Source organism: Chiroxiphia lanceolata, chromosome 4 (genome assembly GCF_009829145.1).
Source record: "Chiroxiphia lanceolata isolate bChiLan1 chromosome 4, bChiLan1.pri, whole genome shotgun sequence".
Taxonomy (NCBI): domain Eukaryota; kingdom Metazoa; phylum Chordata; class Aves; order Passeriformes; family Pipridae; genus Chiroxiphia; species Chiroxiphia lanceolata.
In genome coordinates, this window is record NC_045640.1 from 33,581,511 (window position 1) to 33,811,681 (window position 230,171).

The window sequence follows — 230,171 nt, forward strand, 5'->3', positions numbered from 1 at the left end:
TATATTAAAATAATCAAACCTTCACAGTCACTCACATCAAGATTTTTTTTCTCAACACTGAACTAAGCATACAACTGGAACCAGCACTGCAGATGGGGAACACTGAAGAGATTGAACATGTCATTCTAAGTGGGTCATCACACTGCTTCTGTCGCTGTGATTTGCTAGATAAACCCCAAGCATGCAATGACCCAACTCATGCTTCCCTGGGTTGATACTTCAAACTGTAATGTGAAACATGTACAAATACCAGCTGGTTTAATACCCACCAGAGGCTTTCCTTACACTACCACAATTTCATCTGTTATAGACAGGGATTTTTTTCACACGTAACTAGAAGTATTTGAACAGGTGAGAATGAACCCCTCCCTCCTTACACCATAAAAGAAGACAAATTAATGTGCCCAATATGTCTGGGGTAGTAAAGAGCAATACTTATGCCATGGAAGAGTTCAAGAAACTATTTATAGATTCACTTAATCTGCTCCTGCAGCCAATTCTAAGGTACAAGACACAAAGCAGCACTACACACCATCTAAAGCAGAAAGTATGAAAGCCATATGCCATCAAAACCACAGGGAATCATCTAGGACACATAGAAAAACTTGCTTCTAGCCACCAATCCATACTCATGTTCTCAAGCAAGCATACTGCTATAGAGGGGTGCATAATTTTTGTACCTACCATTTAAGTCAAAAGGAGTTTTAAAGAAGAGTGGTCAGAGAAAGAAATTGAGCCAAACTTATGTCAGCGTCAGATAATAATTTCTGATCATCACAGCTTTAATTACAAAACTGCTGGTATTTAAACTGTTACAGAAAACTGACTTTTCAGTTGCATACATCACTGATAAATTCCATGCACAGCATCCTGAAATTACTACTAACTATCTAAACTTTCTTCCTTTTTCGCAGCACATGCTTTCTTTGTTTATCTATTTCATTTCAGGGACACAAACAGTGCAGGCTTTGAGACAGGAATCTTCAAGACAGAAAGCCTTGTGCTGAGAGATCCTTGATCCTTTAAGGTCTTAACCATTGCTTTAGTGCAGGGGGGAAAAAAACCCACTAGATTAAAATAAATTATGTCACTTATAAACATATATTATAGGCACATCCTGTACCTCAGATACGGAAATAGCAGATGTTTCAACCACCTCCTCTCAAAAAAAAAAAAACAAAAAACTCAAACCAAACAAAGAAAAAAAAAAAAAAGAAAAATCCAAACCACCCAAACACCAAAACCAGAGAGGTGGGGTGGTTACTAGAGGAAAAAGAGGGGAGATATTTGGGATGTCAGAGGCAGACAAGACCAGGGAGAGCTGTTTCAGACCCCGGAAAAAGGGTACCTGGCCTATTTTGTGGAATCAACCTTGTCAACCTTCTTCCTCTGTCACACACATCCTGTGCTTCCACAAATGATAACTCCCCAGGAAAGCTTTAGAAAGGCAACTATTACAGTCAGACCGGACTAGGAAAAGAGTAAGATCAACAGGGGAAGATACAAACATCTATGGCAAGCCTGACAGAAGTCAAGTAATTTCTGAAATCCTCCAAGCTGTATGGGCCTCCTAATGCCCTCCCTGAAGGGTAACCTATCCTTCTTTTCCCTCCTGTTCTACCACCTTCTCTCCCTGTCAGCCCCAGAGGCAAACAAGCAAGAAAGGAAAAAAAAAAAACCAGCCTTCAGGGAGACTTACTTTCTGAATGGCTTTTAGTTTTCAGCTTTTTTGGTGTTTGGTTTGTTGGGCGTTTTTTGGCTGGAGGGAGTTGGTAGTAAGGATTGTAAGCAAGACAGTTTCCAGGTCTTTCTTTCCAGAGAGATTTCATTAGGAGAATTTACTTACATTCAAAGCATTACCTGTAAACACCATGATTTACCTGTCTTCACCTTCCAGAGCGAGGATTACCCTTTGAAAAGCCATGGAGGAATTACACTCAAATTCTGGCCTGGATTTCTACAATATCAGCAAACTTCAAAAGCAAAAATTCTCAGCTATGTTATGAATTATATTAACTCCTCACATACTGGATTATAGCAATAGGGGATGCAGGAATACCAGTTTTAAGACTAGATATGCATATCTGACAGTTGTCACATCTACCATTTCAGAACCACTAATTACACGTTGATAAAATGTGAAGTTTGCCCTAATTAAGCTTTTGCTGGTTTTGTCCCTGCTGCACTTTATCCTTTCTCATGATACAGCCACTTTTTGTAAATGTTTTCTTAATCTTGTGCACTTACCCCAACATTCACGGAACAAAAGCAAGCAAAAACTCTAATCAGGACAAAGTGTGAAACACATAATTATTTGCTTCCATTTGGTATTTTCTTTTGCTCTTAAGAAACTAATTCATGGACTTGGACAAGCCACCAGTGTCCTTTCAACAAGCAGAAAGAAATCAAAATTTCAATGCGGAAATACTTACAGTATAAGCTACATTTAAGCCTTATGCCTGAGTAACTACAGTGTGTGTCAGGACCAAGGATCCAGCTTTGTGGCTGTCTACATTCTGAAGCTGCTAATCTCTGGCTCAGGGCCCACCTTATACTTAAAACAGAATACAATATTTGTCTTTCAGCTGTTGCTGTTTGTCATTACCCAATAAACATGGCTAACTCTTCCATAGCAACTGCTGTTAAAATGCTAAACCCCAGCCACAAGGTGAAAGAAAAATAGATGTTGAACACAGTACTTTATGGAATGTAAGACAACAATTGTATATTTTAAAAAATTCTGATACCTGTTTTTAAAAGAAAAGTACTCAGAAGGCTTGGCACTTGAACTACAAAGTGACTGTGGCCTTACATGTGATCTCACATGTGATCTCCTCATTTGTTTGTGTATGAAGTCTCATCTCTTGGGAACCACAAAATAGGTCAAGGTATTGATCTAAAAGTTTGACACATGCTTTGAAGAAACACTTGACTGCTCTGTATTTAGAAAAAAGAATCCATGGATTCTTTCAGGCTTAAGCCAGAATGACCTTTTTTTTTGTTTTCCCTTCCTTCTAAGCTTCCCAGATAGAGGTCTTGAGTCAGTACACTGATATGGAAAAATTGTAAATACTTATTACTAAAGATGTCTTTCTCTCACACGCACAAATACACACAAGCTCACAGTGTTTGATGGAAAATCCTGTTAACTACAGTGATACAGGATGAACCACCATGGACCATAGTCCAAATCCTTACAGTCTTCTGTTGCCTACATCCCTCCAAAAACCTGTAGCAAGCCCAAGGGAAACACCAGACGCATTCTCAACAGCATTCACACTGTTGGAGTACAGTTGCATATAAGCACTTTGCTCTGCTCTCTTATATCCGAGGAGCCCTATCAAAGAGCTCTATTTTACAGCCCAGGATAAAGACATGGACTAAAAAGAACTGCTCAGAATAAAAACTGGGCAAAACTTCAGAAGAAGCCCCAGACATGATGAGCACCTTTGCCTCCCACCTTTCTTCCCCCTTCCATAAGGGTACTTTGTAGATAGTTACAGCATTCCCAGACTTTTATTATCTGTTATATACAATGTAAGGCATTCTCATTAAGTCAGAAGATAATAATTTAAAAATACAGACAGGAAAAAAAGTTTTAAAGTCTTAGAACAAGAATAAAGTGCAAATCACACCTGTACAGGCATATGCATTTTCTTTTTAACCAAGAAATCACTATTATTTTCTTGACACTTCAATTCTGATCTTTTTCCAGATAAACTTGAATTGACAAAAATAAACTAGAAGAAGGGAGAAAACATACACACAAGTATTTCCATGGGGAGGGACATAGAAACATTACAGATAGGATCTTGAGCTGACAGTTTTACCACTCCAAGAACAAGCTTTCTCTTGTCACCCAATAATTATTAGATAAAACACTAATCTATTCAAAAAGCACTGCTACTACCTCCTGCCCAATGGGTTGATCTAGTCACAAAGGTTATACTATGGATCTGTTCTTAAAATCTTGAGGTTTTCAAAATTCTCTGAAATTTTTGTCACAATAAGTGCTACTGAATAGAATCAGCTCCTTCTCCAGTAGCAGCATAGGTAATCTCAATACATTTATTTTCCTGTAACCTTTTATCTTGGCTAGTTGAGGAGTAGAAAAAGGTTAATTGTAACTAAATTTAGAAGGGACATACCACAGCATCTTGGGTCAGCTTTAGTCTCTGAATAGTGTGGATGCAGTAACTCACATCCCACAAATGAGACTTGAATAGCAATTACAAAATACATGTCTGAAAAGAAAGAATGCAATGTCTAAACAAGATGTACACAGCAGAAGTTGAGTGGGTCATACCTGAAACACAGTCAGCCAACAGCTTCTAAGTATCTGAAATTACTGCTACTCTCTGAATTACAATATAACATACCACTTTGAAAGAGCTGATGTTATCTCCATCACTTCCACTGCCCATTTCCTTGATCCTCATCACCTTACTTCCTCCAGAAAGATTGTCAGATAGCCTCTTCTGTGCATTGCTAATACTTGGCTTGGATCATGCAATCCAGCACAAGAAAAGATGTATGGTTAGCTACCACTGGTATACTAAAAGTTTTCATACATGTATTTTGACCTACACGGACAAAAGCACACCTCCCATTTTCAGCTCACACCAAGAAAAGCATAACAATAGTCAATGCTCTACAGTCTCTGCCCTCCCAGGATGCCTGGGGTGGAGAAACAACCCCAACTGGTGCAAAGCATCTCAGACAAACTACTAAAACCACCAAAAAGCATTCCTGTCTGCTTCTAACAGGGCCGAAAAGCAAGGCAGCAACATCTGCTTCTCAGTGGTATATGGAGCAATAAGCTGTCAGAACACACATTCATGCCTGTTCATAGCCACTACCAGAGAAAAGCTCGTTTCATAAAATTATCACCAGCCATTGATAATAATCTAGTGGTAAATGGCTACCTTTTACCTCTAAAATTTAGAAAGAACAAGTGTCTTGATCCCACTTGATATCTTCACTATTCCTTTAGTAAATATGATAAGCTTTTCTCCTGAAAAAACAAGGTTAAAGTTTCCATGTAGCATTAAAGATTAAACAGTTAAGTGCATAAAATCACAGATGGAATCAAGAAATAGGACTAATTATTGTAGAAATACAAAATAAGACTTTGCTGGGTGTCTGAAGAAGTATATTTTCATTCTTGTAGGTACATGTCATTACACATCTAATGAAGTATTTCGACTCTTTCCTGAATGTCGCTCTATAATATGCATCATGAAAGAGATTTTAGAAATCTAACAACTTCTGTGCATTGTTTGTCCAGGTAATGTTGAATGGCAAGCACATCAGAGACCTTATATTGTTAAAAAAATATGTAAGTGTCAGCATATTAATTTATGTAGCATACTGGACTTACCTGCTGGCACAGAGCCTTGCTAACTTCATTCCAACTTTACTCCTTTGGAATGAGCTTACTTCATTTCCAGTGCCAAAATGAGCTTTAACTTTAAATTCAAAAAGGCATCAGCTTGCCAAATTTGGAGGTGATGTTTGGCTGTAGCTATTAAAAGGAGCAGGACCACTGATGAGTGAATGAGCTGAAAAGAAAAACAACTCCTTCCTTAGTCACCTTTAAGATTCTCCATCAGAACTTCTACAGGCTGTCAGAACAAAAGGGAAAACCTTTTTTCATACACAGCAGGAAAACATATTCTTTCAGAAAACATTCAACTCTCATAAAATTAATTGTGAAATTAGATAAGTGCATCAATAAAGCACAAAATTTGAGAAGCACTTTACACCTTTTTTGCCAGGAACCATAATTAAAATATGAGCTGACATTACATCAGGCTCACAAGCAAACCAAGGAAGGACAACAAATTTCATCCCTAGTCACAATAATATCTAATCACCTGTAAAATTGGCAAAGTAGAATTAGTATGACAGAAGCAACACTTCAGGAAACCAGTGCAGTTATCGGAATCTTAGCAACATAGACTGAAAGTCAATACATGTATATGTCAGTTTGCAAACACAGAGTTGCAAATATAGATTATAGACATGAGTTTTCAAAATTAAGGTGAACAGTACTTCAATGCCTTAATATGAGATCAACATCTCATTCCATTCAACATATTCTTTGGATTTTTTTTTTTAACACTATTCATTATTTTATGTAGGTCCTCCACTGCTCCTTTAGGTTTTTTGAAAATTAAAAGGAAAACAAGAAAAAAAAAATCACACATGTAATGCACAAATAACAGAGAAGATGAAAGCAGAAACGAAAACCAAGCACATCTGTAATTAAACAAGTTTTAAAATTTGCTTAGAAGTTTATGAAACAGTTCTGAAATGGCACATTTCAGAAATATTTACTTTCCACTTACTGGTTTGTTAGTTTAGAACAGATCCTTAATGTAGGCTTCAAAGGGCTCTAAGACAACTACTTCCCATTTGTCAAGTAGGAAGCTTCTTGAAAAAAAGTGAGGTTTAAGTCTTCAGTTTCTACAGTATTCTCAGAACAAATGAACATTTGACAGATAAAAAATTGGGGGGGGACCCAAAAACAAACAAACAAACAACCCCAAAAACAAACAAACAGAACATTACTGGCTTCTTGACCTGCACACAGAAAAGTTTAAGAAAATGCCTATCAGTTACAGTTTGCTACTCAGAACCTAAATAGCAGAGAAAAGTACCAGAGCGATGTGAACACGATAACCAAATGTTATCAATGAGAGGGCAGTTGACCTAAATTACTGCTTCAAAGCTGGGGCAGGTGGGAAGGATTTGTAAGAATGTCCTTCTCCACCTCACATGTATTTACAGCCTGGAAATTTCTAATGCCTGGGAGAGGAGTACAGTACCAGAGTCCCACTTCTCCTTTCTTTGCCAGATGCAAGAGAAGAATAACAGAGCTGCTTGTCATACCACTTACAAGAAAAAGGAGAGAGGATTTCTTCTTTGCCAGGAAAAACTAAGGGTACTGCTAATTTATCAGGCATCCAACCAAAAGCTGACATGAAAATTCACTGGGATCCAAATTATTAACCATTCCTGCTCCTTAACAATGCGATTAGAAAAAACTACAGTCTGTACATAAACAGTCTTATTGCTTTGGGAAACTGTTTTAAAATAAGTAGTGTTTATCATAAGAAAACTTCCCATATACCCATGAGTTTTGAAATAGAAAACAGGCTGTGCAGTTTGGAACACTGACCTTTCACCTCTGGAAATCCAGTTTCAGTACATGTTGTTCCACATGTGCAAGTGATTTTCAGGCTCCATTTAGTATCCTAGGCTGTTACTGTGTAACCTTCCCAAACAATGGCCTAGACCAATATTTTATTATGTTATAGATTATTAGTCCAATAGTTTATTATGTTATAGAATAAGTTCTGAAATAAGACAGGAGGTTTATGGCTTAAAATACAGACATTGAAGAGGGTTTGCTTGTTTGTTTGTTTGTTTCTTCCTGTACCAGGGTTTATTCTAATTCTGCAGCCTGAAACAGAGCACTCTGCAAGTTTACACGAGGATGAATTGGTTTAAAACATTTGCTCCTTACAACGTTTTTTTTTCAACTCTTGGTCTGCCAAATTGACAGGAAAACAACATTTTCTTCCATCAAGGCAGGGCAATACTGGGAGAGAAAATAGGAAACTGACATCCAAAAATAATCTGATGTGAGTTAGGAAGAATGCCCTTTGCTAGCGACATGGAAAACGATGGCATGCCATGGGCACAGGAGTTTGGTTGTCCAAAGATAATGAGGTGGCATCATATGCAATGATGGATTTGTGCACCGTGCTACTATTCCAATGCCTAATTTGTGACCCCAGTTCCAAAATCTCAAAAAGTTTAACGACACAGCTTCCCTCCCTGCCCCCAGTTTTCAGGGGAGGAGGGAGGATGGAAAACAGTGGTTGTACTCTTTCACATTGCATTGGATAGGAAGATAATATTTGGCACAAAAGTCAAACAAAATATCAACCTAAAGAGCAGGTTGGGTAGTCATACTACAAACCAAAAGACTCCATTATGATTCTGAGGAAGCTACTTTATACATACATTCATAGCATGGCCGTTAAATTCAGAGGATGTATATTTGCAGGTAAAAAAGTTGTAACAACAATGATCCTATAGTACAACAAAATAAATACTTGTTTTCTTATATGGAAGCTTCAATGGCACAAAAAAAAAAAAAAAAGAAAGGAAAAGAAAAATGTCACACTGCTACATATTTACAAAAAATCTATTTTCATAACTACAACTATTATGAAAGAAGATATGATGCCCTAAAACTAGGCAGAAGAAAAGAAAATAGCTTTTATTTTACTGAAAGGAATAGGCTTTTAAGTGGATAAAAGACTCTGGCTTCAATCCAGCTCAGCTGATCATTTTGGTACAATATGAAAGAACAGAAGTGCTCTAGGTAGATAAACCAAAAAAAATGTACACATACTATGTAAATGGGTAAAGGGACTTCCTTAAAGGCAGTCACTGAAAAGAAACTAGGAAACAGCCCTATGTCAGAAGCATCAATTCAGTATTGTCTTTCAAGTCTTATTTTTCTTCCCCTTGGTAATTCTAAACAGAAAAAAAAAAAAAACCTGAATCTGTGAAACATCAATAAAACAGGATCTAACAATTGCTCTCCAGAGCAACAGCACCTTGGAGAGCAAGTCACCCTTCCATTAAACCAGGCGGGGGAAAAAAAAAAGAAATTGAGCAAGAGCTCAGTTTCATATATGTGTATTATTTCTATTGAAATTAAGAGCAGAAAAAGGTTAAACATGTCCTCCTCTTACATGTATCTAACAAGTTTAAAAGGAACATATGAACATATCTCAATATAGTAAAGAAACATGAACAAACTTTACAGACACTTAAGCAACCCCAAACTTGAGTTTCTTAAAATAAAAATAAAAAAACAAACCCAAAAAGTAAGTCTGCATATTAAGAAAGAAATTAATAACTTAATCATGGGAACTTGAAAGGAATCTCTGCAGTGAACAAGTTATTATACAATTACAATTTTTGACACTGGAAACTCAGAGCCTGATTATGTTCTGAGTTTGACCTGATACTGAAATTCTTACATTTCCAATCATTTTCTACTGAAGTGCATTGCAGGATTGACTATTTGAAATTGCCAATACTCAAAGAAAAAGAAAATGCAAAATACACACAGAAGAACTCTTTAAATGAAAACGTCTAATATGTTCTTCATTCCCAGCTACAAATCAAAACACATTACAGGATTTACTAGTAAAAGAGGAATAAAGAAAGGAGTAGCAAATATGAGAGGGATTTTCACTTGAAACAGATATCAAGGAGGAGGAGAAAAGAAACTGAAGTACTACTTGGTAATAAATTCTGACCTTGAACACACACAATGTAATCCATCAGGATAAACCGCATAGTGTCAATATATTGAAGGCATATACTGAACCAATCTCAAAACATGTTAGGACATACCAGAGTTTATACAGTACTCACAAGGAATTAGTGGATTTTTTTCCTGAACTTCAAAATATACAAAAATATTTGAGCTAGCAAGACTGAGATACCACTGACCTAAACACCTGCCTTCTTTCTTTAAATGTGCCTATCTGCCTTCACATTCCTAATGCAGGCTGTACCCCCACAAGCTGACGACGACTGTCACACTGCAAACTTTTTGTGACACAGATATCCTTTCTGATAGTTTACTTTGGAACAGTCACTACCACTGGTTTTGTTCTGATCTGGAAATGAAATAATACACTCTGAAAATAGAGAAGGTCTTTGAAATATTCTGGACAAGAATACAATTACAAAAACCCATGATGAACACTACTATGTACTAACAAGCCACAAGTAAAGGACAACTACCTTAAAAAGCTAACATTTCTCCAAAGCAAAAAAGACATCATCACCTAATACTGCATTTCTCTTCCTCAGTATGAGAAATATGTATGACATCAGTCCAGATTTTTCAAGGCATTAGAACTGGTGCATGCCATGGTCTCAAGTGACTATCTAAAAAAATGCAGCTGGAGGGCTGGAAGGACTTTTTAGTGCAACAAACTATTACATTACAAAGAAGACGTAAAACAAGACTTTGAAAGGGAAATTTCCTTATCAGAATTTCTGTTTACATGAAACACAGTCACGTACAAAGTCAAAGCACTGCACTGCATGGCTGAATCAAGCACCAGCAACGTAATCAGCATGATATCAAATGAGCAACAGGGTGGCTTTAAGAAACCAGAAAGACTCTGCATCCTGAAGCTTACTGATTGTCTGGCTGAGGGGGACATTGAAACAGCAGATAAAGCTGATGCATTTGCTGTAAACTTTCCAGCACTCAAACTTTATTTGTCTGAGTGTGATACTCCCCTCTGTGGGTGGAGAAGCAGAGGGACTGGCTGACGTCATCCGAAGGAATAAAGTGCAGTGCCCACAGCTTTGGAATGAGTAAAACTTCTTAAGAAGTATAAAAGGTCGGCTGCCCTGTACACAGGTGCTCTGCTGACAGCAACCTTCCTCCTACAGTTCGGCTCCTCACACAGACCTAAGGAAAAAAGAAGAGTAACCAAGAAAAAACTGTCCACAATGCCTCAAAACGTTATTCTCCAAGGACCGTCACCCTGGGGATTCAGGCTCTCCGGAGGAATAGATTTTAATCAACCTTTAATCATAACCAGGGTATGTACTCTTTCCATTTCCTTTCTATTAATTCCATTTAATAGTTGCTGTAGATTTTTGCCCTTTTCTGGAGTTCAGACAAAACTGTGAGTAGATTAATGAGTGGCTGTTAATTCTGAAGAGAGCCAGCTGAAATGCTAACAGTTTTTACAAGTTTTGTGCGACAGGCTTCTGTAATTCACCTAAGATACTTTAACTGCACTTCTACTTATGCCTCAAAAATTAAATTCAAGTGCCTTGGCAGCAGAAAAAGGTTGGCATGATTTCCCAGGCATTCAAAGCTGTGTAAAGACAAGACCTCACTTTTATCCTTTTCACGACTAGCCTTTCAGATCACTGGAGGTGAAGACTGCTTGGCAGCAGCTCCTCATGTCTGGAAGTTTGTGCTTTGCAAATTAATCTGACTCTTATCTAATTAAATCAAGTTCTGATTATTGCCAGCAAAGGCAACAGCACCTGTTTTTACATATGTGAAGGTTTTCACTTCCATAAACATTAAATCAGTGAATTATGAGAAAGTTGTCCAGTCCTGAATATGAAAGAGGTAGTCAGTTGGTGTTTTCTGTCATATTTAGAAAATGAAAGTTTACCTACCTCTCTCACTCCCCCCCAGTTAAGAGCAAGAATCTGAGCGTTCATTTTTTTCATGGATTTCAATATATTAACTAATATCTCAAATTTAAGAAACCAGTTACTCAATGAATGTAGCATACAACACACTGTCAGCTGCCCTGCATCTACAGACATGGATCTACTCAAAAGACAGGATACATATTCTGATAATTTTGAAAATTGTGTTCAGTGCACATCAGACCAGAATTAGTTCTCCCTATATTTTTGCTGCTTTTCAGGACCTTAGACACACCAAGTATGTGTTCCACGAGCATCCAAATTGCTATTTTTATTTTTTTTAAATAAATCCCTGCACTATGACTCACTATATACACTATGCCTGGTATTGAGCAAGCGTCAAGAACCTTGAAGATGGATGGATACTACTGGTGATGCCTTGCAGTAAAAATGCTTCCAAACAATAGTCTGTAGAAAGTTTAAGGATCCACTTCTCACATATTAACTAGTAAAAATTTATAAATCTGGAATAAACGATTAAATTAAGTTAAAGCATAAAAAAAGTAAATCAGAATGCTATTATATTTGACTGAATGTAGTTACATGAAAAATACTCACAGGACATAGCAAAGCCTTTGGAGAAAAATGAGATTAAAACATTGATAAATAAAAAAAAAATCTCTGAATGTTTTGAGGCCTTCATTGCCTTTTATGGTCCTCTAAAAGAAAAATAGTTTCCATTATCTCCAATGAAAAATATTTTAGCTGTGTCTGGTTTGTATTTTCTTTGTGTTTAGATTAAGTACAATGAAGTTTAAAACTGCAATAACAAAGGATGTTACTATAAATGTCACTTTCTAAGGAATAAATTACTTTGCAGTTGACTCATACCTACCAAATGCCTTACAAGACAAAAGCCATTGGTTTCTGGCATACTACAGAAATGTTCAAAATCACATTTCAAGTAGAACAATGAAATTATGTATAGGAAAAAAACTACATGGTTAAGTTTGCTTAGCTCAAATTCAAGTATATTAATGGTAGAATTGTTTCAAGTTAATATTTTTGTTGCCACAGCATACATTTAAAAGAGTGCCTAAATAAGTATTCATACAATAACCCTTAAGAAATAAAGAACATTTCATAAGATTCGTAAGTCTTGCTTCTTGGGGCATAAGTGCTCTTTTTGTAAAAGGTATCACCAGCAACCTGTTCACGTTTGGCTTAACTGTCCTGACAAGAAAAAAATTAAAAATATTTGCCATTAAACAATAAATAGAAATTATTTTCAAATACATTTTGAATAAAATAATTGGACAGGTGTTATGTTTGGTTGGCTATAGTCCTTGTTCAACAAGGAAAGCTTTTAGCAGGACTTGTCGAGAGAGATAGACAACATAAGAGACTATCCACCTGTCTAAAGAACAGATGTCACCTCAATAGCTCATCTGCAAATTGTTCTGCTGTTTTGACTGTTTCAAGCAAATGCAAAAACCACAGACCATGATCACTGGGAAAGAGAAAGAACAAGAGGGGACTATAATAGACATATTTAAATTCTATTATGGTCAGAAACAACAAATGAACACATTTATTGAAATACTTGGAACTTTGCACAGATGCAAAGAAATTGCATTATTAAAACTGATCAAAACCTTAGCTTAATCAAACTGAACAATTTTGGTTTATTCTAACCAGAATAATGTAACAGTTTGGGTTAAGCATTTAGAGGAATGCAATCCTAGAATTTAAGTTCTATTGAATAAAGCATTGCAAGAACAACTGAGACTTTTAAAGTTTGGAGGGAATGGTGAAATATTATCAACTCTAGATTTGAGTTTATTTTAATATCGACCTTTACCAATCACAATGCCAGTATTCATATTAACTCAATTTTATATTTATTCACTCTGCAGACATTCATAGCTCTCTTCAGAAAACACAAAGCCTGAAAATTTATGATGCTGTAACATGATAAGCTTTGCAAATCTATTATCAGATGCAGAGAGGTTGTCTTCAGTTTCGTGGGAGACTGACCCATATGTGGTTAAATAGTCTGTGACAACATCTGAATGATCAACACATATCCTTATACATATCCAAATCCAAGCTACCTAAGATACAGGAATAACAGGCATGCCATTCAGGCATGTCCTGAAGGGCAAGACAAAAATTTTCCCAAAGCAACAGTAGAATCTACCTCATCTGCCCAGGTGAGCAAGCAGCAAACACTAGTCATAACACAATTCTAAGTGTTCATAATACACACTTAATATGTAACTAATAAGCCCTTAAGAAACAACAACACTTACGTTATTGAGGTACCCACAATATCAATATTATACCCATGATATGGTGGAATCTTGCAATGAATAACACCGCCTCTTTCTATAAAATGTAGGCCACTGTAGTTTTCTCAGTCCCGCTTCCCTATGAGCAACAGTCAAGACTTCACCCTCTCAACATATTGAGTGACACCCAGCCACATTCCTCCTGCTCCATTCTAGCAGCAGAATGCTGGCTTTTTCTGCCAAACCCAGGAAGATCAGATGAGGGAAAAAATTATATGAGGGCAGGTAGCTCTGCACCCAAGCAGGCTTGGGCACGTAATGCTCAGCACCCCCATCAAGGTGTTAAGGCCCAAGAGACACAATTCAACCAAATAATAGGAAATACAGACTCCTGGCCCTTTTCCTCCTTGCTCCCACCAACTGGTAATTCCATTCAAACATATAAATGGTATATATGCAGCTTGTGACAACTTATAAAATCCAGGGGATTTACCATCAACACAGAGTAGGTTAGGTCCTACTAGCAGCACAGCTGCTACAGATATGCTGCTTTATAAGGCAGGATCATTATCTCAGTACATTGCTGCAGCGTGTCACAGATACAGCAGATGATTTGTTATGACATGTAAAAAGCATAATCTACTGTGTAACCTATATAAGGGTTATACAAGTTACCTTACCCTAGAGAGGGAACCAAGAACGGCTGGGTTTGCCCATTTTGGGTATTAGAGCATCAACAGTCACATTGGAACACTAGGAATTCTGCTGTAGTTTGTCATTGCAGACATTTTCACAATATGCCAAGCAAAGTCAGGAACAATTCCCAGTGGAAGGGAGAAGCATGATCATTCTTCTAAATCCCCTGCCTTATTACAGTGATGTCAGGGGTCTCGATGCCGTTCATTTACACTTACAGATGTTGAAGTTTGAGAAACAGACAATTTTGGAGATTTCAGACTTAGAATTTATAAGCAACTTCCTTGATTCATATTCAAACAGATTATTCAGGCACCTTAACACTTTGTTAAGCCCACAATACATTAGTCCATTCTTCTGAAGGGTGAGGGTGGAAAAGCCTCCAGCTGGCCACAAATACTCATTTGGAAAGTCTGCCTGACTTGATAATAACATATGCATTGCAGTTTGTTACAGCGACATCAAAAATAAGTTTACGTGCTGGAATGCAGAAAAAGAGCCCACAAAGCAAACTCTCATCAAAAAGAATGTTTCTACTTGGCTCTTATGTTGATAGTACTGTCACCTTCAGAGACAAGTCTGCCAGCTTCTTCAAAGCTGGGGTTCAGAACATGCTGGAGGTACACTGGGCAGCCTAATCTCCTCATTTCCTGGAAAATTGTGAAACACCAGAACTACAGAATGTCTCTATAGCATGTTTTCCAGTCCTCCTTAATCACTTTTAATAATCAAGATAACACTTGCTTTTGCTGTAGCAGAACCTACAGTGAGAAAAATTCTCTCCAATAGCTTTTTTACTTAATATGTGCCACAGATAAAAGAACTGCTCTTGTAAGTCACACTATGTTGACATTTTTGTCCTTCACACTGGGATTCATTTACTTACAAATAAGTAACTAATGTTACTTTGGATGAATCAATCTGTCCCCTTTGTTCTGCTATTTCAGAAGAGTTATGTGCTACATCCATCGATTTCATGTTGTTGTCTAGGTAATCAAAAGTCACCTAAAATGGCAATACACAACTAAGGGACCTAAATCCCACTCAATGAACTAAGACCTGTTGTGTATGTGGTATGTGTAAGTGTCGTGGTGGTATGAGAAGTCACCTTTTGCACATAGAGACCTGCTATTCTAGAACAAGCTTCAGTAATGTCTAAGGTCATAGCCTCTCTACAAGAGTTATTTTAAAGCAAAATTATGTTGCATTTCAATTATTTTAACAGTCATGTAGAAGATTATCAAGTAGATAAAAAAAAAAAGGCAAGCATAGAAAGATAAGCTTAGGGCTATTTCTGTGAATGGTGGTACATTTACATAAGATATGAATTGCACCACATGGATCACCCTGGAGGATCAGGGACACTGTTACTTAAATGCAATGGGACTTAAAGACAAGCACTTTAAGGAGTTCAGGGTCTGAATTAGACATGAATAAAAAGGAAAACATTATTTTAGTATTATTAGCATATTTCTGATTATTTGGCAATACAACGTGAAAGGCCAGGCTAACAGAAACCATGAACTGCTGTACTTGTCCTTAAACATTGCTTTCTATATTATTCAGTCCAATGGCACATCATACCCATGAATATTAAGTAACACAATTTCTTAATGGCTCTTATCTTCTGCTAGTGGTGTTAAGGGGAAAATACAACTTTTTTTTAAGCAAATTATATATGGCAGTTAAGAAAGAAGATTCAAAGATGAGTTACAGTAACTACAGAAGTCAGAGTGGAAACTTATGCAGAAGCGTAAAGATAATTTCCATCTAATTTGAAGTTATGATAAATAAAACATTTATTTGATGATCTTTCAAAAGAACTACAGAGGGTCTGGCAAAATTAAGAATTCACTTTCTTTGCAGGCAATCATATAGTTGTTTACAGGCCCACTCCCTGCCTCCCCCATCCAACAGAAAATAGGGAAGCATGGTGAAGTTTATTTTCTCTATCAATTTTCAGGCATGCCTGGTGATTAAGCAGTTACATTTTGGTCTTTTCAGATTACACCTGGAAGCAAGGCTTCAGCCGCCAACCTGTGCCCTGGTGATGTTATTATAGCTATTGATGGTCTAGGCACAGAGAACATGACACATAATGATGCCCAGGAGAGAATTAAAGCAGCTACACATCAGCTTTGTTTGAAAATAGAGAGGTATGTGTATATGTCTGCTTATTTCTGAAAGAATATACTACTCAACCAACTGATTATACATTACAATTATTATATGGTGTAACTATTTAAAATAGTTTGAAGAATTTCATGATGTCTTTAAAATTACAAGCAACCAGACCCACCCCACAAGGCTCCCCAGAACTCATCTTCATAGGTACAAAAAAAATTGTTTCTCTCAGGTTACTTGCCACATGACTCTGCTGATTCCATAAATCCTATGTTTACCATCAGTAAGCAAGCAGTTCCTCATGTTTTGGGCAAATAATAAAACGCTCATCTAGCTGTCACTTGTTCAGTGACCACTCTACTCCAATACTTCCTCAGCCACAGGTGCTTATCATTGCCTCCTGCTCCCAAGCACAGACAAAGCTGCTGTTATATCCTCCCAGTTAGGGAAAACATCACGTCAGGCATTCGTAAAGGGTGACAAAAGAGCAAGTTTAAAGCAAATCCTTTTGGTCACAACATATTAAGCCAGATACAGGATTCTCAAATCAACATTCAAAACAAAACTAAGAAACACTCTCCTACCTAAACTGCAGGAGTCCAGAAACTTTTGCATTCATTTCTCTCAGCTAGAGCCAGGAAGAGAAACAACCTGCAGCTTCACATCTCCAGCTGAGTTTGCTCAGCCTTTAATCAGAATCATTTAGCACACTCTTTCAGCTCTCCCCAAAATTAGGATGGCCCTGATTGACCTGAGGCCTTCAAGGAAGCACAGCTCTTTATTACAGCTGAGCACAATATTTGTTTCCAAATACAGAAGGTGGAGTTGTTTTTGAAAGGATCATTGTCTAATTACTAGAGCACACACCATAGCTATAAGCTCCGGCAGCTAATTCTAGGTTCTGTTACAGACTGATATATGCCATTTAACAATTATCTTGGGAAGTCATTTTCAATATATGATACATGTATATATAACAAATAGTACTAGATTAGTATTTAACATTACTATTATGCTACTGTAAAATTAGTTGCCATATTTCACTTTGTCAATGAAAACAGAATTGTAACTGGTATTTTTGTGTTTGTTATCCCTGCCTACATGACTGAAAGAATCTTCTGTGCCACTTTGATTTACATTTGCACATACTTTGCATACTTAGATTGCACTTCTACATTTAAAAGCAGGCTTTGCATGGATATTGTTATCACAAAAAAAAAAATTGAAGTTCCTGGTTTAGGATTATTGCTATCATATTCACTCACTTGTGCAAAATATTCTGAGGACCCAACATTCATTCTATCAACCATTAAAAAAGTAAAACTTTAAAAAGTTTGGTCAGCTCAGGTCAGAAAGGCAGTACTTTCCCTTTCCCTTTGCATTTGGAAACTATTAACAATTTGCTTCCCATTGTTCATAGCATACATAATTTTTAAAAAAATAAATACACTTTATATATATTGATTACATATCATCAAAGTTTTTTTATGTCAAAACATTAAAAAAGCATAGAAAAACCTGCACATTTCCAAGCTGCATTATATTTCGTAGGGACATATACAACCCTATAGGAATTCAAAATATTTAAATTCTGCATTTCTCTCTTTCTAGGGCAGGAACTAAATTATGGTCCCCACAAGTTTCAGAAGATGGCAGAGCACATCCTTTCAAGATAAATTTGGAAGCTGAACCACAGGTATGAATTGTGAAAAGTTACCTAACCATTTCCATTTCCCTTTTTATGTTATAAATTATCTCCCTTGTGGTCATTAAAATTCTTTGAATACAACTTCATCCATTATCTGCCAGTTTAAGCTAATACGGACCACCATGAATATGACATATATGAACACCATTTAATCTGACAGAATGTTTTTGATTTTTCAGCTATAACTAAAACAAAACATTAACAATCTACAATACATTATCATATTTCTTTAAGACTGTACTTATCACCATCATTCTATTATGGAAATAAAATATGTTCTTTTATTCTGATACAGTTTAAGTTGCTTTAACTCTTAGAGATTCTTCATCATTTGAGGAACTGCTTCAATCAGGAATAAATGCCAAGTACCTAAGCGATGAACTCATCAGACCACATAATTCAATTTGATATAATGGTTAAATAGAGAGATCCATTAATGCTGGATCTCTTTATTTCCATACATTTTCATACTACATCACAGAACTGAAGTTTATGAATCTGTACAAGATCCACGTACAGGTCTTGTACAAGCAAATTCACCACTTCTGACCAGCAAAGTCTTGATCCTCGTATATGACCAAAGCAAATCCACTCAATTGACATCCTCCTCTCTCTTCAAGCTCAAAAAGAAGAGCTACTATGAGTCAGTCTCTGTACCATTAATAGCTAATTAGCTAGCTACTGCCTACACCTAATCCTTTATTTATTTGTCATTCCTTTTTAACATACACGAACATCTGGTGTTCTCCCAAGAGGGGGGAGGGAAAAGCATTCTGCTGATCCTAAAACTCCAGGTTCAAAGCAAGTATGTCAAAGTATTTATTCTGTGTTATCCTAGAAAATGTAAGTGCAGACTCCATGTCAATAAATCCCGTGCAATAAGTACTCCCACCAATCCAAAGTTTTCCCAGAGACACTTCCAAACATGGCATTTCAGTGTTTCATTTCTCTCTCTTCTCTCCAATCTAAAAACCTGCATTAAGTGATACAGCAAACTTATTCAGAAATAATATAGCCTCTTCAGCAGCAGGAGATACTATAATGAAGAAACAAAACTATTTTAAATGCGTATTTTTGTGGAATAGTAGGATACACATTAAATGAATAGCAATGGAACAAATTCACTAAAAAAGCTATAGAGAAAACCATGCAGGCATGTATGACAGAAGAGTAATCCCTCTGCATGAAAGCTGCATTCCTAAAAAGGACAGTTACTTTAAAATAGATCACAAGATTTCACTGAGTGCTACTTGGCAGACTATTGAAAAGCAGTTTCCATTTGGCAATTAGAAAAACTGTTTCTCCTAGATTAAACCCAGCCTTTTCATTTTAGTATATCTCTCTTTCCTTCCTAGAAAAATCAGGAGCACTGAGTATATTTAATAAATAGTACGCACCAGACAAGTAGAAATTCTTGCAAGCAAATATGCTATACCATTCCTGGGATGATTTCCATTTTAGATTAAATTCTTCCATCCAAGAGCATCCATCACTCTGACCTCCCTGTGGAAAAAAAATAAATATAGCCTTTTGTTCTACAATTGCTGTAATTTTAAATTAAATTTTATCACATATTTAGTCACAACAGGAGTCCCAGCAGCACTGCATATCAGTAAGGAAAACAGTACAAAGTTTCTTAAATTCCAGATGACAAATATTTGCACAACCTGTGCTGTCTAGGTCATGTAAGAGCAAAGCCTTTGACACCTTCTCCATAACATACTCCTGGAAAAGCTGCAGCCCATGGCTTGGAGAGGGGCACTCTCTGCTGGGTTAAGAACTGGCTGGAGGACCAGGCCCAGAGAGTGGTGGTGAATGGTGCTGCATCCAGTTGGCAGCTGGTCACTCATGGTGTCCCCCAGGGATCAATGTTGGGCCCAGTCCTGTTTAATGTCTTCACTGATGATCCGGATGAGGGGATCGAGTCTTACATTAGAAAATTTGCATATGACACCAAGTTGGAGGGAGTGTCTATCTGCTGGAGGGTAGAAGGGCTCTACAGAGGGACCTGGACAGGCTGGATATATGGGCTGAATCCAACGGGATGAGGTTCAACAAGGCCAAGTGCTGGGTCCTGCACTTTGGCCACGACAACCCCCTGCAGCGCTACAGGCTGGGGACAGAGTGGCTGGAGAGCAGCCCAGACAGAGAGGGACCTGGGGGTTCTAATGAACAGAAAGCTGAACATGAGCCAGCAGTGTGCCCAGGTGGCCAAGAAGGCCAATGGCATCCTGGCCTGGATCAGGAACAGTGTGGCCAACAGGACCACAGTGATTATGCCTCTGTATTCAGCACTAGTGAAGCCACACGTTGAGTACTGCATCCAGTTCTGGGCCCTTCAGTTTAGAAAGGATGTTGAGGTGCTGGAGCATGTCCAGAAAGAGCAACAAGTGAAGGGCCTGGAGCACAAGTCCTATGAGGAGCAGCTGAGGGAGCTGGGATTGTTTAGCCTGGAGTGTAGGAGGTTCAGGGGAGACCTCATCACTCTCTACAACTACCTGTAAGGAGGCTGTAGGCGGTTGGGGGTCAGTCTCTTTTCCCACACAGCCAGCAATAGGGCAAGAGGACACGGTCTTAAGCTGTGCTGGGGGAGATTTATGTTGGTCATTAGGAAGAAGTTCTTCACAGAAAGCGTGATTGGGCATTGGAATGAGCTGCCCAGGGAGGTGGTGAAGTCACCATCCCTGGAGGTGTTTAGGAAAAGACTGGACGTGGCACTTAGTGCCATAGTCTAGTTGAAAAGGTGGTGTTAGGTCATAGGTTGGATAGGTCTTTTCCAACCTAATTGATTCTGTGATTCTGTGACTGATGTGCAGAAATGGAAAATCACTCAATTACATTTCCTCTATTTCTATAAAAATTAAAATTGCTCAAAAGGTCATAGATCTTATAAATGTAATCAGATCTTTTTAACTCTTGCCAGATAGACATTTTAAAATTCACCAAGAAAGTTAAGAGATGTCAGTCATTTAAAATGCATTATAAGCCAACTAAATAGCAAAAACAGATGAAGACTTAACCAATATTCTTAATAAGTATCTAGTTTCTGTTTGTAGGCTAATAAAAGATAGTTAAAATGAGTGTAAAACCTATTTTAAATTTTTCAGCAATTTGGCCAACTATTTGGCCAAAGAACACTTACTGTATCTTCAGTGGATGAAAATTTTTCTACAGATGCTTGGAGATGGTTTTGTGAAAACTGATAGACAACTAAAAATTGTTCCTACTTACAGCTATGGAACAAGGAATCTTTATACAGTAGCAAACTTCTGTATCACGCTGAACATCTCCCAAGAGTCATTTGGAGACTGACAGAGGCAATTGTCAGAGCCCAATGAAAGCTCTCACTATTTTTAAACCCTTGGAAGAGGAAACTGAGGCAACAATTCCAACTTACAGCAATAAGTGGCTGACTAAAAGTGACTCTTGAAAGCTACATGTTCCCACATAAAAACCAGCCACATTAACTTTGTTAGTCTGGAGCAACCTATAGTGTGATGGATAAATAATAGGAAATAACAGACCACTTGATGAATTACTAATACAATCACATTGTATTCTGTAAAAAAGTGGCTTAGTACATGCAGTTCTCAATGAATATAATCAGAAAGATAATCTTCCACAAATGGCAAATTATAAAATTATTTTTTAAATAATATCGTCAATGCTATATCGTCAATGTAAAATAACGATGACCTGTAAATGTTTTCTGTTACAATCCCTTTAACCTGATTGAAAATTATTTTATATTCATTACCACAATATCTTGAATTGTTTTTATTTCAGCTTTTATCATTTGCATTTATCTTTGCCTTTGAACATTTTATTCAGTGACACTAGACTTTTGGCCCTGAAGGACATTATACATTCCTGTGAGACACACCATGCACATAGATAAAAATCTAAGAAAAATACAAGCCACTCTTCTAAAAAGTAACTTTATAGTCTATTACCACTGAAAATCAACTTTTGAAACAATATAATTGTCCTAGCTAGTTTTGAGGACCTACCCCCTCTTTTTAACAGCATTTAGAAGATCAAGGGTTTAGCCACATGATACCTCCAAAATGTACACATTTGTGTTCTGTCACAGCAATTACCCCAATGAATGCCATCATATGGTCTGTGTTGGATGCCTTTCTACAGACTTTGGGAGCTACATTAATTCTATTTCTGATACCTATATCAATGTAAAAATGTAGCTAACCCTGCAAAAAGGACATCAGTCAGTTGGAAAAAAATTTAAGAAATTAAGTACTGTAAATCTCCAACATTCCTGATTAGGAATTTCAACAACTTTCAGTTCTCATTTAGCTTTTGAACTAAAAGAGGACTTTTTGCAGATTTGATGAGATATAGTAAACACAAGAGCTGGACTATTTTTGCTGCTGTATGTTCTGTCACTGACCTTTTATGTGATTAGATGAGCTATAAAGAAAACAGTATGTACGTCTGACTAACTTCAAATACTTGTTTCACAACTGTTACATTGTTAATATGCTATTATGGTACCTCATCTTCTATTCATTTCTCAATAGGAAATGAAAAAGGGGGATGAGATTACAATGTTCTCAGTTGGTTTTGTTCATTTTGAATCATATACAGATTTAAATCAATTTTAATTACTTTGACATTAATATCTTATATTAAGTAGCCATGATCCTAAACACTATTAGATTATTTCCATTTACTAATACATTTTGTTAACTGCAACTCAGTTCTATCAGACAGAAAGAAGGAATTGCCAGTAAAATCTTTGTGGTCATTTATCTGATTGCTGCTTTCAGTAGGCTCTTACAGTGCAATGCTGCTAAACATTTTCATTTAATAAAACTGCTTTTTACTGTTTGCATTTTCTGGTCGCACATTCTATATATCCATGACTTTTCCTTATTCTGATCCTAAATATATTTCTGAAACTGCTGTAAACAATCACACTCAAAACCAAAGCCAAATCAGAGAACCAGCAGAGATTTCAATGGAAATCGAAGTATTAATGACCTGTGCTATCTTAACATTGCAAGGTCCAGAAAATATCAATTCAGGTTGTAGACACCTATTTGTTAGTAACAAAAGCTTTTTATTCCATATGGATGGAAGTTCAAGTGCTCTCACAGCACTGTTTCCAAAGAGTGCTGCAGGACATCAGGGCCACAGCAGCTGGATAGGCTGCAGCAGCTAATGTTCTTCACCCACTAGGGTAGTACGAAAATAACCTCTTAGCAGATGACAAGGCTAATTTTTTTGAAGTCTACTTCTGAGGCTTAGGGGTGGACCTGAGCTGAAAGGGACTCAAAAGAGACTGTACTAAATATGCACAATACAAATAAGTGAATTTTCACACAGTCAGTAGCCTTTATCATTCCTGGCCAACCACTGCAGAAGAAGATTTTAAGTATCTGAAAGGTCATCAGAGATTTTACTTCCAGATCTTATCCCTTATGGATTCCACAACTGAAGGAAATTATCCTGGCCAACAATTAAAAATAAAATAATACTCCAGAAATAAACAAACATAGGAAGAATGATTTCAAATTTATCCATTTCTGGGTTTTACTTATTTATGATGATTTCACATTATGTTTAAATTATACCAGCATCACAATTTCTGATGCACAAGTATGCTTCAAAGATGAAATATGTTCAGAAAAACATTCTCAATCTGAGGTACATTCAAGACTATTTCTGTTAAAAGAAGTGTTTAAAATCATGTGTTTTCTAGAAAAGACATTTAAATTACAGTCATACTTTTGGGAATCCCTCTATCAGTATGTGATGAAAATGCAGAATCTAGAGATTAGCACTAAAGCAAAGCAGTCAAGCTAACTATCCATGAAATGTTTCTGAAAGAATGTAAACAGTGAAAAATCTCAAGAACAATATGAAAAGTCACTATAATATTCATTCCTCCCATTTTTTCTAAGCCTTCTGTTTGCCCGGAGGCAGGAAAATAACGCGTATAGCTTAAGTAGAATATACAAAATTCATGGAAAAATATAGGATGCTTGCACCAGTTAAAAAATAACAGAGTTGCAAAAGTAAAAAATGCAGATTAACAATACTGGTGTTGTCAGTTTTACTCATTACTAGCTTTGGTGTGCATTGTAGCTCTGTGTATTTTGTCTGCCTATCATGTACAGGAATTCAAGCCTATTGGTACAGCTCACAACAGAAGGGCCCAGCCTTTTGTTGCAGCAGCAAATATTGATGACAAAAGACAGGTAGTGAGCTCCTCCTATAATTCTCCAATTGGGCTCTATTCATCTGGCAATATTCAAGACGCGCTTCATGGACAACTGAGGGGTCTCATTCCTAACTCATCACAAAAGTGAGTACTAATATTTACTTATGGTAAATATTTACTTACATGGTCATTTGTGGTATTTAATTATCTGTTCCATTTTCAATTTAAAAGTCCAGCTCTTGCTGTTTTTTCTGGGAATCAGGAGTTTTTTCATTAATTTAGAAAATGGTGATCAGTAAAACAACTTCTTCCAACACAGAGAACTATCCATTCAGCTCTATAGTAGCAATGTTTGCAGGTAGCTAGCATTTGGACTCTACGTTGGGCTGCAACACTACCCTCTGACCTTCTCTCTTGTAACTGCACTTTACTCTGAATGTTCCTGAACACTACAGCATTTGCATTTTGAGTACCAGGAATGAACAAACTAAACATGGCTATTTCATGGTTAAAATTTTAAAATCATTTTAACTAGAAATCAGCATTTGTAGGTCAAAGAAAGTTATTTTAACCCTTTTTTCTTTACAGGATATGAACTACTTCGAACACAAGCATAATATTCGGCCCAAACCTTTCATAATCTCAGGCCGAAGCAGGTTATAAACTTTGAGTGCTGTGCTGGATTTGATGCATGGTGTTATTTTTTTTAATGGATAGATAACTCACCACTGACATTGATAAAGCATATAGATACATTTGAATTTACTTATAGTACTAGATAACCTAATACCAAAACTAAAAACAAACAGACAAAAAAAATGAAATGGTTGACTCACAGAGCTCAGGCTTAGCGTTCAAATTTCTATTTCCAAAAGAAAGCGGGCCTACACTTCCATCTCAGTTATACTGATAAGAGCCTGAAGTAACTGTATCCATGAACCTGATTCAGTTTACAGCATACCACCAGATATTGTATATTTACAGATCTTTGGCACTGTGAACTTTTTCTGTCCAAATGCAAATACATATAATTTGTTAGTTTGCTAAATAAAAGATAGCTACTTATACAGATTATAATCTAGGCCATTCAGAGATTTTAAGTTTGCATTTCAGCAGATCTCTTTCCAGAAAACAATCTAATGCTGAGCTAAAACAGGAAAACTGATGTCACAGACGTGTAAAACCCCAATGCAGAAAATGTTACACATTTACATCCATCATTTACATCCTCTGTCATAAGTGGCGATGAAATTTCCCACTATTATTTACATTATTAAATACAGAGGAGGAAAAGCCAATTCAAACTGTGTGGCTAAAAACACAAGGAAGCTCATAAGGGCATGAGGGCTGCAATATATTTCAATGTGACCCTTTATCCTTGCTAGCAGTAGCAGTTTTTACTAGTGGAATTAGTGCTCTACCTTTAATTCTGAAAAATTATAATGCCTGCATTTTAATCACACTAATTTAAGTCTGACAAACTACACCAGAAGAACAGGATGACAAATGATTCCAGTGTACAAAGGGCAATCTCATATTGATCATCAGTTTTGAGAGATGTCTTAAATTTTTCAGTCACCTGACTGTAGGAGATGGTCCTATCCTGCTAACAAGAACTATCAATGTAGACCACCACCACAGTGGAGAAAAGGTTCCCAAGGACAAAACAGTCCTTAGCAAACATCCATGGCTTCTCACTGTAGGTAGTGCTTACAGACTGTACCAAAACAGACTTTGGGACCACTAGGTCCCAAAAGGTTTTACATGTGCCTACTGGATTTATGAAAATTCAAATGAATGTATCAAGAGCCTAATCTCTTAATTCAGAAACCTCAATTACACACTGTTTTCCATGAAAATACTGAAGTAAACAGCCATTTTCCAGCATGTCAGATGAGGAAAATAAACTGCAAAAACTACCCTGACAGCAATGCAACAAGTTTCAGAACTGCAGTTGGGCAAGGTCTGTCAGCACTGGAGAGGTCTGCACTTGCGAACTGCAGAATCTCTGACACAGGGTGTTACATCTATGAAACCTTGTTGTCACAGTGTTTGGGTGCTACTATTTCATCAGTTTGGCTCAATACATACCCACTGCTAAACACAGTAAAAAGCCACTACCTTGACTGTAACTATGCTTTTAGGACAGATAGCTGAGGCTAAATAGGACTTTGATTAAAAGAAAACCTGATTGTGGACTGGGGTTTGAACTAATCGGTTGGACATTGGTCAAAATTTTGGACTTTATTCTGGCAAAACTAACTGGAGATTACATTTAATGCATAACTATATTTTATTTATTATTTACCTATAATTTATCGTGGTTTAACATTACTTTGGCTGCTCATAGAAGAGTTGTGGTTTTTCTAGTCTTTTCCCGCTGCTTTCCATTTATTAACACTGACAAAACTTACCCTACTGCAGGATCTAAAGGTGGTCCTGATTCTTCTAAAAGAAAATACTGTAAATTCGTATGTTGCCCTGTGTGGATTTTTTGGCTGGCTCATGCTAGGTGATGATGCACAATTACAGTTTGCTTTAAGGCTTGCCTACCATTTCTAGAATAAACCTTTTTTTGACTTGTCTTCGATACTAAAGTGTGTATTTCCCTTTAAAATTTTAAGAAAGTGGTCCTGCACAAATTCCCCTCTGAATCAAAGGCAGAATTTTGGTTTGTCTTCTCCACCCAAGAGAAGCTACTGAGCAGAGTACTGTACTATCAAACTGGGAAATAGAGCATTCTTCCAGGTTGGAAAAACTAACCACAACTCTGATAGGAAGGTTGGAGGATGTATTTGAAGCATTTATTGTCTCACAGCTCTGAATATCACATAAATGATAACCAATGACTGTGTAAAAGCCTTTGTTACGTGCTGTTACATAGCAACAGCAAAGAAATACCCTGTAACAAACAAAGCCTCTGAGGTACTATGGAGAGAAGACTGAACTGTATAAAGCAGCGACACTCAGAAAGACTTCAGGCCTAATGTCCACATTTTTTTTGCTAATATTTTTCCAGGTATGTTGAATTGCACAGTAACTTCACTTCAGTAATGTCAAGCAAAATTAATATTTCTAAAAATGTACATCTCATTTTTTATATATAAATTAAATATAAAGTCTACTTCAAAAGTAGGAAAAATTAATACCCATTGTTCTTGTGAAGGACCACTTTACATTTTACTGGAAACACTGTAATTTAGAAAAGCAAAAGTAAGCCTGGATGCTTTAATATTTCTTCTTCTTTGTAATTATTAACAATTTTTTTTTAATTGTTAAACTAATTTAAAAATATTAATAAACATCTTATTGTAGAATTCAAGGAAATCTAGAAAATGCCACACCCATTATTTTACACTAATTTATAGTAGTCTTTTCAGCTGTGGACTGAGATAGTTGTGAGGTATAGAACTGAAATGATGTGCCTGGGATTTCAGTGCTGCAGGTGTTTATTCTATCACTGCATGGACAACTCACACAACCTTTGTATGCTACCGTTTTATAGATGTTAAGAATTACTCACCTAGAACAAAGCATTTTAGGGAGGCTTAATTAATTCTCAATAAAACCTAGCATTACAAATGTAAAGTGATATTACGTTCTGAATTATTCAATCTATCGATGGATTTTTACTATCTTTAAAGTACACATGCATGCCAGAATTTCAAGGACTGCTTTATGACTGGCATTGATAATTTCAGGAAAACTCTTTTCAATGACTACGCATACTTTTGCTTTTCTCTACTTTCTATACTTTTGCTTTTCTGTGTCTGTTCCATTTATGCTTTTCAGGCCTGTTAACATCACTGTATTTCTGTACTTTTGTCTTTATTCTCTGTAATCCAATGCACACTGCACACCCTTCTGTAATGTGCCTATTAACACAGTGGATGCAGCACTCCTTCAGGGATGGACTGTGGCAGTGGACGCAGTACCCCCTCTTCAATTAGCACTGTTAGCTCTATCTGCCCCACAGAGCTGAAAGCAGTGTCTAAGATGGCCCCTAACATTCCCTTGGAAATGGAGCTTCCTGGTGTCAAGATTGTACATGCTCAGTTTAACACACCTATGCAGTTGTACTCAGATGACAATATCATGGAAACACTGCAAGGCCAAGTTTCTACAGCTCTGGGGGAATCACCTGTCATAAGGTAATTAGAGTAGTATCTTTCATATTTATGAATATACAAATTTAAAATATGCCAAAAATCACAAGGTTTAATAATATCACTCTTTTTATGAAAAGGGGTGAAAGGGTTAGAGAGAAACTAAGTTATTTAAAAACATACAATATTTTCATTAAAATATTAGTAATTTCTATTTTCTAACCCAAAGTATTAAAGGAGTCCTTCAGGATTTACAAATAAATGTTTCATAGGTAATAATCTTTGAATTGTGGCTAGTAAATAAAAACTGATTATACTACCTGGACTATTTGCTGGCTGACCACTCCAAATCAAGATTTTGATTCCCTCCAAAAATCAAAACTGTTTATTACTATTATAATTACTTATCTGATAACAATTTAATAATTTTCTCTTATTAATAAGTAATAAAATATAATTAAATAAAATTTATTTCAACTGTTTAATTTCAGGTTAGGAAGATTAGGACATCTTGTAGATGTTTATAGTGTTCCAGATATTTAATTCTCATTCAGGACAACTCATTCAGTACAACTAGCTCTCGCACAAAAAGAGACAGAATTTGCTGTAGGCCTACTAATCCATGTCCGACTTACGAATTTTATGCACTGCATGACTAAAAGTCAGGTAGGAAACTTATGTATATGGATAACAATTATGATTATACAAGGTTTAAGGCACTATTCATTTTTTCCAAGGGATCATTCACCAGTCACATTGCTTTATCTTTACTTTTGCATAATAGTAAATAATTTTTCTGTTTTACAATGGTACTTAAGTTAATAATTCATAATATGTATGGTGTAAACTAAAGCTAGTTACTAATATTTTAAATAAGCAATAATCATTGGCACCAATGAACCTTCTTTCACACCTCGAAGAATTTGGCTGCTACTAACCAAAAAAGCCATATTTTTTTAGAAGTATTTAAGTTCACCCTATCTGATGAAAATAAAACTATAGTTCATGAAGCCTTTGCAGAGTGAAGTTACTCTAGTGCCTGAATATTTATCCTCAATCAGAACAATTAGAGAACAATAAAAGAAAAATTTGCTGCTTTTTTATTCTGAAATAATGGATTAAACCCAAAGTAACCAGATTTCAGACTGCCTGTGACATTGACAGTTTGAGAACTGACTCTCTACACATCTGAAATGTCTCTTTTGTTGTGGGATTGGTTTTCACTATGTACGCATTTAGAAATGTAATCTCACACATTTGTGTCCGGTTTTTCTTTTGTTTGCTTTCTGTATGTAATTGCATTATCACTTGTTTGATGTTTAGAAATATTTCAGTTAAGAGGAGACAATTCAAGAGTTTAATTAACCATTGCCAAGAATTGTAAAAACGAAACTACTTTTATTCATTAAAAGCAACTGGCAAGAAAAGAAAATCGTAGTTTCTTCAACAGCTTAAAGACAGCTCAAAGAAATCTACTGATGGATGAAGATGCAAACAATTCACATAAGCAACAGGGGGGTCACTACCCAACTGCTGCTGCTCTTACTGGGCCATTTGGCAGCTTGGATGCTACCCTGGTAAACAAATAAACTATTTAAAGCAAAACTCAGTCTAATTCTTTGTGGAATTAGTTGCTTAGTTCCAGTGGCAACTTACCTAAGATTTAACAGACAGTGGAAGCCCAGTTGCAAAAGGAAATTTAAACCAGACATTTGTGTGTGTAGTAGTAAGATAATAGACTTCATCAAAGTAAATTTGGACCTTCCTAATTAGCCCCAGTAGTAGTTTGATGCTGCACATTCAGTCTAATTCCTACCAGTGCATATAGTCACCTACCTTTCCTCTCAACTACTTAGGATGTCACTTATCATGAACAATTCAAGACATTCAGCACAGTTTAAAATCTAAGAATACATGAAGTATTCTTAGTAAAATCTTCATGTTGCAGGTCATTTGAGATTTAACCATCAACTATTGTTTGGACAATAAATTACTTTATCTTTTCAGCATAAAATTGTCATTACTAAAGTAAGCCATGTCTCATTTTTATTAAATCAAGAAATGGAACTTCCATTTGTCAGTATTCACCTTACAATGCTTCCTACTATACAATACCTATTTCTCTCTTTTTTGTCATCTCCATAAGTTAAATAAATAACAATTTTCTTAACAAAATAATCACTGTATTATCTAGTGATCGAGCCAACTTAGAAGTCATGTCTTCCCAAAAGATTTGTCTGCTTAGGTTTTGGCTGATCTTATGTAAAGGTATAAGCTGTGATTTTAACAATATTCTTGAGGCCAGGTGATGTGAAAAGGGGACTTCTGGCTACCCTACCAAAGAGCACCTGGTAATACAGCAGATGACTACAGGAATGAAACTATTTTGAAGTTAAATGGCCTATTTCCAAACGTCAGTAGAGCCAGAACCGTAATTATGGAAATACTTTCATGACTTTGTAGATTTATTTTTGTAACAATTGCACTGATTTTGTTCCTTTAGATAAGAAGGAGGCTATATAAAGCAATGTTACCAGGAAGAAAGTCCTTCAGTAGTTGTTGAAACACAGTCTTTATGTTTGTTTCCTGAATCAGACTCTACGCCTGGTAGAACTATTGCTTTAAAATTATATTTGTTAAACTTCTTTATCTGCTCTTCCTCCCTTTGCTACAGTGACCCATCTCCCAACTCAGTGACTCAGTCTGACGTGTACAAGATGCTCCATGCCAACCAGGAGGAGCCCAGTCAGCCGCGCCAATCTGGCTCCTTTAAGGTGCTCCAGAATTTAGTCTCCGAGGAAGGTGGTTAAAAATGACATATTCTACCTGTTCAAATAGTTTTAAAATGTTTGTGGGAAGGGGGAATCTAAGAATAAAGTAAGAGAGATCAGAGATATAAGCATTGCTGAAAGCCTAAATCATTCTGTATACACAGGTCTCCTGTCATTTTGCCTCCTTGCAATCTCCTCTGTGAATACAATGGAGGTGTTAATCACCTTTTTCAGAATCTTTTCTCAGGTTTTAAGATCATTAATGTACAGTCGACTTTAACTGAATGATAAAAATTTTTATATGAGAGGATTTTTGGGACAAGCTCCTTATACTCATGACACCAAGAAAGAAAACGCTCTCTTCCACATCCAGGAAAAGAGGAATTAAAACAAACTCTTAAAATCCCCTTAAAACTGATTCTGTCTTCATTCTAAATAAAAATTGAAGAGGATAATAAAATTTACAGTCATATTTCCTTCAAACGAAGACATTTTGAAAATAAAATCCCTAAAAACTGCAAGTTTCTTATATTTACGAGAAGCATAAAGAGTAAAATAAAACCATAATTAACCTAAGAGATAAATATTTAAAATTTTAATGTTTATGTCTCAATATTTACCGGAGAAGGGATAAATAAGTCTAATTGTCTACATATATCATTGTGGGATTTTGCTTGGCATTCTCTTGTATTTTGTTATTATTTTGTATTCATATCATGCTACTAATCATTCCTATTTTTTGTATGGTGATTTATATAAATAAGAAGCTTTCTAACAATAGGTCTTGATTTTGTTATGTTGCTATGTAAAGCCTCCTCCCTCTCCTGCTATATTCAAGACCTACTACCAAAGAATTACATGATGTCCATGAGACTGAGAGTACTGCATATACGATCTCTTTTGTACTTGCTTTTTGGCTACGGCTACACAACACTTTTCTTGATTCCAGAGAGGTGGAATGTGGCCCACAAAAGTTCTATAGTGAAACAGCATTGTTTGTTGATATAAGTGAAAGCCCATAAATACTCCAGTAGTATATTTACAGGAAAAGTACTTACTGCATCAGATGCTTTTATATCAGCCTATACATAACTGGGTTGTTTTGTTTCTCAGATGGGCGCCCTGTGGGTACAAGGAGTGTGAAAGCCCCTGTAACAAAGGCACCTACTGCCATGCCTGGTGTCCAGAAAGTGCCACTGTGTGACAAGTGCGGGAATGGGATTCTGTAAGTTGTTTCTTTTTAGTTTTAGAAATCTCTAGCTCAAGAAATTTCTAAATGTGTAATTATTAACCTATACCTTCAACAATTTCGATACAGATTATTTCAGTTTTGAAAATGTACTGTCAAGGTTTTAATTGAGATTTCTCAGGACCTTTTGCACGTCAACGATTAATACACACATAATGTAACTAGCAGTTATCTCTGCTGTGTTTTCTCATGCTGTGAATTCTCAAAAGTTTCTTGGTAGTGCAAAGCACCCTTCTCCCAACCCAGTGGAAGTATCCAGAAAGCTCTGTGAACTTAATTTAAAAATACAAGATTTCTATCTGAAAGTTCTAACTTCAGCAAAGAAGACAGATAATTATGAACTCAGAGAACATAATCACTAAAGAAAGGAATGTGGTTTTGAAACTCATTTTGTCACTTTTTTGATAGGTTAGGATGTACTTTCTGTCCTGTAACCAAACTAACATGTTTTTTAAACTCTTAATTTTCCAATGCACTAATGAACTATGTGATCAATTCTACAGCATTTTACGTCACTTACTCAAACTCAGCATCCAAACTTAAATAATATAGTAGTTTCCAAAACCATCAGATGAACAACCTTAAAATAAATACATAGAACATTCTTTGTGTCATACTGTATCACAATCATAGTCACAGAGTGGTTTGAGTTGGAAGAGACCTTAAAGATCATCTAGTTCCAACCTCCCTGCCATGGGCAGGGATGCCTTCCCTTGACCAGATTGCTTCAGTTTCTTCTCACTTCAAAATTCGTATGAATTAATTCGGGTTTTTTTCTTTTCATTGTTTCCATACAGAGGAACAGTGGTGAAGGCACGTGATAAATACCGGCACCCAGAATGTTTTGTGTGCTCTGACTGCAATCTCAACCTGAAACAAAAAGGTTACTTCTTTGTGGAGGGCCAACTGTACTGTGAAGCTCATGCCCGAGCTCGTATGAGGCCACCAGAGGGATATGAAACAGTCACCGTTTACCCAAAATGCTAGTCTTAGGTTAACACACAATTATATGCATGCACACAAAAAGCCATTTCCAGCTTAGAACTGCAGTACAAGTGTCAGGACTTCTGACTAAATCCAAAGTAGCAGCTTTTAAACCTTCCCTTGAGGGATTCTGGGGGAGGTGGAAGCCCCTATTAGCCAGCAGTAGCATATTATACCAGAAAAGTTCTGCTAAAATATTGTCTTTGAAGTTGTCAATATAAGTCAAGGAAGTATAAAATAAAACAGTTGTCCGGGACTACAAAAAATGAAACATGAATGCTACAACATACACATAAGTGCTGTAAACAAGACATTACTTCTAACATAAAGTATCTATGCAAACACCAACACCATCAAAGTCTTAGAGTCTGCAAATGTAGAGGTCATTAAAAAACCAGCTATTTTACATGGATAGTACAAAACAAGCAGTTGTTCATGTCTGCTTCATGTCTATTATTTAACCGGCATTAATGTGCACCCCAGATAGATTTTGCTTACTTTGCTTTGAATTTGGGGTTATAGTGCCTTAATTTTCTGATTCAGCAACTGTGATAAAGAATAAATGTCAAGTCACATAATAAAATGGCTAGTATAATAAAGACTGGTTAGTATGAAGCAAAACAAAAATTCTATGTTGTCTTAATGATTTGCAATGGCATCATCTTTCACATAATTTAGCAAAAAATTGTTCTGAGGCATGAACACACATACATTGTTTACTGGAAAAAAAACCCCACACTCTAATAGAAACTCACTGCAAATTGGGTTTGAAAGTAAATTTTAAAACGTTTCTGCAGAAAATTAGACTGGATTTTTGCATCTCCATCTTTTAATTTCCATAATAGAAAAAAAAGGGGAAACATCATCATAACATCTTTGTTGCTGGAAAATTAAAGCTTGGACAACTTTAAAAACAATTGTTAATTAAAATATACAAAGGAAAGATCTCTTACAAAAAAACTAGTGAAGTCCTAAAGAAAAAAAAAAGGCTGAAAGAATACATTTTTGTCATCAATTCCTGGAATTTGTCAAGGGCTACACTGCTTTCAGGTAGCTGCCAGCTACATAAACACATCTAACTGGCAAACCAAACCTTAGCATTTACAGATAATACCAACACAAGTCAGAAATTATTTATTGGGGTACTTTGAACCCAATTTAAAGTAGAATAATCTACAAAATTTTTTATCAAGTCTATAAGACTAACAAAAAATAACTTCATATACTTTTCCCATTCTACAATGTAAGAAGCTTAAAATGTAAGTAGAATATGAAATCAAAATAAGAAGCTGTACATACTTTAAATTTATTTTAAAAATTCACAAGTCCCAAAGATTGAAATATAACGTCCACATATTCAAACACTTTTCAAAATGTCTTAAAGTATTATTTCAGAATTTAGAAGTTTTAAAAATGAGTGTGTCACTGACTTTTATTATTTACATTTGTATATCATAAGCAGACAAAAAAGTGTTGCACCCTTTCCAAGGTTAGTTCCTGAAATATTTTTGGGCACAAAACATAATTCTGCTCTTCAGGTATAATGGAGGCTATGTATAGTATTAATATTCTCCCACTAATAAAGCACACAAATCTGAAAATCCTTTTGGAAATGAGAGTGCACATAATGTCTATTTTTACAAACTTAAAATGTCATTGGTGTTTTAAAATGTTTGTTTAATGTTTCTGTCTTTGTATGTAACTAAAGGTAAAAATAAATCTATTACATATGATAAATATTCTGTGTTTCTTTTCAAATGGTATGGAAAATGAGAAAGTGTGAGTGTCAAGTGACTTGACAATAACAGAAGTTTGGCATTTCACCCTGACAGAGCAGCTTGCTTCAGACTTATCAAACCCCTGGCAAGAACAAAAGGCAATTTTTGTATCAGGCATTTGAGTATATTACCTGGGCTTTCTAAAACAGAATGAGATCACGTGCCTTCAAAACTAAACACCTAAAACTGCTCTAACACGCCACACACACCAGTTACAAATGTGGGAAAACTCTTGGAAATGCAGATACAAGGACTGTTATGTTACAAGGAAGTCACAGAATGTGACCTGATCCTAAAACTTTGGGGGAAGTTCAGTGGTATTGCATCATGACGTGGTGCTATTTCGAGATGTTTGAAGTTGGATGTGACTTAGCCAGAATTAGAAGGTAAGCCTATCTAATTGCAAGTACTGACCTATAAGAAAACCTTTACACCAATGTAACATAAAGGAAACTACAATTTTCATTAATGCAGATTCTGAAATCCTTGATCCTGATAGAGGAGAAAAATAGGAAATCTCATCCTACAGTCACTTCAGTCTGGGAGAACTGAATATAGAGTTTTAAATGTGAGAGGAAGATACAATTCTTTCTATGGCATGCTCAAGGCTGAATTCTTTATCTCAGTAGGGTTTCAGTGATTCATGGCACAAATCCTTAGCAAAGTGTCCAGCTGAAGAACAACCCACTTTATCCTCTGGCTTCAGAATGACACAGCCATTCAATCATGATAGCTCGATGCTACTATGCCTCTCAGCTGCATCTAGACTTTTCTTATACATATTACAAGTCAAAGGCAAATATGGCATTTATTTTTAGATGGAGAGCGAGGTAGGAAGTGTGACCTCATATGCTTGTTATCTCAACTTTTCAGATATTGATCAACAGGTGTGAAAAGCTTTCCTCAGCTATGCTACTGCTGCATAAACAGCAGGGCTGTTCTGGGAGATGCTAAAAACTTACATGAAACTGTAATACTCCACACGAAAAAGCCAAGAATTGCCTCTGAAAACATACATATTAATTTATATGGTACTTTTGTATCATTTGTTACATGACAAATTTGGTTTCTTGGTCTTTCAAGTAATTCAGTGTTGCCAACGATCTGGAACCTAAAAAAGTTCTCTAAAGCAGTTAAAAGAAACTACACTGTTTCCATCAACTAAATAGCTTCTTTCATTTTTTTCAACCACATTTCATCACTTAAAAAATTAGACTAGTACTTTTGTTCAGTTCAGAAGTATGCTATTGAAATAAACTCTGTGTTATTCCCACTGACTGTGTTTTGGTTCACATCACACAACAACTTCAGAGTGCACAAAGTGGTTTCCTTTAGGATGAAATTCTACCAGAATTTGTTTTCTGGGAGCACTGCTAATGCATATCAACCAGTAATGGGAACTCAATCCATAGAATCAAAATAGAACTGAACAGACCATCCCTGAAACATGTACAAACAAAGATGTCAGGTCCTCAGTACCAACTGATCTACTGCATCACGATGCCTTCTAAAGCAGACAAAGCTTTAAGCATTGCTTGCAAGTTTTATAGAGTAGAGGTTTCTTAACAGAAATTAAATTACCAATTGCTTATCCAGTCTCAGAATTCAAACCAGTTTCAGAGGTTTCAATGTTCGGAGTTGTTTGATCAAGACTTCTGGTTCAAATTTCTACAAACCATATCAAAGGGAACAACTGCGCAGCTGTGCAGATCTGACTTGCTTGTAAAACACATGCACTTGATTTAAACTCCATTTTAGGGGGCTTTTATGCAAGGACAAGCCCATTATTTATGTAGTGCATTCATACATTTATACATAAAATGGTGGGAAATAAAACACGTGTTGGCCTGTATCCAGCAAATTTTATCTGTAAAGGCAGCGTACTATGCAGATTTGCCTGTTTCTGTTTCTTTTTTTTAACTTCTATCATCCAAGAAAGCTATTCAGATAGCTTCTTTTGAAATTGTTAACAAGAAATTTCCACAGATTATTCCTTTTTTTTTTAATGCATGAAGTTCTGAAATAAAATGCATACAAGTCTTCAGTTTATGGTCAGTGGTACCAACTAAAATCTTTGCCTCCAGAGCATATGCTAGATAAATAATATGATTTACACAATGTCTGAGTTCACAAAGGATTTTGTTTCTATATATGGTAAAGAACACATTTGTTTCAGCACACTCAGTGAGCGGTTTTAGTTACACGCACCCTACCTAATCCTCTCTCTCTTGGCACACCAGGGCAAAGACCAGTAAAGGTTTTAGGAGAGTCTAGAAAGACTATATTATATTACTCTGGAAAAAAATGCTCTCTTTGGCACAGGCTAGAACAGTTGTCCAAAATAAAACTTGAAAGAAACACTGTTTCATACAGTTCACGTGCTGACAAAGTTACAGGAGTGTTAGAGTGACAAATCACAAAACACAGAAACTGTAGAATAGTTCAAGATTACTATTTATTACTCAGAAAAAAAATATTCACTAAATACCAATAGGATTCTGAGGGGAAAAATATTTTGCAAGGTTTTCACAGTTTTTCTTTTCATGGCACTGTTCAAAACCAGATTTATACAGATGTCTCATTCTCTGGTTTGGTTTTTTTTTTTTTAATCTTTTTAGTATATATTTGATTTAAGAGGTTTTTAATTATCCTGCAGTTATATAAAGTTAAATAGTTAAATAATAGTCAGACCAGATCTACTGAAGAGATATGACGGAACAATGCCATGGAACAATACGTTCAATGGCAATAAAAAAAAAAAAGAAAAACAACAGGTAATACATGCAGCCAAATTGTCTCCACATATTCAGGCTAAAATCAAGTTTCTGTATCACAAAAAAGAGCAATATTCTGATTTTATACAAAGCCTATAGGGTATCAGTATTTGACAAGCAGCACAAGGCACAGAAATATTCAGTCACAAGGCACAAAAATATTCAGTCTGTTTGCATAGAGAAAGGAATCTAAGTGCCCCAGCACTAGCTTTGCAGCCAGGGTAATTACAAGGTGCTTGCAGACTGTGCAGATACAGAAAGCAGAGGCATAGGTAGTTTTCTGTGAGGAGGAATAGATCCCAAAGAGAATCTGTGATTGCACAAATAACAGTCTTTTGCTCCACTTATGGGCAAAATAACCTTTTTATATATTGAACTCATTCAATTCAGCAATTATAAATGAATGCTATCTATTTAGTAATATTTTGGAATGAAATTTCTCTCATTAGCAGTGTCACAAATAATTCTCAACACTGTTCTATTCTGTGGAGTTTGGACTTCTAACATTTTTACTTCTACATCTTGCAGATTTAAGAAAGTTGAGAGTGGGATAAAACTGCCAAATATGAGACAGTTAACTAAGACACTCCTATTTTGGCTTTCTAATATTTTCCAAGAATTGCATTCATTTCTGCTGTTTTACTTTTGCAAATTGCCTCAATTTAATTTTCCTTTTACTGCAAGAATACCCCTACCTTCCAAATCATGGTCAGTTTTACAGAGAGCCCCTGTTCACTGCTCTGGTCCTCTTGCACCTGTTCGAGCAAGACAGTTCAAAACCTTACACAAGTAGGATGTAGGAGGTGAAAACTATAATTGTTTCAAAATTAAATTCTCCCACTGTCTACCTTAACTCATCCTATAAGAAAAGCATATCTTACAAGAACACTCAGAAGCAGGGGTGGTACAACTATACCAGCCACTATACTGAGAATAAAAAAATAATTGGTAGCACACAGTCTAAAATTCAGACTCAGCAGGCAAGGCAGTTACAGTATGAAAGGGAAAGTGGCATGATGCCTTATAAACATTTTTCCACACAAAGTTCATGGAGGTTGAAATAAAGAAGCTCTAAGAATCACAAAGTGAAAGAAAATGCATAAATAACCAATCATCAGAAAGAAAGAACACACAGAGCAAAACTTGTGAAAACTAGTTACACACCAAGACACCAGCAAAATCTTTTATCAGTTCATCCAGTTGCTGGCTCATAACAATTTCTCTCTTCCCTAAACTCAAATGAATTGGAAAAATGAGAAACCAGGTAAGGATCCTGCACTGTGTTAACAGGGCTAGTTCTTTAAACTTCTGCTTGACTACACAATCTCAGGGATGTTGAGAGATCCTTTGATCTTAATACAGGATTATAATTCTAAAAATGATCAGTTGTTTCTTCTCTGACTCATAATTCATCTAACCTTTTCCATTCTCACTCTGGCTCATTATGAGATTCTTCTCTATGAGCACATATACCACCTGGCTCTGATAATTGCCTTCTCAACATACTTCCTCTTCTTTGCTTATTAACTACTGGCCTTTTTGAATCCAAAGCTACTCTCACCCTTGACAGAGTATGGAAGTGTAGTGCTTCAGAAATGGTGCACTGATGCATAGTGTTGTTTTTCCTTACAAGTCCACAAAAATGCCAAAGAGGTCATTTCCCTTATTAAACGTGGAGTTTTAATGACCTTGTTGACATTGTTCTTTGAAAAACACACCTAAACACAGATGGGGATTTTGATGTCTGTTAGCAAAATTTGTAACAGTTATTATCCTGCTCTAGGCAGAAGTAAGGACTGAGTAAAATATGCTTTACACTGGTAGCATTTGGGCCAATAACAGACTGTCAAATCAATCATGGTTCTACTCTGGCATGTAAGGAAAAAAGGCAAAACCTTCGAGGCATTCAGAATGCAGTGTTGCACTGGATCTCACTGCTTATTGCCAAAAGGCTTTTCATGGCAATTAAATTTCCTGGAAACAAGGCCGCCTCCTGAATGCTGAAAGGGCTCAAACTCATGTTCTCACCACAATACAAAAGATAATACAGTGATCTGAAAGTAGGACAATCTCTTTTTTCCCAACATTCCAAGGTCAGACAAAAATGCTAAATGTCTGACTTTATATTTAACTCACCAATAACAGAGGACACTGGATACATGGTAAAAATTCATTCATAGAGTAGAACAATATGAATAGTTACACTCATACAGATTCCTACATGAAAGAGGGTAAGTTTGCAGCAGTTGTGATAACAGAATCCTCTTCTGAATTTATATCTTAAATGCCCCTGCCCTTGATACTTCAGACATCCCCAAAAAGGTCAATTTACTTAAACTGACAGCTCTGACTCATATGTTGCTTTTCAAGTTAGAAACCAAACTGACATTTCCAAATATTTAACAGATTTTGTCTCTGTGATCACGCGGTCAGATCCCAATGTCCCACATACTTATATAATCATGGTTATCATGTTTCAATAAACCTGTCTAGTTTGCACCTGTTCAAAGGTTAGGAACATGTCTACTTGTCGCCTCACAATAATCAAGAAGTGACAGCTGTCCCTGTAGCTGATGCTAACATTTCTATCATAATGAGGGACACAGACAAATTCCATTTGCTGTTCATATTTAGCCCATATTTTCATAAGAAGATTCATGGGGCTATAAAGACCTGAGTCATGTACTCTCAAGACAGATTGACATCTGATATCAAAGATATGAGAATGATGAACTGTTTCCGGATACATCTCTCCTCTTTTCTTTCTTTTTCCTTTTTTTAAAACCAGTTAGTGAATAACTGTTGCTGACTCTTTTTGCGAAAGTTATTTTTAGGGAAGAGACAATCAGTGTCAAACACCAATTAAGGAAAATACTAGTAATCCTTGGCACTTCTTGCACCTTCATACTGAAAGAGTAATGCCTGCCATTTTCCTAAAGCTTCGCATTAGATTATGTTGAAGTGTTCTGTAAAATAAATAGTAGTTTCGTAATATTTATAAGGGTGGAGAATGTATTCAGTGTCTTTTTAAATAGATGCCAGTTCTGATTTTATTAAAACTATTAGCCTCTAATCATATCAACTTATTGGAATCATCATAAAAAAGAAAATTTTTTAAAAAAAAGAAAAGAAGCAGGGAAAGGACAATTCCCCTCCGATCTTCAAGAAAAAAACAATTTACCTTCATCTTCAGAGAATGTCTCTTCCCCTTTAAAATGACTACTTGTAAGAAGTAAGGGAAAGTATTAACTTATAGATTTATAAAAAAAAAATACATTGAAATTTCTCTTTTATCAGAACTTGTTCTACAATTTATATATTCTTGCTGAGGCCAGGAATAAATAATTTTTATTAAAAAAAAAAAAAATACTGACTTTATCTATTCAAGTTTTAGCTCCACATCCAATTCACTTATCCACAAAGCAGAAATTATTTTCTATGGAGTGACCAAGAAATTATACACTTCCATCCCACAACTTTTTCTTTTTTTCACCAAAACCTTTAACATTAGGTTCCACACTCACTTGCTACAGCACTTCCCAGCTTAGAAGTGATCCGGCAGCCCTCAGCTCTTAAGGCAAATGGTGGGGAATAAGACAAGTGGGACACTAGGTACCACACAAGCACAATGGCATCTGCATTGTCCCATTCAGAAACTAACATTGAAACCATCTCCTGGGAAACACATGGGATATCCACCACTTGTATACAAAGCCTGGCATTATGTCACAAGGGTTCTGCTGAGAGATTTCTTCCTTGTTCCAGCCTTGGTGGCCAGAAAAGTCCTGGTCCAGCAAGCTCTCTGAAAGTCTTTAAACTGCTAGTATACAACAGGATTAACTCACTCTCTCTGACTGAGAGTCACACACATAGTTCCAGTAATACTAACTTGATGTGTATCTCAGTTCCTGCATGTATCAGTGGCAGAACTCACTGGTCGTAATGGTTGTATCTTCACTAAAAAAGAAGATGCAATATTCTGAGAAATTTCCACGATTTGGATGGCTTATATCAGGCACTGATATATTAATTTTACATTTATTCAATTCAAATGGTGAATCTTTCTTGCATCACTATTTCATTCTTCTTCCTATTGCACTGCTTGGAAGCAAAGCAAAGCCTTCTGCTGTCTCCCAGATCTTTCATGGTATTGTATGGTTTTTTACAACTTAACAAACATTTTGTAAGTTATTTTTGACTAAACAGCCCAATGTAAAAAAAAAAAAAAATCCTACTTGATGTGCTAGCATAGCTTAATGACAATTTCAAATGCCTGAAACAAAGATCAAAACCATTAACTGTTAAATAGCCATTCCCAAAACTGTTCATGGAAAAGCACTGAAAAAAAACTCCGGAGACAATGTTGCCACTAATTTTAGAAAAGGATCCATAAAACTCTCTGAAATTGTAAACAGGACCTATTACAGTGACAGATTTTATGCTCTATTAATTATGGATTGCACACATAACCCAAAATTTGTTTTTCCCCTTATGATGCCACAAAATTTAAAAACAAAAATAAATTTATTTCTCAGTTGGTAAGCAGCTAAATATAAGATTTGTGTTTCTTGGTGTTGTGTAATACTGCTGGCCTAATTCCAGACACTAAACTCCTCAGCTGTCCTTGACAGGTGTAAAGTGGTTTCACTAACTTTGTACTTCTGCAAAAACACGTTAGAACTATTCAGAGATCCTGGAGACCTTGAGTATTACAGCTATGCCATTTTTACAGACTGAGAGTCATGACCACACCTTAACTCTCTTACCTACATAACTGCAAATTACCTACCAAAAATGATGTTTAAATAGGCAATTATCAACGCCTTTGTCAGTCTGCGGAACTATGATCCTCTGATGCTATAAACACGTGTAAACTTTCAGCATAAGCACTGAATGACAAGTCCCATGACTGAATATTAAAAAGGTCAAATTTCTTCAACATCTCTCATCACTAAACATGTTAACGAATTATATTACAGAAGCCCGAGCAACAAGGGTTCTCCTGAGACATCTCTTCCCTGTTCCTGCCTTGGTGGAAGCATGAACGTCCCAAGTCATTATGTTACAGAATTTTAATTTGAATGTGAAATAAAAAGGCTGAGTTTGAGTTTGTTCTTCCACCAACAAATCCTGCCAGATCTTTAGCTTTTATGCAATATAGGGTTCAAAAAATATCTCTAACGTCAACCAATCAACTGTCATACAAGATTTAAGAAGGGAGGAAGGAAGGAAGGAAGGGAGAGAGAGAAAGAAAGAAAGAGAAAGAGAGAAAGAAAGAAAGAGAGAGAGAAAGAAAGAAAAAGAAAGAAAGAGAGAAAGGGAAAGAGAAAGAAAGAAAAAAGAAAGAACAAAGAAAAGAAGGAAGCAAGAAGGAAAGAAAGAGAAAGAAAGAAAGAGAGAGAGAAAGAAAGAAAAAAGAAAGAAAGAGAGAGAGAAAGAAAGAAAAAAAAGAAAGAAAGAAAGAAAGATAAGGCCCTCAGAGGGCCGAGCGGGCCATGCTCAGGGGCTGCCTCCAGCACTGACGGCGGCGGGGCAGTAAAGCCTTTCCGTGCCTTCCCTTCCCGGCCTTCCTCCGCCACCCTGCGGGCTCTCGGGCTAGTGACCCACAGCAGGCTCCGGGGGGGACCGGCCTCGATGGTAAGAAAAGATGACAGAGAAGGGCTGTCCCGCCTTCCTCAGGGACCTTCCCAACACTAATGCTTCTCTTCATGATCCTGTCCCGTGCCAGGAACTGCAGCAGGACTCAATCCAGAGCAGCAGAAAGAAGCAATTATGTGCTTCCTCAGGCAGAACAGCAAGGCTGAATTCATAGGATATCCTCCTGGAGAACATGGCAGCAGTTATGGCTGTCAGGAAACTGGGGAAGAGGGGTAAATAGAGATGACGTGCTGGTAAATACAGGTGACACTTCCTAACAGATATTGGTCATTTTGAGGTCAACAAAACTAAAAATTACATATTTTTAAAACTGTTCTTAGACAACATAGATGAAATAAAGCACAAGTTGTAATTCTACTAAACGGAAACAATCACAGTAGTTTCACTGTTGGCCACATGTGGCATAACTTGGATAACACATACACTGACATTCACTTTAGAGCAGATGCACTTCCTACCACTGCAATATATAGTCAATTTGCAAGCCAAATTGCCCATTAGAAGGTATGCTTTCTAAACATACCTTTTAAAATTCCAGCTAAGCAATAAGATGAAAATGTAAATAAAAATACAACATCGGACTCAATAAATAAACTATTTATTATAGCTTTATATTTAGAAACAAAATATTGACATTTCAAAAATTAAAGAGATTGGATTGCCCTAGCTGTATAGTCTTGGGGTTCTTTACATTCAGTGATGTGCAATGAAAATTAAGAGAATTTGTAGGATTTTTGTAGAATATCACTGTAAAAATTACCAGAGTTTTTGCAAAAATGAAAAAGATGTGGTACACCCTGTCCAGTTTAAATTTAAGAACTTGCATCCTTGTAAAGTCAAATTGATTTCAAAAGAGCTCTGGGTGAGAGCAAGAATCTACAGTAGCAAATCCAATTATAGGATTATGGTCCAAATATCAGAAGATAAGCTTTCCATTGGAAGCTACATAAAGAAATGTAATTCAGCGGGGAAGTAGATGCTTTGCAAAATTTCTTACCACATTTCTTAAAATCTATGACCTATGAGCTTCATATTTGTAATAAATTCAGTTTACAATTCCCATTCTGTTAACCCTAGGAATAATGAACCAAAAATGAATATATTCTTTAAAATTCTTAGGAGGGAAATAGTAGTGGAGAATTTTACATACTAGTTCTAATTTCTCTCCATGGAATTTATGTTGGATATTTTTAACGAATCCATTGTAACTGCACGTGTGAGCACAGAGTGATAATGCACAATCAGTACCTCCCCTTCAATTTTGAAACCTACTTCCCACACAGTTGTGGGTTTTTTCCTAATAAAAGTATTTAGTTTGGAACATGAATTTTTATTCTGTTGATAAAACAATAATACAAACAATTACACTGATAAGAAGGTTGTTCAGACCAATATCCCATTCTTTTTCCCTTTTACACAAGTGTATAAATGGCAGGTCATACTTCCTTCCATCAGTGCTGGTAGTTTTGGTGTACCAAAAAATTACTTTTGGTTCTTTCTTACTTTCCATTAGTAATGATGTATTGGATTTACATGATTAGGCTTTGGTGGAGGAGGGGGCAACAAGTGATGCCAGAAGCTTCTCCTATGTCTAATGGAGACAATGCCAGCCAGCTCCAAGACTGAGCCCATCAGCAATGGCAGTAAGGCCTCAGGGCTAACATAGTTAAGAGGGGAAAAAAGTTATTGTGCAGGACCAGTTTCAGCAAGTGGAGAGAGAATTGAGAATATGTGAGAGCAACAGCTCTGCAGACACCAAGGTCAGTGCAGAAGGAGGAGCAGGAGGCGCTCCAAGTGCCAGAGCAGAGGTTCCCCTGCAGCCCATGGAGGTCCATGCTGTACCAGGTATCGACCTGCAGCCTATGAAGGACCCCATATTTGAACGGGTGGATGCCCAAAGGAGGTTGCGACCCTGTGGAAAGCCCACACCGGAGCAGGCTCCTGGCAGGGACCTGTGGACACATGGAGAGAGGAGCCCAGTAGGTTTGCTGGCAGGACTTGTGACCCCATGGGGGACCCACACTGGAGCAGTCTGTTCCTGAAGGACTGCATCCCATGGGAAGGGACCCATGCTAGAACAGTTCATGAAGAACTGTAGCCTGTGGGAAGGACTCATGTTGGAGAAGTTCACAGAGGACAGGAATGACAGAGAGGCTTTGGTGGACCCTCAGTGTCCAGCCAAGGTGCGCCCACCACAACTGTAAAGCAATGTGCTTATCTACCTGTATACATGCACTGTGTTCTACAAATCTCTCCTAACATTGCACAGTGAGTGACGTTCATAGTTCAGGATCCTTTTTGAGTGCCATTGTTCAAAAGCTTCACAGGCTTAAATTACCTCATGTTATGTCTGCCAGTAGAGGGAGCCAATTTTATTCCATAAACATAAGGGAAAACCAGATGTTTTTTAAGAGGAACACTCCTGGTCTTTTTACATTTTTCAAGTCAGAAACTAATAAAACCCAATAATTTTTCAGTGATATCTGTATAGCATGATTTCAAAGGTCTCTGTGATCCATATAGCCCTATAAAGTAACCTGAATTTGCAGAAGAGACTAGGAATGAATTTGAAAGCCAGGTTCCTCATACATTTCTTACCCTTTTTTCAATAATTCATTTCTTCATTTATTCAATTATTTTATACAGCAATAAACAGCTGTGCTAATCACTTTTGATAGACAGCACACATAAAACAAGAACTCCAATTAAAGCAGCTTACTTTGTCACATTCAAAGATATGCTTGTAGCAGATCTGCTTTTAGATCCAGAAAGATGATGAAAAATCACTTGCTCTTAATTTTTTATGCCATCTTTAGATTTTGATCAGCAAAGATCAGCAGAACGCCTTAGGTTAGGATCAAATGTGCCTCCTTTCATACCACCTGACTGAAAAAAAGACCTTTTTGAACTGCCCATTTATAATATAACTGAGTTAATCAAAATATTTTTCATGCAAAAGCAAGAAGAATACTTAATAGCAGACTGCATTATATTATAGATATTTAAAAAAAAATATTCCTTAAATTTGCAATGTAAAAGTTAAGGAAAATTTTAGTTGCTATTTTGATGAATCGCTAGTTTTAAATGTTCTTTTGTAAGTCTGGATTTTGAGGAAAGGATCTTAAAAATGTGAGAGAAAAAGTAAAAACATAACTCTCTAAAATGAGATGTGTTGAGGGGAAAAAAAAAAAAAGAAAAAAAGGAAATTCCTGTGTTAGTTTACTAGTACACCTCTATATCCAGTACCAGTATAGGGATTGTTACAGGCAGCAGAATTTCAGCATTATTATCAATAAGCTTCCTGACAAACAGGATTGAATACAGCTTTGGCTTTTCCTGAAATAGTGTGTCCACTAATACTACAAGAGTGGCAAGTTTTAGTTAAAAAACATGCAGAGACCTAATTAATTCTTTGCAATCCCAAGTACAGCTAGATCCCCTAGTCTGCTGAGGCTGCATTCCTGAATAGTGCAGCAGTAAGCAATTCAATCAACAATAAAGCAATTTTTCTTGTAATAACTCACATGGCAGAGAAGGAAAGTGCGCAGTATCTTAGGAACTACATGTAATTTAAAAATTCAGAAAAGGCATATATGGTGTGAAGGACAGGGATCCTGGAGCTTCCCATGGGAGCCATGGGATCACCAGTACTTCAGCCAGACAAGATGTTGACTTACTAGTAGCTAACTTTTCTGAACAGATTGCCATTCTGAAAGATCTCAGCTGCCTCATCTACGAGGCCAACCACCCAACACCATTATTAGTGTGTTAAGTATTTTTGCTTTCTCTTTCAGAATAGTTATATTTTTCTTGCTATCATCATCTTCCTCAGATGAATCAGTGTCAGTCAAATAAGTCAAGGGTGAAGGACATAATAAAAGGAAAATAGTAGTTAGCACTGCACAGTATTAAATGAATAATGACAGAACTCCAAACTGAAGAGCTGAAAAGTGGCAGATTAAAGGCTGTCACTGTATTACTTACCAGGAATCACTCAATAGTGAGATATTTATACATTGTAAATCCACTTCAAAGTGAAATTAAAGTTTAGTCTAAGGGCAATGGCATACATTTAGTATCTCATCTCAAAAAAAGTGTATCAAGATGGAATGCTTTGTGGAATGGAAAAATATTCATTTAGATTTTAAGAAATAATGACACTAAGCAACTAATGGACTATGTTCTTATATATACCTAATACTAATTCCAGGCTTTATTTCTTATGCCCTCTAAGCCCATCCACACATATTTATTCCTATCCTTTTCATCCTTGTCTTCCTTTTCTCCTAGACACTGACGAATTGGCAAATTCTAAAGCAGCGTGTCTGCTGAAGGACAAGCAACAAATAACTCCTGTTTACTCTGTTTATTCTGCAACCTTTCCCTGAGCAGAGGGATTAACCTGAGTTCTTCCTTTCCTTCCAGCTATCCATTCCCATGACACTTAAAGGAATTATCTTTTAGATATATTTTGTCTATATAGGCTAAGAGTAATTAGCAGGTTCAAAAATTATTTGGGTGACTGACAGAGTACAAAAGAGAAGAGTATTGCACTTTGTTACAGTAATCTGGCCTTACTGTCTTTTATTGCATTACATTCTGCTTTGTATCTTTTTGTGGTGTATGCAGACAACTGTATGTCACAGCATCATGCAGACTTTAAAGAGAAACAATTCTGAAGTTATTTGAAACCAGTTAGCAGTTGTTGTTGGGGTAAATGGTAATATCTTTTGTAAGAAAAATAAGAAAACAATAGCAAACACAAACATTTATTTCTATCTTATGTACTGTAAACAAAGATTTTTAACAGGAAATAACTGAATATTTATCTTTTGTCTCCAGTAGCTATAAGACAAACTAACCTTTTTTGTAGAACTTGGTTTGAAAGGTGGTGCAACTGGCATCTCTGGAGGTAGTTTCTTTCATGTGGCAAAGGTTTGTCATTCAAATAGGGATTCATGTCAAAATATTCCTGGGGATATAGACTTAGTCAACCATTTATGTTTCTTTTTCTCCTTCTGTAAAACAAATACTTTGAAAGAAACATTTTGAGGATTTTTACTGTATGTTATTCTAAGACAAATATGGAAAGCATTTAAACTTAGTCTTGGAGAATGTTTAACTTTCTTTGCTTTTGTTTGATGATCAAGGTATTTTATATACCCTCCATGTATAATGGAACATAGATTCATTCACTGACCAGAAAGAACAACAAACATTATGGAAATATGGAAGAAAAAGGTCATGAAGAGCACTATGCATCCGAGATGTGCCTAACAGTACTGCTTACTGTATCTTGGGCACACATGCCCTGAAGATACACACCTGAAGATTCTGCCTGCGTGCATCCCAGCTGCTCATACTGGTGAACCCTGGCCCCTATGTTTCCCAGATTCTGAGCTCCTTACTAAGCTGAACTTCTCTAGGAATTGGTTCCTTCTACCATGGGAGATGATGCCTATTCTTATCAGATTCCATTTAAATAAAGCAGGTTAAAACATTACTAAAAATTAAAAGACAAGCATAAAATGTACCATAAGTAATACAGTATCAGCTGGTAATGCATGTCAATGTCTCAGCAAATTCCCTTTCTTTCTATCCAGCTGAAACAATCCCACCTGCCTCTTTTCTCCATTCTTATTTTCTGCACTGGATACTTAGCTTTGTCTCTGAATTTGTCTCAACTGCAAGCAGCTGAATTATTTCTTCTTCTCACCCTAGACCAAAAATGTCCTCCTACTGCCATTTTTCATTACATATGTTGACAATACACAGGATAACTAGAACCAATGCAAGCAAATTTACAAGATTTATTAGATTTATGAACTTACATGAAAAAAGGGACAATTTTTTTTTATATAGCATCTAGGATAATGCGGTCCCATTCTTCTGACAACAACATAGAAATATTATTGTGCTTTCAGTTTTGGCACTGTTTGGTCATTATGGCATTGTGGTTTAAGTCTCCAAATAAAAAATTAAGGTAAAATCCTTAACTTGTGTGGGATACTGCCAAATGTCTCAAAGAAAAAATAGTAAATGAACAATATCTAAACTTTTTTTATACAAAATGGTTATTAATTTGTTTTCCCTTCTCCTCTTCATAAATAAACATTAGTGATTTAAAGCTAAAGGAAATCCACAGGGAAAAAAAAAAGTTAATTTAAACTTATTAGTTTACATTTACTTATTAGTAATAAATAATCATATCACTAACACATACTAAACCAAAATATTTTTACCTTTGCACTTATTCTTTCTACTTCATCAGGTTCATGTTCATCTATGGTAAGATCTGCATAAACATAAAACCAAAATTCATTACTTGGGAGTTCAGACCTCAAGAACCATTTAATAAATACTCTGCAAGAAGCAATACTGTGAAGTTACCCATATCCAGTTCCTTTCTTTCCTGAACTAGTATAAAACTTCTTTCCAGTAAGAATGTATCTTTCATTGCTTTCAGTTGTGGACTGAAGTACACATATAAGCCTCCTATTTCTATAAGAGCTGACAAATCCACATCTAAAATAGCCACAGAAGGTTTTGAATACAGAGTTCACACATAGTCTGTCCCATCAGAAATAGCACACTTATAACTCTGCTGGTTTTGGCTAGGGTAGAGTTCATTTTCTTCCCTGTGGCTACTATGGGGCTGTGTTTTGGATTTATGCTGAACACAGAGTTGATAATGTACAGATGTCTTTTGTTTTTGCTGAGCAGTGCTCACACAGAGCCAAGGCCTTTTCTGCTTTTCCTACTGCCACACTGGTGAGGAGACTGAGGGTGCAGAGGAAGCTGGGAGGAAACACAGCCAGGATAGATGACCCCAGCTGACCAAAGAGATATTCCACACCATAGGACATCATGGTCAGGACATCAAGTGGGGGAAAGAAGAGGGGTATTTGGAGTGATGGCGTTTGTCTTCCTAAGTAATCATTACACGCGATGCGGCCCTGCTTTCCTGGAGATGGCTGCCTACCCATGGGAAGCAGTGAATTAATTCCTTGTTTTGCTTTGCCTCTGTGTGTGTCTTTTGCTTTGCCTAATAAACTGTCTTTAACTCAACCCACAAGCTTTCATTTCTCTGATTCTCTCCCCAGTTTTGCTGGTGGGAGGGTGAGCAAGTGGCTGTGTGGGCCTTGGCTGCTGGCTGGGATTAAACCACATGAATATCCAACAGAAAGCTCCAAGAGATTCATATCACACATTAGCCATGTCTGTCGCGGGTGCAGAGCAGAAAAGCCGCAGCATCACAGCAGTGGAAATACATCTAATAAAATAGATTTTATACATTTTATTGTAACATGTTGGAATACTGCGTACAATGGAAGGTCGAGGCACATTTTGCTTGTGCTAAGCACCTGAGATAGACAGTATGCAGAAGTTTTAAAAAGTTTGAAGTTTGGGGGTTTGTTTTTGTTTTGGAGTTTGTTGTTTTGGTTTTTTGGGGGGGTGGTTTGTTTGTTTGTTTGGGGTTGGTTTGGGGGGTTTTTTTGTTTGGTTTGGTTTTTTGCAATGTGTGGAGGTTCACACAGTGAAGCTTCATTGGGTAACCTCAGTGCTGTTCTTCAAATGTTGGTAGTTAGAGATGCTGGGTGAGGAACCCAAGGGCAGGTGACAGCAGAGAAAGAAACAACCACAGATGACAGAAAACTGATCTCTGCAGACCAGCTGAAGGGTTCGCTGTTAAGAAGCTAGTTGGCATTTTTGAGGGGGAGGACAGGAATAATTTATCGAAAATAAACAGACCTGGAATTAAATTCTACAGGGTAACGCATAGAGCACTGATCGAGGGATTAATGGGGACGACTTCTGGACCTCAGCAGCTTGATGCGACCGAGAAGGTGGATGGGGACAAGCCTGGCCTGGAAGTAGCAGTAATGCAAAGCAGAAGGCGGGCAAGAGGGATTTTGGAGCGTCTTCCAAGGAATTTGCAGAAATAGTGAGGAGGTATTCTTCCCGCAGACGCACTGGGCTCAGTGCAGCTACGGTGGCCCGAGCTAAAGGCGGCTCAGCTCTAGGCACTCTGCCGCAGTGCCGGGAAGAGGGGAGGGGAGGGGATGGGAAAGGGGAAGGGGAAGGGAAGGGGGGGAGTGACTCCATAGGGAACCGTGCGGCACCGCGGCCCGTCCTGCCCGGCCGTACGAGAAAGGGCCTAGGTCGACGGCCGCAGCCGCAGCCGTAGCGCGGGGGCGCGGCCGGGGAGGCGGGGACGCGCCGGCACCGGGAGCTGCTCCCCGCCCCTTACAGGCGGGAGCGCGCGTGCGCCACGAGGATGCGCCCGCGCCCGGGCCCGGCCCCCGCGGCGGCTCTGACGGACGTGGTGAGTCCGCCCCTCCCCTCCTTTCCCCTCCCCTCATCTCCCCTTCCCTGGGGGTAGGGATGGGTGGGTGGATGGGTTAGTGTTCGTCCGTCCGTCCTCGGCGGGGACGGGAGTGCTCCCGCCGGGGCTGCCCGCCCTGTGCTCTGGCGGGCTGGGAGCTGTGTCCCCACTGCCAGGTGGCTTTGGCGGCGGCGTTTGGGCCTCCAGCCCCAGGGGCACCTCGGAGAGAGGTGTCGAGGCCCCTCGGGCCCCTCTCCGCAGGGCCTGGCTTGTGTCAGACGGGGGCAGCGGCGCCTCCCGAGCTGCCGCCTCCTCCTCCCCGCTGGCAGCTGCTGTTCCTCATCGCCCTGGGGGTCTCGGTCTGCGTGGCTTTGGTCAGGGATTTGGCGGAAGACCTCATCATGAGAGAGCCAGGTTCTTTTCGGTGGTGCCAAGCAATAGGACAAGAGGCAACGGGCAGAAACTGATGCATAGGATGTTCCACCTGAGCACGAGGAAGAACTTCTTTACTGTACAGGTGACTGTGCACTGGAACAGGTTGCCCAGAGAGGCTGTGGAGTCTCCCTCACTGGAGATACTCGCGAACTGTCTGCAGGCAATTCTGTGCAATGTCCTCTAGGACAATCCTGCTTGGGCAGGGAGATTGGACCACGTGACCCACTGTGGTCCCTTCCAACCTGACCCATTCTGTGATCATCCATGAGGAGCCGCTATCAAAAGGCTAGATCCTCTCTTCCTCCTTTTGCAAAGCTCTGCTTCTTATTCATGGATGTTATTCTTGCATAATAATAATTCAAATAGAAGGGTCTTTCACATCAACCATGCAAATATTCTTTCAGGCACTTGTGGATCCTACACTCCAAGACCCTATTAATGTAGATAACTATATTATCTAAAATACTTCATAGTTAGGCTTCAGGAACCAAACTCTTTATTGTAGAACTTTGGTGCTCCAGAGTCACTGAAACGTGAAAATCCTTTGCCCACAACTAAAAGTGTAGTAGATGATTGTATTTTCATCAGGTATGCATATCTTGCATATTTCTCTTCAGAATATTTTTAATGGAAAGAAAGTTAGTCCTATGGTTTGTTTCTTTCATGAGTAACACTAACATTGCACCTGGAAGTCTCTCATACTTTGTAAGTAAACAGTTATGTGATAAGGCTTTCCAAAGGGTCATAGTGTAATTATTCTTATAGGTGTTTGGTGGGGGGGTTAGAGCAATTAAGGTTGTGAAGCATTTCTTTTTGGACTTAGATTGAGGAATACCCACACTCATCTGGGCTGTCACCTTTTGTTCCTCTCTGCACTGCCACAGCTGTTTTTGTACCACTATGTTGAACGTGACTGGGAATTGATCTGTCTTCTGTCAATAAGAGGATGGGTTTCCATCTGCATGAGTTCTCTGATGAAGTTCATGTTAAAATGTCTGCAATGAGCAGTTCTGAGGACACAAAGTGGGGACTTTGTAAGGGGGCAAACAGCTGGGTGATCTCTGTGCTGGCATATGTGGCTCTCCTGTCAAATGTGAAACTTGGCTGTAGTTCTACAGGTTGTGTATGTGTCTGCCCCCCTTTTTTTTCTCCTTCTCGTAAAGCTGTGATTTCCTAACCAAGATGAATGCATACTTACAGATGTGCCTAATTACCTTTCTGCTTAGAGCAGTCCTTGGTTTACTTGAGCTAGAAGAAGACTTATATTATGGGAAATACAACATTTGGATTGAAAAAAAGACATTTTACCCAAAGTATTTCTAAATGGTAGAAGTATAAAATTACAATTTTTTTTGTTTAGGCAGGAAATGTGTTCTAAGGACTGTGTTTGTAGCAGTACTCATGTAATTCAGGTACTGGCTCCAGCAACTGTGTGCTGCTGTGCCACTCACTTCCCTATTTATTCACTGGCCTCTTGTAACCAGAGCAGTTGCAATAATTTCTGGTGTGCTGGCATACTGTGGTAAAACAGGAGTCAGTTGTGGCTCGAGAGAAGGCATGTTGAAGTGGCTATTCATTTTCATTGCTTCTTTTTTCTCCTTAGGTAATTCTAGACGCTATGGATATACTCTTCAGAATAAGAGGAGGCTTGGATCTTGCATTTCAGCTAGCAACTACTGATGGTGTGTCTATTAGACTGATAGATTTCTTAGTATTTATATAAACTTCTATTAATAAACTAGTTAAGATATTTATTTTGTTTGCATTTCACCAGCTGTTAAGTGCTTCTTCCAAAACCTGTAACAATTAAGTATGCAAAATGTTATTCTTTATCTCCGTAAATTTTCTGACAATCTTTTTCCATCATATGTTTTTTATTTTCAGCTTGACTCCAAAGTTTACCCTGAAATTCTAAGCAGACAGAGAATAATTTAATGACAATGAATTTGGTTATAACAAGATTGTATTAATACAGTTTTGGGACTGTGGTCCAGTCTTCCTAGAGAAATAGAGAAGGGGAATAAGTCAACTAGTCAGCCTACTGAATTTAGGTGGGATTGGCTATGGCAATTCCAAGTGATAACAAGGGACTAGTCCATATGGTGTTAAGGGGCTCCTCTAGTCCCACACTGTTACAGTAATGTGACATCCTCCTCAGAAAGTCAGCTCAAAGCTATCAGCGACCTATTGAGCTGTCATAGGGCGGAATGTGGAAGGAGGTTGTCTTTAGTTCAAATGTCACTCATTCTGCGTTTTAAAAGACAAGTCTCTACTAGAGACACTGAATTCCATGTTAGTGAACCTTGAAAAGGAATTTGGGCTTATTTGAGGTCGTGATGTGCAGCGGAAGTGTGGAATAGATTGGCCTAATGCAAAGCAACATTTTGTGAGTTGCATCCTCAAAGAAGGGCTGTTTATTTGGCTTAGTTTACAGTGTAGTGAACTTTAACCGCAGTGAAGCAGAGTGGTATTTGAATTGTCCAGATGCATGGTATTCACAGCTCTTAATGTGTAAATATGACACACCATTCCTTTTGAAGGCAGTAGGTTTTTCTTTTGGAGCAGTTTTCCTCTGACTTTTCTAATACTGTAGTTTTTACATACTTCTAGTGCAAAAGTTATCTAATACTTACCAAATTGAAGTTAAAGGATTAAAGATATACAATATAGTCTTTAGTGACTTGTTAGGCATTTTTTAACATTTTGTATTCTAAGCAAAGGTCTTTAACCTCCTCAGTGAAGAAAAAATGTGGGTAATGTGCAAAAGTTGCTTTGTCATGTGCAGTATTGGTTCAGGTTGTAAGGTGTGGATAAAACTTAAATGGTCAAGTCAAGCTCTGAAAGCCAACTGTCTATACCAGTAATAAAGTTTAAGGCAGACCAGGGTTACAGTTGCAGGTTTATTTTGGCCAGAACTTGGTCTTCAGTTGGAATGTAGGCTCTGCTTTTCCAAACATTTAGTCTGTTTGTATTTCTGAACGATGATATGAAGTCAGAAACATGTGACTCAGGTTGAATCTTTCCGGGATTTAGTTAAAAGTTTGTACGTAGAAGTTTGTTTGCAACTGTAGGCTTGGTTAAGAATTATAGATCTGAGAATTGACTGCAGAATAGGTTATTCTTCTGTAATTCATTCAGCTCTTCATATATGACACCTGAGAGAAAAGAGAACTTTTGTTCAAGGAGGTATGAGTATGAATGTTTGAGGCAGACCTGCTAAGTGAAATCTTACATCAGTTTTTGTTTACCTAGTCATTTTTCTCATCCTAACAGCATTTAGGTTTTTATTCCAAGTTAAAACCTTTTTTTAATGTATGCCCAGCAGCTATAAAAAAAAGAGCAAGGAAATTTTCTAGTCTAATTGTATCCTTATTGTGTTTCAGAGGCATCAACAAAAAAGGCATTAGGATATGTTTTCAGTGATCTTGCAAACAAATTGTCCTCAGAGGTTCTTGTATTAAGAGTTTGCCACAGTTCAGTGTATGTGTGGCCTAACAATGGTATGACCACAGTTCCAGATCTGACTGATGAGTCTGCGTGTAAGGAGATAACACGATTTATCCAGTGAGTATATTAAAAATTGGGGGGAATAGCAGATGAATTTCTTATTATAGTAATTTCTCTTTCTGTTGATACTTCAGATTTGATCAAGATGACGAGACCAAACGAAAGCTTGGCAAAAAGAAGGATAAGAAGTTACAAGATACGGTATGTCTCTCACCCCAGTAAAAAATTATGTGAGACAATTTATCGTTTAAACATTTTCAGACTTGCCCTCCCTGGGCTTTTTTGTGCACAAATAGACATTGACATGAGTTAAAAGAATCATTTTAAAGTCATTGAGACTCAATGTGAGTGCAGAGGTCCACCTATGGTAGATCAGCACGTAGAAGTTTGATGTTACTAGCTTTTTTTTTAACCCAGGTATTTCATTACTGAGTTTGATACCAAATATGTACAATCTTTCTTTTGCCTACTTGATGCATGTGTAGTTGCAGATGTCCTATTGGTGTCTTTATTCTCTGCAGCAGCAGATAGTCAATGTAGACCTCATGTTGGAAATGACATCTTCTTTAGCTGCTTTGGCTCCAGTCATTGAAAGGGAAAATAAGGAACACCACTACATAAATATGACATTACCAGTTGATGTTGTTGTATCTGTTTCTCCAGAAGAAACGTGGGGAAAGTAAGTGTTATCCTGAACTTGTAATTTTTCAGCTTCATTTCTGCTTTTTCTTGAAGTAATGAAGTAAAACTATATCACTCATTATTTTAATGAAAAGTATATAGTATATTTAGAGTGGAATTTTAACTGTGTAAATAATAAAAGCTCATGTAGACAGCTGTTAGCTTTACTAATCTTGAGAACAATCCTTTTGCTGCCTGCATCAATGTCTGATAGATTTGATAACTCATAACTATTACTTAGCAATGAGAAAGGCAGGGAAATGTTCTAAAAATTCTTGTAAGTATGTGAGGTGTATAAAAGTGAGAGTTGGGGTTTATTTGATGAGTCTTTCTAATCTCAGCCCTACACTAGGGACTGCAGCTGGGTAGGTGCAGATGGAAAACGTTTGAAGCTCCCTCTGTATTTTTTCCTTGTATTTTTCCCATAGGATTTGACTCTGAACAATACTAAATGGGGTGGATAAAATGGAAAAAAAAAAAAAAGAAAAAAAATCCCAAACCAAACCAACCAAACAAAAAAACCCCCATGTAGTCATATGTGTAATTTTTATTTTGGCAAATGCTCATAATAGTTGTGTTTCTGATAAAAAACAGCATACCTGCACTTTGGAGGATTGAATCACTAGGGACTGGTTTCTGTGTGCAGACATGCCTTGACTAAAGCATGGTGAGGCTCTGCCTTTGCCTGTGGGAGCAGAAGCAGGAAAGTAGTACATTCATCTGACCAGGTGCAGATACGCATATAAGTATTGCATAACTTGAGAGAAAATGATCCACCATCGCTGCTCTGCTTTTTTAATATTCTCCTTTGGACTTTGCAGGGTACAAAATCTCCTGGTGAAAGCAATTCATGGGCAATTAGATGACATGGAAAGATGTATCATGAAATACGTGAAAGGAACATCAATTGTGGTACCAGAACAATTTCATTTCATGTTACCAGGAAAAAATCATCTTGTAACAATCTCATACCCTACAGGTATTTCAGATGATCAGTTGGAAAGTTACAGAAAGGTAAAGCCAACTAACAGTTTTATTTTTATTTTTAATTGTTGTAATTGAAGCAGTGGTAAAGCTTTTCATTTAGTCAATGTAGAATAAATAATAACAGATAATGTTATTTTTTTTAAATTTATTTTTATTGTAACCAAAGCAGCATACTGAATGTGGAAGCTTGATTTATTAGAAGTTGTTTTATAAAATATGTGCCAGATCTCATTTTCGTAAGAGAACAATAGAAACTAAAAGTACATAAAATTTGGATTAGGTAGATTTTATCTATCCAGTACAGTATTCTTTGAATTTCTCCAGTTCCATGATAGAATATCAGATTATGTGTAGCGTTTTTCTACATTCAGGCTTTAACACATGTCCTGAAAGGGTTAATGCTGGGAGGGTTTGTTTGGTTTGGTTTCTTTCTTGGCATTTTGTGGGGTTTTTGTCTGTTTGTTTGGAGTGGGCTGCTTTTTGTGGCTTACAGCTGACCAGGCTTAGCTAGCTTTTGGGTTGTTTTTGCCTTCTGGGTTGGCACATCTAGAAAAAGGAGGATGAGGTGGAAGAATGTTGTGATGGGGCAGAACCTTCAGATTGAGACTGAGTTCAACCAGGTCACACATACTGAGAGCTGGGAAAGAATATTCTGCCATCTTAGAGATGTAGAAACTGTGGTGATTTTTCATTTTCTTCTGTGTGAAGCATTACTGGGTCTATAAAAGCTAATCTAGCCTTGCATTTGCAGAGGCCTCAGGCACTGGTGCCACACTGTCTTTCCTGCTGTCTGTTGTTCACTCTTACCCACTGATGGAAAGTGTTACCTCTGCCTAAAATGTATTACCTGTGTTACACACATTATCCTAGATGATCTCATCATTCCTTTCACTTTTAAGCTCTGTGAAATAAGACAGTATATCTCTTTAACTGTGGCTGCTGTGTTATAAACAGGGCTTAAGAGATTTAAAAATAGACTGAATCTGCTTGAGCCATAAGCTCAGTATCTTTAGTGTGTCTCAATACAAGGTATTTGTGTGTCTTCAGTATTAGTTAAGATTATAATTCAGTGTGTGTATCTATCTACACTACTACATAGATAAAACTGTAATTCTTTTCTGTGATGTATTTTATCATACTTCCATAACAAACTTGTCACTCATGGTATCTTCAGTGGGGCTCCAGTGGCAGGCATTATGTAACAGGACTACATAAAACAGTGGGCCCTTTAGACAGGAGGTAAGCCTGCATGAGCTTCCTTTGAGACGTGAGATCTAGTAGTAAACATACATGCTGAATGTTTAGTTAAGCATATTTTAATAATTTGCTAAGCTATGCTGTTAAAATTATATATATGTCTTTATTGCTACTTACAATTTGATCTTTCTTGTAATCCAAAATTTGAATTGTGCTCTTTATTTTTATTCGAACTTGCATGTAGGAATTGCATGGGTTATACAATCTGCCTTGTGACAGACCATATTTCAAGAGAGCAAATGCTTATCATTTTCCAGATGAACCATATAAAGATGGATATCTCAGAAATCCACACTTACATCTTAATTCACCTGGTATGGAGCCTGGTATGGTAAGTTTAAGTTGAACATTTGTCAGAAAGTACTTTTTATTTTACTTGAGTTTGTTATTAAAAGCAGTAACTTAGATCTTCAGTGTTGAGTAGATGAGAAAGTGAAATAATTGGCCCAGCCTTTTAAATCAAAGGGCTTCTCTGCGCAAAATGGCATTGCTTTAGTTTGCTATATTTGTCCCAAAGAAATTGGATTTTCTTGGAAAAGGATGTGCACATTTTTAGCATGTACTTTAAAAGTTTCTTAGAACCAGGACAAGAAACATGAACAGAGATGTTTACGAGACAAAACCAGGAGGAGTAATCATGTGTGAATAATGGCCCTTTGATTCTTCCAAAGATTTGCAGTCCTCAGCTGAAAACTTTTTCAGTGCAAGTGACAGGTCATATGGCATCTCTGAAAAGTGATGCGAGTGTGATCAGATTCTTTTGTGTTATCTCTTTCTGTGCAGGTTTATTTAGTACATGGTGTGTATAGTTATCACCACTATATGCAGGATCGGACTGATGACAGTGGTTGGGGCTGTGCCTACAGGTCTTTGCAGACAATCTGCTCTTGGTTCAAGCACCAAGGTTACATTGATAGACCTATACCAACACACAAGGAAATTCAACAGGTATAGACCATTTAAGGAGATTCATTATTTTATGCATATTTGTCTAGAAGTATTTGTGTAGATTATTTTTTAAAGATCCAATCCATATATTTTGATTTGTGTGATATTTTTAATTTATCTCTTAAATTGAACTAGTGGTTCTGAGTTACTGTTTTTAACAAGTTTTATTATAGGAGATCTGTCTCCAAATGTTTATCACTGTCAAATGACATTATCTGTACAAATAAGACTCCTTAAAATAGTCTTTTAAATGTTTCCTTGGATTAATGTTCTTTTAGAAGCTGAGATTATGACATTTTCAGTGTTTTTGCCAAATGAAAAGAGAACAAAGAACCCAGTGTGTCATACTAAAATCAGTTTTAAAACTGACTTTTGTATTCAGTGACAGTTGGATTAGTCCCCAGATGCTATGCATGAATTTACTGACGCCTTTTGCAAATTTGCCTTTGAGAGCAGTATGCTTTTCCTGATTTTTTAATTCTCCTTCACTTCTTTTTCTGTTTTGAATTCAACTACATACCTGAATGTGTTCATTTCTCTTAAGAGCACTGAAGAAAAACTGTAGGCTTGAGTAACTAATACTGTGTGCCTATCCAGAAATTCTGCAGTTATCTTCCATCTTTTAAAAGTAGTTCTTTGTGTTCTATTAGTTAGCTGAACATCTTTAGCAAAGTTTAATCCAGTTCATAAAACAACTTTCATCCTACCTAGCAAGGATGTGAACACTAAAGGTAAAACTGCATTTCCTGAACGTTGCTCAGACCAGATCTAAAGCTAAAAGCTCCTAAAGTCTCTGCACTCCTATAATATTTTTAGGCATTTAGAAGAGAGCAGTAGCCTGCAGGAGATTTTGTGGGCTTTGTATCCTGAGCAGAAAAGGACCCTCTCAAGTGCTGCATGTAACATATAAGCCTCAGAACAGAGAAGAGTTTAAAATAAACCACAACTTTTGGTGTATTTCAGTGGCCTCTTTCTCAGAGCACTGTTTTATGGATCCTTTTCTGAGATGCTTTGAATAGGAATCCAAGCCCTTCAGTCTATGAAGTGGCTTCTGCAGTGTCCAAATGATGCATTATTAGAGAGCTCAGTGCTCACCATCCCAGCTTGAAGTCTGCCTGTGGACCTGGGTTTGTAGTCTGTGCTTATGGACACTGTTCTGTGTTACTGCTTAAAGGGACATTTCCAAAACAGAACCCCAGTGAATGTATTTGATACGTATTTTCTGCTTTGGACTGGCTAGGTTCAAAACACATTTCCATAAATGTAAACCAACTTTATTCACAAAAATGTGGTGGAATTCCCTACTATATGTTGTTGCTGTTTGTTTTTCTTCTTCATCATGATGTTGCAAAGGCACTGGTTGATGCTGGAGACAAGCCTGCAGCATTTGTTGGATCACAGCAATGGATTGGTTCAATTGAGGTACAGCTTGTTCTGAATCAGCTTTTTGGAATAACATCCAAAATATTATTTGTCAGGTAAGAATCATTAACTGTTTAGTAGCTCAGTAATTGTTAAAAAGACTGAATGCCATAAAAAGCAAATTATGATTACAGTGGTTGGGGGAACGGGAATAATTAAAGAGATAAATCCTTTAAGGGTTCTTTGTTCATAAGCCTTATATTCCTCCTTTATTTTTTGCTAAATGCTTACAGATAAAGGTGGTGTTAAATTTCTTGCAGGCTTGGGGTTTCAGTTTCCAGTTGCTATAAATTGTTTAAGGATATGCCAACTGCCCAGTTTCATAAAGCTACAAATGCGGCTCCCATTGGATGTGCTTAATCCTATAAATTGCCTAATGATATGCAAACTGATATGGAACTCAGCCTATTCCTTTGCATCACATTTTTGAAGCAGACAAACAGTCTGGTGGCCACAGAGAACTGAATGCACACTGCTAAATTATTGCTGTGTCCACAGAGCTAACTTCTGAGGGTTGAGGCGAATTGCTGAGCAGCCTGGAAATAATGTTCTCTTTTTTGGGTTTGTGTGACAAATAAAACAAGGAATTTGTTTTCATTCTGACAATCTGATCATCTTATAGACAATGAAGGACCCTACAAAGATATTTTTGGACAAAAAGAATAATATTCAGCATTTATCAGAAGTAAAATTACCAGATTTTTATCAGAGAGGCAAAACCAAGCAGACTAACAAATCCCTGAACATGCTGTGATAAATGGTCATGAAATAAAGAACATATACCAACATAGTGCGTATGAAAATTCAAGTCAAAATACTACTTGTGTATTTAGAGTAAATTCCGCTGTAAATATTCTAAATAAGCATGGTGATGGGGATTCTTAATCTTAGGAAAATAGCTCAGTTCTTAAATATCTTAATCTTTGTTTCTGTTCCAGAGCTTGTATTTGCAGATGATCCAGCTATTATTTATGATAGCTGTGACAGATCCTGCCATTAGGAAGATTTTTATTCCTGTATATAAGAATACAGAATAAATTCTTTTGTGAACTGAGTAGAATTGCCTATAGTGTTGCCACAAGGGAACACCAATTTTTTTCAGGATTATGAAAAACCAACATCAATACCTTGCTGGGAAGAAGAAAATGTTATGCATCTTTTTTAGCTGGTCACTGGCAGTGGATGACATTTTTGTCTTGAGTTTATTTCACATAGCACCTCTAACCTTTAATGGAAATAAGACTTCACAGCTGCACCAGCAACACTAGTAGTGGGTCCTGGATCCACTATCATAAATGCACCATTTCCCAGAGTTCCAGTTTGGTATTCTATCTGCATTTAATCCATCTCTCCAGGAACTTGGGAAGTAGGTGTGCAGGCTTTCTTTGGGTTTTAAAAAAGTTTAACCACTCTATGAAGAACTATAATGACATGATATTAAATATATCTGTATTAATTTCCTTGCCTAGCTTTTGTCACCACTTTTGGGAGTACTGTCAGTCTTCTAAGAGGAATATAAGTCTCTGTCAGACATATGTCTTCAGCTCCAAATCCTAGAGTTTGTGCATGCATTGTGTGCACACCTTTCTCTTACATCTAGATTTCTTTTGTTAGTGGTTGGTCTACGTAGTTGAAAAAGAAAGCGGGGAGAATATAACAAAGCTAAGTTCAGTGTTGCTTTTGAACAGATTACTAATGTTATTTGAGATTTGGTTTTCAAAGCCAACGTGGGTATGAATATTGCAATTGCTTGTACAATTACAGTAGAAACTTACCTTAGGAGATGTAATTATATGCACCTTTATCAAGTCCTTATTTTTGTTGTTACTTCAGACTTCCCCTTGTTGACAGATATGGCCAACCTCTTTTTCAGCCACTTGGAGGGACCTGTTGGGGTTTACCAGCTGTCCCCACTGTGGGAGATGAGCAGCAGACACTTTTATAGAGGCTGGATGACTCCAGATGCTCCACAGTGGCAATGAGGCTTACAGCAGATTCATTGGTCCAACCAGGATCTCTGAGTTGCATTAGAAAACATTTTTCACATTGTCTCAGGAAGTTTACACAGTAATAATCCAAGTGACCTTCTAATCGGTTACCTATGCAATTAACAAGTATAATGGATAATTAGAGAATTAAGCCTAGTGAGAATGACAAATCTATTGTTGTTTTTCTTACCTAGCCAGGGTTCTGAACTAGCATTGCAGGGAAGAGAGCTTGCTAATCATTTCAAGACTGAGGGAACTCCAATTATGATTGGTAAGTGCTTGAATATTGAAGAAAGCCAGTGAAAGTTCATGGCCTCCCTGTGCTGAATTGTATTTCAATTAGAACCCGGTCAATTTACTGTACAAGAGTTAATCAAAACTGTAGATGAATTAAAAATTATGGTTTCCCCAAGGTAGCTTCAAAAATGATACAATTTAGTCTGTCTGATATCTTTTAATTCAGTATTACTCCCAAGCTCAGTATTAAACATGGTAACAAAAGTCAATCTAAATGGTGGTTTTATAAATGGCTGTTAAATCATAACTTGAGAGCTGACTTCTGCTCTCTAGAGGAACAGAAGATCATACAGTTCCCCAAAACTTCCCCTCACAGAAGCATACTGTTTCTCTTGCTTGGAAGAGAAGTATATTATCCAAATTTTTTTTAAGACCAGTTTTAATAATCTGAAATGTTGTTAAGGTAAATGCCACTCCTAAGAATACTGTAACTTTAATCGAACTATTTCCAAGCTGTGGTTTATAAAATTAGTAATATTGATATTATTATTTTCAGCTTTAATAAAATTAATTTTAGCAATTTTTACAATCCATATTTGATACTCCACAATATAGTGTTACTTTCTCAAATTAGAGGTCCCAGAAGTCCAGGCTTTGGTATGATGATGGTTTAGATTATATGTTAGAAAGAAGTGAGCGTGGTGAGGCACTGGAACAGGTTGCCCAGAGAAGTTGTGGATGCCCCCATGCCTGGGAGTGTTCAAGGCCAGGTTGGGTGGAGCTTTGAGCAAGCTGGTATAGTAGAAGATGTCCCTGCCCATGGCAGCAGGGTTAGAACTAGAAGATATTTACAGTCCCTTCCAACCCAAAGCATTTTATGATTCTATGAAATATTCTTTGTCTTTCAGCAGCCTTTTTGTCTGAATTTCAAGAATTTAGAATCCTGTATTGAAAAATCTTTTAGGCTGTAACTTATTTTTCCTTGTAATGCTCTCTTGTAGGTTGGTTTAATTTTTTTTGTTGTTGGAGGTATGGAGATTGGCTGTTTGGGGGTTGTTTTTAGTTGTGTTCTTTTGTAGATTTTGCAATTCCTGTCTGTTGTGTGGAGTCATTACTACAGTATTGCAGGGGCATAAACTTCTCATGTTACCTGAAAGAAACGTGCAAGAGTTGATCTGTGCCCATCTCATCAAAATATCCCTTTTTCCTGTTTGCAAGCTAGAGAAAGTCAGAAGTTACTACTCTGCCCCTAATATCCATTGATGTAAATTAGTAGAAAACAGCAGATAAACCTTATCCAGCAATTCTGATTTCTGTTCTAACTTTAGTCATTTTACAACCAGGAAGTTTTCCAGATTTCTTTTATACAGTTAAGTTTCTTTAAAGAAAAACTGCAAAACAGATGTTTGAAATACTCTTGACTTCATCTGGTGAAAGTGTTGAGGATTTAACCTGCCTTGCTGACTTGGAAGAAATTTGAGAAGTAAATTCTTTACTTACTACAACTAATATTCCCTAGTTGCAGTAAAGATACGTTATTTAATAATGTGTAGAATCTTATGTAGGTCAGCTTCAGAATCATCTTGATAACTAAGCTAATCCGTTAGTAGAAAGTGTTGATGTATTTTTATTTAAGCCTTGCCCATTTGCCAATCTCAGTAAAAAAAATTCAGCAATTTGTGTTTCTCCTATTTTAGGTGGAGGTGTTTTAGCTCACACGATATTAGGAGTGGCTTGGAATGAGATTACAGGGCAAATAAAATATTTGATTCTAGACCCACATTACACCGGAGGAGAAGATCTGCATGCTGTTTTGGAAAAGGTGAGGCTTCATGCGTATATATACACACATATTTATGTATATACATAAATCAAGTAACGTATGGCCAAATACGAATTGGCCATTATGTGGCTTCTCGGTTCCTTAGGGAGGAAGTGCTGATCCCAGTTAACCTGCATACTTCTATATGGTACTTATTGGCAGTTCCTGAAACTTACTGTCTTTGGAGAAGATGTATCAGATCAGCAACTGTTCTTCATTTTATCTGAAGTAACCCATCTCCCTCTTCTACCCTGTAGTGTATACAATAACTGTGTTTGGTATTTTGAATGAAACGGAAAAATCTGTTCAGCCTGTAAAATGCTGAAAATGAAGCAGAGAAGATAGCGATTTATTTTAAATTTTAAAAATTATTTTAAAAATCCAACACTAAGCATTCTCAGATCAGGCCTTGAACTATGTTTAAAGGTCAGGTACTGAACTGTTTTAAAAATGTGGGAGAACTCTAAAGAAAAAACCTCCAAAGAGCTAAAGGGTATGTAATATTATTTCCACATTTATAGCCACTAAAAGGGATGACACAGCGCATTACAAAACAGTAACTGTAGTGTCAGAAATGTAAATTGTGAAAGTGGATAAAATCTCCTTTAGGTGTTACATAATCAATTTCTTCTCTGTTCTTCATATTAAGTTGCAAATAGTAACCTTTATTTTGAATCTCTATTTGATATCCATGTGTGGGGCCCAACAGAAAAAGCTGTTTTAAGAAACATTTTGCTGGACTGTAATTATCAAAGCTTGACATGAAAACAGAAGCAATTTCCAAAGAATGTGTAGGACCAAAGGCTGTTACAGCTACAGTTGTTAAGAATGGTCCAGGAGGATAGAATACATGCAGAACCTACTTTCTTCATCAAAAGTGGATGGGGAGGAACTGAGGTGGACTGCCATTTTGTAGCTGTTTTCTTCAAAAACATCTCCAGTAATTCTGTGGTACTCTGCAAACTTAAGAGCTTTGTTAGACTGCTTTTTTTTCTGCAGAATCAGGATGAACAGCACAGTTTCTGATATTGAAAGCTCTGCTTGGGGCTGAAATATCAGCTATTACCAAAGAAGGCAAGGATTCAGGATGAGAAATGGGAACTGCAAGAATGATTTTAGAATAATATTAATCTCTCTGTAGCAGCAGAAGAGGTAGTGGGAAGGGGGCATGGAGTGCAGGAGACGATACTTCTAGGAACTAAGCTGGGGAGATAGGAAGAGGGAGAGAGAGTCTGCTATAAATTTTCCATTCATGTGTTTCCAGGCATGTAGGGAACTTTCTGAAAATTGTCATTGCATTCCATAGGTATCTGAAAAGAATTCATACAGCTTAGTAAAATGATTAGTAAAATAAATCCAATAGAAGTAGGTAAGAATACTAGAATTCATAGTAGATTTAAAAGCTATCTTGCTTTTTCTTGGACAGGGCTGCTGTGGATGGAAGGGCCCGGAGTTTTGGAACAAGGACGCCTATTATAATCTGTGCCTACCTCAACGACCAAAAGCTATTTAAATTCCTCTCTTGTGCTGGAACATGCTATGCCAGAATACTAGCTGATCTAGATAAAACTGTCCTGTTATTTATCAAAAGAATGCTTTAAGTCAATCAAAACTCAGTTGAAATAGAAACGTTGCTGGCGTAATTTAAATTAAGAAACTTTTTTTTTAAATGAAACCTCTAGAAATGAGAGTTATCTGCTGTGAACTGCATTCCTTACAAATGCATTTATTAGGCAACTAATATCTGTTCTTTTCCCTAAGGCAACTTTATGTTTATATAGGATTTTTTGCTACACTAAAATCTTTACAGATTAAATGCCCAATCCTTTTATTTTATGGATTTCTTTCATGACGAAAAGATGAACTGTCCCCTGCCTTTCAGATTCTACACAGCCAGCTGTCTTGTGCACTGTGAATCTGTTCAAAGGCATCGTTTGCTGCTGCTACTGTCAATAACGGCCTTCTGGGAGTGGGAAAAAAGTGGCTATATGTACTGAATTTTATGAATTCTGCTCTCATATTTACACAGAAAAAAAAAATCAAGATAATTGTCACATGCTGATTTATTTATAGCTGTATGAATACAACTATTGGGGGGGGAACCACAACATTCTTCTGTAAGAAGTAACAATAAACAAGCTTTCCTCCTTCTCAGAAGGAGACAATGTCCCAGCATACACATCTGGCTGCTCAATGTGTCATCCAGTCATGTTTCTTCAGACTTTGGATTCCCCATATTTCATGTTGGGATTACAGGCTGTTTCTTCTGGCAGCAAGGAAACAAGATCTGTCATCTGAATAAACAACAATAAGTCTGTAGCTTCTACATCAGTACACCAGTAAGAGTACCTATTTTTTTTCCCCTTTGTTAAAGTAGTCGTTCCACTGGCATTCCCCATGCACTGTCCGTTTCCAAGAAGACCATAACCCTAACTACCTATGCAAGTTCATCCTTACTAGCAGGCTTCTATATCTAACTGCTGTGTGTCTAAAACCATTTACTTGGAAGCTGAAAACATTTAGAAAAATATTCTGAATTGTATTAAACTAACTGTGTTACACACCATCTGATCTTCTCCTCTTCCTGCTTATGGATCTGCTGGTTTTACTTTCTTGTTTCTGTGCAGTTGGATCCTCTCTCAGCAAGCCATGTTTGTCACTTCGCAAGTAGCCACACCGTCCTTTCAGTTTCATTGTCTGAATTGTCGTGAGGAACTTGGCACATTCCAGAAAGCCATAAGCAAGTGCAAGATCTGCTGCTGTCTGTCCACTGTTGTTGCACAAGCTGAAACAGAGTTAACAATAACCAATTACACTGGCATATATATTATGAGCAACCACTGATTAAGGGGTATATTTAGACAGATGTATAAAAATAACTACAGAAAATCAATATCAAGAAGGTTTGTCAAGGATAGCATGGGGCTCATACAGAGGGTGGCATTAAATACAACAATAATTATTTTAAAATAAATTTGTCATCAGACTAGGATTGGCTTATCATATCAGACAGGCAAGAAGAAGATGAGCACAGCATTGGAATGGAAAACTAACAAGGAGAGATTAAGATCAGGAATATTCTCTCAGCAGTTATTACAGAGGTATTTAACATGTAACAAAATAACAGCATATGGTCCATGCTACTTTGGTGCTTATCTCAGTTTTTAATGCTCTTATGCTGTAGTCATGCTATATTTGCAGCCTTAGCATGCACATTCTGAACAAGTAGAAGTACCGTGTAAAATACACATCCTTTGATGCTGTTACTGAAATTAATAAATGTAACTCAACTTACTCAATTTTGGCATCGCCAGCAACAAGGAGAGCGAGACATTCCAAACTTCCAGCTTTTGCTGCTTTATGAATTGGGGCTTCTCCAAGGCAATCCTAAAAACACAATTTACACATAGCAGTCATTTGAAGAAGGGGAATGGGATAAAGCTATCTTGTTCCTCAAAATGACTGTGTATATCAGCCTGTTGAGAGAGAGTGTACTTGATAACTGCCATTAAATGTTTAGTGTATTCGTCACCACAAAGTAAAAACGCTGTCCCCTGCAATACTAATTTTTTAACCTTTGCCTTCTAAAAGATAATTTACACAGAATACACTCTGTACACTGATTAACAGCATCTTCGAGCATCATTCAGGGATTGCTGTGACCAACAGCTTTCTACCAGCTCAGAGGTATAAGTAAATTAAACTTTGCAGCTAGAATCCTTATGTGTACTGGAAGTACAAAGGACAAAATTTTGGAGGAAAAATAAATAATCCTTTGTGTAAAAGAATTAAGTTCTCTAGAAATCTGCATGCAGCACTGTGTGAAAATTGCATTATTATAGCAAATGAAATTGCTAACACAATATAGACAGGATTTCTGGTTCATGCTAGAGCTTACTCTAAAATAAGTGACCCCAGGTACCTCATGCCATACAACTGTTTATATAACCTCTCTTAGATAAAAACTATGTAAATAATATTAACTGGAATTACTAACATACCAGATTAGAAGTGGAAGAAATGAAACTTATGTATTTTTACCTGTTGGTTCAAATTTGCTCCTGTCTGTAGTTGCCAAAGTAGGAAAAAAGCTTCACCACCACAAGCAGCCAAGTGAGCTGGAGACTGACCAAAGGCATCTGCAGGTGCGTTCACACCGGTTCCTGCCTCAAACAGATTGCTGAAACTACCAGACTGAAATAAACAATAAATCAAAAGACAAAGAAAAAAAGGAAAAGAAAAGAAAAAAGAAAAAGAAAAGAAAAGAAAGAAAAGAAAAGAAAAGAAAAGAAAAGAAAAGAAAAGAAAAGAAAAGAAAAGAAAAGAAAAGAAAAGAAAAGAAAAGAAAGAATGTTACTGCCAGTTTAAGCCACAGCAGATCCTGCATTATGGCAGGAAACATCCCCCTCGCAAATCGTCGTCGGACCTTCATGTTCCTTGAAACTTCCCTTTAAAAAAAAATAAACAGCTCCAAGCATGACTTTTTTGGCTTTTAATCTCATAATCGGAAATACCGATCGACGGCGGCAGCGCCCCAACATTCCGAACAGTTTTAGGTGAAGTACACTTCACCCTGTTCCGTGTCTGGGCTCCCGGTAAGACAAAGCAACAGACCCACCTTCCCCAAACCTCACCTCTAAACTGCAGTCCAGCATCAACATCGCCTCCTTTTGCTGAGCGCGCCGGGCTGGCGGGGCTGCGGCGGCTCCGCGGCTTTCGGAGCTCCGGGGCTGTGGCGGCTCCGGGGCTGTGGCCGCCCACCCCCTCTCCAGCCGCGCGCGCAGGCAGCTCCGGCCGCAGCCCCCGCCCCCCGCGGCCGCGTCACGTAGGCAGCGGCAGCGCCCGCCCGGCCGCCATTGGCCGCCCCGGGGGCGCCGCGGGGCCGGGGCCGGGGCGCGCTGCCGGTGGCTGTGCGGGCAGCGGCGGGGGCGGCCATGTGGCGCGAGGCGGCTCGGCACGTCCCGCACACACTCGCAGCCGCGGGAGCGCCGTCCCGCCCGCCATCCCACCGGTGTCCGCCATCCCACCGGTGTCCGCCATCCCACCGGTGTCCGCCATCCCGCCGCTGCCGCTCCCGGGGAGCCTGACACCGGCTGCGGCACTGGCCGGGAGCGGGGGTCTCCGGAAACCCCTCCTGCCGCTGGCAGCTGGGAGCCCACCGAACCGTGTACGTGTCATACTGGTTTGCTTGGTTTTGCTGTTGCTAAGCACAGCCTCCTGTGAGGTTCTGCCATCTTACCTTGGGGTACTGCTGGATTGGGAAGGCAAAACCAAGGCAGACTTGGATCTAGGAAAGAAAGCAATAGAGGATTAATTTAGAATTTCCCCCGAAAAAAGTTCAAGTCAGTATAAAGAAATCCCCTACGCAAGCTCTGCCACTAGGCCAGGGAGACTGACCAGACCTGCCACGCTCTATGAAACCCCAGGCTCCCTTTCAGTGAACACACAGCAAGTTCATCACCAGTCTCAGCAGGACTAGAACTGGTGATGGTGGAGGTGGACACAGCTACCTGTTACATCTCTGCTCAAAACACATTTGCAAGAAGCACAGATTTGATTGTCACTGACTTGAGTTCAAAATGTCCTAGACAGGGTCAGACCACGTGAGCCAAGGTCACAAACAGGCTTTCCACCCATAGACTTGTCTGTGCTGGAAACCAGAACCTGCCACAGCCATACTCAAAGGCCATTTCCATCAAAAAGAAGTGCTTGGAATCTGTTTTGACCATGGTGCAGTGGCATTTCATGGTGCAACCTGCCTTCCCCTCACAGAGCTGTAGTACTCGGTGCCCATGGCAGCCAGGAAAGGCAAGGGTGGAAGGGCTTAATGCCTCTGCACAGAGAAACCACAGTCGCCATCAGTGACTGCTTTGAGTTTCCAAAAACAGTTGCATAACTTCATTTTGCATGGACAGCCTTTGCAATGATTATGTTTGAAAGCAACTGCCCTTCCTTTCCATGCTGTAAAATCCAATTTGACAGAAGATTCAATTAGTACTAATCATGCTTCACAATTAAAAGACTGAAGACCAGAGCATACTAACCCAGTGTCCAAAGGTACACGATTCTGTTTCCTTAGCACTACAGTATTTTCTTATCTGTCAGATGCCTACATGTTTCTTATGGAAGTTAACATTACGTAAAAAAAAAAAAGTAATGTATTAAAAAAAATATTATTAATTGCATGGTTTTGATAAACAGAATTAGAGGAAAAGAAACCTAACAGGCTTCTACCCTTTAGGGTACATATAGTTCTGAAACGAATGCAGAAACGTGATGACAATTACCTCTTGTTTTGCCTTTGGAAAAGAAAATATAAATTACTTAAGTACTGGAACATGAGCATATACAGTATCACTTTTAAAGGTGCAGAATTCAGGTAGATAGGCGATGTATCAATTCAGCAGAATTATTTCAGTACTGACAGATTTTACCTCTCCTTTCATATGGAAAGAAATACACTTGTGTAATTACAAAATGTTGTGGGGGTTTTTTTCCCCTGAACAGCTAGCCAAGAAAATTAGTGAACAAACAAAGAAAATCCCTACACTTCTAACTATGCATTGTTAGGGAATAATATGCCTCTGCACAGATGCCCAAAATCCACAGTAATTTTTTATGCAATTACAAAGACTCTTCTGAAAACACACATATCCAGAATTAGTTTAAGACTAAATAGTCTTGGATTGCCCAAGAGGTTTGGACTTTTTTTTTTTTTAAAGATCTTTCCTCCCCTACATTACCTCAACAATTTAGAGGCTTCAAAGAATCTGCACCCAAAGAATCCTATCTTTCCAGCCTAACCACCTACACAAACGTTTTTATCCAGTCAGGCACAATTCTCTTCAAATTGCTGCTATTAATTAGTTCTTGAGCTTCAGGTCACATTTTGCACACTGCATTAGTGCCTACAGAACTCTTCTGCCTCTGAATAACTGGTATGTGTATTGGTTATAAACACAGAAGCAATAATTCTCATCTATTTTATATAGCCCAATCCAAGCGCCACTTAAGAACAAGGCTTCCTGGCTACAGTTGCTCTGAAAAAAAAACTTGCTAAAAATACCTCTGCACTTTGTATCTCAAACCACACATCTGGCTCAGGTATCAAGTAAATGAAATTGGAAAAAATGGTTCTAATAAATGTATGTAAGCACTGGATAAACCAAGGTGTACTGGTGAATCTCAAACCCTTCAGCATTACAAGCAGCTGCGCAGCCCGATGTTAATTATTTTTGCTGAAGGGTAGTGTTGCTTTCACAAACTGTTCTTCACTCTGCCTGTTAAATCAAGTAATTTGTTGGTGCTTTAAAAGAAAAAGTTTATTTTCCTGTAGGTCTCTTAGGCTGTATCATATATGTAAAATTAATCAGGATGAATTTTAGGCATTTTTTGGTACTTAAAGTCAGTTGGGACTGTTGGAAAATGTGATGTAGAGCCTACAGGTTTAACCACACAAATCTGGAAGCATCACTCTCCTGTATTGACTGTTATCTCTGTCCCTGTTGCTATAGAAACAGATTGCACTGCCAAAAATGGAAGGATGATAATCATCTGGAAAAAAAGGGGGGAAAAAAAAAGATGGGAAATCAGCTAAAGATTATTTTGAAAGCAGTCATGCAACATTTTGGTATTATTTCCCTTTCTTTAAGAGAGACAACCAGAAGCGATCAACAGAAGTGAAAGCAATGCCTTACATTTCAGGAGAAATAGCGTCAAACAGCATTTCCCTCAATTATCCTTTTACGGTTTTTAGTATCTGTATAGGGAAAACAAAGTACATTACAACAGTTTCTGATCCCTGGAAGTGCTGAAGTCCCGTTTGCTAGACTGAAGTTTCATGTCCTGGTGCCTTTTTCACGAAATTGAATTCAGAGTTTCAGCCCCATTCTGCAGAGCAGTTTGGGCTTCTGCGTTTAATTTCGGACAGGATGGGCAGGAAGAAGGAAAGGTGCGGTGCGTGCCCAAACCGCAGCGTGTCCTGTCACTTATTCCCACAGTTTGGCATTGGACAACGGCCGGAGGTGGAGCAAAGACCAAACGGAAAGTGCCATCGTTACAGTCCCTGCTTTCCTCTTTCCGCCTCAAAGGCCGTGGGACCCCAGCCCCAGCCATGGAGCGGTGCCAGGTGCCGCCACAGGCCGGGTTGGGCCGCGGGGGGCCCCGGGTCCGCAGGGGGGGACGCTCCGGCGGCGCGGAGAGCTCGGACCCAGCGAGGGCCGCGGCGGCGCCCCTGAGACACCGTGCCCCGGCCGGGCGGGACCGGGCTCCCCCCGCCCGGCGGGCTCGGCCCCAGCCCCCTTCGGGCGCGGGGCTCCCGGGAGGCTTCGACCGCCGCTGCTGGATGGCGCTGCACAGCGAGCGGCTGCCGCCGAACTGCAGCGCCCAGCCCGCCCCCGGCACGCCAGGTACCGCTCCCAGCCCGCCCCGGGGTACCAGGTACCGCTCCCAGCCCGCCCCCGGGTACCGGGTACTGCTCCCACTGCTCCCAGCCCGCCCCCGGCATGCCAAGTACTGCTTCACCTTCGCCGCTTCCACCTGTTCAGGTTCGCTTTTAAGCTCTTCCAGGACAAACTTCAAGCTCACAAGTTTGTGAACAGGCTGTATTCACTGAATGCTTCCTTCAGGCTTTTAGTGAACTTTTGCTTTTTATAACACATCCCTCTCTTCTAATCTTAGTCTTTCAAAGAATGTATTAAAAAGGGGACCCAGCAAGCTTCAGACCTTAGGTGTGCTCACTGATGCTGTTCCATCTCTCTGGGGACAAAAGCAAATGCGCGTCTATTTTTAAGGAGATGACCGCATCTACGCTGCACTGTTTGCAAAACTGAAGGAGTTGCTGGTGAGGAGGGCATCAGATGGAGATCCTCCAGCACCTTTTCGGGACGGACAACAGTACTATGAACAGGTTGTGCTTTCCTTCTATTAAGTAAATATTACAAAGTTGACAATTTTCAATACCATTTCAGTGGGAAAAGAGACATCTTAAAAAAAAACCTAAAAGAGGTTCCTATGCCTGTTTGTATCCCATTAAAATCCCACCAGGTGTTCCCCCTACGTTTTTTCTGCACTTTCCCCAAGCATCTAGTGATGTCTTCCAGTTCCCTCTCAGGTTTCCTTAGGACCAGATGAAAAAGAAGCAGCCTATCCTTACAGTTAACTTTCAAGCCAAGTTGTTTTTTTTGGCCAGCTGACTGGCCAAACACAATGCACTGTGTTTTCAGTTACCAGGGGTACTGATGCCTGACCCAGACACAGCTTTTGGTCTTTGTTCCCCACCTAGCCACCAGTTTTGATGAAACTTGTTGAAACATGTTATCTTTGAGATTCCTGTCCTTGCTCACTTCAGCTAAAATTGGTCGTCCATATCTTTGAAAGCAAATGCTCAGGGAACAGTGTAAGACTGGCTGGCAGGTGAACTTAAACCTCAGCTTCTTGTGAAAATTAGAACTTAGTTCACGAACATGAAAAAGAATGTAGTGCAAGTACTGATTCAGGTATTTTCCAGTGTGATGTGCATAGATTCAGTACTGTTTACACTGCAGCAGTGGCACAGTGTAAATCAGTCAGGGTTTGCAGCAAGAAGAGAATTAACTCACTCAGGGTTTCTGCTTTCTGAGCCCTGTCCTTAATGTTTTCATTAATGAACTACCTGATTTTGGCATGATCAAGACTAACTCCATGGAGCATAAGACCTGTCTGTTTCTTGACAAGCTGGCTTGGATGTCCATGATATATATATACATCCCTAAATTTATTCTTTGAGCCAGTGCAGTGCCTAAAAATGCACATGCTCATAGTACTGCACTTTTATATGTTAGAAAAAAACACTGCCTAATCAGAGCCATATGTCTCCTTCTTATAGCACTAAATTCTCAGGAAATGTAAGAATAAGCGTACCTCCAGTACTTCTTTTTCTGATATTCACAACAGCTAGTTGTGAAAAGGAACTGTCTTTTTTTTCCTCCCAAGTTCTTTAAAAAAACAAAGCCCACACAGTCATAATGGGTAGGTCCCAAGACAATCAGTGGTTTAGACAACAGCTTGGACAGTATTAACAAGGGACGATTTGTCATTGTGATGACATTTGACTTACTGTTGAACTATTGTTTGGTTTTAAGCTTTTGCAGTCTGACACTGTTTTATCAAAACATACAGAAAATTTGAAGGAAAAATATAGAGAAAAACATTTTCATTTCAATACTGTTTTTACTTAGTATGCATGCATAAAAATATTTTAGTAAGGACACAAGGCTCAGTTAACTGTTGCACTGCAGTTGTTTAGCAGTATTTTTAAATATAGTTTCTTCTTAATGCAGAAGCAAATACTCCCTAAGATTCTTTCTTAGAAATGAAAGTATCTCTGCTGCTGCAGTTGATGCCTTCGTAAGAAATGTGGGGCAGACAGATGGGTCCGTGAAAGTCTTAGACACCTGAGTTTATTAGTCTTTGTGAAACCCAACCCTTAGTTGAGATGTAAAAGCAGACCTAAGTTAAGGGATGTCAGATAGATAGGGCAGGGACTCTGAATTAGATTTTATCTCCTTAAACTAAAAAGATGGTGTTTTGGAAGAGGGCAGGAAAGTTTTTCAGAATGTCTTTTGGTTATCCAACTTTCTTGTGGCTGCTGACTTACTCTGTTTCTGTTTTCTGCCAGTTCTACGGTTCAAATTTTTTGTTTTTCGTTCATGAGAGAAATGCTACAGGTTGAAAAATTGTAAGGCTGTATATATTGGAGAGTTAAGCTGCTGTATTAGTCTTCATTCTGTGTAGTTCGTTGTTTGATTTGTCTTTCCCAGGGGTTGTATGAAGAAGCATTAACGCAATTTAAAAAAATTGAGGATACAGATTTTCAAGCCATGTATCAACTTGGTGTAATGTATTATGATGGACTAGGCACTGAAAAAGACCCTGTGAGTAATCTAGCTGCACACTTTTTACTTTTCTTCTAATATTAGCTGATAATTACTAAGAGCTTCTTTGTAAGCATGATTGTTTAGTTTAAAATAAAGAGCTTTTTGATTTAGAATTAGTTTCATAAAGTATAGATGTTTACAGAGCATCATTAAAAAGAGAGGGTTCTGGGTTGAGGAAGTTCTCAAAAATGGCTATAATAAAATAGATGTATCTGAAAAATATGGTAATTTGTATTTTAAGATGTAACTTCTAAGGGCTTGATTGTACATTGTGTGGAAGCTACATTTAAGGATTGCTATTTGTTACTTTTTAATAAGCAGTTCATATAAATGAAAACAAAGTGAGCAAAAATGGAAATCAATTATATTTCAAAATGTAAAACATCTGTTCCACAAAGACTTTTTTAAAGTACTTTCTATTCTTTTAGCACAGATGCTAAAGATGATTGTGCTTCTGTCAGCAGTTGACAGTAATATTTTTAAATTAGACAAATGAAAAACTACATTTGCAAGAAGTTGAGGAATTCAAACTGAATAATTATATTACAATAATTATATTACAAAGGAATGATTTGCTACATTAAGAGTTAATTTATCAGTAAAGATGATCTTAAAGAGTGGCATGAGGAAAGAATACAAGCAGGATGAAAGAAAGGGTAAATTACAAGACAGGAGGCCAAAAAAAAATTAACCAAACAGTATATCAGCAAATGGGACTCTTGTCTGGTGCTTACAGGATTGTCAGCAGAATGGAAAATATTCTGCTCAGGTTTAGAGGTGGTTCCTTTGTTCTGTATGCCTACATAATTACCACATGTATTTACTTGCAAATAAACATTTTAGCAGAGTTTCTTCCTTTTTTGTGTATTACAATATGGAAGCTGAATAACTGAGAAACCTTTTATAAAGCACTGTTTCTAGTGTATTTAAACAGGGTGTCCATGCTAAATCCTAGCAGTGTAAATCTTGTTTCAAAAATACTTTTGAGGTGCAGTTGCTCATATGCAATGTTCTCCATTTGTTTATTTAAGGTTATCAGGTTTTGTCCTTTATGAATCTAAGGTATTTTAAATGAAGGGACTTGAAAGTGTACTATGTATCACTTTACCTTCTGTTAAGACTGTTTTATGATTTCAGATACATTATGCAATATGAAAAAGTTCACAGAATTCTGAAATTGGAAGTGTTGCAAGTTTAGGATGCAACATGCATTTATGTAAGCAAAATAATATTTTTTAGAAAAATTTTATCAGTGAAGAAGAGTAATATAATACCAGATGAACATTTATGAGGAAATGTGTCACATTAAAAACATGTTGGGGTCAAAGATCTAGGGGCTATTAACTAAAGATCAGTTCTGCTTTGTTATGAACTACTTTCCTACCAGTATGCCTCAGCCTTTCTTCAGAGTGGAAAAATTACCTTTCTTGCAGAAGTTAGTGTGTTCTCAGATTCTTTATTTCATCCTCTTCACAGTCTGAACATAATAACTTCAATGGCTCAATTTTAGGAAAGGGCAGTGGAATACATGAATAAAATACTCAACTCTGATTCTCCAAAAGCAAGACACCTGAAGGTTGCAGCTGCATACAATCTTGGCAGGGCGTATTACGAAGGATGTGGTGTTAAGCATTCAACTGAAGAGGCTGAAAGGTAAGGGCAGTCAGTGATTTTCCTGACAAATTATAAGCTTCTGTGTTACTTAAACTTTGTTGTCCCCGTTTTCTTAGGTTGTGGCTTATTGCTGCAGACAATGGAAATCCAAAAGCAAGTGTAAAGGCCCAGAGTACTTTAGGAATGCTTTATTCTATGCCAGTTCTAAAAGATCTGAAGAAGGTAAAGTCCACTTGTACCTTTTGAAATGAAAATGAGTCCAAATTAATTTTTAATTTTATGGAAATATTACAGTGATATATTTGATTCTGAATTATGTATTTTAAGTAATTAAGCAACATTTAGCATTATCCATTTAAGCCTGTATGAACAGATGGCCAGAATCCCTCACACTGCTAGCCAAGATTTATTTATATTTTTTTTTTTAGTGAGAGTATCAGGAAGAATGATAGAATGGATTAAAGTTTTGTCACCTTTGGTAACCTTCAGAAATCAAGCAGGTGTCACTGATTGACAGCTCTGACAGTAAATGGAGCAGGTTTAAAAGCCTTACAAAGATTCTGCTTTCTTTTATGTATAAGCACTTCTTACAGGATGTTTGGTATAAAAGATTTTATGGAAACAGTATACAAGGAAAGCAGCTAAAGTAAATATATACTGCAACTTTGTGTCTCATTTAGGCCTTTTTCTGGCATTCAGAAGCATGTGACAATGGAAATCTGGAATCACAGGGAGCACTTGGCATTATGTATCTCTATGGACAAGGTATACCTCAAAACACTAAAGCTGCTTTGAAGTGCTTGAGAGAAGCAGCAGAACGTGGAAACATCTATGCTCAAGGCCATCTTGTAGAATATTATTACACTAAAAAATTTTACTCAAAAGCTGCTGACCTAGCCAAAAGGTGAAGTTAATTTTGCTTTATTTTTCATTATGGTTCATGCAAGACTACATAATCCAGATTAAAATTATTAATAAATTAATGCTCTTGTCTTTCAAACTCAAGAGATCTTTGAGATAATGAATTGCAAAACCTCACCTTTAAAGATGGAATATCCAATCACAAAATGAATACTATAAGGTTCTCAATTACTCAGTATGGTTAAATTTTTCTTTCTGATCCTCTAAAGCAAAACAGCCTTGAACTAGAATCCAAAGTAGATGTCCACACGCAAGCCTGCCTTTCTTGTCTCTTCAGTCCACGATCTCCTCTAGGCTCCTGCCTTCACCATTCCCTTTAAACGCCTACAATCATAGAATCCTCAGGTTGGAAGGGACCTCACAGATCACCTGGTCCAACATTTCTTGGCAAAAGCACGGTCTAGACAAGATGGCCCAGCGCCCTGTTCAGCTCTTTAAAGCTTGCCTCACCAGGTTAGCTAAAGATTCCCTTGCCTCTTTAGCCAAGCAGATCCCATCCCTCCCTAACGGGCTGTAGTCAAAGAATGCCCTGTTGTCATAAAATCCAAAACAGTCATGACAGCACCAGCCAGAAAGCCAGAAGTTTATTTGTATTATATGTCTGGTTTTGGCCACATCCTTCCACCTAACTGGTAAAATGGAAGAAAAGGTAACCTGGCACAAATACTTTTTGTGTACACCTCCAGGCCTTTGTAGTTTTCCTTGATTCTGTGGTGTCACTTGTGCCCACATGAGAGAGTAGCAAAGGGTCTGTGGCACCCTCTTGAAAGCTGTGGCACCCTCCCAGCAACATCTCGGACCTCAGCTCCTGGACAGCCACACACCCCTCGTGAGTCCCCCTCAGGCTGGCAGATGGGAGCCTCAGTGCCCCTTCATAGAGAGTCACCCAAGCACTCCACAGTGATTTTTGTGGTATCCACTGTGAACTCCTGGTAGAGTTTCTCCTTGCAGACTTTGCTTTCGGGTATCTAGAGCAGTTAAAGCTTCAGATCTGACTTTGGTTGCAATGCTGCAGGGTGGTAAAGTCCTGCTTTTGTGGATCACCAGGGTCCAAGGTGTCTCATTCTCTGTGGTGTCCGCCACAGGAGCATGATTCCGAAACCACTTATCTGTCTCAGCATTTCTAATACAAAGAACACAAGTATTCTTCCACTCTCCACCTACCCCATCTCAATATAATTTCTATCCACTGCCTCCCATCCATCAGTTCCTTGCTCTGTGGCTCAGTGTGCTTTGGTCTCATTCAGGAAATGAAAGCATTGATACTGGTGGGATCCTACAGTAAGCACTCTCAGCAGCACTGCCTGGGACTTAGAAGCAGCTGCTGCACACAGTGCCAAGTTATCACCCTTGAGCTCTTCATCAGTTGCTGCTTACGAGGATGCCATAACTGTACAGGCACTTTTAAGCCTGTACCACAAAACAGACATCTGCAGGCAAATGGTTTCTGGTGATTATCTTCTTGCCTAAAGGTACTGTCTGAGCCCCAGTTAGGCAGCACTGACTGGCCTTTTCACAGGCAGTCACTGTGGGACTCACTGCTCTACCTACACACTCCGCAGTGGCTTGTGTATTGAAGAAATAGCAGCTTTTGTGATAGGCTGCAGTATTTAAAATAGTCTGTATCACGTTTCTGTATCTTGAACTAGTCAGGGAGAACAAGAGCAATATTGGTGCCAGTTCTACAGCTGATAAACAGCACATTTCTGTGACAAACCTCCAGAGCTCAGTGTATAAAATCAATTTGTCAATCAGATTATTGATTTGCTGGAAATAAACTGCAGATAGACAGACTACTTGCACAAGCTGCACACAATAGCATTCACGCCTCTTGGGGTATGTTTATGAAACTGCTGCTGCCTGGCAATAAACAAATAACAACTTACCATCTTAAAGAAGCTGCATCCTGTATATGCCACCACATATACAGCTCTGGTAATTCATAAATTCAGCTATGAATGCTGTTTGCTATACTCTTTGCTGGAAGGGATTGTTTCTCTCTGAATTGCTGCTTTTCCTTCTTTTGCACTGTAAGTAGACTGATAGCTATTCAGTCTAGTCTAGCCTGTCTCGCTTGGAATGAATCCCCTCCAGTCAATGCTGCACAGTAGATTATTCACACAAGTAAACTGTGCATTTCATCAGCTGCAATTGTGATTGCACAAAATAGCAATGAAATCCCACAGTACAGTCAGAAGTGACAATTTCTGAACCAAAAGATACTACCACCATTAGAATTGCAGTTGGCCTTGAGGCAAAAATCTCAGCAGTTCAACCAGTAGTATCAAGTACCAATACCTTTTCTGCTAAAATTTGTCCTTCTATGTTCATACCAACTACATAGTTTGTTACATTATGTACAAGCATACAAACATTATGTTATTATGTACAGTATAACCTTGCCTAATATTTGAAGTCTGGATTAGCTACTGATACTTCACTTCAAATAATTTAGTTATCCCATATGGTTCTACTTACCCATTTCTGCGGTATGTTCTTGAAGTCAGCTGTGATGAAAGTGTCTTTGCCTGACTTGAGTGATATTGTTATCTGCATCAGCATCCTGTGGTGTATCTTTTGGAAAGGAAGCAAAAATGCTATGCATCAGGAAAAATGAGATAATTGGTTACTGTTGTCATATTTGAATGTTCTGGCAACTAAAAACAGTTGTGTTACTGTATTTGTTAATAGGACCAAATTAGGTGGGAGAATGTTGCTCTCAACACATTCAAGTGATTTAGCAGGCACTGGCTTGAAGAGGGCTAACTGGGAACAATATCCTAGTAAGGACTTGGAATTTTAGAACCGTCGAATCATGGAATGATTTGGGTTGACCCTTTATAGATCATCTGGTGGCAGCCCCCTTGCTGTGGGCAGGGACATCTACCAGATGAGGCTGCTAAATTACAACTGCCTTTCTTCCACATATAATTTCCATGAAATAATTTAATAGGAAAAATTAGTGTAAAATACGTTGCCTTTTATAACCAGTATGACTTCAAAAGTTATAAATTTGTTTGCTTTTTAATATCACCATATTCAAATAAGACTAACTTTAAATCAAATACCGAATAGAAAAATCCTCATAAGAGGCCGCATACATGTAAATTTCAGCTTACTTTGGCTAATACCAGAAATGGAAAGGAGGCATTGTCAAGGTTATATATGGTCAACTTTAATTATAGCTTCAACTAGCATTATCTAACCTATTGTTCTAAATTCCACAATAGGACTACAGAAAACAATGACATCAATATGCTAGCCAAGAAAGCTGATTGCCATCCAACATATGTAGCCAAGGGGGTTGCTATGGCTGCTTTCTACTTGGCTAGATGCCTCCAGCTTGGCCGAGGCATAAAGCAAGATCAAGATGCTGCTAAAAAATACTATTCTAAGGTAAGTTGAGAAAGTCTTACAGACTAATTTATATCTTATGACCTTGGATTTGAGTCTTTCAACTTGCTGTTCTGTTAAAAACTCCAGCATTATTGTATTAAAAAAAAAATCTAGGCAAGAAAAGGTATAGTGATAAAGTATATTGAAAACTACTAAAAATTGTCTTGAAAGGATGCTATCTGGCCACTTGCTTAAGCAAACAAAGCATTCTACAAAACCAACAAAAAAAATCCATGGTAATCACCACAGCAAAGAGCTTGGTAACTTGAAAGATAAATTAGCTTTAAAAATTTGAATAATTCTATCCCAAATCAATTTGCTTTCTGTCATTCTCTAAAACTGAAACATCATTACTTTTCCTCTACTTTAGCTTCTCTAACAATTATAACCTTCATTAACAATACTTAAATTGGCCATAGCATGTTAACTGTACAATGACACCTACTTAAAGTTAAAATCCTTTTTTTTTTAACTAACTTCCCTGCTGTGGTTTTGGCATACCTTTCATAGACTCAGTCAGTTTTGAAAGAGGTGAGAAACAGAAGATGGGCACCTCCTAAGGGTACTGAAATAGAGGATGGAAGTGAATGAAACTAATCCAGTCTGTAAGCAGATTTATGTTTCTAACTGAAGCCAGCACAGGCCATGCCAACAGAATTTAAAAAAATAAACCCACGATTAACACTATAGTCAAGTATACTAATTTTAAATTTTATTGTAGCTATAAACCAGAACACTTGTATTCTTTGTTTTCAAAGGCATGCCACCTGGATCCTGCTGTTGCCTCTGACCTTGAAGTGGCAGCTAATCTTGGGAGAATTTAGCACTTCCTTTAACTATGACTGGTATATAAATGTATTTCCTACAGTAAATCCTCATTAATCTCCAGGAATTACAGACTGTGCCTTACTTATTGCTTGTTTTCAACTTTCTCTAAATTCTTATTTAAAGCAATTTCCTGATTGATTTAATCTAAAATAAAGAAAAAAGCTCACACTCTTTCTTTAACTGAGATGAAGCCAAGGCAGACTTTTTAAAATAGTATTAAAGACCTAAAGTTTTATTAAGGACATTTATCTGGGAACAGATATATTTTCTTTATGTCATACTGCTATATAGCACATGAATCAAACCAAAACCAAATAAAAATACTTTTTTCTTTTCTGCATATGTAGTGTTTCTTTTAATATTCTGAAAAGTTTCAACCCAAACTTGTCTAGTTTTCACATACAATCCATTCCCAGGCTATGGCCATTTTTAAACCTTATCTTTGTTAGCGGTATGTATACTTTCTTTCACATGCTTTCTAATGCATCCAGATCTACTTAAGTGTCTTTACACCTTTTACTCTTGGATTGCAGAGATTTGAAGTTGGAAACTGGCCTGTAAGACACTAAGGTTTACAGTTCAAGCCATGCCAGCTTGTAAAACTAGAAAATACTACTTACAGAACTATGGGGAAAAAACCTCCAAACACAAGTAAGGAAATATTCAATATACATTCTCAGCATGAAGCCTGTTCTCCTTTATCCTTCATATTGCATTTACATTGCCTCTGTTTGTGTTAGAAATTATTAAAAACCTTTTGGCTAGGAGTATGTCTGAGCAATGTCATGCTCAATCTTTTATCAAAAGATACTTTGATTAACCACTAGTAAAACTTAATTGCTATGGTAAGCTTGCACATTTCTAAATACCCACTTACTTATAAAAGTTTTTAAGTGCTGAATTTGGCTTGCTTCTTAGGACTGCCATGACCTAAAAACTTTCCTGAATCTGTTGGAACAGAAAGCTAGATATTACTAAATTGTTGATTAAATATAGAATACAGATAGTGTGTACCTTACAATAAAGCCAATTTTAACTGCAAGTAGTTTTTCTAAGAGCACAACTGTAGTGAATTGAAAAGACAGTAATGAGTGTCACCTTGGGATTTCTGATGATGTTTAATTATTTAGATGTGCATTAAGACCATATTTACATATTTTTACATAAATTAAAAAAATAACCAAAAGCAAAAAACCACTGAAGACAGTTTCCTTTCCTGGTATAAAATAAGGGAAATTATCTGAAGGTTGTTTGAAAGTGGGGTATTTGAATAAAAGAGCCCTGAGTAATATCAGGGAAGTTATTAGAATGGTTTAATTAAATGTCTGCTTGATCATTCATAGAAGCAATTCATAAGCAGTGATCTCTGAACTAACATTTAACACAGGCATTCTGTTAGGACATACCAGTTTACAATACATAATTTTGACACAGACTTCAAAGCAATGTAGATATTTCTTATGAAACTAGTGCTGTCAAACTCATTCATTAGTTGTCAGTACAGCCTCACTATCAAATACTGCAATCCAGTTGTGATATTTATTGCTTACAAATGCTTCAAACTACAGAAAATCTTTGGTAAAAACAAAATTGATAAAATTTTCACAATAGCTTTACATGTAGTATTGCACAACAAGGCTTTTTCAATACACAAGAAAAAAAAAGAGGAATGCTCAGATCCTCAGTGAGGAGATTAGAACTGTACAACATTCATTAGTTTTCCACTATAAGCAAAATTTCTTTTCATAAATGTTTAAAATATTTTCTGGTTTCTTTCAGCATATATGAACATTTATTTTTCAATCTATATTTGAAACAGAAGAGTAGTCAAATAGAACAATTTAAATAAAAATTGGCAGCTATACAGCATTGTTTTGTCTACCCTACTACAGCATCAGATCTTTTCAAGTCTGTTTACTTCACAAAAAACTCAAGAGGAAAGAAAAATGCTAAAAATGATCATAGTCCTCAGCCCTCTATGGAAAAGAGGAAAATAAGTTTCATGTCTATTATCGAACATAGACATTTCTCTAGTGGTCCAGTTGTGCAGATTCAAACCTAAGTGGCATTAAGCTGCTCTAAATGAGCTCTCAGCTCAGGACACAGTTCAGTTAGCAGCAGTTCCAGCAAAACCTGAAAAAGAGAAACAAGTTAAAATTATGCAGGTGCCAACCAAATGAGAATTTGTGCTTCCCTTCTGTCATGTTTAGAGCATCACAGATAACAGAAGCATGTACATTCCATTCTATTCATCATTCATGCAACTACTTTCCTTTCATCCTGAAGTTAGCACTTGCCCTAGAGAAAACATGGAAAATGTCTTAAGGCTGAAAGGAGGCAAGTGCAAAGGGCAGCTGCTTTCAGATGGGGATTTCCCACCCAGTATAAACTGTCGCTGTTCTGCCAAAGACTCTGCAGCATGATAAGCAAGCACCAGAGCCTGCATCCCATGCATCTCCTCAACAGGCTGCATCCTCTCCAGTGCTAAGGCTGCACTGTGTGATGGTCTGGTGCCCAAAATGAGCCAGAAGAGACCGACTGAGCGTGAAGGCATTATACTTAGATCCAGCTGCATGCTCCAACATAGTCTCACCAACAGCTGAGGAGTGGACTTTTGGAGTCCTGTCATGTCCTAACTACAAGCCAGTCCTGGAGCCCTCCTTCCCTAGGATTCTGCAAGATATATTTATTTTTCTAAGCTGTATGAAGAAATTAGTTTGCACCTTATGAAGTCAGGAAAGTTGGATGTGGTAGAGGATCTCTTTTAGATAAAAGCAATGCTGCTGTTAAACAGCCTTTTGTTATTTAAACTTAGGGGATCAAACCAAGTACATTTTTCTCACTTATTTTAATAACAAAAGAAGTTACTTGCACACAGACCAATAGTTCAAACTAAATCACCGGCTTTAATACTGAGTGAATAGAGCTCAGCAATTAACAAGATCATGAAGTTAAAAAGCTATTTTGCTGGTTACTTACATAAAGTAGATGCTTGTTAGCCTTCCTTTCTTGCAACGCATTGAACACTTTCACTACACCATGACGGGCATTTTGTTGTCCAACAAGATTCTGCAGAGTATCTGTAACAAATGTTACTTCAGCTTATATTGCTTTACTCCTGCTAGGCAAAACCTCCAGCCTATACTACTACCCAGAATCATAGAATCGACCCCATCAGGGTTGGAAAAGACTTTTAAGATCATCTGGTTCAACCATAAGGACCCATAAAGGAGGGGAAACAAAGCCACTGCACTTCAGTGGCCCTTGGTTACAAGATACACAGTGTCTAGTCAACAACATTTTAAAAACATGGGTAACTTAGGTCACAGCTTGAAAAGATATGTATCCTTATTCTCAAGTCACCCAAGTTAGATAATAGTGTGTGAATCTCAATGACAATGCTTCACATGTTTTAACATGACATATAGTATGCTTTTTTGGTAGTTCACCTCACAGAGTCAAGTTTAATCTCATACATCATCTCATATATCACTTTAATTACTTTCACCAACAAAGACAGAATTCCTACAACAGTTAAAAAAGATTTAGCACTTGAATTGCTTCTCAGTCTTCACAGAGAATACTTCCCACAAGTAAGCAGTTCAGAGAATTCTGTGTCAATTATTTACATTTTGGATTAAATTAGAGAATAAATAGTGATCCAATGCTCCACCATTAATCTAAGGTGCATTCAGCTATGTCCTGTCATATGGCTCCAAACTCAGAAACAAACAAACAAACAAAAAAATCAAACAAAACCACAAACTGTGGAAGGCTATCTAGATAAGAAGGTAAGTACATAACACAGGGAGTAAAGGGAGAGTTGTTTACACATGAAATAAATATTTTGCATGCATACCTGCTGCTTTTTTGCAGTAAAATTTGATTCAACAACCTAATGCACAGAGTATCTCAATGAAGTCATAAAAGAGCTCATCTCTTCAGATGAAGAGGAGAAAAAAGCATTCAAGCTATGTTTAAGTGCATTTCCAAGTGCTAAAAGTAACGATATTGTTTCTTCCCAGTTAGGAGCCTTTGGTTTGCATGATCTCTGAGGAGTCAAAAATATATAACTGGACTTGTGGTCTGTGAATGGGACAGGATGGAGCATCTCAGAATGCTGCCCCAGAAATGTGCTGGCTCAAGAGGAAGCTGCCTAGGCTTGGGAGATAAGGGTAGGCAAAGGAGAAAACCCACTCAGTCTAGGATCTTTTTCTGTCCAGGCTGCAGGTCACTCTAACATTCAGCGCTCTGAAATTTCTTATCAGAAATGGACAGCAACACACAACTTGACATTGTGGGTAGACCTCTCTCTCCAACTTTGAAATAAAAGAGGAAGAAGTAATTAGGGTGGTGTGACTCTCCTATTTGTCATGTACTTCCAGGTAGCAGAACCACCTGGTATTTGCTCACAGAAAACCAGCAGAGAGAAAGTCTTGATTGAGGTTCCTTGATGAATATTACACACAGAAGTACAGTAATACTGGATTTTGCATCCACCAATATCTGAATTCATGCCCTTTACCAGACAGGGAGGAGAGGCAAAGAATAAGGCCAAAATTATCCTTATTTATGCAAATAATCATGATTTAGAACTCTAAAGGAAAAATAATTTGATTAACCTTACTAGCTACTCAATCTGCGACTAAGCAGAATAAAAGTGATCTCACCTGGAATGTTTTCAAGCAGTTTTTGCTGTGCTCTCTGTTTTGTCTCTTGCTTTTGTTCATCGCTCTTGGCTCTCGGTGGTGGTGCTAACTTTCCATTTGGCCAAAAAGCATCTCGAAACACACCAATGTAGTAAACAAGCATTGGTTCACTGAACATCCAGTGTACAGTGTCACGGATTTGCCTGTAAAGAAGTGTTGAAGGGAGCTCATCAGAGTTCGTCTTTGTTTTATGCAGATTTATTCTTTTTACTTTTAAAACACACACTGGAACTACATTTCAGGGATGGGCACTACAAAGGCTCCACAGGGAAAAGATGTAAAAATCAGGTAACTAATTGTAGCAAACTCCAAACTAGTTGCATGCACAGATGTGCCTGCTAGGATAAAGACAAAGTTTTGATAGAAGCACAGTAGGTTCCCTCACAGATAGCAAAAAGCACATTACTGAAGGGATTACAAATGGAGATAGCAACCTCCTCCTGGGACTGCAGCAGTCACTGTAGCCTTCAGCACCAAGAGTCTGAGGCAGAGAGCAGGCACTACTGCTGTGCCACACTACAGCCAAAACCCTTAAAATCTATAAATGTAAAAATTCAGCCTACATGTAAAAAGCTATATAGCAACTTCATATGCCTACTGTGCTCACACACTCTGTCCCTCTCTGTCCTCTCTCAGACATTGTCCATCTTAGTTATCAGCAGTGTATGCAAAAATGAACCAATCAATTTAAAACTCACTGAGTGTATACTGTCAGAGACCACTCCAATTTACTGCTATGTAACATACATAAAAGGCTTTAAAAACCACACTGGCATGTGCAAATTTAGTCAATGACTGGACAAAGAATAGGTTGTTCTGCTGGTAGAATACTTTTCCAAATTTTTTCTGAAATAAAAATTTCTGAAGTAAAAATACAGCTTTCCAAATGAAAGTGTGTGTATAGACAGGCACACTGACTTCATAGCCTCATTCAGGCCTCACTTGACAAAGATAATTCCCATATCTGTGTTTTCTCTAACCAACATATTTGTAAATTGAACTGTGTAAAACAAATGCGGATTGTCATATAAAACAGAATGTCCCAATTATTTTTTTAATAATTCTACTCTCAGCCTTTTTTCCTAGAACAACAATGAAGGTTCATTTAAAGCACCAGTTACTTACTTGTTGATAGTTCTTCCAAAAGTGACTTGTACTAGTGCAATTAATGTTTTTCTGACCCATTTGAACACTAGAACAATGAAAAAATTATGAAAAATGATGACCAAGAAGTTAATAACATTACGGAACCCATGATCATGTCCAAAACCTTCCCCCTGTCACCCTCAAACCAAAACCAAACAACCTATCCCTACAGTAAACACATTGTGATAACCCTTTCTAAGATTTCATTAACTGTACAGGTCTCATTTTTCTTGATTGCTTTCCTTGTAGTGTTTGCTATATGATTTTTAAATCTTGCAGATTACATAAATATATATAATTTCCATTTTAGGTTATACTGTAAACTTTTATGTTTAAGAATATTTCAAGTTTATGGAGCCATACAACTACCCAAACCCCTTTTCTGCCTACAAAAACACAAATGTCTTCAAAATTCTCACCTTTTTGTACCTGCTAGTATAATGTACAGCAGTACCATTAAAATTCTGAGAACATTTTCACTCAAATAAAGCAAGCAGTCAGCTTTCCATTACTAATAAAGGAAACAAATGTGAGTGCTTCCTAGTAATTACTGGTTAATCTTTCTTTCATGCTGTTCATTATCAGCACAATAAAGCCTATATTTGGGAGATACATCTGCCATTTTTGGAAGGTGCTGTATTTTGTAATAGTTACCCTGTAAATCATTTTATAGAGCACCATGTGTGGCTGCACATTCAAATAGAAACAAAAATAGTTTTTCTTTATTACCATCATTCAGTTACATAAAGGAGAAAAAAAAATTCTAGCATTTAAAGATGCCACAATTCTAGCATCTTTTCCATTATACAAATTGTAGAGCTAAAGTGCATATATAATTCATTTTAAATGGATATTAAAATTGTATTTCTTTGCCCAAGACATGTTCTATAATAAAGCCATCATTCCTTCCTCAGAATTTATATATTCTAAAAAGCATCCTATTTACAGAAAACATGCTACTATTCTTTTCCGTTTTTTTCCTAGACTTTTTTTCATTAAGAACTTAATTCTAAATGCAAATGCTCTCCCCTATCAGCTAAATTTTTATTATTATTTTATATTGGAATTTCACTTTTGAATGAAAGCTCCAAAGTTATGAACTACTGAGGAACAGCTTGGTTCCAAACAAACAAACTGGCTATAGAGACTGCAAGAACATTTCCGCTTATTGAAACAGCAGAAAAATCCAAATTACAAAGTGCCACAGATTTCTGAGCCAACAGATTCCAATAGCAATTAAGCAGGTTCACAGCTTACTTCCTCGCAGTTCAAAAATCTCTCCAATCAGCATGAAACATGGTTCAGCAAGAGAGTCCTTTTTCCCATCCACCTCCTCTCCATAGTCCGACAGGTCACTATCCTCTTCTGTTTCTTCCTAGAAAGAGAGGCACAACATGGGTATGCACTGCAGTTCCCCATCCTTCATCTAGAACGGATTTAGTTACTGCCATGCTCTGGGAAGGAGCACAGCCAGTCATCTCACAAAAGGGCATTAGGGCCAACAACTGCTGCTGGCAGGACCTGGCAAACAGGAACCTCGCTCAGGATTTCGTTCGCGAAGCCTAGCCATGATTGCCATCAATGTATTTGAAAAAACTCTTTTTATTGTCACCCACATTTCTGGCAGCTTCAACTCCAGCTGAGCTTTGGCTGCACAAATTTTCTCCCTGCAGCGGCAAGCAGCATCTCTGAATTTTTCCCATATCACTTGATCTTGCTTCCACTGGGCATACACCTTCCTTTTTTGCCTTACTTCCAAGAGAAGATTCCTGTTCAGCCAAGCTGGCCTTCTGCCTCGCCTGCTTGACTTCCAGCATTTGGGAATTGCTGCTCCTATGCTTTTAGGAGGTCATGTCCAAAACGTGACTAGCACTGATGGACCCCAGCATCTGCAAAAACATTTTCCCAGGGGATCTTACTTACTAATTCCTTGCTTTGTTTACTTATTTTTTCTTTCCCATATTTCTTAACTATTTCCTCCTACATGTTCACATAATACAATATACACGCAGCCTGGCTTTTGTCTTGAGGATGTTTTTCAATTAAATAGCAAAATACAAATAGCTGCACACTTCTATGCTTCTATGCTACTTCTTAACAGTCATTTTAGTGAATGCACTTTTGGTTTTAGAACTGCAGTACTTCTATTGAAGTCCAAATCTAGTTTTTCCAACTTTCTTTATATTTATTACTCTGAAATGAGGCACACGCATTCAGCATCTAGATGCAAACAGAATGTAATTTTGAAAAATGTATATAGAATTTTCTTATTTCTGAGAGATGCAAGACCACCTCTCTGCCTATTAAGAGGCTAGAACTGTACCTGTTCCCCAAACTCCAATTATCCTGCAGAAGACCCATCCACTGCAGACAAATACAGCATGTAAGAAATTAATTATTTCATATGAATTTTGTATAACATATAACTAAAATGGGGAACAGAAACAACTCCTTGAAGGTTGCATATCTGCAACATGAGCAACACAGAACAGAGTGCCATGGAATTATGGCTGATTCTAGTCAATAAGCTATTTCAGTCACTAATCTATTATTCATTGCATTTTGATAGATGTGGGGTTTTATGGTTTAATATCAAATTCTCCAACTGGTTTGTCCACATAGGTTCCTGCCTGCATTTCCAAATTCCCTCAGTAAGCCTGCACTACTTGCCAATGTTTTTGGTCAAAACTAGCTTTGCTTCAGAAGTTGTCATAGAACTATTAAGGACACACAGTTCCTGCCAAGAGAATCTTCCCAAGAGAGAATTATTTTTACGTGCCAAAGCTCCTCTGAAATATGCATATCAAGACCTCAAAAAAGAGGCAAATTCCACTATAAAAAAAAATAAACAATCCCACATGGACTATAATTTGTTTATTTGTGATAGCTTATACATTTGCCTTTATGCATTTATCAAAGGGCTGGAAACTTATTTTGTTAATAAACACCTTTTAAATTCATAGCTAGCTTTATTTTTGACTCTTCGTTCACTTCCAGTAAATTACAAATCACTTTTGGAAATGTCTTCCAATATTACCTACCATTCAAACACTAATGACTTTCCCTGCTTACTTTGTATAAGTAATTAAATTTGGGAAGATTACTTTTCTACTACTTACCTCCTGATGAGAAAACAAATCACCAGGAAGTCGTTCAAGAAATGAGGAGAGTGAAAAAGATGACTTCTTTCCTTGCACATCAATAACTTTGAGGTGCTCTGGGGAAGGGCTCAAGAAGGCATAAAGTGCTTCACTCTGGCAGAGTCTTTCATCAGAGAGTAATTTCTATGAAAGAAAATAATTACTGAAACATGTCAATTAAACATTTCTTGTTAAGGAATAAGATGTGTCAAGCCATCCACTATAACCAAGTAAGTCATGGCTCAGAGGCAGTGTGAGGAAAAAAAAAAATCCATCTCTCACAAAGATACTATAACAAGCTAGGTCTAAAGTACTGGAACTATTAAGATTGAAGTTTTTAATCTTACAACTTTCTTTTTTTAATAAAAGTTCTCATTTTTAAGGAATTTGTTGAGAAGTGTTGTAGCTAAAAGTGGCAATTACAGGATTCATTACTTTTGATTTCTTAATTAACTGAAGTTTAAGTTAACTTACCACTGGAGGAATGGTTACTATCAATCAAACTTATCTTAACTTCAGGTATTTTAGACAACTTTGACATTTATATCAAACCTTACATCTGACCCATTTGTTCTAGACTCTCTCTTTAGGCAATAAAGAGACAACATTCTCTCAATTCTGCTGCTTAGATATCTGTTGGTTTTGGTTTTGTTTTCTTACCTGCAGAAAGTTATTAAGCTGGTTCTTGGATTTCTCCATGAATTTCTGGTCTATGGATTTGAAGGGCAGCTTGCTGAGAGAAGGCAACTGAACTTTTTTTAATGATGGAAAACACTGTGTAGGAGAGAGGAGAGCTCACTTAACATGCGTGTGGAGAAAAAGACAACTGGTTCAGAATAGAAATGAAGAGACCCTTTTGTATTCTCATCTCCCTTCCACACCCCTCTCAGTACCCTGAAAAACACCTCCCTTACCCACTAGAGGCTTCCCTTCCCACTACCATCATCTATCCCTTATCATACAGAAAGGTTAAAGCGCTATAAAAAGAAACATTCTCTGTCCCCAAAAGCTGTCATTTCTAATACTTCCCTGGAAACCAGAGACAAAATCTAGTTTTTACAGTCAGCTCTTCCATGACAGTGAAGAACATATAGCATTCTGACATTGGGTTAGTCCAGTAAAACATTATTAAGAAGGAAAAAAAAAATTATAAAAAAGTCTTATAAGCATCTCTCTCTGTAAGAGACCAGAAATATTCAAACAGAAAACTAGCTCTAAAAGGCTAAAAGCCAAAAGGCTGCATTAAAACTGGCAGTATTAAATTTTTATCATTCTGACAAATTCCAGAAATTTGTATCTTCTTCTTCCCTTAGCTGAGATTCGTACCTCACTGAGTTTGCGGTGTAGGTTCTGAAACTCATTGAGCTTCCTGGGAACAGTCCAGTTCTTAGTTTCAGCTCCACCAACTTCTTGTAAACTCACCATGACAGAGTAACAGGGCACTTGTTCTCCATTCTCTTCTAAAACCTTGTGGGGAAGAAACCAGCAGATAAGCTATACTACACTGAAAGTAAAACAGTGGAACATTTGAGCTGCCAGATGACTGGCTTGCAAACTCAGTCATCATCAGTCCCATGCTTCTCTTGAGATTTGAAAGCTACATATGGAGCAACACCCTTAATGAACTAAACTTCACCCAAATGCTGTGCCAGTCCTGAATCAGTCCTCTAGCTAACCACTATGGTACCTCACATAAAGCTTAGCAATGCTGTCCACCAGCAATCAAATCTCACTGACATGTCTTATTCAAACAGCTGAGTGTATTATTTTGGTTTTTAAGGTCTCTATCGTATAGCTTTCTGGTTATCAATACTCCATTCTGGTTATCAATACTCCATTCTGGTTATCAATACTCCATTCTGGTTATCAATACTCCATTCTGGTTATCAATACTCCATTCTGGTTATCAATACTCCATTCTGGTTATCAATACTCCATTCTGGTTATCAATACTCCATTCTGGTTATCAATACTCCATCTCTCCTATCTGCGTTTACCTGAGTGTTCTCCCTTTATTCCTATGCTTCCTTCCCAGTGCCCTGTTGAGTTTTATCCACATGCCAGGCACAGCAGCTCTGCAGCTGGGCCCTGTGACAGCTAGTGCTGTCTCAGTGATTTCTCTACTCACTTGAGCCATTCTGCACGTATAGAGGATGTGGTATCCATGCAGTGTTTATGTCTGAGGGACTCACAACTTTACAAAAATACTAATGAATCAAACTCTACAATCCTCAGTCAGAGGAACGAGAACCAATTAACCACATTGTGCAAATGGGAAAACTATAGCAAAGAAGTTAAGCAATTTTTCTTGAGACCAGAGCAGCAGTGTGACCACATTATTTCTTCATTTAATGTAAGAACTGACATAAGAATTTCATCCTTTTTGTTCTATTCGTAAAAGATTTTTGTTTACTTATTTTGAGGAGACAGCTAAATTGATTATGAAAGGCAAATAAGGGAAATGCATAAAATACTTAACTCTAGGAAGGCCACTTTCACAATCTTTTTGAAGAAGTTATCATTTTCAAGCTTTTTGTAAAGAACAATTGAACTAATCTAATTAGGATAAAAATAAACTTTAAAATTCATATAATTATGACACATTTTCTGAGAACCCTGTAAAGGCTGTAAAGGTCTGACAACGCTTAATGCTATTGATAGATAATTTGACAAGTGACTACATTACCACTGTAAAAGACATGCAGTTAAAATGTACCTTCATATTTTTAGGCCATTCAGAGCTGTACATGGAGAATATTCCCTGTGATTCCTAAAGCTGCATATGGACAACTGGGAAGACAAATCTGAGGCCCAGATTTCACATAATCTGTGTAAAAAAGCTGCAGCAGAACCCAGACAGAATACAAAGCACCAGCTTGAATGCCTGAAGATATGCCTGTTTCTCAGTGCAGCTATTTGGGGAACTGCCTATCTCCTGCCAGAGAACTGCAGACAGATGCTTGAACAGCCTCCAAAATACAGGTTAGAGAAACACGGCCCAGAAGAACTGGGATTGTGTGGGACAGTCTCTACCCTGTGTACCCCTGAGCTAGACTGGATCTGTGCTCACCTACAAGCTGCAAACACCTCCTGGCTGCAACTTTTGAATACTGGGAGATCAGTGCTGAAATTGCTGATTAGAGTCATGCCTATCATTCTCCATTCTGCATTTGTTCCCAGGGCAGGGATTTGCATGTGAGTAGGGTCATCTGAACTGTAATTGTCAGGAGAGAGTCACTCCTCTAGAAGCATATTCTCAAAATGAGAGGACTTAGTACTTCTGCTTCAAGTTAGGATCCATGCGCAAAATTATTTAAATTCTGATTACTAGATGGAGACATATTACAACTTTCTTCAAGTACCCTCAAATACTCTTATATAAATACTGAAAGTCTTCAGAATCTTCTTAAGAATGCAAAATTCTTGATCAACTTATGTACTTATGCATTTGTTTTTCCAAATTATGAGTCAAATGGAAAACATAAAGATGGGATGTTAGGAGGTCTTCTAAACCAGAAGAACTAGTCCTCTGCTGTTAACAGGCACCATCTCATACAACTGCTATCATGAATAAATTCAAACTAGAGAGCCCTATTCCTCAGATTCTCTCCCTTCTGCTAAGTTAAGCAAATGAAAGTGCTTTCAGAATCACTTCTCATGGGAGAAGTTCCTCACTCAAGGCCCCCAGGCCTTTTTCCACTGGGCAGCTTTCTAGTCACCTCTTACCTGGGTGTGGGGTGTGGTAACAGTAAGAAATACGCAATTTTTCCCCTCTTATTCAGATCTACAAACTTCCTTCCTTATGAAAGCAATAGATTTTTTTAAAAGATGTTATGCTCTGAAACAGTCATTCTTTGGACAAGGGAGACATGGGGTTGTTTCAAATCTTAGGTAACTCTATTTTTTTATGTGCTATCTATTAACTGGTTTAGTAATCAGTTTAAAAGATCAATGACTGGCTATTATACTTTCAGCTTATTTCTATATCCAAATTTACTTTTACTAAGCTTTACTGCAAAACAATAGGGCTACCAAGTTTTTCTCTCTCTAAAATCACAGAGGTACATCCTGGGATTAGCAACAGCATATTTTGCAGATAGGAAGACAGTGTCATCTTCTCATGCCCCCTGAAATCAGCTGCAGCCAGAATATTCTCAAGCAATTAATTAACACAGATAATTACAGCATACATGTTTTCTCCAGCCTATCCTTTGAAGCACAGAGCCACAAACAAGACAACTAATACAAACCTACAGTTCATTACCTATTCCAGTACTACTTATAAGTTATAGTTAAGGCAGCAAGTAATTAGAAGCCTCTTCCAACCTCCATCTTATTTAGCCAAACTACTTTCTCTTCTGGTAGTATGGGAGACACTGGACAGTTGTGTATGGTGCCCCTTACCACAAAGCTGCCCTTCTCCAGTTTTGCTGCACACAGCATTGCCAGATTTTAAAACTATGCTTCAAAAACTACAGATAACTCTTAAAAGACAACTTAAGAGCTTCTCAACTCTCAACTGTGTCACTTGCAAACAGCGTTAAAACAAATCCAAATCCAGATGTTTGCACATGGAGAATTTGGTTTTAAAAACGTCACCTTAAGTTTTTAACCTGTTAGATTTATTTCTTCTTTTACAGACAATGACTTTAATTGTTAACAGATCTATCACTAGCTTACAAGAGCTTAAGACACAACCAAATAAACTCAACAGCACATACTTTTCCTTCAACAAAAAGTTACCTCAAGATAACCACTTATATTTGTTTCAGGAACATTTTCTTAATGACGTAGGAAGGCAAGCCAGTAGAGACCCAATTATTCTTTAATTCTCTGTAGGGATACGGTCAAGAAGATCGTTTATGTTCCTGTTACGTACTACATAACAAGCATTCGCTGATTGGCAAGTGTTAGAGAGCTAGGAGATGGTAATACTTGTTTTCATTACGAATTTTTTTACATTCATTCTACAATTGTCTGCTTACGTCCAAATGGAAAAGCAGAACAAGACAAAAAAAAAAATAACTTCATCTTACAGATATAAAGCACTTTCTTTCTGGGTATTCTAGTCCCCTGAAATTGTACTGCTATTAAATATAATGCTACAAAACAATGAGTGTAAGTACTGCATCTTTGAGACACAGCAGAGACACAACTGCACCCAAGTGCGATAGCATGGTAATATAACAGGAGACAGTTCTCATGGAAAACAATGCCTCCAAGATAGCAAACTGTCAAAACCAGTTTATGTTCATGCAGGTAATTTTTATAACTCCATTACAACCGTGTTTGAAGAACAGAAATTTTGTATATGCATCACAGTAGCCACTGGGAAACAAGAGGAACTCAGAAGAGGGTTCCTTCCACCACAAGTCAATATTAAGTATAAACGGTGTACACAAAGGTATAAGGAAAGTAGCTATGCATTTTTCCTCCACTTTTCATGCAAGTTTGAACTGACTCAGAAGACAAAAAGCCATAAAAAAATCCCATACCTCGCCTGAGACAATGAAGGCTTTCCACATGCCAAGATTCTCACACCACCAGTCCGTTCTTGCAATGTGCAGCTGAAGGTCACTGTGCTCTCTCTCCATCAGAGTAATTTCATCTTTCAGCTTAGAAACAATCTGAAGAGGAAAGTTTATTGCTTACAATTGGTAAGAAAAAGCTCATGCAACATGCCTAGTTGTGTCCTTGAGGACAGTGTTCATAAAGAAAAGGTACAAAAGCAGAGGGAGAACAATTCACATGGATTAAAAAAAAATAAAAAAATCGAAAGCGATTACAAACAAAACACAGACTTTACAATGATACTGGATCCATTTTACTATTCTGTTCCAGAAAGGTATATATTTTCAAAGACAAAGAATATTTTAGAAACAAAAACATACAGGGAAAACCTCACTGCTTTAGTAGGACTACAATCCCTGCCTCCCCAAGAGCTTAAAGTATAGAAAGAATATAGCTATTATGTTTCAAGAATGCAAATGGAACTTAGAAGTGATACATCCATGTGAATGGAACAATACATAAAGGTTTAGTCATACAGAATGACAGAATGGCTTGGGCTGGAAGGGGGACACCCCAGAAGAGCTGCAAACAGATTTTCAGCTGTCTGCAGTAACCTCTGGCAGAAGGAAGATGTGCAAGGGACAGAGGGAATAGTTAGCCAGGGTAGCCTCAAATGCTAGTGTTCACACCTTTCTCTTAGAGGTAGCTATCCTCAGAGGTGGGGTGGCAGAGAACGAGTCAACTTCTATTCAGACCAGCATCTTACCATTCACCCTGAGTGAAGGAACAAATATACGAACAATCCAGCTCCTGAGCAATGACTAATGCCCAGGTACATTTTTGTCACCCAAAGCAGGAGGTCATTTTAGGGAGATGCCTTGGCTATTTGTTGGTCTCACCCACCGTCTACCATTTGCAACCAAGCAGTCTCAGTACACCTGACAAGCTTGGCCCACCTGCGTCTGAACGACACTCCTGTAATATCACCTCCGGTAGCAATGCAAATGAGTCGGCCTAAGCCATATGCAAATCACTTGCTTCTCCTGGAACATTGTCTCAGACTGCTTAACTGTTTCACTTCGCAAGAGAAAAGGAGATTTGTTTGTTTGTTTTTAGCCCAAGTCCAGAGTGCTGAAGTTTCATATCCCTCAGAATTTTTCATCTGATGACAGTGTGCTTTCTCCTAGTTCCTAATAAAGGAAATCAGTCACTTTTATAGGTTTGGGGCTTTTTTTATCCCTTTATTCGACCAAATCCGTCACAGCTGGGTTATGGAGCTGTGCTGTGCTCTTCACAGCCAGCAGAGGGCGCGGGAGTTGACCAGCACATCCCTCCGCGGCAGCGCTGCAGGAGAGGCAGGGACAGGACACAGGGTGCCACAAGGAACTACACGGACTCGGCAGGGCAGGGAGGGAAGGAAGGAACACTATTTCCCACCGACAAAGCAGCAAGAGCACTAAGAGAGTGGTCGTTATTCCACGGCAAACAAAGCAATATAAATCATATCTGCAATTTTAGTTAAAATAGCTTTAAAAAAATTGAAAAAATAAACAATTAAAACAGCTCTGATTTCGCCTCCTATTTAACAACTTGATTGAAATAGCAATCTGACCTGTGCAAAGTGTGACAACTGGATATTACACAAACACACACATAATATTTTAAAAAAATGTAAACAAACCAAACCTGAAGACAGTAAAGGTACTTACCTTTTTGTCGGGTTTTGGTGAATTACATATGGAATTTAGAGCCTGTTTCTTATACTCAAGCTTGTCATTTAGCTGGCGAAGTTTATTAACAGCATAACTGGCCTGTTCATTAATTCTTGTGCTGCATTCTTCAGTAGCTTCTTCACAACCTTGGCTCTAGAAAAAGAGAATGGGGGTAATTGCAACATTAATATAAAAAAAAGAGACAGTTATTCATAGAATGATAGAATGTATGGGCTAGAAGAGACCTTAAAGGTTACCTAGTTCCAATCCCCCTACCATGGGCATGGATACCTTCCACTAGACGAGGTTGCTCAGAGCCCCATTCAGGCTGGCCTTGAACACTTCCACGGACGGGGCAGGGATGGGTTATTATTTGCTTGTTAAGCATTTTATGTGTAAGAACACTTCCTGATGTAGACAAAAATGTATGTATAACAGATATTCCAACAACCAGATCCAACAGGAAACATCAATCTCTTATAAAAAACCAAACCAAATCCCCAAAACCCCAACGGACAACACCTCATTACCATTCCTACTACAGTTCTTTGGCAACTCTTGCCAACTGTGTAAAACGACCTTCAAGCTAAGGCTTTAGTGTAAGTGAGAGGTAGAATTAAAGTTTATTTTAAAAGCAACAGCTTAATAGTCATGATCAATATTCAGAGCCAAATAGAAAAGCAAATACTTAGCTCTGAGCTGAAGGATAATGAGATGGGGCAGTGAGGAACAAAACCAAAAAAATCCCACAGTTCTAACAACATTCCTCCCACAAATCTTCACAAAACAGATTTGTCATCCTGCAGAACAATTTAAAACAAGTCCTTTTGCTTCATAAACAGATTTCAACGCTATTTTTAGAAGTGCTAATAAAAATGTGTTAAAAGCCCATATGCCTTACCCTAAACTCATAAATCATTATCATATATTCATTCAGACAAACCAATAGCTTTCTCTGTCTTGTGTACTACGGGCACGCAAAAGATAGAAAACTTCACATCTTTATGTGACATTCTCTTTAACATCTTTTGGCATTTGCCTCAGTCTCGCCTTCTTACTGTACATCCCCAAATTGGCAATGAAGACCTTGAGATACAGCAAACACAGCATTCAGCTTTTATTCTTGCCACATTCAAAGATCATTGAGGTCTTTTTGTGACTGGATATATCTAAATTTATCTGTAGGAAGCTGAGTTTAATCTCATGGATAGGAGCTCCATGTTCTTTAATGATATTCCCACTAAGTAAGCTGTATCTTTATATAATTAACAAAAAGCTAACAGAAGGAAGTCTCATCTCTACTAAATTATTAAGTTTTAGAGGAGACAATTCTACTGTAAATTCCACTGTATTTTACATCTTAGTAAAAAAAAGTCTGAAGAGATACTGTAGCAACAATAACTGCCTTAGTGTGATCCTCATAGGAGAGGGTAACATAATGCAGAAGTCAGGAGTTCTCGGCTAAGAAATCCATGCCCTTTCCCAGCTCTGCATTTGCCTGCTATGTGCCTGAGTAATAAACATTAGCTCTACACCCTGTCTTTTCTTCTGTCTATTCTGCATGGACTGTAAACTCCTCAGGTCAGAAAACTGCCCCCAAGCACGTGTACAGACCTCAGCTCATAGAAACCTGTTGTCATCTCCTGGAACTACAGTAATACAAATAATAATAATTAACAATATTGGCCATTCAAAATGGCTTTCTTTCTAAGAGTGATGCAGAACATAGACTTCAGTCTTATTTTAGCAATGCAGCACCAATGCAATCCCCAGACCCTCTTCCCTCAAAGTGCTGAATTCAAGCACTGCTTGCTTCTGTATTTCTACTTGTGACCTTCTAAATGAGGTTTGTCCAGGAAACAGAAAGTGGTAACAGACTGGAAAGAAGAAGAAAGAGCTTGTTCCACTTGCAGCAGAATGCGCAGTCTGGCCTTATCCTGATTCCTATCTTGTGACTTGATTTTCTCACGTTTAATCAAGGCTCATCCTTTTGTCCTCGCCTCCATGAGTGCACTAGATGACTTTTTACCTATCCAGCTACAGCAGTGAAATATATAGAAAATTAAGAAAGGTGACTCCCACAGTGCCCCAAGAAGTAAGGATGTAAACCCAAAACCCAAACTAAGCCAAAAACAATAACTACTTGCTAACAATATGTATCCCTCCAGAAACATCTGATTTCTGAGCTGTTGTTTCGTATACATGGGGAGGGAAAAAATCCCAGAAATGTATTATACAGTACTGCATTTTTGCCAACATTTGAAAGACCAACGGAAGCTTCAGAGAGAATTTCTTATAATTTTTTTTCACCTCAAAGACCCTGAAGCATGGCACAGTGCCATTAGAACTGCTCTATTCAAGAGATACTCTATCAGTATACACAACTTCACACTTAATTAGTTGTTAAAAATTAAAAAAAAAAAATACCTCAGCTTTAATCCTATAAGGAGACTTGACAATATATCAGTCTTTAAGATTTCAGGGCAGACACAAACTTCAAATCTGGCACATACACATCCAACAACTCAGAGGAAGGACAGATGATACTGATGTCAAAAATCTAATTTTTTGGCAGCTACAGTAGATATTATCTGACAGAGATCAGCTAGCCCTAAAGTGTTGTCAGTTTTCTTAGAGAAATGGCTATCTGTGTCAGAGTCTGAATAAAGCATACGAAGAGATTAAAAAGCACAACATTTAATGTTTTAGAAAGTACTGGACAAAACTGGTAAAGACACACAGTCTTTGAAGTACCTACCACCCTCAACACATAGCTGAGTTAGCAGTGAGAAAACTAGAAAACATGTCTTGGAATATTCCATCAAGGGAAAGAATATAGGGAAAAAAAAACAATGAAAAGATTAAGCAAGCTCTAAAAGCACATATTGGAAGTACTTTACTTATAACAGCTCATCTCTGCAGATTTGCTGATATGCAGAATTCAGAGACTATAATAACTCACCTACAGAAATGAAAGCCATATTTAAGCAGTAAATACAAAAGTCTTATGTTCTGGAGAAATTGTTTCTAAAGGGCAGAATGTAGATCACCACTTCTGGATTCTGCTTATTTGTTTATTTAGATCCAGTTTTAGACAAACTGTTACATTTCATTGTGTTTTGAGAAAGTTCATAAGTAAAATGAAGATATCCATGCTGGTCTGAAGCAGCAGCCTGACCGAAAGATGCACTCACTAGTCTGAGACTTGCTCTTGTCAAAACGTTCTTAGATAATTGCAACACAAGTTCCCCTGACATCACTGATTTACACAACCCACGGAAAAAACCCACCCCAAGAAGAGTCGCCATTGGATTATTGCTTGTGACATTTTGAATGCTCTGGTTCAGTATTTAAGAGTTCTTGTGCTAGATTTATCTTCTAAAATGGCCTAACAATTTATTTTCAACTAATTAATAAAAACCACACTGAGACTATATTTTTCATTCCTTTTTCTTCTCTTTTGTGCAACTTTAATACCTACTTAGTATCTAGGAAATGTATGAGAGACCAGCACAGACAACATCTGGGCAGAAACCTACTGATGTTTCAGTGAAATTTTCTTCACTGAAAAGCAGACCAGCTGAGCTTCTATGAGGTATGTTTCGCATTCTCTGTTACTAAGGAGCATAATGAAAGACGTGAAATACAGAAGGCTTGGAAATCTGAAATATCTACTTTAACTAATTTTAAGTAGTCAGTCATTTTGTACCATTTTGTTTCAAAGAGCTTGTAAATATCCAAGTGTTAACAGATGAAACTATAAGAGCGACGACACTTATACCAGGAAAAAAGAAGAGTAGTGCAAAGCTCAAGGACAGAAGAGGCTACTATATGCTTTTCTCAGGATTATCTCTCAGATCAGCTTAAATAAAAGCGAAAGGAATTGTTTGCGTGACTCACCACTTCATCTTTGTCCTCAGGAGTCAGCTGAGCAGAACTTCTTTCTTCTTCCTTCTTGACTGATCTCTCATATAAATCACTGACAATGAATGAGGGGTAGTATCTGTCCTTTAGAGTTTCGTAAACATCTGCCTGAATTCTGTAGAATACTTCAATGCCTTTATTTCCCACAAGACTTTGCTGTATTTCTTTATAAAGGGATTTTTCCACAGGTATTTCTCTGCTTTCCACAAAAAAATTCTGATAAATTTCACTCACCAGCTGAGGTATTTCAGGCTAGGAAGCAAGCAGGGAGAGGGAGGGAGAAAAGAATAATGAAAACATGTTAAAAATATCAGGATGATTCAGGATCCAGGTGCATAATTAGAAGGATAATCAAGCTAATTTCCTATCCAGATGATGAGAACACATCTGTGAACCTCTTACTGAGAACAAGCATGCTGTCTGCCTGTGCACCTATGCTAAGCAGTCAATTTTACAAGCTAAGTATTTATATTTGTCAGGACAAAAAACAGCTGTGCTCTAAAATTGTCACAGCTTCCCGACCCACTGCTTTTAAAAGTATGCTCCAAAAGCTGGTATTAAAAGGAAGAAAAGTGCTAGAGCAACATTGTGGTCACTACTTTATGTTTAGATTGTAAAGCTCAGCTGTATCAGCTCTATCTTCTGCTGAATAGGATCAACTCATTTTATATGTGACCATAATTCATTTCAGAGACAAAAGGGAAAAAAAAAAAAAGAAAAAAGAAAAGAAAAAAGCACAACAAAGAGATATTTACCACTACAAGAGGCTGGGTATTTTCACGGAGCATAGGATTGAACTTTGCATTAATGAACAGGAAAGAGGAAGTAATGCAGCACAGCCCATGATCAGATCTCTAAATCGTCATCTCCCTAAACTGATCTGAATTAAAAAGGCTTTATCCACTCCCTCAGTAAAGCACAGTGTTCTTGCCTGCCTTGTCTGACAATATCACAGCCACCTGGCTGCAGGACATTACCTTTTTGTAACCAAAGCTGCCCCTGTAGTGGCATATACATAAAAATACATATATGTATACACATAGTTTTGAAAGCAAAGAGCAAAATCACAGCTGAAAGGTCATAAAATTATTTATAGCATCTTTTCCAATCACAAGCAGTTTGCAAATCAAAACTGATTTACAGAACTCTCTTCACAGCGCCTGACAAACCATTTTTATGAACACTCTCTAGCTTGAGTTGGTTGTTAGTCATTTCTTCAGCTTGTATCAATGGGTCACTCCTCACATTCAACAGTTTGCCACTTTGTTTTCAGGATGTTATTTTCCAATTAACTAGAACCTTTAAACATAAGAGGGCAGTAAAATTACAGTGAATAAAAAGATACCTGATATCAATAATGAAACGCGTATTTCATGCTAGTGTGAATCCTGGAGGTTTAACAGTCTCCCCCAAAAATCCACCTCACTGCTCACAAACTGCAAATTTGTCCTCTACTCTTGCTATACAGCATTGGTTCAGGATACTTCTTGCAACTTTAACTGGTATTTCCTATCCTTGTTTCATGGTTCTTATTCCTACTTTATTTTAGCACAAATTACAATATAGCAGTGTTTCTTCCCTCTAAGAATAGTGTGGGATTCCTGGAGAAACTTACCTGCTTATATAGCAACAGAATATGGAGAGGTCTTTTAAAGCAAAACCTCTCTTCCAGAAGGATTTTAAAAACATATATACACACGTTTACACTGTTTTGGATTGAATGGGCTACCTGTAATTAGCAAGATGAGAAGCTTATGTACAGACTATCCAATGGGAATGCACTTCTAGGTTTCACGTGAGCTGATACAACTAAAGCCAATATATTACAGCAAGTTTACTCTCTGGTGGAGGGGGAAATAATTGTACTACTTTTACATATAAAGTATCCCTTTTACGGGATGTTGCTACACCAAACAACAGGAAATCATCATCACAACAGCCCACAAATTTTAATTGCAATATTATCTTCTAATATTGACATGAAGTAGTTAAAAAAACCCAAATTGCTTAGCACCCATCCTATGTTATTGATATTTTAAGAAGATCAAGAAATTTCCTAACATCAAGATCACAACAAGCAGAGATTGCTGTCAATGTACAAAGCCATATAGGCTTGCAATTTCTCCCACCTTGTTAGCACTCTTCAAATTCTCCACAGACTCCCAAAGACCAATCAAAGCCGTCTTGTCCATCCTTTCCATATAGATTCGGAAGTGCTCTCGGTATGAAGGGTTGGCCAAAATTTCTTCAAACTGAAGAATCTGAAGAAGGAAAAACTAAGAATAAAAACTGGGAAAATGCCTAACTCTAGCTTCTCTCCATCCCTTATGGGGAAAATCTTTTCACTTGATGTGCCCATGGAGCACTACGAATTCCACAGACATGTACTAGATTCAACTACAAAGACCTTCTACAGTAATAGTTTTGCTTCATTAAAAAAAAAAAGGAAGTTAAGTACTTAAAAGATAAATGCATCTATGCTCTTGTCAGATAGTAAATATCTCCACATCTTTGTGACCAGGAAACAAGACTACATTCCAAAGGACTAAGATGGCATTTCAAGTCACTCATTAAATGCTACTGTCAAAAATTTAACTTCCAATGTTCCTGCAAAGCAGAGGAGCCAAGCTGGAAGCAAACTGATCTGTTCTTTACTTCTTCCAAGCAAAGAGTAACACCACAGGCCACAGAACTTTGAGATGTATCTCAAATATTACCAGGGACACAGAGAACGATGGAATACTTTGGCAGCCAGGGCATTTGCTGGCCAGTTCCCATTAACTGTTATTGAAAAACATCTATCAGAAATGCAGCCAGGAAAGAGTATGTTCTGTGATAAAATGCTCAGGACTTCTCCTGAGAAGAGAGACAAGGGTGTACATCAGGCAGAACAGGAAATGAAACACTTCCCATACCCAAGCAGATGCTGCAGCCATTAAGATGTTGCATTAAAAGGCCATTATCACTTCCTTATCCTCTACTACTTTTGTGAATCTGAGCCTTTTCTTTAAGACAAATACCCCAAAAAAACCCTGACAAAATGAACAGAACTTCCCATGATGAACAAAATGAACAACCTTGTCTTTCTTTGAAAAATAGGACCAATTTTCAGAACACCTGATCAAAACCAAACACCCCTTCCTCTCCAGCTTTTCAGTCTTGCAGCTGAACCAGTTTTCATGTCTCTCATTTAGTGCCATTACTTATATTGCCAGGAATCCAAATACACCAACCAGAGTGGTTTTGGTCTCTTGCTTTGTTACTCAATGGCACCAACCAACTCACACCTTTTTCTTTGAAATGAAAAGCAGGTCCTTAAGCACTGGGGCCCATGAGTCTTATCTTCCTATGATTTTGCATTTTATAGTAAAGTTCATTGGTATGGAGCAAGATATGAACTCTGAGACTGAGGTATTAATAATTTCTCTAATATGGGTTTTCCGATACCTTAATAATAATACAATTCAGGTCATGTATCAGCATCTCTTTATTTTTGGGAAGACAGCTAATTTTTCTAAACTTAATACCTGTGAGACTCTAACACCAAGTTACATGTAGGAAAAACAGTTTCCTGGTCTCAAACTATATGAGTGGAAACTACATACATGGGCACACACTCAATTACTAGCACTACTTACTTCCTCAATGAACCAAGTTAAGGTGGTTCTTTAACAACTGCAGCCACTTATGTTTTGTCTGAAATAGCTCCCCCCAAATTATGGGCAGTGTTTAAGTAAATTATATTTGTCTCAGCTGAAATGCTCACTTTCATTTTCAAAGTCCATGTGCCATTCTTCTCTTCATCCTTTACCATACCAATATCTCCTGGACATGACTTACTCAGGTATATGAACATCTGCCTTTCAGAGCTCACTCTATAATCCTCACTGAATGACAGAGTGCCTTGCTTAAGCCAGGCTTAATACAGAAATGATGATCAGGCTGTCAAAGAGAACAACACAGAGATGACAATTTAAAGGCCAATCTGTGGTTTAGCATTGCTCTGTGTCATAATACTTTCTATGCAACCATTTTACCAAGGACAGTGATTTAAAATACAAGTGGGAGAGGATCTTCCAGCCTCTTGAACAGATGTCTTCATCTCAGGGACTGTCAGCTCTGTAAATAACAGCAGAGGTAATACATCACAACAGGGAGCATGTGGTGTCACTTCTTGAGTCAGAGGTCACCTTGGTCTCTACGCCTCTATTATCCAAGGTATCCCCACTCAGACTGCCAGCAAGGAGGGTAACTAACAAACCTCCCCTCTCAAAGGTAACTGGGGTTAAGTGCTGCTGCAGGGAGCAAGGCAAGTGCAAACATCTCTCTTGCCTAGAAAGGGCCCATTACACCGGTGCCCCAGGGTAATCAAAGTGGTGGTACCTAATAACAGTTTTACACAAATCTCCTAATAGTAACCTAGCAAACTAAAACACTTTAAAAGCTAAATTAATGGGCAGAAAAGCCTATTTAAATTTTTTTCGCAGAAATGAGACGTCACAAATGTTTTCTTGGTTTTTCTTTGTTTAAGGCTAGACTATCCTGGAATTATTTAATATGTTTCAAATGCTGTTCTAAAAACATTATATTAAAGCTTCAATGACAACAATGGTAGACACAAGAGGTTTTTCGTTTTAAGGTGGAAAGTTATCATAAAATGCACGTGTGCTGGTTTTGGCTAGGAGGAGTTAATTTTTTTCCCAGTGGATGATATGGGGCTGTGTTTTGTATTTGTGCTGAACACAGGGTTGACAATATAGAGATGGTTTTGTTATTGCTGAGCAAGGCTTACACAGAGCCAAGGCCTTTTCTGCTTTTCGTACTGCCATGTTGGCAAGGAAGTTGGGAGTGCATGGGTGGTTGGGAGGAGACCCAAACTGACCAAAGGGATATTCCAGACCATAGAACATCATGCTCAGTATATAAAGTGGGAGAAAGAAGGAGACGTTTGGAATGATGATGTTTATCTTCCCAAGTAACCATGACATGTGATGGGGCCCTGCTGTCCTGGAGACGGCTGAACACCTGCCATCCCATGGGAAGGAGTGAATTAATTCCTTGTTTTGTTTCGCTTGTGTACATGGCTTTTGCTTTCCCTATTAAACTGTCTTTATCTCAATCCATGAGTTTTCCAGCTTTTACCCTTCTGATTCTCTCCCCAGTCCTGCTGGTGGGGGAGTGAGAGTGCGGCTGCATGGGGCTTTGTCAGTGGCTGGAGGTTAAACCATGACAGTCCTTTTTGGTACCCAACCATTCTGTGGAGGATCTTTCCATGTAAAGAAAGAGGTTCTGCAGTAAGTTGTAATCCTGAGCAGATCATTTTATAACTCAGTATCACTACAGATTAGAGTACAAAGCTCTAAGCTATGCTGGCACATCTGCAGGCATTAGGGCATGTGTACACACCCTCAAATCTAATATCCAGTTAGCAGATATAATCTTAGAATTATTAGCCTTAACAGCAACCCTTCAAATCCTTTTAACTCAAGAGCAGCTTCTCGGTTTGGAAAACCAGCTGCTTTACTGCTGCCACATCAACTCCCTGCTCCAACAGGAAAGTAACTAATATACCACAGCTGGTCACAGGCTCGGCCTAAGACTAGGAAGGGTTTAGTTTTTTTATTTTTTTCCCCCAAGCAGGCTGCTTTAACCAGCATCCCTATCATAGGTACACAGAAGAGCCTTGTTCCTGGCCCTACAAAGCAGATACTTGGTTCTGGCAGGCCCCTGAAGATAGACACAACCTCTCTCTGTAGAGGAACACAGAACAACTAGCTAATTTGGAAGGGTCTGCATGGCCACCCCCCATGGAATAGATGCATTGTACTATATTTCTTTGCAACACACCAGCTTCCAATTCACTACAACCACATTAGCTATAATGAATAAACATAATAAATCTGATAACAGCACTGCAGATGGTTGGGATGAACAGAATTTGGGTCACTAGGGGAGATTTTCTGATGGGATGATGGCACACAGACAGACTGCAGGACTTCTATTTGCTGCTTTGGATTTTTTGGTTTTTGGTAGAAGACAAGAACAAGTGGAATGTAAAAAATAATTCTGGAAAAATACGTCTGTCTTTCCAAGTTGCATTAACTAATGCTTTGTCTGTATACTGACTAAAATTACAGCCTATGTTCATCTTGTTATGTTTTAAAAAGAGGTAAGTCATCAGAAGACTGTCACATAAAGCAGTAGCTGAACTAAATGTAATAATTAGTTACATATCAGCAAGTACATACTAACTACATAAGCTACCTAGCTATTTTACTGCACATACACTAATGTAAAAATCCCTGCCTTGAGACTCACATGTTCACTAACATACTTCTGTCATAAGAAATCCCATCTTCAGGCAATAGGGGAACAACAACTGAAGCTTGTTTTCTTAATATTCCCAAATTCTGTAACATGATATATCCTGACATAACATGATCTTACAACCTGAAGCTCGGAAATCACAGAGAAAATTTGGTAAGTCATCAGTTAAATCAACACCTATCCACGGATGAACGGAAGCCACTTCTGCAGGAGTTTCATCTTAGTCCTCATCACTGGATTATGGACATGAACTGGTTCCACCTCAAAATACACTCAGACGGTTTCCTTGCTATTTCACAAGTAGTTAAGGATCAGATCTCCAGATCTCCTCCTACAATTCATGATTCACAAAACAGCTCTACTACAAAGATGCTGTGACTCCATATGTCAAATTTCACAGACAAGGTGGTGTGGCTGTTGTACTGAACACGGGGTGGGGGGAGAAATTGCTTGCTGAATGAACACAGACAACAAGAACTCAATTACTGAAGTACTGTGCAGGCACAGTTTCTAAGAAAGTGGACTGAAACTGCACTGATCATTAAGAAGAGATGCTTCATATACTACACTAATTCGAACTGCATTTTCTCTGAAAACAAATCTAACGTCATGGGTAGAGTACAAACCAGTATCAGAGCTAATGACAGAATTCACATTCAGAGAGTAGCTGTGGTTTGTCTGTTTGTTTCTTTGCTTATAAGCATTTGATTATAATTCACATATTCAGGATTTCCCTAGAGAATTTGGATTCAGGAAAATGAGGTGAGTGAAAAGTGTACTAAGTCAAACGAATAAAAATCACAACACTGCATAATCAAAGCAGAAACTGACACTGTTTTATAGTTATCTTCTGCTGTGAAAGAAAAAAAAAATGTATTTCAAAGCACATAAATTCTGTTTCTTATATCTGTAAGAGGAGAACGTTGACAGCTCCAAATAATCCATCTCCATGCATTTTTACCAGCAATGCTATTACTCCCCTACTACTGCAGTAAAGAGAAAGCTTTCTGTAGGACGCATAGCTGAAATCAAAATACAAGTTTAGTTCACTAGTCAGTTCTTTGTTCAACTGGTATAAAAAATTCCATAGAGTTTATAACATATTCAAGCTTCTGTACCACACTTACATAAAATATTAATTCAAAACACCACCAGTAAATGGCCATTTCTGACCTTTTTCATGCAAGTTGAAGAAAAGAAAGCAAACTTACAGTTTCTTCTGCACAGACTAGTTATTCTACAAGTTAGATGCTACCTTAACAGAAAAGCTGATACAAACAAACTCTAAGGAGAAATTATGGGCCACTAGCAGCAACACACCAAGATTATCTTATCTACTAAATCCCAAACGATGCCTTTTCCTTTTGCCTAGAAAAAAGCTTGAATGTTCAGTCAATACTGCCCATATAGGAGGGGCCAACATTCAAAATAACACTGGCTGCCTTGAAATGAGAATCCAGACTGCAGTTGCCTCAGTGCTAAAAGAGGATGGGAAGAAGCAACAGTGAAGAGAGACTGCTTCCTCAGATAAGCCTTGGGCATTTTTCTGTGCTCAGAAGGGGACAGCATAGCCTCTCTCTCATCTGGCCTTCATTCAACCTCCCTCAGCTTCTTTCATGGCAACTGAGAGTTGGGGACAACAGAAGAGAGAAGCAGTTTTCCTATTTTCTAAACTGACATGGCTATGGAGGGGGTTCTAGGGCTTCATCACAGAAACACATCAAAAGTTTAGAAGCAGAGCTGCCTCAGATCCTGTTGTTTCCACCATCACTACAACAAATGCCTGTGCAAGGAGTCTTCATTTCTATTAATAGTACCATTAACTCAGTATGGAGCTGCTCATTAGTATATTTGCAAGACATAATCCCAGGTCAGCAAGTGCCACCAAAAAACTATTGGTTTATAAAACATGCAACATGAACTTCATTAATTCCTTTGATCTTAATTATAATAATATATTTTATTATATTTCTGGCCAATCCCTACCCCTATCCAGTGCAACTTCACTACTGGACTCCATTCCTGAACAAAGTTCGTAAGATCTCAGCAGGCACCAAAAGTGGCATCAGTGGCTCATGCAGAGCTGCCACATGTTTTCCTCTTTCCTTTTCTCCTTGGCACCTCTTGCTACACCCAATTTCAGGAAAGAGATCAGGACTACCTTGGCACAATCTAAGACAGACCATCTGAAATCATGCTTTAAGGACAAGTGAGGAGTAGGGAATTGTTCTGTTTCAGAATCTTGCTCAAGAAAAACAAAATATAAATAGTAAGAACTATTTCTTCATCATACTACTTTTTCTTATATGCTAATATTAACATGTAACACTACATGTTACAATTATTATAAGGACATAACAAAAGTTAAAGATCCCTGCATGAAGAGAGAAGTTATCGTCTACCCAAACGAAACACATAAAATCTTCTTTCACATTTGAATACACCAGCTGCTGTGCTTTGCCCAAAGGGGACAGAGAAGATAACACAAAGTCGTCACTAAAATTACTAAAGTTTTGCAAGACTAACTAGACATGATTTTATTTTTGTAGATGCTGACTAGTACAACAGTAGTTTTTTCTAATTCCAGATTACAGTGATATTGAAAACCAGCATTCAGTCAGTAGCTTTACCAGAGTTTTTCTGCAACAACTACCCTGGATTTTGTCAGTTGCCTTCCATAATTGTTAGCTTTTGACTAACTTAGTATTTCCAAAAACCACAGGTATTTCCTAAAGTGAATGCAATGAGGGCCAAAGAAATACTGCACGTATGTTGGCAAACTTTTACTTGAAAGCAAGTTGCTACTTTCAGGAAGGCTGTTACCATGTCCTTATTAACTCCCTGTATGCAGTATATCTGAAAAATCACAGATAATTACAATTCACTCAGTCCTTTAAGAAGTTTCACATTTAGCTACATTCCAAGCTGAGAGATCAGTAAGTCTGTTTGGGTACTTCAGTAATCTTTTCCCAAGATAAATAAACTATGCAGCAATTAATTTGTGCTTGACTCCTGGGGGAAGGGTGGGATTAAAGACAGTGAGGTAATATGAGCCAGTGCTAACACATTTAGAATAACCTTCAGACAATGCGATTTATACCTTCTGACTCTGCGGGCCATCACCTTCATCAGAAATGCCATCTTCCTGCTGATCATAAGCAGGCCCTCCCAGGAGCCTTATTCTCTTCTCACATTGCTTCTTTGCCACCGTCAGCTGATTAATATACCTCTTCACATTGCGAGCCCTTAGTAGGTCAGCTTTCATTGCTGCAGTTTCTTTTCCCTTTGAATCTAAGAATAAAGCAAATCAGAGACAGTATTTTACAACACGAAAACATCATTGTACCATTGCCTCTGTGGCCTGTCTGATCAAAGCATCTGTCTTTCAGGAATCAACTGTGCACATGAGCACAGATACTGGCAAGTTTGTATTTGAAACAGAATGATGATTTTGAAACATTCTCCAATGATAACTCAAGGGTTTATACAAAATTGTTCAGAAAAAGTCCTTATTCCAGCACAAAGCGAAACCTGACCCCTCCAGCTCTCTTTCCATAGCTTGTTGGAAAACACAGGCACAAGACCTCTACTACAGAATGTACATGTTGTTAGAAAATTACCTACAGCCATGGCATATGATAACACATGGAGATGATGGCTTATGCACCTTACTGAACATAGCAGTGACTGCCTAAACTCATGAGGGACTCAGCTCTATCCCCTCCAGCCCAGCATGACACATTCTCACACATCTTATTTGCAAATCCAAATTTCTTGAGCCTGACCTTCTCCAGACAACACTGATCACAGTTCACTCAAATGACTAAGAAAAAATCTTATGACGTCATAATGTCAAGACTGCACAGTACTGTTAGAAAGTGAAGTAACATGAAGATGATAGCTGAATTAGACTTAGTAATAACCAGTGTAATATTTGTGTATTCTACATTCCAGCCTCTTCAGCTAATTACCAGGGTCTAAAAAAAGCAGCAGCAGATAAAGTAGATAAAACCCTATTGTGTTGAAATGAGGATACAACTGATTCACATTTATACACTGATTTTATTTTCCTCTTGTTCAATGAAAACACTCTTGGTTTTTTGGGCTGCAACTATTGCTCGGCAGCAAAGTACATGAGTTGTACTTGGCTCCGGATTAATTGATTGCTCAGGGATAAACAGTAAAGATCTATTCTACTATGTTTTCAAAATATCAAATGCTAGTAAAATAATTTAGATGAAAGCAGCATTCAATTCTCAAAACAGCTGCTGTTAAGAAACAACCACATGGGTTTGTGAATGCATACACAGGAAAAAGGAAGTGTCTCAGAAATTATTTAAAATATATATTTTAAACACTTTTCTAATACATTAGAGTACCTTCTCCTTTTAGGACTGTTTTCATTCTTTTTCCCCCCCCCTCAAAGCCACATGTAACCACCACATGCAACCGTAAGTTTTGTCATTTGCATACTTAAGGACAACTCAAGGTACATGGAGCTCCCTGAAGTTCTACATGTAATATAAGTCCAGATATTCTCCCATTATCTTTTCCAATACTTTCAATCTCACTTTACTTGCTGTGTGTATCTATCTATGTTGGTAAGGATCCTTCCCAATTCAAATACTGTTAGTGTTTTAATGGATAAGCATCATTTGCACACGAGTTGCCATCTAATAATGAACTACAGAGATAATACTCACTGAAGCAAATGATAAAATTACTTTACTAGGAAAAAAAAAAAAAAGCCATCTGTTTTCCTGGCATGTTACCTCCACAGGGAAGTCAACAGAGCATTTAATTTAGTGTTTCAGTTCCCTGACCAGAGGTACCAATATTAATGAGAGAAAAGGAAAGGAAAAGATCTTAGGACAAAAGAATGCTCTCCCTCAATTAAAAACATTTACAGCTATTACAAATACATCAACAGTAGTTTAAAGTGAAGATTAAACCCCAACATTTCCCTCCTGCACTTGACACTAAGATGATTTTTAGAAGTTCTCAATTCTTTCAATAGCTTAAATGCTTTGGGCTCAACATGCATACTTGAAATCCCACACTTTCAAAAACCCACAAACAGTACTATGCAATGATCATTCAGCCTTCTTAAAACAGTAAGTACCCTTTCTGGTGAAAACAAGGCATTCTTGGAGGGTTCTCAAAGTAAGCATGTCTACTTTACCTGAAGTCTTATCATCCTGTGATTGCAGCAGGCATCCAGGAGAGATTAATGATCCCTACATCCCACCTGCTTCCGATGATTAATTACTGTATTAACAAAGATCCTTCAAAAACATTTACCTCAGTTCTTCATATCCATAAGGAGCCACTCCACCTAAGAAACGCTCAGGGCAGGGATGAATATCACACTGCCAGCCTGTTTCTGATCCATGGATAAACAGGGCTTTACAGTCACTGTAAAGCCTGGCAGCGACATCTCTCACAAATAAACAAGAGCCTGATGAGGAGCAGCCCATCATGGAATGTGGCCAACATGTTACAGTGCAGGAAAGACAGCACGGAAGTGTGCACAAACACTGTACATTACTTCCCTCTTCCACATCACGAAATATAATCTAACAGAAATCTGGAGGGACATTTTTAGCTCAACTGAGGAAGGTTAGGTGGATCACTAGTTTTCTTCAAACCATAATCTGCTTTTGAGATTTTGAGGTGGCAGTAATGTAACTCTGAGCATGGGAGCCAGTATGTACTATACAGTAAAATAACATCCATCACGTACAGTCTCTGTCTCTAAGTCCTTGCATCCCCTTTGGTCACATGTATCAGCAGTCAGCCTCTTCCCTCCCTCTTCCATTGATGAGCACCTCTCCAAACCAACTGTGGACAAGACGCATTACCCTCAGTAGCACACACAAAGAATCTCAGGAGCAGAAAGAAAAATTTCCTCTATAAAATTGATTTGAAGGTCACAAATCAAAACAAACAAATCTACCACAATTAGAATCTGTAACCTTTACCCTCATCCACATGGATTCCCTCCACACTAACTGCTTGAGCATGAGCTCTTTAAGCCTTGCCAGAAAGCTATTCAAAACTAATTGCATATGCATGTTTAACCCTGTGTGGCGGATGCAGCTGGGGGGAGGAATCATAATACAGTCTTGTCATAGTTAAGTTAGATGGCATCTGTAATCCACTGAAACACACAAGTATCCATTTCATTTCAGTCTAAATTATCATCTTGACAAAACCCACACATCACAACCCACACACTCAAGTTAGCCTGAAGCCCCAGTTTCTAAAAAAAGTCCCTTTTTACAGCTGAACATTCAAGCCTCTTTCAGAACCACAGTACCTGAGAGGCCTAACCAGACAGTTCTGGTTCTGTGCTACTTGTCAGCTTCATTAATAAAAGCAAATATCCAGACACCCAGTGGGAAGGCTTATCAGGAGAAATCTACTGCAACGCAGCAGATCTCTCTATAGAGAAATGGCTGCTTATTTGATCTGTCTCACAATCCCTGCTTTAAAAGGAGCAGTTTTCTCAACAGGGATGCCCTGGGGTTGATTACACTGTGGTGTCTGAAAAACAGCCCCATTCAGTCATCCAAGGGTGTTTTCCAGTCATGCTGTGAAGTCACGTCAGGTAGAGGGCAGAAAAAATTAAGTGGCAAATCAAACAAATCCCTTTACAAAAATGCCTTGAAAAAAAAAGAAAATCTGTTGAGAGCTGTGCTCTGTGTTGCCCTGATACAAGGTATGTGACTTCATGGGGTTTTGGCTTTGTTTTAATAACAACTAGTAATAAGAAATCCTTACTAAAATTCTTGTAGGATCCTGTAATACAATATCAGTATGAGAAGAAACAAAAATGTGTTTTAAAATTAGAACTAGTGTATTTAAACAGCTTCTTATTCATATTACAGCAAATATCAAGTTGTAGCAACTTACTTTTGTTGCTATTTCATGATTGGTATGTTTGAAACATTTTCCTTACAAAAATTAAGATTTACTCTTTCTTCTGGAAACTCACATCCTCTGTCATTCATACTACAATGCCCAATCCATGTATTTGTCTTCTTACAAATGACTTTAATAGATCAAAATGCAGTAAACATTTTCAGATAAGCATTTCTAGCCCTTCAAAATCTTTAGCAGATAAATTTTGTAGAAAAACAAATAACCAAAACACCAAACAAACAAACAAAAACCCCACAAAAAACAAAGAAAAAAAAACAAACCAAAAACAACCAAAAAACCACCAAAACTGAAATACCTAAAATCTAGCTTAAATTTGGTTCAGTACTTCGAAGGAATCCTTATCAAAACATAAGAAGAGGAGAGAGTTTTATAGTTAAAGATGTATAAAGATGTGATTCTTCCATAGCACATGTGACGATAGAAGGTTACTGTCTGAAAATATCAATAGGAAGAAAAAATAAACACAAATTAAAAAACAAAACAAAACAAAAACAGAACTACCACCAAAACCAAGCCTTCTAGCCTTCTCCTACAGTCACTGCTTTAGTGATTGCGATCATTTTGGAAAACTATACATAGGAAGACACAGTTGGAAAAGTAAGGCAAATACACAGATACACCAGATTCTGTGCTTTTGTACCAGTGTAAATGAGGAAAGCAGTGCAGTGTCAGCATGCAAGGTAACAGTTTCCATTTACAGTGGCCTGCACTGCTCCAAAAAACCTATAACATGCCATTTTTTAACTACGAAGGGTTTAATACAATGATGTTTAGAAGTACTTTAAAGTACTTTCTGATTTTATTAGAGGGCCCTAACAGCTAAATATTTTGCCAATAGGTGGCACCAGCACTAGTTAAATCAAGTGTAAAGAATGCTGTCCTTACTGAGGAACAAGCCTTCCAACAAGTTTCCAACACTGCTGGGCACCAACATTAAACACATACTTTGGTATCACCAGATAAAAATAGTAAAGAGGTCAGATAACTACGTAGTTCCTATGAGAAGTCATCAGTCTGAAACCTGGTCCTCAGTCTACTCATCCTTTAATAATAGACACCTAATCCTTTTATAAAAGAAATATTTTTGGTCAGTTTTAGAGACTTAATTATGTCTCCTCAACCAGTAGCAAGGGTACACAATCCTGCTCAGGCATATTTATTGCTAGTCATGCAGTTGCACAAAGCTTCCTTGGCTAAGCAAAGCATAAGTAGTATAAACAGTAGCTAAGCACTTAATGCTGCAGAGTAACGGCCACTTAAGTTGCACTAACTACTCCCCAGGTTTTTTGCTGTACCTTTTTCTATTGAAAACACTGACTCAGAAAGCTCCCATGGCTCAAAATAATAGAGGCTCTCATGTGGGACCCCACCTGCATTCAGCTCTGAGGACTCCAGCACAGGAAAGACATGGGCCTGTTGGAGCAGATCCAAAGGAGAACCATGAAGATAAGAGGGATGGAACACCTCTCCCAAGAGAAAAGGCTGAGAGAACTGAGGTTGTTTAGCCTGGAGAAGAGAAGGCTCTGGGGAGAGCTGATTGCAGCCCTTCAGTACTTAAAAGAGGCCTGTAAGAAAGATGGGGACAGACTTTCTAGCAGGACGTCTTGCTATACAACAAGGGGTAATGGTTTTAAATCAAAAGGGGGTCAACTTACTTAAGATAAAAGGAGTAAGTCTTTTACAATGAAGGTGGTGAAACACTGGAACAAGTTGCCCAGAGAGGTGGTAGATGCCCCATCCCTGGAAATATTCAAACTCAGGTGGATAGAGCTCTGAGTAGCCTGATCTAGTTGAAGAGGTTTCTGCTCATTGCAAGGGGGTTCGAGTAAATGACCCTTAAAGGTCCCTTCCAATTCAAACCATTCTATGATTCTATATCCATGTACATATTATTCTATGCTTGCTCTACTCTTACAGTTTGAGAGTGGACATCAGGCTCAACAGAATGCTGGCCAGCCAAAGTTCAGCTGGCTCTAGCTGAACATCCACGCACTAAAGAAGCAGTTACATTTTCAGGACACTACTTTGCCATAAGAAAAAGGAAATAGCTACCAGTAAGACTCTCTCTCACCAGCTGGAATCAAAGCTAAGAGATGCCCACGACACTAAAAGCAAGAACTCAGTTACTAGTAGGAAAGGAGAGACTTATATACATCTAACACCCATGCTCACACATCATTGCAGACATGCACTAGGTACTGGGGGAACAGATTAAAAAGAGAAAGAATAAGACTGTGGAAACACACTTCCATTTTGCATAAAGCTTACACTTAGTTATTCACCATTAAATCCAGGGGTAGCATTAGGCTCTAGCATCCAGAAAGAGAAATATCGAAAGGTGACATTTAAATAGTGTCTGTTCTCGAAAGATTTCAACAATCTTTGTATTAGCAGTGACCTGTGCTAGGGTTTTTTTGTTGGCTTTGGTTTGTTTTAAGGAAGGTAGCACAGCTTTTTTCTTTAATCTTTTCTTCTTAATATTCAGGAACATATTAGATTCATTAGCATATTATGCAAAATGTCTCTATCTACTTCAGGAAAAACAAGACACAGAACAGCCTTCAGAACTAGATTTTAACCCCCTACAGTTTTGATAGCCCTCTTGAAGTTTATTGTACATAGATAAAGCCTGAACATTTTTGATAGATGAAAACCTTAGTGGAATAACTGAAATGGCTTAGAAATCTGCCCTAAATTTGTGTGAACTATAAAAAGATTGTATTGCATGCCTCTGTTGGACATACTGTTCCACATGTGTCAAGCAAAAAAATGTCACCTTTTTCTTGAGACACAATGTGAATCACTATTGGCTATTTAATAAATTAAACGTTTAGCCACAATAGTCCCACTGGCTAACATAGCCAGCAGTGGTAATCAACCCTTAAATGACATACAAGGTTGCCATAGGGCTGAACTAATAATAAAAGTCCATACCATAACACAAAACTTCAATGTACCGGCTAGTGCAATTTCTGTTGGATTTTTTTTTTAAAATATGGATAGAAGTCAAGAACCCATAAAAATGCAGAACCAACTTCACCATAGAATAAGTGGAAACAGATCTATAATCTTTTTGTATCTATTCTGCAGTACCAGACACTTGTAGCTTCAGAAAAAACATCTTCTGTTCAGGGTTTAGAACACTGGATAGTTAAATAGATGAAATCAAGTGAGACAGAGAAGAGTGAGACAGTAATTAATTGTAGGAACCTAAACTGTATAAAAATATTCCCCAAATCAATTCTTGTCTCAAAAAGACCAATGGCAGCACAAATGGAAATACAGGCTTAGCAAGATTGATTTTTCATAATGTACTCAGACTTAAGTTCCCTGTTTTCATTTTATTACTTTATGAAACAGACTTTCATTAAGTTAACTTTCATCTGAGAAATATTAATACCAATATCTATAATGTACACTTGAATCAAAACCAGTGCCTACTTTTCCTTTTATCTTAGTTTGCAATAAGCAACATATCCTACTGGAATGAACATTCAGCTCTATTTTCGAATGTAAACAAAGTCTATTTGTCTAAGCAAAAATCTGGTCTGTAATTTTGCCATTAGTATCATCCCCTGAAGATATACCATAGTTTTGCTACATTTCGAGAACCATAAAAGCAGTATATATAATAAATGTAAGTACAAATATAAGATGCATGTGCTTTTAAAAAGGCAGATATTTCCAAAACATTGTGGAAGGATTTAAGAGTACTCTTTATTGTAACACAAAAATGAAGAGTCAAAATAAAGTCTGACTGAATTATGTTGTACCATTCCTTCTTCTGTGTTTTGAAAGGAGAACAGACTGAAACTTTGAAGAATGGATTGTATGAAAAAGAAAGAGGAAACAAGATTCTCAGCATATGAATTTGTAATGCCAGAAATCCTAGCTGCAGCAAGCTTTAAAAAAAAAAAAAAAAAAAAAAATGCATCATAGATATGACCTTTCTCATGATCCATCAGCTTAGACGAAGACAGGGTAGGGGGATAATCACACCATGGGAGTTTCTGGAAGACTGGAAGATTCAGACAAATGAAACATGTGAAATACTAAAGACATAGCATTCCTAAAATCTGTCTAAAAAACTCACACACACTGATTGCATATGTATGTCGGGAGTTCAAACAGCTTTTCAAAATGAAAACAACAGATGTGACTTAGCAAAATGGAATCTTACCTTTCTGCCTCTTCATTTGGGGAATATTGCTGATTGTGGTTGCCTGAACTATTTCCACTACAATTTGATACCTAGTTTTAAAAACAGTAGGGAATAAGGGTGAAGAGGGAGAAAAGAAGAAAAGATGGTATTAATTTTTTACAATGTGTTTCTCATACAGTACTTCAGAATTAATAAAAATCAAAACACTTCCAGCTCCTTCTCACCTAGAAACAGATTAATTTCTCAGTATACCTGCAACCCAAGGAGCAATGTGCACATGGAGTAGAGAAAAAACATTATCTTGAAACAAAAAGAAAACATCCAACTAACAATAATATTGCCCTTTTCTCTCAACTGCTGGCACTGAACAGATAGTTCATATTCAGTAAACACAGTGTAAAGTCACACTCTAAACATTAAATGTCAGCTTTCTGTAGGAAACTAGGATGGGATTTCAGTTCAAAAGTAAAGAGCTGTCTGTAAGGTTCTTCCAGCTAATAGACTCAATACATATATGGAGCATATATAGCTTAGAAAAAGCAAAAAATTTCACTAAAACTTGTAAAACATTAAAGTACTATGCTCCAGGAATAATTAAAACATGTTTATTACCTAAAACTATACTACACATAACAGTAGACCATTAATGCAGCTAGCGAACTGAATTTTAAGTAAAACTGATTTTTCAACTAACAGGCACTATGCACTCAGCAAAGAAAATGACTGTCAGTCAAACCTTTCATAAATGTCAAAGACCTGGTCATAACAAACATTCAAATTCTTCTCAGTGCACTTACTTTGGTAGCTATTAATACTGGTAAGAAAGCAAGTATTATAGTGAATTTGCTAACTATCAAGTTAACTCCTAGATGAAAGCTGAAGCTCCTGGAAAGGCTGCTATTTCTGTGACTACTTTTTGTCCATTTAAGAAAGAACCTCTGATCCTTAAAAAATATTTCCCTTCTTCCACATAAACCTTTATTTCACCAACATCACTCAATTTCCTCAATTTCTCTTGCCTCCTATAACTCTTTTAGGATTTTGATTGTCTCCAGCTCTTTCTACAGACACACAGTATACACTCACTCACAACTACACTTCCAGAATTAATTTTTTTTCTGCAGTAATCTTTAGTCTACCCAAATCCTTCAATTATCAAGTTGAAACCTGAAAATCTGTTTGCAAAACTTTAATTTTTCTAACCCTATTTCCATTTGCCATTACTCTATCTTGGTTGTTTCCATCCACCACCACAGTTCTTGCCAAGTCCAGAGGAAGAACAACCCCATAGTAAGAGTGGCATTCTGGCGTGTTAGAAGTCCCACAGCTATTTCCCTGCTCAGACAGACTTCCCAAATTATTCAGGGCAGCTCACTTGGACTTCTGATGTCTTGGTTATGTGACCTGTAAATGCACTGCAACAACACTCATTCACCTCTCTCAGGTGTTGTAGGGTAACTGTAAATATTACAAATTTATCAAACCAGGTACAGAGAATCAAGTAAATACTGCACATGGAAGGTAGTTTCCACTTTTATCTTGCAACCTTTTTCCTTCTAAATTTACTCTCATTTGTTCACATTCATGGTTTTACATGTTTTCAATACCAATACTATAACACAGCATCTCTTTTTTTTTTCCTGTTCCTCATTCTATTATCTTAAGTATGGGAGATGCTCTGAGTTACATCCTCAAAGATACTATTTAGTCTGTTCCTTCTAAGTGCTGGGCTCTGGCTGTAAATACTCGATGAGACTGCTGTACAACACTGCATCACAGAAACACTAGCCTAGATACACTGCCAGACCATGACCCTTTCTCCTTTAAAGTCTATTCCAAATATTCTAGCTGCTAGTGGTGTTGATGACCAAACATCTATGAAATTTTTAAATGTGATGTGTTAATTTAACTTTGAAGAAGTGATTGCACTTGATAAATTGGACCATTCATGGCCTCACATCCACATTACTTCTACCTTCCTACTTTTACCTCTTACCTATTCTTTATCATATTCATGCCCTTCCCTCATTTCTTAAATGAAAGATGATATAGAGCCAGTAATAATGGTCTTTCTTACAATGAATTCTTACCATGAATATCTTTTGCTGCTGTAATAATAAATAACAAAATAAATAGAATGGTGATCTTGAAAGCAGAAGAAAAACTATCCACCAGTTTATTTCCTTATCACTATTTGCTCTCAACTATGTTTTTAATTCAGTGTGTCTTTTATCTTTAGTCTTTTTCTGACAGAGAAAGTAAATTTTTTTCACAGCTGATGTGGAAGAATTCATCTTTTCTTATTTGTAGCAGATTTCCAATTAATCCATGCTAACTTCAATCTAAGGGGAAATGAAGGTGAAATTTCACTGTTTAACTTTTTCTTCTTCAAAGACATAGGGATAACACACTTTGTGAAAACTTAATAACACAGGAATAAAAGTTGCCTCCCTTCATGACAAGCAATAAAGAAATTAAACATTATGAAGAGTGAGTTTGAAGGACAATCATAGATAACCATACAGTGATTCCTTCTGTGAAAGCTTCACTGGTTCGTTTGGTTTTTTCCCCCAAACAAATTCAAGTTTTCAGAAGACAAAGTTATGACAGAAAAAAAAAAAAAGGACAAAATAGCTCCTCATAAATCAGCAAATTAATTTTTATGAAAGGGACGTTCCAACAAAAACAATAGAGATAAGTTCTGCTAAGCAATAAAGTGACCGAACATTAGAGGCCCACTACAGATACTAACAAACTATAAATTCAAAAGTATCTCCAAAATTAAAAGCCGTTCCTGCACCATTTAAATAAGTTCTAAAATAAAAGTCATAAAAGAAATGCAGAAAATCAATACAATATTTCTTCTTAAAATAATGCTTCCAAGCTAGGAGAAAAACAAGATTTAGAAAATCCCCGTACCATTATTATCCTTTCAGGGAGAGCTATTTGCATGGCAGAGAGCTTTACACTTGCTTACAAGGAGATCCACACAGCCTCTCTCTCTTTTCTGATTTCCTGGCCAAGAACAACACACACCCTTCACCCAGAGGTTTCCACTGATCCAGCCAGGGATTTTCCCTGCTTTCCCCACCACAAATACCTGGTTTTAATCACAAGAAAGTCTAGCAAAACTTTGTTAATGAAATCAGTCTGGAAAGATGCCTTATGGCACTTCTCTTGAGTGCTCTCACGTGCATACATCAAGGAGCACCCAGGAGTCCATGCCTTCTCAACTGTGGTCAGTCAAGAGTCTCAGGAAATGTTTATCAGTGTCTCATGGCCTTTTGAATTGAGTAAGGTATTTCATGTTTATTTTATTAAATAGATAGTAATCAATCTGCAAAGTTAAGCATGGCAAGAAAGTTTCAAACAAAAATAATGAGTTTCCTAGCAGCTGTAGTGCCTTGGGATAAATTTCCATCAAAGCTAAATCTACACAGAAAATTGCTACTACTTATCTCTCTTCTTTACCAAAATGTTAGGTGACAGCATGAGCAGTAACAGGAGGAGGCTTACAGTTCATGAATGCCATGCATGGTTTAAAATAGGCACTGAAAAATTATTGCCAAATAAAAGCAAGGAAAGGAATTCTTGATGAACAGATTATTACCCAGAATAGCATCTAACTGGGAAACCTATTTATGTACACAATGCCAGTAATTTATTTGTTGTAAGAAGAAAACTGGAAGCATTTTTCCCATTCCCACCACTCCAATAGACGCTTCCTGTGCTTCTCAGTGATAATTACACAGCAGCTTATTTATTTCTTCCTCTAACTCCTTCTTGATAGATTTTCCCTGTGGTTCATGAAGAATTACAACTAATTTAGTTTTTTTTTTAATCCATACACCATATAGGGACCACTGTTTGGTTTTCTTGATGCAAATCTGTAAGGTGTCACTGGTTAATCATGAAATCTTCGCTAAATATACTACACAAATTTGAGATGACTACAGGTTGGCCCATCTCTCTCTGAGTGTTCCCACAGTGCTGGAGCCCAAATAGAACACGAATACCTTCTCCCAAAGCGAAATGCTCTTTAGCCACCATCTCAGAGACTGGTTTTATACAAAACGAGGAAGGAAGAACAATGCCTCCAAAATCAAATACTATTTCTCTTCAAAAAGACGATATATTTTCTCAGACATTTTCTATTAAAATACTGATCAGGCTCAGACTGATCAACATTTTGTAGAGTGTAGAGGAACACGTTTCAAAATGATGATAGTTGGACTCCACAGGCTAGAAAGTTAAAACGTAAGTGCAGCCAAAACCACACTATTTCATAAAGCAAACCTGCTCTCTGGTATTGCAGAACACAATTTCAAGTGACCTATCAGCTAAAAAGAGTACACATTGAGCATTAATGTGCTTGAACAACAACAACAGAAGAGTTGGGTTTCTTTTGAAGCAAGCAGATCCATTAGTGTGATTATGCTAATAAATATGTCAATTAGGTTTTAGGAAGAGTCTAATAGAGACTAATTTCTGCTCTCAGGAAAGACACACTGTCCCAGAGTAAAGAGCAAATTTTACAGCAGATGAACAATAAGTAGCCAAGCAACAGAATCATTTCACCATCATCTAAATGTATTTTCCTATCTCAGAAATGCAAGTGGTTTCAGAATCAAAGACAAGAATAAGAGAAAGTACAATGTTTTTATGCAGTCCACATGCTTCATCTTGGTTAGCCATTTCTTGGCCTGATCAAGCCAACTCTAATGGAAGTTCGGAGTCACAACAGATGACACAGAATGCACCAAATAATGTTGATATGCCTATGTATTTCAGCTGTTGCTACAGCCATTTAAGAAGACAAAGCTGACCTGCAGCAGCAACAGAAGGGAGTTGGGAAGAAATGCCAGTCCTGGTTGGTAGTAAGAGATTAGGACAAACACTCTGGAAATGGTTTCAGTAGCCCTCCAAAGCTTTGCTCTGCTCAGCAACACCAACTCAAGGACATCTAGAGAGGTTCTAAAACAGTAGTATCTCCATTCCCTGCTTCCCAATCACTTGTTCCTTATCCTTTCATATATCTCAGAAATCAGCTCAGCTATAAAGATAAGGCAAGCATAAAACACTGGTTCTTGGGCAAGCAGGTTTGACATACAAGTAATATCTTATATTAAGATTAAAGACATAAGTAGAAAGAGATGAGATGGGGGTTGGAATGTGCATGAAAGTGACCAGGTGCTATTTGCATTAGAAAACAGGAAGATCAAACAAACTCATGATATGTAGGAGCTCAGTGGTGGTTTTTTTGATCTTTAAGGAATTCTTCAGAGTTCATTAACATGTTTGAGAAGGATGCAAGTGGCAAACACCTCCCTGCAATAGTCCAAGAATACATCTTATCCAGTGGTAAAATGTGCTGGAACTCAAACCCTTCTTTCCATGTTACAGAATCATAGCAAGCTGTTCTGAATGCTCAGTGTCCCTAGGGTCACAACAGTTCACAGCCACCAGACCACTGCAGTCAGTCATAATTCATAAAGATAATGAGGGCATAACCACACATGCTAGTGGAAATTCAACATATTATTTCATCTAACTCTGCAGAAGCAAGCTGTAAAGAAGAGTCCAGTGTCCCTTTCCTACTTTTCAAGCATTTATACCTTTCAAAAGTACAGCCATTTCCGGGATACTACCAAGCAGAATTTTTATGCATCTTCTGCCACTGAGCTAAAATGCTGACTATATGAGAGATCTAACAAATGTTGTGGCTTATCATCCTTACTCTCTCTGCTTAACCAAACAAAAAGAAATCTAAAATTAAAAAGAAAAATCACAATTTATTCAAGTCTCAGTAATTGGATGGAAAAGAAGCATGTTTAGTTTTGAATGAGCTACAGTGAAACATTAAATACCTCAGTTGTTTCAGGAACTCAACATCAGAGCTGCTGTTGATGAGCTTGATGAACTCCTCATAAGAAGGAGCATATGTGTAGTCTTTCTTCTGATGCTCATTCATCTGTTCTCTGTACTCCAGCTGGCTGAGTAGCATTCGGTTAATATAATCTGGATCACTCAGCAGTTCCACCACTGGTTTCAGTACTGAAGAAGAAAAATATTTTAAAACGAAATCCTTATGCTGAAGAATAACTGCTGTCTTTCAAAAGAAAATTGTAGATAAAAGGCAAAAATTTTTATGCAAGCTGATAAAAATCCAAAAATACAAAATCGGTCTTCTGGAACACATAGTATAATTGAGATTCCATGTACCTTCCCGATAAAATTGTTTGTTCTATTGTGCAAATTGATGCACATTGACAAAGCTGAGCTCTATTTAGAAAATTCCAAGTGCTTTTGTTCTTTCTGCTGTGTGCTTTGAAGGCTATGACATTATAGCCACTATAAATGAAAATTTAAAAGTAAATGGAATCACATCATATACTTGAGACTTCAAAATTTCTGAATTTGACTTCAGTGACATAAAACATGCATAGTGTATTTATAATCACAGTAAAGTGTATCTGATAAAATAAAAATCAAAACAGAAATCCCTCAATTAAAAAAACCACACTAGATAAATCAAAGTCTAAAATAATGAACTAAACCTAATATCATGATTCAGTTATAAACACATCCTAAAGTCTATGGATTCTATGTATCTGAATATAAAAGGGCAGAATTATTCATATAAGCACTAAAAATAATGCCAAGGAAAACTGCAAAAGTGTTCCTCTATGAAAAAAAAAATAGAAAATGGGAAAGGACAAATTGTGTTTTATCCTGAAATGTGCTAAACAGCCTGGCATCAAGTCAGGAGAGTTAAGTAAGTACATGCTTGATTTTGAGAATTTAAAGTGTCTTACTGGTTATCACAGTAATTTAATTTCAGAACGTAAAAGCAGAGCATAAAGATATATATATAATGAAGTTTGTAATTGCTAATATTGTATAGGTGCAAATGGTTAATCATCTCTGATCTTAGATCTACCTTTTGTTGCAAGTATTTCTGCAAGGACTATGCGCAAGCTGACAGATTGGACATCCTTTGAGGGTAGGAGACAATACACCAGGACTTGAGAACATTTTTGCAGAAATCTTACTTCTTCATCAGAGCTCCTCAAGCATGAGTGCAGCAAAAAAGGTCTTGGTGGATCTTCCTGCCTAAATGGAAAAAAAAAAAAAAAAAAAAAAAGAGAAAGGAAGGAAAGAAGAGAGAGAACTTACAGATCACTTGTATCATGACCAGTCACTAACTGATAAAATGTTGCAACATGAAGCACTGAGTGGGTGCTGTGCACCACTGAACACACACAGCAACATGCTGCTGGGTGAGCAAGCCCATGATAGCACAGTGTGTTGTTTGCAGATTTCTCATAAACAGGTTTTCAGATGACAGTTCTGAAAGAAACAAGGAGCAAACCTTCTGTGCCCAATACTGTTTCACAGGTGTCAGTGTTTTTCTGGACTTCTCAGAACACGTTTGACAGAACGCTGCACCTTTTCTTTATATAGAAATAGCTGTAGAAGCAGAGACAAGGTACCCTAGCAGTTATTTCATGGCCACATGCCTGATGTGCTCCAGTCCATTTTAACAGCAAGGTGACCAAGCCAGTGGTTACAGCGAGACAGACACAGTGTCACCTGAGAGATGCCCTGGTAATTTACAAAGGCAGCCAGAACTGGTCTTCAGTAGAAGGCTCTAAGTTGCTACAAGGGCTTGGATCTGTCACATCTCATACCAGTGCCTCCTCCCATTTTTCATAACATCTGCTTTCTTCCCAGATCTGGAGGCTGCTGTCCTGGTTAGTCAACTGACTCTTACTCACAGAGCTGCTCCAAGCCCATCGCCTCTGTATGTGAAAAAAGTGACCAAGAACTGTATACAGTACAACCAAAAGTTTTCAGCTAGACACCGCTGTATGGCCACTAGTGACAGGCAGCATTGTATAACAACTGATTTTTGCCTGTCAGTCTGGGAGGATGAAAATATGTTGGAATAGTAACAACAATTGGAATTTTGTTCTAATAATACAAGTAATTTGCCTTAAGGTGATGAAAATAAGTTTTATAACTAATTTGCAGTACAACATGAATGTAAAGACATTTGGTTTTGATTTGACTGAAGTCTCTTATTCAATTACAAATCAAATGTTTTGTTTGCAAAGGTGGATCATGGAGGGGGTTTCAATTGTTATAAGTAAGACAAATTTCGAATCAAGTCCCTTGGAACAGCTTGGATGTAAATACTCTGTTCGGAGGAGCAGTGGTTTATGAAGATGATCTCCATTATCAACCAGCCCACGTGGTACAGCTGACTGAGCTCAGAAAGATGTTTACCTTGTTCTGGTAGGATCTTTTCTCTGTGGCAGCTAAATATGTAGTCATTTTCCTCAGTGCATTTCCATTTCTCTTGCATATTCCATACATATCCTAAAGCCTCCTCTACACCACATCAAACATTCCCCATCATGTTCTCCCCTAAAGGCATTCATTGTTTATCCAAAACCAGACATGCCTCAGGCAGATCACTGACAAAGTCTGGGTCATTTACCTACAGCCACTTCTTATTGTGGAAATAAAGTCTTTGTTTTCCAGACAGGTTGTCACACCCAAAGTCAGCCACCTAGAAACACAGCCAGAAGCATCCGCAAAATGCTGGCAAACAGGAGACTTACAGGAAACATAGAATAGTTAAGGTTTAAAAAGACCTTTTAGATTGACAAGTCCAGCCATTAACCCAGGACCATCAAGTCCACCACTAAAGCATGTCCTTAAGTGCCACATCTACATGGATTTTTAACACTTTCAGGGACAGTGATTCCACCACTTCCCTGGGCAGCCTGTTCCAATGCTTGAGCATTCTTTCAGTGAAAAAGGTTTTCCTAACAATCTAAACCTTCCCTGGAACAACTTGAGGCCATTTCCTCTTGTCCTGTCACTTGTTACCTGGGAGAAGAGAACAATCCCCATCTGGCTACAACCTCCTTTCAGGTAGCTGTAGAGAGCGATAAGGTCTCCCCTGAGACTCCTCTTCCCCAGGCTAAACAACCACAGCTTCCTCAGCCATTCCTCATAAGACTTGTCCTTCCCCAGCTCCATTGCCCTTCTCTGGACACACTCCAGCACCTCAACATCTTTCTTGCAGTGAGGGGCCTAAAACTAAACACACAGGATTCCAGGTGCAGCCTCACCAGTGCCGAGGACAGGGACTATCACTTCAGCTGGTACCTGTGTATTAGCAGCAATACAGAGTTAGAAGTAAAAGCACGTGCAAAGCATGAAACAGAGCCATAATGCACATAAAATTTCACTGAACTGAGGTTAGTCTTCTTTGTCTTCAGTATCTCTCTGCAAGTCTCCTGAGGAATGCCAGTCTGTTTGGGACTGCAAACACACTGACGCATTAACTGCATTTATAATATCACCCATGCAAGATAAGTCTGTCTCCCTGTTGTACAGATTTATTCTCAGTCAAGAGCCAACACATACAGCTTCTCCCAGTCAGACCTATGCCAGGACTTTTCTGACACACAGTCAACAGAACACAAATGGAAAACAGAACAGAATAAACAAGTACATAGACAAATATTTGATTCTTGCCCTTCTAACTGGCTAATGTGTTCTTGCCTACAGGAATGCAAGGGAGGGACAGAGTTGCATAGTCTTCAGTTGACAGGCCATTTAAGAAAATTTCAATTTTTTTTCCTGGAGTTATCTCCATTACCTAAGAAGACAGGAATCTCTAGAAGAGGGGTTCTTTCAATGGTTTTCCTAGACAAACTGTATCTAAATGTGATCTAAAAAGCAAGAGGGAAGATTTTTATGAAAAAATAGAAAAACAAAATCTTCAGGCAATTAAACTCTGAACAAGCCTTGCATATCAGTGCTAAATGGTTGTGTCAACAAATCCTGAAGTTTTCACTGCTTCTGGGCAAGAGAAATAAAAGGAAGACTGAAAGTAGGAGAGGAAGGACAAAGGGAGGCTTAACAGCTACAGCACAAATCAATATGCCAGTGATAAAACACAAGACGACATACAGCTTATATCCGCCTTTGCATGTATACAGGAAGCATTACACTTCTATCTGTCTCAATATTACCATTGATCAGCTTGAAGGGAAATACTGTGTGTCAACAAAAGGTCTGCCCAGTAAACAGCAACTCTTTTAATTCTGGTTTCCCCTTTAGTGATACACATAAAAAAGGGAGAAATGAGCAATCACAGAACTATTAACATCACTGCTCAGTTACCAGACCATGTCTGTTTACTATCTTGGAGCAGGAACTAAGATGTCCTGATCAGGCACAGTATTAAGGCTTGATATAAAACCCAGATCTTCAACTCTGTGGGAATGTGGCATTGTTCATTTTGCAGAGACCAACAGGAAAAGTAGAAACTTAAGTGCAGCCCGCATGCACGTACCCAAAGCAGACTTTCTCCAGTGTCAATAAAGATATTAAGCACCCTTAAATAATCTAAATAGTAACATAGACATTATTTCTCTTCCTATCTAATTCTGAGTATGTGTTATTAGGATTGTGTGGTTGGATTTTCCAAACAAAAGGTCACTTAGTAATCATAGAAAACTCTGAATCAAAATTGTGTGCAGATATTTTTAGAGAAAGCTTTGAAAGCCCAGCCAATTATCCATAAATTCTGAGCACAACCATGTGCAGTGAACTAATATAAATGTGGCACTCCAGCAAACAGTTCCAAAACAGGCATGATACAAGCTTTGTAAACCAGGCTCATCTAATCTGCTTTAGGCGATACACAAATAATGGCAAGTGGCAACTTAATTCATTTGTGTCTTCTTGAACAATCAAGACTGAAGTAATGGTGACATTTATTGGTCTATCAAGACACAGGTGACTTCAGTGATTTAAAACAGTAGACAGAATTCTACACAGTATGCTTACAGGTCATATCCATCTTCACTCCCCCATGAGCTACAAAGCCAGCCTTAAGTTTCCTTTCTGTAATTTTCATTTTATGAAAAGCCTGCTCTGAATTTTTAAGACTATCCAATACTTTTTCATAGTGTCAGAAAGTAAAGGGATTTCCTTCAGCTGCCCCTCAAAGCACTGGAAGGTAGAGCAGCAGAATATGAATATAGAACCATAGATAGGGCCTGCCAAAGTGAATTCCTTTGTACTAGGTCTGTTGTAAGCTGTACTTTTCTTTGGGAACAAAATGACACCTACTGGAACTATTCCTGCTCTGAGACTGCTTTATGCAATTACTGACTGTGTATCCCACTGAATGTCATCAATATTAGAACTTTACTCCTTACTGCTGCAAACCTGCAAGTTCATCCAGCATTTTATAAAGGAAAGAAGAACAGCAGATTTGCTGTGGTATTGCTGAAGACAAGCAGTTAAAAACACTACAAGTGTTATAGAAATATCATAATTTCCATACCATAACTAAACAACTCTGCGCTAATATCAGCACCTCCTTAACAACAATCCTTCATTTCTCAGGAATGCAGAACCCACAGCTGTTCCATAATACTGAACTATCATCTGAGCTTCCAGGTTTCCTAATACACTGACCTCATGGAAATGTCTTTTTTTTTTTTTTTCCCTAGGATCTACTCTCAATATCCACATTTTTGACCAGGACCATCTGGTAACTCTCTCTACTGTAAAGACTCACTGCAGTCAGGAGTATTAAAAGACTCCTGGTATTTGTGGTTGGGCATATGCTCCTGATGCAAGGCATCTTTGAAGAACATGATATGTCAGTCTGCTTTGAAATTAGGAAGAAAGCAACTAAATAAATTATGCACACACCCCTCTTCCCCTGAACAAAAAAAAAAAAAAAATACACACCAAAAAACTCCAAAGCATCTTAAAAAGCATTAACAACTCCTCTACAGGAAATTACTTCAGGGTTCTTTTTTCCATTAAATAAATAGATAGATAGATCACAAAGTGTTCCCTTCAGTCTTGTGATTTCTTTATTTAGTCTTTCAAGAGAGAGTCTTGCAGAGATACATTTAAGTCTTAATCAGTACAATTGTGAGTTGAAGTGCACATGCAACTCGCTCTAAATGACTGGCATCAGTATATTCAACATTCACCACCACGCACTTCCATTAAACTGATTCTGAGAACTACCAGAACTACAGGCAGGCTGCATCTCTTCACTTGTATCACCCTCAGAGCTCTAAACTTCTTGACAGTGCAGCAAAGCAAAAATTGCTTGATCTATTTGAGCTTTCTAAGAAAGGAAAAAAATAAATTTAGACCTTTACAAGCCAGAATAACAAAATACACCTGAAAAAAAAGTACCTACTTAAAAAAAAAAAAAAAAAAAAGAAACCAAAAAAACCCAAACCCACAACTCTGAAAACAAACCACATCAAACCCAGAAAGCACAACAAGGACAAAGCCAAACCCAAAATTTCTACAGCTGCCATTTTATCATGATACATCAGCAAGCTTTATGAATCACTTCAACTAATGCTTATTGTGAATAAAATTATTTATGCATGCCACAGCTACCTCTTTCAGGAAAAAGCATTTGATACGTCACACTAATAACAGATGCAAAGAGTGTACAAATGGCTTACAAGTTTTGGAATGACCACATCAGCACCAGGACATCCTAATGCTTCTTGTGGTGTCTAGGTTATATTCAACCATTAACAGAAACCCCAGACTTCCAACACTGAAGCTTGAGAGCAGTGGTGAGCCTTAGACCTGGTGCTACTCATGAGTTGACTTGAATAATCTGCTCTTGGTTTTTTGTTACTATTTTCTTCTCAGCACCTTCGTACAGCTGCTCCCATTGCAAAAAATACCTACAGTTTCATACTAATCCCCTTGATACATCTTTCCAGAGGCTGATTGTGAGAAGCAGTTCTGGATATTCCTGGTTTGTGGGTGGCAAATGGAATTATAAAAGAAAAACAAGACTTGTGGGACGAGTTTAGTTGCTATCCAGATAAATTGGATGTATCTACAGGATCAACCAAATTAAATCTAAGTGCTTAAACTCCCTTTGCATCAGTCTGCTCTTGATCAGTTTGTGGTGGCAGCACCTTTGAATTTAACTATCTTATCACAACACATACTGAAATCACAAAAAGTTATATATCCTATACATGGGAAGGTATTCACATGGGCTAAGAAAATTATGAACTGAGTTCATAATTCTATGTATTACCTTGTCAGTAATACATAGAAAACAAAAGGAATATTATCAAAACATGAATGATACAAACTTTAATCCTCAAACTGCTTATCATATTGATCACTCAAACAGCAATTTCCCCACAGCACTCTCCCCACTCACACTTTTCAAGAGTTTTGAGCTCTTAACTATGGGTTCTGAATCAGCCCTAGGAGCAGCCCCCAGGCACTAACATTGCTAAGTCTGGGCACACATATACATAAAAACACTTCAGAGTATCTCCCATCAGAGGTTGTGTAGCAGTCAACATGCCAGAAGCAGCCCGCAATACCATGTATTCGTATTTCTAGAAATCAATTCTTCCTCTGTCTTTGGGATCAAAGGTGCCCCAACTGTAGGTTAAAGACAGTTTACAAACAAAAAATACAGGAAAAAAAATAGTAGTAATAGTAGTAGTAACAACGACTAAGAATAATAAATCAACATCCCTGTGACCTCTTCTTTGAGGTTTGTTCAAAAAGCACTGTTTGTCAGGGGGTTCAAGAAGAGGCAAGGATTACTACCTTCACAACCCACTTGCCTACTGTACTGGTTTTGGCTGGGGTAATTTTCTTCACAGTGGCTAGTATGGGGCTACATTTTAGATTTGTGCTGAAAACCATGATGATAAAATACAGATGGTTTTGTTATTGCTAAGCAGTGCTTTGGACAGCATCAAGGCCCTTTTCTGCTTCTTGAATCACCCTGATGCTGGGGGAGCACAAAAAGTTGAGAGGAGACACAGCCAGGACAGCTGACCTCAATTGACCAAAGGGATATTCCATACCATATGACATCATGCTCAGTATATAAAGGTGGGGAAAGAAGAAGGAAGAGGGGGACATTTGAAGTGATGATGTTTGTCTTTCCAAGTCACCATTACACGTGATGAAGCCCTGCTCTCCTGGAGATGGCAGAACACCTGCCTGTCCATGGGAAGCGGTATATGAATTCCTTGTTTTGCTCTGGTTGCATGTGTGGCTTTTCCTTTACCTATTAAACTGTCTTTATCTCAACCCATGCGTTTTCTCACTTTTACTTCTCCCATTCTCTCCCAAGGCCACTGGTGGGTGAGTGAGCAGTTTGCATGAGGCTTAGTTGCTGCCTGGGGTTAAACCACGACACCTACTTATTTCATGTAGGAAAATCTTATTTTGCCTATGCTGCACCCAGTACAGGATTTTATTTATCAAATATTAATTGTTCTGTAATAATACCTGAGGCAGTTGTTCTTAGCCCACAATAAGCGTACGGGAACTGCCTCTTCCTTTCATGTGGACAGCTTCACAGAAAGACTCTTACTTTGTGTTTGTACCTTGCTAAGTCCTTCTGACACAATTTCATCTAGAAGAATAGCTATCTCTTGTTTTCAACAAACATGCTACCAGAGAAAGATGACATTCTTGGCATCGCTCAGCAGCACAAATTTCATCTGTAGTGTGTGAGCACAATGTCACCTTTCTGCTGACTTTGCCATAGTACGTACAAAGCATTTAAACCCTCTCTCCATCTGCCAAGAAACAGTGAGCCCTGTGCAACTTCCATACAGCTCCCTGGACTAAGCTTGGATGAGGAGCATGAGGATATTCTAGTGCTTCACAACTTGTATCATGCAGCATCATGCTGCTGATCTATCAGGCACATTAAAACCAGATCTACCTCCCCGTGAATTCACAGCCTTCCTGTGAAAAACAGTCAATGGATCCAGTTCCAACCCCTACAAATTCTGCAGTGGGGTTGGTTTGGGGTTTTTTTGTTTGTTTAACCCACTGTCACATTAATGCTTGACAGGATTTTTTTCACTACCATGTTAATGCATCCTGCCTTATTCAGCACTGACTAAGGTACCTTTACCACTCCCATGTGAAAAAGTTAAGTGGAAAATAACCAAGAGAATTCATTTTAGCTCTATATAGTGACAATAACAATCAAACAAAGACCAGATGAAGTGGTCATAACTCTCAGTAGACAAGAAATCTAATCAATAATCAGCATTAATAATATTTAATAATTCTGCAATTCTAGATTCTACATCCCCAGCTTCAAACAGAAAAACATGCAGATTTAAAATAAAAAAAATTTAAAATCAACATCCTCATTCTTTAACTGTTCAAATCAAACTCTTCCCAAAAGCAAGTGCTTGACTGTGATAAAGGACAAGTGCAAGCGTAATACTTAAAAATCAAGGAGCACACTTAGGAGCTTTACCTGACCAAGAGATCTCTACCACATTCCAGAGCTAAAAGAAAGCAGTACCTGGAATTCAATGCAAGATTACTGCAAAGTAAATACACCTTTATTTCTTCTTTTCTTGAACACAACCACCCTTTAGTTTCTTTTCCATCTTTATTTTTTCTACACATTAGCTGACTGAGAGTTGAGGTCTACTACAAATATGTTAACCCTATCTTCTGCTCCAGAACAGAAAGAAGTGTCAATGCTAACAGACAGATTGGTCACTAACAGATTACCGTAGATCTTTTTTCTCTGAAGAGATGTCAAAAAAAATGTGAATTTAATTGTAGGCAAAACTACTGCACAGAATAAATTACAGTCTAAATCTGAATGATCAAAGTATATTTCAATTTGGATAACTAAAATGATGTAAGCACAGACATAAGCCCGAATTCCATGCACAATTAGACAAATTGTGCATTCAGATGTGGGAACTGCATAGGCTAAGAGTTCCCATTTGCAATTACAGTTTGGGTGCAACTCTAGTACTCAGTGGAGAGCTGACTTTTTCAAGTGGACAACGTAGAGGAAATTCATGAAATTAGCAAGATAACCTACACAAAGAAAGAAAATACAGTCAACTATTTTTCCAGTAGAAAAAATCTTGCTACTGCAGGACAGGCCACTTAGAAAAATCACAAGACATTGCTTCCTGGGGCTAGAAGAAATGGAAAGCTGAATGGAATTAACCTTGGTGCTATTTTGGGAAAGGTGCAAATAACAATCTTCTTGTCTGTTGACTGCTTTGACAGCACCCCTTCTTTCCCTTGCAGGTTGACACTACTTTGCAGGAACTGCTCACACAGCCCACCTCCTACTGTGAGCAAAGGATTCAAGGATGAAACAGAAACAGCAGTGAAGCCAAATTCTGAGAAAAAGGAGCACAAGTCTTTCCTTGTACAGGTCTCACAGATATCCTGAAGCCTGCTTGATCTCTAAAACTGGTAATAAGCTTGGACTATTTTCTTTATCAGTTCTCTACAAAAGCGTTACACTCTTCATTACTTTGATATAGCACATCTGAAAGCAAAGACAAAAGCAGAAAATTCCAGTGAAATGCAGAGTTTTGGTTTTACCTGGCATTGGCTCCTTTAAGGTCACAGAAGTGCGAGAGTAAAGCTTTCACTACATCATTGCAGACAACTTTAACTACATCAATATGACTCAGCCTCTGTCGCAGCTGCTTGGCAATCTCCCAAAAGTCTTCAGATAGCAGCTGGTACAGCTGCCCTTCATCTCTGCTGAGTTGCCCATACCAGGACAGGATGTAATCTCTATAGCTGTAGTCGAACACTGAAAGGAGAAACAAAACAATTAATAGCAAAATTGCAAAATTAGAAGGCACACCCAGATAGGAAAAATATAATCCTCCACCTTTCTCCTCAAAAACTGGATGGGTAATAGGCTTCATATCTAATTTTGGGTTTTAAGTTCTTGCCAAAGAAAGTAAGGTTGGTGAGGTTACAAAGCAATCTGCACCTAACAGGTTACTGGAGGTCACTTTGCAAAGCAAAGCCTGTAAGTGGATTTGCTCAGACAGTCAGGTTACCAGCTACACACAAACCTCAGACTAATACCTGTCTCTCAACCGTGGCTTTATATGTGGTTTTATGAACTATCATATAATCTGACTGTGGCTAAGATGTTGCAGACTGAAACTAGCCTTCAACAGTCTCCAAGGTTGCAGTTAAAAGGGCAGGTGGTAAAATTCTTGGATTTCAAAAGACATAAAACAACCCCAGAAAAGTACATTATAGGATCAGAAAAGCTAAAAGAGAACAAGTAGATTAGTGAGACTACATGAACTTCAAAACTGATGAAGCATTCCAAATCATATCTATAGGCAACCACCAAGATTACTGTAATTTCAAGTCCCATGGCAACACCATCTTCTACCATTATGACTTTTCTTTCAGATAACATTTGTGTGTCTATTTATCAGTTTTTACTGATATTTCACATTAGCAGATGTCCCTGGAGGTACGAGAGGAAGCAGGACGTGTTCAGAGAGCACGCAGAACTGTGTTTAGCAGTTACAACAAGATAAGGAAAAAGCTGGGGTTGCAAGAGTCAATTTGCATCTGCCAGAGGGATAATAAAAAAGGGGGAATAAAGTTGTATGCCTGATAATCTGAACAGCTTCTTTACCAGATATCCTGATGTCTTCATGACTTTTTATATCAAAAGTACACCTCATCTGTCAATGTAAGCCTGCAGTACAAAGTAATCATATGACTCCACTATTTCTTACTTTCCACTTTGATAGAAGTTGTTTGTTTGGCAGTTTACTGAACTATTAAAATTTCCCTGGCACTGTGAAAGTGAACTATTAGCATACTAATAGGACAACAACTTAAACTGAATACTTTTGCCTGCATTTTCAGGCAAAACTAGCAAACCTCATCCAATATCACCTTGTTAAACACATTTCAAAAGAAATGGCTAAAATTGATAACAGTTTCCAGCCAAATGCTTCATAAATCAGCTTCCTCACGTTTATAAAGCAGCCAAGTCACTTCAATGAGTATGTTGAAATATATAGTTAAAAGCCTTTTGCTAAGTCATTTCAAGGCTTTTTAATTAATAATTCAGAAAAAAAACCCCCACAGTTCAATAAACAAATAAATAAAACGTTTGAAGTATTTATTCTTTTTCCTGATCTAGAAGAGAAAAAAATATGCAGAGCCATATTGCAGGATGGGAACTTTCAATATTGAAGCATATCCCATTGCATTACTTTTCTAAAATAGAAGAAATCATATTTCATTGAAAACTCTCACCTGCAAATACTACAAAGTGATAAAAACAGTTATAAAAAGTAGTGGTCTCCTGATAAGCAAGGTGAGGAATAATCCATTGATACACCGAAGAGCAACTGGGAACAGCATTTTAAAAACTGAAGTTGTTTTATTTATCTCAAGTCTCCCATTGCAATACCCATTTTAGGTATCTAGTTTTCCACAGTGATCCCCATGTCCTTCTGCAGACATCTTTTTCTTATAGCTTAGTTACTCTCTTCTGTTGCAAGATCCTAAATGCCGTAGAAAGTTGACCACAGCACAAATTCTTCCTTTTCACCTACTCTGTAAGAGACCAGTAATTTCTCAAGCGCATTCAAAACACACTGCATTGTGGGATTTGTTATCATCATCACTGGCAATTAATGACTTTTTCAGATTTTCTTACAGACACCCTCTCTACCTTTTGCAAAGCTGCAGATTTCTCCAGCATCTTTTACCTAAGAAGACAAGCCATGCATGGAGAAGTGGCTCCTACAGATGTCTACTCAACAGAACTCTACAAAGCAAGAGTACAAGATACAAGAGCAAAACTTATATCCTGATCCCTTAGACTATATTATCTTTCAGAACGCTACGTATTCCCAATAACTCTTAATTTATAACTCTGTTTCTAAGCAATTCCTCCCCAAAATGAACTCAGTTTCTAGTACAGTACATAATACGCATTTTTTGATTCATTTGAGCCACTCATGACTTCTGTCACATTCAATGGTACATCTCTGTACTCTAGGAAAGTACAACATTCAAACTAATTAGAACTCTTATATCAGAGTACAACTCCTGCAACTTTACTACACCCCTAACTGGAACACCCGAAGCAAGATCTATTATGGTGGGAAGACTCCTGCTCAAACAAAGCAAGGCGACACCATTTTAAACCTTATTTTCCTGCACCTACCTTTTATAACCCTCTTCCTTTACATGCTTTCTATAGTTTCCTTGTCACTTCTGAGCCTTCCTGCATCACAACAGTGATGTTCTCTACAAAACTCAGGGGTCTTTAGAGCCCAGAATATATGTTCAAATAAGTGGTGAGACAACTTTAGGACTTTGTTTAAATAAATAATATTTAAAAAGGACACCAGCCACAGACGCTAACGGCAGCCTGTTTAAGACTGAGTAAGACACTGCCTCATCCATATGTATCATCCTGGCCATGGTGCACAGTTGCTGCTTTAGTTTCACGCCCATTGATGCAGCTGGTGCCTTTTTCAGCACTCTAAAAAATACAGAAAACAAATGTAGGCATTTTATAGAGAGCAGCTTGCTTCCTTCAGAGGAGAAATCTGCTCATGCATCTATTATCATTATTTTTATACAGCACATTCTCTAAAACATAGAAAACAACTGGTCAGAAGACAAGGAAGGAATGAAAAAGAGAAGCAGAACACATTCAGGACAATACCTTACTATGACTAACTCATCCACTACAAACATAAAACAAATTTCTTCTGATAACCATTAAATGCAGTGACCACCACGAGTCTGGTGCAAAACTGTAGAAACTTCTACTGGGTCTTCTAAACTAGTTCCTGAGTTGTTATGATGTGATTAAAAGTCATTCCCATGTGAATTTGAAGTTGAGCCTCTTCAATCAGTCTTTTAAATACTGTGAACTAAAAGTGTTGGGAGCAGAGAGCCAGAAGCTTGTGTGGAGGTTTAGTGAGCACTCCCATCTAGATCCTTCCTTCATTCCTACTCTCACACAGGTCCTACAGTAACTGCTATCCCTTCTACCATATTCATTCATTCAGAGGTTCAGTGGCACCACAAGAGTTACCTGGTCAGACTAGCTTCAAATCTGCAAAACTTCACACTAGATGGTTTTTCTGCTGCTAAGATTCATTACCCAACTTTATTAAAAATAACATAAAAATCTGAAGAACAAGGATTAAATACCTACTCTTTTTCTCAAAGCAATATTAAAAAACAGAGCATAAATATTCTCCCTACTCAAGTGCAATCACAGACTTCCAAGTTTCAACAAGAAGTAAATATCCTTTCCTGAAAACACTGGAAAGGCCAGAAAAATTAGATCCAAAACTCTCCTGTGACTGTGCGAACAACAGAAGAGAAGGTATAGCTACAAAACTGGATTCTAGAGTAGCAAGCATTGCAATCTGTAAAAGTAAAATGCAAGGTAAATATGGGACACTGCCCCAGTCACTAGCAACAGTAATTTAAAGATTTCAGTTCTCTTGTTAAAGTTTGTGTTTGGAAAACCACTAGTATTTCTTGGTTTACTTGTATTTTATGACATTGTTCAAACCCTATGAAAATGCCGCGTTAACAGTCTAAATGTTATGATTGTGTACAGGTAGATGGGCCCTGTGCAAAAGCAATCATATCCTGACAGTCCATTCCACATTCTTTATTTTTATTACAATTTCCTTGACATTTGTGTCTTTAATAATTTTTACGAATGTGAAGGGTAAAAAAAATGAAATTTTCCAAATAGATAAAAAATAGAGAAAAGTGTTAAAAAGATCTAGGAAATGTATAAAATTAAAAAAATCAGACAAGCTCATGTCCAAATAGTTTTCCACACGCACCCTTTGTGAAGAGTTCTTAGCTTTCAGTGTTTGAATCCCAGTGCAGAGAGAATAAATTCAAATTGTCTCGCTGATATTTTGGACCCAAAAAAATAATTTTTTGAAAGCTGTGAGGAAAAAAAGCCCAGATTTTCACATAAAGAGTGGCAGAAGCTACTTCAAATTATCTAAATGCCAACGTGTGGATCTTAAGTTGGGAAATGAGATAGTCTAGGATAAATCTTCTTCTGTAAAGGGAAGTACTGTCTTACATCCCTAAGAGAGTACTTCTAAGGGGTCAACACAGACAGGCAAGATCTGATCCTTAGGAACAATCTAATTAAATTCCCAAAATATTTCCAATGAGGTCACCTCAAGACAGGGTTGAAAGACAATAACCCACTATGAAAGGAGAGATGGCTCTCTGGTATGAAATATTTTAAGAGCTAAGAAACACAGGGGAATTTTCACAGCAGAACAATTTCACCAGTGGAGTTCTGTTGGGATCTGTGCTTTGGCCTGTCCTGTTTTACTTACACATAAATGACCCAGTAAAGCAGCTACGTGATATGAAGACCAATTTTCTCGGTACGACTACAACAGTAGAGACAAAGACTGACTGTGAAGAATAACAAAGACCACAAGACATGGAGCAATAAAAATGGAGGGTGAAGTTCAGTTCCCAGGAGACCCACTACACTCAAGACAGACAAATCTACTGACAGCTACAGCCTTAGCCCAAACAGTATGCTGTGCAACAGCAGCACAAGTCTCACTGAGCACAGTCTCTCTTAGGAGACATTATTACCACACTACCACACGATATGGGCTGAAAACAGGAAGTATCCAGACAAGCAACAGGTAGCGTTAAACGGCTAAAAGTATTTGTAGACATGGGTTATCTTTTATTTTTGTACGATAAATGAAGGGCAAACAAGAATCAAATAAATCTATCAAGAGAAAGCATGAAAAATTTCGGACAACCATATTTCAGTGTCAGTCACTCAAGTATCACCAGCTGAAAAAGGCATTCAGGGCTGACAACTAAAAGGCCTTTTCATTTTGCCATATTCAACAAGGAAAATCTCTTCATAACATTACACTTGTTCTGATTTTGAGCACTTAGATTTCATAAAACACACCACACAGTAGCAGGGCTAATTCACAGCTTTCCCTCACCTAGTATAGTTAGTAACTAACAGTGAACCCCAGGCAAACTTAATTACACAATGGCAGAAAACAGAGGAAGAAGTCAGAATTAACCAAAGGGCTGTCTCTCTTCATACCCAGCAACAGCAAACAGATGATGCTGGCTCTTCCAAAAATGTTATCCATGCATCTCTAATGTGCATACCTAAAGAGAAGTAAAACCTGAATCAAAAGAAAAAAAAAGAGCAAAACCTCATTGACTGCGGTAATCTGACAACACCTACTCTAAACCTGAAGTGGCAGTAGGAGTCTGAACTGTTCCCCAAGATTAAAACCTCATGAGAACTCAAAGTCTCCTGGTTAAACGAATGAGGCATTTTGAAGCATTCTGTTGAACAGCACGTTACCTCAAGACAGCAAAAGTTATCCAAAATTCCTAGGATTTATAAATACTTTAATCCTGATCTGTGCAAGACTGAAAACAGAAGAGCAGATGGTATTTTTTACATCAGTGGTAATAAAGTTTTACTTAACCATGAACTTGTTTAAAAAACAAACAAACAAACAAAAACATTCACATCGAGACAACTGCAAATTTCAAAACTGTCACAGGGTAAGAAGTCCTGTCTATTATCAAACAGACAGATCATTTACTCTAATAAAAAATTAAAGTATTGCTTTTGGGATTCATTCAGTATCTCAAACTTAAGTTGACTCAGTCACCTTCCAAACCCAAAATGCTTAAGTCTTTGTATGGCAGAGCAAAAAGGACAGTCTCATCTTTGTCAAACTGCATAACAGAGAAGTTGGCTTCATCACTTAGGCCTGGAAGAAATACAACGAAATCTGACAAGTTTGCTCTCCAAAATTCAGAGTGGGACTGGAGGGTAAAAGCTAGTTTGAAAAAAAAAATAGCAGAAAGGCAAGTGAGCTGTCACAACAGAAGGTACTCAACTCCAAAAAGTGAATCATTTACATATTAGTAACTTTCAGCCTTACTGAGTAGGGATGGCCTCACACAACCAACTGAATGATCTGTGGGATAGACACCTTAGATGAAGACAGTTCCCATATTTTAACAGACATGAGTTATTCCTACATGCAAGTAACTGCAAGGAAGTGTAATATGACTGTCTTTCCCTCTATATTCCACAATACCTGTTGTCTGTCTCCAAATAACCCCACAACTTCCAATTCTGTGATTACGTCAAGGCTTCATTTCAAATTCTGAGGCAGGTTATCCAAAATGTAAAGTACACATGTGAAAGAATACTGCAAATAACTTGTCTGTGCTTGTTTCGTTACATATTTCTAAACATATAATGTTTAGACTCTACTATCCTTTTCACATTATCAGGAATCCTCTAGTCTGATTCCAGATGAAAATGTTTCCTAAAAATAAATTATAATTATGTTATAATAGTTCACCTCCACAAAAACATGACGTGGGTAGGTAAAGTGTTCTAATTTTAGTTACCTATCCTGCAAACAGTTATTCATAAAAATAAGTTGAAAAAACACAACACATCCCAGGTTTTCATAAGACAACCAACCTGTTTAAAGCAATGATAATTTTCAAATATACTGTCAAAAATAAGAAAAAGTGCTGCAAAGAAATGTTAAAGGAAAAAGTATTCAAAATTAGATAAAATATTTACAAAAGGCTGATAGACTGTATCAGCCAAAAATCCAAATGTTCATTATAAATTCACTTTTTTATGGCAAGAATTGCACTAAATGGGAAGACTGTATGCAAGAGTTTACAGGATTTATCAGTTTAGCAAAACCCAATCAAGAACATTTTAAATGTAACCCCCTTCTTTTGTGCACAAATATTAAGGACCGTATTTTAACATATTTCTGTTAGAAAAACAACAAAAAAAACCCCAGCCACTAAAATCATGAGATATCAACTGAATTGCAAAAACATCATCATATTACTTACTACAGTGGACCTCTTGGGAAGACTAAGACCTTGCACTTTGTGTATTATATCACAGAGGAAACCAGAGTCATATTCTAAAATCCTGGAATACTGTGCAGTTATGGTTTGCTAAGATGACAAGAGATATTCAGACTCCAATGCACCTTTGACCAAGTTAAGACTCACCTTCTTTCAGTGCTTTATCCATATTGTGAGAAATAACCACTCTCCTTGATTGGACTGAATCATGGGAGCTTCCAGACCAATTACTCTGAAATTCAAACATAACATTCATCACAAGAGAAAGGAATAAACCAAAACTTTCATAAGGAATAAAACTGGAATTCAAGGCAATAGTACTGTATCCTTTGGTCTTTATACAAACATTGTCATTCCACGCAGTTAACACAGAGGAGTGTCAATTATCTCTGAGATTATTATACATAGTTCATTAAGCCCATATTAACACTCACTGCTGTGTACAACTTGCCAAATTATCTTAATAAGTTTTTTTTGGTAGAAGGGAGCTGTATTTAGTTGCAATTCAATGTACTGAGAATAGGACATGCATGTAACAGAACAACTGGAACTCCTCCATTCAGTATTTTCACAGCAAATATATCATATTCATAGCCTACTGTGACAATGGACTTCATCTAGCCTCATAAACTACTTTTAAACCAAAGAGAAGCCTTCAGATCTCCCACACTAATTTTGGTTCACATCCTTTTGGGTTTCTTCCTTCAAAGATACTTCCAGCCGCTGCATTTTAAGCTGCTGTCCTACACAAACATCTGTCTGTATTGGAGTACTCACTCTTACAGTGTCCAAACAGGTGGGCAGATGGAGAAACATTTTTCAGAGTGTAGACAAAGAGAGTGATTCATGATCTATTTACATAGAAAGGAGTGTAATTCAGAACAAATAGAAGTGGTCCCTGCTGTTGCCCAGCTTACTTTGCTCCCCTTGTTGGGAGCCCAGATTTTCTTTGGTAAGGAGATAACACTTCAGAAATCTCTCCATCTCTCCAACATTCACCAAATAGAGAATAAGAAAGTAGTATAAACTTTCAGTAAAAATGCTGTTTAATGTTCTTAAAGGTAATACACCATTATTTTAGCCAATTTGCAGGCTAATTCTCAGTGTATTTTGGTAAATATGTTTTTCTCCACTGCAGAACAAAGCTCATCTAATGGGATCCAAATAAAGGAGCCTCAGCACTACTTTTAATGGCAAAACAAAGCTTTTCAGACTCACTCACATTTGACACACAGTATTATGATGGATCCTTTCCAGGTCTTGAGTGCCCTCCTTCTGCCCACAGTTGATTTGTTCCAGCTTTTGAGTGAGTGCAGCAATACTCCCTAGACTCTTCCAGTCACCATTCTGAAACTATAACTGTGGTCTTTCACCTGATTTCTTCCCTCCTTGGCAACACTATCAGCACACTTGCCTCCATTTGCAGTCCCTCCTTACTACCAAAACTATAGTTAAAGAAGGGTAAGAACAGAGTATTTAGTGAACCATGAGAGATTTTCAAACCCTTTTTTACCTGAACACAACTCTGGTAAAAGCTGAAGCCACATCCATCTAAACAGCTGCAGAAAGTATTTTTGCTCTTTGTAAGAACACCTAACAGTATTTGTAAGGCTCCAAGACATAACCTCTAGCTGCTAATGTCACACTTCCTCAACACAAAGTTGTAATAATGCCAGTCACACAATTACTTCAGGATTTTTCTGCTTTATTTGCAGCCGGAAATCACATGATTCATAACCACTCCAATTTAAAAAGAGAAGAGACAGACTCACAGAGACATTAAACACCCCAAATAAATTAGGGGAGCAGGAAGGGATTCAGAAAGCCCAATTAAGCAAACTCAGGTTTTTCTGTGAAGAAAGAGCTCCCAAACATGAGGCCACAATTCCGACCGAAGTTCTGTGCTCAACACACTCCATGTTCCTTAGCACTCACGCTAGCTTGGGTATCCCACAAGCTAAATCCTTCTGCTAAAAGGCATCACACTTGCATAGAGGTCGGTCACCTCAAACAGCTAACTTAGGCATCAACAGTTCTTATTTGTAAGTATGTTGCAGGGAGTGTTTTTTTTACAGTCTAAAGCACCAGTAAGTGCTCCAATGAAGCACTTGCCAATTTACTCCTTTCAAAACTAGTTTAAATACAAGCAAAACAAAGGAAAAAAAAGCCCTTCAGAGGGGATCTGAGGATCTATGCTTGCAAGCAGTTTGCTCCACATCACTACACTATGATCCAATCTACACACTTCCACAAAGCAGGAACTGATCACTTTAGGCTTTAAACTTGAACACTCATTTTGAGGACAAGGCAGACTACTATTGCCTCAGCAAAATGCTGCCTCTTAAATACCAAGATACAAACTCACATCTCAGCTTGCAAAAACACATTCCATTGAGAGTGTCCTCTATGGTTCGTATGTTTGACTTCTAAAAGGTATGGACTATTCATTTAAAAAGAGTTGTTCAAGACATGATCAAAGAGAATGTAAAAGGAAAAAAGTGAATACCACGACTAGCAATGGTGATTTTGCTGCTGCACGAATGTAATTACTGAAGGGCAAAGGAAGATGCATAGTATATCGGACTTTCTGAGAACTTCCCATAGGTATTGCATACAGTCATGAAATACTGAAGAGAAAAGCACAGAACAATAAAAAAAAAACCCTTTGTTTAAAACAAGATTTCAACTTCATTAAAAAATAAATTTTCAAGAAAAAAGAAGAATCTAATATTTAAATAAACAGGGATGTTCAAATACATTGGAGTGATCATAGAATTGTTTAGGTTGGAAAAGACTTATAAGATCATCGAGTCCAACCATTAACCTATGATATTGGTTGGGTTAGTTCAGGCTTAAGAAAAAAAAACAGTTCAGGGAGACCTTACCACTGACTCCAATTACTGAATGAGAGGGTACAGAGATGAGGGAGCCAGTGTCTTCTGGCAGATGCACAGGACATTAGGAAACATTGCAACACAGGAAATTCCCATCACAAGGCAAAACTATTTTAATCGTGAGGCTTGTCAAGTATCAGAATGGGTGTGCTGAGGCTGTAGAGTCTCCATCTCTCCATTCTTCTCAGCAGGAGAAAACCCTGAGCAACATTACCCAATTGGACTCGCTCTAAGCGGGAGGGTGGACTAGGTGCCCTCCAGACATTCCTTCCAACCTGAACATATCATGATCCCTGATGGCCCTTCAGAGAACTGTAAATTTAATTTCATGACTGATAATGTATCAGATCTTAAGCTGCCTTGTCTAAAACAGCTTATCAAACTTATTTTTCCTTCCCATTTTATGAACTTGCATTTAGCAAAAGCTCAAGTCTTTTTAGTTTAGATTTGGTTTCAAAAAGTTCTGTTTCTGTGGCAATAATAATGATGAATTAATTAAATAAGTAGGCATCCCTGAGTTAGATAATATGTATGGCAACAAACACCTTAAAACAACAGTAACAACCTGGTAACACAGATAATCAACATCTCTGATAACAGAAGGATTCCAGAAAATTCATAGTCCAAACTCAGCTCTAACAGCTGAGAGAATGAAAAACTCAACAGATTTCACTGGAAGACTTTCTTCCCACCCCTGCCTCAAATCTGATGGAGGGCATATGCAGCGAACAGGTTCAGCGAAAAAACCTAGATGTGAATGTTTTCACATTTTTCTTCACTTCACTCATCTAAAGGAAAATGGTGCTGGATTTCATTAAGTAATTGGCATAACCCTGACTGAGCCAAAAATGTTTGTAAATGCATTTAATACAGTCAAAGCTCTAGCTTAGATGCTCTTTTACACTGATTAAAACCTGGCATGTTCCTCTAAGTTCTGCCTTGCATTATCACAGCCCCCAAAATTTAAAAAAAAAAACAAACCAATATATATATTTTTTTTAAAATTTGGACTCTACTCTGTAGACTTCATTGTTGAAGATTGGCAAAAACCTGGTTGAAACTTAAACAACTTTTGTAACAAAAGGCTTGCAGGAATAGGGGTGGAGCACATTTGGTACATGCTAAGAATGAGGTTGCTAACAAACATGGAGGCCTATTTCCTGGAGCAGTGCAAGTTTTTTTGACTTTGTTTACAGGCTGAAAAAAGGATGTGTGCATTTCCTGTAGACTTCTGAACAACACTCATTGTTTGATACTTTTGAGAATAATTTAAGATGCACAAAACAGTCTCAATGGGCCAAGAATAAAAGCCAAAAACACCAAGGCTGGCATTAATAATGAAATTTTGTCTTAGGTTCAGTCTCCTACAAATGCAAAAATTAAGTTAATATCATAATGTCAATGTTTAAACAATTTAAGTAATTTAAAATTAGTTCTGAGGAAAACAATAAATGTTAAATAATAAAGAATTAAGAAGATATTTCAACAACTACACTCAATAAATGGCAAAGCACCGAGAACACAGGAGTACCTTCCACTATCAAGAAATCCATCTGCAACACATCAAATGCAATGTTTAAAACATAGCAGCAGAAAGCCAGACAGCTGCTACAGGCATGCCACATGCAGCCTTACTCTGCCATGGAACTAAGGCAAGAAGCAGAGAAAAATTTACAATTATTTCTATTACATTAACTCAATTACAATAAAACTAGAACAGAGCTCAGGACAGATCCCACAGCACAAATGAGCATTGTGCATGAGATTCTCAGTCTAACCACTGATGTAAAAGGCAAAGACTGCATCTAATTCAGCATACACGAACCATCCAGCTACCCATAGCTACTTGCTCCACCCACTGTTGCCCTACTAACTTCCCTCTTATCTTTGTAAAACATACATTAACATCAGACTGGACCTTGATGACAGTGTCACAGTTTCAAACAATACTTCACTGAACTCTCCATAAATTAGTCTTTAATTGATGTCAATAGACATGTTCTTAGAGTAGCAAATATTACTTCAACTTAAGATGAAAAAAAAAAATTTTCTATTCACAAGACAATATTTTTAATTAATACTTCCAGTTCTAGTCAAGATTACAAGGCAAGTATGTATGTGTCACATTAAGCATTAATCTACATATATTAAGGGATACCATAACTACCAATTTAAAAATCAACATACTTAAAGCATATTAATCCTATTATCTTAAGAATCATTATCTCAATAATCATGTTATGATATCATCACAACTTATTTCCACTAACATAGTAGCTTCTGGAACACATAGATTGTGGTTATTAGATGGGAATGTTCTATCTTAACTGTACTGTGTTCAAAACTGGTAAAACTGTAGCAGTGTAAAAACTTTATAATTAGGGCAGAAGTCTCTTCATCTGAGATTTCATATAATACCAGACAGATAAGAATAGGAAAATGAAACATTTCTCAGGTAGTACTTTCACTCTTATCAGTACAGCTAAGAAATAATTGGTAAGTTAGCATTCAAATTTCTGCTCAGCAAAAAATACAGCATTATTCTTTGTTCGGATCTTTAATATCACCATCAAAATAAAGTCCAACATGAATTCTCAGGGTACATGCATAGCCTCAGTCTGCTGAAGATTTCCACACTCTGTAAAAGACAACAAGAACCTATGGTCTATACTTCAAGGCCAAAAGAGCCATATGGCATGAAAACTGAATTGCTGGCAAGGCAGAAAAACCTGCACACTCCTGCCTGAGCTCCAGAGTCTCAGCTGACAATCAGAAAGAAACTCCTGCGTTGTCTATTGCTATACCCTCCCTCCACTTGACTTTTCACTGTACAAAGGTAGAGTGTTCTGCCTTTTCAGCAGAGCATCACAAAACATGCTGAGTGAAATCATTAGTTTTACTAACATTAACTTGTTCTCTTTCACTGTGCATATTTAATAGGGGAAAAAATGGTACAAAATGACTGGTCACAAAAACTTCCCATGGACACAATACAAACCTATTCCCCTTATGACTACATAATTTATTTTTTTAACCATTTAACAAAGTAACAGCTTGGGAAAAGATACAGTGTTCTACATAACTGGCTCTTTCCTTGGGTAAATTTTGCTGCTCATCTTTACAGAGAACAAGGAACCAAGACTCAGCAGTAAGAAGGAACTTGATTGGATTTTATTTTCAGAATGTTTCTGATATACGTGTCCAGTATTTTCAATGCCAAAACTACCCTGAGTGCAGGATGCTTTCACTCTTGACCTTATTACAGAGGGTTTGTATCCACCTCCCCTACAAGAGACTTGGACAGCAATATCTCAATGAGCCCACCACCTGCCCCTACTGACTCAGCATGGCTTGGTTAACAGAGAAATTAACTAAGTCCTAAGTTATATTTTCAGTCGTAAAACATCATTCAAGTGAGACGCAGTCCTTACAAAGGTAAAAACAGTCTGATTCACAGAAAAATATGAAATGTCAATCTAACACAACGTTGAGAAAATAAAATGTCAAGCATAATACAGTGCAGAGCTGAAGGTGACACAGGATACAATGACAGGAATCAGAAAGGATTGCATGGCAAGACAAGAAATCTTTAAATATACATGATGAATAAAAGGCTGTGCAGAAAACTAAGTCTGCTCACCACTAGGGAGTTGTGGGACAAACAAGTCAGAGACAGTGTCTGAAAAACATTTATTTCCCAAGGTCAGCCTCCTGTGATAAAGTTATCACTTCAAAGTTATGCCTGCAGCTAATCAATGTATCCTGTCCTGACAAAGCTTCAATTCTGAAAAAGGTTATAAATCCCAAATTATAACAGATATTCCACAGATCCCTAAAAATAAACTACAGGTCCCTCCTGAACTCTAACTGCATATTTGCAATTCATGCAACATTTTCTTAACATTTTAAAAAAAATTCATGAAATTGGTAGAAAATGCTACTATACCTTTTCATTATTTTAATTCCAGGACTTTCCTAGTAGTAAATTAGCCTACATCATCAAAGGCTGACTGTTGACCTGTCTTTAAAAGAGACAGAACTAAGAACAAAAGTATGAGACTCTCAGTTTGTTAAAAACACATCGAAATTAAATATATTTTCTCCTTTCAACCCAGAAACAACTGATAGTAGATCAGAACATTTGGTTCCAAGCCCAAGAGGATCTAAAACTAGCATGACAAAAGAGAAGCCAGCAGAGACTATTACTTCTGCCAGGTATCACAAAAATCCTGCAATATCAGAACACTGAATATTGCCTGTTGGGCCAGAGAACCAGACAGACGATAGAACATGCTTGACTTTGGGTTGAGAAAAACTCATAAATACTTTCAAAGACTTACTAAGGCATAAAGATCAAAAGTGAAAGGAGTTAGGAAGTTTCTCTTCTCCCTCATAGCTCTTCCAAACTGCTTACCACATCAAGAACTGCTTTGCATCCCACTTGAAATTCATGCCCACAGATGGCAAACCTTCCCACAGCTGCTGAGGCTCCTGCAAGTTTACCTCTGCAAGCTTCATCTCATGGCAAAAGTCCAACAGTGAAGGAAAATAAAACACTCTGTGTCCTTTTCCTCTGCTTCCCTTGTGTTCCTCACAAAGAGCAGAACGCTCAGCTTGGATACCATGGCAGATACTCAACCTAGGCTAAGCTGCCATCCCATTAGAATCACTCAGACAACTTCTGGTAATCTCACTGCCCATCCTCCTATGGCTTAAATAAAAAAACAGTACTGTGTTCCAGATGAAGATATTTCATTGGCTACCTGATCCAATAAGAAAAGATTTACCTGTGCCCTCCTGTTAGATTCACAAAAAAAATCACATTCAAGGATGGAACAAGTGTTAAGGAACTTAAAACATGATCACGTCTCCCTCGGAGATAGAATGTAAGAGTAAACTACTTCTGAAAATTAAGAGCTGTTAAACACTAGTGAACAAGAGTGACCAAATGTGTCAGGAGCAGAGTTTTAAAGGAATACTCAAAATCATTGACAACTGTTAATTGTAGGAAACTAAAATCAGGGCATTAGAATCAGTGTACCTTTTCACTGGAAAAAAAAATCACATTCATTACCATTCTGTTAGTGCTGCAGACAGACTAGGTGGATCATTCTCTATACAGAATATCATTTATTTAATCTGAATTTAAAATACAGCATTTAAATCTAATAAATAATCCTTGGGTTTAGCATTATTTAAATGAAGCTGATAACCTATTCCTCTATTACTCAAAGCTTTTGCTTTGAATTTGAGTCAAAACACTACGTAGAAAAGAAAACTATCCTGCCAGGTTTTTTTGGCAGAGAAACAACTCATACTGGAAATGTGGGAAGTCTTTTCCTTCCCCTTCCCACTAACTTGGTTAACATGGTTCTTTGCATGAGTCAAAGCCATCTCCTCTACAAACACACAAGTTAAAAGCAGTGTTGGGAGCAACCTTGCATTTAAAAAGGTGACACATGTTCTAACCAGGGCTATCTTTGCTATGAGCAAGTCCACTGACACTTGAGAATTAAAAATGCCCTCTGAGACAGATGTTTTTACTAAAAGTGCAATTGGGTCATCATGCCTTTTTGATGTCTAGCATTTTGCTGTTCTCCTCCATCACAAATAATCTGGTTCTACAACAGCTCCTGAGAAGTGCTGAAATATACCTGACAAAAATGTCAAGGAATCGTTCAACTCCCACTGTTTAAATATCAATAGAAACTATTTGCCAATATTATTAATGCCTGCAAGTACTTAAAGTAGTAAGTAAAACACTCTTATGACTTGCCTGTACACCTCTCTTATCAATGAAATGTGGAAGCCAGGAGACTTGCCCAGACATCCTATGTAAACAGAGATGTCCCTCACAGAAAAACTACATTGAAAGTACAGCTTATCATAGGGTTATAAATCACACAGCTTGCTTTGCAGTTCTCAGCAGATTCCAAATGTTCTTGCTGAGATACCTGACTTTAGCAGGAGGTCTTCACTTTTCAAGTCCCAAAGAGGTTACACAAACAATATTTAGGATAAAGCACAGCTTCAGTTTCAAAAAGATGGCTTTTCTGGTAGCAAGTTCAAGCAAAATGAAGAAAAGGCATGCACCTTGTTCTTATGAAATCCAAACGTACAACACAGCACTTCCTCACCAAAGTTACTGACTTGCATGAACAGGTCCAAGAAAATCCACAGCACTGAACTCACTCATAGTAACTGAGAACATACAAAAAGTCTCCCTTTTTTCAGCACAGGATAAGGGAATCGATCCAAGTCCCTTTGAAGTTGATCAAGAGTACTCCCACTCACTTTCCAAGAGCTAAGTCTGACTCCCACTAGAGTAAATATTTATTACTGAATATTTAGTGTTTCCTCAGCTGTTAACCCCAATGTGAAAATCACTCAAAGAATGAGAAGCGAACCTATCTGCCTAGAGTTCATATATAGAACATATGCAGAGCTAGATGCCAGTCATAATAACTTTTTTTTTTAGCTTTTTCGTAACTATTAGGCCAACAGAGGGTTCTTCCCTATTCTGGAGGAAAAGACACAAGGCTGAAGAAATTATACCTTTACAGTTATCCTACTACTGGCTCCCAGAAGAGATAACAGGATCTTAAGGTTCTACGAAAAACGTGAGAGTAACAACTGAATTATAAGAAAGCAGTGTAAATGCAACAGGATGTATAATGAAAAGATTAACCTACAAATTTTTCAAAGATAAATGTATGCAGGAAACTTTGGAAGAAACATTTTAGTGAATAGCCTTCATTTCTACATGTTGCCTATCTACACAATTTTGTTTTCTTCACCTACATGTTCCTGAAGCCCCAATTAGGAAATTTGCTACACATATACAAAATTGTGTTCAGAAGAAGTCTGTCAAGAAGCTGTGCAGTCCTGAAGCCACTCTGTATCAGAAAGAAATCAACAAAACTGTAACTGAAGGCATGAAAAACCTAATTAAGATGCCTAGAATTACATCTTCTAAATAGAAAGGGTAAAATACCTCACTCCTTTTTTGGTTGTCCCTTTTATACAGCCAGGTTAAATTCTGAGAATAGTGGAAAGAGGGAGGAAAGAAAAATTTTAACTGAATCAGAGAGAGGGTAAAAAAACAATGCTGGTAAAAGGGTTGTAGCAGGTACTGCTGCTTTAGCAGTGAATTTTAAACATCAGATTTCAATTCCTTTCTGAAACAACAAACACATACCACAGAGCTATAATAAATCCAAACACAACAGATTAGACTAACAAAGCAACAGTGGGTCTGCACTATTTACATATACAAATCCAATGGATGGACACAAGAGAACATCAAGACAAATGCACAGTAACATATCACAAAAAGAAGGTGCAGATGGTATAGTAACTGAAGTGATTGTATTTGTCTCTGGACAGTTCTAGTTTTACTGCTGTTCACTATGCTTATGTATTACATTTTTCACAAAAGGGGAGAGAAAGAACAATAAATCTTTTTTCGTCTTCAAATCTTGGCTTCCCAAATTAAATCGATTTTTATTATTTGGCTGTTCATTAATCTGAAAGTTTCTCCTCATTGTGGCAGCAGGGAGATTTCAACTGCTAAGTTTACATATAGATTTTTTTGGTACTACGTGAAAGTAAATTAACACACAGGCACATGTTCAGATAACTGTACCAGTGCATAAATGTCACTGGAGCGATGGCATTAACACTGAAACATTTAATCTTATAAACCTAAAAGCAACAGGAGTTGTTGTTTTGATGATCAACTGATGAATTTTTTTTTTCATTTGGTTAATTTTTTTTTTCATTTTGTTAAATACAAAAGCATATAGTCCTTTACTACAAGGTGTTTATGCACTTAACACACATTTGCTCCATAGCACTCCCATGACAAAAAACAGCCAAACAATCCCTACCTGTACCACATACAGAACAGGTACCTTCTGCTTATCACCTGTTTATTTTGTGCATTACATCTTCTCACTTCCCTATTTCCCACCTTTAATGCTCATACACATTATTTATTCTTCATTCCCTTCAAAAAGCTGACTATGATGTTGAGTTTTCAAAGGAAAGAGGATTTTTTAAAATGTCAACCAAGTAGAGAAAATGAGTATCACACAGCCACAAATAGATTCTGAATGCACCTTTGCAAGTTATATTATTCACTGAAGTCACCAGCCCCTGGTCAAATGATCCCTACTGACAATATCCTGCCAGATTTCATTAAATACAGGTCTGGAAATGCATATTCCTCCCAAACACAGGCTCTTTCTCTCCACAGGTCAAGGAATGAAGGAATAAACCACTACTGCAGGTTGTTAGCTGATTTGATTGAAAAAACAGAAAGACCAACAACTGTATCAGCAAATGATTTCTAACTGCCCTGACAGCACCCTCTGTTTTCTGCAAATTCAGCTGCACCAACTGCAGCCCCAGAAACCCATAAGTGACAGCATTATTTATTTGCTAATAAGAAGAGTACATGCACTAAATGTAATAAACTGGGTTATCAGAACAGCTAGGCTGTACACCCAGGTGGCATGAATTATGCTCCTCTCCTTCGTAGATTGCTCTCAGGTATCCTGTGTGACACTACTGAATGGAAATAGCACTAACACAGTACGGTCTACTGTGGCAGCACTTCACATGCTAACACATCTAAAACTCACCAGTGAAGGGCCAAGGGCACCCAACCATAGTCACCAGCTGTGACAATAAACACCACGTCCCTGTGACCCACGGCAAAGTAGGAGTTGCAGGAGACCCTCATTTCCAGTAGTAATTTTTCAGGCCTGTCTAGGATCAGCTCCCAAGCATTGGATCACTTGAGGGGGAACAGAGGCATGGATGGCAGGAAAGTTTCCAAATACTTTGTGCTACCAGTCCCATTCAGAAGCAACCGAAAAGTACTGAGCAGTGAGCTACAAAGAGCTCATCAATTAGTACATTTTATAGCATGTACAGAAAATAAAATTGTTTCCCTTTTGCACAGAGCTCTGCAATGGCTTGAGTACACACTGGCACTATCTGAAGCTGCCCAACTTCAGAGCACGCACTTAAGCAACGTTATGCTGCCTCTTTGAGCAAGTCGCTCTTTTACCAATGACATTTCGACGGGAGGAGCAGAAAAAGATTTGAGACACAGCCTACAGCGAACTGCCGTGCAAGCGTTCCCGCAATCCGGAGGTCTCCCTCAGAGCAAAGTCTAGATTTTTCCCGTGCTAGGCTCCAGCACAACTTTCGCCATTTAAAGCCCCGTCGAGGGGCAGAATGCGAGCAGGCTCCTGCGGCCGCGGGAGGACAGCAGGACACCAGGTTTGGGTGGCGTGGCGCTCCGCGGCGGAGCGAGGGCCGCGCCACCTCCCTCCCCGCCGGCGGGCAGGGCGGCAGCCGCCTGCTCCGCTCCCCTCCCGCTACTCACCCCCACGACCCGCCGGACCGGAGCGGCGGCGGTGAAGTCCGGCGGCGGCAGGCGGCGGCGTCCGCGGCACATCAGGACGATCAGGGTGCCCAGCGCGGCGGCCGCGGCGGCGCAGCCCGCGTAGAGGGCGAGGCGGAGCAGCAGCAGCGCCAGGCACGGCCGCCCGCCGCCCGCCGCCTCGGCCCGTTCCTGTCCCAGGTGGACGACAGACACGGCCAGAAGTCCCAGCCCCGCCGCCAGCAAGAAGCGGGACGAGCCGGGGTCCTCGTCCTCGTCTTCCGCCGCCTCCTCCTCGCCGCCGCCGGCCACAGCGGCGGCCGCCGGGGCGCTGCGGCGGCGCGTCTCGCCGCCGGGGCCGTGCGAGCCCAGCGGGCCGGGGGCGGCAGCCCCCGCCACCTCGGGCTGCCCGGCCGTGCTGCTAGCGCTGTCGGCACCGGGGAACATGCTGCTCCTGGCGCCGCTGGGAGCAAGCGCATCTCCCGCCGCGGCAGCCCCCTGCGAAGGTCGCCGCTCCCCGGGCCCCCACTCTCCTCCGCCGCCGCCGCCTCCTCCGCCGCCCGCCGCCGCCACTGGCACCGCTGCGGCCGCCGGGGGAGCCGGAGCTCATGCCCAGCCGCAGGCGGGTGCGCGGCGGCCGGGCCGCTTCCTGGCGGCAGCGCTGCCCGGCGCTGGGCGGCGGGAGCCGATGTCCGTGGCGGCAGCCCGGGAGGCCCCGCCGCGGCGCTCCGAGTCCGGCCGGCGAGGGGGCGGGGGCGAGGGCGGTGCCTGCCGGGAGGGCGGGCCGAGCACATGTGCGCTCGCCGCACCCCCCCACGGCCGGGTCTGGTGCTCTGGTGCGTCTCTTGGTATGTTCTGCGGGGCTCCGCCGTGCTGGGGCTGGAGGCGGCCCCACGCACAGCCCAGGAAACGGGAACGGTCGGACGAACCTAGGAGCGTGAGAGCCTTCCCGCGGGGACCCCCGCCGGCTGCGGTGTGGAGCTGGGCCCCACGGAATGCTGCCGGGCGCCTCTCCGCCACGGGGGCTGCGGCACACAGGGGGCGGGTCGGCCCAGAGGGGCCTGAGTGATCAGATCGCAGCACCGAGGCCTGGCCAGAGCTCATGACAAAGCCGTGACCTGGGACGCCGCTGAGGTCCAGACCCTCTCCTGAGTGAGCGCAGTTCGCACCGCTCTGCCTGCACTGCTCTCATCAGCCAAAGGAGACCATATATAACGGGATTTCAGAAATGAAAAATTGATAGAACAGTGATCAAAATGGTACAACAGTGATTCTGCAGAACCCAGCCCCACTACCCCAACGGAAGCCTGTCACCACGCTCTTTCCGCTGGTCTGATGTTTTACAGGTGCTTGTGGCAGACTCTGAGAACAAATTCCAGGAACAGCATAAGCATTGCTGTATTTCAGCTGTGCTCAGGACACGCGTACACCTTGCCATAGGCACGGCACAGTTACAGCTCCTTTGAATTCACAGGTTCGTAGCAGCTACCAACCACAGCCCAAGTGGGAGGCCTTGATCTCTTCAGAGGAGGAGTAAAGGGCAATGCTTTCCTTACGGAAGCTAGACTGCAAAGGAGGATTTACAAGCATTTACTCATGGGCTTTATTTTAAGAGCAAGTACCTGTAAACTCTGTAGAAGTGTTTACAGTTAAAAATGTTCTGGTAAGCAGTTTTCAGATTGCCACTGCTCTGTCACTTGTGAAGTGCAAAATAGTCCTGAATCTTACCTTTTAAACACAGCTATTGTTGCAGAGGTTGGAGTAGATTTATTCACACTCTGTAAAAAAGTTGCTTCTGTCAAATGAACAATGCTAGCCTGATGAAGAAAAGAAACCAATACCAAGGCTCTGATCTTGGGAATGGTTACATTTCTGTATAACTTCAAGAGAGCAACTAGCACTTTATAACACCAGACTCCAAACTTCCCTGTGCTTCTACAATGCTCAGCAAGCCAAAGGTGCTGAGTATGAATAGTGCAGGTGTCCAAAAGGCTCAGTTACAGCCCAAGCATGGCACTTGTAACAGGGCAGTTGGGTATCATCAGCTCATGGTGCAGAACTGTAATGGAAATGGGCACAGAAGAGGCATGCAGCTAGTCAGAATTCTGAGTTACAACTAATGTTTTACTCCATCACAGTATTTTCTAAGCTAGTTCTAACCTAACTCACCTAACTAACCAATATGTGATGGTCTGGTCTGGCTCAAAGCAAAATTGTCTCCATATATACCTGCTTGTGTGTAATAGAGGTTTGTACAGCAATGTATTTCCTCTCAAAATCCCAAAGTAGTTATGAAGGGATTTTAGCTCCCCTCTTGGTCGCTGATCAAAAGATACACTTCTCCTTACTTTGACCCAAAGTCCTTAGAGTAACTTAAATATAATTTTATTACAGTTTGTTCTATTTAGTGGATATTAAATTGCACAAAATCCTTTTAAATACTAGCTCAGACCATTCACAGTGTCCAAAATTGATTATTTAAGTAATATCTCTAATGTGGTTGAAGGTGAAAATCATCATAGCCTGAAAGTGAAAGTACTACTGCAATGGCAGTCCCTTCCCAGGCAAATTACCTTGTAGCAAAACATCCTGATGCTTCACTGAAGAGCTTTGGGATCAAGGTTCTGCGATACATCTGATCATTAAGACCGACAGAGAGATTCTTGCAGAGTCTGAAAGCTTTTGGATAAGTTCCAGCATGCCAGAAGGTTTCCTATAACATTATTTTATTCTCATCAGGTAGACAACAGAAAGCAAAGATACATCTCCCAGCACACACTTTATCCATCAAAGATTTCAGAATATACAGGGCTTTGGACTGAGTTCAAGGTCTATTCTGGGATCTTAATAAAGATCCACACAAGGAACCAGACAGAGACCTTCTACTGCAAATGCATTCAGGAAACTGCCAGGGCCTCTGTCAAAGCTACTTAAAGGAATTGAATTTTAAAATTAACCTGAAGCAGAGCATGTAATGTTGTTAGTCCTGTGTAAACAGAGATTATTTTCTTATTACAGTATTAATTCTCAGAAGTGGAGAGGAAAATAACAAAAAAAAAAAAACCTACCTGCAATTACGGTTTAGCCCTGCAGTGCTTATGCACAAAACCAGTTCTTGTCTGAGTGAGTAATCCCACCAATTTTAGCTAGGATTTACACATCATACCCTGAATTAGATATGTCTAAATCAATTCAAGTGTGTATCCATAGAGCCGGAAGAAGATTTGGTTCTTTTTCTTTTAGTTTTTAATAAGATTCTATGACTTTTCAACCTGAGCTACAATTCCTAATATTTTAGATGACATCCTAGCTCCACTGAAGTTAATGGCAATTTTCAAGTTTACCTCTGTGTTATTTGAACTTCCCCTTTTGTACTTTAAAGATTAGTTTTCTATGCAAGACAGAAGGACTTTAGAGGTCAATTTTCTGAACTGGGGATTCTTATATTGTCTTTCTGTAACTATTTAACCAGTCATGGAAACAGTTTATGAGAAAAGAGATTCAAACTCTACCTTATTTAAGCATTAGAGCAAACATCTTTCCTACAAAGATAAGACAATTATGATCTTGTTTTAAAATGGAAATTATGTCTGGTTTGGGGGAAGAGTCAGCATCTTCACCTTTTTCCTCTGAACCAGGAGCATAATTTCTCTTTATAACATAACCTAGACAAAGCCCCACTAATTTGAAGCCAATTTTACAGCTGTCTTTAGTGACAATTTTTCAACTTGCACCTTCACAATACTGCAAACTTTACACTTCAATAAATTTGCACCTTTAAAATGTTTGGGCAAGCTTAAAATGACTACTTTCTTATAGACTTTTTCACATTTACTTTCTGTTTTGTGAGCCTTTCTGGCTCAGATCCCATTGCTATAAACATTAGCAAGTTACCACTTCTCAATTTAAATGGAAATTTATATTATAGGCAAAAAAGGTGCATAAAGTGCATACTTGGTTTACATTTTTAGCATACTTACAACTTTGAATGAATTACATGCTTTTTTAATAACTGCTGTGGTGCTGCATTGCAGTTACAGTCATATTAATAGTTTATAGAAATGTCTAAGATTCTGGGTACAAAACCTACAAGGGCTCATGAACTTTTAAACCTGGTGGTAAACCAGGTAAACCTGGATAACTAGCACTGTTAGAAGCAATCATAGGAATCCTAGCTAACAGCGAAAGAGAAATGGAGATGGTATGTTATACTTCTCAGTATCTTAAATGTACAAAATATGTGAGTTACATTAATATTAACTGATTTTATTTTTTGCTACACCTTTTCGAGACAGTGGTATTGTATTTTGAATATTTGCAGGCAGGAACTTGACACACAGGAAAATAGGACAAAGGCACCCATTTAGTGTCCTATGTGAGGTAACCCCAGACCTCACATGGTAAGATCAGGAAAGGCTCAGCATTTTGTAGCACAGTGTTTTCCAAATACAGCTTCCATTGATTTTAGATGCAGTGTCATTACTGAACATTTCAACAGTAAACTGAGTCAGGTGCCAGAAAAATAAGAATGAAACACACGACCAAGTATAAAAATTTAGTCTATATAATTTGCAGAACCTTCATTAAACACCATGTAGCACAAGTAGAACTTGACTCTGGTTAACATAGGCAAGATTAGTTTCCCCTCTCCATTTCCTCAGGATACATCGCCCAGTGCTGCAGCCCTGGCACTGTAATGTAGGGCCCCATCACCTCAGCCTGTGGTTCTGTTGTCTTAACATGGGGCACCATCACCTTGGGGTGGCTCACCTTAACCTGGAGAACCACCCCTTCAGCCTGGGTCACCATCCCCTCCATACAGGCTGCCAGCACATCAAACAGGAGTGCCATCATCCCAACCTGGGGCACCATCATCCAATCTGGAGCAGCATCACTTCAGTATGGGGCACTGTCACCCCAATATGGAAAACTGTCATCTCAGCATGGGGCCTCATTGCCTTAATGTTGGGCACCATATCTCAGACTGTGATTCTGTCCTCAACCTGCAGCCCCATTACCACACTCTGTGGGCAATCATCTCAACTAGGGATGATTGCCTCAATATGGGGGCAATTGCCTCAACAAGGAGCACTATCACCTCAGGGCCCCATTGCTTCTGCCCAGCATACCATTGTCTCAGTGCAGAGCCCCATGGCCTCAGCTTGAGGCACAACCACCTCAGCAAGAAGATCCATCACCTCAACTAGGAGCAACACCATGTCAACCTGAGGCACTGTTACCTCAACCTGTGGACCCTTCACTTCAGCCTGAAGCCACACCACCACAACCCAGGGACCATCACCTCAATTTGGGGCACAATCACCTCAGCTTGGGGCCCCATGGCCTCAGCAAGAGTCCCAGCTCTCTGCCTCATTCCCACGAAGCTGAGAAGAGTGGGAAGGGACTGATTTCTGTATCAGAAATAGCGTGGCCAGAGGGACTAGGGAAATGATTCTTCTGTATTTGACACTGGTGAGGCCACACCTCAAGTACTGTGTCCATTCTGGACCTCTCAATTCAGGAAGGAGATTGAGGTGCTGGAAAAAGTCCAGAGAAACAAAGCTGATGAAGGATCTGGAGCACAAGTCTTATGAGGAGCAGCTGAAGGAGCTGGAGTTGTTTAGCCTGGAGAGGAGACGACTCAGGGAGACCTTATTGCTCTCTGTAACTACTTGAAGGGAGGTTGTAGCCAGGCGGGGATTGGCCTCTTCTCCCAGGCAACCAGTGACAAGATGAGAGGGCACAGTCTTAAGTTGTGCCACGGGAGGTTTAGGTTGGACATTAGGAAGAATTTCTTCACAGAAAGGGTGATTAGACGTTGAAATGGGCTGCCCAGGGAGGTGGTGGAGTCACCGTCCCTGAAGGAGTTTAAGAAAAGACTGCACGTGGCACTTAGTGCCATGGGCTAGTTGACAAGGTGGTGCTCGGTCACAGATCGGACTCGATGATCTCAGAGTTCTATTCCAACCAAACTGTTTCTGTGATTCTGTGGGACAGCCCACCAGGAGGTCCCGGCGCCCCGCTCCCTCCCCGCCCCGTTCAGGCACCGCCTGTTCCCGCCCGGCGGGCGGGGCTGCGCAGGAGCCGAGCGGGAGCGAGGCGGCGGTGGCAGAGCTGCGCAGCTCCGGCTTCCCTCCTCCCCTCTCTTTCTCCTCCCGTGCCTGTGAGTATCCGCCCCGGCTGCCTGCGCGGTTACCACAACAAAGCCGGGGGAAGGGGAGGGCGAGAGGGGAGACGGCGGTGGCTGCTACTGCTGCTGTTTCTTGCCGGGAGCTGCCGGCCCGGCGGTGGGGCCTCTGGTGCCTCCTCCCCACGGAAGGTGCCGGGAGGGCGGTTGGGGGCGGTTGGGGACGACGGGCGTGTTCCTCCCCCCTCTGCGGCAATTTTTTCCCGAAACAAGGTGGGAGACATGTTTTATTCGTATGTACATATATATTATTTTAAACCAGTATACATATATATGTATCTATATATGCTTTTCCTTTTAACTTGCCGTCTTTCCACTCGGGCCCCTGCCTGAGTGATGCGCACGTAGGTTTCCCCGAGCGCGTCGTGCACTCTGTCTTTGCAAAGCTGGGGCTGGCGTTGAGCTGCCAGAGTTGGTCATGCCGCCCTGAGACGTGTGGTACGCCCCACATCAGTGCCATGCCTGCCCTCTTTGCTCCTCGGAGAGAATTGAAAAAGAGGTGAGAGATTCTCTTGTGAGGCACCGACCCTCGTTGGTGTCGTAGCCGTCGGCTTTGACAGTGAGTTACAGTGTCGTGCGCGCCATCCTTAAAGTTACCGAACTGGAAGGGACACGTTGCAGTGATGCTGAAATAGTAGAGTGCTTTGGTTGGGTTTAATTAGTGGTATTTGTCAGCTGAAATGGTCATTGTAAACAGCTTGCCTCGAGCATGTTAAATCATCGCAAGAGTCGCTTCTCCGCACTTTGCTCAGGACGAAAGTCTTTTAAGTCCCCCTGCCCTGCAGAGTTCTGCACTAACAGTTCTCCAGGTGAGACTGTAGTTTGGAAAAATAAGCAGGCACCAAATCTCTCGGCCCCTGTGGATTTGTATGGAAATCACTAAAGAGATAACTGTGAAACCTGGGCCGCTGGAGCAGAGCACAGTACGGAATACATTTGAAAGCGACTCAGCGAGATGGTACAACACAATGGAGTGTATGTTGTGTTTGTCAAACTCCGTTGTTTTATCTGGAGTTTTCACGGCATGTTATGGAAACTGGCATTTTAAAATATAGTTCAGCATGTCTTATGGCACAATGTAATTTAAAATCATGTAACCCTTATGCTTGGCTGAAGTTTTTCCTTTATAATTGTGCTGAACAATTTTTCAGAAACTAGTATAACTGTAGTATGCAAACACTTATGCTTGTTCATTCTTACTATAAAACATATATTAAAAAAGTGCCTAGTGTTTGCATTTGGACACGTACATATTTAAAAATTGTGTGGTTAAAATTCTTATACAACATTCATAAAAACACCAGGACAACAATGTGCGATGGAATGAATGTAACAGAAATAGCAGTGCTAAATTTGTTTTGTATCCTTGCTTTTGTCTGTAGTGAGGTGCTCAATATAGAGCATAGAGTGCATTATGCACATTTTTTCCTTTGTGAAAAAATAGTTAATCTCTCTTTGTCAGATAGAAAGTGATTAGTGGAGTTGTCAGTGCAGAGAGAACAAAGTTCCCCAAAGTTAAATTCTTCAGAGAAGTTACTTGAAGACTAAAATGAAGTCATCATTGCTAGAAAATAAGTAAGCGTAGGAATGGGTTTGTGAAATAACTGGCATTTAAAAATATAGTTGTCAGAGCTTTGGACTCTGCTTTTGAAATGCCTCAAGCTTTCCCACCACTTTTTCCTGGTTTGTTTTTTTTGTTGTGTTTTTTTGATTTGTTTTTTTTTTCCCTACAGTGCATATGTTGTTCCTTTGATTTTTCTCAGCCTAGATAATACTTGTAATGGTTTAGAATAGAAACCAAAGGAAAGGACAAGTAATTTAGGGACGTTCTATTCTTTTTCTTGGAACTTAAAACTTTGATGACCTACTGGGATTTTTGTTTTGGTTTCATGCTTGCCCATGTTCAGTAGGGCATTCAGAGGTTCCTGTATTTCTTCATGAGACTTACATGGGCTTAGAGGGCCATCAGGACTGCAGAGCCTGTTGAGGCTTGGGAAGTGCAATTGGCCAATACCTTTAAAGACTCAACCAAGGACACATAAAAGCGCAGAATTTGTAGGGTAGGTGGCGTATGGTTGTGTGTGGCATACGGGACAGGAGCATCTACAAGCATTTTGAAATCTGTCCTTTTGAATGACATAATATTGTACCTGAAGCTTTGATGTAAGAGTCTGAAAGTGAGCTGGATCCTAGATGAACCTAGGTATCTCCCTAAATTCTTGGGAGATTGGTAAACTTACTGTGATGGCTGTACCTTATTGATTTCACCATAGCTGTTTCTTAAAGCTGTTTCATTCTTTGCTTCTTGGTGTTATGTTTGGCTAAGACTGGTGACAATAATGGTCTAAAACATAACCTGTGTTCTTTGACTGAGTTTTTTTCCACTCAACAATGTCAAGGGATGTTTAAGTCACAATTCAGCTGTGAGTATTTGTCATTCTTAAAATGTTGCGTTGTAATAGCACTGGAACTCCAGGAAACTTTTATTATGTTGAATTTATAGAGCCCTGTGTTTGAGCATCTTATCTGCTTTTCCATACTTGGTATCTTCTCATCCGAAGAAACAAGTAAGTCACAAAAATATAATGCAAGAGATTATCTCAAGAGCCTTTTACCTCATTTGCCCCATACACACATTTTGAGGAAACAAATATATTTAGACTCTTCTTAAGTGATATTTGTTGAAGCTGCTCTTTGTATACTGATTTAGTGACTGAATTTCTATACTTCCCCCTGCCCATCTGTACCAGACAGTGCTTGTTCCTCCCACTGAAAATTGAGAATTGCATCTTATTTTTCAGTGGCTGAGGAGAATGTAATTGTTACATCTGTAAAACTGTGTGTTTAAAACTGTGATAATAGACACATCTTGTGATGGAGGGCCTTATGAAGGAAATCCTTCCAGAAACTCAGGTCTGTTTGATGTGTGTGGAAGTACATCTATGCAAAACATTGAAGGAAATGCTGATGACTCCTATTTGTGTAGTCAGGTCGCTAAGCATACTAAATCTATAACATTAGAAGCATGAAAACACTTCTGGTTCAGCGAGCATCTCTGTTGTGGGAGACAGGTCAGGTGTTGTGCCACTTGGTAGGGATGGCCTGATATTCTGAATTATCTTTGATTTATCTGCTGCTGGACTCCATCAGTAGCTTGCAAAATGGTGTACTTGCTTCCTTTGTGGTCCTACCATCTGTTTTAGGGCTGGCTCAGAGACAAATCCAGAAAAATCCTAAAGTAGGTGGCACGTGAACAGTGTAGATAGTCAGCTCTTGGATAAAAGTTTCAATGCTCTTGAACTGTATTATGGGTTTATTTTTGAGGTCTGGCTTCCCAACAGTAGCAGATGGACGTCTGTAGATTCTAAACGTTTCTGGGCCATACCTCTACTGCGTGCAGTGAATGAGGCGGAAGCACGGACCGGTCACAACTAGTACTTGTGAGACTGGGAGAAAGTTACCATACAGATATTGGTGAAAGAATTCTTGTTTCTCATTTACTTTTGAACTGTGGTGAAAGAGAGGTTTTATGGCTCCGTGTAGTTTCAAATACCTGACTCCCAACAACTGCAACAACAGCCTTAGTGAGTCCTCAGGGATCTGATGTTTGAGTGATATACTTGGGTCTTAAGGAAAGCACTTGCAGGTAGTCCCATGAGTGATGTGCCGGTATGATGGCAAATGTAACTCCAGCCTTTATGTGGCAGATATGTTGAAGCTTTGCTTTAATAAGAGGAATTGTTTTCCTTTTTCTTGCATGCAGTTGTGGACTACTCTGCCAGATTGTGGATAGTCTGGTTGGATACATGTTGTCCCGAGATTTAAATCTTGATATTGGGCAAAAATACTCCTCATAGATATGTGCAAGTGTAGCAGGAATGGGAAAACTAAGCTGCCTTTTACTTTGCTCTTCACCCTCAATATCTGGTAGTACAGTCTGTCCTTTTCTCGGCTATTTGTACCTGTTCTATGTTGTCAGAAAACTGTGGCTATGGGTCACTTTTGGGAAAGGTGAATGCCAGTGACTGGTTTCCCCTTAGCATCTTGCCTCTTAGTGTCTGAGGTAGCTAGAGGTGGGACTCCTCCAGGTGGTGAGAAACTGTGTATGGCAGCAGGCCCATGAGACTTTGATGTGGGTAGTGTCACTTACGCTTGTAGAGATGGAGGGCCTTATGAAGGAAATCCTCCAGAAGCTGCTGATACTCTTGTCAACAAACAGACTCATTGTCTTTATTTTTGGCTTTGATTGTATGCTACTTCTTTTCCCCCTGGGTTTAGAGGCTTTGCCAGTCATTTTTTGGGATTCTCAGCGGTGAGTGAGTAGCTGTGGTCTGTTTAGACAGGTCTGATGGGCATCATCACTCCCATCATTTCTTTTTCCTTTTTTTTTCCCCCCCCTCTGTTTTTTTTCCTCTCTTCTCCCTCCCTCCTCCCCCACTCCATAAATTCACTTAAAAGCCTTTGCCCTGCGGTCATCTAGGGCTCTTTGGTGGTCTTGTGCTTTCATTTGCTCTAACCATTGATGTCAACTGACTGTGTTCCAGGATCCTCTAGTGCCCATTGACTGAACTGAACTCTTACTTGAAATAGCCAGGAGACTCAGGACTTTGTGTTGCAATTCTTTTGAAAGAACTCAAGAGTAGTTTGGAGCATCTTCAGGGAGCCTACCTCTGTTTGAGACAGAACTGCTGTTCTGAGGGCTAATCTGTCATAGTTTGGGAGTTACTAAACTGTATCTCAGAGCATACAGGGGAAAATTCTTCTATTGTGTCCAGCAGAGAGAACCAGGACTGAAAGTAAACCAAAGCAAACAATGGGACCCTCTCCCCCACACTCCCCCCAAGCAAAGCAGAGGAATAAAGGGCAGCAATGGCTGTTTATACTGACCCCATAGATTTGAAGTAGCAGGTCTTTCCTCCTTCCTCTTCTCTAGCTAGGAAAGAGGAAAAGACGGTGAAAGGTATTAGAAAGTCAGCTGAGAATCAGCCAGATGAGTGGTGTCAGGTGCATGAGAAACAATGGTAGTTCTGATCTGAGCTTGAATTAGGGCCTGTGAGATCTGATCTGTGAGGGACAAACGTTCTGTGGTCTGTTCAGATTACTTAGTTCAGGCACAGGTCTGCTACTGTCTCATGAGCCAGCAACAAGAGGTTTGTCATTAATCAGTAAATACTTATATGTAGGTTGTAATCTGAGCAAAGGGATTCACCTCTCCACATAGTTATGTCTGGGTGGTTAATCAGCAGCAACATGGCTACCTGTAATTGGGCAGAGTCATATTTTTCTTGTAGGTGAACCATGAAAGAATAGAAGCTAATGATAGTTGGAAGATGTGACATTGTAAGATTCCAGGTTCTTCTCATGAGCTCATCAAAGGGGTTTTATGTTAAAAATATACAAGACTGTGTTCTGTAGATTGGTTATGAACTAATCATGGTTTGAATTGGAGGAAATTGGGGGAAGTTTGGAGAACTTATGGTGTGCAAGACAGCTGTAGCAGATATTGTGCTCTCAGCTTGGAAAATCTGAATAACTACTGAAGAGGCTGTTTGTTTCATTCACGGGGGGTTTCCCTCAAAGGATGTCGTTTCCCAAGATTTGTATTTCCTCCTTTGCATGCTTTGTTGTTTCTTACTAGCAAATATGAAAACTTTATTTAAAGAGGAGGTAGGTAGGGCTAGATACGAGTGGTTTGTCACATGGCCGGAAGCAGCTGCACTAGCTGATCTTGATGAGTGTTAAGTGTATCTGAGATTAAACCAAGTTTTTGGTTAGTCTGCTGTACAGGTTTTAAGCCTTGTGTTTTCCCTTGTTCCCACTCTTTTAAACTACACAAACCCCCAGAAGTAGGGCTTTTCTCATCTTAACATTTTTATTACTCTCTTCTAGACATTTTCAAATTTGTCTTTTTGTTTTTGTTTGCTGGGGGGTTTTTAAGCCTCAGCCAAGAATGAGGAAGGGAGGGAGAAGGAGGGGGAGTGTGGTTCATCCAGCATTTTCAGCCTCTCCCGAGTTCACCCTACAAAGAGGTGATTTAGCAGTCAGCAGGTTTAAGAGGGCAGGATCCCCAGAGGGGAAATAATGAGTATGTAGAATTAGAGGATTTGGGAGTGTCATATAGAACATGTGCCATTGGTAGTACAAATCTTTTAATTAAAACACTTTAACCCTTCCAACCCCTTAGCTCTCAGACACTTGTTTCTGCTCTCTGAGATCAGGAGGTTGGGTCACTGTTCTGAGGAGGTAGAAGTTTCCAGCTGAAAGGATAGATATCAGGTCCGGAAGCACTAATTGTTTGGGCTGGGAGAAGGTTGCCTGCTTGGTTACGTCTTTCATTATCAATTATACTTACAAAGCAAAATTAGTAACCCTAAGCCAGAAGGTACCCTACTGGAGCTAAATACAATATTACATTGCTCCTGATACTTTACATATATGTTTGTTAATACATCCTAAGGTGATATCTGTTCCTTTTTGTTGCTGGAAACATACTGTTGGCGTATCTTGTATGTACTATAGCTGTGCTGTATTATGGCCTTTGTGGTGATGCACTGTATGTACATAGTAACGTTAGACATTTCTGATTCAGGCCCTAGCATGTTAAAGGGCTTGTTTTCCACTTTTATTAAATACCAGAATGTTACAATGTCCTGAAAACATAAGGGCCTTTAGAGGATGCACAATGTACAAACTCAAGAGTGTGCTGTTCTGCATGCTAGGAATTTGCATGTTATGAGATCAGAAAAAGAAACAACTTTCCACTCTATATGAACCATCCTCTTCCTCAACTGTGAAAGTGAAATGGTTAAAAGAAAAGAAGGTTGATCACTGCTTGTACTTGAATGTTGAGCCTGCTCATTTGAGTTGATCATACTTGTGTTAGAGGGTTTTGTGTTAGAAAGACACAAATTGTTTTGTAAATAAATACAGTGGTCATTCGAATTAGCAGTTAATGGTAAGTATTTGACTGTAATGAAAGTTTTTGGGATTTTAGAGTATCGCTTGTTGATTCTGTATTTTAAAAATTGACAGTGTAACAGAACTCTGTACTTCCCACAGAAATAAAATTACACTCTCTGTTGTATATAAATGGGTGTGAGAGTGTACAGGGAACCAATTTATTAATTTAGGATGGTTTATCAGCAAAGTTGCTTCTTCTGTATTGTGTTTCAGCAAATTCCAGCTCTGTTACAGACACTCTAGATGCATGAGTCATATCATGACTGGGCTTCGCGAACGAAGATTTGGGGAGGCTCTATCCACATTTGTTACAGGCACGCTGGTGGCTTATGAGGCCAATACATGACAGACATATCCGATTGCAGAAAGCACAACAGAAGGACTCCTTAGATGATGTATTCTGCAAGACACGGTTCTTTCTGCATTGCCTTTTCACCTCGAAGATGCATGAGTGGAATAGGATCCAAAAATACATTCTCTTTGTTTATTTCCTCTTGTTTATTTTTAATGGAAACAACAGAATTAATGAAACTTTAGTTTGTGAATGATTGTCAGTGAGAGAAACTGACCACCGTGGCGTATCTGTTTCCCATTAAGATGAAGGCTGAAGTCCTTAGGGACTAGTACCAGAAGAGTGGAAGATGCATGTAGCAGTGAAATGACTGGTGAGACTGCTGCTGCTCCTTGGACCTGGCCAGCTTGCTAAACTGTCTTTCTTCTTTTTTTCTCTTGTGCATCTTTTTATATATTAAAATGCATTATCCTTTTAGGAAGCTGCTCGAGGAAAACTTTCAGGAATTCACATGATAGGTGTGCATTGCAGACTATGCAAGCTGCCTGAAGCCAGGTATCACAAGAAGTGACATGGAGGGTGAAATCAATAGCCCAGCTGAAGTGCATGTACACCAAAGCACAAAGAATGGGTAACAAACAGGAGGAGCTGAAAGCCACTGTGCAGCAGGAAAGCTATGAGGAAGTCGCTGTCATGGAAACATGGTGGGATGACTTGCATGATTGGAGTAGTGCAATGGATGGTTATAAGTTCTTCAGAAGGGATATGTGAGGAAGGAGTAGTGGTGGTGTGGCCCTCTACATTAAGGGAGTGTTTTGATTGTATAAAGATCAAGGATAATGAAGAAAAGGTTGAGTGCCTCTGGGTAAGAATTGGAGGAAAGGCTAACAAGGCCGACATTCTGGTGGGAGTCTGTTACAGACCACCCAGCCAGCATGAAGAGACAGATGAAGTATTCTATAAGCAGCAGGGTGACGTTCCACGATCACTAGCCCTTGTTTTTGTGGTAGACTTTAACTTGCTGGTTGTCTGTGTTTTACTCTTTTGTTCTGTTGCTCTTTGAAGAGCTCAGTCCTTTGGAGAGTTAGCTTTGTGGTACCAAAATTTGACCTCTGCTTCTATTGCTTAGTAGTGTTTTCAGCATATACAACATCTAACCATATTAAGTCTCTTTTCGGTTCTTTGACTTTATGGATCTTAAAACCACAGGACGATCTAGACCACCTGTTTTTAAGGTTTATATTGTGCTTTTTGTATTTGGGGTGCATGTTTCTAGTTCCTCTAAAACAGTATTATTTGAGAAGGGGCAAGATGTCTGAGTGACATAGACTTTTAAAAATTCTGTATTTTGAAGTAATTTTTAGCCAGAACCTTTCTTGGAAATTTCTGTTTTCACCTTTGTTTGCCATGGCAACAAATTATGTATGGTTTAAAGGAGACCACTCCTCTTGTAAAATATGCTGGTTCTCCAGCCTTGTATAGTTGCTTCCACTGTCTTTGTGTTTGGTTTCCTTGGGCCTAAAGAACATTACATATTTATTGATTGCAGCTTACAAAATTTATGTAAAATCTATTGTAAAGAGTAGGAGGATAGTGCTGCTGGCAAGATGGGACTCTTAGTCTTTGATACTGGCTAATTTTGTTTGGTTGTGGGGTGTTTAGATTTTTTTATTTTAACTGTATATATACTACTACTAAGTGAAAATTTTCTTATCTGCCTGCCACATGCATAGGATCGAGCACCATATAATTCTGCAACAAATATGACACAATAGGAGCAGATTTGTGGAGCATAGTTGTTAGCACTGAGGTCCCGATATCTGCAACAATATGTATTTGGGCTAGCCATAATCTGGTCCCATGGACTGAAGAGTGACTGCTGGTTTAAATGCATTGGTTTCATGCCTGGAGCACACTTTTTAAAGCCTAGATTCATCCGAAAGAACAAGTTTTGTTACTGTTGTGTGGAGTGTGAGTTACAGAGGACTGTAAAGAAAAGCAGTCTCCTTATCCAAACTAAAACATGAACATGGACACACCATACATCTATCACAATTTAACCTACAGAGCCATTGATCTTTTGATGTAAATTGTAATTGTTCCTACTTTTGACTGCTGAAAGTCTGCAGTTTGAATGGCTGTGTCAGCCAAGATGGTGACCACCATTTACTAACAAGGTTTTTAATATAAAATTCAAAGTAATGGTAACTCATTAGTAGCTCTATCTTAAAATGGCTCTAGCTTAAAGGGACAAAATAAGACACTTCAATTTCTTGTTTTTAATAGTTAAGACTTTTTAGCCTCTGACCATGTTTGACTAATTTGCTTAGGAGTAATAGTTTTGATAATGTGGTGTGTTTTGTTGGCTTAAACCAAAACTTTTTGGTCTAACATAAACTGGTGTGCAATAAGGTGGCACTAAATTTCTTTACTGAACTCATTATGGAATTGTCTGTAGCAACATAACAATTAATTGCAGAATTATAAATTACTTCAGCTAAAAGAGTAAAGAACAAAACTATTATACTAGAAGTGTCCTTGAATCTGTTTTTACACTAATCTTTGGAAATGTTTTCTGATGATTGCAGGTAACACTTCATATTTCAAAATGGACCATTTTGAAGACATATCGGATGGTGAAGTGGATCATGCTTTCTTTGACAGTGATTTTGAAGAAGAGAAAAAGAAAGCTGAAGAAAGTGGTGAATGTATAGAGAAAGAAAGTACAAAGGCAGCTCTTGCAGGCACTGATTTAGTTTCTAATTCAAAGGATGCAAAGTGTGGTAAGGAGGAAAGTGAAGAAAAACAGATAGATTTGCAAGAACATCAATCCCCAGAAAATAGCACAGATCGTCTTGGAGATGCTTCATCTCCGTCAGTTTCTCCAGCTGCAGAGAATGCAGGTGCATCTGGAGCGACACCTGCAGCAAATAAAGGAACACAGGAGAACGTTCCTGCTGGAATCCCCAAAATAGTTAAAGAAGGTGAAGAAGATTATTATACAGATGAAGAAGATAGTAGCGATGATGGCAAAAAACAGAGGGTCAGACCAAAGTCAACTAAGCAACCAAACAACATAAAAAAGGCTAGCAAAAAATATACTAATATTAGCTCCTCCTCTTCTTCTTCCTCCTCCTCATCCTCCTCCTCATCATCCTCAAGCTCAGATACAGATTGTTCTGATACAGATTCTGATAGCTGTTTATCAGATTCATCTCATTCTTCCCCAAAGAAGAATGTTTGTAGAAATGCTCTTTTGTCTCCAAAACAAAAATTCAAGTCAGCAATGAAATTAGCAGAAGGAAAACCAAAGCTTGGTGAGGACTTGGAGGAGTCTGAAGATACAGTGACTGACGTAACACCTTTGTCAACTCCAGACATCAGTCCTATCCAGTCTTTTGAACTTGTAGCATCAAATGATAAGAAACTAAAAGTAAAGAGACAGGAAAATGTGAACCAAGAATTATATGGTAATTTTGAGAATTTAAGTACAACACAAAATTTGCGAAACATAGGGGGCTGGGAAATCCAATCTTTTATCTCTGTTTTTTTCACTAGATTCCGAGTTTGATCGCAGATATAGTCGAAAAGTCTTGCATGATGCCATGGATCTGAATCAGCTTTTGAAAGGTGACTTTTAAATTTTCTTTTTACACAATACGACATTGTTGAGAACAGTTGAGTTCTAGTAGAAGAGAATGAGGTTTTAATGTGCCACATGTTTTTAAAATGGGTTGGTGTTTGAGTGGTGTTGATATAATTCTTTGAATTCTTCTCTATGTAATAGTACTAATTCTACAGTAGTAAAAAGAGGCATGTGTATGAGCATGTGTTGGTTTACGTATACCTAGAAGTAAGATATACAAATGGAGTGAATTTCTAAAAAAAATTTAATATATTAACAAATTGAATAATAAAACTGCAGATGCATTTCAAGGTGTACTGGAGCATGCCACAATTTACTGTCTAAATTAAAACATCAACCTTTCTGTTGAAATGCTGGATTATCAACCTCCAAAATTGAAAGGGAGTCCAAAATTTTTGTGCACCATAGATAGTATTCATATATTTAAACTTCTAGTACCTTTCTGATAATGAAACAGAAGTATTTGAAATTCTTTTTCTGAGCTAAGTGTGTGCTTCCTAAAATACCATAGGTTGAGTAAAGGTATTTTAAAAGAAAAATAGCAGATAATCTGTACTGAAACCAGAGAGGTTGCTCCTGGCCAACAGACTTAATAAATCTTAGTCATGAAGTCTAAGAGAGAATTTGGAAGCTCTTTCCCTGCATTCCTTGCAAACCTTCTTTATATGAGGCGAGAACGCATTGGATCACCTCACGTGCATATTTTAAGATCTACGCAGTCCTTTTGCATTTCTTCTTATGACCCAGAGTTTTCAGTAGTAAAATCTGTAGAATAAAAGAGGCTTGGCTCAAGAAATCTGCTGATCTTAGGTGAGGAAAGCCTCTTACAGTTTGAGTCTAGTACATTTCAAGCCAGCTTTGCTGTATTGAAGTAAGCCTGGGTGGCTAAAACTGCATTTGTTCTTTTCTTCACTTTGGACCTTGCCAAACTGAGCTTCTAGTGAATAAGGATTCAAAATGTATTGTATCCCTGATTTAACTTTCCTATGAGTAAAAATGAGGATTTTACTTGTATGGAAATTCTTCTGATGCCAAGAAAAGCAACACTAGCCATCAATAAAGGAAGAGCTTGTTCTCATTTCTGACAGTCCTCGTGCTTCAGCCACTCTTTCCTACTAGAAAATACTCCAACCAGTTGTCAGAACATGATGTCGAAGAGTTGTTGCTAAGCAATTGAAATTATGATGTCCCACATCTTTATTTGTTCCCTGTTAGCAAGAAGCTTTTTAATAACTGGTGATTATAGAAGGACTCATCTCATCCCTAAAACAAATGGGTATTATAGCTCAGAGTAGGTGTTCTCAGACATGAATGTCTGTTGAGGGGAGGAAGTTTTTCCTCAAAACTGAAAACCAATTCCAAATAACAATAATAAAGATAGAGTAATGAGAAGTAGAATTCATATGATATGGCAGCTGATTAATATGCATATTACTCCCAAGCGCCTCTCTAAATCAGCAAGCACAACAAAGCTTAATTAGTTTGGGCATTTTGGAGTTTAAATGGAGCAGGATTATTAATCGTGCAGAGTAACTGGTCTGGGAAATATGAGCTAATCTTGTTCTGAGTTATTGCTTCCAGATTTTTTTGTACTTATTAGGAAATAAAAAAAGTGCAAATCGTTCTCCCCCCACCCCACAATCTGCATTGTCAGAACTGCATAGACATTGCTTGAAGTGAGAACACTGGAAGCCCAGACCTGAGTGCATGAAAGAATATTTAAATGATGATGATTTGGTATTAAAGTATAACATTTTTCCAGTAATCTGTACTGATGAAGCATTTTGTTTAAAATTTTTGTCAAATATTCTTGTAATATAGCAGGACATAAGCATTTGCAGCAGTTATGCAAGTTTAATTTCCCAAGGTCCCCAGAAACTCGCAAAATTTCCCTGTGATCTGTTACTGTGTTGTTTCTAGGGGCCATTCAGTAATTTATTTTGTACAATTATTCACATTACCAGTGTGTACTTTTGGGAAGACTAGAATCTCTTGTATTAAAAAAAAAAAAGAATTGCAAGAACAAAGAAAGGAAAGAAATCTGTTCAAAGAACAAGCTTTGGACTAGAACAAGAGTCTGGTTTTTAGGCAGCAAGGTAGTTTACGTACCTTAAAGCAAAATTAATTTGAAGCATTTAGAAAATGTTGTAGTTATGTCCTCTTAATACATATTCTTGTTCATATTGAAAAATATTCATTTTTAAGGAGTTTTAAAAAATTATATGTAGATAAAAAAAAGAGTTATCATGCCTTTACAACTCTTAAAGCTATGTCTGTCTTTGATAGAAGCCAAATTTTCAGTTATGCTATTCTGAGAAGGTAAAATCTCACAAATAACACAACTGTAGCTGTGCTTTCTCTCTGTCTTTAGACAAGTCTCTCAATTTCTGTAGTTCAGAATAGAGTTGTCTGCTAAAATTGCTGTGTATCTCTATTTGAATTTGTTTGGTATCAATACAGTGGGATTGCCTGAGGTATATACAGTGCTAAAGAATTAGCACTTCACATTTTCTTCTCTGTAAAATGGGGTTGATACCTGCTTATTTTACTGAAGTGTCTGTGAGAATTAGTCTGTAAATCCATGGTATTAGCTATTATTAACTTGAGGAGGTGGTATGATGGGGTAAGTAGGGCAATTGGCCACAGGCTGAAGACCAGTTCTATCCTTGAAGCTCGCACTGACGTCTGTGATAATAAATCTTTTTGCCTCTTCTGTGCCTTAGATTTTTAAAATAGTCAGAGCTCCCCATGTGAAAAGCACTGTGATATAAATATCATTATTATGAAAGTAAAAGCTCTGTGTTTCTGAATAAAATCTATTGTAGAAAGTTAAATAGCAACTTCAACTGAACATGTAGCAATTCACTTTTTTTTTTTTTTTTGCTATGATTTGTCACTCAGGAAATAGAAAAAGTTTTTGATAATTGAAACTTTGTCCTCCTAGGACCATGTTTTCTGTGTGCTCGTTCATGCTGAACTAGTATATTTGTAGAATAACTGTTAAGTAGTATCTAAAGTAGACACTGAAATTTATATGTACCCAAACTGTAGAATTGAACTAAAGGTATATAGCTTTTCTATGGAGTTTCATTTAGTTTGCATTTTCAGAGTTTGAACTAACTCTGTGTGTGCATGTGTATGCATATGCTTTGTTTTCACAGATCTAGAAACTCATGTTGAGTTTCTAGAAGAGCAATTTTCAGCTTATTCTTATATTTAGAATTTGAAGACGGATTGAAAATCTGTAAGGTTATGCACAGAGTTAGACTTTTCCAACACCCATGAGAAAATGTGTATATTATGGGGGAAAAAACAGTTCAGCACCTGCAAAATATCTGTTGTCTTTCTCATGACATCGAGATAACTAGGAGCCCTATTTAAACGTATTTTCACCTGAGAGGACATCCTCCTTGTAAGAAGCAATATGCACACAGGTAAACCCAGATGACCAAACCACGGCTAAGGTATTAAGGACAAGTTTATTCTGAAGTCCAAAACCCTAAATACACTGCTAAAAATCATGCAGCAGGCAAAAAAAAGCAGCCCTGGGAAGCCCATTCAGGTGCCTTTATGACAACAGCTTTTGCATGCGCGTGACTTCAAAGTAATAATCTCCTCTGTGCTTTATGGTTTCTTTCTCTCCCCAGAGGCCTTCGACAAGTGTGAGAATGGTCACTGCTTCTTGCAAAAGGGGAGTTAACTTCTCAAAACAGCAAAAAATAGGTAGTACCGTTCATGGGAAAGAATTTTCTCCCACACTGGGTTTTTCAAAACTAGGTCTAGTTTTCTTAGCAGCAAAAACCTCCTTCAGCAAAACTCTTTTTTCTTCCTCGAATAAATCTTACATGTTTACCCTTCTTTCCCTACACTCCTTTTCTTAAAAAAACACTGAATCATGAATTCTTCAAAATCCCTTTTAAAGAGCTCTGTGGCATGAAATAATGGATGTTCTAAGGAGTATTTGTTTAGAGATACCACAGGGAACTAGTTTAAAATTGAAACTACTCGACATTGGTGAAGAACTGTGATTGATTTCATCCTTTAGTATTTTTCAGATATGTTAACAACTGTGGTAGTGGAGCAGTATAAAACAACGTCAGGCAAATGTAAACACTGAAGCAATTTGTACTGGAATTGCAACAGATGCACTGAAACATGCATGATTTTGATTTTAGCCTTAATCCCATTAGGACAGCTCTATCATCCCATACTAATGCATTTGACTTGCTAATTATAATTTGTATTTTTTATAAGGTTTGGCCTTTCTCATTCTTTAAGGTCATTTCAATGCTTAGAAATTGAAAGCAATAAACAGCTTGTTTATTGCTTAAAAAAAAAGTCAGGTATCTCTCCATGGAAACCAGCTTTCATAGAAATCCTGTGAACACCAGGGAATTTTCTTTTCCTGCTTACCAGTAAATGAGAAGTAGACTGCACACTGTGAAGTAGTTATGCAAATGCTGCTGCTTATTTATCACCTCCCCCAAATTGTATTTATGGTCTGACTGAAAATGAAAGTAAGTAGGGGTTTAGTTAAATTACTTATTACCCACTGATAGAGTATGGATACAATAGGTAAAGAATATTGAATTTTTTCAAGACTCACAAACTCTTTAGAACCTTAAATCGTAACCTTAAAGTGTTGTGTTATCTGATGTTGTCAGTGGCCACTGCAAAAATAGTCAGGTAAACCATTCAAACCCTTACACATTGTGATTAAAGAATAGTGTGGGTTTTTGTTATTGGTGGTGAATTGTCCCTGGTTTTATGGGCGTGTGCTGACCTTTCTTAGGCACCTACTGTCTTTGCCATGGAAGTGGTGTTCTTGCCAGGTGTTGAATGGTGAAGTGCATTCAGTGCATATTTGACATAAATTTCTAGTGTAGATTACCTAATTTTCTGTCATAGTTAGCGTGTGGAGAATAGGAGTATGATGCTGTATCATCAAAGTGGTGCTTTGCAGGGGCAGGTTGGACAGATTTTCAGCCAGGTAACTTTGGAAGTAGTGGCAGCTATTACTGCTGATTGAGGTTCGGGGATCAGAAGCCTCTTTCTGAACTATGGAAAAAGTGTCACTTCTGCTTCAGAAAGACCTGCAGAAGTTTTTGCTCACTGCCTTCTAGATTGCTTCTATGATATATTTGAGTATCATTTGAGGCGTAATGATTGCAGGGATATCCCGTACCTTTTGCTTGTTTTGTTAGGAACGAGCAGTTATGCTGTAGTATTAATGATACTCTCTCAGTAAAATGACACAGCATGCATTTTTTTTCTACTAGTAGTCATTTTCTTCTACTGTTGGTCTTTTTTTTTCTACTGAAGTTTAGACTTTCCTGTCACACAGTTCCTAAGAAAATCAATGTTGCATTTGTGTGGTTTAGGAAAGATCATCTATAGATAGGCTTTAGTAAGTTATGGTTTGCTTTGGAGTAGCGTTTAGAGCTTAAATTCTTCCTTAACATAAATCTTAACTAAGTAAAACACAACTTTCATTTATTAATTTACCAACTTGAAGACCAGCAAACCAACTAGTTTTACTGTGTTACCTGATCCAATGCCTTGGTGTATTGCAGCACTTGTTCTGCAGAGAGCTAGTTGTGAAATTTCAAATGTTTTTCTTGGGTCATAGGGAAGGTTGATAATAACATCATTTGAGGTACTGAAGAAATTACTGAGGAACTAAAAAGTTTTAGATTGATCTTTTTACTCCATCCCCCTGAAAAAACTTGCTGCTGCGTGTGTTGTGTTGTGTCTGAACTTCTGGTGCAAAATTAATGAGTCTCCTATAATTCAACAGCGTTATCAATGGATTACTTGCTTTTGTCAGTCCTCTGATCAGGCCTCACCGAATAACTTCACAGCAAAGCCTTTGCAGTTATCTTAATTCTTTCACTGTATTATATATTGCTTTTGAGTTGTGATAAATTCAGTTATGACTGTTAGCAAGCTCTTAACCTTAAGAGTTGTCAGAAAGCTGTTGGCCATAATAAAGTCAGTGTCTACACTAAAAATAAATAATAAATATTTATGAGTCTAAGAATGAGCAACATACTGAAGAAAGTGAGCTGGAGTCTCTTTCTGCCTGACACAAGTGGGAAAGGCAGTCTTTGTGGTGAGGTGATAAAAGGTGTGGATGAGGCACTGAAGAAGTGTAATATATTGAAAAGACTTATGAGAGGCTAAGGAAAAGAAGAAGAATGAAAAAAGAAGAGTGTGTGTATTTGGGGGGATGTGACTGAGGGAGGTCAATGTGACTAGCAGGTGAAAGTAAATTAGTAAAATTTTGTCATGCTTTATTCACATATATATAAAAAGAAGTACCCAGTAGAGCAGTGCATGGATACGTACGTAGATATGTAGGCACACTAATTACCTGAGAGCTTCTTTCTAGTAAAATACTGTGGTGTTTAATGCTACAGAAGTTGGAGACCACTACCCCCTGGGGATCTGAGGGACAAAGTAATGCAGTGCTTGTTGAGCCCTGTATGTAGCAATTACTGCAGGGTACCTTAAATCATCATTTCTAAAAGCATTTACTGACCAGCAGTAATGGGGAGAAGGGGAAAGGTGTTCATTCCACGTTCCTGCTCTGGTTTTTTTTTCATCACACCTGACAGGGGTTTACCAGAAACTGAGAAAGTCAGAAAATAAGTAATTACCTTGAAACATTTTTGATCTCTTAACTGGTTATAGTTCACAGCTGCATCATAGGCATATAGAGTCTCTGCCAAAGTGTAGCCAGCTTGTATCTTACAGAGAATTAAAAGTCGCATACCACTGAAGACATGAAAACTGTATTTCTAATTGAAAATGTCTTCATCCAGAATACCATTGCTTTAAATTGAATTTGACTAGTTCACACCTTTCACAGAAATAAGAGAGTTGCTGTAAATTTTCACTGACGGTTATTCAGAAGCTTAAGTGTCTCTTGTAAGTGACTTCATCACCAATAGCGTCAGTGCCACAAAGCTACGTCAAGGCTTGAGTTCAGCAGCTGTTCTGTTTCACAACCTGATTTCCACTCTTGCATATGATGTGCGGTCTTTAACCCATGAGATGCTATGGATTTAAGGCAAAAGGTAAAATTACCTTTCCTAGCTCCATAATAATACAATTGCCCATTATGTCATATTTTATCTTCTTCAGATGGTTGTTTAAATTACTTTCTTCCACTCGTGTTCTGCAGTGCTGGTTTTGCATGTTCCCATAAAAAAATATTTAATTATTTTCTACTGAGAGGTATGCTGCAGCTTTATGAATTTGTGTGGTTCTAGCTATTTTCTTTGCATTTCTCTTTGTACCTTGTAGGCTTATCCAGATGAGCCTTATTCCAGGTCTGTTTCCTGCAATGGCGTCAATGGGTATACTTGTTTTCCCTTGGGAATAACTTACTAAACTGTAAAGATGTTTTTTCAAGACATTTATACTTTATTAACCTGTTGGTTGGCACACTCGGTCTGTGCTAGTTTGCATTGTGTCTTGGTTTTGAGGTGATTTGCATCTTCTCTTGACAAATGAAAGCAGTATTTGCTAATGTGGGGAACCTCACAGTTAGAGCTGCCTAGGGGCAGTTCTTGCCTATATTCACTAGCATACTGATGGAGCAAGCTTACTAATTTCCAGAGGAATGTTGAAATTCATGAAGTGTTTGGATTTTGCTTTTTGGATACTGTTCCTAAATTTCTCAAAGACAGTAGCAATATTTACTTGCATCAGTTCTGAAATAAACTTAGTTGAGATACTGCAAGAAAGATTTAATTTTATTTTGAAGTAAGAAAACACTCATGATTCTTTGAAGTTTTTTAAGCTGTTATAGGCTGACTCAGACATCCCTTGCCAACAGGTTGCTAATGTGGAAGTGTTTGCTGAGGAAATATTACTGCATACCTGGTTGGTTTTTTTTCTTTCTGCTTTGGGTGCTTGTTTTGCTTGTGTGGAGCTTTTAGGGGTATAAGTGAGGGGTGTCTTCTGAAGGCACTGTGATATTGGAGGAATGTGGGGAATGGCTTGAATAAGGCTTCCTTGTCTGTGTCTCAGCTCCAAAAATCTGTTTAACCTAATGTGGTACTGCCATTCTTGTACTGCAGATAATGCAGTGGTTTGATAGGGTAATACATGACAGCATAGCTCTTAAAGCAGTTGCCGGAAGATGTACTGCAGAGCTTTAGAAAGCAAAGGCTTAGAAGTAGGTCAACAGCAAAGCTTCAGTGAAACTATAGTAAATATAGCTGACTCTGGCTAAGAGTGAAGTTTTCCAGTTATCTTATCTTGCAGTTGTGCAAGTCTGACTTGCTGTGTATTTTTAAGTGTGCATTCTTTGCCTTGAAACCTTATAGCATGGTTTAATTGTTATTTGTTTGCTGTTTTAAATTGCCAGGCCCGAATAATTTTTCTTCTATGTGCTCACTCATTTCCACCCATTGCATTTAATTTTTATAGTTCCCTTTCCATTTCCTGCGCCAGTGTGATGTAGGATTGCTTCAGGAGCAAAGGATCAACAAAATCACTTCAGGGGTTGCTCTTTGTGCCACTGAGTTCTGCTTCCCCAATGTCAGTTTTGTGTCTGAAACATCATTTCTGTTCTACCTCTCATCTGAGATAGATACTTTAGATTAACTTTGGAACCAAGTTTAAATCTTTTTCTATGTGCAAGCATCTAAATATTAATTTATGGTTTTACTCTTGGTTCTGTAATTTATTTCAATACTGAAGCTGTGTTTTCTAATCTACATATTTTTTTTCACTGTTTGCTATTTTAAAGCTTTCTTACAGCTGGAGAAAAAAGAACAAAAACTAACCATCGATCAGCCACCTAAAGGAATAAGGAAAAATTATTCTTTCACAAATGAAGAAGTAAGACAGATCGATCGGGAAAACCAAAGGTTGCTGAAAGAACTGTCCAGACAGTCTACAAAGCCAAGAAGAAGTACCACGTTGAAGAAAACATCTGTACCGTCTCCTAGATTGTACCACAGTGCCCTCAACAGGCAAAAAGAGCAGCAAAGAATTGAAAGAGAAAACCTGGTAAGTTTTGAGTATGGATGTGGATCAGTAAATTGGTAAGGACTATCTCTTGCCAGATGAGCTATTGCTAAATATTTAGAAAATTGATGAAAAGTACTTGGACCTTTACTGCAGTAAGTCTTCAATGAATTTCCATTACTATTCTATTTGCATAATTGTTCATATGGGTAAGTGGGATTTTTCGGGGGTGAAGGTAGGGGCTGTGATGCTTTTTTCAGATGAAAATAGATTTTAGTTTGTATGAGTTTGCTCTACTTTGATATAATGTAATTTAAGAGGAATAACTGTTATTGTTAAAACACTCAAAACATTGGATACCAGTCTGACTCTGTTCATCCTGCTTCATGCATCAGGATTACTAGTCTCTCAAGAACAGGCTTGCTGAAGATAAAACAATCAATATGATAGCATCAAACCCATTATATTTTAAATGCAGAGGATACAAAGTCAGTGTCACTTTTGGGTTTTGACTCGTAGGTATCTGTCTCTGAATATTTGTAGCGCTCTGCTTGTCACAGGGTTTGTGATGGCAATCACAATAGCTTACTTTAGTGGAAAACAAAAATTCAGACTCATTTGTAAGGATATTGGCAGAGTACTCAAATAACAAAAGTAACACTGGTTTGAATAAGATACTTTGAGTGATTGAATTGTAATAGATACATGTAATGACATTTTCATATCTCCTACTTATTAGTGTGCTTGAAAAAGAGATAAAATATAATTAAAATAATTGTAAAATGTATACTGGAAATAATTTATTACTTTTTTCCCTTCTGTGTAAGTGTAGGTTGCATTTCCTTTTATATACATACAGACTGAGATACAATTCAACATGGAGAAAGTCTGATTGTCCTATTCAGGGGAATCTGTTATGTTTTAATTCTTCCAGTTTTCAGACATCTGGATTGTTAAGACTTTGAAGTAGGAAACTTTCTCCCTAGCTCCACTGCACTGCAGTTGACATTATGCTTCACATTATTATATTTCACAGCCTAAAAGAATTTAGCACAAGAATTTGTTACAGTTGTGTGATACTTCTCAGTGGCTGGGCTAGAAATGTGTATTTTGATTGGTGTGTTTAGGCTGGTAGGAGGGCTTTCTTCATGTGTTGGGGGTAGTGGAGGTGTTTATTTAAAATGTTGAAAACAGGACTTGCTGTAACACAAGAACCTTGATAATAGGAGTGTATTCTTAGGCTGTGGGGAGGAAGTGCTGTGTCACAGTCACTTAAGATATAACAGTAATATGCTGTGCTGCATAACAACAAATTATTCCAGTAAATGAATGTATAGGATGTCTTACAATACACTTTTGTTTATACAAAGACACAAACCTTTTCTCTTACGATATAGTGCAGTATTTGTTCAAGACTGTCCTGCCTTTTCACCCTTTGGATCAAAAAATGCAGCAAACCTAAACACATATAGTCATTTCACACATTGCTGTTTTAGTACATGGTAGATATTTATGGCGGTTGCGTGTAGTCCAAGAAATAATATTCTTCATTTACTTGTCCATTTATACTTTAGTTGTTGTCATCATCAATGTGGGCAGACATGTTTGATACGAGAATAATTCCTAGAATTTATATTAGGACATCATGCTAGTTTAGACTATAAAATTTGGTTTATTCTTTTCCCCAAATTCAGGATGATATATTTTTGCTCCTCTATTTGGAACAGTGATTCATCAGTACAGCTCTTACGTTTTGTTTGACACTGCTATTGTTTCTCAGCAATGTTTTTTACTTTTTTATTCTTCTTGAAGTGTAGTGCACCGAGAGCATCACAGTTGTAACATATTAAGTTTTCTAGCACTACTTTTTGGGGTTACAGGTATGACATGCTCTTCTCTGAGACTGTAAATAAAAGAACATCTCTACCCTGCCCATTGATGACTTTTTTTTGCTCTGTATAGACAAAAGTATGTGCTTTATGAAGTTGTTTTCTTCTGGTCAGCAGCTTTCTTCACCTTTGTAGATTTGAAGATATGGAATTCCATGGAACTTCCTTATTAATCTTCTGTTACTTCTCAGGAGTTCTTTTATACAAGGCCTGAAGGTACTTCATACTGGATATGCTGCTTGATACACCTTAGTGAAATGTTTGTTGGAGAAGGATAAAGAGTTTTGTAAATAATTCAAGAACAGAAATCTACAACAGTAGTCTCTATAGGGAGTTAAAGAGTTTTGATGCAGAGATCTTTTTTTTTTCCCCTGTTGATGTACAGCTTTCATAATTTCTTGCCCTGAGGTTAACAACTTGTCTAGGGAAAACTTTCACTTTTTCCACTAGAACGTTCTTGGAGTAATGTCTATACTGACCGTTATCCGAAAGCTTGATTTCTGGTGCAGGCATTTGGCATCAGAGGTGATGCAGGGAGAGTAAGTAAAATTTTAGGAAATTAGAGGGGAATCTGAATGGTTTACTGCTCTCTAGGTTTGTGAAAGGGTGCCAGGAGGTACAGGGAATATATGATCCCATAGATTCTGTTAGAAAGAGCTTAGGTGGAATAAAAAGATGCATTACTCTGAAGAACAGTAGTTTTAAAGTACTGATTAGCAATTTATGGAAAAAGCACAGTTAGCAAAATAGATTGCTGCTAAAATTAATGCCAGAATTTTGTACTTGCTGCTTTTGACTGTCTGCTTTCATAAATGGAACCTGCTTTTGATGGCTTATCTGAGCTAGCAAGACCAGAGTGCCGTGCTTGCCAATAGAGGATGCTGCTGATTCAGAAAACATTCTACTGCTGTGTTTGAAGATATTCTCAACTCCATCTCTTCTTCATTGGAAAGGGACTTAAGTGTGACTGATGTGTTGCTTTTTTCCCATGTCTGCATGTAGTGTGTCTATCTGTATTGACATATTTATCATTATTTTTACCAGTATAAATAAGATACTCAACTTCATGGATTGGACACTATATGCCATTGAAATATTTAATGGTTTATTGTGTAATGCAAAAATGTATACTGGCATATATGGGTAAGTGTTTGGGGTCCTTGAAATACAGATTTGCAGCCATCACACCATTCTTCAGTCACTTCATTAGAACTTAGAAGTAATTAATATCTCTCTGTTGTTTTTTCTTGGGTTTTTTTTTCATCATTTTTATAAATTCCAACTGGGCTTTAGGTGTTAGATGACCTTGGTGAACTAAGCTGCTGTGTTCAGGCAGGTTCCTAGGGGACAAGTGACCTTTTCAGTTCACACTGGAATTTCACTGGAAGATCTCAGCAGCTCTGGCAGAGCAGTTCTCAAACCTTAGCTTAAGGGAGATAAGGGTGTTCTGTTTTGCATATATTTGGTCTTTCTATGCATCCCTGTGCTTTCTTCCTGCCCCATGCTTTTATGGCTCACTGTACATAACATTCCATGTTCTTCTTTCCCCCACCTCATATTCCCACAAAATGAACCCTAAGCCCCAATAGATCCAACTCTGCTCTCAGTTCCAGTATAGTCACTCTTCTGCACAAATTAAATCACTTATTGTGTTCCTCTACAAGGACAGTCTTTCTCTTTTCACCTACTTGGTTCCCCAAGTCCTCTCTGCTGCAGATTCATTAATGCTTCTCCCCACTACTTGCTGTAGTCAGTGGCCCCTATCAGCACGAAGATCCTTCAGGGAGGCTATTTCCCTTCTTTTGCAGTCTGAGATGGCTTAGTCCTGCTGGAAATCCTGAACCTCCTTTAGAAATACATTTATTGCATTGCTGTGTATTCGTCTCCATTTAATGGTGTAGACGTGCATGGTAATGGGTGGGGAATAAAGGGCAAAGGAGGGATAGTGCTTCTGGCCATCCCCCTACCTGGCTGCTGCCACATACACAAAATATACCTTTGGTCTTGTGCTGCACAGCACCTGTCCTACCATCTGTGTACAGGCATGGAAAGAAATAGGAGGAGGAGGGCACTGGTCCATCAGGGTTGCACCTGAGCATCGTGTACTTCCCTCCCTAAAAGTATTCCACACTGCTTTTTCTCTGCCTTCCCTTTGTCCTGTCTCCAGGAACCATCCCTGGAGTCAGAAAGCATCAGCAGGCCTTGGATGCTGCACACTTACATGGTTGTAGAAAGAATACCAAGGTTGTTGGCCTTACTGGTCTCACTCTGGAGAAGAAAGCTGTAGAGAATGCAGTTGAGGTCTTAGGAACTCAGAAGTACTGGAGTTGGTGGCTCCTCAAAAACACAAGCACACAGGGTTGTATATGATATTTTCACTTAGTAGGTTCAAAGGCATTGTATGCTGAGACTAAAGACAAAACATTGGTATTTCCTGAGATTACAAAGTGCAGTGCAAAAAAAAAAATTTCCATAGCCCTCTAATTGGGGGGAGCTGTCAGGATGTGGGATTGGCACACAGATGTGCCTGGCTCAAATATACTACAATACAGTACAAATATAGTGTAGTTCTGTGATGATAGTATTTAGACTGTAGGCTCTTTATGGTCAAATTTCTTATGGTCTTTAGATTCCTGACCCAGATTTAAGATTCCTGAATACTGCTATGGTAATTATAATAAAGACTGACTTAGTGGCATGTTCAGGAAAAGCTTTGAATATTTTGCAAACTGCTTGAATTTGTGTGGGGTTTTTTTCTGTACTCTTAGCCTAGTTTCCTTGTGGTGATGCCAGCCACACATAATAGCTGCTCATTTAAAAAGACTTTTCTGTAGATCGAAGAACTCTTTAAGAGTTTTTTGACTTTCAGAGTTTGTCAGGTTAGAGCTAGTTAGTGCAATTGGCAGTTAAAGAAAATTACAAGTACTTGTATTGATAATAACAGAAAGCTGTCCTTGAATGCAGTTATCTGTTTCCCCCTCCCCCACCTGGACTCTGCAAAGGGACGGTGTGGTCACTAACATCAGTGACATTAGAGCAGGCATAATATAAATAAATTTGAACAGCTGTCAAGGAACACTAGTCAGCTGGTTAGGATTCAGAGGAGGTGAAACTGAAACCTTCATGCTTTTAAAAAGCTAAGTAACCAAGAAACAGTAACATTTTTTATCTTCTCTGTGAACTCATTTTAAGAGTGCTACATTTTCAGTGATTTTTTTTTTTTCCTTTTTCAACACAGATGCAGGGAAGTCTGTACTGATTATTTTATATTTCACAGAATCACAGAATATGCTGAGTTGGAAGGGACCCACAAAGATCATAGAGTCCAACTCCTGCACAGGACATCCCCAAGAGTCACACCATGTGCCTGAGAGCATTGTCCAAATTTTTTCCTTTTTCTGACAGAGAGCATTAGAATTACCTTCAGTGTTCTCCTGATGTGTCCAAAATTGAATTACCAAATTTTAGTTTGGCCTACTGTATAGAAGCAGTTTTTAAATTTTGTTGGGTTTCTTTGTTCTCTGCTTTTTGGCGATCTGACATTTCCTTCTGTCATTGACAATATGTATTTTAGTGTCTTTATAGATACTTATTTATGTCCAGATGTCTAGATTTATAAAGGATTGTTCCATTCCTAGAAGGTAATCATGCAGGAACACCCACTGTGATTTTTTTTCTTTTTTTTGATATTCTACTTTTACTATAAACTCAGTATTAAAGTAAAAGAAGATGGAGAAAATGTAAGCCTGGGAAATGTTTTGCCAAGCTTGGGAGGTTGTCAGTGGTATGATACTATATATGTATTGAGCTTGAATCAAGAGCTATGAGGAGCTACAATGTGATTTAGAGCAATTAATAACATTCCTGCCATTAGTGTCTGTTATTCATTATTTTTATCCCTTAAAATTTGATTGGGAACATATATTTGGTTCTAAACACCTGGATTGTTTTCTGTGATCTGATTCTCTGATCATTGAGGTCAGTGATGAAATTGCTGTTTACTTTAGTGATGCATGATTAAGTCTCCAGAGATTTAGTACTTCAAAAGAACAAGGAAAGTGGCAGCTGTCTTCAGTCCATTTCTCAAAAGGAGAACATAATGAAAGAATTAGTACATTTATATGTGTAACTGATAAAGAACATCTGTTCAAGGTACTTGTACCTTGCACAAAGTAGTTCCTCACTTAAGAACCTCAAGATTGTAGGGTTGGTAATAAAAACATAACAATTGGATTAGTTCTGGGTTACAGATTTAGTAGGTCAGGGCTGCCATTTCAGTGTGTTGATGAGTTCATTTCTGTATGCAGCAGGCTGTTCTCCAAACAGCAAAATTCACGTCTGCAAATAGTGCATAAATTAACATGCCCTTGGTACAATCTGCAGCAGAGGGCAAGGAAACCTCAGGAGCTGTTCTCCCGTTCTCTGGAAGAGCTTTCATTCAGACCCTTCTGCACCACAGAATCTATATCTGCTCTTTCCATAGCTCAGGGCTGAATCAAGTCTAGTGATAACCTGTCCAGAAAGTAATATTTTAGTACTGAGAGGTCTCTTTTTCTTTTGTTTTAGTAATGGGAATTTGATACTTGTCGAAATACAGGCATAAAAGCAAAAGCAGACAATTGTATTTATTTATAAAGAATAAATATATGAAAATATTGTATGTTCAGAATCAAGCTTGAAGTTAGTGCACTGTTAAGGTATGCAAATTTTATGACACTGTTACAGTTGAGTGCAGACTTGAAACATGCTTGACTCATTGGAAAGTCACTTCTACAATTTACCTGATCCATTTGTGATGAAACTGAATGTATTGAGAGCTTCCATTTTTAATACTGAAGGTAAATGGGTGATCTCTGCAACTCTAAATGCATATAACTGTACTAGGACTTGCAGATGAAGTTGTTAGTAAAATATTGGATGTAACATTTAGAGACAAGTCTACCATTTCATGTTCTGTAACTGACTTTAGTGAAGAGCTATTTCTAGCTGAAGTCCTTCCTTTGACTTTTGCTTACTTAGGTATTTCCACTTGACTGTGAACTGGCTGGCACTTGTTGCAGGCACTTGTGACATGTTATGTCTGAGCCAAAATCACTTGTCCTTTCTCTCTTGTGCGCTCTGTGCAGGTTTCTAGTGCCCATGCATAAACTACCAGGAGTTTGTAGATTCCTGTTACAGTTAGACAATGACAACTGACATCCTGTGAATCCTGTAATATTTCCTAAGTCACTTATTGTAATTTTTTGTATTCTTATTTAAAAAAAAATCAGTACGTGATTGGGGCTGCAGTTTAATGGTGATACAGACAGCTTCTTGACTTCTACCATATAAGTATGCATCTAGACAATACATCCTATTAGCAGAGTTATTTTTAGTGCTTCGGAGACTTCTGTAAGCACAGTTTGCATTGTTTGTTGTTCATAGGATGCATGTCAACCCTGAACAGCAATGTTGTGTCATTGCCAAATGTTTGTAGGCCATGAAATGAACTGAAATTAGTTAGTAGAGGAAATCTGTAGATCTGTGTGAGGCAACCACTGAAGGTGAAATATATTAAAATTTTGAAGTTGTTAATTGGATATTGCATGTAGCTGGGTACTTCCCATTTTGTCCTCTTATCAGATTCTTTTTTTAGATTATCGAAATTTCTTAAACCAATAAATCCTGTTTCAAGTGAAGTAATTATAGAATAGGAAACTGTATCTTACAGATACTATGTAAGTAGCTATTCCAATTTATCACTTATTGCATGATTGCCAGGGCTAATTTCAACAAGAGGAAATTGTCTGTATCAATAATTTCAACTAGAGTCCCTTAAAATTACATTATGGATAAAACAAAGTGTGTCCTGTGGATGGATGTTTGTGCTTTCCTTTTGAAATTTGTTTCACAGATTTGGGGTCAGTAATCCTCTCTGGGGATCATATAGGGCAATATAAAATGGTCTAAGTAATTTTTGCAAAGCAAAGATTAAAAAAACAACCCCTAACTTCTCATCATCCTTCTGGAAATTTAGAAGGGAGGACTATCCAAAGGTCAGATTAGAAGAGTGCAGGCCACTTCCCCTCGCTACCTTTACTATCACCAAACAGATGTATTGTTTCAAGTTACCATAAAGTACAGAGAACTTTCAGGTACTAAAGATGTACTCAATGTAGAACTGATGATGTGCAAGGGATAGTTACAGTTTGTGTCATCTCATAACACTGAGAAAAGAATTGAACATGAGCAGAATAGCTTATGCTGGTCACCAGTGGAGGAGTTCGTGTTATGCACTGCTAAAACTTTGGGGGTTTTTTGCAGGTCAAATAAAAATCAGTTTGTATTTGTTTTGTAGCATCTTGTTCATTCTTTCTCCTTGATGATATTTTTCTTCAATATTAAGGCTTTCCTGAAAAGACTGGAAGCGGTGAAACCAACAGCTGGTATGAGACGTTCTGAACAACTGAGGGACTATCACCGCCAGATGAGTTATCTGAGTTCTTCACCTTCTGTAAGAAGGGCTAAATCTCCTTTCACCCAGCTTAGTCCTCCAAGTAAGTACTTCGAAGTTGCAGATTATTGCATTTCTATGCATGTGTTTTTCTTCTTATAGTTCAGAATTGTGAAGCACTTACTGTTAAGAATAGCAAATATGTTCCTTTCTCTGTTGTCTTTAGATTGATCATTTATCACACAGGAATCATTAAAGTGATTTTTTTTTTAATCATACCAAATATATCATGACTATATGCATTGTTTTGTTGCCCTCCTAGATTTCTAATAAATTATCTTGTCCCAGAAGAAAAAATCCCTGTTGTAGTGTGTTCCTAATTTTGCCGGTATTGAAAGGAGAATGGGGGGGGGTTGGAACCTAACCAAAACACCCACAAAAACCTCAATGAAGATTCAAATTCTCATTTAGAAAATGTAGATCTACTGATAGTAGCCTTGTTTTTCTCAGAAATTGTGTGTGTAAGATTTGGAAGTAGGTAATGTGTCCCTATAGACCCATGTATGTTGGGTTAAAAGAACCACAGGCCTGAATTCTTTGTCCTGGTCATTTACAAACAACTCATAACACTTTGGGTTTGTATTCAATTTACTGTGATTTGTTTGGGAGTTTTTTTCTGTAAACTATGGTAATGACCATTGCAGTAGTAACAAGCATGAAGTTTTCTGTTGTACTGAGCACAAGCATTCTCCCTTTGTGTGTTAACAGGAGGAACTTCAAGATTATCCACTGTACAAAGTACACTGAGCCAGAGAAACGAAAAGCCCATGTCTGATTTAGCCAGTGGGGTATTACAGAGACCTAAACCCACTAATGTCCGTGCTGCTTGGTTGTAAGTGTGTTCTTTGCCTCGCATTCTGATATGATCCTCAGACTTCTATTTTTAGTGCTTTTGTAAATTCTATGTGCAAAAATATTTCTGCATTGTTCAGTGATTACAATGCACTGCATTTAATATAATCGCTTATAAAATGTTTCTAAGTGAACACTTTCCCTTATTCAGTGTTTTCCATGAGAGGAAGAACTTAGGAAAGAGAGGGAGATATCTAAATGGACAAATTAAATAGAAATTTAACTATTATTTTATTCTCAGAAGTGGAATTTGTATCTGTCACATGGAAGGACAGAATTACTGCACTATAGGTGCAAGATGTAAATAAAATCTTTAAAATGTTAATAATACTTTAAATACTGCATTAAATTCATAAGTATATGCTTCATTCCTGGATTGTCCTTGCTTTTCATCCTGGCTTTATGTAAGCCTTCTGAAATTTGTGGGTCATGTTCTTGTGACTGAAAGAATCTGTCACAGCAGTGTGAAGGGGTGCAAAGCAGATTGTGTATTCCTGCATGGTGAGCTAGAATACTGAGGCTGCAGAAGATGATGTTTTACCACTCTTAAACATTTGACACCTGGAGTATGTTTCGTATGCAAGGCTATGTCTCTTCCAGAATTAAAAGGATTTGGGAAGTTGTATTGGATTTTGGAAGATGTATTGGGACATTTGTGTAGGAAAGAAGCATCTGATATTACTTGAACAAGGGTGAAGACTGAAGTGAACAGCAGTTTCAGATTCAGTGTAAACAAGAATAAGCTCTAGTTCTCAACCTAAAGAATAATATTAAGCAAGGGAAATACTTCATGGCCCTGCTTTTGCAGATGCTTGCTCTTCTCAGTGGGAAGATGCAAACTTGAACTGCAGGAAACATCTTCGATATTTGATTTTGAGAGTGACTACTAACCAAGATTTAGAAACAAAAGCAGTAGAAAGCAGTCTTGTTATGCTTCTTAAGCTGTTTTTAAATGTCACATTCATACCAAATATTTATCTTAATGTCAGATAAGCTCCAGTAGCAACATCATTTACAAGGGGAGTAAAATCTAATGGACTTGGTAATCACAAATAGTAGGTGGTGTGGTTTATTTCTATACATAAAGGCAAACTTTCAGTGAGCTTGTTTTGTAGGAATGTAGCCATATAATAGGAGCATAAATTGTGATGCCGTTGTCTGTGGATATTGCTGAAACCTTGCTTGCTTTCCCAGCTTCTTCCCAGGAGAGATACAAGAAATGTCTATATTGTGAATAAAGAATATTTGGTAATGCTGGGTCTTAGCCCTATGACAAGAAAAGTTTATTATTCTTTGCTAGTGCTTGCATGAGGGCTTAGGCTTTTGGGTATTCTGCATTGTAACACACTTTTTACTTGGTCCTCTGTGATAGTTTGGCAGAGCTGCTGCACTTGGTGACCTGCAGATCAAATTTAGCTGTTTGACAATATTTGAACTTCTAACTTTAAGCAACATTGAGGCAAACAGATTTGTACTGCGATTATTTTTCATGGATAGGAACTGTAAGGTTTTGTATAGTACTGCTGTATTTATTTTTATTATTGTGCTAATTAAAATTACTCATACTTTAAGGTTTTTGTCCTTGAATCTGAGTATCAGAGTCACAGCTTAAATACTTCTGAATATGATAGTTTTTTTGATTACTTTCAATCGCTTCATCTTATTTAACTTTGGTATGAAAAACTGTCAATTTTGTATGTCGTTTGTAAATCATAAGAAATAAAATATTTAACATGAACTGCTGTTGCAGTGGCTTCTTTAAGAATTTTATAAATGGTATTAAGATGCAAAGGATGTTGAATAGCTTGGCACATAGAAAACCAGAAAAAACACAGGTTTCCCAGTGTTCAAGTATTAGATGTAAGGGAATAATGGTTTTGTCACAGGCTTTAGCCTGCATAGTTTGCCTGTGACCAGGTATTGCAAAAGTCTGAAAGGAGTAGTATCAATTAACTGTGAGTTCAAGTAGAAATTAGAGACCATCTGCATAGTCTTCTAATTTCCAGGCTTTCAGAGCTTAGAGCTGCATTTTAGGTTACACTTCCAGCAAGTGTTACACTGAGTGCCACAGGCTCAGGGCAGAGCTGCTTTCAGGGGAATGGTTAATTCATCGACACTTTTGAACTCTGATCACAAGTATCTTTATGGAGACTGCTGCCTGCAATCTGCCACAGCATATGTACTGGCATTCAAGCAGAAATAAACAGCCATTTACCTTTAAATGTTTTCTGTCTATTTTCTTTCATGTAAGGCCTCTTACCCCAGTGGAAGTTTCCTGCATTGATACTCCTCACATTCCTTTTTAATAGCCTTTATTCCTCCCTCTACGTTTAGGGTTTTTTTCCTTTTTCTTTTCTGGAATGCAACTTCTTTCATTTATACTTCCAAGTAAGTTTCTTTGTGTCCTCTTAATTGTCTTATCCATTCATAAATACACTTTCCCCCCACTGTTTGGTACCTCTGCCTATTACAGTCCATCATTGTCTCTGCCATCTTTGTAGCCAACTTCGATCTTCTCTAACGTCCAAATGCCATTTGCAACCTAATCAGTGAGCTAAATGTAAAATGGAGAGTTGGAGTGTGTTAGCAGGCTTCTCATAAGGAACCATTAGGAATGTGTAGAGGAAGGAGAAAAGGAAGAGAAGTGAAACTGGCAGCTAAAGCTTTTAAGGAAGACTAATGCACTTTGAAAACTAGTAGAAATATTTTCTTCACAAATTTATGGTTTGATAGATTGTGACCATGGTTATTTACAATGGGAAAGAAAACAGACCAGATAGCTAGAAAAGCAGCTGTTCAAGATAGTGACCATGAAAAAAGGGAGATGTAACAATCAGGCCAGGTTTTGTCTTGGGACAAATAATTTAAATTTGGTTAATTTAAAAACAGTCTATCTTTTTTTTTTGGACCATTTTTTTCCCCAAATGCTTCAGTTCTTCAGGTGGATAGATAGTTTCCAGACACTGTTTAGTGGTCTGTACCTGCCTTCAGGGAGAACAGAACTGCTGGTCGAAACCTGTGGCAGACACGCAGAGCCTGTCATGCCAAGGGACAGAGAGCCAGAACCACCTGCATCTGACAATAAATGTTTCAAATATAGAAGAGGGATAACTGGGAGGCATACATATGAAGTAGTAAAAGATGAAACTGAAATAAAAATTTATTTGATGATTACTTGCTTAGTCTTCCCCTTTGGCCAGGTTGTCCAGAGTTGTGGATGCCCCAGCCCTGGAAGTGTTCAAGGCCAGGTTCGATGGGGCCCTGAGCAACCTGGTCTAGTGGAAGGTGTCCCTGCCCATGGCAGGGGGTTGGAACTAGGTCATCTTTAAGGTCTCATCCAACCCAAACCATGCTCTCGTTCTATGATTCTTTTCCTAGGTGGATATGTACCAAATTTTTGTTTATATATAGCCAAACTTAACAACTGCAATAGCTACAACTCACTCTCTCTTCTTTGCCTGATTGAACAGCCTATTCTTCAGTGAGTTCACAACCATGCAGCATCTAAAGTTTAAAAACTGTATTGAGCGTGTTCTAATCTCACTGGTAATTAATAGCTCAGTGTGTTCATAATGGTGTAGTTGAAAGTGTAGTTATTTTAACAACTCGTGAGTATCCCACTCTAGAATACTTTTTCAAGTAAAATAAGCAGCAATGACTTCACTATTCAACAAGGACACACCTCAAAGTTAAGGATAACATAAATTATCAAAGCAGCTAAGACTATATGGAAGCTTATCTCTAAGATAACTGGCTGCAGTACCCTCAAACTCAGTCCACTTGGTTTTGCAACTGTAGAATTATCAATAACTGCTTCACCTACTCTAAAGCTCTGTTGAAAAAACTTTAAAGAGACAGTCACTAACAGTGTGCTGATTAGCACATCACCTTAGAAGACACATGCTTGTAATGTGTTCAGTGTACTGAAAACAACAGAAAAAAGTTCATTAATATATTAATTTATTTCATTTCAGTTTTAGTTCAATTGAACCTCAAAGCAGACAACTTTTTGCTTTGTCACAATACAGGGAACTTTTGAAACACTTTATTTCCATATTCTACAAAGAATGGTTGAAAAATCAGATTATGGTCTCAACCATATAACTGTGTAATTTGTCAGTGAAGAGGCTGCAGTTAGGAACTCAGCCTAGTGCTTCAATATAGTTTATAGTTCCAGACATTTTCACGTAGTATCATTAAAAAATAGAGCTTTAGAAGAAAACATGATTTTAATTCATGTTATATCATCACACAGTTGGGTACCTAGAGACATTGCTTAATACCATAAATATTTATGACAATCTATTAAGAATTCACATTATTAGATTTCAGACTAGATATAGACCACCCAAGTCTTGTCTCTAGACAAAATCTACTACCTGCAGTTTGAAGTATAATATATACACAGGTTCCAATACAAATGCTGGAGGAATTGTCATACAAAATGTAGCTGTGATGTAGTGGACAATTTTTAAATAATTGCATCCTCATCTCTGCCAGATACGTTACTCAAATTTTATTCTGTTTCCCTAGGAAATATTTTGTTGTCCATTACATCACAAGAGCACATTTTAAAAAAAAAAGTTGATTGAGAACAATTGAACTACTACATTATGATGTTCAGTTTTAGACGTACTTCTTGATTTCATCATAAAGTACTAATACAAAAGCTCCACCCATGCCTCTCAACACATTCGACCAGGCACCTTTGAAGAACGCTTTGGATCCTTCATCTTTAGCTATCTTCTTCCAGCAATCAATTGTGCCCTTATACATAATATCAGCTGTGGAAACAAACATAAAGGTCATAAGGCTTGAAGTTATACAGCAAATACGTTTCAACTTCCCCATCTTTAAACCAACAAGGAATAAGCAAAGTATAGCCCAGAATTTAAGTAATCAATAAGGAAAAGTAATTCCCCACGTGGAAATCAAGTAATTTCTCAGTCCTTTAAGTCAACGTGACAGAAATAACCAACAATGTGTTTCCCGTGGGTTGTTTTTAAAGGATTCCATTAAGAAGGTCATTAGTTTTCCATAAGAGAAAAAAATACCTAGTATCTCCCATCTTATCTCAATGAAGAGATACTTTCTGCTGCCAGAATACCATAGGAGCATTTATTCTTACCTCCCTTTCGGCCAGACTGCATCATCATCCTACGTCTCACAGTATCAAAAGGGTAAGAAACCAGCCCTGCCACTGCAGTGACACTCTGGGCAATCATCCAGCTCACTACGATATGCACATTCTTTGGATCAGGCAACATACCTGTCATCAAGAACAAATGAGCAGAGTCAGAACAGAGGGAAAGGGTTGTGGGAAAGATGGTTGTGGAAGGAACAATCACCCACCAACCCCAGGAGTCAATCCAAAACCAAGGCATCTGCTCAGAACAGCAACTTGAGGGAGGCAGGAATGCATGTCAGAAACACCTGTGTGTTCTAGCACTGCACTCTGAACTGGTACTGAGCCAAGCCCTGCCTGTCCTTGTACTGCCAAGTGCTCTAGAGTGCCTTTACTGGATGGATCTTCCCTTGCAGTCACTCCTCCATGCACTTCTTACCCTTGGCCGTGTCGTACACCCCAAAATAGGCTGCTCTGTAGATGATGATGCCCTGGACAGACACGCTAAATCCTTGATACAGGCCCCTCAAGCCATCAGACTTAAAGATCTTCATAATGCAGTCGCCCAGCCCAGAGAACTCCCTCTCTGTAGCTCCTTTGCCCACATCAGCCGCCAGCCGGGTCCTGGCGAAATCCAGCGGGTAGACGAAGCAGAGGGAGGTGGCTCCCGCGGCACCCCCAGACGCGAGGTTCCCTGCGAAGTAGCGCCAGAACTGCTTGTGCCTGTCCACTCCGCCCAGGAAAATCTGCTTGTACTTGTCCTTGAAGGCGAAGTTGAGGGCCTGGGTGGGGAAGTACCGGATGACATTGGCCAGGTTGCCTCTCCAGAAGGAAGCGATGCCTTGCTCCTTGGGGATGCGGACTATGCAGTCCACGATGCCCTTGTACTGCTTATCGGCCGTGATCTGTTTGCTGGCATGCTGGACCTGCACGGGGGAGAAGGAGGAGGACGGGACGGTAGAAAGAGGGCACGGCAGGAGTGACCCCGCACGCTGAAGGGCAAAGACGGGGCCGGCCCAGCTCCCGCCACCCCGAGGCGGTGCTGAAGGTCCCGGGCAGTTCCCGCGTAACCAGAGCCGGCCGAGCTCCTTCCCATATTTAGTCACGTCGGGCAGTGCCCGCCGCGCCGGCACCACCTGTGGCGCGGCCCCACCGCCCGCCCCCCACTGCCCCTCACCTGCAGCAGCAACTTCACTCTCTCGATGGGGGCGACAGCCGTCTTGGAGACGGCGGCGGCAATCCCGCCGGCCAGGAAGTCCTTGACGAAGCTGAGTGCTTGGTCTCCCATTCCGCGAGCCGGTCCGACACCCCCACCCGGAGAGAGGCAACGACCGCGCACTTCCCCACCCGGCCGGCCAAATGGTCCCCCTCCCCGCGCCGCCGCTCTTATACCTCGCGGCCTCTCGCGATAGGAGGAGGCACCCCCCGGGGCGCAGGCATTGGCTGAGCCCCCTGGGCCCGCCCCCGCCGCGTCCCCCGGGGCCGGGGCCGTGAGGGGCGCGCGGCCCGGGACGTTTAAAGGGCAAATTAAAGTTATCTGGGGCTGCCGGGGAACGCGGCGTCGGAGCATGTGCCCGCTGTATTAATAGCACAGGAGGGGACACGGGCAGCTGGCAGGAGCGCTCCAGGCCGAGTTAACCGTTCCGTGCAGGCAGAAGGCAGTGGCTGGGGGATGGGGGGAGCAAGGGGGCTTTAAGCCTTGGCTCGTGTGCGTGGAGTCACACAGAGAGGGGTGAGGGGCACACGGATGTCGTGCCCTACAGCAAGGCTCACCAGGGTTGCACTGTCAGCTTGGAAGGTGGTGCCGTGTTCGTGAGCATCAGTGACCAGGAATGGGCTTGGGCCTCTCAAGTCAAGGCCAGAGAGCGACTTCGTGTTTTATGCACTGTCTGAAGTTGCAGGCATCGAGGTTTTTAAATACCCAACATGGTCCAGGATGGCTTTCCCAAGGAGGAGACAACCTGCCCTCCTGCACTGTACCCCCATTTCAACCCTGCAAGGTCAGACCCTCACAAAAGTCTCAGTCAGTCCCCTCTGAAGGAGGGAAGGAGGGGAAAGGACTCTGGGAAGCACAAACGTGCTTAAGTTGCTTGACTCACACCACGTGTGAAAGAAGAATAAAGACTGTAGCAAAATGCTGCCTTCATGCACAGTCTGGTTCTTAAGGAAACAGTTGAGTCTCAAATGAAGATTACATGGTTTATTCATTAGTTTCCCTGTTTCACAGAGTCGTCAAGGTTGGAAGAGACCTTTGAGATGATCAAGTCCAACCATCAACCCAGCATCTCTCATCTGTTCTTTCTGGCTGACCCCCATAAGAAAGCAAGAGCTTATGACTGGTTGGGTGAATTGGTTGTGTGGAATAATTACATGAAAGGCAATGCAGCAAGCTGTAGATGCATACCTAGAACTTTGCCTTAAAAAGCCATTAAGATGTGCCCCTAGGATAATGTTACACTGAAAAATTCATAAAGTAATGGGTCTGCTTTGATTTGGTAATATGGTATCAATAATGAAGATAGGATCCATCTTAATGTAGGTATGAAAAGATTAGCTGTCCCACTAGGTGACATTCTCTTCAGGACAGCAGATGTCTTCTCACTGATGTGTTTGTTAGCATAAGTCAATGAGACAGTAAATTTGATCCCTCATCTCTCTCGCCCTCTGTCACTCTGTCTGTTGAGGTAGAGGTCTCTTCTCATGAGCCACAGCTCTGAGAAGCAGATAACAGCTATAACTTCCTTTGTACCTTGGCCATCCTGAGAAGATGAAGCCTGTCCCAGCTTCTAAGAAAGGAGAAGAGAGCCCCCCTGAAGAGATGTTTCCCCAAGCAAGGACCGAAAGCAGGTGCAAGCATAGGGGATCCCTAGAATTAGACTGTGAGTTGAGGGGAGTTTTGTTTAACACATGTGGCTGTCTCCTACCTTTGACCTTTCCTTTCTCTTCCTCATACTTCACTCACCATGTCTCCTCTTTCCACAGGAAATTAAATATCCCTTTAACATCTTGGGGTTTCTGCTGCTGGTTTCACACCCACATGGACCCATGGGATAGTGATGCTCGCGGCTGCTGCCTGACTATCCAGACCGATAGGGTCTCCTCAGTGTGTGCACTCAGGTGTCAGCCAGTGCCCCACTGACTGGTGTATGGTGAGTGAGAGGTGGGAGAGTGGCAGTGGGAAGGTGCTGGGGAGGGAGGGGAGTGGGGGGCCTGGAATGAGACTGGAGTGGGGGTCTGTGCTGAAAGGATCGTTTGCCTGCCTCTCCTCCACTATCTTTGGTTTAGCGCATTCTAATATTTTTTTAAAATTATTATTTTATATCATTAAATTGCTTTTTTTAAACGACATTTTAATGAAGTCTTTATCATAAGAATTCCAGTTATGTTTTGAAGTTATTGTTGTGTATCATCATCACACTCCATAGAGGTTCTTTGATTTAATAGATATTTCTGTACTATGTACGCACGACTGCCAGTACTTATAGAAAATAGTGCACAGCAAGCGAGTTGCCACTTTTTCTCCTTTTGCTTTCACTTTTCTGAGCCCAGATGTCTATTTCCAGGAGAGACATGGCTTCCAAACAGTTTTAACAAAAGCAGGGCTGGACCCAGGAATTGTGTTGACTACGTTGAGGCTTATTCTTCATTTGTTTGATTTTTGTTCTAAATGCCTGTTTTGGATCTTTCCTATATATGATAATGAGGGCTTTTATGCTACCTCTTGTAGAAGTTCATATATGTCCTGTGAGGAACTTACTGCTAACTCCACCAGTAACACCAGCTTGAGCATGAGCATAAACATTTCCGCTAGCTGGAAATGTTGTTAAAAAAAAAGCTAAAGGACCTTTGGCTTTTCATACAGTTAGTTGGTGTTTGTTATTCAATAATCAGAATAGTTACTGATACTTTTGTAGAGAAATGGTTGAAAAAGTTCTGCAAGCTTTCTGAAATGCAAGCTTTTTGAAATATTGAAAGCTGGATTTTAAGCCTCATCTTCCTTAGATCTTTGCATCTTTGGATGAATTATCTGGCTTTCTAGGCTGAGTTTGTGGGTGCTTTGCACTGCTGGCATAGCATAAAGACACTGGAATTTGTTGTTAAAAATTCTGAGCTAAAAATAATAACCTAGATCTACATTTTCAAGAGAGATTAGTGACTGACTGCATTGTGCTTTGGTGTCTGAATAGGCAGCTACAGGAGATCAACTTTTCCAAAGTAGTGCATACCCTTGTTTAATTACATTTTCAAGACAGTGGGAACTCTAGCATTGAGGCTAGACCAGACACAAAATAAAAAAGTTTTTCCTCAAAAGTCAGCAGTCCAAGCCTGATAGCAGATACAACAGGGAGCACAAGGAATCAGTCACACCATCCTGACTCCCAGCATAGACAGTGATGGGTATATTGGCAAGATGCCAAGAAAAAGTATGTGAGTATTTTCAGGAAAGATTTGTAGGATTATAGTAACTTCTTGTGCAAGATTGATTTAGGTTTATGGTCAGGAGGAGGAGAGTAAGAGAGCCCAAACAGGCTAAATGAGGATAAGAGTTGAGAGAATAATGAGGTTGCCGGTGACAAAGATAATCAAGAAGAATAAAATCATGTGGGCTCTGAGTTTTGTTTTGGGCAGATATTAGTGCGGGTAATTTTAGCTGGGTGTTGGTGTTATCTGTCTTAGGGGCCAACATTGATCCAGAGAGGGCAAAAACTGGACAGTAAGTGTAAGCAGCATATTGAGAAGGGAAGTGATAGTGCTGGAAATAGCAATGGGATTCAGCATAGGGTGTGTTTGTTTATTAGAGCATGTCTGTAATGTGAGGACAAGGAGTTGGAGGAAGGTCAAAACTTCAGAAGAAAACTGAGGCACTGAATGAAAATTAGTATGAAACAGATCAGAAGTTATGTTGTAACAGGACAAGCATGGAGTGTAAAAGTAGGAAGGAAAAAACACTCAACATGTGACAAGGAATAAACTTGTAGGAAGAGAGCATATTAAGATTTCCTTTGGCAAGGATTTGTGCAGAAGCTATTCAGGAAAAGAGCATTTGAAAAGTGCATTAAGAATGGTGAAAGGCAGCCAGGTCTTCATTTAACTTGGAAAAGTAGGAGGAAAAATTAGAAGGATGTCATAACTGGAAGGGGAGACAATCAAATGGTTGTGGATGAAGTAAACCTGATCACAGGTCAGCCAGGAAATTGAAGCTGAAGGCAGAGTGAGGTATGTGTTTGGCAACCAGACTTCATGAGATAGGAGTGGAGAGTAAGAAACAGAGAACCTACAATCAATCCGTGCTAGAGAAGAAAGATAAAGCAGGAGGAAGAGGGCTGAGATTAGATGGGATTTTATCAATATGATGAGATTAAAATAATGGAAAGAGCAAATGAGAGGACATGAAGAAGGACATGGCAAGAGACAAAAAAGATCAGAGAGAATGGGTGGGACAACAGAGGTCGGGGGAAAGCAATGGTTGCTGCAGACACCATCAAAGGAATAGTTCTTCCAGGGTGTAGGACACTGAGTAAGGGGTGCAGGGGAAATGAACGAACCAGGGCAAGGAGGCATACAGGTGTCTGCTATAGGGTCAGCAAGGACATCAGCGTGAAGCTTGGAAGCTTCCTGAGGCTGAGTGTGAGAAAATGTGATGAAAGGAAGAGAGTCAGCTGAAATCACAGAGGAGGGCTGATCAGGAGGAGTGGACTGGCTGGTTGACAGTTCTTCATAGAGATAAGATACGGCTCAAAAGCAGAGAAAAAGTGACAGGGATGGTGAGGGCAGCCCCCATGAGAGGGTAAGGGGTGGGATGTGATGAGAAAGTAAGGTCTCTCTGGGAGGCTGAAGCTGCAGAGGGAGAGTCAGACAAGGGCATCCAGGGTGTGTTGACACTGAGATTTAATAGGCCCGTGGGAAACATTTAAAGTGTATCTTCCAGCTGCAGCAAGTGAAGAGAAGAAAGGGGAGTGGACTGGTCAGAAGGACAGAGTAGGAATGCAAGAAGCGTTGATTGAGCAATGGTAAAGACTTGAGAGTGGGATAGAGAGATATAGGTGTGGCAAATGTCATTAAGGGCAAAAAGGAGGCAGAGTAAGAGTTAGGGTTTGTTGCCTGAGGTAGATTGTTTAAGAGACAAGAAGCAGCAGTTGAAGGAATAGAAAGAGAGAGGAAACAAAGCTAGATGGGGAGGGAAAACTAGAGAAGTACAGAAATAAGTTGCAGTAAAAGTTCATATGAGAGACGTGGAGGAGTAGCCCACAAACAAGGTTAACCAAGTCAGACAGTCTCTCTAGTCTGCAGTGACTGGGTTCCTCTTGTGCAGGTATGTGGCCAGGCATGTTATACTTTTGGCATTCCCTGTTGACTGAACCAGAAATGAAAGTATATGTGTTGACTGAATGTCTTCTGCCACATTAATTGCCCCAGTGAAGGCAACTAACCTAAGGTTAATATGTTTTTTCAATTTTCAATGCTTCATTGACTTCACTTGTGGCTTTTCTGAGGTACTGGTGGAGAAGGCAAAGGTCCCTGAAAAGAGCGGGATGTGGAGAGCCAGGGAGAAAGGAAACAAATCAAGCACCAATCCTGCAGGATTTGGTTCCTCATCAGAGATTTATTTATTTCACACAGTTTTCAGAACCTTAGTTTCTTGTTCAATTCTGTTGCAGTATCAGGTATGGCAAGACTGCTTTGACTCAAATAAGTCAAGTACTAATTTCTGCTACACTAGTTTGAAAAGCTGAAATCACAGTCGTTACTCTGAAATTAATTTAACTTCTCTTTAGGACTGTACAGTAAATCCTCAGTATGCTATAGGCAGAATAATAGTGTGGCTAAGATTTAGAACTTAAGTGATTTTTCCTCATAGATCTCAATATACCTTGGGAATAAAAAACAACTTTTATGTCACAGCTGTGCATTACAGTAAATAATTAATGGATGCTACAGGCTGTCATAAACATGTAGAGTACTCTAGAATATCTGATAATTGTTTGATTATTAATGAATTCATGCCACAAACATAACAGTATACATTACAGATTCTGGTAAACTCATAAAGCAGAGGTATTGTGGACAGTTTCCAGACCATGGATATAAGCAAATTAATGACCTGTTAGACTCCATAATAGTTAATTTACTATTTAGTAACTCTTCTTTGGTAAATATATTTTTGATCTCAAGCATAAAAGTGACTCGCTCAAGGTCATTCTGTCAGCATGTGTCAGAGCAAGGCATGAATGCAGGTTTCCAAGTTTTGCCACATCTCTCTTGTACAAGACATTTGTATATATAATTTAAATTCCTTTCCCTCTCCACCTCTATGTTTTAATGGCTCAGGACAACCAACTAAAGTTGGAAATCGAGCAAGAAGCAAAAGGAGTTCTATCAGCAATAGGGTCAGCTTGTTGTCCTAGTCTGGAACACCTCTCAGAGCTGAAGTGGATGAAGTAGGAATCTGCTTAAATGCATATAGGTAGGTAGATACATATACCGAAATCAGGTTTTGTATTTAAGTAAGTGCTGTAAAAAGGTGTAACTGAACTATAGTTTTCATTGCTTTATAAATTGTTTCCTGTATGGTTTGATGTGTGGTTGTTTGTGATGATCTCAATCCAACAGAAAAGATTTGGCATAAAGTTGTAGAATTCAGCTGCCAAGTACCATTCTACACAACTATAAGTGCACAACTGCGTAATGTTACATACTTCACCGTTATTACAAAATTAATTTATCCACACTGAACTGTGCCTTCACTCAATCCTTATTCATGGGCAAGAATGCTGAAGAGAATAGAAAAGGATCTGAAAAGAAAATAAGTAAGGGTGTCAGCATAGGGCTGTAGCAAAACAAGGTAATTATGTTTTTATAATGCAGAAACAATTTCATGCATTAAGTGTAGATGTCACTGTTACACGTACCTCCAACAGCTATTACCGCAACAATTCTAATAGAAATTCAAGCTTATTTTCAGTAAAGTGAGAAATGAACAAATTATATTACTCAGTAACTGAATCATCAATTTTTTATCACCCTACATGCTGATTGAAAAGGCCACAAATACATTGTTGCTACAATTCAAAATGTAATAACTATAATGCCAGAGATGTTTTTATAATAAATTGAGGTATTAATCTTTCTATATATTGCAAGAAAATGGCAATTTAAGACGAGCTCCATACCACACATTATTAAAATGCATGAAGGGAGAAAAGGTCTGCAGAACAGCCAGAATCTCAGCAATTGGGATACCAATGTTGAAGATGATAACCATACTGCTGAAGAGTGAGAAAACTGTGTGAGAAAGTTTTTAGATGTGAGAGTTTATGGTTTTTGTGGCATCAAAACCTGTGTCCCTTGATGGAGTATATTATGCTTCAGAACTCAGTGTAGAAAAGACCCAGTTTGAGTCCCAGGTCCAAAAATTCCTTTGGATTTGAATTTTCCCAGCTGAGCTCATATACAGGATATTAAAAGGGACAAGTTATGGGGACAGAAGCAGAAGACAGGAAATAATAAGATTATGTGGTATGTTACCTCAGCTTGATGACAAAACACAAATTGTCTTCCATTCATTCCTAGGGAATAACTGCTGGTTTCTGCTTCAATGGGAATTCAGTTTAATACTTTCCTATAAATCATAAGAAATAAATTAAGATACTGTACTAATATACATTCTTAAAAGTTGCTGTATTATTTGAAATTGCTATATATATATGTAGAGTTGTATTATAGGTAGGTATGAATTAATATATACTGTAAAAGTGTCTTGCAGGTTAACACAGTAAAAGGAATTGTCCTTTTGCTCCATTTAATTTCTTCTCCTTTATAATAGGATAGAGTAATAGAAGAAATTGAGCTATTTTCTATTTTCCAGACAGCTATAATGGGAGAAAAAGAGAGGGGATATTCTGAGTACATATAGTGGGGAAAACAGATCCTAGGAACAATCATCCAGACATGAAACAGTCTTGAAATGATCAGCCAGGGATAAATTATCTGGACCTCTTAAGTTACTTCCAGGATCATAGTGGTAGGTCATCCACAAGCTGTGTGAGTCTGCTGCTTGTTTATGATTTGCCTTCACTTTCAGATGTCACAGTGTTGTGGGCTGGCATCCTTTTTTTCTACATAGAACTGGACCTACATACTTTTTTTTCCTGCATAGAACTAGTTCAGGTCAGAAGTAACAGTTCAAATAAAACAGATAGATCTTTATGTAATTTAAAATAGTCTCTGTGGCTTCCATGCGTTTTCTATCAATGCCATGCTTCATTTTTGCAAGGCATTTTTTAAGTTGCAGGTTTTCTTGTTCACTGGTAATAATCCACCAACAGGAAGAGCTAAAAGAATGAAAAATTGAGACAGCAGTGTTGCTGGTATGCAGCAGCTTACTATTATACACTTTTGTCTTCTGTTCAGCAGCTCACCTCTGCAGAATAAGATTTTAAAAAAGCCACCTTAAGCAGAGTACTCCTCTTCCTCTTTTTCCTCCACTTCTGAAACATCCTCAGTTTAAGAGAAGAAGAGATCCCATTGACATAGCTTTTGGGAAAACTACCCTGGAGCTGTGCACTTTCTCCTACTGGGCACTGCTCAGCAGGGGAGGTTGTTCTCAGCCTTGAGCAGCAGTGATGTGGATGGGAGGAGATTGATTATAGCAAGGGATGAGAAGCATGCATTTACATAGGCTCTTTTTCCCTGCCACCTCTCCACTCTCCAGCAAGCAGGGGTTTATTTTAGCATTGGCCTTCTGAAGCAGGATTAATTTTCCCCCGAATAGGTCAGGCTGGGACAGAGCCAGGATCCATGGCCTTTCATAGCTTGGGTGACTCAGGAAGCCAGAGATACCTACTAAGTAGACAAGGCCTCTAACTGCTGGGCCTGTGCCCTGTGCAAGAGAAGTATCCTGGAATAACCTTTCTGATAAACAGCAGAAGAGTCCGTATGGGGTCTTTCTCCAAAGGCTGGTGCCAGGCTGAACCAGGCTGTAGGGCTGCCCTCTGCTGTTGGGATTCGGGAAAAAACGTAAAAGTCAGTGACAAAATCCAGGAAAACGGTAACGAAGTATAACCAGGAAAGCAGTAGTAGGTGAATACGTGCTGTCAAACTCTCATTTCATACAGTGCTTCAGCCAGCTGAAATGTGCCCGCATCTTCACGAGCGGTTCCATTCATAGCAACAGAACATAGCTACTAGTTTTCTTGGGGTTTAGCAGTGGTAGAGTTCTTGTGGCTCTGCAAAGCAACTTGTGACCCAGAAATCATGCTTTCTGACATGCTTGTTTGTGTTTCAGTGTGCACAGGAGATGCAGAGGAAGGAATTTCCATCAGTAATTCAGATTTTAAAACCTTTTTTCATATTTCTTCTTATTATGTAGACTTATTAAATTCCCTACTTTTAAGTATGTGATACAAAGTTGTGTAGAAAGCTACAGCCATCTTGTATAAGCACATGATGTCCAGAGAGGTGTAGGACCTTTTTTCCCACAGCTAATTTGTGACCCAGTGTGGAAGCATAATGGAAATAATCTGATATTTCTATCAGAACTAGAGGGAAGTGCCATCGAGTGGTATTTCCTAGCCCTGCTAGACTTGCAGCTACTTGTGTAGCCCTGAACACTTGAACATCTGTGGATATCCCAGCAGCTGTAAGAACTGTGTTTAGGGTTCTATTCTGGAACATAACAGCTGTATCTGGGCTGATTTCATAGCCCTACTGAAGTAAATGAACTTATGGTATATGATTGAGGGAACTTGCTGCTTCCCTTCACAAAACAGGTTTTAATGTTAAGGCTTGATTCTCATCTTGGTGTTTGTATCTTTGAATGTGATATGCATGTGTAGTGGGTTGACCCTGGCCAGATACCAGGTACCCACTAAAGCCACTCTCTCACTCTCTCTCTGCAACTGGACAGAGGAGAGAGAAAAAAACCAGCTAAGAATTCATGCGTAGAGATAAGAGCTGGGAGAGGTCAGTGACTGATTACCTTCACAGGCAAAACAGACTCAAAGTGGGGATAGTACTTATATTTATTACTAATAGGATAAGAGCCAAAGAGTGAGAAATAAAACAGTCTTAAAACATCTTCCCCCCACTCCTCCTTCCTTCCATGTTCTCCCTCCTTCCCCCCAGCAGTGCAGGGGGATGGGGAATGGGGGTTGCGGTCAGTTGTTGTTTCTACCTCTGCTCAGGGAGAGGAGTCCTTCCCCTGCTCCTGTGGGGTCCCTCCCATGGGAGACAGTCCTTGATGGACCTCTCCGGCGTGAGTCCATCCCTCGGGCAGCAGTTCTTCCCAAACTGCTGTCCCATGGGTCACTCCTCCATGGGGTGCAGTTCTTCATGAATAAGCTGTACTGACGTGAGTTCCCCACAGGGGCCACAATTCCTACTTGGGAAAAACCTGCCCCAACCTGGCCTTCCCCCTCCAGGGGCTGCAGATCTCCAGCAGGACTCTGCTCCAACGTGGGCCTCCCACAGGGTCACAGCCTCCTTCATGCATCCACCTGCTCCACCATGGTCTGCACCATGGGCTGCAAGGGCCTCAGCTCCGGCACCTGGAGCACTTTCTACCCCTCCTTCTGCACTGACCTTGGTGTCTATGTTGTTATTCCCATGTTCTCACTCTGCTCTTCCCTGGCTGGACTTTTTTCTGCACAATAATCTTCTGTTCTTAAATATGTTGTGACAGAGGCGTTACTATCACTCCTAATTGGCTCGGCCTTGGCCAGCGGCAGGAAGCCTGTCCTGGAACCGGCTGGCATTGGCTCCATGGGACAGGGGAAGCTTCTAGCAGCTTCTAACAGAAACCACCCCTGTAGCCCCCCCTGCTACCAAAACCCAGCCACAGAAACCCACTACAGCATGTTTCACTTTTTGATACTGATTTTAAAATCCTTACCTTCAATTTCTTTGTCACAAGCATCCTGTCCCAACTGTGTGGGGTTTTGAGTTAGCTATCAATGTGGCTGTAACAGGGGAGCTGTGAGGCTGTTTATTAGCTTCCCCTGCCTTCAGAAGTGAATACTTTGTAATTCTCCTAGAGAAAACCTTTTCTAACATTCAGGCCTGCAACCTCAAACTGAACTTTAAAGGTGAAGACTTTTCTGCTTGTGTTGTAAACAATAACCAGGCCATAACTCTGTGTCTGTTTGGGGGAAAACAGGGAAGCAATATAAGTACCTTCTTTTCCACTTGGTTTACTCTTCAGTTTTGGGATCATTTGGCTTGATTTCCCAGGCTCTTGATAGCAGAAGAGAGAGACTATACCACTGTCTGGCTGAGATGCTGATTTGTACAAGCAGTATTCACAACTTAGCCAAGGTGGCAAGAGAACCTGGTTGACTAGAAGTGATCATATTGCTCTCTACAGAGCCCAGGTGTTTGGTTGGCTAGTATTTGATTCTACTACGTCAGCATTTACAGCAGACAACAGTCCTAATGGAAGATAAAAGCAGATCAGTTTTGCTTCAGTCTCAGAACTTGAGGATATGGGCTGAAAAAAGTGGAATGGGTAAAATCTGATTGTGTCTTTTCTTTCATAGATTTCACAGAGAAATGGGAGAAGGGGGAATCAGTCCAGCATCTGGTGTGACTTCAATTGACGCAAAGCTGGCAAACTTAATTCAGTCTGGTTTCATTTCACACTTGGCCACATTCTAGTAAGCATCTGTCCTTGTCACATTTATTTTGGTTAATTTGTGAGCTCTTTGTGAGTGTAAACTGCAGAAGTCACATAAATCTGTGAAATTTGAAAGACTGAAAAATGACCTGTGATAGAAGAGAGGGATCCACAATTTGATGCTACCACATGGGCACCTTCTGAGATGTGTCAAGAAATCATGCATTAGAAATGTCTGTATCTTTCCTTTACAGTTAGCTAGTTGACCTGTAAAGTCTCTGTGAATGTCTGCATTGGGACAGGTGAATTGCACACCCATTTCCTACCTGCACCAATCCTGCAGTGTGAAATAGTTGCTGAGAATTTGTGGGCTCCACTGTGTGGAAAGTGGCAACATCACCAAGTTCATTTCAGGAAGGAACATTTGCACACACTAGCAAAGACAATCATTCTCCTTTCATTAGGTGGCTTTTAAAGATCCTAGGTATTTGGATACTAGGACGGATCAGTAGCTGTGCAGTGTCTCTTCCATCAGTGTGCTCTCAGCCCCTTACAGAGGCAGACAAACCACAAGCAGTGATCAGTGGAGAAATCCTCAGTCTTTATCACCTTTGCATTCCTCCTGAAGCTGATGGATAAATGGTTTAAGGAACCGGGTGGAAACATCCCTTGTGGAAGAGAATCCATGGTAGCTTAGAAACTTTGCATCTGACTGTCAGCTGGTGGCTGTCTGGCACATTCCATTCACTACTGCCCCTCAGTCACCAGAAGTGCTGGCCCCTGGACCTCAGAATGATACCTGTTCTCATCTTTGCAGAATGCTGTGTCCACCCTGCAGTTGGGGTTTGGCAGCGTTAACAAAAATTGAGGACGGATCTTAGGCTATACTTTTTTTGTCAGTGCTTCTTAACTGGAGACTGGAGATGTTTCTCAGTGCAGTAGCCTTTATTCTGGAGGAGTTCTGGTCACAGAGGATCAGTTTGGAATTAAATGTTTAGTTTGAACCATGCCAGCAGACTGTTCTGAATGATTCATTACTGTGCTTAGTTGGTTGTTTGAGATCTCTGATGCGCTGTTTATATAAGGTAGTATTTTTGTAAACTCCATGGAGTCTTATGCCATTTCTGAACAGTGTGGGCTGGAGCTGCATGCTGGGAGGGGGAAGGGAGACAATTTTTCACTTACCATATAGGGTGGGCAGTGTACTTGAAATGGAATTGGACACTTTCTCCAAGTGATGGAATCTCCGGTTAAAGTAGTTCAATCTTTTCACTAACCTAGACCTCATTTGTTTTCAATGTGTATGAAATTATGCTTTCTTCTTATTGTTTTGTCTTTTTTACATTTTTTTCTTGCAAAAAAGTGGACAAACTTAAGGGAAAGGTGATTAATAATCAGGAATTTCAGAAATCAATTGAATGCAGGTAAGAATGGTTTTCTTTATCCAGAACCATCTCTCTGTGGGGAGATAGAATTTTAACTTTCTGGGAGCGTTTCCTTAAGGACCTTTTTTTGCAGTGCCTACAGCTGAGTACCTTCAGGACACTTGTGTTTCTGTATAAGGGAAACTATGTGAAGTAACTGGATTATTTAAGAGGCAGGGAAATAATGGATTTTTCAGTTGATTTTTCATTTTCAAGCCACAACTGGACAATCCTCTGCCATCCTCAGTGTGCCCAAAATACTGATGATCTGAAGACTAAAAATCTGAAAGGTTTTTCATTATTCTTAGGTCAGTTATGTTTCAGAGGTTTATGGACAGAGATTCTTGTCTTTTGTCCAGGGGTGTGTCATAGCTATAGCTTAAAATATCCTATATCTTTAAGGGGAATATTGCATTGCCAGGTTTTATTTGTACTTTATTCTGAATAGTTACAGAGAGCAGTTCCGGCCACTTGTCTCTAAGAGGGAAATCTCAACACTCCAGGAATGAGTTTGAGAGCTCCTGATAGTGCTTTGATTGCAGTCTCTCTGAATGCACAGAAGCATCAGCTTCATAGTGGTTTTTAGTCGCCAACTGACATTATTTCAGCACAAATTTTCTTCTTCTTCAGCACTTTTCTGTGCCAGATTTATTTCAGATATGGAGGTTTTTTATTACTGTCAGCAACAGATACCTTTACATCAGAGTGCTCTTAATCCTTTCAGTTGGAAGCCCAGCTGCACCCTGTTTCTGGTTTTTTTCTGGCCATGGTATGCCTGTGGATGGCTTGCACTAGGTATCTGGGATTCTTCAGGCATTTCACCCATTTCACTAGTGGGCATTTCTGAGTGTTGTCCTGAATAGAGGGGGTCACTCTGAACTGGAAAGTAATAGATAATGATTGGAAGACATCCCACTTCCTGCTCCCACAGATATAACTGAAGTTTCTTCACAATTATGGGGGATGTGAAGGTGTCTTGGCAAATAGCTTAGAAACTGGTGTTCACAGAGTGCTTTCTTCTGTGTTCACCTTTGCAAACAGATTCCTTTTTTGCATTGCTTATTCCAGGCTGGGGACATGAGGCTCTGCTACACCTGCTACAGTCCCCTTTCAACAAGGAAATAAGAGCTGTCTTGGTTATATAGCTTGGTAGCTATAATTCTTCACTTCTTTCTACCTCACTTTTCCTTTGGCTATATTTAAAGACCTCCCAGAGATGCCTTTGCAGTACATTGTTGCATTATCAATGGAGCAAAAGAGTGGTGTTGGGCTGTCTGTTCTGAAATGCCTGACTGTGGTATCTGCTTTGATAAGCTAGTTGGATGGATGTGATGGGTTGGCTAAGTACCCACACAGCCACTCACTCAGTCACCCCCAGGCAGGGCAGGGGAGAGAATAGAAAGAGCAAAAGTTAGAAAACACTTGAGGTGAAGTAAGGATGCTTAATAAGTGAAGGAAAAAGCGCAAAGTGATGCAAAGGCAATCACTCACCTCCCACAGGCAGACTGATACCCAGCCTGTCTCCGAGCAACAGCTACAATGACTGCCTTGGAAGACAACCTCACTCCCAATTTTTATTGCTAAGCATGATATTATATGGTGTGGAATAACCCTTTGGCCAGTTTGATTCAGCTGTTTTGGCACTGTCCCCTCCCATCTTTGTGATAGGACAAGGGGTAGTTGCTTTAAACTGAAAGAGGGTATGTTTATAATAGATATTAGGAAGAAATTCTTTACTGTGAGGCACTGGAACAAGTTACCCAGAGAAGTTGTGGATGCCCATCTCTGGAATTGTTCAAGGCCAAGTTGTATGCATCTTCAAACCACCTTGACTAGTAGAAGGTGTCCCTGCCCATGGCAGAGGGGTTGGAACTAAATGATCTTTGAGCCCCTTCCGATCCAAACCATTCTATGATTCTTGTGCCTACCCTCGCCAGCCTACTCATTGGTCAGTGTGAGGAAAAGAGAAAGCCTTGATGCTGTGCAAACACTGTTCAGCAATAACCAAAAGACTGGTGTGTTATCAACAACACTATTTTAGTCACAAATCCAAAACACAGCAACATATGGGCTTCCATGAAGTTAACTCAATTCCAACCTGACCTGGTACAACAGAGCTTCTTTACACTAATTCATGATAGATCAGAAATTGAGGGTAGTTTCATAGATGGCATAAGGATCTTGATGACTCAGTGGCAGCTCAAGTTCTTCTCCCTTCCCATCACGTGTTCCCCATCTCCTCTCATGTCAGCACTAGCAATCACGTAGTCTTAAAAAACTGAGTTTTCAGCACATCCTCAGTAGTGAGTCAAAGCTATTATATAGGCAGGGGGCTGGGAATGGCTAACTGGGGAAAAAGACAGAAGTGACCTTTCTGGAATAGATACGTGTCTGTTGGTGACATAGCTGGAGGGTTGTTATACTGTGGTTGTACTTCTTCATTGTTATATACTCCTAATTAATCTCCTCCACCTCCACTTGCTTCCTTCTACATGATTGCTATTACATGGTATTTTTGTTAAATCTGAAAGGTACAACAATGTGGGGGGGTTTCCACATGAAGTTCTCCTGTAGAAAAAGCGGGGTGGTATTTTTGGAATGTCCTTACCACTAGATGGCAGGGTGCTCTTTGGATAAAGGAAGCACTAGCCTGTGTTCAACACTAATTTGCTCTCAATTTGGCAAACTTCTCATTGAGCTTATTGAGAGATTTACTGGAGTGAGGAGCGTGTGCAGTGCTGGAGAGAACTCTAATTATATTATGACCCTTTGACAGCACTGACATGCAGTTTTAAATTTTCTCCAGTACAATAGATACTTTAATTGAATTCAGCAGAGCTTGACATAATAAGAGAAGAAAGAAAAGCTGTGTTTTTTAACCACAATTAAACCATAAGTTAGTGAATATGTTGGAGAAATCTCTGCGTCTTGTGCACGTGCTGCATTTGCTGTGCCAAGTTCTGAAGTACTCGGTCCTTGAAGTGAATTGAAAAGTGGTGACAGGCCCAAGTTGTGACCTTGGAATCTGGCTTTAAATAGTTTAGACTGACTGTTTGTTGCAGTTGGAAGATCCAGTTAGCATTTAGAAGAGTTAAGAGCTCTAATTTCACTCTTTCATACCAATTTGATCTTGGTGTAATCCTAATAAATTCAACTGAATGAAACTTGTGTAATGGTGCTAAGAAACCATAAGGATGATTATGTTTAGACTGCAGTTATTATAGTATTCATAATATTAGGATGAGGAATTTTTGCACACTTACTATCCCAAATATAAGTCTGCATCTGGGGAAGGTGGGTGTAACATCCCTCTATTCTCAAATGAAGCGTTAAGCATTGGCAAATGGAAATGACCACACTAAGATCAGGTCCACATCACTGAGTCTGTGAGCTAATGAGGGATAAGGGTAAAAGATGTACCAAATTGCATGCTTTGTCAGGGTTTTTGTAACACTACACTTCTTTACAAACTCATCTAGAAAACTTGTGAAATTCTCAAAATTTTGAACTTTTATCTTTTCAGTTGATAGAAAGCTATTTCTTAAATTAGTCGACTCATTTGATAAGTATAAGCTAACATTGACTTTATCAGGGTATGTGATCATCTTAATGCAATTGCTCAAAACACAACAAACTAACAAAAATAACAGCATTTTCAAGTTTATATGTTGTGGTGTTTGAAATTGATTAATTTCTCTTTTTCTGGAATAGTTTTTTATACTTCAATCCAAAAATTGACTGAAAAATATTTTAAATTTGCTCATTCCTTATAAAAGGAATGTGGTTGACAAAATGAAAAATGTAAGTTCAGTGAACGACATACTTTGTGAAAAGCTGTTTCAGAGAGGATGTCGTTCAACACATTAACTTGTGCAAAAGACATTTTCAGATGGTGTATGGTGAGACATCTTGTGCAATTTTTTAATCCCAGTTTCAGAAGCTCCTCATAGTATTTGCCACTGGCTAAGCTTTGTTACAAATGACACTACTTAAGCCTGTTGGATTATGACTTGGATCCTTTGACTATAGTGAAATATAGGAACGTTTTTGCCAAATTTTGCCCATGCTCACTTTGGGAACGATCTACATCTGCTTTCACAGGAAAAAGGTATCAGCTTTCTTAGAGTGTTACACGAGTATCTGCCTGCATCGCAGAGACACTACTCATGCACTACTTGGTGTGCACTCAGCCTTTTTATCTGTCCAACTCATCTGCATGCAAGGGCAGATTTTAGAGCAGGGTGATCTAACTGGTGGGCTTCCAATCACATCTGAACAGGAGTTGAACGTGTGTTTTTCCAAGGTATCTGGCATGAGGTATCTCTTGTGCTTCAGTGGGAGATGCTATATTTTTAGCACCCTTGTGGGCATGAGGGAGCAGCTGCAGTGTGCAGATCCCAGCTGTGAAGCGAGCAGGCAGTGCTGGCAAAGCTGCAGCTGGCACACTGCTTCTTGCTGAGAGGCGCCTGTTGGAATTGCCCAGACAGCCTCAGACAAAATGAATGGAGTAACAACTGCTTTATTACATATACTGTAATATTTCTGACTCGCTGTAGCAAAAACGCCTCCAAGTCAATGGGGACATTTTTAAAGTTCTTTTTCAGAGAAAACATCCTGTGTGGATGAAAAGCTCTTCTTTTAAATATCACTCTTTTTTTGTTTTATTTCATAATAAAGACTCTCTTTTGCCACCTGCACTCTCTGAATGGCTTCCTTTTGCCGTGTATACATCTAACTTCAGAAATCTGCTGTGACATCTCCAGCATCTTTTCAGGGTTGGGAAATGACAACTTTAGTACTCTCCAGGTACCAAACACTGCAGGTTTTGGATCAGGAAGCTGCTTCTGAAAGAAGTCCTTTTCAGTGAGAAATAATCCATTCTTTTTTTTGATAGCCTTTTACCCAGCCCGGACTTTTCACCCATGCTTTACAGGTTGGTGTTGTTCCTAGGATCAGCCAAAGCCGTTCACACCCTCCACTGCATGTAATGTCAACAGTTCAGAAGAAGAGCTGGGGTTTACATCATCCTCCTTCATATATCTCACAGAGGTGATGGAAAGCTGCTGGGAAACTCTTGAATAACAGGTGTTCTCAGGCCCCAGTGTCATGAAAGCTAGACCTGGACATGGGGTAAGGAAGCCCTGAAGGTGTTTGTGGAGGACGTAGCAATAGTCCTGCATGGTGTACCTGCTTATGACATCCTCCCTGAGCTTAGCATCCAGAGGAAGATAACTCCGATAATGCTCAATAAGATTCTGGTAGAATCCCCACAAGGCTTCTCAAGATGGTTTTTTACTTGTTACCTGCTGTTGAAGCAGTAGTAAAGACATGGAAGAAGGTCTTGTGCTTCCCATAATTGACGAGAAATTCTTGCTGCAGCTGATCCTTACAGTGCTGCTGTAGGTCTGTTTTACTATGGAAAGCTATTTGGTAGTCAAGCACAATTACTTTTTCCATTTTAACTTTCTACCAGTTCCTGTTGTTTCTGCTACTTACTCAGTGGCAAGGGAGACTGCTAGGGGATGACAGAAAGTTGTACAACTATCTAGACATACTGAACAACATGGTTTATGCATAAAAGGAGTAGAATAGGATACTTGAGGGAAAGACACGCAGTGAACCGGACAATTCAACAAAATACTGTATTTAAACCACATACAGCATTGCTAGCTCTTAATAATAGACATTTTTTACATGGTAGGGACTTGCTTACACCTTCTCACAATATATTTGGGGAATAATAACAGGGGAGTATTTGCTCTTTGCTTCTTGGTTTTTTACATTAACAGTCAGAGCCTTTTCCTCAAGGTGTTACAGAGAGGGTGGGTAGGAGAGTTGTGAGACTGTAGGGATCTTGGCTTGCAAGTGATTCAGAGCTTAAAACACGGTGATCTGTTCAAACCCCCTTGCCAAACTCCCTCCCCTGACCACCCTAGTGCTGTTGTGTGCTTACCTAAATGTTGGACCTCTTTCTTTTTATAGAGAAACAAAAAGGTGCTGCCTTACCTCTTCATACTAGTCCCATGGAATGAATTTTTCTTACTTCATTGTATTTAAATTGCAAGAGACTTTTGGGCCAAATTTTGGAGGGCCTCCCATTGGGAGGAGGTTGTGCTCTGAATAGCCTGTGGTGTGATCCAATAAACCTGGTGGGTTTTTTGCCTACCAGCAAGGTCTGAATGGCAGGATAAAATTAAGAGCTGGAAGAATTTGTGGCTATAGGAGACCTGTAGGAGCCCTGGAGCACTAGGTTAAGCCCTAGTTTACTGCTGAAGTGTATATCATCCTGGCTGATGCTTTGATGGAGAAATTGTGATGAAATGGGAAAATATTTGTGTTGTGCTACTGCTTGCCTAAGTAACTAAAGGATCTGGCTTTTGAATTAAGCATGCTCTGAAACAGCATTCTGTTTTGTAAATTGAAATGCCAAGAATGGAGGGGCTTGGTTAATGTGAAATGTTGGGGATTAATTGGAAAAATGTTCTGTAAGAAAGATGTTATGGCAATATCATGAATTAATGATGACTTGGAGTTGAATTGCAGTACATAGGTTATTTAAAGCATTACAAACCAGAGAGGCAGCAGCATATAAGGAAAGAATGAGTAGGAGACAAGCTGGTTAATTTTCCTTTCCCTGCCTCTAAATCTTGCAGGTTAGTTTTCCCAGGTAGTGTTTTACACAGAGATTGCAGTGGTTCAGCTTTCTAAGCCTAGTTTTTATATATTAGGTCTCTCCTTCAAGAAAGTTGCCTGCCACGCGAAGACTGGTGAGATACATCTGGGGTTTTCCTTGAGAGTGATGAGAGGATCGAAGAGCCAGATAGACACCAACAGCATAGATAAGGACATGCAGATACCTTTAGTATTTGTATCATGAGAGGTGGAAAAAGGAAGGTGTTCTGGAGGGAATTGGAACTGGTGATTTATGCGAATAAAATATAATTTCACGTTCCTCGAAGTCCATTTTTAAATTCTCTTTTCACAAATAAATACTTGCCCAGCTTGTTGTTGTTGATTCCTTAAAAAATACAAAATGAGAGAGATTGCTTCTGATTCCTTTGTGACATTGATTTGTTAGTGTTGCTTTCACAGGCAAGATACCTGGTGATCTCTTATAAAATGTGCAAGAGGTGCTGAGGAGAGGCCATGTTTTTCATAAGCAAATGCAGCATGTAGTTAATTCATGCTCTGCCTGCCAGCAGAAACCATGATTTCTACACACATTTGCACATAGGAACCGTATGATTGTACACTCCACAACTGCCTGCTGCTTCTCAACAACTACAAGTATCTCTGCCTTGCCCTTGTTCCTGGGACAGATCCGAGGTCACACTGCTGGAATAATCCCCTTAGCTTATCTTTCTGGCTATATCATGCCCTGTTTGAAAATTCCTCCCACTTACTTCTTCTTACAATCGCATCACTATAAACGTCTCATTCTTACTTCAAATGCCCATCAGAATTTTAGACTTGCTTATCCCTCTGACATGGTCTGCTGTCTTATTTGCCGTGCCATGTCTGTTCCTGTAGCATGCTGGTCCTGACATGTTAAGTTCTTTGCCTCTGCTTTCTGTGCTTCTTGTGCTTTCTTCAGAGGATGTGTTTTTGCATCTTCTCTTTTCCACTTATAAAAACACACTGTTAAGTTGTTACTCAGGAGTGGTGTCTTTATAGATGATTAAAAGACACTTCAGTAACTGACTGAAACAGTTGCTGAATTTCCCAATGTACCTTATCTTCCTCTCTGTCTCTTTGATGTAAGATCTGAGATATAAGAACGTATTCTATTTGGGGATATTGCAAACATTAAACATAGGATAAAATGGAAATAACAATTTCTCAGTTTGCATGTGCAAGTGTAGGTATTGGTCCGATAAACCACATGTGATTTTTTGGAGGTGTTCCCTTTGCCAGGGTTCTGGGCTTCTTGCCAAAGCATTTTCTCTCAGCCTCGCTGTTAACCAGTCCCTTGCATTTTGCATCAGCTTCTGCCTCAATAGGCTTAGCCCTCCAGTTAACGGATATCTTTTTCTCAAGCCCTGCCCACTGCACCTGCTTTTGAAAATGTCCCCTGGAGAACCCAGTGATTCATCTGTTGTGTGCTGTTGCTGTTTGATTAAATCATTGCTTAGTTTCAGGTGGCTGCATTTGTGTGCTGGAGCACTTGATTCTCCTGTTTACTTCTTTTGTACATTGTGGAAGTGTTTGTAAAGCTTGGGAGGAAGTTCAGAATGAAAGGTACAATATCAGTGTTTGGGATAACAAATGGTATAGGCCGTACACTCTCTTCATTCAATGCTTTTTCTGTTTCCACACCAGTGAGCGCGATGGATGTAATGTAGTCACAGCATGTTTCCATAAATCCTGAGATCAGTAATGTAAAATAGGTCTTTGGAATTTTAATAATGGAGAAAATGTCAGTATGCAAAGCTAGTGCAGCCTTGTTACTCCCTTCTCCCAGTTTGCCTCCTTTAGACCAGCCTATGTGTTTTCTGACCTTGCAGATATGATATAAAGTGGGGAGAGGAAACCCTCAAGGACCTTACATCGATTTCCCTCTTATTCCAGGACTGACCACCCTACAGACTAAATGTATGCAGGTGTGCTTTCAGACCAGCCCTTCAGGATCAGCTCTTGCCTCCCTGGATGCGTTTGGGAAGCTTGGAGGCCTTCAACACTGAAAAGACTTTTAATATGTCTTATGAGGGATTGTGGCACCCAGAGATCACTGAGTTCCTTCCGGGATGCTGGTTTTCCCCAGCCACATTTAGGAATGGGTTGTGTATCACTGGCAATGCTTTGGTCATAACAGTTGGAAGGCTGGGGAACAGCAAAGTGTTGAAGGGAACTTGATTCTGACCCACTCTCCTTGTAGAATGACATTATTTAGCTCATAAAATATATTTGTACATGGTCAAGTATATGTCAGAGATCAGCTGTCCTCATCAGGTATCCCAGATCACAGTTATAGGCTAATGCTGGGGATGGGAAATTATACAGCAGAAAGAAGTAGTTAATTTTTCCATGTGAATATAAATATGTCCATCTTGGCAGTTTACAGATCAGTAACTTCCTTGAACATTAAACTTAGACAAACCCTTTTTTCATTTTGTAGTCTCTTAATGTAGCTGGACATGGAGAGCAGTTTGAGACATTCTTCTTACAAAAGAATTATGATCAGAAGCCCTCGTTGCTGCAGTGGCTTGGTCAGATTGGGCTCAGTAGCAAGAAAATCCTTAATCATTTGCCTGTTAAGGCATTTTGTTGGGTTTTTTTAATCCATTTGATTACCAGAAGGGAAGATTTTTCTCACTCATTTTGCATCAAAATTTCTTCTTGGTCGACACAAAAAATTATAACGTCTGTGGGTTTTTTATACATTTATATTGGAGTGCCTATCTTTTTCTGTGGAGAGGAAAAAATAATATAAGTCAGAGCCTGCAGAGAAATCTGCCTAATTAGTGATTGAAAGATTTCTTTGCAACTGAAGGTGCTGGAGTCATCTGTGTGTGAATGTCTGTCTCCTTTTAGGCTTTACAAAGATTCTTGTACTGAAGCAAATGAAGTTGCCAGAGAAGTAGGGCCTCCCTTCGGTAATTATTTAGTCTTACTCTAAGAGAGGAAAAAACAGATAATAAACATTAAATAAACAAATAATGAACATGAAGACATAACTTCCAATCCCAAGAACCTATTTTCCTCTCTTTATTCCTACTTTTTAGATCACAGCAATTCTCTGTCTTTAGATCCAGAACACTGCTCCAAAGCTCATTTTGCTTTTTGAACAGTTTATGGCTTTGTTGCTCCCCTGGCTATTTGAAGACTGTGATGATGAATATGAAAAGCCATTTGCTTTACCCCAGATACATATGCTTGCTATACAAAGCCATAATATTGCAGTTGGTGCTGTTCTTTTTTTTCCTTGGATGTCATGGGTTCCTTTAAATGGAACCTGTTCAGCCTTCTTTGTGATTGTGATTACACACAGAGAAGTAAAATAATGACTAAACAATCTATCTGTTTGGCCTGTTTACCTATCATTTTGGTTTTCAACCTAGACTCCCCACTGCTTATGCCTTATATACAGCTTAAACTCCTTTCTGGAATAGCAGCCCTTGATGCAAGCGATGGAGGGAAGAATTAGGAGAAAGCAACAATCAGGAGATTTTGTTTAACTGATCATGTAAGCAAATAGATTTTTGCCCATATGCAAATAGCTAGCTAGTCTTCAAATGACCTGTGCAACAATGTGAAACCCCAGAATAGTTATAGATTCCTGGAAAATTATTCTTACTGACACTCCCCAGCCAAGTTAGAGTTTATGTTCTTCATAGGTAAAAAATGCTGCATGTTTGAATTGTTTCTGTATGGGTTTATGTGTATTGACCGAACTCAAGCTTCCCTGAATGCATGTGTCTAAATGAAAAGTGAATGTAGATAAGTGAAGTTGAAAGCTGGTAAAATAAGGTGCTGTCAGCTGAGGGCAAATGCAAAAGCAGCTATATCTGCCCTCCTCAGCAGAGTTCCTCAGAAATAAAGTATTCTACAGAATGAGCCGTTCGCCATGGTCCAAACCTCTGAGTCAGAAATCCCCAACATAAGTTAAGGACAAGTGGCACTCTAACACGAGAGTTTCTTGTGTTATGTAAAATAGGAAAGCATGATGATGAAACCAAAACAACAAATAAATACTTTATTTTGTATGCACTTTAATTGCATTGTCAAAAAGAAATATATTCCCCCAGAAGTCAGCTGAGTTTTATCAGCTTTGCAAAATGATGAATGTACGCCTTGTTCTTTATTATTGCTTAAGTCATTCCTGTTTATGCCAATATTTCAAGGCTTATGTTTTGATTGTTCTGCAGAGGTGAAAACACTTTCTTGCTGATGAATAATCGCTGCCACTTTTAAATATTTGTATGCAAAATGTCTTTAAAGCCATTATGAAATGCTTTCCAGAAGCACTAAGAAGCTGTTTTTCCCAAAAAGACAGTTTTTCTCTACGTTTTCTTTCATGCTAAATAGTCCAAATGAAAAGGCTTTCAGAGTTAACTAGTTAAAGCAATACCAGTGTTTTAGTGTAATGAATAACTTTTTATAGAGGACAATTGCACACAGTTCAATATCCTAGTATTTCTATTTCTGTGCCCCACCAATGCCGGGATTCTTGGGTAGAATTTCTTTCTTTGAGAAAGCTGAAGCGATCAAAACCCTGATTAACCTCTGATATTCACGTGGTGCTCTTGATCTTGAGGACCGAAGCAGTAACAAAGAGTTAATGGCAGCCATATGCTCAGGGTATTGTGGGTACTGTTGACCCAAATGTGAACTCCGCAAGTGAGTGCTGCTAACTCCTGTTTGTTTCAGGTTTGGTGTGGAGATTACTGATGAAGAGTTTGAGCTGCTACTTGACAGAATCCCCCTTGATGAAGATGGAAATGTCAGATACCCCCAGTTCATGTCCAGGTTTGATTTCTGGTATGCAGCGTATGCATTTTTTTCCCATTTTTGAGTAAAATTACTTTTAATCTAAAAGGCATATATAACATTTCCAGACTGATTCTCATTTCTTAACTGTGCTCCTTTACGAATTATGTCTTTCACAGAGTATGCTGATTACATTTAAAATCAGCTGATGTTGTGGGTGTATGCTGTTTGTAATTTGGTTGCTCTTTATAGGCTATTTACTTCAAAGATACATAACAAACCTCCATGCTTTCTGCAGGCTGAGAAATATGTCAGACCTCTAAATAAAGGCTAATTATTTCCAGAAAATGGTAGTAAATGTACTTAGTATCTCTCTGAGAACTTGAAGCATTTATAGGCCCTATATGTAATCTGAAGTACTTTTGAGATGGTGATACTGGTTAATAGAAGCTCTACACAGCCTCCAAAGCCTAGCTGTAAATTAGTTTGATTAAAAGAAAGAAGCACTGGGACAGATAGAGATGTTCTTTTATTTTCAAAAAATTAGGACTAGGTAGGGATATTCTATTATTTTCAAAAAATTAGGACTTGATCCCCAAAACTGTCATGCCAGTAGCAGGGCAGAAGCCGGTGTCATTGCTGAGGTGAATGAAAGACTCATGGAACCTGGACTGGAGAAAGCCATTCCACCCGTGATATCCAGAGAAATAAATTTCAGCTTTTTCCCCGCACACTTGCCTGTACACATAAATTAGACTGCTGAAACAGCTATTTTGAGTTATTGAGCAGGTAGGGATATATCTAGTTTGCATATTCACAAAAAGGGTAGGTAGAAGTCTGAGCTCACTGTATGGAAACCACATGAGGTACCTTCCTGCACTTCGGGTAGCAAACCAAGTACTGCAAACCTGCAGAAGCATTTGCTTCTTTCTTCCCATTCCATTTATTGCTCTTCCACTCTTTCTTTTCATCTGTCCTTGTCTTCCTGCTTCAGGAAGCTGTGGGGCTGAATTCATTTGTCTACACATTTGCACACAAGGCTGTTGGACAAAGGATTCATGAGATACGTGTGACCTTCCGGAATGGTATCTCCAAGGCAATCTCCAAACATGTCTTAAATAACCCTTGAATGCATTTGGGTGAGCTCCTGTTCCTCGCATACTTTTACTGCCAAGGTCTCCACTCCAGTTCTTTCTTTTATAGCCTTCTGACTGTGTTACAGCTTGCATGAATTTCTGTGGCATGTCTTAGCTCCAGAAGTATTCTCTGGTTGTCCTGTGGCAAGGGTGTATAGAGGAGACAGAGGATAAAGACCACCTAGCAAAGATTTGAGACCAACCATTGAGAAACCAAAAGCATAAAAAATAAAATATGCAGAGATGCACAACACTGGACCTTACCTCCCTCCTCTTGCTGTGCACTCAGCTGTGCTCTGTCATAATTGCAGGAGAAAGACATTAATCTGTTAGATTAGAAACTCAGAATAAAAGAATAGGGGTTTTAGGAACTAAAGTTACAGCCTGTCTTTTGTCACAGTAGGAAGAACAGAACCTGATCATTCAGTGATGAAATGCTTTCTCTGTAGTCTTTTTTTTAACTGAAATCAAACTTCAGAATTCACTGAATCTTGCAATTTCAAAGTTTATTATCAGGCTTACACCTGTTGTTTAGAAGTAATTAATGTTCATACAGAAATCTTTATATCTTCAGTGCCATAATTCTGGACTTGAATGTGATCCAAACAAATAATTACATATGCTTAGTGGGGCTATTCTTTCTCAAGTTGAGTGGGAGGGAGTTCATAGGCCCCATAGCATAGCTTAGGTAATAGTTCTTTATTTGCTTTATTGTGAGAACCAGAGGCCAGATTCTTCTCTCAGATTACTTGTATATTAACATGGGATAATTTTGTTCACTCTAGTGCAAAACTAGAGTGTAACTGGAAACGCAATGTAGGACTGAGATATAATTTTCACTTTCATCACCCACTCCCCTGTGTCTTTCCTCCTATAAAACCAAATCTTTCTTGCAGGCATTGTCCTAGATTCTCTGCTGTATGTAGTGAGTTGGCCTCAGCCAGCAGCAAAACCCTCACTCAGTCATTCACTCAGTGGGATGCCAGGAGAAAGCAGGAGGAATAGGAAAGAGAAAGCCCATGGGTTGAATTAAAGACAAGGAGATCACTTACCCGTTTCCACTGTGGGTGAAAGAGACTTGGCTTTCGGCTTGGGGGAAATTAATGTAATTTATTGCTTTTTCATATATATATATATATATATATTTATATATATTTAAAATTACTAATTTAGGAAGAAAAAAGGCAAACATTAAGGTAGATAGGGAAAAGACATTTCTCCTCCACCTTTCTTCACTCCTTCTCTCCAGACTCCTCTCCTTGTTACCACTCCCAGTTACACCCAGTTCCTTTAGTGAGGAAGCCAGTGGAGTGGTGTGGAGTGGGGAGGGGGTTATATTCAGGATGCAGTGTTTCCTCTCTGCTGTTCCTTCCACCTTTCTGTTTTCTTCTGTTCTGTCATGGGACTTCCATGGGCTTCTATCCGTTTCAGGGTGGAGGGGGGCCTGTTCTGGAAGGCAGGAAGGGTGCAATGTGTCTGCAGTAGCTGAGTTGATTTATACTCATGGTGCTCTGAGATGGTGCAAATGCTTTCTTCCTACTTGATGCAGCTTGTTGCTTAATGGGCTTAGAGGACCTGACCAGAGGCAGCCTCCACACACTCCTGCAGAGAGCTATCCTTCTGACTGTGCCTGCCTACAAATGGAGAGAGAGCTCCTTCTCAATGGACTTTGGGCATCTAGTTTGCCAGGGAGGAATAGAGAAACTTCCCCTGAGATAAGTTAAGACTACATCTAAGTCACGCAGTTTGCATGAGTTTCAGTTTGCCCTAGACTCACAACTGCAATCTGCTCTGTATGAGGGATGTCTGGAATATGTTGTGGTTCCTTTCTGATCTTCCTCCTCGTGCAGGAGGGAGATACATTGATATGATCTATGGATGTATGATGTAACCTCAATACATAGCAAGGCCAGAAGTCTGGAGCTACTCCTGGGTGTCTCAGTTTAGACATAATTTCAGAATGTTTCTAAATTTGATACACCTTTCTCACTCATTTTCTCTTAGGAAAGGAATAAGCTTTCTTCATTTCTTTTCATGCCCGTTCATCTTTAAATAACTTCTATGGAATAGGAAGTTAAAAGAAGCATTTAGGAAAATCTAAGATCTCTCATTAGAACAGAAATGAAGGGGTTTCATTTACTGAATTAACATTTTAACTGGGAATTTATTTTGCTATAAATTAAGTGTATCCTTTATCTTCAAATAACGTGTTACTTTGTTTGGAAAGGAGTGTTCCAGAAGATCTGAACCTGGCTGTGCCCAATGGCTCTGCAATGGTTTTGTGATGGTTTTTCCTTTTCCACAGTCATCTGATTCCCTCATCCCTCCCTCATTATCCAGCCAGATAGGACTGAGATAGATCATAAAAGTACACGATGAGCCCCACGATCAGCGCTGTGTGTTCATTCCCAGTCTCGTAGATACTAACCAGATACTAACCTTATGACCTGGGTTTGGCTGCAATAATTTGTTAGTAGCTGGCACAATGTTATGTTTTGGATTCAGTATGAGAATAATGCTGATAATACACTGATGTTTGGTTGTTGCTAAGTAGTGCTTACCCCAAGTCAAGGACTTTTCAGTGTCCCATGCTCTGCCAGCAAGGAAGCGCACAAGAAGCTGTGAGGGACCATGGCCAGGACAGCTGATCTGAACTGGCCAAAGGGATATTCCCTACCACAGAATGTCATGCTCAATATATGAACTGGGGGGGAGTTGGACAGGAGTTGTCGATGGCTGCTTGGAGTCAGTCTGAGGGAGTCAGCAGGTGGTGAGCAACTGTATTGTGCATTGCTTGTCTGTTTTGGGGTTTATTCCTCTCCCTCTCTTTTTGTTGTCTCCCTTCTCACTGCAATTGTATTTTATTATTACTGTTATTTTTATTAGATTTGTTTAATTATTTTTTTTTCATTTATTAAATGGTTCTTAACTCATGGGTTTTCCTTTTTTTCTAATTCTCCTCCCCCTCTCACTGTTGTAGGTGTGTGTGTGTCTGAGCAAGTAGCTGCGTGGTACTTAATTGCTGTCTGGGCTTAAACCATGATACTTAAAGGCTTGCATTGACTGGAAGCAGAAGATAATTTGTGAGCCTGAGGGAATATAATCAGTAAGGGTTAACATGGAAACTTTTATCCACCATCATAGATAAATCATACAGAGGTTTAATGTAGCATGAACTTATTTTTCTATTATGACATTTCATACTAGTATGGATGGTAAGTGGATTAATAAAGAAAAAAGTTATTAAGAATCTACCATAGCCATAAGTGAGAGAAGGTTTCTAAGGAAAGATAGTTTTCGTACATTACTTTTGAAACATTAGAACAGGCTTATGTGCTTAAAGCTGTCCTGTTGTCTCTGGCTGTATCAGCTGACCTAATGAGGGATGTCCATAGACCATGTCATGGTTACCCTCATGCTGTAATATGTGTGCATCTGATATTAATCATGGACACTTTAGACTTTAATTTGCCATGTTTGGTATGAGCATTTACATAGACTCCAAGAGGAGGAAGCTACCCAGAAAGCAAATACATCAGTAGCTTGGCTCCTATTGCACAATCTACAAATTGCTGACTATTGTGGTAGCAGGATGTTTGCAGACACTACATAGAAAGGAGATGTTATGGCAGAATTAAGGCACTGGTTACAGTGTTTCTACCACCAACCTCTTTCCCCTCACAGTATATTCATAGTTCAGTTTTCTTGATTTATTTTTAATAATGGTGCTTTTGATCCCTTGCCTCCTACAGTGGAACTTTGTTGTCACTCTTGCCTTGTGCATTGCACAACTGAAACTGACTTCTTCAGTATCTGAGGGAATATTATGCTGTGTTTGTTCCTTGTACAGTACATGCAGGAATAAATTATTTGGGGTAGGGTTTTAGGAGTGTTCAATATATACACTGATGTCAGTGAAAAACTGGTTAAACCCTCTCCCAAACTTCATCTTTCCAGATTGAGCAGCTACATAAGAAATGCTTTTGAAAATCCTAAGTAATTTGCCTGGAAAATGCATTTATTATTATTATTCTATAAGAAGTAGAAATTAGAGTGCTAAAATATTGTGTGAGCTATTCTCCCAGCTGACAGCTTCATTAGGGATCACTGACACCAAGTCACTTGGGTGAAAAGCAGGCAGCTGTATGACTCTTTGGAACAGTTATTTTGCCTTGCAGACAGCCTTTTTACAAGCTGTATGTTTTTGATGGTGCTGACTGGAAAGTTATAGTGTCACCTATAGACATCGGGGAGCTAGGCCTGGTTCAAACCTACGAAGGTATAACAGTGTGCACTGCAGAGCAAATATGTGTTAGCTACACGTATATATACAGAACTGTATAGTTCGCTGTATCATTTATAGTGTTACACTGATAGCTACAGCCTGTGCTTTATTTCGGAGACAGTTTGTGACAACAGGCAGGAGGATGAAGGTTGAATGTCACCTTTCAGTGCTGCTTCTGATAAGCTAAGAAAAGAGGTCAGCTACAAGTTAAAACTTAGTCCCATCCTTCCCAACCCCTATGCGCCCTTCAGTCTCCCATCCTTTAAAAATAACTTTCTTTTCCCTGTTGTCTCCCCAAGTCCAAACTGTATGTGGGAGGTGAGTGTTCTGATTTTCTGATTGCCAGTCATTCTCTCACACACAGATTTTTCATTCCTGACTGACTGTCAGAAACAGCCCCCCTGCCACAGTACCCAGTGGGTTGCTATGCTGTCCTGCACTCCTTGCTGGATCTGTAGGTCACCTAGCCTCAATACAGCTTCAGTTTATTTCTTAATTTTCTAGACCTAGGGCTCTTTTTTTCACCCTAATTGGCTGCCAACAGGCTTGGAAAATAAATACTGTAGTCACAATGTTAAATTAGAAACAAAAGCTGGAGAAGGAAAAGGAATATTTAAATAACTACTTTTTTCAGATGTTATTTAAATCTTGTGAAGCTTTGATAGAGCAGAAAAGGTCTGGCAGAAAGCCAGACAGCAAGGAAGATCTCCTACTCACAGGGGAGAGAGAGATTAACTAGAAGGAATAGGAGAGAAAAATGACAGGTGATGGGAAGAACAGAGAGGTAGATAGAAAGACTAGGTCAGACCAATGCTGTGTTACTGTTCAAGAAGAGATTTTATTAGAACCTGAGAGCTGAGACATTCGAGGATGAACCCTGTACATTTGCAGGTCTTTATTGCCATCAGTTTGAACAGCAGCTCACTCACCACCTAGTAGCTCAGATGTGCCTTATCCAGGCCCATCGCTAAATGGCACAGAGCTTTTCTTTAGTGTGAGAAGTGCTGCCAACCAGCTTCTGCTTGCCGGGGCTATAATTTGTCAGCAGATGGAGATGGCCCCTAGGGGTGGTTCTAAATATAGCATGGGATCTGATGGCCAATTCCCTACACACTACAGAAAGCCATGCACATCCTGGTGGATATCAGATATTGCAGTCTTAGTGCTCTCCAGTTAAGTCACTGTACTACTGAACTGTAGAGTGAAGAGCGAGAGTAGAGATATGAGGTGCTCTATCTGTTAAGGACCACAGGATGCAAGATCATAAATAATAAGATTAATCAATGTGTGCCAGTGTCTTCTATTTTTCTTTCTGTGTTCTTTCTTGTCTCTAGCTCATCACGTCCATCTGATGATTATCTGTCCTTTTCCTGTGTTAGCTTTTCTGCTGCTTACTTTTACCCACTTTTATTCCCTCTTTTTCTATGCCTATACTCTTTCTTATCTGTTAATGATCTTTTTCCCCTCTTTCTCATATGCCTGTCTGCAAGCTCTCTTCTAGTAAATGGTACATGATCCACCTTTTCCCACTCCACTCTTCTTTCTCCACCATGAGATGTTAGTTTGTATGATGGTGTCTCTCACATCCTTTCTCTCGGGAGTCTCATGCCTCTTGACATCTCCCCTGCAGACTGTCTCTGCTCCCTCTCTGAAATCCATGCCACCTTTCCACTCTTTTCTCTGTTTCTGTTTCTATTCTCTCACTGTTTTTTTCTCTGCCTTAAGTGCATCTCTTTCCACCCTCAATACAGGCTGCTATTCTGCCTTGCAATGGATTTGGATGTTGTTCTATCTCCATTTGCAAGCAATACTACTAGAGCTGAGTTGGGTATCAAATTCTCCCTTTTTCTTCCCTGCTGACCCTCCTCTGAAGACCACAGGTGTACAGAAAGGAAGGACTGGTTGTCTTTGGTTGTGCATTTCCCCATTTGCCTCAGCTTCCTCAAGCAGACTCTGCGAATGATTTTTCAGTAGAGGACATAACTTGGTAGAGGAAGCGAGTGAAGCACAGACCGATGACCAGTGATAGGGAATAATAAACCTTGTTTTCATAGGCTGTGTTTTTTTAAAGAGGACAGCGAGTGCAAGTGGAGGAATGTGATGGAATACGCAGATAAGGTTGCAAAGGTGGGGATAAGCTGTAGCTAAATGCTGCAGACAATGTCTGTGGACTTTGGCTCTGTGGCTGGCATCATATGTGTGCTAAGACTGATAGGCAGTCTTCATCCTAAAGAATTTGAAGTCAAGTCAAACGCAGCTATAGATTAGGCACCTGCTTTTGCTTTCAAGCATTGTTTTTGTGAGTGTGTTGGAGGAATACACAAAGAATTTTTGGAAATTAACAGTGAAAGGCC

The 230,171-nt window shown here is 38.8% G+C and overlaps 7 protein-coding genes and 1 long non-coding RNA gene across 20 annotated transcripts; 5 read left to right on the forward strand and 3 right to left on the reverse strand.

Moving 5' to 3' along the window:
• The first annotated feature begins 10,414 nt into the window (after positions 1 to 10,414).
• PDLIM3 (PDZ and LIM domain 3) lies at positions 10,415 to 35,076 on the forward strand. Of its 3 annotated transcripts, XM_032686185.1 has the most exons (8): positions 10,417 to 10,656; positions 16,218 to 16,369; positions 17,949 to 18,033; positions 24,818 to 24,885; positions 28,117 to 28,380; positions 31,010 to 31,137; positions 32,220 to 32,331; positions 33,153 to 35,076. In XM_032686185.1, the coding sequence occupies exons 1-8, from the start codon at positions 10,564 to 10,566 to the stop codon at positions 33,340 to 33,342; spliced, it is 1,092 nt and encodes a 363-aa protein (XP_032542076.1). In that variant the 5' UTR covers positions 10,417 to 10,563; the 3' UTR covers positions 33,343 to 35,076. The 3 variants fall into 3 exon arrangements, with proteins under 3 accessions (XP_032542078.1, XP_032542076.1, XP_032542077.1); XM_032686187.1 differs by lacking the exons at positions 24,818 to 24,885; positions 28,117 to 28,380 and adding an exon at positions 24,186 to 24,373 and having other exon boundaries at positions 10,415 to 10,656; XM_032686186.1 differs by lacking the exon at positions 28,117 to 28,380.
• Positions 35,077 to 51,807: 16,731 nt separating this feature from the next.
• Positions 51,808 to 68,944, forward strand: UFSP2 (UFM1 specific peptidase 2). 3 transcript variants are annotated; one of them, XM_032686151.1, is made up of 12 exons: positions 51,808 to 51,875; positions 53,914 to 53,992; positions 55,694 to 55,874; positions 55,952 to 56,018; positions 56,339 to 56,496; positions 57,320 to 57,512; positions 58,927 to 59,073; positions 59,526 to 59,690; positions 61,044 to 61,168; positions 63,295 to 63,371; positions 65,035 to 65,159; positions 66,586 to 68,944. In XM_032686151.1, the coding sequence occupies exons 1-12, from the start codon at positions 51,828 to 51,830 to the stop codon at positions 66,670 to 66,672; spliced, it is 1,452 nt and encodes a 483-aa protein (XP_032542042.1). In that variant the 5' UTR covers positions 51,808 to 51,827; the 3' UTR covers positions 66,673 to 68,944. The 3 variants fall into 3 exon arrangements, with proteins under 3 accessions (XP_032542042.1, XP_032542043.1, XP_032542044.1); XM_032686152.1 differs by having other exon boundaries at positions 56,342 to 56,496; XM_032686153.1 differs by lacking the exon at positions 51,808 to 51,875 and adding an exon at positions 51,910 to 52,051.
• Positions 67,205 to 69,945, reverse strand: ANKRD37 (ankyrin repeat domain 37). Its single transcript, XM_032686154.1, has 5 exons — positions 69,794 to 69,945; positions 69,201 to 69,353; positions 68,455 to 68,546; positions 67,724 to 67,944; positions 67,205 to 67,453 (listed from the first exon to the last, which is right to left on the reverse strand). The coding sequence occupies exons 1-5, from the start codon at positions 69,818 to 69,820 to the stop codon at positions 67,410 to 67,412; spliced, it is 537 nt and encodes a 178-aa protein (XP_032542045.1). The 5' UTR covers positions 69,821 to 69,945; the 3' UTR covers positions 67,205 to 67,409.
• A 3,143-nt stretch (positions 69,946 to 73,088) lies between these two features.
• Positions 73,089 to 95,311, forward strand: LRP2BP (LRP2 binding protein). 7 transcript variants are annotated; one of them, XM_032686536.1, is made up of 8 exons: positions 73,458 to 73,567; positions 73,952 to 74,067; positions 75,959 to 76,072; positions 77,586 to 77,728; positions 77,806 to 77,911; positions 78,370 to 78,593; positions 81,841 to 82,006; positions 94,560 to 95,311. In XM_032686536.1, the coding sequence occupies exons 1-8, from the start codon at positions 73,504 to 73,506 to the stop codon at positions 94,635 to 94,637; spliced, it is 1,011 nt and encodes a 336-aa protein (XP_032542427.1). In that variant the 5' UTR covers positions 73,458 to 73,503; the 3' UTR covers positions 94,638 to 95,311. The 7 variants fall into 7 exon arrangements, with proteins under 7 accessions (XP_032542431.1, XP_032542427.1, XP_032542430.1 ...); XM_032686539.1 differs by lacking the exon at positions 94,560 to 95,311 and adding an exon at positions 86,860 to 86,956; XM_032686538.1 differs by lacking the exon at positions 94,560 to 95,311 and adding an exon at positions 83,368 to 83,687.
• SNX25 (sorting nexin 25) lies at positions 84,131 to 156,624 on the reverse strand. Its single transcript, XM_032686535.1, has 19 exons — positions 156,513 to 156,624; positions 144,369 to 144,453; positions 136,854 to 137,070; positions 127,351 to 127,523; positions 126,278 to 126,464; positions 120,429 to 120,499; positions 112,404 to 112,594; positions 105,106 to 105,237; positions 102,953 to 103,228; positions 99,050 to 99,205; positions 97,325 to 97,456; positions 93,156 to 93,296; positions 92,490 to 92,603; positions 91,809 to 91,973; positions 89,947 to 90,064; positions 88,669 to 88,735; positions 87,505 to 87,686; positions 85,814 to 85,914; positions 84,131 to 84,967 (listed from the first exon to the last, which is right to left on the reverse strand). Exons 1-19 carry the CDS (start codon positions 156,582 to 156,584, stop codon positions 84,893 to 84,895), a joined length of 2,655 nt encoding a protein of 884 aa, XP_032542426.1. The 5' UTR covers positions 156,585 to 156,624; the 3' UTR covers positions 84,131 to 84,892.
• Positions 156,625 to 162,572: 5,948 nt separating this feature from the next.
• CFAP97 (cilia and flagella associated protein 97) lies at positions 162,573 to 193,548 on the forward strand. 3 transcript variants are annotated; one of them, XM_032686544.1, is made up of 6 exons: positions 162,573 to 162,672; positions 172,537 to 173,418; positions 173,507 to 173,578; positions 182,356 to 182,618; positions 190,851 to 191,001; positions 191,667 to 193,548. In XM_032686544.1, exons 2-6 carry the CDS (start codon positions 172,557 to 172,559, stop codon positions 191,792 to 191,794), a joined length of 1,476 nt encoding a protein of 491 aa, XP_032542435.1. In that variant the 5' UTR covers positions 162,573 to 162,672; positions 172,537 to 172,556; the 3' UTR covers positions 191,795 to 193,548. The 3 variants fall into 3 exon arrangements, with proteins under 3 accessions (XP_032542435.1, XP_032542436.1, XP_032542437.1); XM_032686545.1 differs by lacking the exon at positions 162,573 to 162,672 and adding an exon at positions 162,793 to 162,909; XM_032686546.1 differs by lacking the exon at positions 162,573 to 162,672 and adding an exon at positions 163,046 to 163,195.
• A 2,205-nt stretch (positions 193,549 to 195,753) lies between these two features.
• SLC25A4 (solute carrier family 25 member 4) lies at positions 195,754 to 198,314 on the reverse strand. Its single transcript, XM_032686547.1, has 4 exons — positions 198,113 to 198,314; positions 197,375 to 197,861; positions 196,939 to 197,079; positions 195,754 to 196,594 (listed from the first exon to the last, which is right to left on the reverse strand). Exons 1-4 carry the CDS (start codon positions 198,221 to 198,223, stop codon positions 196,437 to 196,439), a joined length of 897 nt encoding a protein of 298 aa, XP_032542438.1. The 5' UTR covers positions 198,224 to 198,314; the 3' UTR covers positions 195,754 to 196,436.
• Positions 198,315 to 198,620: 306 nt separating this feature from the next.
• LOC116786167 lies at positions 198,621 to 200,080 on the forward strand. The gene is made up of 3 exons (XR_004356849.1): positions 198,621 to 198,935; positions 199,624 to 199,814; positions 199,918 to 200,080. It is a non-coding gene; the product is annotated as an uncharacterized LOC116786167 (long non-coding RNA).
• Positions 200,081 to 230,171: the final 30,091 nt, after the last annotated feature.

Bases quoted from the DNA above. Each gene is read 5' to 3' on its own strand.
- PDLIM3 (XM_032686185.1), top strand. From the start codon at position 10,564: ATGCCTCAAAACGTTATTCTCCAAGGACCGTCACCCTGGGGATTCAGG. The intron at 18,034-24,817 runs GTATGAATTGTG...TTTTCTTTACAG, and splicing joins ATTTGGAAGCTGAACCACAG to GATATGAACTACTTCGAACA. The intron at 31,138-32,219 runs GTGGTTAAAAAT...TTTGTTTCTCAG, and splicing joins GAATTTAGTCTCCGAGGAAG to ATGGGCGCCCTGTGGGTACA.
- UFSP2 (XM_032686151.1), top strand. From the start codon at position 51,828: ATGCGCCCGCGCCCGGGCCCGGCCCCCGCGGCGGCTCTGACGGACGTG. The intron at 53,993-55,693 runs GTGTGTCTATTA...ATTGTGTTTCAG, and splicing joins TCAGCTAGCAACTACTGATG to AGGCATCAACAAAAAAGGCA. The intron at 55,875-55,951 runs GTGAGTATATTA...TTGATACTTCAG, and splicing joins GAGATAACACGATTTATCCA to ATTTGATCAAGATGACGAGA.
- ANKRD37 (XM_032686154.1), bottom strand. From the start codon at position 69,820: ATGTTGATGCTGGACTGCAGTTTAGAG. The intron at 69,354-69,793 runs GTGAGGTTTGGG...TGTTTATTTCAG, and splicing joins TGCTGGACTGCAGTTTAGAG to TCTGGTAGTTTCAGCAATCT. The intron at 67,454-67,723 runs GTGTGTAACACA...TTGTTTATTCAG, and splicing joins GAAGAGGAGAAGATCAGATG to ATGACAGATCTTGTTTCCTT.
- LRP2BP (XM_032686536.1), top strand. From the start codon at position 73,504: ATGGCGCTGCACAGCGAGCGGCTGCCGCCGAACTGCAGCGCCCAGCCC. The intron at 73,568-73,951 runs GTACCGCTCCCA...TCTATTTTTAAG, and splicing joins GCCCGCCCCCGGCACGCCAG to GAGATGACCGCATCTACGCT. The intron at 74,068-75,958 runs GTTGTGCTTTCC...TGTCTTTCCCAG, and splicing joins GACAACAGTACTATGAACAG to GGGTTGTATGAAGAAGCATT.
- SNX25 (XM_032686535.1), bottom strand. From the start codon at position 156,584: ATGTGCCGCGGACGCCGCCGCCTGCCGCCGCCGGACTTCACCGCCGCC. The intron at 90,065-91,808 runs GTAAGTAGTAGA...CTCTCTTTCTAG, and splicing joins ATTTGTTTTCTCATCAGGAG to GAAGAAACAGAAGAGGATAG. The intron at 88,736-89,946 runs GTAAGCTGTGAA...TCATTGTTCTAG, and splicing joins GATTTTTGAACTGCGAGGAA to TGTTCAAATGGGTCAGAAAA.
- CFAP97 (XM_032686544.1), top strand. From the start codon at position 172,557: ATGGACCATTTTGAAGACATATCGGATGGTGAAGTGGATCATGCTTTC. The intron at 173,419-173,506 runs GTAATTTTGAGA...TTTTTTCACTAG, and splicing joins TGTGAACCAAGAATTATATG to ATTCCGAGTTTGATCGCAGA. The intron at 191,002-191,666 runs GTAAGTACTTCG...GTGTGTTAACAG, and splicing joins CACCCAGCTTAGTCCTCCAA to GAGGAACTTCAAGATTATCC.
- SLC25A4 (XM_032686547.1), bottom strand. From the start codon at position 198,223: ATGGGAGACCAAGCACTCAGCTTCGTCAAGGACTTCCTGGCCGGCGGG. The intron at 197,862-198,112 runs GTGAGGGGCAGT...TCCCCCGTGCAG, and splicing joins GAGTGAAGTTGCTGCTGCAG to GTCCAGCATGCCAGCAAACA. The intron at 196,595-196,938 runs GTAAGAATAAAT...TTGTTTCCACAG, and splicing joins GCAGTCTGGCCGAAAGGGAG to CTGATATTATGTATAAGGGC.